The following is a 258,784-nucleotide window of genomic DNA, read 5'->3' as shown; positions in this document are numbered from 1 at the left end:
AAATCAGTTCCAGTTGCTTTCTGCAGTCACAAACTTATGTGAGAGGGATATTTTTCAACAATCTCCATTTGATTGGTTACAAGTATTGTCACCAAATTCAGCCTCTCTTGAAGGGAGAGATGAAACACAGAAGGAAAAGAACATTGGAGGAACTCAGCAGGCCAGGCAATGTCTATGGAAAAGAGTAAACAGACCCTGATGAAGTGCCTCGGCCTGAAACATCAACTGTTTACTCTTTTCCATAAGTAGTTGGGCATAAATGAATGCCCGGCCTGCTGAGTTCCTCCAGCATTTTGTGTGTGTTGCTTGGATTTCCAGCACCTACAGATTTTCTCTTGCTTGTAGGAGAATAACATTAATTGAATACATAATTATGAGGGGTATAGATACAGTAATGCATGCAGATTTTCTTCCACTGTGGTTGGGCGAGCCTCGAACTAGAGTTCATGGGTCAAGGGTGAAAGGTGAAATATTTAAGGGGAAGATGAGGAGGATCTTCTTTCACTCAGAAGGTGGTGAGAGTGTGGAATGAGCTGCCAGAAAGGGTGGTGGATGCAGGTTCGATTTCAACATTTAAGGGAAATTTTGACAGGTATATGGATGAGAGGGGTATAGAGGGCTGTAGTCCAGGCTCTGGTTGAAGGGAATTATCTGTTTCTGTACTATAGTGTTCCTTGACTCTAATTTGGGAAATTTCAGATGATTGGACCGTATAGATACAAAACATTCCTCTGGTGGGGTATCCAAAAGAGCTTATCTCTAAAATAAGAGCTAGGCTCGGGGTATTGCCAGAAAGCGCTACATACAAAGGGTATTGGAAAACCAGCAGGCTGCCTCCTTCAGAGAGCTGCTGAGGCTGCAGCAAACAAGTAGCTCAAAGGTGAGTCTGACAGACTTTTATGAATTGAAAATAGGAGGGATTATGGAATCAAGATGGATAAGATGAACTATCATCTGAAGGAGTAGGGAACCAGCTCAGAAGTCTGAAAGACCACCACCTGTTCCAAAGTTCTTATCCAAATTTATATTGTAAAAGGGGGCAACCCAGTTCCCCTAACACCACTCCATTGCCCAGTGACTCACTCACCCTCCAACACCCTCACAGAGTGACTCACTCGCCTTCCAACACCCTCACAGAGTGACTCACTCACCCCTCACAGAGTGACTCACTCGCCTTCCAACACCCTCACAGAGTGACTCACTCACCCCTCACAGAGTGACTCACTAAGTGACTCACTCAACCTCCAACACCCTCACCGAGTGACTCACCCTCAAAGAGTGACTCACTCGCCCTCCAACTCCCTCACAGAGTGACTCACTCACCCTCCAACTCCCTCAATAAGTGACTCACTTGACCTCCAACACCCTCACAGAGTGACTCACTCACCCTCCAACTCCCTCACAGTGACTCACTCACCCTCCAACACCCTCACCGAGTGACTCACCCTCCAACATCCTCAAAGAGTGACTCACTCGCCCTCCAACTCCCTCACTGAATGACTCAATCACCCTCCAACACCCTCACAGAGTGAGTGACTCACTCGCCCTCCAACTCCCTCACAGAGTGACTCACTCACCCGCCAACACCCTCACAGAGTGACTCACTCGCCCTCCAACACCCTCACAGAGTGACTCACTCGCCCTCCAACTCCCTCACAGAGTGACTCACTCGCCCTCCAACACCCTCACAGAGTGACTCCTGGCCCAAAGGTTCTGAGTGCCAGCTTCACTCACCGGCTCCCTCATCCTCACCAAAACCTTGACATTTCCGTCAGTAAATAATCAAAAGTACAGTACTCAAACTACTCTGGGCAGCCGATTTCTCCTACCCATCAGAACGGGGGGCTGCAGAGAGTCGTGACAGGGCAGCTCGGTGGTTAGCTGAGGGGGTGGGGGGGGTGGCAACCTGGCAGCTGCTGGGGTTAAGGCAGACAAAGTTCACGGTCCGAAACGTCAATTGATCATTTCCCTCCGCAGATATTGCATGACCCACTGAGCTCCTCTGCAGACAGCCTCTCTCTCGTGTCTAATCTCGGTGAACCTGTGATGACCTTTAGACGACAGAGTGGCCCCCTCATAACTACCTCCGTAACATTACCTTCCCCACCCTCAGCTTCTCCAGCTTGAAGCTTATTCTGATGCAGCCCCTCTCCTCCCATGCATAACCTCACTCTGCCGCCATTACCCAAACCTACACCAAGTCTTTCTCACACGACGTCCGTGCTCGCTAACCTTACATTCAGGGAATAAGCAAATGTTCAAAATGTTGAGCTTTGTTTCCAAATTCCCTCACCTGGCTCATCCCAAACCTGTAAATCTTCTCCAGGCCTAGAAAGAATGGATGAAACTTGCGCTGGACATCCCATGGCCTCAGGATGTCCCAGGCAGATGGCAGGCAACAAATGATCAACTTTTGAAGTGTAGTCACTTCTTTTATTTATTAAAATGCAGTGCGGAATAATCCCCTTCGGCCCTACGAGTCGTGCCTCCCAGCAACCCCCCAATTTAACCCCAGCCTAATCACTGGACAATTTACAATGACCAACTAACCCACCAACCGATCTTTGGACTGAGGGAGGAAACCCACGCGGGGGTCACGGGGAGAACGTACAAACTCCTTACAGGCAGTGACAGGAATTGAACCGGGGTCGCTGGTGCTGTAGAGTGTTGTGCTAACGATTACGCTACCATGCCGCCCCAAGAATAAAGGAAGAGCTCACAGATAGTATTTTGGTCACTAGAACACATAACGTGTTTTCTAATTACCATAATACCGAGCTGGCATGGAGAAATCAATTGCTTCTTTCCACACCAGAGGGCAGATGAGGCCTCTGATTAATGTCTACTGTTAAAGAAAGCACCTTTGACAGTGCAAAGCAATATTTTTCTGAATTAACAGCTTATCTCCGAAGCGTTTTGCTTGTGAAGTGAGAGTGTGACCATTTGAGTCAAAGCCGACATTCGGTGCTCTGAGGTACCTGAAGCTCTCTGCCTTCTTCAGTAACGTTGATCCTTATTGGCCCACAACTGGTGACAGTGCCCTTGGCTCCCAGCATACTGAAAGTTCGAAATTCTCGTCCTAAACCTGCTTGTCTCTCCAACTTCCTTCCTTCCAGATGCTGATTAAAACCTACCCTGGTACGCTTCCATGTCAAACACTGAGAAGCTCCCATGAGGCGTCTCTAAGCATCAACGATGCTAATGGTGTAATGTGAATATAAGTTGTTATTGGACTGTGCAGAAGGATGACAGATGGAGTTCAGTGAGGATATTTAATACGATTTGGGAGAACTAACTTGAGAAGGGTATGTAGTGAAAGGTGCAGAAATCTGAAAAGCGAATAGAAAATACAAGAGGGTGTCATGGCCAATTAAAAGCTAGCTCATGGAACAGTTTGCTGTTGCTCATTGAAACCTAAAATCCAAAAGTAAAGAGGCCAACTTCATAAATTGTTGATTAGACCTCATTTGAGTATAGTCGATAAGAAGAAGCAGAAGAAAGCCCTTAACTCTGAGTGAGGTCATTGGGACACCATCATGATGGCGTTTTTTTAAGCAGGCTTTCTTATTTTTACGAGGCGGAGTTGCTAGCTCGATGCTCAACCCAGCACAGATGGAAAGCGTGCAAGGGAGCCGGCTGGATTCGAACTCGGGAGCCTTCGCTCTGAAATCCGGTGCTGATGCCACTACGCCACCAGCCGTCCATAGTCGATAATTCTGAGCACCATACATCAGGAAAGACGTGATGACAGAGGGCATTTACCAAGAAAGAAGGCCAAAGGAGGATTTGCTGGAAAAATCAGAACTGTTCTCCATGAGACAAGGATGGGTAATAGATTACCTTGGATGGAAAAACCTGCACAAGGTAGTGGATACAGCCCAGGCCATCATGGGTAAACCCTCCCCAACATTGAACGTTTCTACAAGGAACACTGGAACAGGAAACAGCACCCACCATCCAGGCCACCCTCTCTTCTCACCGCCGCTGTCGGGGAGGCGATACAGGAGCCTTAGGTCCAACACCACCAGGTTCTACGTTCATTATTAATGTCACCATACACAACCCTGAGATTCATGTTGTGTGCACTTACTAAATCTATAGAATAATAACCATACCAGATTCAGTGAAAGACCACCCAACTAGGATGTTCAACCAGAGTGCAGAAGACAACAAATTGTACAAATACAAAAAGAAGAAATAATAATAATAATAAATAAATAAGCAACATGAGATGAAAAGTCCTTGAAAGTGAGTCCATTGGTTGTGGGAACAGTTCAATGCTGGGGCAAGTGAAGTTGTCCCCTTTGGTTCCTGGGCCTGATGGTCGAGGGGTAGTAACCATTCCCGACCCTGGTGTTGTGAGTCCTGAGGCTCTTGTGCATTCTTCCTGATGGCAGCAGTGAGAAGAGAGTATGTCCAGGGTCATGGGGGTTCCCAGATGATGGTCACTGCTGTCCTATGACAGTGTTTTCTGTCGATGTACCCAATGGTTGGGAAGCCTTTACCCCTGACAGACTGGGCCATATCAACTACTTTTTGTAGGATATTCTGTTCAAGGGCATTGGTATTTCTATACCAGCCAGTCAATACACTCTCCACTACTCATTTAGAAATTCAGGAATTTATTACCCCTTAACCATCAACGTGGCTTCTGAATCAACATGGATAACTTCACTCACCTCAACTCTAAACTGACTCCACATTCTATACAGTGCCTATAAAATGTATTTCACACACCCCGCCAGCTTGGAAGTTTTCATGTTTTATTGTTTTACATAATTGAATCACATTAGATTTAATTTCATGTCAAAGTGAAAACAGATTTCTACAAAGTGACCCAAATTAATTACAGTATAAAACACAATATAATTGATTGTGTAAGTATTCACCCCCTGCAAGTCAATATTTAGTAGATACATCTTTTGCAGCAATTACAGCCTTGCGTCTGTGTGGATAGGTCTCTATCAGCTTTGCACATCTGCACACTGCAATTTTTCCCCCATTCTTCCTTACAAAACCTCACGCTCTGTCAGATTCCATGGGGATGGTGAGTGAACAGCCCTTTTCAAGTCCAGCCACAAATTCGCAATTGGATTTGGCCACTCCAGGACATTAAGTTTGTTGTTTTTAAGCTATTCCTGTGTAGCTTTGGCTTTATGCTTGGAATCATTGTCTTGCTAGAAAACAAATCTCCCAAGTCACAGTTCCTCCAGGATTTCCCTGTGTTTTGCTGCATTCATGTTACCCTCTACCTTCACAAGCCTTCCAGGGGCTGCTGCAGTGAAGCATCCCCACAGCACGATGCAGCCACCACCATGCTTCACAGTAGGAATGGTGTGGTTTTGATGATGAGCTGTGTTTGGCTTATGCCAAACATAGTGTTTAGTCTGATGACCAAAAAGCTCAGTTTGGTTTAATCAGACCATAGAATCTTCTTCCAGTTGACTTCAGAGACTCCCCCATACCTTCTGGCAAACTCTAGCTGAGATTTCACGCGAGTCTTTTTCCCAACAGTGCCTTTCTCATTGTCACTCTCCCATAAAGCTGCGACTGGTGAAGCACCCGGGCAACAGCTGTTGTATGCACAGTCTCTCCCATCTCAGCCACTGAAGCTTGTAACTCCTCCAGAGCTGTCATCGGTCTCTTGGTGGTCTCCCCTCACTAGTCCCCTTCTTGCGCGGTGACTCAGTTTTTGAGGACGGCCAGCTCTAGGCAGATTTACAGCTGTGCCATATTCTTTCCATTTTTTGATGATTGGCTTAACTGTACTCCAAGGGATAGTCAATGACTTGGAAACTTACTAGTGTCCAGCTCTTCAATAATCTCTTTGTGGAGTTGCTTGGAGAGTTATTTTGTCATCATGGTGCAGTTTTTGCCAGGACACCAACTCACCAGCAGTTGGACCACCTTCCCTTCTTCTGACTTTCAATGGTGATTGGTAGTCCATCTTAAAGGTGCATTACCGCCACCAACTGGACTGGACTGTTGGTGTAGAGAGTTGCCAAATAAAACTCTTACTAGTTCCTTATCAACTGAAAACTAAATTACCCCAAAAAGCCCTATAGATTTTAAATAATGAAAAACAATATTGTGAATTAAACTAAAGTCACTTCCATAACTTAAAGTTTTTAAATGAAAACTGTAAACCCCCCCCCCAAAGCTAGTAGTGCAGCCTGCATTTGCTTTCTTTCAACCTTGTGTGCTTCACATTGTAAAAGAATATGTTCAACTGTTTCATAATGATGACAAAATCTACACACCCCAGACTAATGTTTTCCAACAAGATACAAGGAATAATTACGCATAGTTTGCCCAATTCTTAGTCAATATAATTCCTTCCCTTCTTGTTTTACCCCTTCTCCCATCAATCCAACAGTTTTATGTATTCCGTAAAGGTGTCTCCCCTTATGCTCATATTCCCACAAGCCTTGCCATAATACCCTAATTCTTAGCCCCACCAACCCCTTAGCTTCTGATTTGATATGTGGAAGGTCTATATCCACAGATGAACTTTTAACAGCTTTTTTGGCCAAACAATCAACTGGCTCGTCCCCCTCACCACCTCTATGTGCAGGAACCCATAAGAAGAGACATGTAGACCAATATTTTGAATATAAAATAAAGTTTGACGAGCTTCCAGCAGTAAATCTGACCTACTGCTAGAATGACCGGTTTTAAGGCTAGGCAAAACAGAAAAAAGAATCTGAACAATTTATAACTTTGTAAGGACAGATTTCCTCCACCCACTGTAAGCCCAAAATGATGTTAACCAGCTCTGCAGTATACGCTGAAAAACAGTTAGCAGAACGTTTCTTTATGGTTATCTGTAATTCAGCACAAAAACAGCCACACCGACATTCCCTGTTAAATCATCTTTTGATCCATCAGTAAAAATAGTTCACCTATCACAGTAATTTTCCTTATCATATTGGTGAACCTACAGACTTTTAGGCATATCAGAATCCTTGGATTTCATTAAATAATGCAATATAAAATCAACTAAAGCCATTGGAAAAAAACCCAAAAAAACTACAGTGGGACAAATTACATAATCCAGCAAACCCATATTCCTATTGCGATGAGAACCCTGCCACCCAAAACTAAAAACTCCTCTGGTGACGTTCCCAGCAGTCTTCCAAGAATAAGCACATAGACACCCAAGGACACTTAATGCCCCTTTACATTTATAAATTATCTTACTGCTATCCAGCCACATGCCAAGAAATCTCACCACTGGCACTTCTTCAAGAGTTTGACCGTATAATTTCAAATTAAGTGCAGCTCTATCGATCCTCTTTGTAAAACATGTTAACTTGTGTTTTAGCTACGGAAAGCTTAAAACCCCATATATTTGCCCACTGTTCCACCTTATTCATCACTAATTGCAACCTATATCCAGTTAAATTGAAATTTTTCCCTTTGATCCATGAAGCTCTGTCATCTACAAAAAGTGATTTACCCACCCCAGTGCCTCAGAGATTTACCCACCTCAGAGAAAATATCATTAATCAGAATATTAAACAACTACTGCCTTGTGGAGTCCCATTTTCTATCTCATAGAATCCCAAGTACACCTTTCCTACCTTTACCTGCATAGACCATCCAAATAAAAAACATAGAAAAAATTATATAGCCTTCCTCTCCCACTCCTAATTTCCATAATTTAATCAAAAGACCCTCCCTCCAAAACATATCATATGCTTTTGCTATATCAAAAAATACCGCTATTACAATTTCTTTATTTCCCAGTGCTTTCTTAGTATCAGCTTCCAGACATAAAATTGAATCCAATGTCATTCTATCCTTGGAAAAACTGCTCTGATAAAATGCTATATCACCTCTTTTTTTCCAAAATATAATCCAACTGCTTTATTACCATACATTCCATAAGTTTACACAAATGGGGCGTTAATGATATTGGTCTGTAACTAGAAGGATCCGAAGGGAATTTTCCAGGTTTTAGAACAGGAACTACTACTACCATTTTCCATGAGGAGAGAAGATGGCCTAACTCCAAACATGGTTTAAAAATTTTAATATTACCTTAAGAGAGTTGTCAGCCATATGTTTAAACATACAAGAACATATATCATTCTTTCCTGCAGACGTCTGACCTGCATTAATAATAGTCTTCTTAAATTCCCACAAACAAAACTCTACATCACTAATACCATCATTGCTACAGCTGGCTTCCAACACATCAGGGTATTCACTTACCCCTACATTGTTTAGCCTCTTCACTTAAATTATCTTGATTATGAATTGCAGCAAATGACCGAGCCAATCATTCAACCTTCTCTATTTCAGTAACAATCATATTAACTTCTTTAATTAATGCTGGAATGCTATTAGCCCTATGAATCCCACCCATTTTTTAATCATTTCCCAAACATCTCCAAGTTTAATACACCTTCCAATACTATCACAATATGACCTCCAGTAAAGCTTTTTTGCAACCTTCACTACTTTCCTCAACACACCTTGTGACCTTTTATACTTAATAAGGTCACTCAGAGAGTGATACTTCTTAACTTTCCTAAACACCTCATTTCTTTCCTCTGCACACTCCTCAGTCCACCACAGTACAACCTTTCTCCTGTTAATGCCCTTTTTAATAGGAATCACTTCCACCGCAGTTTGATGAATAAAGTGACATAATCTTTCATTGCAGAAGTCCACATCATCCTCAGCATTCAGCCCCGACAGACATACATCAGATAAAACCTTAAACCTCTTCCAATTTGCTTTACCAAAACTCCCCCTCCTAAAAGTCACCTCCTGTCCTGTATATGAATCCACACCCAAGCTTATAAGTATCAGAAAATGATCACTTCCCAATGTTTCACCTCCCATGACATCACACTCACTCACTCCAGCCAGAATGTTCAAAAGTAAAGTTAAATCTATAGCAGGTTCAGAACTATCATGAAAATTAAATCTCGTGCCCCTTTCATCATTAAGACACAAAAGATATGAAATATCTAAAAATTCTTCTACAATCAAGTGATTACCGTCATTCTGCGAACAACCCCACAGTGAACTATGTGCGTTAAAATCCCCACACTGTACAACACTGATGAGCTAGAGCTGTATATGCTTTCCAGCAAATCAAGCGAGAGCTCTCCACAAGGGTTTTAAAAATTCACTACTTTAATACCCCTAACTGTAAAATCAAATACTTCTACTACAAGTGCCTCAAATACTTCGTTTACATCCACAGCACAGTATCCTATCCCTTTCCTTATAAAATTTGCAATACCACCCCTCTGCCAACTAACCTATCAGGCCTAATTACAATATAATCCTGCAAAGAAAAACTTAAATGTGGCAACAACCAAGCTTCCTGAATACATATAACATCAGGTGGATTTGATAAATCAGAAACAAACTTCTTAAAGTCTTGACCATTAGAAATCAGGCTTCTCACGTTCCACTGCAATATTCTCAAACCCATTACGTACCTTCACAAAGAGTCTGAAATATAGATACCCTACCCATCACAGCTTCATTCGCCAGCCTCCCACATAACATCTGTTATACCCAGATACTTTTCATCAGCTTTCACAATTTTAATTTTCTCAGTATGTCTAGATGCCTGAGCTGTACAATTCACCACATCTGTTATGAATGTTACAAACTTCATTTTATCAACTAGTAAAGTATCTCTTAGTAAGAGAAGCATGATGCTGACGTACAGCCTCCGACTTCACATCCTGTTCTCTGACTGGTAATACTTTATCAATAGTTAGTTTAACTTTTTGCAAGGCCTCTGCATAAGACACACCCACCTGTTGAACTTCAGCTGCCTTCTTAAGCACTTCACATCCTCTATAAGCTGCACTAAGTTCTCCTCCACCATTACAACAGTTAAACTTTATGCCTTCACAATTTTCATACTTATGTTCCCCACACACTAACTACATATTAATTTCCAACAACATTCTGCTGCAACATGCCCAAACCTCAAACATTTTTAACATCTGACCGGGGATGGAATATAAGCTCGAACATTACGACCAACATACCACAAACTAACTTTATCAGGGAGCTTCACTTCATCAAAGCATATCAATACAGATAAACTATCCATCCTTTCCCCATTTCTGACTACTTGCAATCACTTTACCTGCTTAACCTTGCCTCCCAATGAATGAAATTTAACCTCCTCTATTGAAATTTCCACCGGAGCACCCATTATAACAGCCCTAATACCTCTGTTTTCATTACGCAACATAGATGCTACCTTTTTGCCAAGTAAAGTCTTGTCGTAATGCCTTCTCACACTGCTTTTTATCCTTACAAACAATTAACACCTTCCCTCCTCTTAAAGTAGGTGCACAATCTATATTCCCTACAGCCAATTTTAACTTTGTATTTAATTTAATTGGATTGATGGAAGAAGGCTGTTCCAGGTCAAATTTAAACAATACCTTGAAGTCTTCTTTCCTTTTCTTTCTTTCTTTTTCAATCTTTTTACTAAGTTTCAAATTAAAAGACATAGCAATATTGATAATGGTACCTAGAGATCAGGATTACATTAATAACGGTTAACGTGTACAAACACAGATTCCAAGTAACAAATGGAGATTAGCCTCCCAATCTCTTAGGAACTAACATGAAAAAGATACTTTATAAAAAGAGAGGGGGTAAAAACCCTAAACTAAAAAAAAAGCTAAACTTAAAAAAGACAAAGAAAGATTGGGCTGCCATATTTCATTGGCTAAAATTATAATTTGTCGTTATCTCCGCTCCTCTATACATGAACAAAAAGAATTACTGAAAAGGGATTCAGAAAGGGTCAACTTACATCATATGAAAATATTGAATAAATGGCCTCCAAGTTTCTTCAAATGTAACCAAAGGATCCACAGTACCGCTCCTAATTTTTTCCAAGTTTAAACATGCTATCATTTGGGGAAAACCATTGAAATGTGGTAGGGGGATTGGAATCTTTCCATTTAAGTAAAATGGATCTTCTGGCTATTAATGTCACAGATGCAATTAGACGACAAGCTGATGAGTTCTTTCCTTTTCTTCCCCAAAATATCCAGCCCTTCCTCTCCATTACTTGAAATCATTCCAATATTATGTTTCTTGTTCCATTTTCCAGATCTAGATTCGAGTCCTCCTGCCAACTCACCCTCATCCGAACCCTCTATTTGAGGTTCCTTTTCCAAATCCTCGACCTGAACCTACACTATTCCACCATTCACGGCCACCAATCGCCACTCTTCGAGCCGAACCTCCAGCCAAGCAGCAGTTCCAGAAGTTCAACAGTCAGACCTCCCCGATACAGGTGTACTTTTACTACTACCAATTGCAACACCTTGACTGCACACAGGTGATCTCCATTTAACTGATGCTGTGACTTCTAAAACCAGGTGGTTGCACCAGTGATGATTTGGTGTGTCACATTAAAGGGGGTAAATACTTTTGCAATCAATTATTTTGTGTTTTATATCTGTAATTAATTTAGATCACTGTGTAGAGATCCACTTTCACTTTGACACGAGAGTCTTTTCCTGTTAATCAGTGTTGAAAAAAAGGCAAATTAATTCCACTGAGATTCAAAGTTGTAAAACAATAAAACATGAAAACTATCAAGGGGGGGTGAATACTTTTTATAGGCACTGCATTGCTTTGAACTTTGAACCCAATGGGAATTTTCAATGTAATGAAAAATTGACTGAGGTGATAGAGCAAAAAAACAACAATCTACTCCGGCAAATGGGTCATTAACTTTTTTTTCTCTCTCTCTCTCTCTGCCCATCACCCTGCCTGTTCTCCATCTCCCTCTGGTGCTTCCCCCCTCCCCCTTTCTTTCTCCCGAGGCCTCCCGTCCCATGATCCTTTCCCTTCTCCAGCTCTGTATCACTTTCGCCAATCACCTTTCCAGCTCTTAGCTTCATCCCACCCCCTCCGGTCTTCTCCTATCATTTTGCATTTCCCCCTCCCCCCACTACTTTCAAATCTCTTAGTATCTTTCCTTTCAATTAGTCCTGACGAAGGGTCTCGGCCCGAAACATCGACAGCGCTTCTCCTATAGATGCTGCCTGGCCTGCTGCGTTCCACCAGCATTCTGTGTGTGTTGCATTAAGTTATCAATTTAATACCACCAATAATTCTTACAGACAAGGTATTTAGATTTCAAAGAGCAGGACAGAAGCAATGAGTGGATCTGCAGAGGGCAGCTGGTAATGGCTCCAGCGCCATCTCGCATTGGGGGAAAGTTCCAGAGGGAGATGAGGGAAAGCCCTTCACTCGGAGCTGTTGGAATATGGATTCCTTGCCTGAAAAGTCGCAGTGGCTGATTTAGAATCGATAAGGAGCTGTGCAGAATGGAGGGATGCCAGGGTAACAACCAAATGTACGTGCTCTTTTACAGGGTCTGTACAAACACAACGGGGTGAGTGGGTCGTGGACCAGTATGAGGTGTTTAATACAGTCTCATGATGTTGGTTTACAGTTATTTCAAGCTTTTCAGTACACCTTGTTCCAATTAAATACAGGAATGCAAGTGAAATAAAAATGAATAGCTTGCTGTTGTTCTTCTAAGAATTGGTTTATAGCTGATCCTGGGGAGAGAATGTTGGGGTGGGAGACGGGGGGAATGATGGGGAGGTCAGACGGGTTGGAGAAGGTGGTGCTATGGTTCTTGGAGTGTTCCAGCAGCAAATTCATTCACAAATTCTAAGATAACTTTGCAAAACTTGGGAGGAATGTGGCAAACGTCTGGATCAAAGGCAGTTTGCCGACCCTTTCCTCCCTGATGTTGCTGCTCCCTAGTGTTGTGTGGGTGAGATCACTGTTCCGTGCAGTAAAGCAGATGTTGCAAGGTCTCAGTGTGTGAACACTACAAACCCTGCAGAGAATTAAAGCTGGAAGAACTCACAATCAGCTCCCTGCCCCGAGCGTTTAATCGCCAGCCCCAAGGTGAGAGCATTGTAACCCAAGAACATGTCGAAGCCTTGGAGAGGGTGCAGAGATTTGCCAGAACAGTATCGGGAAGCTGGGACCTTTCCCAGTAGCAAACACAAATTGTGAAGCAACTAGATAGAAATTATCATTGATTGGGCAGGGCACGTAAAGGGAAGTTGTTTCCAGTCTTAGGAGGAAGCAAATGTGAAGATCCTGAGGTAAAATCAGACTAAATGCTTCTACTGAGTTGTAATCTAAAATGACTGAAAAGAGTATGAAAGGGAGTAGGATACATTGGAAAAGAAATTGCAATTCTATGGGGAGGTGTTCTAATTGGACCAACATAGAACAGTACAGTATAGGCCCTTTGGCCTCAATGTTGAGCAGTCTCATATGGACCTACTCCTCAATCAATCTAACCCTTCCCTCCTACATAGCCCATAACCCCCACCCTTCCCATTTTTTCTTATATCCATGTGTCTATCTAAGAGGCTCTTAAATGTCCCTATTCTATCAGCCTCCACCACCGGTCCACAGTGCGTTCCAGACACCTACCACTCTCTGTGCAAAAACCTGCTTCTAACATCTCCTCTTCAATTTCCTCTACACACCAGAGACAGATGTCGTCTGGTGTTGGCCATTGCTGCCCTGGGAAAAAGGAACTGGCAATCCACTCTACACAAACCCCTTTTGCACCTCTATCAAGACATCTCTTATCCTCCTTCACTCCAAAGAGAAAAGCCCCAGCTTACTCTACCACCCCTCATAAGACATGCTCTCTGATCCAGGCAGCATGCTGGTCAAGCAACACACACAAAATGCTGGTGGAACGCAGCAGGCCAGGCAGCGTCTGTGGGAAGAAGTACAATCGACGTTTCGGGCCGAGACCCTTCACCAGTCTGTGTGTTGCTTGAATTTCCAGCATCTGCAGGTTTCCTTGTGTTTGTGCGAGCATGCTGGTTAGTCTCCTCTGCACCCTTTCTAAAGTTTCCACATCCACCTTACAATGCAATCAGAGCTGAACAGAGTACTCCGTGTGGTCGAGCCAAAGCTTTATAGAGCTGCAACATTACCTCGCAATCTTGAACTCAATCCCTTGTCAAATGAAGGCCAACACGCAATAAACCTTTTTAACTACCCTATAAACATGCGCAGCAACTTTAATGGAGCAAAGACACCTCTGTTCCCCCTCACTGCCAAGAATCCTGCCATTATCCCTTGTTCTCTAACTTAAAGTTTGATCTTCCAAAGTGTATCACTTGGCAATCTTCTGGACTGAACTCCATCTGCCATTTCACTGCCCAGCTTGGCATACTATGTCCGGTGGTAACTTACAAAAGAATTCTACTCTACCACGACACCCCTGACCTGCATGTGATACGTAAACTTACTGACTCACGACTCCACTTTCTCAGCCAAGTCATTTATAAAAGTACTAAGAGCAGGGGTCACAGAACAAATCCCTGTGAAACACCAGTAGGGGCAGGACTCCAGTCAGAACACCCTCCTTCTACGACCACCTTCTACCTCCGGTGGGAAAGCCAGTTCGGAATCCACACAACCACGTTTCCCTGATCCCAAGCTTTATGACATTCTGAATGTGCCTGTCATGGGAACCTTGCCCAATGACTTACTAAAATCAATATAAACCACATCCACCACTCTACCTTTAACACTTTGTTCTGTCACCTCCTCAACAAACTCGATCAGGATCGGTGGAAGGAAACTCACCCAGCACAGACAACAACAGAGCTGACTCTGAACTGCCCCCGTAAGTGTCCCAGCATGCCAAACAGTTAACAGCAAGGAGATACGGACAGGTCTCAAAAATAAGCCACAGAAAGGTTTCGAAGAAGTTCTGAACGGTTCACAAACAAGGAAGAAAGCTCCTTTCAAAACTGAATAAATTCAAAGTTAGCACAATGGAAACCAGAGCAGCATCTTGAGAGGATTACAGAGGGACCAAACCCAAATACATCAGCAAGAGAATTCCTGTAATCAGGGGTTCAGACTTGTTAGTCACGTTTGAATGTTCCGTATGTGTTTGAAACCTAATCAGGTTACAATTCACAAAATGGTAACGATTATCTTATCTCTACGTCACTGAGACATTGACTGTCCTATCGACACGATGACCCTGTCACTGTGACACTGACTGTTCCCTCGACACGATGACCCTGTCACTGTGACACTGACTGTTCCTTCGACACGACGACCCTGTCACTGTGACACTGACTGTTCCCTCGACACGATGACCCTGTCACTGTGACACTGACTGTTCCCTCGACACGACGACCCTGTTACTGTGACACTGACTGTTCCTTCGACACGACGACCCTGTCACTGTGACACTGACTGTTCCCTTGACACGACAACCCTGTCACTGTGACACTGACTGTCCACTCGACATGACGACCCTGTCACTGTGACACTGACTGTTCCCTCGACACGACGACCCTGTCACTGTGACACTGACTGTTCCCTCGACACGACGACCCTGTCACTGTGACACTGACTGTTCCCTCGACACGACGACCCTGTTACTGTGACACTGACTGTTCCTTCGACACGACGACCCAGTCACTGTGACACTGACTGTTCCCTCGACACGACGACCCTGTCACTGTGACACTGACTGTTCCCTCGACACGACGACCCTGTTACTGTGACACAGACTGTTCCCTCGACACGACGACCCTGTCACTGTGACACAGACTGTTTCCTCGACACGACGACCCTGTCACTGTGACACTGACTGTTCTCTCGAAATGACGACCCTGTCACTGTGACACCGACTGTTCTCTCGAAATGACGACCCTGTCACTGTGACACAGACTGTTCCCTCGACACGACGACCCTGTCACTGTGACACAGACTGTCCACTCGACACGACGACCCTGTCACTGTAACACTAACTGTTCTCTCGAAATGACGACCCTGTCACTGTGACACTGACTGTTCCCTCGACACGATGACCCTGTCACTGTGACACTGACTGTTCCCTCAACATGACGACCCTGTCACTGTGACACTGACTGTTCCTTCGACACGATGACCCTGTCACTGTGACACTGACTGTTCCTTCGACACGATGACCCTGTCACTGTGACACTGACTGTTCCCTCGACACGACGACCCTGTCACTGTGACACTGACTGTTCCCTAAACACGACGACCCTGTCACTGTGACACTGACTGTTCCTTCGACACGATGACCCTGTCACTGTGACATTGACTGTTCCCTCGACACGACGACCCTGTCACTGTGACACTGACTGTTCCCTCAACATGACGACCCTGTCACTGTGACACTGACTGTTCCTTCGACACGACGACCCTGTCACTGTGACACTGACTGTTCCCTCGACACTACGACCCTGTCACTGTGACACAGACTGTTCCCTCAACACGACGACCCAGTCACTGTGACACTGACTGTTCCCTCGACACGACGACTCTGTCACTGTGACACTGACTGTCCCCTCGACACGACGACCCTGTCACTGTGACACTGACTGTCCCCTTGACACAACGACCCTGTCACTGTGACACTGACTGTCCCCTCGACACGACGACTCTGTCACTGTGACACTGACCGTTCCCTCGACACGACAACCCTGTCACGGTGACACTGACCGTTCCCTCGACATGACGACCCAGTCACTGTGACACTGACTGTTCCCTTGACACGACGACCCAGTCACTGTGACACTGACTGTTCCCTCGACACGACGACCCTGTCACTGTAACATTAACTGTTCCATTGAAATGACGACCCTGTCACTGTGACACTGACTGTTCCCTCGACACGATGACCCTGTCACTGTGACACTGACTGTCCCCTCGACACGATGACCCTGTCACTGTGACACTGACTGTTCCCTCGACACGATGACCCTGTCACTGTGACACTGACTGTTCCCTAAACACGACGACCCAGTCACTGTGACACTGACTGTTCCCTCGACACGATGACCCTGTCACTGTGACACTGACTGTTCCCTCGACACGATGACCCTGTCACTGTGACACTGACTGTTCCCTCGACACGATGACCCTGTCACTGTGACACTGACTGTTCCCTAAACACGACGACCCAGTCACTGTGACACTGACTGTTCCCTCGACACGATGACCCTGTCACTGTGACACTGACTGTTCCCTCGACACGATGACCCTGTCACTGTGACACTGACTGTTCCTTCGACACGACGACCGTCACTGTGACACTGACTGTTCCCTCGACACGATGACCCTGTCACTGTGACACTAACTGTTCTCTCGAAATGACAACCCAGTCACTGTGACACTGACTGTTCCCTCGACACGATGACCCTGTCACTGTGACACTGACTGTTCCCTCGACATGACGACTCTGTCACTGTGACACTGACTGTTCCCTCGACACGACGACCCTGTCACTGTGACACTGACTGTTCCCTCGACACGACGACCCTGTCACTGTGACACTGACTGTTCCCTCGACATGACGACCCTGTCACTGTGACACTGACTGTTCCCTCGACACGACGACCCAGTCACTGTGACACTGACTGTTCCCTCGACACGACGACCCTGTCACTGTGACACTGACTGTTCCCTCGACACGATGACCCTGTCACTGTGACACAGACTGTTTCCTCGACACGACGACCCTGTCACTGTGACACAGACTGTTTCCTCGACATGACGACCCAGTCACTGTAACATTAACTGTTCCATTGAAATGACGACCCAGTCACTGTGACACTGACTGTTCCCTCGACACGACGACCCTGTCACTGTAACACTAACTGTTCTCTCGAAATGACGACCCTGTCACTGTGACACTGACCGTTCCCTCGAAATGACGACCCAGTCACTGTGACACTGACTGTTCCCTCGACACGACGACCGTCACTGTGACACGGACTGTTTCCTCGACACGACGACCCAGTCACTGTGACACTGACTGTTCCCTCGACACGACGACCCTGTCACTGTAACACTAACTGTTCTCTCGAAATGACGACCCTGTCACTGTGACACTGACCGTTCCCTCGAAATGACGACCCAGTCACTGTGACACTGACTGTTCCCTCGACACGACGACCGTCACTGTGACACGGACTGTTTCCTCGACACGACGACCCAGTCACTGTGACACTGTCAGTTCCCTCGACACTACGACCCTGTCACTGTGACACTGACTGTTCCCTCGAAATGACGACCCAGTCACTGTGACACTGACTGTTCCCTCGACACGACGACCGTCACTGTGACACGGACTGTTTCCTCGACACGACGACCGTCACTGTGACACGGACAGTTTCCTCGACACGACGACCCAGTCACTGTGACACTGACCGTTCCCTCGAAATGACGACCCAGTCACTGTGACACTGACTGTTCCCTCGACACGACGACCGTCACTGTGACACGGACTGTTTCCTCGACACGACGACCCAGTCACTGTGACACTGTCAGTTCCCTCGACACTACGACCCTGTCACTGTGACTATGACTGTTCCCTCGACACGACGACCGTCACTGTGACACGGACTGTTTCCTCGACACGACGACCCTGTCACTGTGACTATGACTGTTCCCTCGACACGACGACCGTCACTGTGACAGTGACCCTTCACTCTACATGACGACCCTGTCCCTGTGACACTGACTGTTCCCTCAACATGACGACCCTGTCCCTGTGACACTGACTGTTCCCTCGACACGACGACCCTGTCACTGTGACAGAGATCTGGCAGAGGGGAAGAGGCTGTTCCTAAAATGTCAATTGTGGGTCCTCTGGCTCCAGTACCTTCTTCCTGATGGTAATGAGAAGAGGACATGTTCTAGATCAGTGGTTCCTAACGTGGGGCGTACGCCCCACAGGGGGGTAATTTGATTTTTAAGGGGGCAATTTGAGAATGAGTTATTAACAGTGAATTTTTTCTAGTAAGTCTGTGTGAGTATGAGTGTGTGTGCGAGTTAATACAGTATGCATACATAAAAATGCTTGTGTGTATGTACATGTGTAATTGCGTATGTACTGTATATATAGTGTATCACCATCATTACAACCATCAAATGGCTTTCATAATTAAATTAATGAATTGACTGATGTAGGAAGGAACGAATGAACAAGTCCAAACGCGTAAGAAACTCGTACGAGGTCGCGCCAATGCTGCTTTTTGCAGTAGCTTTCGGTTCTTGGTGGTGTGAAGGTGTGTACATTGCGTCATCTCTTTTAAACGGTGTATCTGTCTTTGTATGCTGTAGAAACGAATCGGCATTGTTTTATTTATTTATTATTATTATTATTTTAATATCACTTAATGTTCTTTTTTTTTTACAATTTCTTAGTAATTTCTTCCTCAGAACTTTAACAGTCCTTTGGTTCTTTTATTTTTCTCTTTCATGAATGCCATGTTCTTTGGAAGCTTGTTTAAACCAAGTTAATGGTCTTTTAGGCTTCCTCCAGGTGAATAGGAGTTCACTTTTTGAATAATAAGAATTATATATCACCACAGGGGGCATCAGGATTTTAGAGGTGATTCGGTGGGGCATGGCCAAACAAAGGTTGGGAACCACTGGTTTAAGCCCTTCCTGAGCACAATTTCCTTACCATGAGTAGCAACTGATTCTCTGGTGGTTCATCTTTTTGGGCCGTGAATGACAAGTTCTCCACAGATTTTTAGCTGCCACAGCAACATTCATGGAGAGAGTTGGGCTCAGAAGTCAGAGAATGACGTATAAATGATGACTGCCAGGTGCTGGGAGTTATGATTAACTGATAGATTGCTCACTGACATCGTCCCACAGTGAGCACCAAGAAGATAAATCGACAGTTCACCACATTCAAACTATTCCTGGTTTCAGGCAGTACATGCATACACAAATGTACATGCAGAGAAGACCCACTGGTACACACATGGACACAGATGCAAGCATTCTGTAACTGTGCACACATGCCACACGAATGTTCGTTTGCACGTACTGCAACAGAAAGTGTTGCAAATGGCCAGGTCAGACAGCATCTGCGGAAGGAGAAGGAGTTAAAGTTTCACGTCAATGACTATCACATGAGTGCTTGTGGAGAACAGTTGTCTGTACAGTTTAGGGTCACATACAATGGATCCCCCTCCGGGATGGTATTGGGATCAAAGTATACTGAATATCGTACTTGATCCTGGATCTGCAGGATATCGCTTTAAGCTCTCGGGAAGCTGGGGCAAGTGGATTAACATGACCTTCCAAAGGCAAAATGAAAAAAAAACTCGAAGTGGGAAGCAGCTGAAGGGAGGGGCTGATTCGCCGGACCTTTCAGGCACGATGGACAGAATGGCCTCCTGCCGTGCTGATAGCCATTCCACCTGTTCTTCAGTGTAAGTGGTTCCACCCCGTGTGTCATAGATACACTGCTGTAACACACATTGGTTGAAAGGCTCGGGGTATCGGGTATCAAACCTCTTTGGACAAAGGCTGGAGTGAAAGCTCGGTGCAACTGGAGACCTCAGAGGCTCAGGAACATAATCACGGTCGGCTCGTCTAACAGCTCCCTCTGTTGCTGATGAGGTCAGTCTGGATTGGCAACAACATCTCCACCACACTCACCATCAGCACAGGTGCAATTAGCCCCCTGCTCCACTCACTTCATACATGTGATCTGTGGTTAAGTACAGCTCCAACGCCATATTTAAGTTTGCTGATGACACCACTGTTGGCCAAATCGAAGGCGGCACATCGGAGGGAGATGGAGTATGCCAGAACAAGACCCTGTCACTCAACATCGGCAGAAGCAAAGAGCCGACTATCGAACACACGAGGAAGAAGCTGGAGTTCAAAGAGCCGGTCCTCATTATGGGAATGGAGGCACAGAGGGTCAGTAGCTTTAAATGTCCTGGTGTCAACGTATCAGAGGACCTGTACAGGAACCAGCACCTAAGTGTCTTCACAAAGGCAAGACAAGCCCCTCCACTTTCTTCGAACTTTGTGTCGATTCAACATGTCACCAAAAACTTTGACAAACTTCTTTAGGGAGTACCCTGACTGGTTGCATAATGCCTAGTCTGGAAACTCCTAGGCACAGAAGTTGAAATGATTACAAAAGTTTTGCCAGTCCATCACAGGCAAAGCTTTCGCCCACCACTGAGTGTCATTGTATGGACCACTACCAGAAGAAAACAGTATCCATTATTAAGGCAAACACGAGGAAATCTGCAGATGCTGGAAATTCAAGCGACACACACAAAATGCTGGTGGAACACAGCAGGCCAGGCAGCGTCTATAGGAAGAAGCACAGTCGACGTTTCAGGTCGAGACCCTTCGTCAGGACTAACTGAAAGAAAAGATAGTAAAAGGTTTGAAAGTAGGATGGAGAGGGGTAAATCCAAAATGATAGGAGAAGACCGGACGGGGTGGGGTGAAGCTAAGAGCCGGAAAGTTCATTGGCAAAAGGCATAGGCAGCTGGAGAAGGGAGAGGATCATGGAACGGGAGGCCTGGGGAGAAAAGAAAGGGGGAGGGGAGCACCAGAGAGAGATGGAGAATAGGCAAGGAGTGATTGTGAGAGGGCCTCAATCATCCAGGCCACATTCTGTTCTCACTACTACCTTCAGGAGGGAGGTACAGGTGTCTTCGGGCATACACCACCAGGTTGAGGAAAGGTTATTACCCTCCAATCATGAGGCTTCTGACCCAGTGTGGATAACTTCACTCCCCTCAGCTCTGCTCTGATTCCACAACCTGCACTTACTTTCAAACAAGAGATTATCTGCAGATGGAGGAAATTCAAACAACACACACACAATGCTGGAGGAACTCAGCAGGCCAGGCAGCATCTACTGAAAAGAGTAAACAGTCGATGTTTTGGGCCGAGCCTTCCATCAAGACACAAGACTCTTTACAACCTGTGCTCTCCATATCATTTATATTTGCATAGTTTGTCTTTGTTTGCACTTTGCCAGTCTTAGTCAGTTTATGTACTATTACTATTGTTACTATTTAGAAGTTTTATAATTATTTATGATGTTTCATAATACTCTATCATATTTATTCCTGTAAATGTCTGCATGAAAAGGAATCTTAATTTAGTAACATACAGGATTGTGCAAAAGTCTTATGCACACATCTGTCACTAGGGTGCCTAAAACTTTTGCACAGTACTGTACTTGTCAATGTGGAGTGGAGAGTGAGTTTGTAAATCTGGCGGGAGCAAAGGACATTAGGAATGGCGAGGGTGGAGTACCACCGGAGGGGTGTGTGACAGATGGCCAAGGGTGGTGGTGTAGTGCAAGGTCATTTGATTCCAAACAATTGGTTTATTGATCATTACAGAACGTCTCTCTGGTGCTTCCCACTCCCTTCCCCTCTCTCTTCCCCTTTTCCCAACTGTGATTCCACTCTCCCTTCCCCTTTTCCCAATCATAATTCCCCTCTCCCTTCCCCTTTTCTCAACCGTGATTCCCCCCACCCTTCCCCTTTTCCCAACCGTGATTCCCCTCTCCCTTCCCCTTTTCCCAACTGTGATTCCCCTCTCCCTTCCCCTTTTCTCAACCGTGGTTCCCCTCTCCCTTCCCCTTTTTCCAACCATGATTCCCCCACCCTTCCCCTTTTCCCAACCATGATTCCCCCACCCTTCCCCTTTTCCCAACCGTGGTTCCCCTCTCCCTTCCCCTTTTCCCAACCGTGATTCCCCTCTCCCTTCCCCTTTTCCCAACCGTGATTCCCCTCTCCCTTCCCCTTTTCCCAACCGTGATTCCCCCCACCCTTCCCCTTTTTCCAACCGTGATTCCCTTCTCCCTTCCCCTTTTCCCAACCGTGATTCCCCCCACCCTTCCCCTTTTTCCAACCGTGATTCCCCTCTCCCCGTTCCCTGTCCACTCTCAGACCACAATAGAGACCCATATCAGAATCAGGTTTTTTTTCGCCATACATAAGATTCAGCACCAAGACTTTAGCATAGCCCTGTATACATATGTTGATAATAAATGTACTTTGAACTTGAACTTTGAGGTCTATTTGCCTTCAATCAGAACAGGGTTCAGGAGCCTGCCTGATTCAGAACTGATCCTGATTACTTAGAATCAGAAATAATACACCAGCATATGCTGTGAAATTTATTGTTAATGGGCAGAGGTACATTGCCGTGCATAGTAATAAAAACTGCGCATTACTATGTGTATGTATGTATGTTTGTTAGTGGTGGATGCTGCCTTTTTGAGGCATCACTTCTTGAAGACGTTCTGGATGCTTGCCCATGCACTGACGAAGGTATCTCTTGTTTTCATCCTGTGCAGCGCCCCCCAATACTAAACGGTGACACCGCTCGTTAGAATGCTCCCCGCGGCACACCTGCAGAAATTTGTGGGTGTCTTTGGTGACATAACAAATCTTCTCGTGCCTTCTTTGTAACTGCATCAGGTTAGACCCTCAGAGATATTGACATCCAGGAGCTTGAAACTGCTCACTTCTGATCCCTCTGAGAGGACAGGTGTGTGTTCCACCGTCTTACCCTTTCTGAAGCCCACAATCAGTTCTTTGGTCTTCTGACTCTCCCAACAATTTGAATCGTACTGCCATTTTTGAGATTCTTGTGGCTTTGAAGGCGATCTCCTTCCACTCCTCTATGAGGACGTGACAAGCTGTGCCTATTGAGGGGAACCTGGAGATGTGGTGTATCTGGACTTCCAAAAGGTATTTGACAAGGTGCCACATAAAAGTTTGTGCACGCTTTAACATCTCGTGGTATTGAGGGGAGGGTTGTGAGCATGGATTGAAAGTCGAGTTATCATTGAGAAAACCCAGCTGGAATAAATAGGTCTTTATCAGGTTGGATGACCCGTCGAATATTCCTGAGATCTTGGCCCTCAGTTATTTGCAATTGATATTAATAACCAAGAGGAGGGAGTGAGAGTGAGGTGTTTAAGCTTGACAGTGACAAGAGAATAGTAGAAGGGCAACTCGTGACAAGGATAGGATTTGCAGTGGGAGTAGCTGAAGACTTGGCAAATGAAAATTAATGTGGTAAAGTGAGGTCATACACTTCAGTGAGAGGAATCAAAAGACATTTAAATGGAAAGAGATCAGAAATGGGGGAAGGACAGGTGAAGTTAGGTGCTCTTGGGCAGGAATCACAAAAGATTAGCAGGTGCAGCAGGTAGATACAAAGGGAAAAAGCATATCAGCCTTTATTAGTTGCTGGAGAAAAAAAATAGGGTAATTTTGCAATCGTAGAGGGTGTAAGTGAGGCTACACTTAGAGTATTGCACATGATTTTGATCCCCTTTACCTAAGAAAAGATTTTCTGCACTATAATTGAAGGCAGTCCAAATGAGATTCACTAGGCTTACTCTTGGGGTGAGAGGACTGTCCCGTCAAGAGAAATGAAACAGATTGGATCTTTATGCATTGGCGTTCAGAAGAATGTGATGCGATCTTATTGAAACAGTAAGTTTCTAAGGGAGCAATGGGCAATCAGCAGGTCGAGCAGCATCTGTAGGAGGAGGGAAATCATCAGCGTTTCAGGCTGAAGCCCTGCATCAGGATTGAGAAAACCCAGAAGTGGGCAGACAGAAATGTGAGGTGAAAGGTGGACAAAAGAGTGGCACAAGATGACAGGCAGATAGGGCAGGGAAGAAGGGGTGAGTTGACAGACTGTGGCTGGGGAATAATAGGTGGAATCAGAGAAAGAGAGGGGGGAAGAGAAACAAGGGGGAAAAACTGATGGAGCAAAGTTGGGGGGAGGGGGAGGGGGTAAATTGGATAGTGTCTGGCAGAGATAAGCAGGAAAAAGGGATAGCAGGGCAGGACACTGATGTCAAACCCTGATTCAATGCTGCCACCACATTCAGTCACACTGGAACATGTCATATTCGACAGGATACAATTGTCATAGACAGAACTCCCCACACACTAATATCAGTTATACACTCACATCCATCATCCTCACGTAAATTATACATCCACACCGTTCACTTTCATACATCGATAAATCCACACTCATCTCTCACACACCGATACACCCACACTCCTCACTCTCACGCACCGATACACCCACACTCCTCACTCTCACCCACCGATACACCCACACTCCTCACTCTCACCCACCGATACACCCACACTCCTCACTCTCACCCACCGATACACCCACACTCCTCACTCTCACCCACCGATACATCCACACTCCTCACTCTCACCCACCGATACACCCACACTCCTCACTCTCACCCACCGATACACCCACACTCCTCACTCTCACCCACCGATACACCCACACTCCTCACTCTCACCCACCGATACACCCACACTCCTCACTCTCTCACACCGATACATCCACACTCCTCACTCTCACCCACCGATACACCCACACTCCTCACTCTCACCCACCGATACACCCACACTCCTCACTCTCACCCAACGATACATCCACACTCCTCACTCTCACCCACCGATACACCCACACTCCTCACTCTCACCCACCGATACATCCACACTCCTCACTCTCACACACCGATACACCCACACTCCTCACTCTCACACACCGATACACCCACACTCCTCAGTCTCACACCGATACACCCACACTCCTCACTCTCACACACCGATACACCCACACTCCTCACCCTCACACACCGATACACCCACACTCCTCACTCTCACACACCGATACACCCACACTCCTCACTCTCACACACCGATACACCCACACTCCTCAGTCTCACACCGATACACCCACACTCCTCAGTCTCACACCGATACACCCACACTCCTCACTCTCACCCACCGATACACCCACACTCCTCACTCTCACCCACCGATACACCCACACTCCTCAGTCTCACCCACCGATACACCCACACTCCTCACTCTCACACACCGATACACCCACACTCCTCAGTCTCACACCGATACACCCACACTCCTCAGTCTCACACCGATACACCCACACTCCTCACTCTCACCCACCGATACACCCACACTCCTCACTCTCACCCACCGATACACCCACACTCCTCACTCTCACACACCGATACACCCACACTCCTCACTCTCACACACCGATACACCCACACTCCTCACTCTCACCCACCGATACACCGACACCCCTCACTCTCACACACCGATACACCCACACTCCTCAGTCTCACACCGATACACCCACACTCCCCACTCTCACACACCGATACACCCACACTCCTCACTCTCACCCACCGATACACCCACACTCCTCACTCTCACGCACCGATACACCCACACTCCTCACTCACCGATACACCCACACTCCTCACTCTCACCCACCGATACACCCACACTCCTCACTCTCACCCACCGATACACCCACACTCCCCACTCTCACACACCGATACACCCACACTCCTCACTCTCACACACCGATACACCCACACTCCTCACTCTCACACACCGATACACCACACTCCTCACTCTCACCCACCGATACACCCACACTCCTCACTCTCACACCGATACACCCACACTCCTCACTCTCACCCACCGATACACCCACACTCCTCACTCTCACACACCGATACACCACACTCCTCACTCTCACCCACCGATACACCCACACTCCTCACTCTCACCCACCGATACACCCACACTCCCCACTCTCAGACACCGATACACCACACTCCTCACTCTCACACACCGATACACCCACACTCCTCACTCTCACCCACCGATACACCCACACTCCCCACTCTCACCCACCGATACACCCACACTCCTCACCCTCACACACCGATACACCCACACTCCTCACTCTCACCCACCGATACACCCACACTCCTCACTCTCACACACCGATACACCCACACTCCTCAGTCTCACACCGATACACCCACACTCCTCACTCTCACACACCGATACACCCACACTCCTCACCCTCACACACCGATACACCCACACTCCTCACTCTCACACACCGATACACCCACACTCCTCAGTCTCACACCGATACACCCACACTCCTCACTCTCACACACTGATACACCCACACTCCTCACTCTCACCCACCGATACACCCACACTCCTCACTCTCACTCACCGATCCACCCAAACTCCTCACTCTCACCCACCGATACACCCACACTCCTCACTCTCACCCACCGATACACCCACACTCCTCACTCTCACACACCGATACACCCACACTCCTCACTCTCACACACCGATACACCCACACTCCTCACTCTCACCCACCGATACACCACACTCCTCACTCTCACACACCGATACACTCCTCACTCTCACACACCGATACACCCACACTCCTCACTCTCACACCGATACACCCACACTCCTCACTCTCACCCACCGATACACCCACACTCCCCACTCTCACCCACCGATACACCCACACTCCCCACTCTCACCCACCGATACACCCACACTCCCCACTCTCACCCACCGATACACCCACACTCCCCACTCTCACACACCGATACACCCACACTCCCCACTCTCACCCACCGATACACCCACACTCCCCACTCTCACCCACCGATACACCCACACTCCTCACTCTCACCCACCGATACACCCACACTCCTCACTCTCACACACCGATACACCCACACTCCTCACTCTCACACCGATACACCACACTCCCCACTCTCACACACCGATACACCCACACTCCTCACTCTCACACACCGATACACCCACACTCCTCACTCTCACCCACCGATACACCCACACTCCCCACTCTCACACACCGATACACCCACACTCCTCAGTCTCACACCGATACACCCACACTCCTCACTCTCACACATCGATACACCCACACTCCTCACTCTCACACACCGATACACCCACACTCCTCACTCTCACCCACCGATACACCCACACTCCTCACTCTCAGCCACCGATACACCACACTCCCCACTCTCACCCACCGATACACCCACACTCCCCACTCTCACACACCGATACACCCACACTCCTCACTCTCACACACCGATACACCCACACTCCCCACTCTCACCCACCGATACACCCACACTCCTCACTCTCACCCACCGATACACCACACTCCTCACTCTCACACACCGATACACCCACACTCCCCACTCTCACACACCGATACACCCACACTCCTCACTCTCACCCACCGATACACCCACACTCCCCACTCTCACTCACCGATACACCCACACTCCTCACTCTCACACCGATACACCAACACTCCTCACCCTCACACACCGATACACCCACACTCCTCACTCTCTCACACCGATACACCCACACTCCTCACCCTCACACACCGATACACCCACACTCCTCACCCTCACACACCGATACACCCACACTCCTCACTCTCTCACACCGATACACCCACACTCCTCACTCTCACCCACCAATACACCCACACTCCTCACCCACCGATACACCCACACTCCTCACTCTCACCCACCGATACACCCACACTCCTCACTCTCACACACCGATACACCCACACTCCTCACTCTCACCCACCGATACACCCACACTCCTCACTCTCACACACCGATACACCCACACTCCCCACTCTCACACACCGATACACCCACACTCCTCACTCTCACCCACCGATACACTCACACTCCTCACTCTCACACCGATACACCCACACTCCTCAGTCTCACACCGATACACCCACACTCCTCACTCTCACCCACCGATACACAGACACCCCTCACTCTCACACACCGATACACCCACACTCCTCACTCACCGATACACCCACACTCCTCACTCTCACCCACCGATACACCCACACTCCTCACTCTCACCCACCGATACACCCACACTCCTCACTCTCACACACCGATACACCCACACTCCTCACTCTCACCCACACCGATACACCCACACTCCTCACTCTCACCCACCGATACACCCACACTCCCCACTCTCACCCACCGATACACCCACACTCCTCACCCTCACACACCGATACACCCACACTCCTCACTCTCACACCGATACACCCACACTCCTCACTCTCACCCACCGATACACCCACACTCCTCACCCTCACACACCGATACACCCACACTCCTCACTCTCACACCGATACACCCACACTCCTCACTCTCACCCACCGATACACCCACACTCCTCACTCTCACCCACCGATACACTCCTCACTCTCACACACCGATACACCCACACTCCTCACTCTCACCCACCGATACACCCACAATCCTCACTCTCACACACCGATACACCCACACTCCTCACTCTCACACCGATACACCCACACTCCTCACTCTCACACACCGATACACCCACACTCCTCACTCTCACACACCGATACACCCACACTCCTCACTCTCACACCGATACACCCACACTCCTCAGTCTCACGCACCGATACACCCACACTCCTCACTCTCACCCACCGATACACCCACACTCCTCACTCTCACACACCGATACACCCACACTCCTCAGTCTCACACCGATACACCCACACTCCTCACTCTCACCCACCGATACACCGACACCCCTCACTCTCACACACCGATACACCCACACTCCTCAGTCTCACACCGATACACCCACACTCCTCACTCTCACCCACCGATACACCCACACTCCTCACTCTCACACACCGATACACCCACACTCCTCACTCTCACCCACCGATACACCCACACTCCTCACTCTCACACACCGATACACCCACACTCCCCACTCTCACACACCGATACACCCACACTCCTCACTCTCACCCACCGATACACCCACACTCCTCACTCTCACGCACCGATACACCCACACTCCTCACTCACCGATACACCCACACTCCTCACTCTCACCCACCGATACACCCACACTCCTCACTCTCACCCACCGATACACCCACACTCCCCACTCTCACACACCGATACACCCACACTCCTCACTCTCACACACCGATACACCCACACTCCTCACTCTCACACACCGATACACCACACTCCTCACTCTCACCCACCGATACACCCACACTCCTCACTCTCACACACCGATACACCCACACTCCCCACTCTCACACACCGATACACCCACACTCCTCACTCTCACCCACCGATACACCCACACTCCTCATTCTCACCCACCGATACACCCACACTCCTCACTCTCACACACCGATACACCACACTCCTCACTCTCACCCACCGATACACCCACACTCCTCACTCTCACCCACCGATACACCCACACTCCTCACTCTCACACACCGATACACCCACACTCCTCATTCTCACCCACCGATACACCCACACTCCTCACTCTCACACACCGATACACCCACACTCCTCACTCTCACCCACCGATACACCCACACTCCTCACTCTCACCCACCGATACACCGACACCCCTCACTCTCACACACCGATACACCCACACTCCTCACTCTCACCCACCGATACACCCACACTCCTCACTCTCACCCACCGATACACCCACACTCCTCACTCTCACACACCGATACACCCACACTCCTCACTCTCACACCGATACACCCACACTCCTCACTCTCACCCACCGATACACCCACACTCCTCACTCTCACACACCGATACACCACACTCCTCACTCTCACCCACCGATACACCCACACTCCTCACTCTCACCCACCGATACACCCACACTCCCCACTCTCAGACACCGATACACCACACTCCTCACTCTCACACACCGATACACCCACACTCCTCACTCTCACCCACCGATACACCCACACTCCCCACTCTCACACACCGATACACCCACACTCCTCACTCTCACCCACCGATACACCCACACTCCCCACTCTCACTCACCGATACACCCACACTCCTCACTCTCACACCGATACACCCACACTCCTCACCCTCACACACCGATACACCCACACTCCTCACTCTCTCACACCGATACACCCACACTCCTCACCCTCACACACCGATACACCCACACTCCTCACCCTCACACACCGATACACCCACACTCCTCACTCTCTCACACCGATACACCCACACTCCTCACTCACCGATACACCCACACTCCTCACTCTCACACACCGATACACCCACACTCCCCACTCTCACCCACCAATACACCCACACTCCTCACCCACCGATACACCCACACTCCTCACTCTCACCCACCAATACACCCACACTCCTCACCCACCGATACACCCACACTCCTCACTCTCACACACCGATACACCCACACTCCTCACTCTCACCCACCAATACACCCACACTCCTCACCCACCGATACACCCACACTCCTCACTCTCACACACCGATACACCCACACTCCCCACTCTCACACACCGATACACCCACACTCCTCACTCTCACCCACCGATACACTCACACTCCTCACTCTCACACCGATACACCCATACTCCTCAGTCTCACACCGATACACCCACACTCCTCACTCTCACCCACCGATACACAGACACCCCTCACTCTCACACACCGATACACCCACACTCCTCACTCACCGATACACCCACACTCCTCACTCTCACCCACCGATACACCCACACTCCTCACTCTCACACACCGATACACCCACACTCCTCACTCTCACCCACCGATACACCCACACTCCTCACTCTCACACACCGATACACCCACACTCCTCACTCTCACCCACCGATACACCCACACTCCTCACTCTCACCCACCGATACATCCACACTCCTCACTCTCACCCACCGATACACCCACACTCCTCACTCTCACACACCGATACACCCACACTCCTCACTCTCACCCACCGATACACCCACACTCCTCACTCTCACACACCGATACACCCACACTCCTCACTCTCACACACCGATCCACCCACACTCCTCACTCTCACCCACCGATACACCCACACTCCTCACTCTCACACACCGATACACCACACTCCTCACTCACCGATACACCCACACTCCTCACTCTCACCCACACCGATACACCCACACTCCTCACTCTCACCCACACCGATACACCCACACTCCTCACCCTCACCCACCGATACACCCACACTCCCCACTCTCACCCACCGATACACCCACACTCCTCACCCTCACACACCGATACACCCACACTCCTCACTCTCTCACACCGATACACCCACACTCCTCACCCTCACCCACCGATACACCCACACTCCTCACTCTCACCCACCGATACACCCACACTCCTCACTCTCACACACCGATACAACCACACTCCTCACTCTCACCCACCGATACACCCACACTCCTCACTCTCACCCACCGATACACCCACACCCCTCACTCTCACCCACCGATACACCCACACTCCTCACTCTCACCCACCGATACACCCACACTCCTCACTCACCGATACACCCACACTCCTCACTCTCACCCACCGATACACCCACACTCCTCACTCTCACCCACCGATACACCCACACTCCTCAATCTCACACACCGATACACCCACACTCCTCACTCTCACACACCGATACACCACACTCCTCACTCTCACCCACCGATACACCCACACTCCTCACTCTCACACACCGATACACCCACACTCCTCACTCTCACCCACCAATACACCCACACTCCCCACTCACCGATACACCCACACTCCTCACTCTCACACCGATACACCACACTCCCCACTCTCACACACCGATACACCCACACTCCTCACTCTCACACACCGATACACCCACACTCCTCAGTCTCACACCGATACACCCACACTCCTCACTCTCACCCACCGATACACCCACACTCCCCACTCTCAGACACCGATACACCACACTCCTCACTCTCACACACCGATACACCCACACTCCTCACTCTCACCCACCGATACACCCACACTCCCCACTCTCACCCACCGATACACCCACACTCCTCACCCTCACACACCGATACACCCACACTCCTCACTCTCACCCACCGATACACCCACACTCCTCACTCTCACACACCGATACACCCACACTCCTCACTCTCACACACCGATACACCCACACTCCTCAGTCTCACCCACCGATACACCCACACTTCTCACTCTCACCCACCGATACACCCACACTCCTCACTCTCACACACCGATACACCCACACTCCTCACTCTCACGCACCGATACACCACACTCCTCACTCTCACACACCGATACACCCACACTCCTCACTCTCACACACCGATACACCCACACTCCTCAGTCTCACACCGATACACCCACACTCCTCACTCTCACACACCGATACACCCACACTCCTCAGTCTCACACCGATACACCCACACTCCTCACTCTCACACACCGATACACCCACACTCCTCACCCTCACACACCGATACACCCACACTCCTCACTCTCACACACCGATACACCCACACTCCTCAGTCTCACACCGATACACCCACACTCCTCACTCTCACACACTGATACACCCACACTCCTCACTCTCACCCACCGATACACCCACACTCCTCACTCTCACTCACCGATCCACCCACACTCCTCACTCTCACCCACCGATACACCCACACTCCTCACTCTCACACACCGATAGACCCACACTCCTCACTCTCACACACCGATACACCCACACTCCTCACTCTCACTCACCGATCCACCCACACTCCTCACTCTCACCCACCGATACACCCACACTCCTCACTCTCACACACCGATACACCCACACTCCTCAGTCTCACACCGATACACCCACACTCCTCACTCTCACACACCGATACACCCACACTCCTCACCCTCACACACCGACACACCCACACTCCTCACTCTCACACACCGATACACCCACACTCCTCACTCTCACCCACCGATACACCCACACTCCTCACTCTCACCCACCGATACACCCACACTCCTCACTCTCACCCACCGATCCACCCACACTCCTCACTCTCACCCACCGATACACCCACACTCCTCAGTCTCACACCGATACACCCACACTCCTCACTCTCACTCACCGATCCACCCACACTCCTCACTCTCACCCACCGATACACCCACACTCCTCAGTCTCACACCGATACACCCACACTCCTCACTCTCACACACTGATACACCCACACTCCTCACTCTCACCCACCGATACACCCACACTCCTCACTCTCACTCACCGATCCACCCACACTCCTCACTCTCACCCACCGATACACCCACACTCCTCACTCTCACACACCGATACACCCACACTCCTCACTCTCACACCGATACACCACACTCCCCACTCTCACACACCGATACACCCACACTCCTCACTCTCACACACCGATACACCCACACTCCTCACTCTCACCCACCGATACACCCACACTCCCCACTCTCACACACCGATACACCCACACTCCTCAGTCTCACACCGATACACCCACACTCCTCACTCTCACACATCGATACACCCACACTCCTCACTCTCACACACCGATACACCCACACTCCTCACTCTCACCCACCGATACACCCACACTCCTCACTCTCACCCACCGATACACCACACTCCCCACTCTCACCCACCGATACACCCACACTCCCCACTCTCACACACCGATACACCCACACTCCTCACTCTCACACACCGATAAACCCACACTCCCCACTCTCACCCACCGATACACCCACACTCCTCACTCTCACCCACCGATACACCACACTCCTCACTCTCACACACCGATACACCCACACTCCCCACTCTCACACACCGATACACCCACACTCCTCACTCTCACCCACCGATACACCCACACTCCCCACTCTCACTCACCGATACACCCACACTCCTCACTCTCACACCGATACACCACACTCCCCACTCTCACTCACCGATACACCCACACTCCCCACTCTCACACACCGATACACCAACACTCCTCACCCTCACACACCGATACACCCACACTCCTCACTCTCTCACACCGATACACCCACACTCCTCACCCTCACACACCGATACACCCACACTCCTCACCCTCACACACCGATACACCCACACTCCTCACTCTCTCACACCGATACACCCACACTCCTCACTCTCACCCACCAATACACCCACACTCCTCACCCACCGATACACCCACACTCCTCACTCTCACCCACCGATACACCCACACTCCTCACTCTCACACACCGATACACCCACACTCCTCACTCTCACCCACCGATACACCCACACTCCTCACTCTCACACACCGATACACCCACACTCCCCACTCTCACACACCGATACACCCACACTCCTCACTCTCACCCACCGATACACTCACACTCCTCACTCTCACACCGATACACCCACACTCCTCAGTCTCACACCGATACACCCACACTCCTCACTCTCACCCACCGATACACAGACACCCCTCACTCTCACACACCGATACACCCACACTCCTCACTCACCGATACACCCACACTCCTCACTCTCACCCACCGATACACCCACACTCCTCAGTCTCACCCACCGATACACCCACACTCCTCACTCTCACCCACCGATACACCACACTCCTCACTCTCACCCACCGATACACCCACACTCCTCACTCTCACCCACCGATACACCCACACTCCTCACTCACCGATACACCCACACTCCTCACTCTCACCCACCGATACACCCACACTCCTCACTCTCACACACCGATACACCCACACTCCTCACTCTCACCCACACCGATACACCCACACTCCTCACTCTCACCCACCGATACACCCACACTCCTCACCCTCACACACCGATACACCCACACTCCTCACTCTCACACACCGATACACCCACACTCCTCACTCTCACCCACCGATACACCCACACTCCCCACTCTCACCCACCGATACACCCACACTCCTCACTCTCACACACCGATACACCACACTCCTCACTCTCAACACCGATACACCCACACTCCTCACTCTCACCCACCGATACACCCACACTCCTCACTCTCACCCACCGATACATCCACACTCCTCACTCTCACACACCGATACACCCACACTCCTCACTCTCACACACCGATACACCCACACTCCTCACTCTCACCCACCGATACACCACACTCCTCACTCTCACACACCGATACACCCACACTCCTCACTCTCACCCACCGATACACCCACACTCCTCACTCTCACACACCGATACACCCACACTCCTCAGTCTCACACCGATACACCCACACTCCTCACTCTCACCCACCGATACACCCACACTCCTCACTCTCACCCACCGATACACCCACACTCCTCAATCTCACACACCGATACACCCACACTCCTCAATCTCACACACCGATACACCCACACTCCTCACTCTCACACACCGATACACCCACACTCCTCACTCTCACACACCGATACACCCACACTCCCCACTCTCACACACCGATACACCCACACTCCTCACTCTCACACACCGATACACCCACACTCCCCACTCTCACACACCGATACACCCACACTCCTCAATCTCACACACCGATACACCCACACTCCTCACTCTCACACACCGATACACCCACACTCCTCACTCTCACACACCGATACACCCACACTCCCCACTCTCACACACCGATACACCCACACTCCTCACTCTCACCCACCGATACACCCACACTCCCCACTCTCACACACCGATACACCCACACTCCTCACTCTCACCCACCGATACACCCACACTCCTCAGTCTCACACCGATACACCCACACTCCTCACTCTCACCCACCGATACACCCACACTCCTCACTCTCACACACCGATACACCCACACTCCTCACTCTCACACACCGATACACCCACACTCCTCACTCTCACCCACCGATACACCCACACTCCTCACTCTCACCCACCGATACACCACACTCCTCACTCTCACACACCGATACACCCACACTCCTCACTCTCACACACCGATACACCCACACTCCTCACTCTCACCCACCGATACACCACACTCCTCACTCTCACCCACCGATACACCACACTCCTCATTCTCACCCACCGATACACCCACACTCCTCACTCTCACCCACCGATACACCCACACTCCTCACTCTCACCCACCGATACACCCACACTCCTCACTCACCCACCGATACACCCACACTCCTCACTCTCACACACCGATACACCCACACTCCTCACTCTCACACCGATACATCCACACTCCTCACTCTCACCCACCGATACACTCCTCACTCTCACTCACCGATACACCCACACTCCTCACTCTCACACACCGATACACCCACACTCCCCACTCTCACACACCGATACACCCACACTCCTCACTCTCACACACCGATACACCCACACTCCCCACTCTCACACACCGATACACCCACACTCCTCACTCTCACCCACCGATACACCCACACTCCTCACTCTCACCCACCGATACATCCACACTCCTCACTCTCACCCACCGATACACTCCTCACTCTCACTCACCGATACACCCACACTCCTCACTCTCACACACCGATACACCCACACTCCCCACTCTCACACACCGATACACCCACACTCCTCACTCTCACACACCGATACACCCACACTCCCCACTCTCACACACCGATACACCCACACTCCTCACTCTCACCCACCGATACACCCACACTCCTCACTCTCACGCACCGATACACCCACACTCCTCACTCTCACACACCGATACACCACACTCCTCATTCTCACCCACCGATACACCCACACTCCTCACTCTCACCCACCGATACATCCACACTCCTCACTCTCACCCACCGATACACTCCTCACTCTCACTCACCGATACACCCACACTCCTCACTCTCACACACCGATACACCCACACTCCCCACTCTCACACACCGATACACCCACACTCCTCACTCTCACACACCGATACACCCACACTCCCCACTCTCACACACCGATACACCCACACTCCTCACTCTCACCCACCGATACACCCACACTCCTCACTCTCACGCACCGATACACCCACACTCCTCACTCACCGATACACCCACACTCCTCACTCTCACCCACCGATACACCCACACTCCTCACTCTCACCCACCGATACACCCACACTCCCCACTCTCACACACCGATACACCCACACTCCTCACTCTCACACACCGATACACCCACACTCCTCACTCTCACACACCGATACACCCACACTCCTCACTCTCACCCACCGATACACCCACACTCCTCACTCTCACACCGATACACCCACACTCCTCACTCTCACCCACCGATACACCCACACTCCTCACTCTCACACACCGATACACCACACTCCTCACTCTCACCCACCGATACACCCACACTCCTCACTCTCACCCACCGATACACCCACACTCCCCACTCTCAGACACCGATACACCCACACTCCTCACTCTCACACACCGATACACCCACACTCCTCACTCTCACCCACCGATACACCCACACTCCCCACTCTCACCCACCGATACACCCACACTCCTCACTCTCACCCACCGATACACCCACACTCCCCACTCTCACACACCGATACACCCACACTCCTCACACACCGATACACCCACACTCCTCACTCTCACACACCGATACACCCACACTCCTCACTCTCACCCACCGATACACCCACACTCCCCACTCTCACCCACCGATACACCCACACTCCTCACTCTCACCCACCGATACACCCACACTCCCCACTCTCACACACCGATACACCCACACTCCTCACACACCGATACACCCACACTCCTCACTCTCACACACCGATACACCCACACTCCTCACTCTCACCCACCGATACACCCACACTCCCCACTCTCACACACCGATACACCCACACTCCTCACTCTCACCCACCGATACACCCACACTCCCCACTCTCACACACCGATACACCCACACTCCTCAGTCTCACACCGATACACCCACACTCCTCACTCTCACCCACCGATACACCCACACTCCTCACTCTCACACCGATACACCCACACTCCTCACTCTCACACACCGATACACCCACACTCCTCACTCTCACACACTGATGCACCCACACTCCTCACTCTCACCCACCGATACACCCACACTCCTCACTCTCACTCACCGATCCACCCACACTCCTCACTCTCACCCACCGATACACCCACACTCCTCACTCTCACCCACCGATACACCCACACTCCTCACTCTCACACACCGATACACCCACACTCCTCACTCTCACACCGATACACCACACTCCCCACTCTCACACACCGATACACCCACACTCCTCACTCTCACACACCGATACACCCACACTCCTCACTCTCACCCACCGATACACCCACACTCCCCACTCTCACACACCGATCCACCCACACTCTCCACTCTCACACACCGATACACCCACACTCCTCACTCTCACACACCGATACACCCACACTCCTCACTCTCACCCACCGATACACCCACACTCCTCACTCTCACACACCGATACACCCACACTCCCCACTCTCACACACCAATCCACCCACACTCCTCACTCTCACCACCGATACACTCACACTCCTCACTCTCACACCGATACACCCACACTCCTCACTCTCACACACCGATACACCCACACTCCTCACTCTCACACACCGATACACCCACACTCCTCACTCTCACACACCGATACACCCACACTCCTCACTCTCACACACCGATACACCCACACTCCCCACTCTCACACACCGATACACCCACACTCCCCACTCTCACACACCGATACACCCACACTCCTCAGTCTCACACCGATACACCCACACTCCTCACTCTCACACATCGATACACCCACACTCCTCACTCTCACACACCGATACACCCACACTCCTCACTCTCACCCACCGATACACCCACACTCCTCACTCTCACCCACCGATACACCACACTCCCCACTCTCACCCACCGATACACCCACACTCCTCACTCTCACCCACCGATACACCCACACTCCCCACTCTCACTCACCGATACACCCACACTCCTCACTCTCACCCACCGATACACCCACACTCCTCACTCTCACACACCGATCCTCCCACACTCCTCACTCTCACCCACCGATACACCCACACTCCTCACTCTCACACACCGATACACCCACACTCCTCACTCTCACCCACCGATACACTCCTCACTCTCACCCACCGATACACCCACACTCCTCACTCTCACACACCGATACACCCACACTCCTCACTCTCACCCACCGATACACTCCTCACTCTCACCCACCGATACACCCACACTCCTCACTCTCACCCACCGATACACCACACTCCTCACTCTCACACACCGATACACCCACACTCCCCACTCTCACACACCGATACACCCACACTCCTCACTCTCACCCACCGATACACCCACACTCCCCACTCTCACTCACCGATACACCCACACTCCTCACTCTCACACCGATACACCCACACTCCTCACCCTCACACACCGATACACCCACACTCCTCACTCTCTCACACCGATACACCCACACTCCTCACCCTCACACACCGATACACCCACACTCCTCACCCTCACACACCGATACACCCACACTCCTCACTCTCTCACACCGATACACCCACACTCCTCACTCTCACCCACCAATACACCCACACTCCTCACCCACCGATACACCCACACTCCTCACTCTCACACACCGATACACCCACACTCCCCACTCTCACACACCGATACACCCACACTCCTCACTCTCACCCACCGATACACTCACACTCCTCACTCTCACACCGATACACCCACACTCCTCAGTCTCACACCGATACACCCACACTCCTCACTCTCACCCACCGATACACCCACACTCCTCACTCTCACCCACCGATACACAGACACCCCTCACTCTCACACACCGATACACCCACACTCCTCACTCACCGATACACCCACACTCCTCACTCTCACCCACCGATACACCCACACTCCTCACTCTCACCCACCGATACACCCACACTCCTCACTCTCACACACCGATACACCCACACTCCCCACTCTCAGACATCGATACACCCACACTCCCCACTCTCACCCACCGATACACCCACACTCCTCACTCTCACCCACACCGATACACCCACACTCCTCACTCTCACCCACCGATACACCCACACTCCCCACTCTCACCCACCGATACACCCACACTCCTCACCCTCACAGACCGATACACCCACACTCCTCACTCTCTCACACCGATACACCCACACTCCTCACTCTCTCACACCGATACACCCACACTCCCCACTCTCACTCACCGATACACCCACACTCCTCACTCTCACACCGATACACCCACACTCCTCACCCTCACACACCGATACACCCACACTCCTCACTCTCACCCACCGATACACCCACACTCCTCACTCTCACCCACCGATACACCCACACTCCTCACTCTCACACCGATACACCCACACTCCTCACCCTCACACCGATACACCCACACTCCTCACTCTCACACACCGATACACCCACACTCCCCACTCTCACTCACCGATACACCCACACTCCTCACTCTCACACCGATACACCCACACTCCTCACCCTCACACACCGATACACCCACACTCCTCACTCTCACCCACCGATACACCCACACTCCTCACTCTCACCCACCGATACACCCACACTCCTCACTCTCACACACCGATACAACCACACTCCTCACTCTCACCCACCGATACACCCACACTCCTCACTCTCACCCACCGATACACCCACACCCCTCACTCTCACCCACCGATACACCCACACTCCTCACTCTCACCCACCGATACACCCACACTCCTCACTCACCGATACACCCACACTCCTCACTCTCACCCACCGATACACCCACACTCCTCACTCTCACCCACCGATACACCCACACTCCTCACTCTCACACACCGATACACCCACACTCCTCACTCTCACCCACCAATACACCCACACTCCCCACTCACCGATACACCCACACTCCTCACTCTCACCCACCGATACACCACACTCCCCACTCTCACACACCGATACACCCACACTCCTCACTCTCACTCACCGATACACCCACACTCCTCAATCTCACACACCGATACACCCACACTCCTCACTCTCACACACCGATACACCACACTCCTCACTCTCACCCACCGATACACCCACACTCCTCACTCTCACACACCGATACACCCACACTCCTCACTCTCACCCACCAATACACCCACACTCCCCACTCACCGATACACCCACACTCCTCACTCTCACCCACCGATACACCACACTCCCCACTCTCACACACCGATACACCCACACTCCTCACTCTCACACACCGATACACCCACACTCCTCACTCTCACCCACCGATACACCCACACTCCCCACTCTCACACACCGATACACCCACACTCCTCAGTCTCACACCGATACACCCACACTCCTCACTCTCACACATCGATACACCCACACTCCTCACTCTCACACACCGATACACCCACACTCCTCACTCTCACCCACCGATACACCCACACTCCTCACTCTCACCCACCGATACACCACACTCCCCACTCTCACCCACCGATACACCCACACTCCGCACTCTCACACACCGATACACCCACACTCCCCACTCTCACCCACCGATACACCCACACTCCTCACTCTCACCCACCGATACACCACACTCCTCACTCTCACACACCGATACACCCACACTCCCCACTCTCACACACCGATACACCACACTCCTCACTCTCACCCACCGATACACCCACACTCCCCACTCTCACTCACCGATACACCCACACTCCTCACTCTCACACCGATACACCCACACTCCTCACCCTCACACACCGATACACCCACACTCCTCACTCTCTCACACCGATACACCCACACTCCTCACCCTCACACACCGATACACCCACACTCCTCACCCTCACACACCGATACACCCACACTCCTCACTCTCTCACACCGATACACCCACACTCCTCACTCTCACCCACCAATACACCCACACTCCTCACCCACCGATACACCCACACTCCTCACTCTCACACACCGATACACCCACACTCCCCACTCTCACACACCGATACACCCACACTCCTCACTCTCACCCACCGATACACTCACACTCCTCACTCTCACACCGATACACCCACACTCCTCAGTCTCACACCGATACACCCACACTCCTCACTCTCACCCACCGATACACAGACACCCTCACTCTCACACACCGATACACCCACACTCCTCACTCACCGATACACCCACACTCCTCACTCTCACCCACCGATACACCCACACTCCTCACTCTCACACACCGATACACCCACACTCCTCACTCTCACCCACACCGATACACCCACACTCCTCACTCTCACCCACCGATACACCCACACTCCCCACTCTCACCCACCGATACACCCACACTCCTCACCCTCACACACCGATACACCCACACTCCTCACTCTCACCCACCGATACATCCACACTCCTCACTCTCACCCACCGATACACCCACACTCCTCACTCTCACCCACCGATACATCCACACTCCTCACTCTCACCCACCGATACACCCACACTCCTCACTCTCACCCACCGATACATCCACACTCCTCACTCTCACACACCGATACACCCACACTCCTCACTCTCACACACCGATACACCCACACTCCTCACTCTCACCCACCGTTACACCCACACTCCCCACTCTCACCCACCGATACACCCACACTCCTCACCCTCACACACCGATACACCCACACTCCTCACTCTCACCCACCGATACATCCACACTCCTCACTCTCACACACCGATACACCCACACTCCTCACTCTCACACACCGATACACCCACACTCCTCACTCTCACCCACCGATACACCACACTCCTCACTCTCACACACCGATACACCCACACTCCTCACTCTCACCCACCGATACACTCCTCACTCTCACACACCGATACACCCACACTCCTCACTCTCACCCACCGATACACCCACACTCCTCAGTCTCACACACCGATACACCCACACTCCTCACTCTCACACACCGATACACCCACACTCCTCACTCTCACACCGATACACCCACACTCCTCACTCTCACACACCGATACACCCACACTCCTCACTCTCACACACCGATACACCCACACTCCTCACTCTCACACCGATACACCCACACTCCTCAGTCTCACGCACCGATACACCCACACTCCTCACTCTCACCCACCGATACACCCACACTCCTCACTCTCACACACCGATACACCCACACTCCTCAGTCTCACACCGATACACCCACACTCCTCACTCTCACCCACCGATACACCGACACCCCTCACTCTCACACACCTATACACCCACACTCCTCAGTCTCACACCGATACACCCACACTCCTCACTCTCACCCACCGATACACCGACACCCCTCACTCTCACACACCGATACACCCACACTCCTCACTCTCACACACCGATACACCCACACTCCTCAGTCTCACACCGATACACCCACACTCCTCACTCTCACCCACCGATACACCGACACCCCTCACTCTCACACACCGATACACCCACACTCCTCAGTCTCACACCGATACACCCACACTCCTCACTCTCACCCACCGATACACCCACACTCCTCACTCTCACACACCGATACACCCACACTCCTCACTCTCACCCACCGATACACCCACACTCCTCACTCTCACACACCGATACACCCACACTCCCCACTCTCACACACCGTTACACCCACACTCCTCACTCTCACCCACCGATACACCCACACTCCTCACTCTCACGCACCGATACACCCACACTCCTCACTCACCGATACACCCACACTCCTCACTCTCACCCACCGATACACCCACACTCCTCACTCTCACCCACCGATACACCCACACTCCCCACTCTCACACACCGATACACCCACACTCCTCACTCTCACACACCGATACACCCACACTCCTCACTCTCACACACCGATACACCACACTCCTCACTCTCACCCACCGATACACCCACACTCCTCACTCTCACACCGATACACCCACACTCCTCACTCTCACCCACCGATACACCCACACTCCTCACTCACCGATACACCCACACTCCTCACTCTCACACACCGATACACCACACTCCTCACTCTCACCCACCGATACACCCACACTCCTCACTCTCACCCACCGATACACCCACACTCCCCACTCTCAGACACCGATACACCACACTCCTCACTCTCACACACCGATACACCCACACTCCTCACTCTCACCCACCGATACACCCACACTCCCCACTCTCACACACCGATACACCCACACTCCTCACTCTCACCCACCGATACACCCACACTCCCCACTCTCACACACCGATACACCCACACTCCTCAGTCTCACACCGATACACCCACACTCCTCACTCTCACACACTGATACACCCACACTCCTCACTCTCACCCACCGATACACCCACACTCCTCACTCTCACTCACCGATCCACCCACACTCCTCACTCTCACCCACCGATACACCCACACTCCTCACTCTCACCCACCGATACACCCACACTCCTCACTCTCACACACCGATACACCCACACTCCTCACTCTCACACCGATACACCACACTCCCCACTCTCACACACCGATACACCCACACTCCTCACTCTCACACACCGATACACCCACACTCCTCACTCTCACCCACCGATACACCCACACTCCCCACTCTCACACACCGATACACCCACACTCCTCAGTCTCACACCGATACACCCACACTCCTCACTCTCACACATCGATACACCCACACTCCCCACTCTCACCCACCGATACACCCACACTCCTCACTCTCACCCACCGATACACCCACACTCCTCACTCTCACCCACCGATACACCACACTCCCCACTCTCACCCACCGATACACCCACACTCCCCACTCTCACCCACCGATACACCCACACTCCTCACTCTCACACACCGATACACCCACACTCCCCACTCTCACCCACCGATACACCCACACTCCTCACTCTCACCCACCGATACACCACACTCCTCACTCTCACACACCGATACACCCACACTCCCCACTCTCACACACCGATACACCCACACTCCTCACTCTCACCCACCGATACACCCACACTCCTCACTCTCACCCACCGATACACCCACACTCCTCACTCTCAAACACCGATACACCCACACTCCTCACTCTCACACACCGATACACCCACACTCCTCAGTCTCACACCGATACACCCACACTCCTCACCCTCACACACCGATACACCCACACTCCTCACTCTCTCACACCGATACACCCACACTCCTCACCCTCACACACCGATACACCCACACTCCTCACTCTCACACACCGATACACCCACACTCCTCACTCTCACCCACCAATACACCCACACTCCTCACCCACCGATACACCCACACTCCTCACTCTCACACACCGATACACCCACACTCCTCACTCTCACCCACCAATACACCCACACTCCTCACTCTCACACACCGATACACCCACACTCCTCACTCTCACCCACCGATACACCCACACTCCTCAGTCTCACCCACCGATACACCACACTCCTCACTCTCACCCACCGATACACCACACTCCCCACTCTCACCCACCGATACACCCACACTCCCCACTCTCACCCACCGATACACCCACACTCCTCACTCTCACACACCGATACACCCACACTCCCCACTCTCACCCACCGATACACCCACACTCCTCACTCTCACACACCGATACACCCACACTCCCCACTCTCACCCACCGATACACCCACACTCCTCACTCTCACACACCGATACACCCACACTCCTCACTCTCACACACCGATACACCCACACTCCCCACTCTCACCCACCGATACACCCACACTCCTCACTCTCACCCACCGATACACCACACTCCTCACTCTCACACACCGATACACCCACACTCCCCACTCTCACACACCGATACACCCACACTCCTCACTCTCACCCACCGATACACCCACACTCCTCACTCTCAAACACCGATACACCCACACTCCTCACTCTCACACACCGATACACCCACACTCCTCAGTCTCACACCGATACACCCACACTCCTCACCCTCACACACCGATACACCCACACTCCTCACTCTCTCACACCGATACACCCACACTCCTCACCCTCACACACCGATACACCCACACTCCTCACTCTCACACACCGATACACCCACACTCCTCACTCTCACCCACCAATACACCCACACTCCTCACCCACCGATACACCCACACTCCTCACTCTCACACACCGATACACCCACACTCCTCACTCTCACCCACCAATACACCCACACTCCTCAGTCTCACACACCGATACACCCACACTCCTCACTCTCACACACCGATACACTCCTCACTCTCACACACCGATACACCCACACTCCTCACTCTCACACACCGATACACCCACACTCCCCACTCTCACACACCGATACACCCACACTCCCCACTCTCACACACCGATACACCCACACTCCCCACTCTCACACACCGATACACCCACACTCCTCACTCTCACACACCGATACACCCACACTCCCCACTCTCACACACCGATACACCCACACTCCTCACTCTCACCCACCGATACACTCACACTCCTCACTCTCACACCGATACACCCACACTCCTCAGTCTCACACCGATACACCCACACTCCTCACTCTCACCCACCGATACACAGACACCCCTCACTCTCACACACCGATACACCCACACTCCTCACTCTCACCCACCGATACACCCACACTCCTCACTCTCACACACCGATACACCCACACTCCTCACTCTCACCCACCGATACACCCACACTCCTCACTCTCACCCACCGATACACCCACACTCCTCACTCTCACACACCGATACACCCACACTCCTCACTCTCACCCACACCGATACACCCACACTCCTCACTCTCACCCACCGATACACCCACACTCCCCACTCTCACCCACCGATACACCCACACTCCTCACCCTCACACACCGATACACCCACACTCCTCACTCTCTCACACCGATACACCCACACTCCTCACTCTCACCCACCGATACACCCACACTCCTCACTCTCACCCACCGATACACCCACACTCCTCACTCTCACACACCGATACAACCACACTCCTCACTCTCACCCACCGATACACCCACACTCCTCACTCTCACCCACCGATACACCCACACCCCTCACTCTCACCCACCGATACACCCACACTCCTCACTCTCACCCACCGATACACCCACACTCCTCAATCTCACACACCGATACACCCACACTCCTCACTCTCACACACCGATACACCACACTCCTCACTCTCACCCACCGATACACCCACACTCCTCACTCTCACACACCGATACACCCACACTCCTCACTCTCACCCACCAATACACCCACACTCCCCACTCACCGATACACCCACACTCCTCACTCTCACCCACCGATACAGCCACACTCCTCACTCACCCACCGATACACCCACACTCCTCACTCTCACACACCGATACACCACACTCCTCACTCTCAACCACCGATACATCCACACTCCTCACTCTCACCCACCGATACACCCACACTCCCCACTCTCACCCACCGATACACCCACACTCCTCACTCTCACACACCGATACACCCACACTCCTCACTCTCACACACCGATACACCCACACTCCTCACTCTCACCCACCGATACACCCACACTCCTCACTCTCACACACCGATACACCACACTCCTCACTCTCAACCACCGATACACCCACACTCCTCACTCTCACCCACCGATACACCCACACTCCTCACTCTCACACACCGATACACCACACTCCTCACTCTCACACACCGATACACCCACACTCCTCACACACCGATACACCCACACTCCCCACTCTCACACACCGATACACCCACACTCCTCACTCTCACACACCGATACACCACACTCCTCACTCTCAACCACCGATACACCCACACTCCTCACTCTCACCCACCAATACACCCACACTCCCCACTCTCACACACCGATACACCCACACTCCTCACTCTCACCCACCGATACACCCACACTCCTCACTCTCACACACCGATACACCCACACTCCTCACTCTCACACACCGATACACCACACTCCTCACTCTCACCCACCGATACACCCACACTCCTCACTCTCACACACCGATACACCCACACTCCTCACTCTCACACCGATACACCCACACTCCTCACTCTCACACACCGATACACCCACACTCCTCACTCTCACCCACCGATACACCCACACTCCTCACTCTCACACACCGATACACCCACACTCCTCACTCTCACACACCGATACACCACACTCCTCACTCTCACCCACCGATACACCACACTCCTCACTCTCACCCACCAATACACCCACACTCCTCACTCTCACACACCGATACACCCACACTCCTCACTCTCACACACCGATACACCACACTCCTCACTCTCAACCACCGATACATCCACACTCCCCACTCTCACCCACCGATACACCCACACTCCTCACCCTCACACACCGATACACCCACACTCCTCACTCTCACACACCGATACACCCACACTCCTCACTCTCACACACCGATACACCCACACTCCTCACTCTCACGCACCGATACACCCACACTCCTCACTCTCACCCACCGATACACCCACACTCCTCACTCTCACACCGATACACCCACACTCCTCACTCTCACACACCGATACACCCACACTCCTCACTCTCACCCACCGATACACCCACACTCCCCACTCTCACACACCGATACACCCACACTCCTCACCCTCACACACCGATACACCCACACTCCTCACTCTCACCCACCGATACACCCACACTCCTCACTCTCACACCGATACACCCACACTCCTCACTCTCACACACCGATACACCCACACTCCCCACTCTCACGCACCGATACACCCACACTCCCCACTCTCACGCACCGATACACCCACACTCCTCACTCTCACACACCGATACACCCACACTCCTCACTCTCACACACCGATACACCCACACTCCTCACTCTCACCCACCGATACACCCACACTCCTCACTCTCACACACCGATACACCCACACTCCTCACTCTCACACACCGATACACCCACACTCCTCACTCTCACCCACCGATACACCCACACTCCTCACTCTCACACACCGATACACCCACACTCCCCACTCTCACGCACCGATACACCCACACTCCCCACTCTCACGCACCGATACACCCACACTCCTCACTCTCACACACCGATACACCCACACTCCTCACTCTCACCCACCGATACACCCACACTCCTCACTCTCACACCGATACACCCACACTCCTCACTCTCACACACCGATACACCCACACTCCTCACTCTCACCCACCGATACACCCACACTCCCCACTCTCACACACCGATACACCCACACTCCTCAGTCTCACACCGATACACCCACACTCCTCACTCTCACACATCGATACACCCACACTCCTCACTCTCACACACCGATACACCCACACTCCTCACTCTCACCCACCGATACACCCACACTCCTCACTCTCACCCACCGATACACCACACTCCCCACTCTCACCCACCGATACACCCACACTCCCCACTCTCACCCACCGATACACCCACACTCCTCACTCTCACACACCGATACACCCACACTCCTCACTCTCACCCACCGATACACCACACTCCCCACTCTCACCCACCGTTACACCCACACTCCGCACTCTCACACACCGATCCACCCACACTCCCCACTCTCACACACCGATACACCCACACTCCTCACTCTCACCCACCGATACACCCACACTCCCCACTCTCACTCACCGATACACCCACACTCCTCACTCTCACACCGATACACCCACACTCCTCACCCTCACACACCGATACACCCACACTCCTCACTCTCTCACACCGATACACCCACACTCCTCACCCTCACACACCGATACACCCACACTCCTCACCCTCACACACCGATACACCCACACTCCTCACTCTCTCACACCGATACACCCACACTCCTCACTCTCACCCACCAATACACCCACACTCCTCACCCACCGATACACCCACACTCCTCACTCTCACACACCGATACACCCACACTCCCCACTCTCACACACCGATACACCCACACTCCTCACTCTCACCCACCGATACACTCACACTCCTCACTCTCACACCGATACACCCACACTCCTCAGTCTCACACCGATACACCCACACTCCTCACTCTCACCCACCGATACACAGACACCCCTCACTCTCACACACCGATACACCCACACTCCTCACTCACCGATACACCCACACTCCTCACTCTCACCCACCGATACACCCACACTCCTCACTCTCACCCACCGATACACCCACACTCCTCACTCTCACACACCGATACACCCACACTCCTCACTCTCACCCACACCGATACACCCACACTCCTCACTCTCACCCACCGATACACCCACACTCCCCCTCTCACCCACCGATACACCCACACTCCTCACCCTCACACACCGATACACCCACACTCCTCACTCTCACCCACCGATACACCCACACTCCTCACTCTCACCCACCGATACACCCACACTCCTCACTCTCACACACAGATACACCCACACTCCTCACTCTCACTCACCGATACACCCACACTCCTCACTCTCACCCACCGATACATCCACACTCCTCACTCTCACCCACCGATACACCCACACTCCTCACTCTCACCCACCGATACATCCACACTCCTCACTCTCACACACCGATACACCACACTCCTCACTCTCACGCACCGATACACCCACACTCCTCACTCTCACCCACCGATACACCCACACTCCTCACTCTCACCCACCGATACATCCACACTCCTCACTCTCACACACCGATACACCCACACTCCTCACTCTCACACACCGATACACCCACACTCCTCACTCTCACCCACCGATACACCACACTCCTCACTCTCACCCACCGATACACCCACACTCCTCACTCTCACCCACCGATACACTCCTCACTCTCACACACCGATACACCCACACTCCTCACTCTCACCCACCGATACACCCACACTCCTCACTCTCACACACCGATACACCCACACTCCTCACTCTCACCCACCGATACACCCACACTCCTCACTCTCACACACCGATACACCCACACTCCCCACTCTCACGCACCGATACACCCACACTCCTCACTCTCACACCGATACACCCACACTCCTCACTCTCACCCACCGATACACCCACACTCCTCACTCTCACACCGATACACCCACACTCCTCACTCTCACACAACGATACACCCACACTCCTCACTCTCACACACCGATACACCCACACTCCTCACTCTCACACACCGATACACCCACACTCCTCACTCTCACACACCGATACACCCACACTCCTCACTCTCACACACCGATACACCCACACTCCTCACTCTCACCCACCGATACACCCACACTCCTCACTCTCACACACCGATACACCCACACTCCTCACTCTCACCCACCGATACACCCACACTCCTCACTCTCACACACCGATACACCCACACTCCTCACTCTCACCCACCGATACACCCACACTCCTCACTCTCACACCGATACACCCACACTCCTCACTCTCACACACCGATACACCCACACTCCTCACTCTCACACACCGATACACCCACACTCCTCACTCTCACACCGATACACCCACACTCCTCACTCTCACCCACCGATACACCCACACTCCTCACTCTCACACACCGATACACCCACACTCCCCACTCTCACACACCGATACACCCACACTCCTCACTCTCACCCACCGATACACCCACACTCCTCACTCTCACCCACCGATACACTCCTCACTCTCACACACCGATACACCCACACTCCTCACTCTCACCCACCGATACACCACACTCCTCACTCTCACCCACCGATACACCCACACTCCTCACTCTCACACCGATACACCCACACTCCTCACTCTCACACACCGATACACCCACACTCCTCACTCTCACACACCGATACACCCACACTCCTCACTCTCACACCGATACACCCACACTCCTCAGTCTCACGCACCGATACACCCACACTCCTCACTCTCACCCACCGATACACCCACACTCCTCACTCTCACACACCGATACACCCACACTCCCCACTCTCACCCACCGATACACCACACTCCTCACTCTCACCCACCGATACACCCACACTCCTCACTCTCACACACCGATACACCCACACTCCCCACTCTCACCCACCGATACACCCACACTCCTCACTCTCACACACCGATACACCCACACTCCCCACTCTCACCCACCGATACACCACACTCCTCACTCTCACACACCGATACACCCACACTCCTCACTCTCACCCACCGATACACCCACACTCCTCAGTCTCACACCGATACACCCACACTCCTCACTCTCACCCACCGATACACCGACACCCCTCACTCTCACACACCGATACACCCACACTCCTCAGTCTCACACCGATACACCCACACTCCTCACTCTCACACACCGATACACCCACACTCCTCACTCTCTCACACCGATACACCCACACTCCTCACTCTCACACACCGATACACCCACACTCCTCACTCTCACCCACCGATACACCCACACTCCTCACTCTCACACACCGATACACCCACACTCCTCACTCTCACACCGATACACCCACACTCCTCACACACCGATACACCCACACTCCTCACTCTCACACACCGATACACCCACACTCCTCACTCTCACACACCGATACACCCACACTCCTCACTCTCACACCGATACACCCACACTCCTCACTCTCACCCACCGATACACCCACACTCCTCACTCTCACACACCGATACACCCACACTCCCCACTCTCACACACCGATACACCCACACTCCTCACTCTCACCCACCGATACACCCACACTCCTCACTCTCACCCACCGATACACTCCTCACTCTCACACACCGATACACCCACACTCCTCACTCTCACCCACCGATACACCACACTCCTCACTCTCACCCACCGATACACCCACACTCCTCACTCTCACACCGATACACCCACACTCCTCACTCTCACACACCGATACACCCACACTCCTCACTCTCACACACCGATACACCCACACTCCTCACTCTCACACCGATACACCCACACTCCTCAGTCTCACGCACCGATACACCCACACTCCTCACTCTCACCCACCGATACACCCACACTCCTCACTCTCACACACCGATACACCCACACTCCCCACTCTCACCCACCGATACACCACACTCCTCACTCTCACCCACCGATACACCCACACTCCTCACTCTCACACACCGATACACCCACACTCCCCACTCTCACCCACCGATACACCCACACTCCTCACTCTCACACACCGATACACCCACACTCCCCACTCTCACCCACCGATACACCACACTCCTCACTCTCACACACCGATACACCCACACTCCTCACTCTCACCCACCGATACACCCACACTCCTCAGTCTCACACCGATACACCCACACTCCTCACTCTCACCCACCGATACACCGACACCCCTCACTCTCACACACCGATACACCCACACTCCTCAGTCTCACACCGATACACCCACACTCCTCACTCTCACACACCGATACACCCACACTCCTCACTCTCTCACACCGATACACCCACACTCCTCACTCTCACACACCGATACACCCACACTCCTCACTCTCACCCACCGATACACCCACACTCCTCACTCTCACACACCGATACACCCACACTCCTCACTCTCACACCGATACACCCACACTCCTCACACACCGATACACCCACACTCCTCACTCTCACACACCGATACACCCACACTCCTCACTCTCACACACCGATACACCCACACTCCTCACTCTCACCCACCGATACACCCACACTCCTCACTCTCACACACCGATACACCCACACTCCTCACTCTCACCCACCGATACACCCACACTCCCCACTCTCACACACCGATACACCCACACTCCTCACTCTCACACACCGATACACCCACACTCCTCACTCTCACACACCGATACACCACACTCCTCACTCTCACCCACCGATACACCCACACTCCTCACTCTCACACCGATACACCCACACTCCTCACTCTCACCCACCGATACACCCACACTCCTCACTCACCGATACACCCACACTCCTCACTCTCACACACCGATACACCACACTCCTCACTCTCACCCACCGATACACCCACACTTCTCACTCTCACCCACCGATACACCCACACTCCCCACTCTCAGACACCGATACACCACACTCCTCACTCTCACACACCGATACACCCACACTCCTCACTCTCACCCACCGATACACCCACACTCCCCACTCTCACACACCGATACACCCACACTCCTCACTCTCACCCACCGATACACCCACACTCCCCACTCTCACACACCGATACACCCACACTCCTCAGTCTCACACCGATACACCCACACTCCTCACTCTCACACACCGATCCACCCACACTCCTCACTCTCACCCACCGATACACCCACACTCCTCACTCTCACCCACCGATACACCCACACTCCTCACTCACCGATACACCCACACTCCTCACTCTCACACACCGATACACCCACACTCCTCACTCACCGATACACCCACACTCCCCACTCTCACACACCGATACACCCACACTCCTCACTCTCACCCACCGATACACCCACACTCCCCACTCTCACACACCGATACACCCACACTCCTCACTCTCACACACCGATACACCCACACTCCTCACTCTCACACCGATACACCACACTCCCCACTCTCACACACCGATACACCCACACTCCTCACTCTCACACACCGATACACCCACACTCCTCACTCTCACCCACCGATACACCCACACTCCCCACTCTCACACACCGATCCACCCACACTCCTCACTCTCACCCACCGATACACCCACACTCCTCACTCTCACCCACCGATACACCCACACTCCTCACTCTCACCCACCGATACACCCACACTCCCCACTCTCACACACCAATCCACCCACACTCCTCACTCTCACACACCGATACACCCACACTCCTCACTCTCACCCACCGATACACCCACACTCCCCACTCTCACACACCGATACACCCACACTCCTCAGTCTCACACCGATACACCCACACTCCTCACTCTCACACATCGATACACCCACACTCCTCACTCTCACCCACCGATACACCCACACTCCTCACTCTCACCCACCGATACACCACACTCCCCACTCTCACCCACCGATACACCCACACTCCCCACTCTCACCCACCGATACACCCACACTCCTCACTCTCACACACCGATACACCCACACTCCCCACTCTCACCCACCGATACACCCACACTCCTCACTCTCACCCACCGATACACCACACTCCTCACTCTCACACACCGATACACCCACACTCCCCACTCTCACACACCGATACACCCACACTCCTCACTCTCACCCACCGATACACCCACACTCCCCACTCTCACTCACCGATACACCCACACTCCTCACTCTCACACCGATACACCCACACTCCTCACCCTCACACACCGATACACCCACACTCCTCACTCTCTCACACCGATACACCCACACTCCCCACTCTCACCCACCGATACACCCACACTCCTCACTCTCTCACACCGATACACCCACACTCCCCACTCTCACCCACCGATACACCCACACTCCTCACTCTCACCCACCGATACACCACACTCCTCACCCTCACACACCGATACACCCACACTCCTCACTCTCTCACACCGATACACCCACACTACTCACTCTCACCCACCAATACACCCACACTCCTCACCCACCGATACACCCACACTCCTCACTCTCACACACCGATACACCCACACTCCCCACTCTCACACACCGATACACCCACACTCCTCACTCTCACCCACCGATACACTCACACTCCTCACTCTCACACCGATACACCCACACTCCTCACTCTCACCCACCGATACACTCACACTCCTCAGTCTCACACCGATACTCCCACACTCCTCACTCTCACCCACCGATACACAGACACCCCTCACTCTCACACACCGATACACCCACACTCCTCACTCACCGATACACCCACACTCCTCACTCTCACCCACCGATACACCCACACTCCTCACTCTCACCCACCGATACACCCACACTCCTCACTCACCGATACACCCACACTCCTCACTCTCACACACCGATACACCCACACTCCTCACTCTCACACACCGATACACCCACACTCCTCACTCACCGATACACCCACACTCCTCACTCTCACACACCGATACACCCACACTCCTCACTCTCACCCACCGATACACCCACACTACTCACTCTCACCCACCGATACACCCACACTACTCACTCTCACCCACCGATACACCCACACTCCTCACTCTCACCCACCGATACACCCACACTCCTCACTCTCACCCACCGATACACCCACACTCCTCACTCTCACCCACCGATACACCCACACTCCTCACTCTCACCCACACCGATACACCCACACTCCTCACTCTCACCCACCGATACACCCACACTCTCACACACCGATACACCCACACTCCTCACTCTCACACACCAATACACCCACACTCCTCACTCTCACACACCGATACACCCACACTCCTCACTCTCACGCACCGATACACCCACACTCCTCACTCTCACGCACCGATACACCCACACTCCTCACTCTCACCCACCGATACACCCACACTCCTCACTCTCACACACCGATACACCCACACTCCCCACTCTCACCCACCAATACACCCACACTCCTCACCCTCACACACCGATACACCCACACTCCTCACTCTCTCACACCGATACACCCACACTCCTCACTCTCACCCACCGATACACCCACACTCCTCACTCTCACACCGATACACCCACACTCCTCACTCACCGATACACCCACACTCCTCACTCTCACACACCGATACACCCACACTCCTCACTCTCACACACCGATACACCCACACTCCTCACTCACCGATACACCCACACTCCTCACTCTCACACACCGATACACCCACACTCTCACACACCGATACACCCACACTCCTCACTCTCACCCACCGATACACCCACACTCCTCACGCTCACCCACACCGATACACCCACACTCCTCACTCTCACCCACCGATACACCCACACTCTCACACACCGATACACCCACACTCCTCACTCTCACACACCAATACACCCACACTCCTCACTCTCACACCGATACACCCACACTCCTCACACACCGATACACCCACACTCCTCACTCTCACCCACCGATACACTCACACTCCTCAGTCTCACACCGATACACCCACACTCCTCACTCTCACCCACCGATACACAGACACCCCTCACTCTCACACACCGATACACCCACACTCCTCACTCACCGATACACCCACACTCCTCACTCTCACCCACCGATACACCCACACTCCTCACTCTCACCCACCGATACACCCACACTCCTCACTCACCGATACACCCACACTCCTCACTCTCACACACCGATACACCCACACTCCTCACTCTCACACACCGATACACCCACACTCCTCACTCACCGATACACCCACACTCCTCACTCTCACACACCGATACACCCACACTCCTCACTCTCACCCACCGATACACCCACACTCCTCACTCTCACCCACCGATACACCCACACTCCTCACTCTCACCCACCGATACACCCACACTCCTCACTCTCACGCACCGATACACCCACACTCCTCACTCTCACACACCGATACACCCACACTCCTCACTCTCACACACCGATACACCCACACTCCTCACTCACCGATACACCCACACTCCTCACTCTCACACACCGATACACCCACACTCCTCACTCTCACCCACCGATACACCCACACTCCTCACTCTCACCCACCGATACACCCACACTCCTCACTCTCACCCACCGATACACCCACACTCCTCACTCTCACCCACCGATACACCCACACTCCTCACTCTCACCCACACCGATACACCCACACTCCTCACTCTCACCCACCGATACACCCACACTCTCACACACCGATACACCCACACTCCTCACTCTCACACACCAATACACCCACACTCCTCACTCTCACACACCGATACACCCACACTCCTCACTCTCACGCACCGATACACCCACACTCCTCACTCTCACGCACCGATACACCCACACTCCTCACTCTCACCCACCGATACACCCACACTCCTCACTCTCACACACCGATACACCCACACTCCCCACTCTCACCCACCAATACACCCACACTCCTCACCCTCACACACCGATACACCCACACTCCTCACTCTCTCACACCGATACACCCACACTCCTCACTCTCACCCACCGATACACCCACACTCCTCACTCTCACACCGATACACCCACACTCCTCACTCACCGATACACCCACACTCCTCACTCTCACACACCGATACACCCACACTCCTCACTCTCACACACCGATACACCCACACTCCTCACTCACCGATACACCCACACTCCTCACTCTCACACACCGATACACCCACACTCCTCACTCTCACCCACCGATACACCCACACTCCTCACTCTCACCCACCGATACACCCACACTCCTCACTCTCACCCACCGATACACCCACACTCCTCACGCTCACCCACACCGATACACCCACACTCCTCACTCTCACCCACCGATACACCCACACTCTCACACACCGATACACCCACACTCCTCACTCTCACACACCAATACACCCACACTCCTCACTCTCACACCGATACACCCACACTCCTCACACACCGATACACCCACACTCCTCACTCTCACCCACCGATACACTCACACTCCTCAGTCTCACACCGATACACCCACACTCCTCACTCTCACCCACCGATACACAGACACCCCTCACTCTCACACACCGATACACCCACACTCCTCACTCACCGATACACCCACACTCCTCACTCTCACCCACCGATACACCCACACTCCTCACTCTCACCCACCGATACACCCACACTCCTCACTCACCGATACACCCACACTCCTCACTCTCACACACCGATACACCCACACTCCTCACTCTCACACACCGATACACCCACACTCCTCACTCACCGATACACCCACACTCCTCACTCTCACACACCGATACACCCACACTCCTCACTCTCACCCACCGATACACCCACACTCCTCACTCTCACCCACCGATACACCCACACTCCTCACTCTCACCCACCGATACACCCACACTCCTCACTCTCACCCACCGATACACCCACACTCCTCACTCTCACCCACCGATACACCCACACTCCTCACTCTCACCCACACCGATACACCCACACTCCTCACTCTCACCCACCGATACACCCACACTCTCACACACCGATACACCCACACTCCTCACTCTCACACACCAATACACCCACACTCCTCACTCTCACACACCGATACACCCACACTCCTCACTCTCACGCACCGATACACCCACACTCCTCACTCTCACACACCGATACACCCACACTCCTCACTCTCACCCACCGATACACCCACACTCCTCACTCTCACACACCGATACACCCACACTCCCCACTCTCACCCACCAATACACCCACACTCCTCACCCTCACACACCGATACACCCACACTCCTCACTCTCTCACACCGATACACCCACACTCCTCACTCTCACCCACCGATACACCCACACTCCTCACTCTCACACCGATACACCCACACTCCTCACTCACCGATACACCCACACTCCTCCCTCTCACACACCGATACACCCACACTCCTCACTCTCACACACCGATACACCCACACTCCTCACTCACCGATACACCCACACTCCTCACTCTCACACACCGATACACCCACACTCCTCACTCTCACCCACCGATACACCCACACTCCTCACTCTCACCCACCGATACACCCACACTCCTCACTCTCACCCACCGATACACCCACACTCCTCACTCTCACCCACCGATACACCCACACTCCTCACGCTCACCCACACCGATACACCCACACTCCTCACTCTCACCCACCGATACACCCACACTCTCACACACCGATACACCCACACTCCTCACTCTCACACACCAATACACCCACACTCCTCACTCTCACACCGATACACCCACACTCCTCACACACCGATACACCCACACTCCTCACTCTCACACACCGATACACCCACACTCCTCACTCTCACACACCGATACACCCACACTCCTCACTCTCACACACCGATACACCCACACTCCTCACTCTCACACCGATACACCCACACTCCTCACTCTCACCCACCGATACACCCACACTCCTCACTCTCACACACCGATACACCCACACTCCCCACTCTCACACACCGATACACCCACACTCCTCACTCTCACCCACCGATACACCCACACTCCTCACTCTCACCCACCGATACACTCCTCACTCTCACACACCGATACACCCACACTCCTCACTCTCACCCACCGATACACCACACTCCTCACTCTCACCCACCGATACACCCACACTCCTCACTCTCACACCGATACACCCACACTCCTCACTCTCACACACCGATACACCCACACTCCTCACTCTCACACACCGATACACCCACACTCCTCACTCTCACACCGATACACCCACACTCCTCAGTCTCACGCACCGATACACCCACACTCCTCACTCTCACCCACCGATACACCCACACTCCTCACTCTCACACACCGATACACCCACACTCCCCACTCTCACCCACCGATACACCACACTCCTCACTCTCACCCACCGATACACCCACACTCCTCACTCTCACACACCGATACACCCACACTCCCCACTCTCACCCACCGATACACCCACACTCCTCACTCTCACACACCGATACACCCACACTCCCCACTCTCACCCACCGATACACCACACTCCTCACTCTCACACACCGATACACCCACACTCCTCACTCTCACCCACCGATACACCCACACTCCTCAGTCTCACACCGATACACCCACACTCCTCACTCTCACCCACCGATACACCGACACCCCTCACTCTCACACACCGATACACCCACACTCCTCAGTCTCACACCGATACACCCACACTCCTCACTCTCACACACCGATACACCCACACTCCTCACTCTCTCACACCGATACACCCACACTCCTCACTCTCACACACCGATACACCCACACTCCTCACTCTCACCCACCGATACACCCACACTCCTCACTCTCACACACCGATACACCCACACTCCTCACTCTCACACCGATACACCCACACTCCTCACACACCGATACACCCACACTCCTCACTCTCACACACCGATACACCCACACTCCTCACTCTCACACACCGATACACCCACACTCCTCACTCTCACCCACCGATACACCCACACTCCTCACTCTCACACACCGATACACCCACACTCCTCACTCTCACCCACCGATACACCCACACTCCTCACTCTCACCCACCGATACACCCACACTCCTCACTCTCACGCACCGATACACCCACACTCCTCACTCACCGATACACCCACACTCCTCACTCTCACCCACCGATACACCCACACTCCTCACTCTCACCCACCGATACACCCACACTCCCCACTCTCACACACCGATACACCCACACTCCTCACTCTCACACACCGATACACCCACACTCCTCACTCTCACACACCGATACACCACACTCCTCACTCTCACCCACCGATACACCCACACTCCTCACTCTCACACCGATACACCCACACTCCTCACTCTCACCCACCGATACACCCACACTCCTCACTCACCGATACACCCACACTCCTCACTCTCACACACCGATACACCACACTCCTCACTCTCACCCACCGATACACCCACACTTCTCACTCTCACCCACCGATACACCCACACTCCCCACTCTCAGACACCGATACACCACACTCCTCACTCTCACACACCGATACACCCACACTCCTCACTCTCACCCACCGATACACCCACACTCCCCACTCTCACACACCGATACACCCACACTCCTCACTCTCACCCACCGATACACCCACACTCCCCACTCTCACACACCGATACACCCACACTCCTCAGTCTCACACCGATACACCCACACTCCTCACTCTCACACACTGATACACCCACACTCCTCACTCTCACCCACCGATACACCCACACTCCTCACTCTCACTCACCGATCCACCCACACTCCTCACTCTCACCCACCGATACACCCACACTCCTCACTCTCACCCACCGATACACCCACACTCCTCACTCACCGATACACCCACACTCCTCACTCTCACACACCGATACACCCACACTCCTCACTCACCGATACACCCACACTCCCCACTCTCACACACCGATACACCCACACTCCTCACTCTCACCCACCGATACACCCACACTCCCCACTCTCACACACCGATACACCCACACTCCTCACTCTCACACACCGATACACCCACACTCCTCACTCTCACACCGATACACCACACTCCCCACTCTCACACACCGATACACCCACACTCCTCACTCTCACACACCGATACACCCACACTCCTCACTCTCACCCACCGATACACCCACACTCCCCACTCTCACACACCGATCCACCCACACTCCTCACTCTCACCCACCGATACACCCACACTCCTCACTCTCACCCACCGATACACCCACACTCCTCACTCTCACCCACCGATACACCCACACTCCCCACTCTCACACACCAATCCACCCACACTCCTCACTCTCACACACCGATACACCCAAACTCCTCACTCTCACCCACCGATACACCCACACTCCCCACTCTCACACACCGATACACCCACACTCCTCAGTCTCACACCGATACACCCACACTCCTCACTCTCACACATCGATACACCCACACTCCTCACTCTCACCCACCGATACACCCACACTCCTCACTCTCACCCACCGATACACCACACTCCCCACTCTCACCCACCGATACACCCACACTCCCCACTCTCACCCACCGATACACCCACACTCCTCACTCTCACACACCGATACACCCACACTCCCCACTCTCACCCACCGATACACCCACACTCCTCACTCTCACCCACCGATACACCACACTCCTCACTCTCACACACCGATACACCCACACTCCCCACTCTCACACACCGATACACCCACACTCCTCACTCTCACCCACCGATACACCCACACTCCTCACTCACCGATACACCCACACTCCTCACTCTCACACACCGATACACCCACACTCCTCACTCTCACACACCGATACACCCACACTCCTCACTCACCGATACACCCACACTCCTCACTCTCACACACCGATACACCCACACTCCTCACTCTCACCCACCGATACACCCACACTCCTCACTCTCACCCACCGATACACCCACACTCCTCACTCTCACCCACCGATACACCCACACTCCTCACTCTCACCCACACCGATACACCCACACTCCTCACTCTCACCCACCGATACACCCACACTCTCACACACCGATACACCCACACTCCTCACTCTCACACACCAATACACCCACACTCCTCACTCTCACACACCGATACACCCACACTCCTCACTCTCACGCACCGATACACCCACACTCCTCACTCTCACACACCGATACACCCACACTCCTCACTCTCACCCACCGATACACCCACACTCCTCACTCTCACACACCGATACACCCACACTCCCCACTCTCACCCACCAATACACCCACACTCCTCACCCTCACACACCGATACACCCACACTCCTCACTCTCTCACACCGATACACCCACACTCCTCACTCTCACCCACCGATACACCCACACTCCTCACTCTCACACCGATACACCCACACTCCTCACTCACCGATACACCCACACTCCTCACTCTCACACACCGATACACCCACACTCCTCACTCTCACACACCGATACACCCACACTCCTCACTCACCGATACACCCACACTCCTCACTCTCACACACCGATACACCCACACGCCTCACTCTCACCCACCGATACACCCACACTCCTCACTCTCACCCACCGATACACCCACACTCCTCACTCTCACCCACCGATACACCCACACTCCTCACTCTCACCCACCGATACACCCACACTCCTCACGCTCACCCACACCGATACACCCACACTCCTCACTCTCACCCACCGATACACCCACACTCTCACACACCGATACACCCACACTCCTCACTCTCACACACCAATACACCCACACTCCTCACTCTCACACACCGATACACCCACACTCCTCACTCTCACGCACCGATACACCCACACTCCTCACTCTCACACACCGATACACCCACACTCCTCACTCTCACCCACCGATACACCCACACTCCTCACTCTCACACACCGATACACCCACACTCCCCACTCTCACCCACCGATACACCCACACTCCTCACCCTCACACACCGATACACCCACACTCCTCACTCTCTCACACCGATACACCCACACTCCTCACTCTCACCCACCGATACACCCACACTCCTCACTCTCACACCGATACACCCACACTCCTCACTCTCACCCACCGATACACCCACACTCCTCACTCTCACACACCGATACACCCACACTCCTCACTCTCACCCACCGATACACCCACACTCCTCACTCTCACCCACCGATACACCCACACTCCTCACTCTCACCCACCGATACACCCACACTCCTCACTCTCACACACCGATACACCCACACTCCCCACTCTCACCCACCGATACACCCACACTCCTCACTCTCACACACCGATACACCCACACTCCCCACTCTCACCCACCGATACACCCACACTCCTCACTCTCACCCACCGATACACCCACACTCCCCACTCTCACCCACCGATACACTCCTCACTCTCACTCACCGATACACCCACACTCCTCACTCTCACACACCGATACACCCACACTCCCCACTCTCACCCACCGATACACCCACACTCCTCACTCTCACACACCGATACACCCACACTCCCCACTCTCACCCACCGATACACCCACACTCCTCACTCTCACCCACCGATACACCCACACTCCCCACTCTCACCCACTGATACACCCACACTCCTCACTCTCACCCACCGATACACCCACACTCCCCACTCTCACACACCGATACACCACACTCCTCACTCTCACACACCGATACACCCACACTCCTCACTCTCACCCACCGATACACCCACACTCCCCACTCTCACCCACCGATACACCCACACTCCCCACTCTCACCCACCGATACACCCACACTCCCCACTCTCACCCACCGATACACTCCTCACTCTCACTCACCGATACACCCACACTCCTCACTCTCACCCACCGATACACCCACACTCCTCACTCTCACCCACCGATACACTCCTCACTCTCACCCACCGATACACCCACACTCCTCACTCTCACCCACCGATACACCCACACTCCTCACTCTCACCCACCGATACACCCACACTCCTCACTCTCACACACCGATACACCCACACTCCTCACTCTCACCCACCGATACACCCACACTCCCCACTCTCACCCACCGATACACCCACACTCCTCACTCTCACACACCGATACACCCACACTCCTCACTCTCACCCACCGATACACCCACACTCCTCAGTCTCACACCGATACACCCACACTCCTCACTCTCACCCACCGATACACCCACACTCCTCACTCTCACGCACCGATACACCCACACTCCTCACTCTCACCCACCGATACACCCACACTCCTCACTCTCACACACCGATACACCCACACTCCCCACTCTCACCCACCGATACACCCACACTCCTCACTCTCACTCACCGATACACCACACTCCTCACTCTCACCCACCGATACACCCACACTCCTCACTCTCACACACCGATACACCCACACTCCCCACTCACACCCACCGATACACCCACACTCCTCACTCTCACCCACCGATACACCCACACTCCTCACTCTCACCCACCGATACACCCACACTCCTCACTCTCACCCACCGATACACCCACACTCCTCACTCTCACCCACCGATACACCCACACTCCTCACTCTCACCCACCGATACACCCACACTCCCCACTCTCACCCACCGATACACCCACACTCCTCACTCTCACCCACCGATACACCCACACTCCTCACTCTCACCCACCGATACACCCACACTCCTCACTCTCACACACCGATACACCCACACTCCTCACTCTCACCCACCGATACACCCACACTCCTCATTCTCACCCACCGATACACCCACACTCCTCACTCTCACACACCGATACACCCACACTCCTCAATCTCACCCACCGATACACCCACACTCCTCACTCTCACCCACCGATACACCACACTCCCCACTCTCACACACCGATACACCCACACTCCTCAGTCTCACACCGATACACCCACACTCCTCACTCTCACACACCGATACACCCACACTCCTCACTCTCACTCACCGATACACCCACACTCCTCAGTCTCACACCGATACACCCACACTCCTCACTCTCACACACCGATACACCCACACTCCTCACTCTCACCCACCGATACACCCACACTCCTCACTCTCACCCACCGATACACCACACTCCCCACTCTCACACACCGATACACCCACACTCCTCAGTCTCACACCGATACACCCACACTCCTCACTCTCACACACCGATACACCCACACTCCTCACTCTCACCCACCGATACACCACACTCCCCACTCTCACACACCGATACACCCACACTCCTCACTCTCACACCGATACACCCACACTCCTCACTCTCACACACCGATACACCCACACTCCTCACTCTCACCCACCGATACACCCACACTCCTCACTCTCACACACCGATACACCCACACTCCTCACTCTCACCCACCGATACACCCACACTCCCCACTCTCACCCACCGATACACTCCTCACTCTCACTCACCGATACACCCACACTCCTCACTCTCACCCACCGATACACCCACACTCCTCACTCTCACACACCGATACAACCACACTCCTCACTCTCACCCACCGATACACCCACACTCCTCACTCTCACCCACCGATACACCCACACTCCCCACTCTCACCCACCGATACACCACACTCCTCACTCTCACCCACCGATACACCCACACTCCTCACTCTCACACACCGATACAACCACACTCCTCACTCTCACCCACCGATACACCCACACTCCTCACTCTCACCCACCGATACACCCACACTCCCCACTCTCACCCACCGATACACCACACTCCTCACTCTCACCCACCGATACACCCACACTCCTCACTCTCACCCACCGATACACCCACACTCCTCACTCTCACACACCGATACACCCACACTCCTCACTCTCACCCACCAATACACCCACACTCCTCACTCACCGATACACCCACACTCCCCACTCTCACACACCGATACACCCACACTCCTCACTCTCACCCACCAATACACCCACACTCCTCACCCACCGATACACCCACACTCCCCACTCTCACACACCGATACACCCACACTCCTCACTCTCACACACCGATACACCCACACTCCTCACTCTCACACACCGATACACCCACACTCCTCAGTCTCACACCGATACACCCACACTCCTCACTCTCACCCACCGATACACCCACACTCCTCACTCTCAAACACCGATACACCCACACTCCTCACTCTCACCCACCGATACACCCACACTCCTCACTCTCACCCACCGATACACCCACACTCCTCACTCTCAAACACCGATACACCCACACTCCTCACTCTCAAACACCGATACACCCACACTCCTCACTCTCAAACACCGATACACCCACACTCCTCACTCTCACACACCGATACAACCACACTCCTCACTCTCACCCACCGATACACCCACACCCCTCACTCTCACCCACCGATACACCCACACTCCTCACTCTCACCCACCGATACACCCACACTCCTCAATCTCACACACCGATACACCCACACTCCTCACTCTCACACACCGATACACCACACTCCTCACTCTCACCCACCGATACACCCACACTCCTCACTCTCACACACCGATACACCCACACTCCTCACTCTCACCCACCAATACACCCACACTCCCCACTCACCGATACACCCACACTCCTCACTCTCACCCACCGATACACCCACACTCCTCACTCACCCACCGATACACCCACACTCCTCACTCTCACCCACCGATACACCCACACTCCCCACTCTCACACACCGATACACCCACACTCCTCACTCTCACACACCGATACACCCACACTCCTCAGTCTCACACCGATACACCCACACTCCTCACTCTCACACACCGATACACCACACTCCTCACTCTCAACCACCGATACATCCACACTCCTCACTCTCACACACCGATACACCCACACTCCTCACTCTCACCCACCAATACACCCACACTCCCCACTCTCACACACCGATACACCCACACTCCTCACTCTCACCCACCGATACACCCACACTCCTCACTCTCACACACCGATACACCCACACTCCTCACTCTCACACACCGATACACCACACTCCTCACTCTCACCCACCGATACACCCACACTCCTCACTCTCACACACCGATACACCCACACTCCTCACTCTCACCCACCAATACACCCACACTCCCCACTCACCGATACACCCACACTCCTCACTCTCACCCACCGATACACCCACACTCCTCACTCACCCACCGATACACCCACACTCCTCACTCTCACACACCGATACACCCACACTCCTCACTCTCACACACACCGATACACCCACACTCCCCACTCTCACCCACCGATACACCCACACTCCTCACTCTCACACACACCGATACACCCACACTCCCCACTCTCACACACCGATACACCACACTCCTCACTCTCAACCACCGATACATCCACACTCCCCACTCTCACCCACCGATACACCCACACTCCTCACTCTCACCCACCGATACACCCACACTCCTCACTCACACACACCGATACACCCACACTCCCCACTCTCACGCACCGATACACCCACACTCCCCACTCTCACGCACCGATACACCCACACTCCTCACTCTCACACACCGATACACCCACACTCCTCACTCTCACCCACCGATACACCCACACTCCCCACTCTCACGCACCGATACACCCACACTCCCCACTCTCACGCACCGATACACCCACACTCCTCACTCTCAGGCACCGATCCACCCACACTCCTCACTCTCACGCACCGATACACCCACACTCCTCACTCTCACACACCGATACACACACACTCCTCACTCTCACACACCGATACACCCACACTCCCCACTCTCACACACCGATACACCCACACTCCCCACTCTCACACACCGATACACCCACACTCCTCACTCTCACCCACCGATACACCCACACTCCTCACTCTCACACCGATACAACCACACTCCCCACTCTCACACACCGATACACCCACACTCCCCACTCTCACCCACCGATACATCCACACTCCTCACTCTCACCCACCGATACACCCACACTCCTCACTCTCAAACACCGATACACCACACTCCTCACTCTCACCCACCGATACACCACACTCCTCACTCTCACCCACCGATACACCCACACTCCTCACTCTCACCCACCGATACACCCACACTCCCCACTCTCACACACCGATACACCCACACTCCTCACTCTCACGCACCGATACACCCACACTCCTCACTCTCACCCACACCGATACACCCACACTCCTCACTCTCACCCACCGATACACCCACACTCCCCACTCTCACCCACCGATACACCCACACTCCTCACTCTCACCCACCGATACACCCACACTCCTCACTCTCACCCACCGATACACCCACACTCCTCACTCTCACACACCGATACACCCACACTCCTCACTCTCACACATCGATACACCCACACTCCTCACTCTCACACACCGATGCACCCACACTCCTCACTCTCACCCACCGATACACGCACACTCCTCACTCTCACACACCGATACACCCACACTCCTCACTCTCACACCGATACACCCACACTCCTCACTCTCACCCACCGATACACCCACACTCCTCACTCTCACACACCGATACACCCACACTCCTCACTCTCACCCACCGATACACCCACACTCCTCTCTCTCACCCACCGATACACCCACACTCCTCAATCTCACACACCGATACACCCACACTCCTCACTCTCACCCACCGATACACCACACTCCTCACTCTCACCCACCGATAGACCCACACTCCTCACTCTCACACACCGATACACCCACACTCCTCACTCTCACACACCGATACACCCACACTCCTCACTCTCACACCGATACACCCACACTCCTCACTCTCACACACCGATACACCCACACTCCTCACTCTCACCCACCGATACACCCACACTCCCCACTCTCACACACCAATACACCCACACTCCCCACTCTCACACACCGAAACACCCACACTCCTCACTCTCACACACCGATCCACCCACACTCCTCACTCTCACACACCGATACACCCACACTCCTCACTCTCACACACCGATACACCCACACTCCTCACTCACCGATACACCCACACTCCTCACTCACCCACCGATACACCCACACTCCTCACTCTCACCCACCGATACACCCACACTCCTCACTCTCACCCACCGATACACCCACACTCCTCACTCTCACCCACCGATACATCCACACTCCCCACTCTCACACACCGATACACCCACACTCCTCACTCTCACACACCGATACACCACACTCCTCACTCACCGATACACCCACACTCCTCACTCTCACCCACCGATACACCACACTCCTCACTCTCACACACCGATACACCACACTCCTCACTCTCACACACCGATACACCCACACTCCTCACTCACCGATACACCCACACTCCTCACTCTCACCCACCGATACACCCACACTCCTCACTCTCACCCACACCGATACACCCACACTCCTCACTCACCCACCGATACACCCACACTCCTCACTCTCACCCACCGATACACCACACTCCTCACTCTCACCCACCGATACACCCACACTCCTCACTCTCACACACCGATACACCACACTCCTCACTCTCACACACCGATACACCCACACTCCTCACTCACCGATACACCCACACTCCTCACTCTCACCCACCGATACACCCACACTCCTCACTCTCACCCACCGATACACCCAAACTCCTCAGTCTCACACACCGATACACCCACACTCCTCACTCTCACCCACCGATACACCCACACTCCCCACTCTCACACACCGATACACCCACACTCCTCACTCTCACCCACCGATACACCCACACTCCTCACTCTCACCCACCGATACACCCACACTCCTCAGTCTCACACACCGATACACCCACACTCCTCACTCTCACCCACCGATACACCCACACTCCCCACTCTCACACACCGATACACCCACACTCCTCACTCTCACCCACCGATACACCCACACTCCTCACTCACCCACCGATACACCCACACTCCTCACTCTCACACACCGATACACCCACACTCCTCACTCTCACCCACCGATACACCCACACTCCTCACTCTCACCCACCGATACACCACACTCCTCACTCTCACCCACCGATAGACCCACACTCCTCACTCTCACACACCGATACACCCACACTCCTCACTCTCACACACCGATACACCCACACTCCTCACTCTCACACCGATACACCCACACTCCTCACTCTCACACACCGATACACCCACACTCCTCACTCTCACCCACCGATACACCCACACTCCCCACTCTCACACACCAATACACCCACACTCCCCACTCTCACACACCAATCCACCCACACTCCTCACTCTCACACACCGATACACCCACACTCCTCACTCTCACCCACCGATACACCCACACTCCTCACTCACCGATACACCCACACTCCTCACTCACCCACCGATACACCCACACTCCTCACTCTCACCCACCGATACACCCACACTCCTCACTCTCACCCACCGATACACCCACACTCCTCACTCTCACCCACCGATACACCACACTCCTCACTCACCGATACACCCACACTCCTCACTCTCACCCACCGATACATCCACACTCCTCACTCTCACCCACCGATACACCCACACTCCTCACTCTCAAACACCGATACACCACACTCCTCACTCTCACCCACCGATACACCACACTCCTCACTCTCACCCACCGATACACCCACACTCCTCACTCTCACCCACCGATACACCCACACTCCCCACTCTCACACACCGATACACCCACACTCCTCACTCTCACGCACCGATACACCCACACTCCTCACTCTCACCCACACCGATACACCCACACTCCTCACTCTCACCCACCGATACACCCACACTCCCCACTCTCACCCACCGATACACCCACACTCCTCACTCTCACCCACCGATACACCCACACTCCTCACTCTCACCCACCGATACACCCACACTCCTCACTCTCACACACCGATACACCCACACTCCTCACTCTCACACATCGATACACCCACACTCCTCACTCTCACACACCGATGCACCCACACTCCTCACTCTCACCCACCGATACACGCACACTCCTCACTCTCACACACCGATACACCCACACTCCTCACTCTCACACCGATACACCCACACTCCTCACTCTCACCCACCGATACACCCACACTCCTCACTCTCACACACCGATACACCCACACTCCTCACTCTCACCCACCGATACACCCACACTCCTCTCTCTCACCCACCGATACACCCACACTCCTCAATCTCACACACCGATACACCCACACTCCTCACTCTCACCCACCGATACACCACACTCCTCACTCTCACCCACCGATAGACCCACACTCCTCACTCTCACACACCGATACACCCACACTCCTCACTCTCACACACCGATACACCCACACTCCTCACTCTCACACCGATACACCCACACTCCTCACTCTCACACACCGATACACCCACACTCCTCACTCTCACCCACCGATACACCCACACTCCCCACTCTCACACACCAATACACCCACACTCCCCACTCTCACACACCGAAACACCCACACTCCTCACTCTCACACACCGATCCACCCACACTCCTCACTCTCACACACCGATACACCCACACTCCTCACTCTCACACACCGATACACCCACACTCCTCACTCACCGATACACCCACACTCCTCACTCACCCACCGATACACCCACACTCCTCACTCTCACCCACCGATACACCCACACTCCTCACTCTCACCCACCGATACATCCACACTCCCCACTCTCACACACCGATACACCCACACTCCTCACTCTCACACACCGATACACCACACTCCTCACTCACCGATACACCCACACTCCTCACTCTCACCCACCGATACACCACACTCCTCACTCTCACACACCGATACACCACACTCCTCACTCTCACACACCGATACACCCACACTCCTCACTCACCGATACACCCACACTCCTCACTCTCACCCACCGATACACCCAAACTCCTCAGTCTCACACACCGATACACCCACACTCCTCACTCTCACCCACCGATACACCCACACTCCCCACTCTCACACACCGATACACCCACACTCCTCACTCTCACCCACCGATACACCCACACTCCTCACTCTCACCCACCGATACACCCACACTCCTCAGTCTCACACACCGATACACCCACACTCCTCACTCTCACCCACCGATACACCCACACTCCCCACTCTCACACACCGATACACCCACACTCCTCACTCTCACCCACCGATACACCCACACTCCTCACTCACCCACCGATACACCCACACTCCTCACTCTCACACACCGATACACCCACACTCCTCACTCTCACCCACCGATACACCCACACTCCTCACTCTCACACACCGATACACCCACACTCCTCACTCTCACCCACCGATACACCCACACTCCTCACTCTCACCCACCGATACACCACACTCCTCACTCTCACCCACCGATAGACCCACACTCCCCACTCACCGATACACCCACACTCCTCACTCTCACCCACCGATACACCCACACTCCTCACTCTCACCCACCGATACACCCACACTCCTCACTCTTACCCACCGATACACCCACACTCCCCACTCTCACACACCGATACACCCACACTCCTCACTCTCACCCACCGATACACCCACACTCCTCACTCTCACCCACCGATACACCCACACTCCTCAGTCTCACACACCGATACACCCACACTCCTCACTCTCACCCACCGATACACCCACACTCCCCACTCTCACACACCGATACACCCACACTCCTCACTCTCACCCACCGATACACCCACACTCCTCACTCACCCACCGATACACCCACACTCCTCACTCTCACACACCGATACACCCACACTCCTCACTCTCACCCACCGATACACCCACACTCCTCACTCTCACCCACCGATACACCACACTCCTCACTCTCACCCACCGATAGACCCACACTCCTCACTCTCACACACCGATACACCCACACTCCTCACTCTCACACACCGATACACCCACACTCCTCACTCTCACACCGATACACCCACACTCCTCACTCTCACACACCGATACACCCACACTCCTCACTCTCACCCACCGATACACCCACACTCCCCACTCTCACACACCAATACACCCACACTCCCCACTCTCACACACCAATCCACCCACACTCCTCACTCTCACACACCGATACACCCACACTCCTCACTCTCACCCACCGATACACCCACACTCCTCACTCACCGATACACCCACACTCCTCACTCACCCACCGATACACCCACACTCCTCACTCTCACCCACCGATACACCCACACTCCTCACTCTCACCCACCGATACACCCACACTCCTCACTCTCACCCACCGATACACCACACTCCTCACTCACCGATACACCCACACTCCTCACTCTCACCCACCGATACATCCACACTCCTCACTCTCACCCACCGATACACCCACACTCCTCACTCTCAAACACCGATACACCACACTCCTCACTCTCACCCACCGATACACCACACTCCTCACTCTCACCCACCGATACACCCACACTCCTCACTCTCACCCACCGATACACCCACACTCCCCACTCTCACACACCGATACACCCACACTCCTCACTCTCACGCACCGATACACCCACACTCCTCACTCTCACCCACACCGATACACCCACACTCCTCACTCTCACCCACCGATACACCCACACTCCCCACTCTCACCCACCGATACACCCACACTCCTCACTCTCACCCACCGATACACCCACACTCCTCACTCTCACCCACCGATACACCCACACTCCTCACTCTCACACACCGATACACCCACACTCCTCACTCTCACACATCGATACACCCACACTCCTCACTCTCACACACCGATGCACCCACACTCCTCACTCTCACCCACCGATACACGCACACTCCTCACTCTCACACACCGATACACCCACACTCCTCACTCTCACACCGATACACCCACACTCCTCACTCTCACCCACCGATACACCCACACTCCTCACTCTCACACACCGATACACCCACACTCCTCACTCTCACCCACCGATACACCCACACTCCTCTCTCTCACCCACCGATACACCCACACTCCTCAATCTCACACACCGATACACCCACACTCCTCACTCTCACCCACCGATACACCACACTCCTCACTCTCACCCACCGATAGACCCACACTCCTCACTCTCACACACCGATACACCCACACTCCTCACTCTCACACACCGATACACCCACACTCCTCACTCTCACACCGATACACCCACACTCCTCACTCTCACACACCGATACACCCACACTCCTCACTCTCACCCACCGATACACCCACACTCCCCACTCTCACACACCAATACACCCACACTCCCCACTCTCACACACCGAAACACCCACACTCCTCACTCTCACACACCGATCCACCCACACTCCTCACTCTCACACACCGATACACCCACACTCCTCACTCTCACACACCGATACACCCACACTCCTCACTCACCGATACACCCACACTCCTCACTCACCCACCGATACACCCACACTCCTCACTCTCACCCACCGATACACCCACACTCCTCACTCTCACCCACCGATACATCCACACTCCCCACTCTCACACACCGATACACCCACACTCCTCACTCTCACACACCGATACACCACACTCCTCACTCACCGATACACCCACACTCCTCACTCTCACCCACCGATACACCACACTCCTCACTCTCACACACCGATACACCACACTCCTCACTCTCACACACCGATACACCCACACTCCTCACTCACCGATACACCCACACTCCTCACTCTCACCCACCGATACACCCAAACTCCTCAGTCTCACACACCGATACACCCACACTCCTCACTCTCACCCACCGATACACCCACACTCCCCACTCTCACACACCGATACACCCACACTCCTCACTCTCACCCACCGATACACCCACACTCCTCACTCTCACCCACCGATACACCCACACTCCTCAGTCTCACACACCGATACACCCACACTCCTCACTCTCACCCACCGATACACCCACACTCCCCACTCTCACACACCGATACACCCACACTCCTCACTCTCACCCACCGATACACCCACACTCCTCACTCACCCACCGATACACCCACACTCCTCACTCTCACACACCGATACACCCACACTCCTCACTCTCACCCACCGATACACCCACACTCCTCACTCTCACACACCGATACACCCACACTCCTCACTCTCACCCACCGATACACCCACACTCCTCACTCTCACCCACCGATACACCACACTCCTCACTCTCACCCACCGATAGACCCACACTCCCCACTCACCGATACACCCACACTCCTCACTCTCACCCACCGATACACCCACACTCCTCACTCACCCACCGATACACCCACACTCCTCACTCTCACACACCGATACACCACACTCCTCACTCTCAACCACCGATACATCCACACTCCCCACTCTCACCCACCGATACACCCACACTCCTCACTCTCACCCACCGATACACCCACACTCCTCACTCACACACACCGATACACCCACACTCCCCACTCTCACCCACACCGATACACCCACACTCCTCACTCACCGATACACCCACACTCCTCACTCTCACCCACCGATACACCCACACTCCTCACTCTCACCCACCGATACATCCACACTCCCCACTCTCACACACCGATACACCCACACTCCTCACTCTCACACACCGATACACCCACACTCCTCACTCTCACACACCGATACACCCACACTCCTCACCCTCACACACCGATACATCCACACTCCCCACTCTCACCCACCGATACATCCACACTCCCCACTCTCACGCACCAATACACCCACACTCCCCACTCTCACGCACCGATACACCCACACTCCTCAGTCTCACACACCGATACACCCACACTCCTCACTCTCACACACCGATACACCCACACTCCTCACTCTCACCCACCGATACACCCACACTCCCCACTCTCACGCACCGATACACCCACACTCCCCACTCTCACGCACCGATACACCCACACTCCCCACTCTCACACACCGATACACCCACACTCCTCACTCTCACCCACCGATACACCCACACTCCCCACTCTCACACACCGATACACCCACACTCCTCACTCTCACCCACCGATACACCACACTCCTCACTCTCACACACCGATACACCCACACTCCTCACTCTCACCCACCGATACACCCACACTCCTCACTCTCACCCACCGATACACCCACACTCCTCACTCTCACACCGATACACCCACACTCCTCACTCTCACACACCGATACACCCACACTCCTCACTCTCACACACCGATACACCCACACTCCTCAGTCTCACACACCGATACACCCACACTCCTCACTCTCAGGCACCGATCCACCCACACTCCTCACTCTCACGCACCGATACACCCACACTCCTCACTCTCACCCACCGATACATCCACACTCCTCACTCTCACCCACCGATACACCCACACTCCTCACTCTCAAACACCGATACACCCACACTCCTCACTCTCACACACCGATACACCCACACTCCTCACTCTCACCCACACCGATACACCCACACTCCTCACTCTCACCCACCGATACACCCACACTCCCCACTCTCACCCACCGATACACCCACACTCCTCACTCTCACCCACCGATACACCCACACTCCTCACTCTCACACACCGATACACCCACACTCCTCACTCTCACACACCGATACACCCACACTCCTCACTCTCACCCACCGATACACCACACTCCCCACTCTCACACACCGATACACCCACACTCCTCACACACCGATACACCCACACTCCTCACTCTCACCCACCGATACACCCACACTCCTCACTCACCCACCGATACACCCACACTCCTCACTCTCACACATCGATACACCCACACTCCTCACTCTCACCCACCGATACACTCCTCACTCTCACCCACCGATACACTCCTCACTCTCACCCACCGATACACCCACACTCCTCACTCTCACACACCGATACACCCACACTCCTCACTCTCACACATCGATACACCCACACTCCTCACTCTCACACACCGATGCACCCACACTCCTCACTCTCACCCACCGATACACGCACACTCCTCACTCTCACACACCGATACACCCACACTCCTCACTCTCACACCGATACACCCACACTCCTCACTCTCACCCACCGATACACCCACACTCCTCACTCTCACACACCGATACACCCACACTCCTCACTCTCACCCGCCGATACACCCACACTCCTCTCTCTCACCCACCGATACACCCACACTCCTCAATCTCACACACCGATACACCCACACTCCTCACTCTCACCCACCGATACACCACACTCCTCACTCTCACCCACCGATAGACCCACACTCCTCACTCTCACCCACCGATACACCCACACTCCTCACTCTCACACACCGATACACCCACACTCCTCACTCTCACACCGATACACCCACACTCCTCACTCTCACACACCGATTCACCCACACTCCTCACTCTCACCCACCGATACACCCACACTCCCCACTCTCACACACCAATACACCCACACTCCCCACTCTCACACACCGAAACACCCACACTCCTCACTCTCACACACCGATCCACCCACACTCCTCACTCTCACACACCGATACACCCACACTCCTCACTCACCGATACACCCACACTCCTCACTCACCCACCGATACACCCACACTCCTCACTCTCACACACCGATCCACCCACACTCCTCACTCTCACACACCGATACACCCACACTCCTCACTCTCACCCACCGATACACCCACACTCCTCACTCACCGATACACCCACACTCCTCACTCACCCACCGATACACCCACACTCCTCACTCACCGATACACCCACACTCCTCACTCACCCACCGATACACCCACACTCCTCACTCTCACCCACCGATACACCCACACTCCTCACTCTCACCCACCGATACACCCACACTCCTCACTCTCACCCACCGATACACCCACACTCCTCACTCTCACACACCGATACACCCACACTCCTCACTCTCACACACCGATACACCACACTCCTCACTCTCACCCACCGATACACCCACACTCCTCACTCTCACACCGATACACCCACACCCCTCACTCTCACCCACCGATACACCCACACTCCTCACTCTCACACACCGATACACCACACTCCTCACTCACCGATACACCCACACTCCTCACTCTCACCCACCGATACACCCACACTCCTCACTCTCACCCACCGATACACCCACACTCCTCACTCTCACACACCGATACACCCACACTCCTCACTCTCACACACCGATACACCACACTCCTCACTCTCACACACCGATACACCACACTCCTCACTCACCGATACACCCACACTCCTCACTCTCACCCACCGATACACCACACTCCTCACTCTCACACACCGATACACCACACTCCTCACTCTCACACACCGATACACCCACACTCCTCACTCACCGATACACCCACACTCCTCACTCTCACCCACCGATACACCCACACTCCTCACTCTCACCCACCGATACACCCAAACTCCTCAGTCTCACACACCGATACACCCACACTCCTCACTCTCACCCACCGATACACCCACACTCCCCACTCTCACACACCGATACACCCACACTCCTCACTCTCACCCACCGATACACCCACACTCCTCACTCTCACCCACCGATACACCCACACTCCTCAGTCTCACACACCGATACACCCACACTCCTCACTCTCACCCACCGATACACCCACACTCCCCACTCTCACACACCGATACACCCACACTCCTCACTCTCACCCACCGATACACCCACACTCCTCACTCACCCACCGATACACCCACACTCCTCACTCTCACACACCGATACACCCACACTCCTCACTCTCACCCACCGATACACCCACACTCCTCACTCTCACACACCGATACACCCACACTCCTCACTCTCACCCACCGATACACCCACACTCCTCACTCTCACCCACCGATACACCACACTCCTCACTCTCACCCACCGATAGACCCACACTCCCCACTCTCACACACCGATACACCCACACTCCTCAGTCTCACACCGATACACCCACACTCCTCACTCTCACACACCGATACACCCACACTCCTCACTCTCACCCACCAATACACCCACACTCCCCACTCACCGATACACCCACACTCCTCACTCTCACCCACCGATACACCCACACTCCTCACTCACCCACCGATACACCCACACTCCTCACTCTCACACACCGATACACCACACTCCTCACTCTCAACCACCCATACATCCACACTCCCCACTCTCACCCACCGATACACCCACACTCCTCACTCTCACCCACCGATACACCCACACTCCTCACTCACACACACCGATACACCCACACTCCTCACTCTCACCCACCGATACACCCACACTCCTCACTCTCACCCACCGATACACCCACACTCCTCACTCTCACCCACCGATACACCCACACTCCTCACTCTCACCCACCGATACACCCACACTCCTCACTCTCACACACCGATACACCCACACTCCTCACTCTCACGCACCGATACACCCACACTCCCCACTCTCACGCACCGATACACCCACACTCCTCACTCTCACCCACCGATACACCCACACTCCTCACTCACCGATACACCCACACTCCTCACTCACCGATACACCCACACTCCTCACTCTCACACACCGATACACCCACACTCCTCACTCACCGATACACCCACACTCCTCACTCTCACACACCGATACACCCACACTCCTCACTCTCACCCACCGATACATCCACACTCCTCACTCTCACCCACCGATACACCCACACTCTCACCCACCGATACACCCACACTCCCCACTCTCACGCACCGATACACCCACACTCCCCACTCTCACGCACCGATACACCCACACTCCTCACTCTCAGGCACCGATCCACCCACACTCCTCACTCACCGATACACCCACACTCCCCACTCTCACACACCGATACACCCACACCCCTCACTCTCACCCACCGATACACCCACACTCCTCACTCTCACGCACCGATACACCCACACTCCTCACTCTCACCCACCGATACATCCACACTCCTCACTCTCACCCACCGATACACCCACACTCCTCACTCTCAAACACCGATACACCCACACTCCTCACTCTCACACACCGATACACCCACACTCCTCACTCTCACCCACACCGATACACCCACACTCCTCACTCTCACCCACCGATACACCCACACTCCCCACTCTCACCCACCGATACACCCACACTCCTCACTCTCACCCACCGATACACCCACACTCCTCACTCTCACCCACCGATACACCCACACTCCTCACTCTCACACACCGATACACCCACACTCCTCACTCTCACACACCGATGCACCCACACTCCTCACTCTCACCCACCGATACACGCACACTCCTCACTCTCACACCGATACACCCACACTCCTCACTCTCACCCACCGATACACCCACACTCCCCACTCTCACACACCGATACACCCACACTCCTCAGTCTCACACCGATACACCCACACTCCTCACTCTCACCCACCGATACACCCACACTCCTCACTCTCACACACCGATACACCCACACTCCTCTCTCTCACCCACCGATACACCCACACTCCTCAATCTCACACACCGATACACCCACACTCCTCACTCTCACCCACCGATACACCACACTCCTCACTCTCACCCACCGATAGACCCACACTCCTCACTCTCACACACCGATACACCCACACTCCTCACTCTCACACACCGATACACCCACACTCCTCACTCTCACACCGATACACCCACAGTCCTCACTCTCACACACCGATACACCCACACTCCTCACTCTCACCCACCGATACACCCACACTCCCCACTCTCACACACCAATACACCCACACTCCCCACTCTCACACACCAATCCACCCACACTCCTCACTCTCACACACCGATCCACCCACACTCCTCACTCTCACACACCGATCCACCCACACTCCTCACTCTCACACACCGATACACCCACACTCCTCACTCTCACCCACCGATACACCCACACTCCTCACTCACCGATACACCCACACTCCTCACTCACCCACCGATACACCCACACTCCTCACTCTCACCCACCGATACACCCACACTCCTCACTCTCACCCACCGATACACCCACACTCCTCACTCTCACCCACCGATACACCCACACTCCTCACTCTCACCCACCGATACACCCACACTCCTCACTCTCACACACCGATACACCCACACTCCTCACTCTCACCCACCGATACACCACACTCCTCACTCTCACACACCGATACACCACACTCCTCACTCTCACACACCGATACACCCACACTCCCCACTCTCACACACCGATACACCCACACTCCTCACTCTCACCCACCGATACATCCACACTCCTCACTCTCACACACCGATACACCCACACTCCTCACTCTCACACACCGATACACCACACTCCTCACTCACCGATACACCCACACTCCTCACTCTCACCCACCGATACACCACACTCCTCACTCTCACACACCGATACACCACACTCCTCACTCTCACACACCGATACACCCACACTCCTCACTCACCGATACACCCACACTCCTCACTCTCACCCACCGATACACCCACACTCCTCACTCTCACCCACCGATACACCCAAACTCCTCAGTCTCACACACCGATACACCCACACTCCTCACTCTCACCCACCGATACACCCACACTCCCCACTCTCACACACCGATACACCCACACTCCTCACTCTCACCCACCGATACACCCACACTCCTCACTCTCACCCACCGATACACCCACACTCCTCACTCACCGATACACCCACACTCCTCACTCTCACCCACCGATACACCCACACTCCTCACTCTCACCCACCGATACACCCACACTCCTCACTCACCCACCGATACACCCACACTCCTCACTCACCCACCGATACACCCACACTCCTCACTCTCACCCACCGATACACCCACACTCCTCACTCTCACCCACCGATACACCCACACTCCTCACCCACCCACCGATACACCCACACTCCCCACTCTCACCCACCGATACACCCACACTCCTCACTCACCCACCGATACACCCACACTCCCCACTCTCACCCACCGATACACCCACACTCCTCACTCTCACCCACCGATACACCCACACTCCTCACCCACCGATACACCCACACTCCTCACTCTCACACACCGATACACCCACACTCCTCACTCTCACCCACCGATACACCCACACTCCTCAGTCTCACACACCGATACACCCACACTCCTCACTCTCACCCACCGATACACCCACACTCCCCACTCTCACACACCGATACACCCACACTCCTCACTCTCACCCACCGATACACCCACACTCCTCACTCTCACCCACCGATACAGCCACACTCCTCACTCTCACCCACCGATACACCACACTCCTCACTCTCACCCACCGATAGACCCACACTCCTCACTCTCACACACCGATACACCCACACTCCTCACTCTCACACACCGATACACCCACACTCCTCACTCTCACACCGATACACCCACACTCCTCACTCTCACACACCGATACACCCACACTCCTCACTCTCACCCACCGATACACCCACACTCCCCACTCTCACACACCAATACACCCACACTCCCCACTCTCACACACCAATCCACCCACACTCCTCACTCTCACACACCGATACACCCACACTCCTCACTCTCACCCACCGATACACCCACACTCCTCACTCACCGATACACCCACACTCCTCACTCACCCACCGATACACCCACACTCCTCACTCTCACCCACCGATACACCCACACTCCTCACTCTCACCCACCGATACACCCACACTCCTCACTCTCACCCACCGATACACCACACTCCTCACTCACCGATACACCCACACTCCTCACTCTCACCCACCGATACACCACACTCCTCACTCTCTCACACCGATACACCCACACTCCTCACTCACCGATACACCCACACTCCTCACTCTCACCCACCGATACACCCACACTCCTCACTCTCACCCACCGATACACCCACACTCCTCACTCTCACACACCGATACACCACACTCCTCACTCTCACACACCGATACACCCACACTCCTCACTCACCGATACACCCACACTCCTCACTCTCACCCACCGATACACCCACACTCCTCACTCTCACCCACCGATACACCCAAACTCCTCAGTCTCACACACCGATACACCCACACTCCTCACTCTCACCCACCGATACACCCACACTCCCCACTCTCACACACCGATACACCCACACTCCCCACTCTCACACACCGATACACCCACACTCCCCACTCTCACCCACCGATACACCCACACTCCTCACTCTCACCCACCGATACACCCACACCCCTCACTCACCGATACACCCACACTCCTCACTCACCGATACACCCACACTCCTCACTCTCACCCACCGATACACCCACACTCCTCACTCTCACACACCGATACACCCACACTCCTCAATCTCACACACCGATACACCCACACTCCTCACTCTCACCCACCGATACACCCACACTCCTCACTCTCACCCACCGATACACCCACACTCCCCACTCTCACACACCGATACACCCACACTCCTCACTCTCACCCACCGATACACCCACACTCCTCACTCTCACACACCGATACACCCACACTCCTCACTCTCACACACCGATACACCAACACTCCTCACTCTCACACACCGATACACCCACACTCCTCACTCTCACCCACCGATACACCACACTCCTCACTCACCGATACACCCACACTCCTCACTCTCACCCACCGATACACCCACACTCCTCACTCTCACACACCGATACACCCACACTCCTCACTCTCACCCACCGATACACCCACACTCCTCACTCTCACACACCGATACACCCACACTCCTCACTCTCACCCACCGATACACCCACACTCCTCACTCTCACACACCGATACACCCACACTCCTCACTCTCACACACCGATACACCCACACTCCTCACTCTCACACCGATACACCCACACTCCTCACTCTCACACACCGATACACCCACACTCCTCACTCTCACCCACCGATACACCCACACTCCCCACTCTCACACACCAATACACCCACACTCCCCACTCTCACACACCGAAACACCCACACTCCTCACTCTCACACACCGATCCACCCACACTCCTCACTCTCACACACCGATACACCCACACTCCTCACTCTCACCCACCGATACACCCACACTCCTCACTCTCACCCACCGATACACCCACACTCCTCACTCTCACACACCGATACACCCACACTCCTCACTCTCACCCACCGATACACCACACTCCTCACTCTCACACACCGATACACCACACTCCTCACTCTCACACACCGATACACCCACACTCCCCACTCTCACACACCGATACACCCACACTCCTCACTCTCACCCACCGATACATCCACACTCCTCACTCTCACACACCGATACACCCACACTCCTCACTCTCACACACCGATACACCACACTCCTCACTCACCGATACACCCACACTCCTCACTCTCACCCACCGATACACCACACTCCTCACTCTCACACACCGATACACCACACTCCTCACTCTCACACACCGATACACCCACACTCCTCACTCACCGATACACCCACACTCCTCACTCTCACCCACCGATACACCCACACTCCTCACTCTCACCCACCGATACACCCAAACTCCTCAGTCTCACACACCGATACACCCACACTCCTCACTCTCACCCACCGATACACCCACACTCCCCACTCTCACACACCGATACACCCACACTCCTCACTCTCACCCACCGATACACCCACACTCCTCACTCTCACCCACCGATACACCCACACTCCTCACTCACCGATACACCCACACTCCTCACTCTCACCCACCGATACACCCACACTCCTCACTCTCACCCACCGATACACCCACACTCCTCACTCACCCACCGATACACCCACACTCCTCACTCACCCACCGTTACACCCACACTCCTCACTCTCACCCACCGATACACCCACACTCCTCACTCTCACCCACCGATACACCCACACTCCTCACCCACCCACCGATACACCCACACTCCCCACTCTCACCCACCGATACACACACACTCCTCACTCACCCACCGATACACCCACACTCCCCACTCTCACCCACCGATACACCCACACTCCTCACTCTCACCCACCGATACACCCACACTCCTCACCCACCGATACACCCACACTCCTCACTCTCACACACCGATACACCCACACTCCTCACTCTCACCCACCGATACACCCACACTCCTCAGTCTCACACACCGATACACCCACACTCCTCACTCTCACCCACCGATACACCCACACTCCCCACTCTCACACACCGATACACCCACACTCCTCACTCTCACCCACCGATACACCCACACTCCTCACTCTCACCCACCGATACACCCACACTCCTCACTCTCACCCACCGATACACCACACTCCTCACTCTCACCCACCGATAGACCCACACTCCTCACTCTCACACACCGATACACCCACACTCCTCACTCTCACACACCGATACACCCACACTCCTCACTCTCACACCGATACACCCACACTCCTCACTCTCACACACCGATACACCCACACTCCTCACTCTCACCCACCGATACACCCACACTCCCCACTCTCACACACCAATACACCCACACTCCCCACTCTCACACACCAATCCACCCACACTCCTCACTCTCACACACCGATACACCCACACTCCTCACTCTCACCCACCGATACACCCACACTCCTCACTCACCGATACACCCACACTCCTCACTCACCCACCGATACACCCACACTCCTCACTCTCACCCACCGATACACCCACACTCCTCACTCTCACCCACCGATACACCCACACTCCTCACTCTCACCCACCGATACACCACACTCCTCACTCACCGATACACCCACACTCCTCACTCTCACCCACCGATACACCACACTCCTCACTCTCTCACACCGATACACCCACACTCCTCACTCACCGATACACCCACACTCCTCACTCTCACCCACCGATACACCCACACTCCTCACTCTCACACACCGATACACCACACTCCTCACTCTCACACACCGATACACCCACACTCCTCACTCACCGATACACCCACACTCCTCACTCTCACCCACCGATACACCCACACTCCTCACTCTCACCCACCGATACACCCAAACTCCTCAGTCTCACACACCGATACACCCACACTCCTCACTCTCACCCACCGATACACCCACACTCCCCACTCTCACACACCGATACACCCACACTCCCCACTCTCACACACCGATACACCCACACTCCCCACTCTCACCCACCGATACACCCACACTCCTCACTCTCACACACCGATACACCCACACTCCTCACTCTCACCCACCGATACACCCACACTCCTCAGTCTCACACACCGATACACCCACACTCCTCACTCTCACCCACCGATACACCCACACTCCCCACTCTCACACACCGATACACCCACACTCCTCACTCTCACCCACCGATACACCCACACTCCTCACTCTCACCCACCGATACACCCACACTCCTCACTCTCACCCACCGATACACCACACTCCTCACTCTCACCCACCGATAGACCCACACTCCTCACTCTCACACACCGATACACCCACACTCCTCACTCTCACACACCGATACACCCACACTCCTCACTCTCACACCGATACACCCACACTCCTCACTCTCACACACCGATACACCCACACTCCTCACTCTCACCCACCGATACACCCACACTCCCCACTCTCACACACCAATACACCCACACTCCCCACTCTCACACACCAATCCACCCACACTCCTCACTCTCACACACCGATACACCCACACTCCTCACTCTCACCCACCGATACACCCACACTCCTCACTCACCGATACACCCACACTCCTCACTCACCCACCGATACACCCACACTCCTCACTCTCACCCACCGATACACCCACACTCCTCACTCTCACCCACCGATACACCCACACTCCTCACTCTCACCCACCGATACACCCACACTCCTCACTCTCACCCACCGATACACCACACTCCTCACTCACCGATACACCCACACTCCTCACTCTCACCCACCGATACACCACACTCCTCACTCTCTCACACCGATACACCCACACTCCTCACTCACCGATACACCCACACTCCTCACTCTCACCCACCGATACACCCACACTCCTCACTCTCACACACCGATACACCACACTCCTCACTCTCACACACCGATACACCCACACTCCTCACTCACCGATACACCCACACTCCTCACTCTCACCCACCGATACACCCACACTCCTCACTCTCACCCACCGATACACCCAACCTCCTCAGTCTCACACACCGATACACCCACACTCCTCACTCTCACCCACCGATACACCCACACTCCCCACTCTCACACACCGATACACCCACACTCCCCACTCTCACACACCGATACACCCACACTCCCCACTCTCACCCACCGATACACCCACACTCCTCACTCTCACCCACCGATACACCCACACCCCTCACTCACCGATACACCCACACTCCTCACTCACCGATACACCCACACTCCTCACTCTCACCCACCGATACACCCACACTCCTCACTCTCACACACCGATACACCCACACTCCTCAATCTCACACACCGATACACCCACACTCCTCACTCTCACCCACCGATACACCCACACTCCTCACTCTCACCCACCGATACACCCACACTCCCCACTCTCACACACCGATACACCCACACTCCTCACTCTCACCCACCGATACACCCACACTCCTCACTCTCACACACCGATACACCCACACTCCTCACTCTCACACACCGATACACCAACACTCCTCACTCTCACACACCGATACACCCACACTCCTCACTCTCACCCACCGATACACCACACTCCTCACTCACCGATACACCCACACTCCTCACTCTCACCCACCGATACACCCACACTCCTCACTCTCACACACCGATACACCCACACTCCTCACTCTCACCCACCGATACACCCACACTCCTCACTCTCACACACCGATACACCCACACTCCTCACTCTCACCCACCGATACACCCACACTCCTCACTCTCACACACCGATACACCCACACTCCTCACTCTCACACACCGATACACCCACACTCCTCACTCTCACACCGATACACCCACACTCCTCACTCTCACACACCGATACACCCACACTCCTCACTCTCACCCACCGATACACCCACACTCCCCACTCTCACACACCAATACACCCACACTCCCCACTCTCACACACCGAAACACCCACACTCCTCACTCTCACACACCGATCCACCCACACTCCTCACTCTCACACACCGATACACCCACACTCCTCACTCTCACCCACCGATACACCCACACTCCTCACTCTCACCCACCGATACACCACACTCCTCACTCTCACACACCGATACACCCACACTCCTCACTCTCACCCACCGATACACCCACACTCCTCACTCACCGATACACCCACACTCCTCACTCTCACCCACCGATACACCCACACTCCTCACTCTCACCCACCGATACATCCACACTCCCCACTCTCACACACCGATACACCCACACTCCTCACTCTCACACACCGATACACCACACTCCTCACTCACCGATACACCCACACTCCTCACTCTCACCCACCGATACACCACACTCCTCACTCTCACACACCGATACACCACACTCCTCACTCTCACACACCGATACACCCACACTCCTCACTCACCGATACACCCACACTCCTCACTCTCACCCACCGATACACCCACACTCCTCACTCTCACCCACCGATACACCCAAACTCCTCAGTCTCACACACCGATACACCCACACTCCTCACTCTCACCCACCGATACACCCACACTCCCCACTCTCACCCACCGATACACCCACACTCCTCACTCTCACCCACCGATACACCCACACTCCCCACTCTCACACACCGATACACCCACACTCCCCACTCTCACCCACCGATACACCCACACTCCTCACTCTCACCCACCGATACACCCACACTCCCCACTCTCACCCACCGATACACCCACACTCCTCACCCTCACACACCGATACACCCACACTCCTCACTCTCACCCACCGATACACCCACACTCCTCAGTCTCACACACCGATACACCCACACTCCTCACTCTCACCCACCGATACACCCACACTCCCCACTCTCACACACCGATACACCCACACTCCTCACTCTCACCCACCGATACACCCACACTCCTCACTCACCCACCGATACACCCACACTCCTCACTCTCACCCACCGATACACCCACACTCCCCACTCTCACCCACCGATACACCCACACTCCTCACTCTCACCCACCGATACACCCACACTCCTCACACACCCACCGATACACCCACACTCCTCACTCTCACACACCGATACACCCACACTCCTCACTCTCACACACCGATACACCCACACTCCTCACTCTCACCCACCGATACACCCACACTCCTCACTCTCACACACCGATACACCCACACTCCTCACTCTCACCCACCGATACACCCACACTCCTCACTCTCACCCACCGATACACCCACACTCCTCACTCTCACACACCAATACACCCACACTCCTCACTCTCACACACCGATCCACCCACACTCCTCACTCTCACACACCGATCCACCTACACTCCTCACTCTCACACACCGATACACCCACACTCCTCACTCTCACCCACCGATACACCCACACTCCTCACTCACCGATACACCCACACTCCTCACTCACCCACCGATACACCCACACTCCTCACTCTCACCCACCGATACACCCACACTCCTCACTCTCACCCACCGATACACCCACACTCCTCACTCTCACCCACCGATACACCCACACTCCTCACTCTCACACACCGATACACCCACACTCCTCACTCTCACCCACCGATACACCACACTCCTCACTCTCACACACCGATACACCACACTCCTCACTCTCACACACCGATACACCCACACTCCCCACTCTCACACACCGATACACCCACACTCCTCACTCTCACCCACCGATACATCCACACTCCTCACTCTCACACACCGATACACCCACACTCCTCACTCTCACACACCGATACACCACACTCCTCACTCACCGATACACCCACACTCCTCACTCTCACCCACCGATACACCACACTCCTCACTCTCACACACCGATACACCACACTCCTCACTCTCACACACCGATACACCCACACTCCTCACTCACCGATACACCCACACTCCTCACTCTCACCCACCGATACACCCACACTCCTCACTCTCACCCACCGATACACCCAAACTCCTCAGTCTCACACACCGATACACCCACACTCCTCACTCTCACCCACCGATACACCCACACTCCCCACTCTCACACACCGATACACCCACACTCCTCACTCTCACCCACCGATACACCCACACTCCTCACTCTCACCCACCGATACACCCACACTCCTCACTCACCGATACACCCACACTCCTCACTCTCACCCACCGATACACCCACACTCCTCACTCTCACCCACCGATACACCCACACTCCTCACTCACCCACCGATACACCCACACTCCTCACTCACCCACCGATACACCCACACTCCTCACTCTCACCCACCGATACACCCACACTCCTCACTCTCACCCACCGATACACCCACACTCCTCACCCACCCACCGATACACCCACACTCCCCACTCTCACCCACCGATACACCCACACTCCTCACTCACCCACCGATACACCCACACTCCCCACTCTCACCCACCGATACACCCACACTCCTCACTCTCACCCACCGATACACCCACACTCCTCACTCTCACCCACCGATACACCCACACTCCTCACTCTCACCCACCGATACACCCACACTCCTCACTCTCACACCGATACACCCACACTCCCCACTCTCACCCACCGATACACCCACACTCCCCACTCTCACCCACCGATACACCCACACTCCTCACTCTCACCCACCGATACACCCACACTCCTCACTCTCACCCACCGATACACCCACACTCCTCACTCTCACCCACCGATACACCCACACTCCTCACTCTCACCCACCGATACACCCACACTCCTCACTCTCACCCACCGATACACCCACACTCCTCACTCTCACCCACCGATACACCCACACTCCTCACTCTCACACACCGATACACCCACACTCCTCACTCTCACCCACCGATACACCCACACTCCTCAGTCTCACACACCGATACACCCACACTCCTCACTCTCACCCACCGATACACCCACACTCCCCACTCTCACACACCGATACACCCACACTCCTCACTCTCACCCACCGATACACCCACACTCCTCACTCTCACCCACCGATACACCCACACTCCTCACTCTCACCCACCGATACACCACACTCCTCACTCTCACCCACCGATAGACCCACACTCCTCACTCTCACGCACCGATACACCCACACTCCTCACTCTCACACACCGATACACCCACACTCCTCACTCTCACACCGATACACCCACACTCCTCACTCTCACACACCGATACACCCACACTCCTCACTCTCACCCACCGATACACCCACACTCCCCACTCTCACACACCAATACACCCACACTCCCCACTCTCACACACCAATCCACCCACACTCCTCACTCTCACACACCGATACACCCACACTCCTCACTCTCACCCACCGATACACCCACACTCCTCACTCACCGATACACCCACACTCCTCACTCACCCACCGATACACCCACACTCCTCACTCTCACCCACCGATACACCCACACTCCCCACTCTCACCCACCGATACACCCACACTCCCCACTCTCACCCACCGATACACCCACACTCCTCACTCTCACCCACCGATACACCACACTCCTCACTCACCGATACACCCACACTCCTCACTCTCACCCACCGATACACCACACTCCTCACTCTCTCACACCGATACACCCACACTCCTCACTCACCGATACACCCACACTCCTCACTCTCACCCACCGATACACCCACACTCCTCACTCTCACCCACCGATACACCCACACTCCTCACTCTCACACACCGATACACCACACTCCTCACTCTCACACACCGATACACCCACACTCCTCACTCACCGATACACCCACACTCCTCACTCTCACCCACCGATACACCCACACTCCTCACTCTCACCCACCGATACACCCAAACTCCTCAGTCTCACACACCGATACACCCACACTCCTCACTCTCACCCACCGATACACCCACACTCCCCACTCTCACACACCGATACACCCACACTCCCCACTCTCACACACCGATACACCCACACTCCCCACTCTCACCCACCGATACACCCACACTCCTCACTCTCACCCACCGATACACCCACACCCCTCACTCACCGATACACCCACACTCCTCACTCACCGATACACCCACACTCCTCACTCTCACCCACCGATACACCCACACTCCTCACTCTCACACACCGATACACCCACACTCCTCAATCTCACACACCGATACACCCACACTCCTCACTCTCACCCACCGATACACCCACACTCCTCACTCTCACCCACCGATACACCCACACTCCCCACTCTCACACACCGATACACCCACACTCCTCACTCTCACACACCGATACACCCACACTCCTCACTCTCACCCACCGATACACCCACACTCCTCACTCTCACCCACCGATACACCACACTCCTCACTCACCGATACACCCACACTCCTCACTCTCACCCACCGATACACCCACACTCCTCACTCTCACACACCGATACACCCACACTCCTCACTCTCACCCACCGATACACCCACACTCCTCACTCTCACCCACCGATACACCCACACTCCTCACTCTCACACACCGATACACCCACACTCCTCACTCTCACACACCGATACACCCACACTCCTCACTCTCACCCACCGATACACCCACACTCCTCACTCTCACACACCGATACACCCACACTCCTCACTCTCACACACCGATACACCCACACTCCTCACTCTCACACACCGATACACCCACACTCCTCACTCTCACCCACCGATACACCCACACTCCTCACTCTCACACCGATACACCCACACTCCTCACTCTCACCCACCGATACACCCACACTCCTCACTCTCACACACCGATACACCCACACTCCTCACTCTCACCCACCGATACACCCACACTCCCCACTCTCACACACCAATACACCCACACTCCCCACTCTCACACACCGAAACACCCACACTCCTCACTCTCACACACCGATCCACCCACACTCCTCACTCTCACACACCGATACACCCACACTCCTCACTCTCACCCACCGATACACCCACACTCCTCACTCTCACCCACCGATACACCACACTCCTCACTCTCACACACCGATACACCCACACTCCTCACTCTCACCCACCGATACACCCACACTCCCCACTCTCACACACCGATACACCCACACTCCTCACTCTCACACACCGATACACCCACACTCCTCACTCTCACCCACCGATACATCCACACTCCCCACTCTCACACACCGATACACCCACACTCCTCACTCTCACACACCGATACACCACACTCCTCACTCACCGATACACCCACACTCCTCACTCTCACCCACCGATACACCACACTCCTCACTCTCACACACCGATACACCACACTCCTCACTCTCACACACCGATACACCCACACTCCTCACTCACCGATACACCCACACTCCTCACTCTCACCCACCGATACACCCACACTCCTCACTCTCACCCACCGATACACCCAAACTCCTCAGTCTCACACACCGATACACCCACACTCCTCACTCTCACCCACCGATACACCCACACTCCCCACTCTCACCCACCGATACACCCACACTCCTCACTCTCACCCACCGATACACCCACACTCCCCACTCTCACACACCGATACACCCACACTCCCCACTCTCACCCACCGATACACCCACACTCCTCACTCTCACCCACCGATACACCCACACTCCCCACTCTCACCCACCGATACACCCACACTCCTCACCCTCACACACCGATACACCCACACTCCTCACTCTCACCCACCGATACACCCACACTCCTCAGTCTCACACACCGATACACCCACACTCCTCACTCTCACCCACCGATACACCCACACTCCCCACTCTCACACACCGATACACCCACACTCCTCACTCTCACCCACCGATACACCCACACTCCTCACTCACCCACCGATACACCCACACTCCTCACTCTCACCCACCGATACACCCACACTCCCCACTCTCACCCACCGATACACCCACACTCCTCACTCTCACCCACCGATACACCCACACTCCTCACACACCCACCGATACACCCACACTCCTCACTCTCACACACCGATACACCCACACTCCTCACTCTCACCCACCGATACACCCACACTCCTCACTCTCACACACCGATACACCCACACTCCTCACTCTCACCCACCGATACACCCACACTCCTCACTCTCACCCACCGATACACCCACACTCCTCACTCTCACACACCAATACACCCACACTCCTCACCCACCGATACACCCACACTCCTCACTCTCACACACCGATACACCCACACTCCTCACTCTCACCCACCGATACACCCACACTCCTCACTCTCACACACCGATACACCCACACTCCCCACTCTCACGCACCTGTACGCCCACACTCCTCACTCTCACCCACCGATACACCCACACTCCTCACTCTCACACACCGATACACCCACACTCCTCACTCTCACCCACCGATACACCCACACTCCTCACTCTCACCCACCGATACACCCACACTCCTCACTCTCACACACCGATACACCCACACTCCCCACTCTCACACACCGATACACCCACACTCCTCACTCTCACACCGATACACCCACACTCCTCACTCTCACCCACCGATACACCCACACTCCTCACTCTCACCCACCGATACACCCACACTCCTCACCCACCGATACACCCACACTCCTCACTCTCACCCACCGATACACCCACACTCCTCACTCTCACCCACCGATACACACACACTCCTCACTCTCACACACCGATACACCACACTCCTCACTCTCACACACCGATACACCACACTCCTCACTCTCACACCGATACACCCACACTCCCCACTCTCACACACCGATACACCACACTCCTCACTCTCACACCGATACACCCACACTCCCCACTCTCACACACCGATACACCCACACTCCTCACTCTCACACACCGATACACCACACTCCTCACTCTCACACACCGATACACCACACTCCTCACTCTCACACCGATACACCCACACTCCTCACTCTCACCCACCGATACACCCACACTCCTCACTCTCACCCACCGATACACCCACACTCCTCACTCTCACCCACCGATACACCCACACTCCTCACTCTCACACACCGATACACCCACACTCCTCAGTCTCACACCGATACACCCACACTCCTCAGTCTCACACACCGATACACCCACACTCCTCACTCTCACCCACCGATACACCCACACTCCTCACTCTCACACACCGATACACCCACACTCCTCACTCTCACACACCGATACACCCACACTCCCCACTCTCACACACCGATACACCCACACTCCTCACTCTCACACCGATACACCACACTCCTCACTCTCACACACCGATACACCCACACTCCTCACTCTCACCGACCGATACACCCACACTCCTCACTCTCACCCACCGATACACCCACACTCCCCACTCTCACACACCGATACACCCACACTCCTCACTCACGCCCACCGATACACCCACACTCCTCACTCTCACACACCGATACACCCACACTCCTCACTCACGCACCTGTACGCCCACACTCCGAACTCTCACGCACCCATACGTCCCCACTCCACACTATCCCGCACCCGTACGCCCCCTTTCCACACTCTCTCGCACCCACACGCTGTACTCTCACACACCCATACACACTATACTTCTCATAGTATCAGTTTGACTCACTCTACATTTCGTACTGTAACACAGATACACTGCACTCCCGTCTCTATAACACTGGGGTACTCCACACAGCGCATACCGATGATGCACCCACACTTTGCACGATGTCAGTCCCACATCCCAAGATGCCCCACTCGCCACCCCACATCATTTCTGTATGCTTCACAGCCCTCACTATAACCTAACACTCTTACTGTAATACACTAATATCCCTCACTGTGACACAAGAGATTCTGCAGATGCTGGAAATCTAGAGGACACAAGAGCAGCTCAGCCGGTCAGGTAACATAGAAACATAGAAAACCTACAGCACGATACAGGCCCTTCGGCCCACAAAGCTGTGCCGAACAGATCCTTACCTTAGAAATTACCTAGGGTTACCCATAGTCCTCTATTTTTCTGAGCTCCATGTATCTGTCCAGGAGTCTCTTAAAAGACCCTATCGTATCCACCTCCACCACCGTTGCCAGCAACCCATTCCACGCACTCACCACTCTCTGCGTAAAAAATTTATCCTTGATATCTCCTCTGTACCTGCTTCCAAGCACCTTAACTGTGCCCTCTCATGCTAGCCATTTCAGCCCTGGGAAATAGCCTCTGACTATCCACACGATCAATGCCTCTCATCTACAGAAAGAATAATTAGTCGACATTAGAGGCTGCCTGACGTATTAAATTGCTCCTGCAATTTATGTGTGTTGCTCAATGCTCCTTATTCAAAAGTGAAAGGTTGCACCTGAATCCAGTGGGAACCCATATTCTGGCAGGCAGATTTGTTAGAGCTGTTGGGCAGGATCTAAACTAACTTGGCAGGGGAGTGGGAACCAGAGTGAAAGGATTCTGGATAGGATGGATGGCAAAAAAGCAAAGCTAGTGTGCAGTTAGACTGTCAGGAAGGGCAGGCAGATGATAGGACAAGCAGGGATGCAGAATCAAAAAAGAGTAGCAAATACAGTACACAAAAGTTTTACATCTCAACGCACGGTTCCTTTTGCTTGTTTTTTCTTTCCACTCTTTTCTATAAGTTTATACCCCAGATAAATACTTTGTGGAGATTTTGTGATAAATATGATTATATGATATATATGTACAATGTCTGAAATACATCTTATGGAAATGTTTGTTTGATGAACTTCAAAAAAAAAAAAGAAATTACAAAAAGAAATAAGGTGGATGACCTTGTTGCACTCTTACAGATTGTCAGGTATGAGATTGTGGCCATCACTGAACCATGGCTGAAGGATGGTTGTAGTTGGGAGGTAAATGTTTGAAGTTGCACATTGTCTTGGAGGGATTGGAAGGTAGCCAGAGGGGGTGGCGTGGCTCTGCTGGCAACCAATGGCATCAAAACAGTAGAAAGATGAGATATAGGATCGGAAGATAATAAATCCTCGTGGGTAGTGTTAAGAAACTGCAAGGGTAAAAGGACCCTGATGACAGTTATATACAGGCCTCCCAGCAGTAGCTGCGATGTGGACCACAGATTACAACAGGATTACACAGAAAAGGCATGTCAAAAGGGTAATGTTTTGATAGTCATGGGAGATCTCAACGTTCCGATCGATTGGGAAAATCAGTTTGGAAATTGATCTCAAGAGAGTAAGTCTGTTGAATGCCTACAAGATGGCTTTTTACGGCAGTTTGTCATTGAGCCTACTAACGGATCGGCTATACTGGATCAGGTGTTATGTAATGAACATGTAGTGATTAGGGAGCCTAAGGCAAAGGAACCCTTAGGAGGCAGTGATCACAATATGATTGAGTTCAACTTGAAATTTGATATGGAGAAATAAAGTCTGATGTAGCAGCATTTCTGTAGAGTAAAGGAAATTACAGTGGTATGAGAGAGGAGTTGGCCAAAGTAAATTGGAAGCAGATGCTGGCAGGGATGACAGCAGAGCAGCAATGGTGTCAGTTGTTTGGGAAAAATCAGGAAGGTGCAAAATAGATGTATTTCAACAATGAAGAAATACTCAAATAGCAAAATAGTACAACTGTGGCTGACAAGGGAAGTCAAAGCTAATGTAAAAGCAAAAGAGAGGGCATCAACAAAGCAAAAATTAGTGGAAAGATAGAGGATTGGGAAGCTTTTAAAACCCTACAGTGAGCAACTAAAAGAATCATTAGGAAAGAAAAGATTAAATATGAAAGCAAGCTGGCAAATATGAAAGTGGATAGTAAAAGCTTTCTCGAGTATGTAAAAACTAAAAGAGAGGTGAGAGTGGATATAGGACCACTAGAAAATAAGGCCGGAGAAATAATAATGGGGGTGGGGCAAAGGAAATAGCAGATGAACTAAATTAGTATTTTGCATCAGCCTTCGCTGTGCCACACTAGCAGTGTGCCAGATGTTGAAGGGTGCGAGAAAAGAGAAGTGAGTGCAGTTACTATTACAAGGCAGAAGGTGCTCTAAAAGCTTAAAACCTAAAGGGACATAAGTCACCCAGACCAAATGAACTGCTCCAGAGGGTTCTGAAAGAGGTGGCATTAGAGATTGTGGATGATAATGATCTTTCAAAAACCATTGGACTCTGACATGGTGTCAGAGGACTGGAAAATTGCAATGTCACTCCACTCTCTAAGAAAGGAGGAAGGCAGCAGAAGGGGAATTATGGACCAGTTAGCCTGACTACAGTGGTTGGGAAGATGTTGGAGTCAGTTGTTAAGGATGAGCTTATGGAGTATTTGGTGAAACAGGACAAGATAGGACAAAGTCAGCATAGTTTCCCTAAGTGAAAATCTTGCTGATGAACCTGTTTGGATTTTTTGAGATTACATGTAGGCTAGATAAAGGGGATGCAATGGATGTTGTATATTTGGATTTCTAGAAGACCTTTAATAAGGTGCCACATATGAGGCTGCATACCAAGTTAAGAGCCTATGGTATTACAGGAAAGTTACTGACATGGTTAGAGTATTGGCTGATTGGTAAGAGGCAGCGAGTGCGAATAAAAGGATCCTTTTCTGGTTGGCTGCCAGTGACTAGTGGTGTTTCGCGGGGGTTGGAGTTGGGACCACTTCTTTTTATGCAGTATATAAATAATTTAGATGATGGAATAAATGGCTTTGTTGACAAGTTTGCAGTTGATACGAGATTGGTGGAGGGTCAGGTAGTGTTGAGGAAACAGGTGGGCTGCAAAAGGACTTAGATTAGGAGAATGGGCAAAGAGAACGGTGACTGAAATGCAGAGTTAGGAAATGCATGGTCACGCACTTTGGAAGTAGAAATAAATGTGCAGACTAGTTTCTAAACGGGGAGAAAATCCAAAAAACCTGAGATGAAAAGGGACTTGGGAGTCCTGTGCAGAACACCCTAAAGTTAACTTGCAGATTGAGTCGGTGGTGAGGTAGGCAAATACAATGTTAGCATTCATTTCAAGGGGTCTAGAATACAAGAGCAGGGATGTGATGCTGAGGCTTTATAAGGCACTGGTGACATCACACTGAGTATTGTGAACGGTTTTGGGCTCCTCATCTAAGAAAAGATGTGTTGGCATTGGAGATGGTTCAGAGGAGGTTCACAAGGATGATTCTGGGAATGAAAAGGTTATTACACAAGGAATGTTTGATAGCTCTGGGTCTGCACTCACTGGAATTTAGAAGGATGAAAGGGGATCTCACTGAAACCTTTTGAATGTTGAAAGGCCTGGACAGAGTAGATGTGTAAAGGTGTTTCCCATGGTGGGTGGGGAGAGGGGATGATCTGGGACAAGAGGGCAAGTCTAGGATAGAGGGGGTCAATTAAAAACAGAGATGCGGAGAAATTTCTTTAGCCAGAGGGTGATGAATTTGTGGAATTTATTACCACAGGCAGCTGTGGAAGCCAGGTCATCGGGTGTATTTAAGGCAGAGCTTGATAGGTTCTTGAGTGGACACGACATCAAAGTTACGGGGAGAAGGCTGGGAAATGGGGTTGAGGAGGAGATTAAAAAAAAGGATCAGCCATGATTGAACGGTGGACAGAATAGCCTAATTCTTATGGTCTTATTGTAACTTTGATATGTCCCACTCTATGAAACAGTGATAAACCCCACAGCCTTCCACTGTAACACTCCAGTATCCCCTCTTTGTGTTGTTTTAAATCCTCTAACAGAATCCAGTTGAACATGGAATTTTTGTGGTTGGCTGTTTCCAACTTATATTACAAATTATGTATTCAACAATTGCCATTTGCTGGATTTCTCTTGAAAAAAAAATGTTTTCTAATGGAAACCATCTGTGCTTAGCATACTGGATAGAGACAGTTCCATCAAACAACAAGGCCCACTGGGACCTGCAAGGAGATGCAAGAGGACGTATACAGTGCAGGGGCCGGGCAGAGAGAATGGCCGTTTGGACTGATAGATTCTTTCCCAGAATGACAGGGCTTTAAAGAATCACTGATGTTCACCAGACAACCCTAACTGAGACGCGGCCAAAATTCATGTCCCACAGGCAAGAGCCAGGCATCTAGCCAAGAAATGGGGGATGAAGTCAGTGGAATTGGGAATTAACTCTGTGTAAATCATAATTACAGAGCAGAGAACCGAGTCTCCAAAACATTGCTGAATTTTCCATTTTTTTGCACATTGGACAGGGTGGAGGGGGTTGAGAGATGGGGAGGGTGTCAGCAATGAGGTTGGGACACTACGAGAGGAGGGAGAAGAAGCGGGAAAGGTAAAGGCAAGCTCACCATTTCTCCATGACTGTTTCTTTGGATCGCAGGGCAGGATGTCAGCTCATGCAAGTACGCAGACCAAACCTGAGCTGGCCCAAGGCTTGGACTCTGGAAATAAACACCTGGTGAGTGTGAAAGTTACCACAAAACTGGTGATTCTTGTCTAACACTGATGTACCCCACACTCGTCAAAGTTTCAGTGATGCAGCCACACTGTGCAATATCGTAAGACCATAAGACACAGGAGCAGGATTGGGCCACTTGGCCATCCAGTCTGTTCGCCCATTCAATCTGACCCTTTCCTCAGCCCCACTTCCCAGCCTTCTCCCCGTAACCTTTGATGCCATGTCCAATCAAGAAGCTATCACGCTCTGCCTTAAATACACCCAACGACTTGGCCTCCACAGATGCCTGTGGTAATAAATTCCATAAATTTCTCTGTATCCCTGTTTTAAATGGACACTCCTCTCTTCTGGGCTGTGCCCTCTTGTCCTTGACTCCCCCCACCATGGAAAACATCCTTTCCACATTTACTCTGTCTAGGCCTTTCAACATTCGAAAGGATCCTCCCCACCCCCCACTCACTCATCCTTCTAAATTCCAGCAAGTACAGAACCAGAGCTATCAAACGTTCCTCATGTAATAACCCTTTCGTTCCCGGAATCTTCCTTGTGAACCTCCTCTGAACCATCTCCAATGTTAGCACGTCTTTTCCTATATGAGGAGCCCAAAACTGCTCACAAGCTGAGGCCTCACCAGTGCCTTATAAAGCCTCAGCATCACATCCCTGCTCTTGTACTCTAGACCTCTTGAAATGAATGCTAACATTGCATTTGCCTTCCTCACCACCTCCTCTGTAAATTAACCTTTAGGGTATTCTGCACAAGGATTCTCAAGTCACTTTACATCTCAGATTTTTTGATTTTCTCCCTGTTTAGAAAATATCAGTTCTGATGCAGCATTAACTTCTAAAACATTGACTGTTCCTTCCTCTCTGATGCTACTCGACCCACTGAATCCCACCAGCAGACTGTTTGTTGCTCCAGATTCCAACCTCCGCTGTCTCTTGTCTCTCCAAGAGATTCTGTGGTCATGAAAAAGACTCTTGGATTGAACGTTGCCTCCCAGGTGCCAGGATCAGGGTTCTCCAGATCAAGTCCACAGCATTCTTAAGGGGGAATGGGAGCAGCCATAAGTCATGGTACACATTGGTACCTACACTATAGGTTTGAAAAGCCATTGGGTCATGAAGAGCAAACATTGGAAGCTAGGTAGGAAGCTGCAAAGCAGGAGCTCAAGGGCCATAATCTCTGGGTTGCTGCCTGATCCATGTGCCAGTGAGAGTAGATGTGGCAGATAAACGTGTGCCTGAAGAACTGGTGCAGAGAGCAGTGTTTCGAAGTTATAGATCATTGGGATCTTTTCTGGGGAAGATACAATCTGTACAAAAGGGATGGGTTTAGGAAGTTTTATGGTTTCCATGGTTTTTCCTTTTCTAGCCCTATCTTACATAATCACATTTTTTTACCTACTACGTATGATTCAGCATTCCATGATTGGTATAGGAAGGGCATTAGACATTTTGAAGATCATCGCTTCGCATCTTTTCAACAGCTCTCTGCTAAGTTCAATCTGCCCAATGCTCATTTTTTTAGATATCTCCAAATTAGACACTTTATTAATCCTTTAATTCCTAACTTCCCTGAAATGCCTGAGAAAAATGTTATGGATTTCTTTCTTTCTATTAATCCACTAGGTAAAGGTTTAATATCATTTATTCATGATAAATTAGCATCCTTACGGCGTGCCCCTGTGGATAAAATTAGAATGGCTTGGGAGCATGATTTAAATATCTCCTTATCTGATGAGACTTGGGATTCGATTCTCAAATCGGTTAATTCAACCTCTCTTTGTGCTCGCCATTGCCTTTTACAGTTTAAGATTGTTCATAGAGCCCATATGTCTAAATCTAAACTATCTCGATTTTACCCTAACATTAGTCCTCTCTGTGATAAATGCAAAAGGGGCGAGGCCTCTCTCATTCCTATGTACTGGTTTTGTCCTAGCTTGGAGAAATTTTGGAAAGATGTCTTCATAACGTTATCTTGTATTCTGAATCACCACCTAGAACCTAACCCTTTAATTGCTTTGTTCGGTTTTTTGGGTGAGACAGATTTACGTCTGAGTTCGACTAAGTGTCGAATATTATCTTTTGCTTCTCTCCTGGCTAGACGTTCAATCCTCCTTTGATGGAGGGATGTTGCCCTGCCCACGCATGCTCAATGGCTTAATGATATTATGTCCTGCTTAGACCTTGAAAAAATTCATTATTCAGTTCTTAATTCGGATACAAAGTTCCATAAAGTCTGGGGACCTTTTATTGAGTATTTTCATAACCTTCCTCTTAACTAAGGTTTTTTTTCCGGTCCCTTGCTTTCAGCTCCTTTTCTGTTGGTAGTAGGCATTAATATCTTCTGTTGCTAAGTGTATTTACAGTTTTGGGGGTTTGAATGTCCTGATGTATACTCTCTAGATTGTGTTGTGGTTGGTCTGGAGTTCTTTTTTGTTGCGGGGCTTGGGGAGGATACTAATTTTACATATCTTCAATTTGGGTGCTTTCTCAATTATCTTCTTTGGTATTATATTATTATTGTATGTTTATTTTTGCACTGTATTAATGTTCTTCATTTCGATCTGGGTTTTTTTTATCTGTAGCGATGTAGAAAATGTATAAAAAAAACAATAAAAAAAACAAAAGGGATGGGTTACACCTGAACTCGAGGGGACCAATATGCTTATGGGAGGCTTACTGGAGCTGTTGCGGAAGGTTTAACTTAGGCTGGCAGGGAGATGAGAAGCGGAGTGATAGGTCAGAGGATGGAGCAGTTGGCGTAATGATAGATGCAATGTGTAGAGAGACTGAGGAAGGGAAAGCAGTGGATAGGGCATAAACAAAGTCAGTGGGATGGGTTGAAATGTATCTACTTTAATGTGAGAAGTATTAGGAACTTAGAGCAGGAATCATACATGGAACTATGACATTGTGACTTGACTGTCATAAGGACGGAAATGACATTGGATGTTCTGGGCTGCAGATGTTTCAAAAGGGAAAGGTAGTGAGATAAAGTATTTGGGCAAGTGGATAGTTTCATACTGCAGAACTGGAGGACATAGTGGAGGATTGTCACTGGGTCAGTGCAGGTGGAAGTCAAACAGGAAGGGAGCCATCTCTCTGTAGGTTCTACGCTAAAGAGCCCCCAACAGCAGCAGAAACAGTGAGGAGCAGAACGGGAGGCGGCTTTTGGAAAGGTGCAAAAATAGCAGGATTGTGGTCATGTGTGACTTCATCTTCCCTAATACTGATCGGCACCTCCTCAGTGCATCTCCTCCTTAGATGCGACAGAATTTGTTCGGAGTGTCCAGGAAGGATTCTGGACACAATATGTGGACAGGTCAACCAAACGAGAGCCTGTACCAGGGGGCAAAAAACCTGGTCTGGTGACAGATCTCTCAATGGGTGAGAATATTAGAGACAGTGACCACTACTCCATAACCTTTACCATAGTCTTGGACAGGATTAGGAGCATAAGGTAGGGAAAACTATCCACTGCAAATGGAGGAGGCTGACTTATGATGCTATTAGACAGGAACTCAGGAGCATAAATTGGGAACAGATGTACGCAGGGAAATGCACTATGTCAATCTGAAGGTCATTTAGGGAGCACCTGTATGGGGTTCTGGATAGGTTGTCCAACTGTGGCAGGGAAAGGATAGTAGGGTGAAGGAACAAGGGTTGACAAGAGATGTGGTACATCTTATCAAGAGACAATAGACAATAGGCACAAGAGAACGAAGGAAGCATACTTAAGGTTCAGGAAGCAAGAATCAGATAGGGCTCTTGAGAGTTATAAGGTAGTCAGGGAGGAGTTTAAGAAGAGACCTATAAGAGCTAGAATGGAAAGGACATGGCAAGTAGTGTTATGGAAACACCCAAGGTGTTCTACATATGCAAGAACAACAGGAGGATGGTTCGAGAGGGTAGAACCGATCAGGGATAGAAGAGGAAACGTGCCTGTAGTAGTTGGAAAAGGTAGGGGAGGCCCTTAATAAATAACTTGCTTCAGTTTTCCTAATGAGAGGGACTTCAATGAATGTAGAAGAGGCCAATATGCTAAGATATAGATGTCTGTGAAAGAGGGTGAGCTGGGACTGTTGAAAAACATTAGATTAGAAAGGTAGCCGGGGCAAGATGAGATATACCCCAGGTCATATGACGCAAACATGACTGACAAGGAAGACGTAACCATGGGTGACATGGGAAGTGAAAATCAGATAGATAGATAGATAGATAGATAGATACTTTATTCATCCCCATGGGGAAATTCAACTTTTTTCCAATGTCCCATACACTTGTTGTAGCAAAACTAATTACATACAATACTTAACTCAGTAAAAAATATGATATGCATCTAAATCACCATCTCAAAAAGCATTAATAATAGCTTTTAAAAAGTTCTTAAGTCCTGGCGGTAGAATTGTAAAGCCTAATGGCATTGGGGAGTATTGACCTCTTCATCCTGTCTGAGGAGCATTGCATCGATAGTAACCTGTTGCTGAAACTGCTTCTCTGTCTCTGGATGGTGCTATGTAGAGGATGTTCAGAGTTATCCATAATTGACCGTAGCCTACTCAGCGCCCTTCGCTCAGCTACCGATGTTAAACTCTCGAGTACTTTGCCCACGACAGAGCCCGCCTTCCTTACCAGCTTATTAAGACGTGAGGCGTCCCTCTTCTTAATGCTTCCTCCCCAACACGCCACCACAAAGAAGAGGGTGCTCTCCACAACTGACCTATAGAACATCTTCAGCATCTCACTACAGACATTGAATGACGCCAACCTTCTTAGGAAGTACAGTCGACTCTGTGCCTTCCTGCACAAGGCATCTGTGTTGGCAGTCCAGTCTAGCTTCTCGTCTAACTGTACTCCCAGATACTTGTAGGTCTTAACCTGCTCCACACATTCTCCATTAATGATCACTGGTTCCATATGAGGCCTAGATCTCCTAAAGTCCACCACCATCTCCTTGGTCTTGGTGATATTGAGACGCAGGTAGTTTGAGTTGCACCATATCACAAAGTCCTGTATCAGTTTCCTATACTCCTCCTCCTGTCCATTCCTGACACACCCCACTATGGCCGTGTCATCAGCGAACTTCTGCACATGGCAGGACTCCGAGTTATATTGGAAGTCTGATGTGTACAGGGTGAACAGGACCGGAGAGAGTACGGTTCCCTGCGGCGCCCCTGTGCTGCTGACCACCGTGTCAGACCTACAGTCTCCCAACCGCACATACTGAGGTCTATCTGTCAAGTAGTCCACTATCCAATCCACCATGTGAGAGTCTACTCCCATTTCCGTTAGTTTGTGCCTTAAGATCTTGGGCTGGATGGTGTTAAAGGCACTAGAGAAGTCAAGGAATGTAATCCTCACAGCACAACTGACCCCCTCTAGGTGAGAGAGTGATTTGTGCAGCAAATACATGATAGCATCCTCCACTCCCACCTTCTCCTTATACGCAAACTGAAGAGGATCCTGGGCGTGCCTGGCTTGTGGCCTCAGATTCTGTATTATCAGCCGCTCCATGGTCTTCATAACGTGCGACGTCAAGGCAACAGGTCTGAAGTCATTCAACTCCTTTGGTTGTGGTTTCTTCGGTACCGGGACAATACAGGATGTTTTCCACTGTCTGGGTACTCTTCTCTGCTCCAGGCTCATGTTGAAGATGCACTGTAGTGGTTCTCCCAGCTCAGTCGCACAGGCCCTCAGTAATCGTGGGGAAACTCCATCCGGTCCAGCCGCCTTGCTGGTACAGATCTTCCTCAGTTGACCTTCCACCTGTGCAGCCGTAATCCTGGGCGTGGGCAAGGTCTCCTGTGAGTGGCTATTTTCCTGTGAGGGAAGTAAGCCTGGTGTGGATTTCTGCGGTGAGGATAAAAACAAAAGAGAGGACATATAATAGTTAAAATTAGTGGGAGCTTAGAGGATTGAGAAGCTTTTCAAAACCAACAGAAGGCAACTGAAAAAGGCATAAGGAGGGAAAAGATGAGGTAAGCTAGCCAATAATATCAGAGAGGATACCAGAAGTTCTTTCAGATGTACCAAGAGTAAAAGGGAGCAAGGGTGGATATTAGACTGCTGAAAAATGATGCTGGAGAGGTAGCAATGGGGGACAAGAAAATGGCATTTGAACTAAATAAGTATTTTGCCCACAATTAGAATTAATTTGCCCACAAAAGGCAGAAGAGGGTGGTAGTAGTTGGAGTGCACTCTGCCTGAAGGTCAGTTGTCCAGTGGTGTTCCACAGGGATCAGTTCTGAGTCCCCTGCTCTTTGTCTTTTTTTAAGTAAATGATCTGCATGAGGAGTGGAAGGGTGTGTGCAGATGACGTGAAGGTTTCTGGCATTGTGGACAGTGTGGAAGATTATCATAGGTTGCAATGGGACATTGGTAGGATGCAGAGCTGGGATGAGAAGTGACGGGTGAAGTTCAACCCAGAAAAGAGTGAAGTGACACGATTTGGAAGGTGAAACTTGATTGCAGAGTACAGTGTTAATGGCAAGATTCTTAGCAGTGTGGAGGAACAGAGAGTTCTTGGGGTCCATGTCCATAAATCCCTTGAAGTTGTCACATACTTGATGGGGTGGTTAAGCAGGCATATGGTGTGTTGGCCTTTATTAGTCGGGGGATTGAATTCAAGAGCCTCGAGGTAATGTTGCAGCTCTATAAAACTCTGGTTAGACCACACTTGGAATATTGTGTTCGGTTCTGGTTTCTCATTATAGGAAGGATGTGGAAGCTTTAGAGAGGGTGCAGAGGAGATTTACTGGGACGCTGCCTGGATTAGAGAGCATGTCTTATGAGGAAAGGCTGAGAAATCTAGGGCTTTACTCTTTGGAGTGAAGGAGGTTAAGCGATGACTTGATTAAGCTGTAAATGATGATAAGGTGCATTGATAGCATGGACAGCCACGGCCTTTTTCCCAGGGTGGAAATGGCTAATAAAAGAGGGAAAAATTTTAAGAGGGCAAAATATAGGGGTGGATGTCAGAGGTAGATTGTTCTTTTACAGAGTGTGATGGGCAAGTGGAACGTGCTGCAGGGGGTGGCGGTGGAGGTTGATGTTTGAAAGACATTTAAGCAACTCTTAGATAGGCACATGATTGAAAGAAAAATGGAGGGATATGTTGGGAGGGAAGCATTAGATCGATCATAAAGTAGGTTAGGAGGTCAGCACAACATCATGGGTCAAAGGCCCTGTACTGGGCTGCATTGTTCTATGTTCACTAGGCCTCCTGTGACACTGATACATCCTAACACTCCCACCACCCTCCTGTGACATTAGTATATCCTATACCCCTCTCCGTATCTGAATTCTGCCCTCTTCCCCAGGCTGGGCTTATATGTGACTCCAGTCCCATGTCAACATGGTTGAGTCTTCTCGCCCCTCTTAAGTTATCTGGCAAAACATTTGTTGTGTCAAACTTCAGGAAGGTCCACTGACTTCGTCCGAGGGCAGCCAGGATGGGGAGCAAACAGAAATCCATCCAGCACAGCCCACGTGCAAGAATCATTCAGGAAACCACTCGGGATGAACACAGGAGGAGCTGTTTTTGTCAACATCCATTCAAGAAGCCCCCCCCTCCTCCGGGATCTCCAATCGCACTGCCCTCCTAGTTGGTCATCGGAAGGAATGAGGACCCTCCAGGCAATATTCTTGCTTCAAAATTGCAACCATTTACTCAGTAACTTCCCGCTCAACTTGCTTCTGCCCTGGGGAAACGGCCGACAGACACACACAACCACAGAGAGAAATCTGTAAGCACCAAGCAACAGTAATTATCATCAATGGCCATTAAACAGTTGAAAAGCTTGAATGGAAATCAGGGGAAAAAATTTACCATGAAGGCCTGATTAAATCGTTGGGCTTTGTGAAGCTTCCTGGTTGAGAGGAGGGTGAGGTTTAGGGAGGAGATTCCAGAACTTTGGATCTCCACAGCTGAAGCCACGGCTGCCAGTGGTGGAGGGTAACTGAGGCTGGTGTGGAAATGCAGGGCTGTACTGCTGGAGGGGGGTGGGGGGAGTGGCAGAGATGGGGCAGGCTGAGAGTGATCTGAAAAAAATGAGGATATTACAGTGCTGGTTTCAGACCAAGAGCCATTCGGAGAGCACGGACCGATGGGCAAATGTGGATGAGGACTGAGCTGACATAGGCAGTAGAGCTTTGGAAAAGCTGAAGCTTACTGAGGGCCCTGGGCCAGGAATGCTTTGGAATGGACTCCGAGCTGGGCGCAGGACGAGCTCCATACGAGTTAATCCTAGGTGGTGGTAGCCAGGCAACCTCCAAGACATCGTGAGTCATATCAGAGACTGAGAGAACAGCTAGAATTTTATGCTAAAACTGACTTTTGGTACCTGACTCCTGCTGCTTGGCCATTGCTCAAGACTGGAGTGCCGAGAATTTTAAAAGCTTCTGTGTCCCAATTTCGCCTTAAACAGTAGATAAATCACACAAAGCTTTCCCCAGTTAAACTGCAGCTGGTCAGGGCGATGACTCGTGTTGGTTGCTTTGTACTTTGTCTTCACCGCTCCCACCCAAGCACCCGAAAACTGTCACTGGGGTGGCTAAGTCCCAAAACTCACTGACTCAGCCCCAGAAGATAGGCTGCTGAGGCTGTCTACCGTCTTACAATGAGAGTGGCCTTGCAGCATTCAAAGAGGCTTCCCAAGCCATCAGAGGATATTGGGCCAAGCGCTTTGTAGAAGCAGGGGGTGTTAACAAGCCATGTGCGGACATGGTGCTCCATCTCAACAGCATTCACAATAAAATTGTATCTCACTTTTTAATGAGCATTCCTCAATAAATCTCACACAATGCTCACCTTAGTCAGCAACTGTTCTCAGTAAGGACACCACACCCGTCCCCCAGTGAGGGTCAGTGTGTGTGTGGGACCCGTCCCCCAGTGAGGGTCAGTGTGTGTGTGGGACCCGTCCCCCAGTGAGGGTTAGTGTATGTGGGACCCGTCCCCCAGTGAGGGTCAGTGTATGTGGGACCCATCTCCCAGTGAGGGTCAGTGTGTGTGGGACCTGTCCCCAGTGAGAGATACTGCCTCAGAAAGGGAATCACTTGATTGAAACAAAGCAGTCAAAAATCAACATTTAGTGTTGTTGGAGTAGCTTCTTTCTTCTGCTGACTGGTTTCCTGGTGCATCTTCAACAGGGTGAGTGGGATTGATTCACTTGTTACTGGAATTATGAAGAGCAGAGGATGTGACTGCCACTGTCAGGGTTAATGCTGCACAGTCTGTAGGTAGCTAGATCATTGCCTCTGTAACCTTGCTGTCTAGACTCTGCACACACTCATCTCAACATGTTAATGTAACGGGACTTCGTTACATCCTTCTGCCAACAGTTCTTCTCAGCATTTGCATTCTGTCTTTGACGCAAGTTGTCTCGAGACTCTTTGTCAGTGCAATACCAAGCAAAATTCACAGAGTTACATGTGAAGTGAGGCTAGCTACCCACAACACAGTCAGAGCAGGAATTTAAGGAATGTTTTGAAGGAGAATGGTGGAGCAGGGTGGTCAGATATTTAAAGAGGGAATTCCACAGCTCAGGACTTCGTAACAGTTACCAAAGGTAGAGCAAGGGAAAACTGGCATGGTCAGAGAAGAAGGAACTGTGGAACTGGGGGAGCTGAGGCCACTTAGGAAAACTGGGATAAGATTTTTAAATCCACTTTTTTTAAAAAAAGTATATGAGCCCAAGTCCCACACCGCTAGCTTCAGGAACAGTTAATACTCCTTAACTGCCAGTCTCTAAGCAGAGGGGATAACTTCAATCACCCCAACAGTGAACTGATTCTACAGTCCTCTGGACTCACTTTTAATGACTCTACAACTCAAGTTCTCGTTATTTATTACTTATTCACTAATTATTGTTATTTTTGTGGCTTTTTGTCTTTTACAAGTTGGTTTGTTGTCCATCTTAGTTGAGTGCGTTTTTTAATTCTAGCGTGTTTCTTCGTATTTACCAAGAATACCCGCAAGGAAACGAATCTCAGGGTAGTATATGGTAACATTTTTGTACATTGATAATAAATTTACTTTGAACTTTTAATCGGGAGTCAGTGATGGTTGGGGAGCACAGAGGTGATGGGAGAACGGGAGTCTGCGAAGATGGAGAGTAGTTTTGAATACCTTTAAGGCAATGGAGGGTGGAAGGCAGGAAACTGGCCTGACAGCGAAAATAAAGGGTTCCTTAACACTTTCCAGTCCTGTATTAATAAAATAGATCAATAAAATGTGGGCAGCACAGTAGCATAGTGATTAGTACAATCGTTTTACAGCACCAGCAATCATCAATCAGAATTCAATTACCACTGCTGCCTCTAAGAAATTTGTATTCTCCCTGTGACCATATGGGTTTCCTCCAGGTGCTCCGGTTTCCTCCCTATTCAAAAGACATACAGTTAAGAGTTTGGGGTTAGTGGGTCGTGGATAACACTTGCGATCTGCCCCAGCACAATCCTCAGACTGTGTTGGTCATTGACGCTGACTGACGTATTTCACAGGCGTTCCGATGTTTCAATGTACATGTGACAAATAAAGCTCATCATTAATCTTTAAAACTCAAGCAGCACCTAGCAACATCACCCGCCAGTCCATACCCTCTAAACCTTTCAGTAAAATTTACACAACTAAATGCAACAACTAAGTGTAACGCTTGCATGTGTCATGATTTTTCCAAAACTCATTGACTTTCTCTTCGCTTTGAACAAGCACCAAATGAGAATCACTGGGATGCTGTGGAGTGAGGATGTGAGGCGGCTGGGTTTCAACACAATTACTCTCAAACTGGTTTCAGAAAGTGATCGTTGGTGAGTGAAACTCAAAGGGAGAAAACAAAGCTGTGTTTGTGTTGTTTTTAATTGAAGTTCCCAAAAATAAGAGGGAGAAAGAAACAGTCTATTTAAGAGGAAGGAGGGAAAGAGAGACCAACACCCCCGGGGGAGCAGCACCCAAGACTGATACAGGAACAAAGGCAGAAGAGGCAAGTGGAAGCACCCACACACAGTCAGAGCTGGAGGGACAGAGACAGGGGCAGACGGAGAAAATAATAGGGAAACAGACAAAGCAGAAAGCAAGAACAAAATCCGTTTTGAAAAACTGAGTGGGGGGAGTGCAGAGAAAGTAATACCAGAAGGCGGAGATATGGATAAAGATAGTCAGAGTTATAGAGTGCTACTGCCCAAAAATAGGCCTTTGGCTCACCTAGACCATGCAAAATGTTATCCTGCCTAGTCCCATAAACCTGCACCTGGACCTGTAGCCCTCTATATACCCCTCCCATCAACGTAATTATGCAAACTTCTCTTAAATATTGCTATCAAATCTACTTCTGCTGGCAGCTCGTTCCACAAACACACCACCCTCGGAGTTTCCTCTCAGCTTCCCCTTAAATATTTCACCATCATCTTTAACCTATAGTACGAACTCTAGCTCTAGTTTCAGTCAACCTCAGTGGAGAAAGCCTGGTTGCATTTATCCCATCTCCTTTGATTTCCTTAAATATATATAAACCTATTGATCCTCATCTTAAGTATCCTCCTGGGTAGGAGGTTCCATCCTCTTAGAGAAGAAATTTCTTCTCATCTCGGTCCTAAATTGGCCATTCTTTTATATCAAGTCTGTGATCCCTAGTTATACAAACCCAAAGCAGGGAAACATCACTCCTGCACTGACCCTATAAAACCCCTTAAAGGCATCTCACAGTTCAGTGAGATCACTCTCATTCTTCCAAACTCTAGAGTGAAGCTAACAGGCTGTGTCCATATAATTACAAGAACCTGGCTTTCTCAGGAATCCTTCAGGTGAATTTTTATCACACTCTCCTGTACTTAATATGTTAGTGGTCTTCTGCTTCTGTAGCCCACCCACTCCAGCTTTCAACATGCTGTGTGTTCAGAGATGCTCTTCTGCACATCACTGTTGTAAGGTGCGGTTACTGTCACCTTCCTATCATCTTGAACTAGTCTGACCATTCTCCTCTGACTTCTCCAATTAACCAGGCATTTTCACCCACAGCAACACACACAAAATGCTGGTGGAACGCAGCAGGCCAGGCAGCATCTATAGGAAGAAGCACAGTTGACATTTCGGGCCGAGACCCTTTGTCAGGACTAACTGAAAGAAAAGAGAGTAAGAGATTTGAAAGTAGGAGGGGAAGAGGGAAATCTGAAATGATAGAAGACAGGAGGGGGAGGGGTGAAGCTAAGAGCTGGAAAGGTGATTGGCAAAAGGGGGATACAGAGCTGGAGATGGGAAAGGGTCATGGGACAGGAGGCCTAAGGAGAAAGAAAGGGGGAGGGGAGCACCAGTGGGAGATGGAGAACAGGCAAAGAGTGATTTGAGAGGGACAGAGAGAGAAAAAACAGGAGGGGGGAATAAATACATAAGGGATGGATTTCCTTATGTTTGTGTTTTCAAATTCACTACTGCGAAGCCTCTGCCAGTGATGCCTACACTGAAGTTTAAATCTTCTCTTCAATGGGAGTTCAGTGAAACCCTCTCTCACTGCTCCCCATCTATAATTTATTCAGCCCTTATTTTTCCCTCCCCCTCCTACTTTCAAATCTCTTACTATCTTTTCTTTCAGTTAGTCCTGACAAAGGGTCTTGGCCCGAAATGTCGACTGTGCTTCTTCCTATAGATGCTGCCAGGCCTGCTGCGTTCCACCAGCATTTTGTATATGTTGTTTGAATTTCCAGCATCTGCAGATTTCCTCGTGTTTGCATTTTCACCCACAGAACTGCCGCTTATTGGATGATTTTTGTTTCTCACACCTTTTCTCTGTAAGCTCTAGAGCAGGGGTTCCCAACCTTTGGTCCACAGACCCTTCATTTAATGGTAGGGGTCCATGGCATACAGAAGGCTGGGAACCCGATTTAAAGATTGTTGTGCGTGAAAATCCCAGGGGATTAGCAGTTTCTAGTTACTCAAACCACCCTGTCTGGCACCAACAGTCATTTCATGGTCAAAGTCACTTACATCTCATTTCTTCCTCATTCTGATCTTTGGTCTGAACAACAACTTGACCTCTTGGCCACGTCTGTGGTACATTGAGATGTTGTCACGATTGGCTGATTAGACATTTGCATTAATGGGCAAGTGTACCTAATAAAATGGTCTCAGAACGCATCTCCCTTCAGGTAAGGAGATCACAATGAGGTTTCACCAGGGTGCTATTTAAAATGTAGCAAGGCTCTGCCCATGAAAACAAAACCTCACACAAATAGTTCATTAGTGGTCCTAATGGATTGTTGTACCTGTATGTAGATTTTCATTGATTCATGCACCAGCACCACTCTGAAAACCAGCACCTTTCAACCTCTGCCTATTTAATCTTCCTTGTTCCTTCTCACTGAATCACACCACACTTTCCATTTAGCTATTGTACCGGCCTGTTGAATGAACTATTCACGGAGTCCCATTCTGCTGCTCTTTCCCTATGGCCCTGCATAGTTTCCATTCTCAAGTACTTAACCAGTCCACTTTCAAAAGTCATTTCTCAATCACACCCTGCAGCTTAAAATTCTTTGTCATGCAGTCTGAGAGTGTTAACTCTTTAACTAAATACATTAAACCTGTTTTCCAACATTGCTCAACATCATTTGGGGACATAGCATTACACAGCATAGAGACAGGCCCTCCAGTCCAACTCATCCACGTCGACCAAGATCTCTGGCTTTTCTTTCCTCCCCCCTTCTTCTCTTCCCCACTCTGGTCTTTTACCTTTTTCTCACCTACCTATCATTTCCCCTGGGGCCCTCCTTCCCTTTCTCCTATGGTCCACTCCTATCAGATTCCTTCTCCAATCCTTTACCTTTCCTACCCACTTGGTTTGATATATCACCTTCTAGCTAGTCTTTTTCCCCTCCGCACACCTTTTTATTTGGCATCTTCCTCCTTCCATTTCAGACCTGAAGAAGGATCTCAACTCGAAATGTTGACTCTATTCATTTCCATACATGCTGCCTAACCTGCAGAGTTTTTCCAGCATTTTGCGTGTATATTACTTCGGATTTCCACTTCCTCATGTGTCTGGCTACCTTGACTCCTCATCCTTTCCCTCTTGCTTTTTTTTCTTTCCCTCTTATCTTCTTTCCATCACTTTTCCGTTCTTCCTTTATTTCCATTTTAAACACCTGGTACAGCTGGTGTTTATTTGTCAAAGCACTTCTGCATTTCCCAAGCACTATTAAACCCCCTAAGCCTTCCCTTCCCTCAGAATAACCCCTGCTTATTCAGTCCACAGTCCTTATCAGAGTACAAAAACTCCCTCCCAAAAGATAACCCTGGGAGCCGTCACAATGTTCCAGCCAAGACATGGTTAATGCTTTACAAGGTACAAGGTTATTCAGCCCAACTCCTCCATATCAACCAAGATATATATCTGAGTGAGATCCATCTCCCTGTGTTTGGCCTGTAAACCTCTAAAGCAGGGGTTCCCAACCATTAAGCAAGAGGCTTGTGGACCCCTGGTTGGAAACTCCTGCATCTAATCCTTTCTGGTCCACATCCCTGGTTAAATGACTTTTAAACATTGTAATTATACCCTCCTCTATAGCTTCTTCTGGCAGCTCTCTCCATATACTCATTCTCTGTGTGAAAAGTTGCCCCTCAACTTTTATAAATTCCCTTCTAAAATTTTTCACTTATCCTAAATTGTTGATTCTAGTTTTACGCTCTCTTACCCTCAGAAAAAGACTGTAATCATCCCACTTATCAATGACCATCATGATTTTATTAACCTTAATAAGTTCACCCTCAGCCTCCTATGCTTCAGGTAAGAAATGTTCCAGCCTTTACAGCCTCTCTTTATACTCAAGCTCATATGTCCCGGCAACATCCTCCTGAACCTTTTCTGCACTCCTTCCAGCTTCAGGATATCTTCCCAATAGCCGAGCAACCAGAATTACACACAGCGCTCCAAGTGTTGTCTCACCAACAACTTGTACAGTTGTAACATGACATTCTGACTCCTGCACTGGGTACCCTGATTGTCCCTCTTCATAATCTGTCTATCTCCTGGTGAAGAGACAAGTTTTCTGAGTTTTTATTACTTGGTAACACAAGATCACCTTGGTTAGAATCTCTTGTTTTTCTTGTTGTCCTAGTCTACAGGGCAAATGATTTAGGACTCAGAAAAGGAAATGTGTGATAAACCTGTGGTATTCTCTAACCTAAAAGGCCAAGGTGACGTAGCAGTTAATGTGCCACAATTACAGCTTGGAGCGCTGGAGTTTGGAGTTCAATTCTGGCACCCTCTGTAAGGAGTTTGTATGTCCTCCCCATGGAATGTGTGGGTTTCCTCTTGGTGCTCTAGTTTCCTCCCACAGGCCAAAGACATACCATTTGGTAGGTTAGTCATTGTAAATTGTTCTGTAATTAGGCTAGGACTGAATTGGGGGGAGAAGGCAGGAGAATGAGGATGAGAGGGAAAATAAATCAGCTGTGATTGAATGGTGGAGCACACTTTGATTGGCCAAATAGCTTAACTCTGCTGCTTTGTCTTATGGGTTTGTGCCGGGGTCACTGGAGCTGAGAGGTAGGAACACTACCCACTGTGTCACGGTACAGCTTGGAACACTCTCCGTTCTGCTCTGCAGAGCTGAAATGGTTTTGCTGTTTATTGCTCCTGCCCTGACCTTGCTCCAGCTCTCTCCTTATAGCGTCCCACTTTTAACCTTTCTCCAATTGTGCATTATCCTCCCTTCCCAGCATCAATTGGCCACTGAAGAGTGATCAGCAGCAGGAACACTAATGTACTAATTCCCCTTACGGGGGAGGGGGTTATCTGCCTGATCCAGTGGACAGATTCTACACTTAACCTGTGTTGCACATCTGTGGATACACACAACAGGACCGTGCACTAAATGGAAATAGATTCAATCGATTCAAGACAGAGAGTTGAGGAATGAGATCAGAATATGCCAAGCAGATCCCGGTGTCAGTAAAATCCATGAAGCCATTAAACCTCATCAGCAATAAGCATCCACTCTGTTTCCCTTTAACAACCAGAACCTGAGTCCCAAAGTTTGTGCTCCTTGACGGCCATCTGGTGGTAGGATCCTGAAAGACAAGGACAGCCATTTGGCGCCTTAAAGTATAACACTCTTGCACAGAAATGATGAGCTGAAGAGCCTTGGCCCATTCCAAATCCGAAGTCCAATGTACATTTATTATCAAAGCATGAATACTTTATACAATCTTTGTTTCGTCTCCTTTCAGGCAGCCACAAAGCAAAGAAAACCAACAGAACTCAGACCATCAAACACCTAATGTCCAAAAAAAGAACAAATTGTGCAAACAGATAAAAAGTAAGTAAACAACATTCAGAACCAAAGTTCACAAAAGTGAGTCCACAGCACGAAGCCAGTCACAACCGATCCAGGAGCCCATTAGTTGCAGGCCACAGCCACAGTTCAGCGCAGAGACAAGTAAATCTTGCTGAACAATGAGTTGAACAGCTGACACATTGACCTTTTCAATCTGGCCCAGCACTTTAATCAGCCAAACCAAACTGCTATTCTGTCTAGTCCCATCAACCTGCACCAGGATCGTAGCGCTCCATGCACCTCCCATCCGTGTACTTACCCAAACTTATCTTAAATGTTGCAGTCGAAACCTCATCCACCACTTCCACTGGCACCTACAAACCTGCAGTTCCTGAAACGTATCACTGCTGTGATTCATTTCCAGAGGTTAACTCGTGTATATCAAAGCCTCGACCCCATGAATCCTATGTAATCCAAAGTAATTGGGGTGGACATGAACCTGATCCAGTTCTAACCCCAGATTAGCCCTGGACCAAGATCCACCCAAAGCATTGGCTCTAAATATTCTGAACCTGTCGTACCTTCCCCAGACAAGGATCTCGAATCATATAGAGAAGGGATGAGGGTTCAAGGGGAGAGAGGACAATTACTGGGCTGAGCTCCACTGGCTCGACAAAAGGGATTTCAATTTAATCATAATCAGAGGACAGCATTTTCACAGCAAAGCCAAAGGAGGTGGGCAGGTGGTGCCTGCTGCTAAATGGAGATGCTGTTCTGCAGCAAATCATCCAAACTGCCACCCTTACTCACTACAATCAGACCAGTACTGCAATTTCTGGAAAGACTTTCACCAGCCAGGAATTGTTTCTGAGTACAGACAGGTCTGTAACCAGTGGCAGTGGCTCGCAGTCACACAGTCTCAGTACTAACCTCACTAAAACGGAAGGAACAATGCTCATCATAACTAGTACAGACCCATCACAGGCAGTACTGTGCTGAACCATTACATCCAGCTCATACCTGCCATAGGCTCATTACAACCAGTATAGATCTCGTGGAGACACTTTACACTGGGCACCAGGCCATCACAAACCCAGCACTGATCCATCACAAACAGAACCGTAACCCACCCAGAAATGGGTAAGCATACTGGGATAGGCCCTCAGGTTCTTGCACTATTCAACTGGAGAAACAAAGTTGTACCAACTTGGTGGGAAAGAAAGTTTACTTCATGTCCTTGCCTTAGTCCTCACTATGTCTCCATCCTCTCCAAACTGTAATTGTCACAGATAGGAACTCTCCTAATCTCTGTAACCTTCTTCACCCCAGACCCCCACAAGCTCCACAGTTTCCACCCCAATTTTCGTAACCTCTTCAAAACGCATAACCTCTCAGTTTTACTTAATCCTCTCTAGCTCCACAAATCACTATCTTTGGTATTTCTCCCAATATTGTTGGAGGTTGGTCCAACTGGCCAAGACCTAAAGTCTAAAATTGGCTTTGGAAATCTTACTCCCTCCACTCCTCCAAACCTTTCAGGAGTTGCTTAAAACTGATTTTTTAATCCAAAGTTTTGGACATCTGCCTTAACATCTTTGCTGGATCCCCATCAAGAATTATTAAACAACTGCATCTGTGAAGTGCCTTGGGATGTTCTAAAACACTAAAGCTTAATACAAAATATTATCATTCAAGGCAAAGCACGAAGCTTAAAATTCCTTAACTACTCTCTCTTCAATGTCAAACCTCCCATTGCCAAAATACTGTTTTCAATCTACAAGTTCTTGGATAAGTGGTTATCTTTTTAAAAGCTTTAACACAGCAGAAGGTAAAATATCTATGCTACATGTCCACTGGATGGCAGTATCGTTACATTACATGAACTGTAGTTTTTAAGTCAGTGTATGGAGCTTACTTTCTTTTAAATAAAAGGATTTGTGAAAGTTGATCGTTATTTTGCCCACACTTAATTCAGTTTTGTTGATTGAAATTCAGACAGTGATGAAGTGGTACACAGGAGTAAGATAGATTGCCTGGTTGGGTTGTTTCACAACAACCTCACGCTCACTGTCAACAAGACTAAGGAATTGAATGTGGACTTTAGGAAGGGGAGGTCAGGAGAACACACACCAGCCTTTTTTGACAGGCCAAAGGTAGAAAACGTGAGGCAGCTTCAAGTTCCTGGATGTCAACATCTCACAGGATCTATTTTTGGCCCAACATACTGATACAATCATGAAGAAGGCATGCCAGTGGCTTTATTTGGTTAAGTGCTTGAAGAGATTTGGTACGTCACCAAAGACTCATAAATTTCTGTAGAATCCAGAAGGCTATAGACTCAGCCAGCTCCATAATGGGCATAATCGTCCGCACCACTGAGATCTTCAAGAAGGCAGTATCCATCATAAAGACCCTCACCAAATGGAATATGTCCTCTTCTCATTACTACCATCAGGGAGGAGATACAAGAGCCTGAAGACCAACACTCGATTCAGAAACAGCTTCTTCCTCTCTACTATCAAACTTCTGAACAATCCACGAACTCTACTATTTGCAAGGGTTTATCCTCTTGAAAGATGTTCTAACGTTAGCCTTTTTGAGGCAGAGATCACAGGGGCACCAGATACTCCAGCGATTCACACAGGTGTAGTTTTATTCTTCCTTAAGTGTACATAAAAGATGTTGAGACATCTGGAAGTGAAGCATCACAGCCATTATTGTTAGGTTTCTTTGTAGAAAGTAATGGCCTGCAAACACTGCCAGAGCTGACATGCATCTGATTTCTCTAACCTCAATTGGAGTTGTTCTTTCACCCTTAAGATAGCCTTCCATAGATTGTAGCTGGACCTTGTGTGTAGTTCTGGATCACTGATCTTGAAAGCCTCAGTTCTAGTCCTCAGCAGATTATGAATCTCTAGGTTCATCCACAGCTTTTGGTTTGTGTACATCCAGTATGTTCTCGAAGGTACACACTCATCCACAGGTTTTGATGAAGTTGGTGACAACTGTGGCACATTCATTCAGGCTCATAGAATTTATTGCCAATTTAAATACCTCTATCAGATTTTATCACAGCTGAAACAAAGAAGAGCAATTCTATCTTCTCACCTGTTCTTGTACATCTTGGCTGCACCCACTCCAGAACTTTACATTGTTCTTGATGTGTTTTACACAAAACCAAGCACACTGGCCCAATTGCACTTTCACCCACAGAACTGCCACTCACTGGATGTTTTTTGTTCTCGCACCATTCTCTGTAAACTCTAGAGACTGTTGTGCGCGAAAATCCCAGATCAGCAGTTTCTGAGAGACTCAAATCACCCAGTCTGGCACCAACAATCACTCAATAATAGTCACCAACAATAGTCAGTCACTTAGATCACATTTCTTCCTCATTCTGATGTTTGATTTGAGAAACTGAACCTCTTGGCCATCTCTGCGTACTTTTACGCATTAAGTTGCTGCCATATAATAGTCTGATCAGATATTTACATTAACAAGGTGTACAGATGTACCTAATACAGTGGCCATGAAGTGTATATACTCCGAGACCTCTTTCAGAATTGTGTCATCTAATCTTCTCATTTTTCTAACCAAAATGTTACATTTAGGCTCTCTGCATTAAATTTCATCTGCCACCTAAACGTCTATACCATTAATCTGTCCACACCTCTTTGACATCTGTAACTTCAGCCTGTACTCTCAGTTTTGACATCTTTGGGTGTGGAAACTTTGCCCTGGGCACCCAAGTATAAGTCACTAACATTTTAGGCTACAGAATCACACAGCATAGGAGGCACACAGCCAATTTTACCCGTGCCAGCTCTTTAATAGAGCTGCTGAATTAATTTTGTGCCCTTAGTCTTTACTGGTAATCCTCCAGATTTTATTCCTTCAATGATTCACTAATTTGATTTAAAGTTGCCACTGAGTCTAATCACTCTCACACAACAGAGGGAGCAGCAGCAAAAAGCCCCTCCATCCCATTCTAACATTTTATAAGATCACCTAGTTCCATGGCTTGAGAAGACTTCTTCTCCATATTTCCATATCCCCAATTCTGGAAGTGTCTAAAAGTCCAACTCACCCTTGAACATACGCAACACCTCAGCAACCAAAGCAGAGTTCAGAGATCTTCATTCTCACCCCCAAATGATCAAACCTTCACTCGGAGATGAACCCCTCATTCCTGACCCTACTGCTGAAGGGGACAGACTCTTAGTATCTATCCTGTCACTTTCTCCCAGAATCTTGTATCTGTAAGCAGAGTATCTCTCGCCCTTCAGAACACCAGTTTATTCAGCCAGACACAAACCAATGGCTAAAAACATAACAAGAGCTGACACAAGGTAGGGTACAGGGAACAGTTTATTACATTTAACACAGAAACAAATTTAAATTGAAATGGTTGCAATCACAGGGCGCCCTGATCTGTGTGAGGGCCTGAGAGACCCTGCCCCATAAACTGCTGTCTCTCTGGATCAGAGCAGGATACCACCTGCACTGTTTACACTGACACCTCCAGGGACCAATCTGAAAAATCGCCAGGGTTTCTCCTCTCAGCAACAAAAGCCCAGCAGCTCAAAGCAGAAACTTCTGGGAAATCAGACAGTCAGTAACCAGAGTGAATTAGATTGTGTTAGAATGCTCAGAGTGGCATTCACTCAATACTGGAACACAATGAATATTCGGATGCCACTAATTGGAAATTTAAAGCAAATCTGTCAAATTAAACAGGGAACAATTCAGCTTAAAGTCCCGAATGGTCCCAGGAACACTTGCTTTCACCCTGCAGACTATTAAAGTATTAACATTTACAATAATTCAGTGAAATTCAATCTAACAAAAGGGATAAAGTTTCATTTATACAAAAATAGATTTCTGTAGACATTTTTCTTCTCTTTTTTTTTGTTTTTCAGCAAGTGTTCGTAGTGTCAACACAGACTGATCACCATCACATCTCAAAATTGACCGACCACAAGAATGGGCACACCCATCAGTACAGCTCTGATCATCAGGGAGGGGAGAGGGCCGAGAGGATAAGTGAAACAGGTTCATATTGTGGAGGGTGAAGAGAGATGAACGCACATGCACATGGATAGAGACGGAGAAGTGAAAAAGAGAGACCGACAGTGAACAACACACATACATACAAGGACTGAAAGACAAAAGAGGAAAGACAGATTAAGGAAGACAATGGGAAACGGGGAGAACTGTAATAGATTTTGATATGATTGACAAAGAGATTAAACAAAGTGATACACAGCAAACATAATTAAACATGGAAAAGAAGGAGATGGGCTGAGGAGGACATTGCATCTTGAGTAAATTCTGCAGGACAGAGATTCCTGGCGAGCTCCCCTTCCACTGTGCTCCTGCCCAGTGGCTGTTTCGAGAGTGATCTGGTGTGAGCGCCTCCATTTATTACATAACTTTCTGTGCTTGCAACAGTTTAAAATGCAATTTTTAACTTTTTTTTACAAAATTGCTGTACTTAAAATATTTATATTTCAGGTTAAAATTCAGATTTGAAGTAAAATAAAGAAAATAAAGATCAAATCGGGAGAGCATTGGAGAGAATCCGCGTACAAGAATGAATACCACAACCCACGAGGAACGTGGACAGAACTGAGGAGAATAAGGAGCTGAAGACAGTGACACGGTTAAATGAGGTTTAAACTCCAGTTATCCTTGTTTAGGAAAAATAAACAGGAGCTGATCAAGGTCAATCTGTGTGAATCTCTGATGGGTAAAACTCTTCTCTGACCCCCTAGACTCCAAGGAGCAAGGAAGGGGAGGGCTGGAGAGTGCAGAGCAGGGAGAGGGAGATGAAAGGGGTCAGAGGGTGGGTGGAAGTGGAGCAGAGGGAGGGTTAGTACTAGTGTAGAGGACAAGAAGAATTGCACTGATCAGCTTAAGTGCAGATTGAACACTTGAGCTCCTTAATTTTTAAAACCAAACTCCTTTTACCCGGTCACTCTGTACTTAGGGCTTGATCTTTACTCATTATTTGAATGTTTTCCTTAGCAGCAAAGAATCTTCAGGATGCAGGCCCCAAACCCACCCAATATTCACAGACAGAACTGGGTAGGAGGAGTCAACAAGACATCCCAAATGCACCAAACCATTCTTGGCAGCTGAGGAGGAGGATACTGATGAGGCCGTGTAACTCAATCATGCACCCAGGCAACTATTTCACTGATGTTACAACTGGCTCAAAGCATGGTATTTTGTGCTGAACATCAGCCTGCCACACAGCCAAGTTCGCAATGGAGCAAGGTTGTTTTGTTCCAATTAATCCAAAAGACTATAAGGTAGTCCATGAAACATTCAGTCAGCAGACCAATTGCGTAAATGAGAACTGCTCTGGGTTCTGCATGGGTTTGGAACGTGTAAACATACTCTGTTCATTAGCCACATCTCTCCAGCCAGCTCAGTGAGAAAGCAGAGAACAGGGAAACAATCAGTGTGCAGCTTGCGAGAGCCCAGATGGGAGAACTTGCAACTAAACTAATGAGGGGGCAGGTTCAGAGGGAGGCCAGTTCCATCTTGCTTCACATCTCCACCAGAGGACTTCATGCTGGGAATGGAGGCCACCCAGGGTTCCTTGAAGTCCAACTTCCAGTGTTGTCAAATCTCTGCAGAGGTCAACAAGACCAATCCCTTGAGGCTGCCCCACATGTCGATGCAAACCAGGAACAAGTTAAATGAAGCCTCTGCTGCACTCCGGGAAGAGTCAGGGTGTGTGCGGACACATGCACACGCAGATACCATAGATCATCTCGATAAGCAACTTGTCACAGACCCAGAAATCGATGCAGAGTGCATATAAAATGAAAATTATTCCTTTGTCATCTCATTAATGAGGAATTACAGTTGAGGGTGGGATGCAGGGAGCGGGAGTAGGATCTGTAAATGCAGAGGGGAGGCCAAGGATTTTTGCACTGAGCCTGTACAAAGAATGGCAAATCTGCTTCCGGGCTGCAGTTTTCTCTTTACCCGCAGCCTGCTTAGGTCATCTGATGAGGAGCTTCCAGCATCTCCATGAGAAAAGTGTCAATGGGTGTGTCGCCAATCAGCTTGAAGAAGAAAAGGTGCTCCAGGCATTTCAGTCCAATAGAACGCAGAGCTGGTAACCGCAGCAGGAGCTTGGCAAACCTGTCCGGCAACAAAGAATAGTTTAAGAGTTGTTGCAAAGGCGTGGCAAGCACTAGCACACAAATCCCAGTACAGAGCTGCTGGCGTTCCTTAGCTCCACAGCACTGAAACACCAGGGCAACAGAACTGCATAGTGGCCTGCCTCAGTTCCAGCTCCTGTTTAAGAGCTTGTAGTCTCACCTACAGCACCACCACATCAACCCCAACACCCCAGAATGGCAAAGAGTGGTTTATGTCAGTGTCAGTATCAGTGGGCAGGGTTTGGGATAGGGATCGTGGGGATACAATTGTAGCCATGATCCCAGTTGTCAATCGGAAGCCACTAAATCAAATTAGGATGACCAATGATTAGCCACAGTGGTACTTCCCTTCATTAACAGTAGTAGGGCAACAGAGTCTAGCAATGGACAGAGAAGTCCATACACCAGGGAAACTGAGCAGGGTGTGTGGGACCCATTCCCCAGTGAGGGTCAGTGTGTGTGGGACCCGTCCCCAGTGAGGGTCAGTGTGTGTGTGGGACCCATCCCCAGTGAGGGTCAGTGTGTGTGGGACCCGTCCCCCAGTGAGGGTCAGTGTGTGTGGGACCCATCCCCAGTGAGGGTCAGTGTGTGTGGGACCTGTCCCCCAGTGAGGGTCAGTGTGTGTGGGACTCGTCCCCCAGTGAAGGTCAGTCTGTGTGGGACCCCATCCCCCAGAGGGTCGGCGTGTGCGGGACCCATCCCCAGTGAGGGTCAGTGTGTGTGGGACCCATCCCCAGTGAAGGTCAGTGTGTGTGGGACCCATCCCCCAGTGAAGGTCAGTCTGTGTGGGACCTCATCCCCCAGAGGGTCGGCGTGTGCGGGACCCATTCCCTAGTGAGGGTCAGTGTGTGTGGGACCCGTCCCATCCCCCCGGTGAGGGCCAGTGTATGGGAAATCCATTCCCAAGTAAGGAAATGAATTTTCAATAAATGCTGTAATACATTCAGAGCCAATGGATTTTTAAAAAGTAAGATAGCATGTAATATTAGGATTTGACAGAAAGCATTTTAGCAGCACTCTGAAGATTACCTGCCAGGCTGCTCTGGGTATTTCTGTTTGCAGTATCCTTCCAGGGATGCATACACCTTCTCACGGAGGGCCTCCACCTCCCCAGGATTGGACAGGCCTTTGGCATCTGTAAGAAACAAAAAAAGGAGACCATCTGGCCTGTTGAGCCTGCGCTACCATTCAATAAAATCATGGTTGATCTGGCCTAGCTTTATCTCCATATACCTGCCTTTTCCCAAGAACTCTTTATTCCCTTACTATTCAAAAATCTATCCAACCTCGTCTTAAATATATTTACTGAGGGAGTCTCCACTGCTTCATTGGGCAGAAATAAAACTAGAGGAAAAGAATTTTAACAAAGTCGAAGGTCTTACTCTAAGTAAAAACTGGAATTCAACTGTAAACAAGGTGGGAGAGCTGAAACCTGATTGGCTGAGGACTAACCAATCAGGAGGGATGGACCTCGGGGGTATAAATCCTATGGGATCGACATACCCTGGCATCATCCCTGAAGAAGATAGCAGAGTTTGTCACTGGAATGTCGGTTATAATTGTTACTTATACCCGGCTGAAAGCCTGAGAAGAATTTATTCCTCATTTCTGGTTTTGTTTTCTCTCACTCTATTTACATCTCCACCAGCACACTTTCACTAATTTTTACCACCCGCCTTCAATGTATCATTCAATATTGGTTTCCACTCTGAGACAGAGTTGTCAATGTGTTCTCTCCACCATCCTTCCCTTTGTCTACTCCTTAAAACATTTACTTTTAAACTTCCCTTGTCTTAATGTAAGGTCAATGAAATGTTTATTCCATTCCTTTTTATATAGATGCTGCAACACATGCTACCTCAACCCATCTCATCCATCAGTCCATTTGTGTTCCTGTTCCTGCTATAGCCCTGCAACAATTTCTCCCTCAATGTTCATTAAACAGCCCTCTTTAGTTCTTTTGCCACTTAGCTATACCAAGGGATAATTTACAATGGCAAAACCTACCACATCACCTCTGAGAAGGAAGAAATACATAAATCAATAGAATCGGAACTAGCAGAAGAAACTCACACAGGCAAAGGGAGAATGCAGCATGTGTACATAGTCAGCTTGCATAATTCCAGCAAATCTATTTTTATTTCAATGTTCTTTCAGTATTTCACTGAAGAATTTCAATGTGGATTAGGTTCACCCTGAAGTTAGGCTTAAATCTGCAGCCTTTAGAGGCATGACTGAGCATTAATGGAAAGATATAGCGCAGTTAACATAGGGAAAGGGGGTTCAACGTCCCATTTCTCTTCAAGTATCTGAAAGCTTTTTTTTTGAATATTGTGAAGTGGTAATACATCAACAAAATAATGACTAGGCTACAATTCAAGGTTGTTGGGCAGCTCCTTATGGAACTGAGATGAAGGCTACACAGATACGTCAGGAGATGTATACTGTTAACCCTTACCTGGATTGAAGAGCACGATAGCTCGCAGACAGCCCAGCTCTGTCTTGTCCATTTGCATATCACGCATTTTAGAGACGAGCTCTGTTAGAACTCTGCAAGGTATTAAAGATTGGTTATAAAATACAGCTCGTCCCATCTAGAGGCATTTCAAAAGAAGCCAACAAATCCAATTCATTTTAAACTCTCCAAAACAGAATGGATGGCTTTCAAATAGCACATCTCAGTATTACAGAAACACTCTGCTATTTCACCTCCCAGATCTCTTCTCAAATCCGTCCTGCTGTCCAGCTGCCACTCTCAAGTATCCTGCCCTGGTCACTCACCTGTCAAAGATGGCTCCCACTCCTGCACTGTGTGCACTATTCCGATGAACGTGCAGGCCAGTCGCCAGCAGGATCCCATCTTTCACAGCTATGGAACGATGCGAGAATGAAGCGATGAGCAACTCATTCCAGCCTGTGGACATAAAAGCAGTACTCCATTAAATTGAAAACAGAATGCAGGATCTCACTGCAAGAGCTTTTACACAAATCCAACTGAAGCTAGAGGTTGGGTATCCTGAAGTGATTCCCAAAGCTTTCCCGTCATTTCCAAAGCGCAAATCAAGAACACAAAGTCACCATCTTTCTGGATGATTGTTGATCCAACAACAAGTCTGGGCTTTCAACACTATTTAGAACAAAGCTGGCTACTTGACACCCCATCCAGCATCCTCCACCACCATTATTACGGCTGTGTTGCATACTGACATTACATGCATAGCCCACTTCAACTGCACTACTTAAAGTTGCACTCTCTATCAGTATAAAGGCCAAGGCAGCAGGCACACAGGAACAACACTGCCTGCAGATTCTCCTCTGAGTCACGCACCATTCTGAGTTTGATATACATCACTGCTTCTTTACTATCACTTAACCTATATCCCAGAACTCCCTACCTAACAGCATCTTGGAGTACCTTCCCCAGAAGCTCTGCGCAGTTCAAGATTTAAATTCACTATCTCCCTTTACAGGAGAGTTAATGACAGAGAAATACAGAAAGGCATTAAGAGGCACCCATATCCTGAAAACCAATAAATAATAAAAATGATCCAACCTGTTACCCTTCTTGGCTTTTCTGCACAATGCAAAGCCCCAGTGCCTTACACATTATCATTAGTATTCTAGGTATTTAACTACTCAGCACTATGGGTCAGATTGCAGCAATCTCTGATGCTGCCCCACTTCAGGCTTAAATCTCTTCCCTCAACAAGCAGCATAGAATTTAGGGTTACTGGTAAGTTAAACAGAGTCACAATTTACTGATCTTGGGTTGCTGCACTGTGAATGAGCAAACGGAGGGAAATTTTGGTCTTTGAACATTTTCTGTGGGCAGGATTTTTATGAGGAAAGGATGGATAAACCTGGGTTGTAACTGTTAGAGATCAGAAATCTGAGAGGGACTTGACTGAGGCCCTTGGCAAGGTGGGCAGGAATACATTGCCTTATAGAAACATAGAAAACCTACAGCACAATACAGGTCCTTTGGCCCACAAAGTTGAGCCGAACATGTCCCTACCTTAGAAATTACTAAGCTTACCGACAGCCCTCTATTTTTCTAAGCTCCATATACCTATCCAAAAGTCTCTTAAAAAACCCTATCATATCCGTCTCCACCACCTTTGCCGGCAGCCCATTCCACGCACTCAACACTCTCTGAGTAAAAAACTTACCCCTGTCATCTCCTCTGTACCTACTCCCCAGCACCTTAAACCTGTGTCTTTTTGTGGCAACCATTTCAGCCCTGGGAAAAAGCCTCTGATTTTCCACACGATCAATGCCTCTCATCATCTTATACACCTCTATCAGGTCACCTCTCATCCTTCGTCGCTCCAAGGAGAAAAGGCCAAGTTCACTCAACTTGTTTTCACAAGGCATGCTCCCCAATCCAAGCAACATCCTTGTAAATTTCCTCTGCACCCTTTCTATGGCTTCCACATCCTTCCTGTAGTGAGGTAACCAGAACTGAGCACAGTACTCCAAGTGGGGTCTGACCAGGGTCCTATATAGCTGCAACATTATCTCTCAGCTCCTAAATTCAATTCCATGATTAATGAAGGCCAATACACAGTACACCTTCTTAACCACAGAGTCAGCCTGCGCAGCTGCTTTGAGCGTCCCAGGGACTTGGACCCCAAGATCCCTCTGATCCTCCACACTGCCAAGAGTTTTACCATTAATACTATATTCTGCCATCATATTTGACCTACCAAAATGAACCACTTCACACATATCTGGGTTGAACTCCATTTGCCACTTCTCAGCCCAGTTTTGCATCCTATCGATGTCCCGCTGTAATCTCTGACAGCCCTCCAAAAGTCCGCACAGCATCGTGAGCCAAAGGACCCTTCAGCAGGACTGGAGAAAAAAGGACTGCCAAAGGATGCTGGCCTGAAACAGCCACTGTACTCTTTTCCATAGATGCTGCTAGCCTGCTGAGTTCCTCCAGCATTTTGTGTGTGTTGCTTGGGTTTCCAGCATCTGAGATTTTCTCTTGTTTGTGATTTCATAACCCTGTTTTTCTTTCATCCATGTGCCTATCTAAGAGTCACTTAGGGTCCTGAATGTATCTGCCACTACCACCAGCCCCAGCAGTGCATTCCAGAAACTGTAAGAAACCTGCCTCCAACTTCTCCCTTAAACTTTCCTCAACTCACCTTGAAAGGATATCTTCTGGATTTAGCCACTGTGAAAAAGGCGCTGGCTGTCCATTCTATCTATCCTTATGCACCATTATCAAGTCACCTCTCATACCCCCTCGCTCCAGAGGAAAAGTTCTAATGCACTCTTCCTTTCCCTCAAGTGCTATAATTCAGGCAGCATCGTAGTAAATCTCCTAATGTTTTCACCTCTTTCCTGTAATAAGGTGACGAAAAGTGAGCGCACTACTCCAAGTGTGGTCTAACCAGAGTTTTATAGGGCTGAAAACTGAAAATTGATAAATCTACTGGATATCTGTCTTAATATTTCCTAATGCCACTCAATATCAAATGTTACCTGTTACTTATATAGCATTCTGTGGTAACATAGTTCAGGACAATTTACAGAAGAATTAACAAACAGCAAGAGAGATTTGGAGGCAAGGACGAGAACTATAAAATTTAGAGATTGCTGGCAGGGAACCAATTTGTTGGCACAAGGCTGACTTGAGCTACTGGTGAAGGATGGGATAAAGCAACAGAATTCTGGACAAGCTCCAGTTTATGCAGGGTGTTGGCTGGGAAGCCAGATAACACTTCTGAAAAGTGGTCCAAGGATGTTTTAATTACTTTCATACAGGATGCTACACTAACACAAGTTGATATCTTATATTTGCATAAATCAATTCAAACTTTAATATTCATTTAGCGATATGGATGTGGAAACTTAAGTTACTAAACATGAAGAGGAATTGAAGTTAACTAAGCAAAAACTGTCTGAAACTACAACCCGTTTGGAAAGATATCATAATAAGATTATAGACCTGGAAACTAGGTCTCGCCGAAACAATATATGAATCGTTGGATTGCAAGAAGGAGCTGAAAATGGAACTTAACGGTTTACTTTGGTAAGCTCTTTCATACTCTACTTCCGACTATTGTATCACAGCTGCCTGCTATTGAAAGAGCACATAGAGCGTCTACTTTGAAATTTAAAGATTCAAGCAGACCAATATTTATTTTGGTTTGTTTTCATCACTTTAAAATTAAAGATCAAATAATGCGACAAGCAAGAAAAACAGAGAGTTTTCAGTTTCAACGAGTCTGAGCTCCGTTTTTATGAAGATTATCCGAAAGAAGTAATGGAACAAAGATGAAGATTTGCTTTGGTAATGAAACAAGCATGTGATAATAAACTATTTCCCTCTTTGAGTTACCCGACAAGAATGAAAGCTTTTCCTCCTAATTCTTCTCCACACATTTTCTTTGACCCAAAAGCCGTGCTGGATTTTGTTCAGGCTATACCTGTCACCGTCACTGACATTACTACCGAAAAAACTATCTGAAAAGCAGTTCGATTATCTGTATATTATTCACATTTCAAAAAGAAGATATATGAAGGCTATTTGGATATTTCATTGAGAGATTAATAAAAGAAGATAAGAAAACCTGCTCATCATTTCATCCTATTGGATTTTTTTTTGGAAAGAAGATTTACGGTTCAAGTCTGACTGTTTAAATGGCTAATTAGATATTTGACTGAGGAAAGAGGATTTGTTCCTTTTATCTAATATTTGGTTTGATGTTTCTTTTTGTTGTTTCTTAATTTACTAATTGGTAGCTTTTTTCCTACTTAAGTTATTTAACTTAATATTAGAACCCCTTGCTATTGCTCTTCATGAAGCCAAAAATATTCATGGGATTTTTGTGAATGAGACCATGCACAAGATCTCTCTTTACTCTGATGTACACTGGTGTGTATATATATATATCTCTCTAAGCCTGAAGAATCTATTCCTGCTTTGCTAAAATTATTTGACAAATTTGGTGATTTTTCAGGATATAAAATAAATTTTAGTACAAGTGAATTACTTCCTTTAAATGAATCTGTCTCTATATATGATAATATTCCTTTTAAAGTTACGGATTCTTTTAGATATTTAGGTGTCGTAATTACTAAAAAAAAGGATCTTTATAAAGCCAATTTTCCTCCTTTAGTGGACTCTATGAAGTACTCATTTAGTAGATGGAGCTCACTTACATTTTCACTCGTTGGTCGTATTCATATAGTTAAAATAATGATTTTACCAAAATTTTTATATTCATTTCAGAATATTCCTGTTTTTTTGACTAAGAAGTTTTTTGATTGGATTGATTCTATTATTGTATCTTTTATTTGGGATAATAAAAAACCAAGAATTAGTAACTGTCATTTACAAAAGTCGAAAAAGGATGGAGGTCTCGCTTTGCCTAATCTAAGAATGTATTATTGGGCTGTTAATTTGCTGTATATGTCCTTTTGGTTATATTGGAGTGATAGGAATGATCAACCGATTTGGGTAGAACTGGAACTGACAGCGGTGAAACAGTTTTAGTTAACTTCGTTATTAGGAGTTGCTCTACCTATACAATTAGCTAAAGTTGCTAATTTAGACCCATATCCTGTGGTTAAGCACTCTTTACAAATTTGGCTCCAGTTCCGCAATTTTTTTAATCTTAAAAAATTTAAAATTTGTAGTATAATTTATCATAATTACTTTTTTAAACCTTCCTGGAATGATCCAATTTTTTTACTTTGGAAAAATAAAGGTATTAATTATATTTTGGATTTATTTAAAGAAGGCAGATTGATGTCTTTTGAACAATTAGTCGATAAATATTCTCTCTCATATTCACACTTTTTACAATATCTTCAAGTTAGACATTTTTTACAAAACTATTTAAGTAATTTTCCTTACATATTGGAGGCTGACTTGTTAGATAGATACTATTATGAATATGAACCCCTTGATGAAAGGTTCTATTGGAAGAATTTATAATTTATTATTACAATGGGATAAGCGTCCTTTATTTAAGATTAAACAGGATTGGGAGAAGGAACTCAATTTGACTTTTATATGGGAGGATTGGACACGGATTCTGAAGCGGTTTAACTCTTCCTCGATCTGTGCTAGTCATTCACTGATTCAATTTAAAATTGTACATTATTACCATTTGACGAAAGAGAGACTTTCTAAAATATTTCCCAATGTTGACAAGTATTCTGATAGATGTAAAACTGAGATAGCTACACTGACACATATGTTCTGGTCATGTTCTATATTAAAACAATTTTGGAAGTCAGTCTTTTTGACAATTTCTAAAGCACTCAGAATCAACTTACAACCTAATAAATTGACTGTGCTTTTTGGAATAAGTCCTCAAAATATCCATGGTATTTCTGTGTCTGACCAACATGTTATTGCGTTTGTTACATTGATAGCTAGGAGGGCCATCTTGTTGAAATGGAAGGATATATCAGTTCCTACTTTGTCACAATGGTTCCCTAAAGTGATGCTGTGTCTTAGCTTGGAGAAAATTAGAAGTCGAACCTTTGAACCTTTATTTGATTTTGAGAAGAGATGGGGCTCACTTGCTCATTATTATCATTTCAGTTAACTGATAGATTTCCTCCACGATGTAAGTGTAATTTTTTTTTGATATATCTTTCTTTCTTGTTGGCAGTTTGATGTTTATTTTTAGAAGCTTTCTGTATGACGCATGGCTCCGGGGTTGTACCCCCAATGGTGTATTTTTTTCCTTCTTCTCACTTTCCTTGCTTAGTAAGGTTTTTTTTTTAATTCACAAAAATTTTCAATCTTTAAGATAATTTCTCTTTTTTTTGAGGCATTGTAAGTGTTGTTACTTCGATGTACCCGTGTTATTTTCGAATAATAATAAAAAGATTTGAAAATAAATCAATATGGATTGATCTCTAGTAATCAACACAAGCTCTGGGGAAGATTATCTGAATTCAACAAGGATCACTCCAGCTTTCCACTCTAGTTTATTGATCAAGATCCATGCTGAGAACAAAGGCCAAACATCTTGCCAACTTGCACCCTGAGCTCATCCAAAACTCTGGTGTTTGCGTTCTATCCTTAAGAAATGTTCTAAAACTATAAAGGGTTACTACAATGAGGCTGTAGAGAAAATGCTTCAACTTGTTGACAACAGCCTAACTAGAGGTCACTATAATAAGAAATCCAATAGGGAATTCAGATAAAGCATCTTTATCCCAAGACTGCAATTCACTAACAGTTTAATTTCTTCTTTTTAATGTCTTTTCTTTCCTTTTCAAGGTGGCTAGGATCCAGTCGGAGTCAGTGATCTACATCTCACTGCCTTCACAGCAGTGGGTACCCACTCTCAGACCTCACCAAGTGTCCTAGCATTTTCGATATCTCCAGGAGCAACCTGAAAGATCTGCACCTTCGAGTTGCAGCCCAGAGGCCCTGTGGATGATCCGATTCCTTACTGGTGTCAGGAGATTGAAACGTCGAGACAACAGTGCAGGCTGCTGTCAAAATGCATGACACTGCAGATTCTAACACTGAAACAGCGAGTTGTTGACCTCCCCTCTCACTGTGGCAGGAACGATACCTCTCTCCCCCTTGTTAGTGAGAGAGAGAGCGAGAGAGAGAGAGAGAGAGCCTGTGGGACGTCAAAGTGTTGGGATAGACAGTAGTTTTTTTGATGGACCCAGATCAGGGTCTTGTTGGGGGCTTTGCTATTGCTTGCATGGTGGGTGGTGGGGGCGCTGATGCTTTTGCTGAGCAGGTAGGGGAGAGGGACGGGGGAGGGCTGATGCTTGTTGCTGCTTGTGCATAAGAGGTGGGGCTCTGGGGTTCCGATAGTTTGGAATTTTTCTTTTGTTTCGGGGATGTCTGTGAGAATTAAGAATTTCAGGTTGTATACTGTATACACTGATATAAATTGAACCACTATTTGATGGAGTAATTGAGGTGGAAACTATAGATGAATTTAAAGGAATAGACAAACACATAAGGGAGATAAAACCAAGAGTTAGAATAGGAAATCTGGGAGGGGGCTCATGTAGAGCATGGACTGGTTGGAGTGAAAGTGTATATGGTACAGAAATAGCTCAGTGTAAACACTGGAAAAGGAGAGGAGTTGCTCAGCACAATACATGGGAATTAGAGTTGCAAATCTAATAAATAAACAAAAGGTAACGGTTAGGGATCTTCAGAATGCCTTTCTTAGGGATTGGATTCTACGACTGTGGAACAAATTATCCCCCAGCAGTATTCTCTGATCACAGGCACTATTCTATGACCTTCCCATGGAAGTGGCACAGTGAAATAAATGCCATTTAATTAGCCAACAACCTCCAAAAGACCATTCTACTCGTCATTGCAGAACAATATAAGTTCAGCTTGGTCTTAATATAAGTTCAGCTTGGACCCCGAAAATGATACTGATTGTCCAGGCGTGAAAAACAAACCAGGAGAGACACTTGGCCTTTTACTGAGAGGCACAGCACAATGATACTGAACAGCACAACATGCCCTGGTAAACTCAATAGTACAAAATAGATTTAAATCTGTACAACAATAATACATTGTGTATGTGTGTGAGTGCGAGAGCATGTGAGTGTGTGACACTTGAAGGGATAATATGGTGGAGATGTGACTTGGGGTCATATGCTCAGGGTAAAAGATTCCAGACAATGGGGAAGGTGGTCAGCATGCTTATTGGGTTACAGAATTGATGAGTTAGGGTAGATCGGTACAATTAATTGGATAACAGCATTGGTTAAAAAAAGAAATGCTGATTACCTGCCCTCAGAAGAATAACCTGGTCGTCCAATGGGAGCTCTGAGAAGTGTGGAATCCGCTTGGCCCACTCGACCAGCGTGAAGAGCTGCTTGTCTGCTGCTTGACAGATGTTGGTAACTGGGTCATTTGGCTGGCCAAGAAACAGAAGACTATGTTAACACACAAGCTTTGATTGCAATGCCTGAAAGTACAGGAGCACAAGCATTCAAAACTAAAGTCCAAGATAAAAGATTTATTTTTGTAGCTGCATTATGAATGAGAAGGTCTAGAAGGTTACACTAAGATTTAGATGAGGAAAGCCAATGAGAGTCTGGAATGCAACATGAACACCACCATGGTTGGATTGGGCATAATAACCAATTTTTGAGACATATACCTAATGCAATTGAAATTATTAACTATGGCTGAAGAACTAAGCTTGGCTCAATGGTATAGCGTCCACTTCCTGGAATAAGTGCAGTCCAGGGCAATAAAAACAGAACTTACTGGAAACAGTAAATCAAGCAATCTCAGTGGAAAGAGAAACAGGTTAATCTTCAGGCCAAGGACCCTTCATATTGATCAAATTGCATGCAGAATAGAGCACATAAACTGGTCCACGTCAGCATTCATGCAGCACTCAATGAAGCATATTTTCATTAACCGCTTCTCTTTCCACTGAAGCTACATGACCCACTGAGCATGTAACAGACATTTTCTGTTGTTATTTTCACCAATTGCTGACTTTTGAAATTCATTTATTTTCCAGGTGGCCCATTTGAATGGCAATTTAATAACCAACCTAGGCATTTGTTGTCACCATAATAAGTGCACCATGAAAGGCAATAAAAGATATACAGGGGGTAAGCATCGAAACTATTTATGGTTTTGAACACCTGGACTAAGTCACCTCTCAACTTTCTTGCTCACTATTGATGAAGGAACCATACTGCCAAATCTGTGTGCATTCAGGTTCCATAATTAGCAATGAACAGCAAGAAACCCATTTTAGCAATGCTGATAATGAATTTGCCCGTACACATGAAGAACAGCCCTGCTCTCCTTCAAACAATACATAGGATGTTTAACTTCCTCCTGAGAACACGGTTGGAGCTTTGGCTCAGTGCTTGATCTGGTACAATACAATGCCACATCAATGGCAGCACTGATGGAGTATTTGATGATGTGGTAAATGTGGTATAGAAACTGGAATTTATTGCAGGGATTTGCTACCATCCCACATCAGTGGTGAGGCACCAGATTTTGTTTTTGAGCACTGAAGTTTGCAGTGCAATGTAAACATAATTAATTGCCTTAGCGTGTAAAATGGGCACTGAAATTTAATGCCATAGTGTTTTACCCACTAGGGACAAGAACTTGAAGAGAAAAACAAACTGCTGGAAGAACTGAGCAGTCGAACAGCCTACATAGAGAAAAGGAACTGTTGATGTTTTGGATCAAGACCTCCTTCAGTTCCTCCAACAGTTAGTTTGTTACTCCAGATTGCAGTATCTGTGGTCTCTTGTGTCTCTAGCGATTAAAACTTATGCTGTATTGCTGTGACAGTGGAAATTATTTCCTTTAGATGCAGGCACTGGAATTCATTAGCATACCTCCACTGTAGTGGAAGTACTGTTGCTGCGTGTAGACCATCACGCAGCACATCCACGTCGCTAGTTCTGAAATGTATTAAATTCTCATTTGGTACTGGAATTTCTTTTTGCGGCTGTGCTTATAGGACCCAGGATTTATTGGAGTGCAGTGTGATGCAAGCACAATGATTTGTGTTGTGTGCAGTGTGTGTACTCACTGAGCTGCTGCCCATTCCGAGGCTGGAATCGATGTAAGTCTCAGTCTTGGGCTCTACAGCCAGCTCTGCCTCCACTATCTTCTCGACTGGCATGTCCTCGTTGGCACTGCTCGTTGATTCCACCTCATTCTCATTCCTGTCCTTACCCCGCTGTCTCTCCTCTTGTACAGCTGCAGGCAAGAAAGTGGATAACTGTTGAGGGTCCCAACTCAACATCACTCAACAGATCTCCTCTTGACTGTGAAAACAACTCACATGTAGTAATGACATTTCAGAAACCCACCCAAAGCCTCTTGTCCCATACCCCCAACCTGGTTCATTTCTTTCAAAGCAATTTTCCTTCCATTTTGTCCTATTCTTCCCTTTGCAGCAAGTGCCTTATGCTGAACTGTGGGTCCCATACTTGCCAGGCAGCCTTCAGTGAGCATATTCTACCTCACAGGCAAATCACCCAGCCTAAGTTTGCCCTCAAGCCAGGTCTTTTAGCAAGAGTTACTGAACAGCGATCAGTGTAAAGATCCCAGACTGCTTCTCACCTCGCTCACTCAGAGAAAGTTGCAACAAACAAACAAGGACTTGGGAAGAGATAAGAGTGACTGTCATTGATATCAAGACAGCATTTTTGTTATCAAGGCACCTTGGTAAAACAAAAACAAGTGAGTGTTGAATGGCAGTGTTCTAAAGGCCAACACAGACTCGAAAGGGAAAATAAGATAGATGGTCAAAGCTCAGGATATTTCCACGTGATTGAACAATTCTCAATTCCTTAAGACCATTAGACATAGGAGCAGAATTAGACCATTCATCCCATTGAGTCTGCTCCTCCATTCAATTGCGTCTGATTTATTTTCCCTCTCAACCCCATTCTTCTGCTTTCTCCCTGTAATCTTTGACACCCTTACTAACCAAGAAACTATAACCTCTTCTTTACGTATACCCATGGCCTCCATAGCTGTCTGTGGCAATGAATTCCATAGACTCACCATCCTCTGGCTAAAGAAATTTCTCTTCGTCTTTGTTCTAAAGGAACAGCCTTCTATGCTGAGGCTGTGCCCTCTAGTTCTAGACCCTTCTACAATTTGAAACATCCTCTTTTCATCCACGCTACCTTGGCCTTTTAATATTCAGTAGGTACAATGAGATCCACCCTCATTTTTCTAAACTCTAGAGTGAGTACAAGCTCAGAGGCATCAAACACTCCTTGTACATTTCATTTCCAGGATCATTCTCTTAAACTTCTTCTGGATCCCAATGCCAGTACAACCTTTCTTAGAGAAGGAGCCCAAGGCTGCTCACAGTACTCCAAATGTGGCCTGAGCATTCAATCACAATTCTCTGCAAATGAGGTGACTTGTAGCTGTATAAAGGAAGCTTGGGCAATGTTCAGGCATAGGTAAGACACATCTGTGACACGTTCCGCTGACCAATCACTGTCTCCCACACCAGAGAATCTAACCATCTACCCTAGCATTCAGAAGCATTACCGTAGCTAAATTCTGCACCATCCATATCCTGATGGTCACCGATGACTAGAAACTCAACTTCCCATGCCACATAAATATCATGGCTATACGAACAGGTGTGAGGTTAGGGGTTTGTGTGGTAAGTGGCTCACTCCATGGCATGCCAAGGCCTTTCCACCATCAATATCAAAAGGTATAAGTTAGGAATGTAATGGGACACTCTCTCCTTGCCTGAAATTGTGCAATGCCAACAACTCTCGAAGCCTGGCACCACCCAGAACTTAATCAGTACCCAACTTTCACTCTGAACTTCATGCCCTCCACCAACAGTGCACAGTGGTTTTCATGTGCACCAGTTGAGTAATAGCATCTCCCAAACCCCCAACCACTACTGCCAAGGAAAAACATACACCATTACCTACAAGTTCTATTCCAAGTCACGAGTCCTTCATCATCCCTGCACTCTTCATCCAACAGCACAGTGGGTTATACTTTCATTAGAAGGACTGCAGCCATTCAAGGTGGCAGTTCTCCACTACTGTCTCAAAGGGATTTAAGGATGGACAATATTTGTTGGTCTTGCTGGCAGAAGTCCCAGAACTCGAAAATGAAAATAATAAAAATTGTGGTGTTCCTCCCGCTACCAGATGAATTTGACCCTCATCTAACACTCAGACTGCACTGCAAAGAAGAATCTCTGCATTCTCTGTTGAAGGAAATTTAATGCACATTTCTGCAATGAACAGACACTCCAGTTAAACAATTCTGTTTTAAAAAGGAGTGGAAAAACACAGAACCCTGGAATCACATACTCAAAATTCAAAACCTGTAAAGAACATGGAGGATTCTTAAACTCGACACCAGCCTTTCTCAACCTTTTTGTTCTGGAGGAACTGTTAAAATAGTTTTCAGGTCTCAGGTAACCCCTGAGTAAAACTTATTTTATCTTCACCTAGTGTGATCAGTAAGTTGTAGATACAATAATCCAAAAATAATTGTCAATGTTCTTTTAAGTAGGGAATGAATTTTTAGCCAACCTCTCTTGAAAAAAAAGGGTAGCTAGCTTAGCTTACCCTTCTTGAAATTAATCTCTTTCTTTCCCTTTCATAAATTTTTAAAACTCATAAGGCAAACATAATACATTTCTGTTAAATAACTGGCTTAAGCCAAAATGAGATTTAATTTTTCTAAAGGCAGCTTCAGTAGATTTCATTTAAATAAAGTTTGTAAATTGATTTTAAATTAACGCTATTTACAACATGAATATTTATTGACGATGTTGGATAGTAAAGTTACGAAAAACCATAAGCCAAAGCAATTTGAATGAAAATATAGCTTGAGACACAACTTTATACAAGACTTTGAAAAACCATTTTCTTACTAAGTGTCATGATCAGGCTCAAATATAGGCCTAGCATGTGAAACCTATGCTTGGTTTTTGCTGCACAAATATTCAATTCTGGGTCAAACTTGAGATAAGCACACTTGGATTTCACCTTCAACTGATATAAGACTATCTCTATCCTTATTGTTGATGCTAGTCAAACAAGAAAAAGCTTGCTCACACATGTAAGAGGTTGAAAATTGCAGCAAAGTGATCATTGTTTTCCTATGAATGGCAGGATGCTCTTCTTTCACAGAAATCCAGAACTTGTCCAGGGGCAAGTCAGTAAATCTCATCTTGAGTGCATGATCAGACTGCACCTCACAAAGTTCTTCCTCTTCTCTCAAAGTTAAATTCTCAGGCTGAGCAAACGATTCAGAGAAAGGGTCTGTCACCCAGTCATACACTTGTGTTGAAAGGGAGGAAAAATACTGTTCAATTTTGTTCTACAGTTCTTCCAGGTGGTTTTCAATAAGCCTCCAGACTTTCTGATCCTTCCTCACTCTTACACCAAAGCAGCAGTGGAACTATTTCAAGGTTTCCTTTTGCAGCACGATTTTCCAAAGGTTCAATTTCCTATTTAAATTCAAGAATTTTGTCACTTGAGTCAAACCATTTTCTCCAGGGCCTTGCAGAGGTGTGTTCAACTGGATCATATGATGAAAAATGTCTGCTAAATAAGCTAGTTACTGCAACCATTCTTCATCTTCAAAACATTCAGCAAAATCTGGCCTACTATTTTCTTCAAAGTACTCCTGCAAGTCACCTTTCAGCTCAAACACCCTATTGAGAATTCTTCCTCTGCTAAGCCAATGAATTTCTGTCTGTAGCAGGAGCAACAGACAGTGTGCTATGTGTCCAGGTTTTCAGTCTTTTTTTAAAACATTCTCGACTGAATTGGTGGTCTTTGTTTAGTAAAGTTGACCATTTTTGAGGCATCATCCAGAACTTTTTAAAATTTCATCTCCAAGAGTTTTTGACATCAGTACCACTCTGTGAAGAAAAGCAGTGTGTTGTGATGACGTCAGGATTTTCTTTTTTTTTTAACAAGAGAAATGAAACCTCTCATGGAGCCAACCATTGATGGGGCACCATCAGTGCAGATGCCAATTCAGCTCCTCCAAGACACACCTTTCATGTCCAGAAATGAAGACAAAACATTAAATTTGCCCTTTGTTTGTTTCGGGCAGCTGTTTTCAACAGTAAAAGTTTTCTGGAATTTTACCATCATTTACAAATCTTACAAATGCTACAACATGACATTTATTGGTGAAATCTAATGACCCATCAACCTGGATAGAGAAGCTGTTGTTTTTCAGTTTATCACACAAAACTTCTTCAGCATCATGTGATGACATTAATACATCGACTTATTGTACTGTTTGAGACTGACCACCTTCTCACCCAAACATAATCCATGTAAGAGCCCATTCTCAAGCTACTATATGCGGACAACTGTGCTCTTCTCACACACACAGAGGACGCACTACAGGCTGCAGTCACCCAGTTCACCAAGGCTGCAAGGGCTTTTGGGTTAACAGTCAGTCTGAAGAAAACAATGATCCTCCGTCAGAAGCCACCTCGTGGTGTTAACAACCCACCTAGGATCACCACTGATGACCACCATCTCAGCACAGTTGAGCAGTTCACCTACTGTGGGCAGCATCATCTCCAGTGAGGCTACTGTAGTAAGGGACATTGACAATCGACTCGCCAGAGCTAGCAGTGCTTTCGGGCGCCTCCAGAAATGTGTATGGAAGAATAACCAACTGCGTCTGCCCACAAAAATCTAGGTGTACAGGGCTGCCGTAATCACAACACTGCTATACGGCTCCAAAGCCTGGATCTTGTACTGCAAGCAAATCTGGTTGCTCCAACGATTTAACAGCACTGTCTCCGCTCCATCATGGGTATCAGCCAGCAGGATCATGTCTCCAACAACCAGATCCTGGAGAAGGCTCAACTTCCAAGCATTGAAACCACTCTGTTGCTCAGTCTGCTCCGCTGGTCAGGCCATAGGTCTTGCATGGACAACGCCGGGTTACCAGAAGCACTACTCTACGCAGAACTCTCTCAGAACAAGAGGTACAAAGACCAACTTAAGCAGTAGCTCAGTCAGGCAAGTATCAAGGTGAACAAGTGACAGCAGCTGGCTTGTGACAGAGAACACTGATCCACATCACAGCCAAGAATTTTGAGGAATCCAGAAGAGCGACTGCTGAAGAGAAGAGGAGATGCATGGAGGCTCCTACGACCCAAGCGCCCACATCCCAGCTCTTCCCGTGTCCTTACCGCTCCAGAATCTGCAGATCCAGAATTGGCCTCTACAGTCAGCGATTATCATACTTCGCTCCTGAGGACCCTTCTTCCTCCCTGATCTTCGCAAGCGAACAACCAGCCATCATCATCAAGTACAAAACCTTTTCAACATCTCGTAGTGCATCTTGTCCTAGCATTTTACCCACTATAATTTTACATGCTGGCATTATTAGGTTCCCACTGACTGTATGACATTTTCTATTCTGGGTAATAAGTTCTGCTACTAAATAACTCGCTTCCTGTACTTTTTACAGACTGTGATTTTATTAACAAAAGCTTTATGCTGTTTGTTTTGAGATTCCAGTAGCCATTTAAAATAATCAGCACATTTATGTATAATAGTGGTTGCCAGCCAGTCAATCGCGATCGACTGGCCGATCTTTGAGACTTTCCCAGTTGATCCCGAAAAAAATGAAAATTAAATACACAAATACATTATGTCTGATAAACCTTCTGATGCAAATATGTAGTAACTTCTACTTTCAAAAAGGACCACTCAACAACTTCATGCCCAAAAGAAACAACTTTAAAAGAAACGATATTCACATACAGAGGTTTTCACTAACGCGCACCGGGCAGAAAAGACCGGAAGGAAAACACCGCAACTCTGGAAACGACCTCTCTTTACAAACAGCTTTACCATAATCCTAACTGGTATTAACTTATCTTTATAATGCTCACATTACAGCACTTCTCCCCCTTTAAATTCCAACATTCCCCAAATGTAAAGAAATGGGAAACAAAAACAGTGGTGTCATTAGCTTGTGTACCCCTGAAACTTATACTAGTGTCTCAGTAACAGTTTACCAATACCAGGAAAGTTGAGGAGCTGAAATCGGGGTTGAAGGCTCAGAGGACGTGGATCGACAAGTGCTAAAAGGACTTGCCACTCTGTGAATATTTTTCACGACAGTTCAATGAATCCCTGGATGTAATGCAAACAGCTCAGTTTGTTGTATTTGTCAGAATGGCTTTCCAGGATTTTACAACAAAGGAGGACTTCCTCACTCTTTTGCACTTAAAGGAGAGAACGAGAAGTGAGGATATTTACAATGAGTTTTTTAAAAATGTCCGTGAAAATGACATCCCCATTCATAAATTGGTGGCAATTACTATTGATGGGGCCCCAGCAATGCCCGGTGTGCGCATTGGTTTTATAGCACTGTGCCATAATGACCTGATTTTCCCAACTTCCTGGATTATCACTCTGTGATTCATCAGCAGGCCTTGGCTGGGAAGGTCGTGGACTTTTCTCATGTAATGACACTGGTGGTCAAACTGATAAACTTGATTCGAGCAAAAGCGCTTCAGCACCACTTATTCAAGGCACTATTGAATGAGCTCGAAGATGCTATGGCCTGTTTGATAAGCTAGTTACAGTGTTTTCTTGGTTGAACTCATTTGAAAGTTTGACAAAAGCATTTTATGTAATTAAAATACAATTAGCCCAAATAAAAGGCCTCAAGTTGGAAGTACAATCTGAGCTGTTTTTTTTCTCTAAACGATTTAGTAGGTCCATCTTGCCTTTCACTAAGGCTGAGCTAGGGGGAACTTGGGCTTAAAAAGGTTGGTGATCACTAACATATAATATGGCTGTGATTCGTAGTTCAGTGTTTTTTTCTATTTTGCTGGAACCATTGCTACATTAGTAAGTTGTTTGCCACAGACTGGGCACAATGGAACAGGACAACTCGGATCACCAGTCCATGTAAAACCCATTGATAAGTAGCTTTCATCAGAAAGACAGGCTTTTTTGTGTCTTTTGCTGCACTAGTGCAGCGAAATGACTCAGAAGATTGTAATTCAAAAGTTGTCACACTGGACCGTCAGACACGTCTGAAAAACAAAGGAATCAACATTGAATGCTCGGAAAATGCACTTCACACTCCTCATCAGCCTACTGGCCTCCATTCCATGCAATACAGCGCTCACCATCAGCCTACCATCCTCCCCTCCATACAATACAGCACTCACCAATTATCAGCCTACTGTACTCCTCTCTAAGCAATACAGCACTCTCCAATTATCAACAGCCTCCACTATCTCCCATCAAAAACTGAGAATGGACTCAACCAAATAAACACAGCCTTATTGCGCATTGCCATAGTGGGCCAAGAGACTAATAAGATTGCTTACGGGGCTGCTCAGTCACTGCCCACCACTGCGAGCACTAGCATCACGCATCGCACAAAGTTTAAAAAACAATGTTTTTTTAAAATCACGATCTCTCGCAGAACTGTAAGCAACCTTTCACGGAACCCCAGTTGAGAAACTCTGCCCTAGACGAGACTAGATACAGAAGTAAAAATGCTTCGTTAAACCCTCATACTTCTGGTGAAGCCTCCACTTAAGTATTATACGAATTATCCACAATTTGTGAAGGATATCAAGGCTTAGGAAACAGCACAGGACGTTTGCTACAACAAAACCAGGGATCAGGGATTTCAAATATCTGCACAAACTGGAGACGTCAGAGCTGCTTTCCTTGCAGTGGGAAAGTTTATGGAGAAATTTAACATGGTGGTCTAAGTGACCACAGTTTAAAAACAGTAAACAAGTTACTGCTGCCACTGGCAAGAGCAACAGCAGCCAAAGGGCAAAAAAAAATTGTCAGGATTGATAAAAGGGGAGATGAAGAGTTGTTTTTAGAGCATCTGGAATGCATTAGTCAAAAAGACAGTGAAAGCAGATTCAGAGGCAATTTTCAAAATGGAATTGGAAAAAGTACTTCTAAAGAAAGATGCAAATGGGTAGAGCAGAAGAGCAGAGAAGTGGCACTAATCACCCTTTCACGATCTGGTGTAGCAGATCACGTGGACTCTTTCTGTGCAAAAAGATCCAAAAGCAGAATCAAAGGGGAAGTCTGGAAATTTATGCAAAGCAGACAGATTCCAAACACAAATTCCAAGTAGATTTATAAGCAGCAGTTGAGTGATATAAAGGTTGCACTGGTAGGATCCCATATCTTTTCAGTGTGCAAGGACCAAAACATCAGAGCAAGGGTCACATTTAATCACAACGTGATATTCAGATTACCTCAGAGATGACTATTTATCACTGAGGTCCCAAACTACCTCGGCTCCTTTTTATCCCAGACTGCGTAGATAATATGCCAAGCATGAAAATGAGCACAAATACCCAATTCATTGGCAAAACACCACTGAGAACAAATGCCAAGGCTTTATCCTCAATCTTATATAGTTTTCTATCTGTAACTACCAATACATCCCAATGTTACTTTGTACCAGATTCACATCCACCATTACAATTCTTCACTGTTATACACGATGAGGTCATACCAGAAATCTGCCTGAACTTTATAGGGTCAGCCTTGTACACACCAATAATGAAAAACTGCCAGCCCTTTCCTTAATGTTGTCTATAGATTTGTGCGAAAAGCAATAAAAAGCATTGATTGGAATAACACTGGCTCAAATCCACTTCTTGCTGAACAATTGTTAACACGCATTTAGTGAAGCTCCAGGTAGAAGGCGAAAACTGTGAAACTGCAATATGATCCAAGAAGAATTTGCTCATCTTTAAAAAGGGCAGTGAAGGAGAGATTAAGGGAGTAAAGTTCAGAACCTGGAACCTAGGCAGCTGATGGCACTAATAGTAGAGCAACAAATGCCAGGTTCAGGCAAGAGTCCAGAAATAAAGAATGCAGAACCCTCAGAGTATTGCAGAGGGGTCAAGATTACTACGGAAAAGGAAGAGATGAAGGCTCGTATCATTTGAATACAGGATGAAAATGTTAAAATTAAAATGAAAATTCCAAAGAAGGAACTGAATATGTATTTGAAAAGAAGATATTTGTAGGGAAAAGAGCAAGGAATCAGTTTTAATTGGATAGACCTTACTGAAGGTCAATGCAGGAATAATGGGGTGAATGGCATTCACCTGTGGTTTAAGATTCAATGTATTCAGGACAGCGCACTCCGGTTTCCCAGGCTGACTGCATTAAACTTCACTTAGAATGACTCTACAGTATTTGGTAAAGGATGTACAGAGCCCAAGGGGAATTCAACATAGATTTGAAATGTTAAAAGTGGCGTGAAAGACAATAGGCATGCACCAAAAAATTTTTTAGCACAGGTGGGGCAATAGGAAGTTCCTTCAGGGTTTTAACGAGGAAGTACTCAAGTTCCCCTGTATAAATTGATCTCTGGCTATAAATAATATGAAGCTAAATAGGGATGTCCAAACCTATCCACAATAATTTAGCCACACCCATCATCCTGATCTAATCTATCACTCTCCATCAGTCTCCAGTATCCCCTGGCAATTTGATGATCACTCACTTCGTTATCAGCCTTCACAGAGTGGAGCTGCTTTGACTGCATTCTCTCAAAAGGGAGCAGCCAAAATGACAAGGTTACTCCAAATAATGATCTTTAGCATATTTTAAGTTAGAATTTCAGATATTTATAGCAAAAAAAATCCCAAGACATTTCAAAGGGAGATTACCAGACAAAATTTCTCACCAAACCGTAAAAAGATTTGAGGTATGTAGATAACTAAAAGTTTCAAAGGTGAGTTCTAGCATGGCCTTGAGAAGGAACACAATGAAGGAATTTTAATTTTGCTTCTGGACATCCGAAGGCCACTGTTCCCTCTAAGTTTCTCGCATGCACAGCGTGCAGCAACTGAAATGCTCCCACACATATAGCCTTTGTTGTTGCGTAGCTGGAATTTTCTTTTACATAATGTTAATATAATTTTGAAATTATGCAAATGTAACATTGAATGTAATCTTAACATAATTGTGAAATACCATTATTAATTATGAGTCAATACATTCTGCCATTATTGCTTTAGTGAAGAAGTTTTGATCAAGTATTGCAAAGAAAAAATTAATGAATTGAACAATCCAATCAGCAACTACTGCTTTAAGATTTTAACCAATCCACAATACCTGGTAGCATTAACTATCCTTAATGACTTTTTAGAAGATCTGGCATCTCTTTGTAAATCCCTGCAGAAAAGCTGTTTAATTACAATTGAAGCAATGCAGTATGCAAAAGCAAAAAATAGAAAATTGTGGTCACAGTATCTTGGCAGTACCATTTATTGGAATGACGAAGTGAAAGATCTGCTTGCATCTCTAAGTTGTGACATCAATATTGTGTCTATTATTTGAGTCATTTAACGTGTGTGTAATCATTTGGATATTAGATTTCCTGAGAAGGAGTTAAGAGAATGGCAAGCTTTTGATCCTTTTGCTGCTGAAAACACAGTCAATTCTGAATTTGGTAAAGGAGAATGGTTTACAACTGACAAAAAAAATTTCATCTACTATCACAGACTTTGACAAAAGCATTGCCTCAAAAATATCACAGCAATGCTGTGATTTCAAATTTGTCGTTTCTGAGAAAGTCAAGGCCAGTTCAATTAAGATGTTTACTGATATGTTGAATGTCATGCTTAGAAACGAAGAATTTGAAAAACTGTCAATTCTTATTGACATCATTGTAACATTTCAAGTTTCTAGCGCTGACTGCAAACACGGATTCGGTCTTATGAATTCAATCAAATCTAAATTCAGAAACAGACTAGAGTGGAACACTTGATGATCCAATGAGTAAGATGTATCTTACATTAGATGCGAAATAAATCTGAACGTGATTATAGACAATGGATTTGTAATAAAGACAGACAAAAAAAAGTTTACAAAACTTGAAAGATTTTCTTTGTTTTTCTGTATTTCATTATACCCCTCAAGTAATAAATAAATTCATGTACAGTACTGTGCAACAGTATTAGGCACATATAAATAGCTAGGTTGGGTAGTGGGGCGAAGAAACATCTCTACCAAAGGAGGTGTAAGGCACCCCTTCCCTCCACTAGCCTGCAGGTCACCCTTGGGCAAGGTGTAGCACCTGCTTGCACCCACCCCCCCCCCCCCCCGATCAGGGTCACATGAAGCCATGGGAGCAGGTGGTGGATGGTAATCTGTGCAACTGGTGCATATCACAAGTCCTGGTTATGCGACCACTGATGGCAGACAGACAATCTTGGAAGATTATTGATGAAGGCTGGATTCACCCATCTTGTAAAGACACTGCCCAGAAGGCAGCAATGGCAAACTACTTCTGTAGAAAAATTTGCCAACAACTATCACGGTCAAGACCATGATCACTCTCGTCACGTGAAATGGCACATAATGAATGAATACAGCCAGGGTGCCCAAGACTTTTGCACAGTACTGTATTTGTCAACGTGGAGCAGAGAGCGAGTCTGTAAATCATGGGAGCAAAGGATTCTAGGAATGGAGAGGGCGGAAGGCCACAGGAGGGATATGGTACAGATGGTAGAGAAGGAGTGCCAGAGGCAGGTGTAGCACGAGTACAGACATACCCAGCCCTGAGACACCAGGCAAGGCCATTTGATTGCAAACAATCTATTTACTGATCCTTATAGAAAGTCTCTCTGGTGCTTCCCGCTCCCACTCCTCCCCCTTCCTTTTTCCCTAATCATGATTCCCCCCTCCCTGCTCCCTTCCCACTCAGTCCACAGTAGAACCCCACATCAGAATCCAGTTTATCATCGCTTACATGTCGTGATTTCTTTTTGTGGCAGCAGTACAGTGCGATACACAACATTACTACAGTACTGTGCAAAAGTCTTCAGCACCCTTGCTATATATATTTGCCTAAGACTTTTGCATAGTATTATGTGTGATTTTTCAACTTTCATTCTAAATATTCACAATACGTATACTAGGGAAAAAAATTTAAAGTGTTGTGTAGTTTTCAGGCCTTGCTCAGAATAATGTTTGGTCTGCACACCTGTAAAAAAAATTAGAACGCTGCTGAAGGCACAGCCATCATTAAGGAAGCAATTAAGACTGGGTTATGGCAAGGTCCCACAATTAAAGGAGTGCAAAGTTCATTGAGGATTATTTGGGCTGGAGGAGATTACGTAAGAGACAAGGTCAAATATGGATTTGGAAACAAGAACGATAAATTAAAATTCCAATGGGGCAGAACAAAGAAAATTTGCAGGCAACAGGCCTGTGCTTTATTCTATGGGATGGTATGATAAGTGAATGGAATCCTGCATAAATTAGGAGAAGTGCTTTGAAAGAGCTGAAGAGAACCTTGAAATAATTGAATTTAACAAATATGCAAAACTTTAGCAAATAAAAATAATCACTTTTGCTAGCTCATGAGTAACACCCATCTCCTATCGTCAGCATTCTCTCCACCCATCAGAATGACCTTATCACTGTCAACATTTCCCCATCCATTTTTACCAATATCTCTTCATCACTGCTATCTTTTTCCTTCTCCACTGATATCATCCGACAAATGTCAGCTTTCTCCCTCTCCACTAGTATCCAGTTCCTATAACACTCCCAAAACATCAACAAACTGCCCAGTATTCTCCTTCCCATCCACACCACTATTCCCCGTTAGTATACTTCTCTCCTCCTCGCTTTCCTCATCCTTTTCACAAACAGTGCTGAGATGCCAGAGGTCAAAGTCATAACCCTGAGACTCTCCTCTCTGTTCCTGTAACTAAGAGCAATGTCATGCTGTTGGGGCAGCCAGTGTGTGTTCTAACCAATACATCACCCAAAAAGAACAACACAGAAACTGATTCAGTTATCTGTACTTAAAATAGCTGGATTTCCTCTCCTCACTATTGCTGCATTAATTAATTCTGCATGAACCATTTTGAAACAGCATGAGGCAAGATATATTTGCAAACACTGCCTGTCAGATGTTCAGCAGTGACATCTCTGGCACTACATACAAAGCACTGCCATGTTACAGGCCACTTGCTATCCCTGTTTCTATCTTATGGAGTTCTGCCAAAGCCTCCCTCTGCAGCAGCATTTCTGGACCCTCTATCGGGAATTCCTCGATGGCTCCCACTGTTGCCCTGTGCTGGCTGCCTTCTAGTTTCCTGTGTTGATTGCTGTTACGTGCTGGTTGGCACAAGGCAGTCTGATTCAGGAAGTTGCTTCTGGCTCAGGCGTCAGCCGACTGCTCTTTCTCACCAGCCTGTCAGCAACTGGCAGGAACAAACATCTTCACTGCAGCTTGCTACTCCTTCATCGATATCTGACAATACCGTTCCCCCAAACTAGCTGCAGCCCTCTAATAAGGCGACCCATTCTCCATTCCAGCCACACTGCCCCACATGCACTTCCACACTGTTGGCCAGCCTCGCATTCCTGGCCCACGCTGTAGTTTCACTGTCTGGTCCTCGATTTGGCCCCCAGTCGAACCCTCATCAAATGTGTAACTTGCTTCAGATTGTAGATCCTTGGCGCTGAGCCAGCAAGTACTGACTTTCATTAAATAACATATACAAATTGTTCTAATGAAACTCTGACCAACTTCCTGAGGCATGTCACAATTTGATTAGGAATGGCTGTTTTTCCTCTGTTTGGTTCCTTAATTAATCCATTCTGTCAATTAATCTCAATTATAAAATTTGAAATATTTTCATCAGTTACATGAAACCTTAACGTCAGTCTGTCCAAGTCTCATTCTTTCCCCCATTTTTTCTCTCTGCACTATTCAATGTGTATCTTTTAATCTCAATCTGAAACTATCTGATGGAAAATTTATGCAATTCTCCCCATCATCACACCACTTTCAGCACAATTTTCACTGCAAGCTGGACACTTAAGCATGACCCAACAAGCTCTGTCAGACTGGTTAACTATGGAAGCCATCACACCTTCAAAATAAGGGTCTGATGTATCTATGAGACCAGTATCAACCACTGCAAGCTACTGAAGTACTATAACACCATAAAGCTGTGCCACGAAGAATTCTTGGTAAATCCTTACAAACCAACAGTTAGGCCTTAATTCTGAACACAAACGTTAGGATGTCCAAGCACTGGAGAGAGCGCAGAGGAGGACAAGGAAGAGAAGAAATGTAGGTGAGAGTCATCAGCTGCTTAATGAGATTGAAGGTGATGGAATTTTTTTCTTTGAGCACAGAAGGTTGGGAGACAAGTTTAAAGTATTCAAAATTACAACAGCTTTTGGGGAAAACCTGCTGTGCTTGGAGAATGAAACAGTCAACAAAAGTCATGGATTTAAAACAAAAGGTTAAACAAGCAGGGACAAGATGAGAACCTTGCTGTAAAGATCCCACAATGAATCATCTGGAAGGATGATAGAATCAGATCCACAGAAAAACCTTCGAAGAACATCTGCATATGTATTCAAAGAGAATTAATCTGCAGGAACATGAAGAAAAAATAAAAAGATAACACTTCTTTTAAAATGCTAACTTAGCCACAACAGACCCAATAATTCTCCATTGTGCTGTATCACAGCAGAACTGTTTCACCAGGAGGAAAATTACTAACCTGAGTAGACAAATTTAAACAATTGGCAAAGACCATCAAGATGAAGAAAATTACATTTTTCATAATACATTTAATGAACTGGAATCCACTGCCTGAAAAGGTAGTGGGAGATTTAATGCCAAATTTCAAAAATGTTTGAGAATTGCAGGACCTTGGGCAAAAACCCAGGGAACAGATCTGCATGGAAAACTCTTGAAAGTGGCACCATAGGTATACTGGGCCAAATAATCTGTTCTCATGCTTTAAAATTCAATTAATCACACATATTTGATTGCTTAAGTGACCTTTCAGTGACCTGACATTACAGGGTTCATTGCTAGAACAACATATGCTCTCCACTAGCAGGTTATGAAGCAGTAAAGTCATGTTGTCACAGAAAGTGTTCCCCTTAAAGCCAGTTGTTGTACTTCACATATCCAATAATGGAGACAAGTACAGAAAATGAAATTTCTGCAACTCTGGAATGGACCAGCAGCCAGTCTGAAACCTGCAAATCTTTGTTGTAAGCTTGGTTACTAGACATGAAAGTGTTAACAATTGATTAAATGAGGCCTGCCAGGCATATGAGGTGGAAGTCAATAACTTCAGCTACTGAAAAAGAGCTACAACAGATAATTAGAGTTTCAATATTCACCTTCGACAATGACATCTCCATAACTTGGTACCGGAGCCTGTCTGTGCATCAGCAATGGGAACAGCAGCTGGATTACCGAATGTGTTCACTGTCAGTAAACCACACAAGGGGCACCAACAGAGTGCCAGTGATACCTCCCTCCTCAGCCCAGTTTCCAAACAGTGACAGGTTTTACTACTTAACAATATTCCACTCAATATTTGAGGACTTATTTTAAAAACAGAATTCTAATGATGATACTCGGGAGTCATTGCCCGTTATTTGTGCATATCTGTTGCCCAAATCGGAGACCCTCATTCCAGAGCAGAAAATCAAGGACAACTCTCAGATGGCAAAGAGTTGGAGGCCAAGAAGTGATCGAGTAAAATTTAAAAATTAGAACAAATCCTTGGATTAGTCAGAATCAGGTCAGGGTCCTTTCCCCAAAACAGTGGGGGAAAAGAACAATTTCAGAAAAACGAAATGCAAACAAGTTACTGGCTAAATAGGGAGAATGAGCCCTATATCACACAGGAAGGTGTTCTTGACCAATGAGTATTGAGCTGGTCTTAGTCAATGCAAAATCAGCAAAGCTCTTTGCCTGAGAATGAGTGAAAATGTCAACCAGAGTTTCTGCTCTCGATTACTGGCTTTCGATCCCCAGCCTAGACAGTGGCAGATCAACCAGGGTTCTAGCCACTTATCACAACCCTGTGATTCCTTCTGAAATTTGGTGAAGTCAAGATCCAGCTATGCTTTGATTATCAAGCTCCCACCCACGTTCCAATTTTATTGCAGACCCTTACTGACATCAAGGCATCATTGGTGTCGTTTCCATTCTTTAAGTTACGTCCAACTCCAGGACCAGCCAGAGCAAGGGTCTCGTAGTGGGCACTGAGGGGAATGAAAGAACCAAACTACACAACTGGTGGCACCGTGGAGCTGCATAGGTGGTTTCAGTGTTAATTATTCTGCAATAAAGCTGCACGTCACCAAGAGCCTCCGCAGAGCGAGCCCTGCACACATCCCTTAGCCTAACTAGACACACCTCTGAAGTCTGCGCCCATACCTTCCCGCTTCATCCCCATGGCAAGACACTTCTGGTAGCGGCAGTACTGGCACCGGTTACGCTGACGCTTGTCAATTATACAGTCCTTGTTATCACGGCAATTGTAGGTAAGGTCTTTGCGCACCGTGCGTTTGAAGAATCCTTTGCAACCTTCACAACTGTAAACACCATAATGTTTGCCTGAAAGATTGAGAGGAAATAATGTTAAAATTATGTATGAAATTACGGAATATAAACACAACATGATCAACTCAACCTACAGAGAGAGATTTAATACAAAAAGACAATCAGCAACTTTGGGAACATTTGTACTCTGTTCACTTTTTAAACCAAGATCAAGAAGTCCCACAGCACACTGTTCATATTTTTACACACGAGGAAATGGTTAATAACTTAAATGGAAAAATTTATCTTTTAAGAAAAAACAACCGACAAGTAGGGCTGTTTAGTTTTAGAATTAGAATTAGAATTTATTTTATTTATTACATTCATCTCACAATATGAGGGAGTAAAAATCTTTATGTTGCATCTCCGTTGTGACGTACAAGTAATAAGGAAGGGAAATGTGGGAGGATACTGCACTAACACCAAGATTGTATACATAATTCTTTCATTTCCATGTATGTACAGTCAGATAGGCAATCAGATCAATGTGTATTAATAAATCTGTTGGCCTGGTGAAAGAAGTTGTCCAGTAGACTGTTGATCCTGGTCTTAATGCTGCGTTACCATTTGCCAGGCGGAAGCAGCTGAAACAGTTTGTAGTTGGGGTAGCTGGAGTTCCTGATGCACCTCTGGGCCCTTTTTTCACACCTGCTGCTGTAAATGTTCTGAAGAGGAAAATTCACATCCACAGATTTACTGAGCTGTTCAAAACCACTCTCTGCAGTGCCCTGCGATTGACAGTAGCACAGTTTCCATACCAGGCAGTGACCCAGCAAGTCAGGGTGCTCTCGATGGTGCCCCTGTAGAAAGTCTCGCCGAACTTCTTCAGACGTCTGTGGAGAAAGAGGTGCTGTTGTGCTTTTTTCACCACACAGCCAGTATGTACAGTCCAGGTCAAATCCTTGGTGATGTGTATTCCAAGGAACTAGAAACTACTCACCCTCTCAACTACAGTCCCATTGATGTCAATAGGGGCTAGTCTGTCCCTGTTTCTCCTGTAATTCACGATCAACTCCTCCATTTTTACAAAATTGAAGGTGAGGTTGTTTCCTTGGCACCACTGTGACAGGTCGTTGATTTCTCCTCCCTATCTGTCTCATCATTGTTGGAAATAATGTCGTGTCATCTGCAAATTTGATCACCAGATTGGAGCTATGTGTGACAACACGGTGTGTAGGTAGTAGAGGAGGGGGCTCAGGACACTGCCCTGGGAGGGCTTCGGTGTTGAGGGTCAGAGGGGCAGAGGTGAGGGTGCCCATCCTTACCACCTGCCAGTAATCTGACAGGATTTCCAGGATCCAGCTGCAGGAGGCAGAGTGCAGGCCAAGGTCTCTGAGCTTCTTGTCAAGCCTGGGGAGAATTATGGTGTTGAATGCTGAACTGCAGTCCCAGAACAGCATTCTAACATAGGCAACCCTCTTCTCCAGGTGAGTGAGGATGGTGTAGTGCTAAGGCATCGTCTGTTGATCGGTTGTGTCGGTAGGTGAATTGTAGGGGGTCCAATGTGGCTGCTTGCATGCTGCAGACGTAGTCCTTGACCAGCCTTTCAAAGCATTTACTTAGGATTGAGGTGAGTGCGACGGAATGGCAATTGATCAAACGTGCTACCTTGGTTTTTTGGTACAAGGAGAATGGTGTATGTTTTGAAGCAGGGGGGCACTGGGAGGGTGGGAGATTAAAAATGACTCTGAACACGCCAGCCAGCTGTGCCACGTACACTTGAGTACTCACCCTGGGATGCTGCAGTTAGCTCTTTCAAAGAATATACAGGCTCACAACTCAACTGGCCTCCACTGCATTTAATTGTTCTGTTATTCCATGGAGAGTTCTACTACCTACTCTTCACATATGCTGAAACAAATTGAGGCTTCCAATCAGAGCCTGACCCTGATTCCATGATGAGTGCTTTTCTTGTATTAGGAACATGTGTCTCCAGCCTCACACTTTACACTGGGAGCTGTAATCCAGCACTGGCACACAAGATAGACTAATAATCTAAATCCCTTGAGGACTACTTATGTAAAGAAAGAAATGGTGAACTTTCAGACAGTCTCTCCACTATCACTCTGGCCCCATTCCAGCAATGGAATCCAATGGCAGAGTGCCATCATTTGGCAGTTCCTTTGCAGTTACTCAATTCATTTTGACAGAGTGGAATAGCTCTGTGAGGGAGAAGGTTTCACTTTGTCGATCAAGTCAAGTTATGGATTGAACAATTAATCTAATCACCTAATATATTAAAATGCAATCATTTTTAACTTTGAGTGTTGTTATATTACATCTTTTATATATAATGCCATATTTTATTAAATAGCATGATTGATTTGTAATTGTATATGAGTACTTTTGGGCACCTTATCTTAAAAAGGATGTGCTGGCATTGGAGAGGGGCTAGAGGAGGTTCACAAGAATAATCCAGGAATGAAAGTGTTAGTGTATGAGAAGTGTTTGATTGCACTGGGTCTTTAGTCACTGGAGCTCAGAAGAATGAGGGGGAATATTGTTGCAACTTATCAAATATTGAAAGGCCTAGTTAAAGTAGATGAGAGGATGCTTCCTACAATGGCGGAGTCTCGGATCACAGGACACGTTCAAAGGACACAAGGACGTCCCTTTAGAACAGAAATGAGGAGGAATTTCTTCAGCCAAAGGGTGGTGAATCTGTGGAATTCATTACCACAGTCAGTAATGGAGGCCGTATCATTGGGTATATTTAAAGCAAAGGTTGATAGGTTCTTGATTAGAAGGCAGGAGACAGTGCTTGAGAGGAATAATACAACAGCCCTGATGGAATGGCACAGTAAACTCTATAGGCCAAACACTTCAGGCCAAACGCTTCTGCTTCTACGTCCATGTCTTCTTGTTCAAAGTGGTGAATGCCCAAATATTCTTAAATCTTTTGACAATTTGATCATCAGTATTCAGGCAAGGCTTAATCAACTGTCGAGGCTTTACTGTGGAACAAGCTTGCACGTCCAACAGGCTTGTGGATAAGAGCCAACTTTGGATACCCATATGCCACAATGCATAAGTGCAGTAAAGAAGGTGGTGAACATAGCTCACCAGTCACTGAGGCAAAGTGGGCCAGACCATTCCACAGATTATTCATTGTGCAGTATTGTAACTCAGGTGTCAGAAGAACCTTTTCAACACTAAGCCTTGTATGTTGCTAGACAAAAAGGTAACTGGACAGAGACATTTGTATTAACAAAGAACTAACTTTAAGCTGAGCCCTTTTAAAAGGAAAATTCAAGCAAATCTGTCAACTGGTGACAACTGAACTAACAGAGAAATAGAATGTCAAAATGACTAGAAACATCCACTCACCTGAAGACCTGTCCCCACAAATGGCACAGATGTGTTTAGTGAGCGAAACCGGACAATTTGAGGAGTGAGATGGCACCTTAAGCACGCCATTGATTCCTAAAGGTGGCTTCACATCCTCTGTGCTGCTTACTGAATTCATAGGTGAGTTTACCTGCAAGCACAAAATAAGAAATTGAACAATTTCTTATCTTGACCAAAAAAAATCCTTTTGAATTTAATTATACAGGCTGTGTAATTCCACTCTTCCCCAAGTGTAACACAGATACATGGAAACCAGGTGATAAAAGAAACACCGAGCATCAAAACAAAGGGATAACGGTAATATATTTAACTCAGCAGGCAAGATGAAGATCAGAATTTTAGGAATGCACTAATGTACCTTCTTCATTCCAATGAAATCCTGTATCTTTCAGAATACATTTCACATTTAAATCAGATTACTTGCTCCCATTCACTCATAAAGTACAGCACCTCAGGGAGCCAACTCAAATGGGCTTGGGAGGCTGTCCCACACGAAGGTGCAAAGAGCCTCGCAGAAGGGACGGGACCTGAAGAATCAGCCAGGGCTGAAGGACCAAGAGGGCTCCAGTGTTTCTAGTGCAAACTGGGACCAAGGTATCTATTTTAGGGAAGAGGTGGGACCCTAGGAAATTTGGCTGATGGTGAAGGTGTCCATAGCAGATGACACCTCATTGGCTCTTCACTCAATCCTAAAACATCTGGACAGCAAAGATGCTTACATCATGATGACCTTTATCAACTACAGCTTGGCATTCAATACTTCATCCCCTCAAAACTAATCAATAAGCTTCAAGGCCTAAGCCTCAACACCTCCTTGTGCAATTGGATCCTTGATTTCCTCACTTGCAGACCCCAGTCAGTTCAAATTGGCAACATCATCTCCATCAGCACGGGTGTACCAGAAGGGCGTATTCTTAGCTCCTGCTCTACTCGCTTTACACTTACGACTGTGTGGCTAAGAATCACTCCAATGCCATATTCAAGATTGCTGATGGAACCCCCGGGTCGCCTCAGGCTCGCTCAGCTCGTTCAAAACTCACACCACCAAGTTCAGGAACAGTTATTACTCCTCATCCATCAGGCTATTAAATAAAAAGCAGATAACTTCACTCACCCCATCACTGAACTGTTCCCAAAACTTATGAACACTTTCAGGGACTCTTCATCTCATGTTCTCAATATTTATTGCTCATTTATTTATTATTGTTATTATTTATTTTTGTACTTGCATAGTTTGTTGTCTACTGCATACTGGTTGATCGCACAAGTTGGTGCAGTCTTTTACTGATTCTATTAATTGATTTTTTTCATTGATTTGAGTATGACAGCAAGAAAATGAATCTTAGGGTTGTATATAGTGACATACATGTGCTTTGATAATTTGAACTTTGAAGATCTAATCAAACTATTCTCATATGGGCATGTGCGTTGAAGTATCATTTACCTATTAGTTCAGCAAAAATTTCTCCTCTTGTGCAAGCTGGAATACAATTCTGCCAAATCCCAGACACACAGATAAATTAGAATCAGATTAAATATGACTACCTCTTAAGGGGACTCAATTCCCAATCAGCTCAATGCCCTTGGGCAACAGGCCATTGCACACAGCTCTGGAATGTAGTATACTCAGCAAACACCAAGCAGTGTGGAGATATTTTTGTTATGGGCAAGGCTCAGAGCAAGCTTAACCAATATCAAGGAAAACAAGTTGAAACTCTGAGGATCACGATATTAAAAAGAACAAGAAAACCACAAATGAAACTCAGCAAAAGCTTTCATCAGCACCTTTCTAAGGAAGTATGTTGTATACTTACCACAAGTCCTTGCAAATACTAAGGCTTTAGAGAATGTTGTAATTGCTTTACACTGCTTTGAACAAACAGTACTTTGCATACAATTCTGGAATGTTGAATTACCCAACCCATCTTGAATGGAAAAGCCATTGCAAGCTCAGACTGTACACAACAATGCATCACCAATGTTATGAATCTCTTCTCTACACAAAAGGTAATTTAACACAGATTCTACAATATTCAAAGTGAGAATCAGAACATCCCACTCTGACACACATCCAGCATGCATCTGTACTGTATGCAGTTGATGGCACAACAGAGGGAGCTCTTCCCTCAATGCTAAAACCCTCAATATCTCTTAAATCTCTTCATTCATGTGCAGGATTCTCATATTTTCTTTCTCACATCAGGTTAATGTTCTTGCAGTGGTAATGAAATGTCCCCTATCAAAACGGTGTATTAAATCCTCTATGACAAGAGCCACTTCCTGGCTGGTAGTGTAGTGGCATCAACACTGGACTTCGAGGCAAGTGGTCCTGGGTTCAAATCCAGCTAAATTCCACGGACACTTTCCGTCTGTGCTGGGTTGAGTGTCAAGCTTGCAGCTCAGCCTCATAATAAACAGACAAATGCTAAAGAAATGGCAAGGTTGCTGCCCAATGTGCTGCTAGGCATAGAAAGGAACAACAATAGCCACTGGGCTTTCATCCCTTTTCATCTTCTCAGCAGATTTTGATTGTTGACATCGCCAGTCAATCTTAAATAAGATATTTTATCTTGTTCCATTCTTATCTATTAAACACTCATCAAGAGATAACAAAATCTTTATTACTGTGACCAATCAAAAAAATTCAGCTGCCGGACATCTTCAACCTGTAACATCAATTGTGTTTCTTTCCACATTTGCTGCTTTACCTGTTTAGATTCTGCTTTTGCTCATTATTCCTGTGGATCCATTTGTACTCTCCAATTTGATCCCACAACCATTTGGATGTCTATATATTCTTGATCGTATTACAGAGCACATAGAAATCTACAGCACATTACAGCCCCTTGGCCCACAATGTTGTGCCAACCATGTAACCTACTTTAGAAAGTGCCTAGAATTACCCTACCCTACCACATAGCCCTCTATTTCTCTAAGCTCCATGTACCTTTCTAAGAGTCTCTTGAAAGACCCTATTGTAGTGGTTGCCAACCCGTCAATCGCGATCGACTAGTCGATCTTTGAGACTTTCCCAGTAGATCCCGAAAAAAATAAATATAAATACGGTTGAGAGGTTGTTTCCAGGTTGCGAGGTTTTAGTTCCGTTCTTTCTGCCCAGTGCACATGCGTGTAGCTCCCCCAGCACTACACAGTGTACTTTAGTGGTCCCCAACCACTAAAACAATAGGAGTCAGCTGCACCTTTCCTCATTCCCACTATTGAACTTGAACACACACAAAGTCAGCAGTCGCCTAAACGCAGTGATACCCTCGCGCCAGGAATCACCAGTTGGCCTCGGGCGGCCGACGGGAAGTGCCGTCGCTACTGGCCTGGAGCGCTGCCTCTAAACCTGTTTAACACACCGAATGTTCATGTGGAACCCAGTACTAAAATATTCGCAGACCTAATTCGGGCTCAGCGTTTCCTAAGTATCAGAGCAGCTACCATGCTGTGATCTACTGAAACAAACTTTTATCGGCCAATAAATCCTACGGGGGGGCGGGCGCGCGTCCTGTCGCACTTCTCGCTTGGTCTCTCTGGACTGCGACCCCCGTGGCCCCGGCACGGGGACCTCCGGAAGTGACCTTGTCCTCTCACCCGACCCACGACCAACCACACCTGGCCAAGGCGTCTGGTGGCGGGTGGGCGGGAGGCTGGAGTTCGGGCCCGGAGGCTATCTAATGAGGCAATGAAGCACTCAAAACTGCTTTGGTACCCTGAGTCCAAGCACCCTGCACTTAAAGACAAACCCCTTGAGTTTCTTTTAGCGGAAAAAACGTGAGCAGCACAGGACAGAAGCAATGTGCCGAGAGCCGCGAAAACTAAATTGTGGAATAGACTGGACATAAGGAACCTGCTTCCAGTATCGCTGTATTCCTGTCCTGTTTAACACCCCACCCCCACCCCCACCCCCGTCAGCCGGTCCACAAGAATATTGTCAATATTAAACCGGTCCGCGGTGCAAAAAAATGGGATGGGTACCCCTGGTGTTTATATATTATTTCTACTTCTGGGTTGCGGTGTTTTACTTCCGGTCTTTTCTGCCGTGGTGCACATGCATGTAACTAATTGATCTGGGGTCGATCTTGCCTTTTACTAAGGCCGAGGTAGGGGATCTTGGGCTTATAAAGGTTGGTGACCACTACCCTATCGTATCCGTCTCCACCACTGTCGCCGGCAGTACATTCCACTCACCCACCACTCTGTGTGAAAAACTTACCCCTGGCATCCCCTCTGTACCTACTTACAAGCACCTTAAAACTATGCCTCTTGTGTTAGCCATTTCAGCCCTGGGAAAAAGCCTCCGGCTATCTACACGATCAATGCCTCTCCATCTTACACATCTCCATCACCCTCCATCGCTCCAAGGAGAAAAGGCCAAGTTCACTCAACCTATTCTCATAAGGCATGCTCTCCAATCCAGGCAACATCCTTGTAAATCTCCTCTGCACTCTCTCTATACTATCCACATCCTTCCTGTAGTGAGGTGACCAGAACTAAACACAGTACTCCAAGTGGGGTCTGACCATGTTCTTACTTAGCTGTAACATTACTTCATGCCTCTTGAACTCAATGCCACGGTTGATGTATGGCAACACACCATATGCATTCTTAACAACACTGTCAACCTGCGCTGCAGCTTTGAGTGTCTTATGGACACAGACCCCAAGATCTCTCTGATCCCCCACTGTCAAGAGTCTTAACGTTAATCTATATCCTGCCTTCAAATCTGACCTACCAAAATGAACCATTTCACACTTATCTGGGTTGAACTCCATCTGCCACTTCTCAGCCCAGTTCTTCATGCTATCGATCTCCCTGTAACTTCAGACAACCTTCCAAACTATCCACAACACCCCCAACCTTTGTGTTATCGACAAACTTACAAACCCACCCTTCTACTTCTTCATCCAGGTCATTTATTTTTTTTTAAATCACAAAGAGAAGGGGTTCCAGAACAGATCCCTGCAGAACACCACTGGTCACTGACCTCCATGCAGAATACAAACCATCTACAACCACCCTTTGCCTTCTGTGGGCAAGCCAATTCTGGATCCACAAAGCAAGGTCTCCTTGGATCCCATGCCTTCTTACTTTCTGAATGAGCCTTACATGGGGAACCTTATCAAATGCCTCACTGAAATCCATATACACTACATCCACTGCTTTACCGACATCAATGTGTTGCATTACATTAGTTATTACAGCAATGACCCCTGGCGGGTACACCCTATATTATTAAAGCTACTGATTTTGGTCCCCACTGCCTGAGTTATGTACATCAAAAAGAGCAAGTCTGAATACCTCTGGATAATGTAACAACAATAACCTAGAGTGTATGCACAACAATGCAGATCACAGTTTCAGTGACACAGGTTCAATACAGATCTTAGGCACTGATTATGTGGAGTTTAAATGTTCTTCCTGCAACTGCATTAATTTCCTCCAGATACTCTGGTTTCCTCCCATGTCCTAAAACACGCAGGTTGACAGTTAATTGGCCACTGTAAATCTATGCAGTTAAACAGAATCTGTGGGGATATGGGAGTAATTAATGGAAATACAGGGAGAATCAGATGAGTTAGGGTAGGACAAGTGTAAAACAAAAGGTGCTTAATGGTGGAGTGCTGAGCCAAAGGACTTCTTTTCTTACTGGATCTCTCAATGACTCACTTCTTAAGGCACTTCTGGTTTAAATACATTTCTGATCCAGGTCCACAACAGAATATCATGCAGTTCTGACCCAGGTCTTAAATTTCTTCTCTTGAAAGAGGACACAATCAGAGCTTAACTATAAGGTTTTTGTCAAATAAAAACAACTCAGCGAGAGTCTATGTCTACAAGTGCCAAATGTTGTGGATGGGCTGAAATCTAACTAAACAATATAAATGCCCAAGCTGTTCTTTAGAGTAATGACTGGTGTAGTTCTACCTTGGGGCTGTTCATTAAATCGAAATTAATCAAATCAAATTATTCCCCGCACCTCCAATTAACACCCCCACCACAAATGACCCTGTTAGATGAACATAACCTCAGATTCAGGAGGGCAGATTCTTCTGTTTGTAATTAGATTATTTTTATATTAAACACTATGAATCATGCCCATCTGGGTGATTCTAAACCTTGAACGTTCTGGCTAATTTGGTCAGACCATAGTGAATATACACAAAGAAATCAATGAAGATGTTTAGAAAGCTGAAAGAGGAGCAGAATGTGTTGAAACTTCTCAGCACATTTGAGCAGAATTTCTTTTTAAAGTTAGCACTTCAGACAGATGACTTTTCTGATGACCTGGAATGCTAACTCTTTCCTCCCCAGTGATACTCCATAATTTACTTTGTAATTCTACGTGCTTTCTGCTTTGTTTCAGAATTGCAGTACTGCAGCGTTTTATTTTAGAGCCTAAAATATTAACTCTGTTTTTCTCTCCCTAAAAACACTGCCTGACATGGTGTTATCAGACAACATCCTAATTTTTGCATTTTGGTCTGGTCAGGCATAAAGGGAAGCAAAGATTGACCATCACTTGGCATTTTAGGCTGAAAATACTACTGCTTGTTTTCTAAAGGAAGGAGTCCCTGGGCAGTGATCAAGAGCATCTATCTCTAACTTGGGAGGGGAAAACTGAACGTCAACACTGATTAGAAGCAGAAACCTAATCCAACTTATTTTCTCCATCTAAGGGGGTGTCAGTAGACAGTCATCAGGAGTAGATACCACAGACTTTCTTTCTGATCTCAGCAATCACTGCACAGTAACTGGAGAATTCATTTTTGTCTAACCAGGAGGGTCACTAAAAGGGTCAAGAGTAAGAACAGTGGCTGCTCCCCATTCAGATACAGGAGTAACCAAATAGTCTTCATTAGCAAGGACACACTGACCACCCATTCTTTTGATAAACTGGAAAGGGAAGCCAGCACAGCTGTATTACATCTTTCCTGAAGGTGGTGTGTAGACTTCACTACTTCTCATATTCACAAATATAGAAGGCCATTTTGCCTATCAAGTTTACATTAACTCTCAGCGAAATCTCCTGGGGTCCATTTCCTCTTTATTTCCTTCAACCTATATTTCATATGCTCATCAATTCCATCTTGATTCTCCTTCCATCCACCTACACCTGCACTAATATAAACACATCTTTGATGGGAAACCAGAGCACCAGGAGAACCACACAATCCAGGAAGAATGTGCAAACTCCACATGGCAGTATCGGTTAAGATTGGATGGGTCACTGCAGCTGTCATGTAGCAGCACTAAGTGTTGAGCCACCATGCCTCAATCCACAATACTCCACTCAAGGCGTACGTAATCATTTATGAAGTTTGAACAAGATTTCTTTCAATTTAAATTTCATGCCTTTATTTACACAAGTAAGCCACATGCTTTTTAAACCACATTATCAATGTCCTGCCTGCAACAAGGAAAGATTCACTTTCCACAAAGTCTGTATGCTCAACTGAACTATTCAAAATAGTGCTATTTTATGGTAAGACAAAAATGCAGAAGAAACTAAGGGAGAAAAAAAAAGGTGAAAACCAGTGTAACTTGGTTCTATGCCCAGAAACAGAAGACCTACAACTCAAGCCAAAAACGATCAAATTCCTGATGGAATTTAATGGCTCAGAAATAAATTCTTCACAATAACTAAATTGCAGCAATTGAAACCGTCAATTCAACAAAGGGCTCCAATGATTCTGCATGAAGAAATCAATGCTTAGCTGAGTACAGTAAGGGAATAATCTAAAACTAATGCAGGAGTCAGACAATCTAGATCTGATAGGTGGGGAGAAGTGTGCTGGGGCTTTGGGTGGGGAGAGGAAGAGAAAACAGCCCTGAGCAGGAAGGGGTTTGAGGGCAGTGTAGAAGGTAATCCATGCAAAGGAATGTAAGAGAAAGGTAATAACAAACCAGAAAGAAAGGGAAAGTGCCCAGGGAAGAGAGCCCGGATAGGGCGTCAGCAGAGATTTGGAGACAGCCATGTACATTTTCCTAACTATTCGTTATGTAGTACAATTTTAAGGAACGTCCATGATGGGAGGAAAAATTATTCTGCACAGAATGAAATGCTATTTAAGGAGTGGGAATGCCTCTGGTTCTGTATGCATGTATCTGTGTGTAGATGTGTTTTTCCAGTTACATTCTTTTTTTTTGTAACTGGTTAACTAATGGGAGTCATAAAGTATGATGTTGTTGGGATACAAGGAAGGAGTCAAACTGAAATCAACTGCACACGGGGTGATTTAATTAAAAGACAGAGAGCTTGGTCACCCAGTAAAGGATTAAATAATTCAACATCTTCTATTCCATCTGAGTAGCCTCCAACCTAATGGTATGAACATCAATTCTCAAACTTCAGGTAATGGCCACCCCCACCCCACCCTTCTCTAATCCTCATCCCCTTTTCCCTCTTTCACCTTACTTCCTTGCCTCCCTCCGGTGCTCATTCCCCTTTTTCTTTCTCTTCCATGGCCTTCTGTCCTCTCCTATGAGATTCCCCCTTCTCCAGCCCTGTATCTCTTTAATCAATCAACTTCCCAGCTCCTTACTTCACCCCTCCCCCTCCCAGTTTCACCTATCGCCTTGTGTTTCTTCCTTCCTTCCCCCCACCTTCTAAATCTGACTCCTCATCCTTTTTTCTCCAGTCCCAATGAAGGGTCTCAGTCCGAAACGTCAACTGCACTCTTTTCCACAGATGCTGCCTGACCTGAGTTCCTTCGGCACTTTGTGTGTGTTGCTTGGACTTCCAGCATCTACAGATTTTCTCTCATTTGTGATTGAATGAGCAGCTTGAAATTTCAATCACCACATCCAAAACTGAAAACTGCTGAGAGATGCACAAAAGACAGGATGCACCACTTCAGGTAATGCAAACTTACAACCAATTGGAAAGTTAAAGTAAAAAGGCACAATAAGGGATGATTTAGTTACAGCTATGTTACTGTCTGAGTACTCTTGCCTAGACTTGACCAGATCCCACTTAATCCTCTGTACCACTGAAATAAAGACAAGGCGAGATGAAGAACAAAGGCCAAGCCTGCCTGTTAATGTCAGATGGGCAATAAAATAAAATTGCTGTGCTCTTTGATACACACTGATCTGTTTCAAATACATAAGTAACCTCTGCTAGAAGCTAGCAAATTATGCCCAGACATAAATACTGCATGCTGTTGGTGATCACAGCAGAGGGGGTGGAGTTAAGAGGAGCCAAGGTTGCAATGAGCTGAAGGCGGGGAGAAGAAATGAGGGATTCTGTAGTGCGCGATAAAAACAAGTTACAAAATTTTTGTTTGTCAGTGAGATTAATGACTTCACAATCACAGTGATAATTTTCACAAACCTTCACCAGATGATACTTATAAAAGCTTCACTGACAAATGTGGTCAGGCTCTTTAACAGGACACAGAGAAAAAGAAAACAAAGTGGAAATTGTTATAATACAGAAACCAAGTTTTAGAAAAACAACACTGTCCTCACAAGCTCACTTAAGCCAATTATTGGTATAGATCACAATGTTGAATGTAAAATACAAGATCATCACCAATAAACTGAATCAAATTCAAAAGAAACTTATTTATCTAGCATGCATTGTGAACATGAAGTGGCTGAAATAGATTGTATGGTAATTTTAAAGGGAAACCATGTACAGGAGAAAGAACATGCTGTTGAGATAAGATGGAAAAAAAGCTCATATGGATCACAAGCTCCAATATGGACGCATTAAGCAAGATGGTCTGATTCTGTATTACAAATTCTGTGTAAATAAGCACAAAATGAAATTTTCAAGGCTTTATCATTAGTGTACGAAGATCAACTACTTGAGTTCATTTGGGAGATTCAAACTCTCCAGCTGGGGTACATGTGATTCAGTTTATGTGGACAGTAACAATGACCACCTGAATACTGGCACTTCAGTTCACAATCTGTCTTCAGACTCTGCCTGTTCCTCACTGGCACTTCCAGAGCAGCAAAATGTTTAGGAATGATTTATTCTGTGTCAGATGTTATACTAATAGAAGCTGGCTAAGTGAAAGAAAAAAAAGAATCAGAGAATAGAAGGCAAGGACTGCTTGGTAAGCTCTCCAGAAGCAGGATGACCATCAAGAACTTCTCCAACAGGCATGTAATCATCAATGAAACAGCACTTGTGTTTGACAAAGGATGTCAATGGAATACCTCACCGTCGATGCCAACAGCCCTGATCAGAACTACAGAGTAAAACTCTCCATACACTGGAACCCCAACGCAGTGAGGGACTGATCCACAGAGAAATAGCAGGAATTAGATGCAGAATACTACAGCATCTAAACTATGCCCCAGACCTGCGGCAGTTCAAACACAGCGTTGATGCCAATGACAGTCCCAGCATTTTGTGCATCATTTTGGGGAAAGGAAAATAGATGTAAAATTAAAAATTTTACACTACTAATGGCCGTCAATGAACACTTCCTCTGTCCCTGATTTCATCCATGTATCCTGATTGGGTGTGATATAGTTATCTAATGGCCTAATCGATACTTAAAATTCACGTTATAAATGAGGGCTGAGGTGTCAAAGGTCACCCAGTGCTTCAGAGCCCTCCACCAAGTCCCTACTCTTGTGCTCACTGATCCCCACTGGCTGCCAATGAAAGAAATCATCACTTTAATCTTCTAGCTCCTGCATGACCTCAATCCTTACTACCTCTAATCTCCAGCCTCTCAAATGAGATCTCTTCACTTCTCCATTCCTGATTTACATTATTCCATCATTGTTAGTCTTAATTCAACTGCCTAGATCCTAAAACTCCAGAATTTCCTCCCAAAACCTAGCAGTCGGGCTGTAAGATGTGCCTAAAAACCTGCCACTTAGACCAGGTTTATCTCCTTATCTGATTCATTGTTATGTTTTGTGTGATAACATTACTGCAAAATCCCAAGAACATTTTGCTATTTTAAAGGTGTCCTTCAAATGGAGGTTGCTATTATCAAGCTAAACAAGTGGACAAAGAAACAGCAGACAGAATATAATGTAGAAAGTGGGAAGTCATCCACTTCAATACATAAAACAGAAGAGTTGAGCTTATTTTTAATAACAGTGACAGACTGGAAAATATTGACATTCATAGGAGCCTCGGAGTCCCAGACCTTTAAAATCAACACGTAGGTGTGGTAGGAAATTAGGAAGGCAAATGGTATGTTTGACTTCATTATGAGAAGTGTTGATTACAAAGGGCAAAGGTGAGATCTGGAGTACTGCATACAGTTTTGATGTACCTACCATAAAGGGGATCTTTGCAATTGGAGTGCAAGTAAGATTCAACATACTGCAGCCACACAAAATGCTGGAGGAACTCAGTGGGTCAGGCAGCATCAATGGAGGGAAATGGACAGTCAGCTTTTCAGGTGGAAGTGACAAAGGGCTGAAGAAGATGGAATCTGATAGGACAGGAAGTAGCACCAATTCAGTTGTCAATGTAGGACAGAAAGAATTCTCTTTCCCAGAAAGCTGTGAATGCTCAATCACTGAGATCAAAATAGATATTAATGGATTTTTGAATGTTAAAGGAATTAAAGGATAAGGGGAAAATGCAAGGTAGAAGATGAGTCATGATCTTGAACTGCTGAGCAGGCTCGATACAATAGATGGCCTATTACTACTCATCATTCTTATTATATACTGCCCAATCTTACCGTAGTCCTATTAAATGCAAGTCGAAAAGATCTCTAAATGCATTCCCTATGGATGTTCAGAATCCAGAACTACTGACAGTTCAGGGAAGGGGAAAGTTGGGTTGGAGAACTTTGCATATTTGTAACTTCATAGACTTCTTCCACTCGGGGTGATGGGAGTGTGGAATGATCTGCCAGCAGATATGGGTCCAATTGGAACATTAAAGTTTCAATAGGTATATGGTTGAAAGGGCTTTGGAGGGATATGTCTGAGTGCAGGTAGATGGGGCTAATAGAATATCATGTCAGCAGAGACTAGATGGGCTGAAGGGCATGCTTCTGTGTTGTGGTGCTCTAAATAAAATTAAATAAAACCGGATCAAATTATTGATGCCATTCAAATCCTCAGATCATCCAATTGAGAGAAGGGACAGGGGGTTAAAAAGGATAGTTAATGCAGAAAACTACTGGACAATTTCCTGAAAAACCTGCAAATCGTCTACTTTAATGAGGACTGTGAGCACTGTGGAAATTCAGACACTAATAAAAGAGGGAGACAGCCGAGTGTAGGGGGCTGCGATTATGAACTAAGGAGCATGAGCAACACCTGCAGGCAATAAACCTCTGAGAGAAACAGGAAGCTCAGGCCAGGCCTGCCTGGGAGGAGGTACTGGTGACGCCAGCCAATTCATCTTTCTTGTGATTAGTAGGAGGCCTTCGTTGGGATAGGCTCCTACCTCGCAGGCATACAGGAAGACAGCTAATGAAATCCATAAGGGAGCTGTCTGAATCAGCCATGGAGTATGGTATTCTTGGCACAGGCACTGCTCTGTGTTTATCCCACTGACCTCATGCAAGCTTCCATACACAGTCTCATGACTCTGTCATTTTGAATGTAACTGTTCAAGAGTGCCAGGGAATCGAGGCCATAACAGGGGTAGAGGAAGGGCAAGATTCTCGTCAGTTTTTTTTACCCAGCTCTGTTCTCTGCCTTACTTGTGTACAAACACTATTCATTGATATTGTGGGAGTGCACGCAGTCACAGAAAGAAGATCACCCCAAGTACCCATCTAAAAACAATGTCACTTCTGCAAAACACCTGAGCAGTGCTCAGCAGCCCAGGACTCCATTCACTTAAACTCAGGAACATGGCAGAGAGCCAAAGAATAAATTCTAAATGTGAAGCAGCTTATAAACTTGGCGTATCACAGCCCAGCTCGGGGTCAGGGTAGCAACCAAGCAGATCTTCAACCTGGGTCAGGAAAGGTTCAGACACAGGGAACCAACTTGCCTCAATTCATGGTAGAAACCAGGGGAGACTGGAATGCAAATGAATTTAAAAATAAGACGCAAACAGATAATTTATTCCAAGAAACACACACAAAATGCTGGTGGAACGCAGCAGGCCAGGCAGCATCTATAGGAAGAAGCACTGTCGACGTTTCGGGCCGAGACCCTTCGTCAGGACTAACTGAAAGAAAAGACAGTAAGAGATTTGAAAGTATGAGGGAGAGAGGGAAATCCCAGATGATAGGAGAAGACCAGAGGGGATGGGGTAAAGCTAAGAGCTGGATAGGTGATTGGCAAAGGGGATACAGAGCTGGAGAAGGGAAAGGATCATGGGACGGGAGGCCTAGGGAGAAAGAAAGCGGGTGGGGAGCACCAGAGGGAGATGGAGAACAGGCAGAGTGATGGACAGAGAAAGAAAAAAGAGGAGGGGGGAAATAAATAAATAAATCAGGGATGGGGTAAGAAGGGGAGGAGGGGCATTAACAGAAGTTAGAGAAATAATTTATTCCAAGAACTTTCCATCTCCTGAGGAACATGAGAGCCCTTAGCCCCAGGTCACTACAGAAATCTAGACAGTCTTCTGTAGCACAGAAGCATGTAGGAAGTTGCCCAAACTCTCTGAAAAGACCCAGCCACCCTATCACTTTGAATCATTACAAGATCCCAAGCATCCACTCAGTTCATTGCACCAATCCAGTCACCCCTCTCTTCAGCTACACACACCAAACAGCAGCTCCAGAACCAGCATGGAGAGCTTCACTTCCAAGGACTCTATTACTTATATTCTCAAAATTACTTATTTACTTAAGTTTTTCTGTAGATATCTTCTTTTGCATATTGGTTGTTAGTCAGTCTTTGTAGTTTTCATTGATTCTTTTGTATTCTGTGTTCTATTGTGAATGCCTGCAAGGAAATGTATCTCAGGGTAGAAAATGGTGACATACATGTACTTTGATAATAAACTTACTTTGAACCCGGTCATCCCTCTCTACAGCTCCATGCACCAGCTCACTGCTAAATCAGGATATCTTTCTCCCTAGCCGAGGTGGCTCACAGCAGGAACAATGCAGCTCTTGCTCAATGCAGGAATTCATACAGCTTTCTCACCAGCTCACTGCAGGAACCCAGGCACTCCTGTCCCCAGCTCACTACAGGAACCCAGGCACTCCTGTCCCCAGCTCACTGCAGGAACACAAGCACTCCTGTCCCCAGCTCACTGCAGGAACACAAGCACTCCTGTCCCCAGCTCACTGCAGGAACCCAGGCACTCCTGTCCCCAGCTCACTGCAGGAACACAAGCACTCCTGTCCCCAGCTCACTGCAGGAACACAAGCACTTCTGCATCAACTAATGCCCCACCCCCTCCTGCCCAAATCAATGCAGTTACTTAAGTAACATTCTCTTTAGATCACTGCAACAACCCAGCTATCTCCCAACACCCTGGGTAAACCCTCTCCCCAGCTCACCACAGCATTCTAATGACCCCTCTCTCCAGATCTTTATAGCTACACAATCTCTCGTGCTCAGAGAGGAGACACAGTTCAGGAATTCAGTGACTAAGGGTATTACACTAGAAGGAACAGCAATGCTAATGTTTTCAGTATATGGAGGCTCAAAGCACAATGAATTTAAATTTTATTTGATGCTTATTATAAATTATGTTTAGGGTAAATAATAAACACTGCAAAGTAGATTAGACTTTCAATGTACAAGTTAGATAAAACATCAAAATAAAAGATCAAGTAAATAGAAACTTTAATTATATAAATCGAGATCTGATAGGGTTAGTGAAACAGGCAACGTATTGTAGCTGCAACACGTGGGAGTTAGTCGTCCTAGCAACTGTACTTGAAGCAAATGTCTGCATTTTGAGGAACTTTGCTGAGGTTTATGAGTTAAGAGTTTGAGTTGCAGACATTCTGCTGCATTAAGGAAGATTTGCAGGATGGTTTCATAAAGGAGTTAATCACCTTCTTTGTTTATGCAGAATCCTGATTATGAGCAGTGATTGGGTCCAGAAGTCGGCATCTTCAAGTCAAGGGACTTAAAATGCTGTGTTTCATAAGCCTCAGCCTTTGCCCACCAAGTACAGAGTACTTAATCTCTGTTCAGACATGTGGGGAGGGGGAGCATATGGGCAACGGGCATCAGAATGCAGAAAAACATTCGAAAGTAGTGCACCAAACAGAATGTGCCAGTAATAGGGTGTAGTGTAGCTAGAGGGAGAGAACCTGCTCCCTGCAGTCATGATCACCAGTACTGAAGGTTATGTTCTCCACCTGATGCCTGCATTAAGGACATAAAGTGAGGGTCCAGTTCTCATGTTTCACATTGTTCTATCAATGTCATTGGTCCCTAAGATTTCTGCAGAGAATGAGAAACAAAAAAAAATAAGTGCAGGCCTCAACTTCCCTGCTCTTTTGGTTCCTCATAGACCTCAGTTTTAAAAATTTAACCTCCCTGCAGTTTAAACTATCAACAAGACCCAGCTTCTAAAAACCTCCACAGAAGAGAACTGCAGTGATTCAGAACCATCTGTAAGAAATTCCTACATACTTCAGTTTTTTAAATGATTGCTCTCTTATCTTGTACTTGGATCCTCTCATTCATGAATTGGGTCACATTACCCTGTCATGCCCACTTTGGATTTTATATGCTTTAATAAAATTCTTCTCTACTCCAAAAAATAAAGATCCAAAATTTACTGCTAGTGATAGGTTAACCCTCTCATTCCATGTATTGGTATTAGCCATGTGAATCGCTTCTGCTACTGAAGTGGACGATCTCACACTTTCCCATGTAAAACGTGATTTGCTAAGTTTTTATCAATTCATTCAATGTATCTACGTGGTGCCACAAAATCCAAATATCCACATCACAACATGCCCTTTCACCTATTTTTGCGTCCTCAGCAAACTTGGATACTTTGCCCCACTTCTAATTCATTAATATGGAAAGTAAATACAAAAGGACTGATCCTTTGAGCTGACAAGCTGCTCATCCACTGATCCACCCCTCACCCCACTTATCCAAATCACTCTAGAAAACTCCTGTCAGGATCCGTCCTGAGACCAGCATGCAAGTGCCATTACAAAGGAGGCACAGCAGCACCTCTATTAGACGTTTGCAGATTCAGCACATCATCTAAAGCTCTAACAAACTTCTAAAGATGCACAGCGGAGAATATCCTAATTGGTCTGGTATGGGAACACTAATGCCCAAGAACAGAAAAACCTACAAAAAGTGGTGTTACAGCCTAGAACATCAAAGGAAAAGCCATCCCCACCATTGAGCACACCTGCAAGAAGTGCTGCCTCAAAAAACTCAGCACCCAACATCAAGGGCCTCCCACCATCCAAGTCATGTTCCCTTCTCTCTGCTGCAGTAGGGAGGTGGTATATGAGCCTTAGGTCCCACACTACCTGCTTCAGTTGTTAGTCTTCAATCATCAGGCTCCTAAACCAGAGTGGATAACTTTACTCACCTCAACACTGAACTGATTCCACACTCTTGAGACACTTAATCAATTAATGTTGTCAAAATTAATAACTCTATTTGTATTTGCACAGCTTGTCTTCTTTTGCACACTGGGTGTTTGTCAGTCTTCGTTGCCACGTCATTGATTTTTTTTTAAATTTTGTTCTACTGTGAATGCATGCAAGAAAATGAATCTCACAGTAAAATATGGTGACACACTGTATTCAAATTTTGATAATAAATTTACTTTGAACTGCACCTTCATAACCTGCACCTATAAGTTAAGCAAATTGGTTTTGGACCTGGGATGTTAGCCCTCAATCTGTATCTCTAATGTTATAATAATCACTTCTTTGGGGATCCTTAACCACAAAATCTAATACTAATCCTGCCTCACGACACATGGCCACGCTTAAGAAAGGCTCGAGGTCCTGAACATATTACTCTTAAAACAAAACCTGACCACATCCACAAATTCCTCCTCCTTAGTCCCATTGCCAGTCTAATCAATATATCTTTTCATATTTATGCTTGACCTATCCAGAGGCAAAATATTGGACTCTAAAGATTATTCCTTCCCATATCTTCTTTCCTTTGCAATTATATCCATACAAACTAAGTCCACTCACTACCCAGTGTACTTATGTTACTACAACACACTACTGCTACCTTCCTACCACCCACCTTCTGGTTCTTTTTGCTTATTATTTTGGAACATTGAACAACCTGGAATATTGATTCCTAATCTTAGTAACTTTACACCCACACATCTGTAATAGCTATCAGATTAAACATTTTTCCCCACAACTTGAGCTGGTAGCTTACCTTGTTACAAATATTGGTTACAATCAGATAAACAGCCTTAAGCAATGTCTTTTTACAATTTTTAATTACTCTGGATTCATCTTTTGCCATGTTTTGCTGATATTTTCTGCCCCTTCTTGTCTTCTTTTGATTTTCATTCTTCCCCTCATTATCCTGTCTCTCTCATTTCTTTTTGATTTATTGTACTCCTCCACACTAGAATCCTCTCCCAATACAATTGGCTTAAAGAAGAGCTAGCACCCAAATTAACAAACAGAATCACAAAACTAACATTGGATTACTGCCTAAGAACTTGCGTCAGCATAGGGTCCAGCAGGCAGATTGAAAAAGTTGGGTTGAGAAAAAGGATGAAAATTCATGGGGCTTTGACTCTGGGGAGAGAAAGTTATTTTGTTGAAAAGATTTTAATTTGTACTGGACTGAATTGGGAACTAGTAGTAAATGGGAAAATAGGAAAGGCTTTAAACTATATAGTGGAATAGAAACAAGGGAAAATGAAAACCAAGGGTATGTTTTTCAGCACAGAAGATGGTGAACATTTGGAATGTGTAAGTAGATACTATTACAGGCCATTCTAGAGTGGGTATTGAGCAATGAGGAAAGATTAGTTAGCAATCTTGTCATGCGAGGCCCCTTGAGTAAGAGTGACCATAATATGGTGGAATTCTTCATTAAGATGGAGAGTGACATAGTTAATTCAGAAACAAAGGTTCTGAACTTAACCAAAATGCTGGTAGAACACAGCAGGCCAGGCAGCATCTTTAGGGAGAAGCGCTGTCGATGTTTCGGGCCGAGACCTGACCAAGGGTCTCAGCCCGAAACATCGACAGCGCTTCTCCCTATAGATGCTGCCTGGCCTGCTGTGTTCCACCAGCATTTTGTGTGTGTTGTTTGAATTTCCAGCATCTGCAGATTTCCTCGTGTTTGTTCTGAACTTAAAGAAGGGTAACTTTGAAGGTATGAGACGTGAATTAGCTAAGATAGACTGGCAAATGATACTTAAAGAGTTGACGGTGGATATGCAATGGAAAGCATTTAAAGGTTGCATGGATGAACTACAACAATTGTTCATCCCAGTTTGGCAAAAGAATAAACCAGGGAAGGTAGTGCACCCGTGGCTGACAAGGGAAATTAGGGATAGTATAAAGTCCAAAGAAGAAACATATAAATTAGCAAAAAAAAAGCGGCACACCTGAGGACTGGGAGAAATTCAGAGACCAGAAGAGGAGGACAAAAGGCTTAATTAGGAAACGCAAAAAAGATTATGAGAGAAAGCTGGCAGGGAACATAAAAACTGACTGTAAAAGCTTTTATAGATACGTGAAAAGAAAAAGATTGGTCAAGACAAATGTAGGTCCTTTACAGTCAGAAACAGGTGAATTGATCATAGGGAACAAAGACATGGCAGACCAATTGAATAACTACTTTGCTTCTGTCTTCGCTAAGGAGGACATAAATAATCTTCCGGAAATAGTAAGGGACTGAGGGTCTAGTGAGATGGAGGAACTGAGGGAAATACATGTTAGTAGGGAAGTGGTGTTAGGTAAATTGAAGGGATTAAAGGCAGATAAATCCCCAGGGCCAGATGGTCTGCATCCCAGAGTGCTTAAGGAAGTAGCCCAAGAAATAGTGGATGCATTAGTGATAATTTTTCAAAACTCCTTAGATTCTGGATTAGTTCCTGAGGATTGCAGGGTGGCTAATGTAATCCCACTTTTTAAAAAAGGAGGGAGAGAGAAACCGGGGAATTATAGACCGGTTAGTCTGACATCAGTGGTGGGGAAAATGCTAGAGTCGGTTATCAAAGATGTGATAACAGCACACTTGGAAAGAGGTGAAATCATCGGACAAAGTCAGCATGGATTTGTGAAAGGAAAATCATGTCTGATGAATCTTATAGAATTTTTTGAAGATGTAACTAGTAGAGTGGATAGGGGAGAGCCAGTGGATGTGGTATATTTAGATTTTCAAAAGGCTTTTGACAAGGTCTCACACAGGAGATTAGTGTGCAAACAAAGCACACGGTATTGGGGGTATGGTATTGATGTGGATAGAGAATTGGTTGGCAGACAGGAAGCAAAGAGTGGGAGTAAACGGGACCTTTTCAGAATGGCAGGCAGTGACTAGTGGGGTACCGCAAGGCTCAGTGCTGGGACCCCAGTTGTTTACAATATATATTAATGATTTAGACAAGAGAATTAAATGCAGCATCTCCAAGTTTGCGGATGACACGAAGCTGGGCGGCAGTGTTAGCTGTGAGGAGGATGCTAAGAGGATGCAGGGTGACTTGGATAGGTTAGGTGAGTGGGCAAATTCATGGCAGATGCAGGTTATCTACTTTGGTTGCAAGAACAGGAAAACAGATTATTATCTGAACGGTGGCCAATTAGGAAAAGGGGAGATGCAACGAGACCTGGGTGTCATTGTACACCAGTCATTTAAGGTGGGCATGCGGGTACAGCAGGCGGTGAAAAAGGCAAATGGTATGTTGGCATTCATAGCAAAAGGATTTGAGTACAGGAGCAGGGAGGTTCTACTGCAGTTGTACAAGCCCTTGGTGAGACCGCACCTAGAATATTGTGTGCAGTTTTGGTCCCCTAATCTGAGGAAAGACATTCTTGCCATAGAGGGAGTACAGAGAAGGTTCACCAGATTGATTCCTGGGATGGCAGGACTTTCATATGAAGAAAGACTGGATCGACTAGGTTTATACTCACTGGAATTTAGAAGATTGAGGGGGGGGATCTTATTGAAGCGTATAAAATTCTAAAGGGATTGGACAGGCTAGATGCAGGAAGATTGTTTCCGATGTTGGGAAGTCCAGAACGAAGGGTCACAGTTTAATGATAAAGGGGAAGCCTTTTAGGACCGAGATGAGGAAAAACTTCTTCACACAGAGAGTGGTGAATCTGTGGAATTCTCTGCCACAGGAAACAGTTGAGGCCAGTTCAATGGCTATATTTAAGAGGAAGTTAGATATTGCCCTTGTGGCTAAAGGGATCGGGGGTATGGAGAGAAAGCAGGTACAGGGTTCTGAGTTGGATGATCAGCCATGATCATACTGAATGGCGGTGCAGGCTCGAAGGGCCGAAGGGCCTACTCCTGCACCTATTTTCTATGTTTTCTATGTTTACAATGTTCAAAATGCATTTGATTAGAAAAGTAAAGGGAAATATGTCTACCACAGGAAAATGGGATCAGTATACACTGACATTAGATTTGGCATGGATGCGGTAAACCACAAGGGCCCGTTTCTGTACTGTAGCTCTCTCTGGTTCAATGAAATCGGAAGAGACAATTTAAAAAGCACAAAGTTATAGTAAAGGGCATCAATACTATTGGTATACAAGCACCAAGGAACAGAGCATCAAGGAGGAATGCAAGAACAAAAAGGAGGGGGGGAAATCGGAAATTGATAAGAAAGCTAAATTATCCAAAGATTTGTAATGAAGTTGATAATTGATAGATCTAACAGCCGTTACAGACGCAGCTGCAATATAATGAAGCATTAAACCAAATATTACAGGGTATTTAGTGTTATGGAATTTATTCAGAAAGGGGAAAGTCGAAAGGTCACCAATAATAAAGGATAATGTTAGGATTGCAGTCAGAAATAAAGAAAGTAGAATTTGTTTGATGGAGAAAAGAAATAAGAAAGGAAGGAAAGCATTGATGACAGCAGTCTGTAGACTACTCTATCAGAGATTCAAACATAGAATAAAGGAGATTTGTAAGAAAGCTACTGTGATTAAGAATCGTGAATTTAATCTTTATATGTATTAAGCAAACTAAATTGACAACAAGGCACTTCAATGAATGCATTCAAAATTGTTTCCTAGAACTGAAAGTGGATCTAGTCAAGAGAACAGACTACTTTAGATCTGGTCACATGAAAAAGTGTATGATTTAACAAAAATCTGAATAATGGATGCCCTAAGAAGACTCATTTTAGCATGACAGAATTTCACATTTAGTTTGGAAACATATTGCATAGAATCAGAAATAAGATTTTAAACTTAAATAAAATCACTTGGGTTTGTAGGTACAGCTCGAAGTGGTTTGAAATGTTAAATTAAAAGGAAAAAATGACAGGTGAGTTGTGGCGGGCATTTAAAGAAATGTTTCATAATTTTAAATATGTCCTGGTATGTATGTCCACGGAATGCAGATGGAAACCCACACAGTCAGTGAGAATATGTAAATCCACACAGACAGCAGTGGATGTCAGGATTACACCCAGATTCTAACTGTTGTGCAACCACACTAATGGCACTAAAATCAGGCCAAACCCCTGCATCTAATGGCCTGTAACCCTGGCTTCTAAATGAAATGGTGCAGATATAAGGCAAAGGCTGTGATATTACAGTATTCCCTATATACTGGAAAGGTTTCAGTGAATTAGAACATTGTGAATGTGATTATCATACAGCAATGGAAGGAAAGAGAAAGCAAAGAACTATAGGCTATTTAGGCAAGCATCTAGCATGAGGAAGATAACAATAGCACTCATTATTGAGAAAGTAACAAGACTCAGAGAAAAATAGAATTACAGAAAATAGCCTCATTAAAGGGAACATGCATTTGACCAGCTTCATTAGAATTTTTTTGAGGAATGTAACAGCAGGGTTGATGAAGGGAAGCCTCTAGATCAATAATGCATCTGAACTGAAATGCCGGCATATATAGTGTTACTTAACAACAGGAGACGTCATGGTACTGAAAGCATTGGATGGCTTAACTGTCAAAGTAGGAACAAATGGATCACTTTCAGCCTGGCAACCTCAGGTTATGGAAAGTCAAATCACAGGAATGAGCATTTGGAAGACCATCGGGATGGGTGGGGTTCGATCTGCCGGCTGATGCAGGGATGAAGGCACCTTCTGGTAGGTGGGAATGTAAATGGGACATTTCCTCTTGCCTCCTCTTATCGTTTTGGTCTCTGTATTCAAGGAAGGTAATATTCATCTTCCAGGCAAACATGAAAGGCTCACCAGATTGATTCCCAAGATGAAAGAGCTGTCTTAAGAAGAAAAAATAGGATCCCATACACTTTCCAGTTTTGAAGATGGAAAGTTAAACACACATTTTGCAAGAACAAAAAAATACAAAGTGCTGGAGGAACTCACAGACGTGTATTGAAATGGACAGCAGACTTTTCAGAATAAGATGTTTCATCTGATTTAACTGTCCATTTCCTTTCATAGATACTTCCTGACCTGTTGAGTTCCTTTAGCATTTCGGTTATTTTGCTCCAGAGTCCAGTATCTGCAGTCTCTTCTGTCTCCAAGCTTCTCTCAACAGCTGCAAATCTTTGAAATTCTCTACCCCAGAGAGGTTTATTATGTATATTCAAGGCAGAGACATACATTCAGGCTTTACATTCAAAGTAAATTTATTATAAAAATACATATACTGTATGTTACCACGTACTACCTTGAAATTAATTTTCTTGCAGGCATTTACAGTGAAAAAGTCTATGAAGTACTATACATAAACAAAGACTGATAAACAGCCAATGTGCAAAAGAAGACAAACTGTGCAAATAAAAGATACTGAGAACATGAGTTGTAAGGAGTCCCTGAAAGTGAGTCTGTAGGTCATATAATCAGTTCAGTGTAGTGAAGATTGGTGGTATTCACGCTGGTTCAGAGCCTCTTGGTTGTAGGGTGATAACTTCCTGAACCTGGTAGTGTGGGACCCAAAGCTTTTCTAACTCCTGCCCAATGGTAGTAATGAGAAAAGGGCATGGCCTGGATGGTGGGGGTCTTTGATGATGGATGCTCCTTTCTTGTGGCAGTGCTCCTTGTAAATGCGTTCAGTGGTGGAGAGGACTTAGCTTATGATGGACTGGACCGTGTCTTCCACTTTCTGTAGCCTTTTCCATTCCTGGGCACTGATGCTTCCACACCAAACCCAGACCATGTCGCAACTAGATAGGAGTTAGCAGTTTAGGGGAAAGAATGATAATGGGAATCGGGCAAGAAAGTGGCAACAGCAACAATCAGACTAACCATGATTTTATTGAATGGCACAGAATTGAGAGGTCGCATAGCCTCCTCCTGTTATTAACATTACAATTTCAATGCAGGAAAACAAGTACTTTTCCACCCCAACTCACTGCTGGAAGCTGGGCGTCCCTTACTCAGTGTCATAAGTCGTATTTAGAAAAGGATAAGAAAAATACCCTGAGCAATACACAACACATATATCAGTCTTGTTTAAACAAGTTAAGACACAAATTAATTATCTCACTGAAATGCTTGCTGTCTGAAACTATCCTGCTGAACTTTGCAATTTGTTTTATGTTGAGTTTAATGCCCTTACACCTCACAAGCACAAGCTCATTTAAAAGCACAACTAAACGAAAGAGATTAATTAGTTTACAAGAACATTTAAAACAAAAGAATCTAGCAGCAGAGGGGAAGTCAAATAGAGGGCAGCAAAATATTCACAGAACAGGAAATCAAAAAGTTTGTCAAAAAATTTGGGGTGTGTGAAGCTAAACAAAAATAAACACAGAGCCTCATTCACCAAACACTAGTAAACAAGTATTGAGGAATCATAAAATGATCCACGGCCTTACAGAGGCCATTCAGCCCATTATGAAAATACACTACCCTGTTTACTTCTCCAGATTCTTTCTTACTTACTTAAATCTTCTTTGAACATTAAAAATCTTTCTCCAGAACTCTTTTAGGCAGCATATTCCCGAATAATTCCAGTGAGCTATTAGATCACTTTGTAGAAAAAGGTTTTTTTCCACAATGCCACTGTGTCAATTAACCTAAATCATGGGGCCACCAGCCCTTCCGGCAATGAAAGAGTAATAACTAATGACATTTTACCAGTACTGTACAGTCAGATAGATGCACAGAAAGACCCCCACAGCACTGACAGAGAGGAAAATACTGAAGTGCAATGTGTCATCAGAGACGCCCTTAGATCTTAAGCCCAATATGAAACATTAAACCTAAGCTTCAGCTATCCACTCAAAGTTGATGCACAAGATTCCACAGAGTTAAGGATGTAGAAAAGGGAAAACTAGTTTCCCAGTCACTAGCTATCCCTGAACTAACATCACTTTAAAAGGCTATACGGTCATTATCGTATTGCTGTTTGCCACATTTTCAACATTAGAATAATATAGCTGTTTGGCTCTAAAGACCTTTTGAGATATGCAGAGGTCATAATTGCAGCTATACCAACTCGACTATATTTTCCCTCCAAAGGGGAACTAGATAGCTTCCCAACTGTGGCATTATTTAGGTTTCCATGGTTGATTTATGGAGACTCTGACTACTGTCCATCCTGCCAGAATTCCAAAGAAACAATGGTGCAATGAAAGCTGGGCTCCTGTTGTGGAGGCTGCTCATTCACCACTGCAATACCATGGCCTACAACAGATGCCATACTAACACCGTAAGAAAGCAAGTAGTTATTAATACCCAAAAGCCTTGCCAGTGCTGTTGCTGGATGTTATAGACACAAGCAGCTACCCACCAGCATCAGCCCTCAGTCTGGTAAGAACTAATCAAAACCTGTGTTTTATACTCAGTTCCAAAAGACTAATTGAATATTTGCATCACACAGCACTGAAATGCCAGTCACAGGGCCATCAAGAAGAGGAAGTCAGGCCTACAGCTAGGGAGGTAGATGCTCCCCCATACAGGAAGTGCCTCCTGCCAAGTATTTCCTTCATGTTCAGGAAGTGCTGCTGCTCTAACGCCCCCTAAACTTCTAGGCCAGGAAATTACACACATAGCTAAACAGTGGGGGAATAGGTCAAAATTAATGTTTGACAGTCTCATAACTCAGGCAGGAAGCTTCTTCAACAAGAACACCCTGTTCACTGTTGTATCATTAGTTTGCAAGGCAGCTATAAAACCTATTAAGTTCATCTTCTCTTTGGAATCAGTTTTTTCACAAAAAGAGCATCCAGTTCCCATTCAGTTGTTGAAAGGTTGACTCAGAGAAAGTAACATACATGGGAATTGAGAATCAGAATCAGGCTTACTATCACTGACATATGTGGTGAAATTTGTTGTTTTGCAACAGCAGTACAGTACAATACCCAAGGGTTACTATATAGTAGGAGTATACAAAAAAAAATCTGTGCAAGAGAATAAAATTGTGAAGTAGTGTTCTTGAGCTCATGGATCACTAAGAAGTCTGATAGCAGAGGGGAAGAAGCTGTTCCTAAAACAGAGTGTGCACCTTCAGGTTCTGGAATAATTAGATTTATAATTTCACCTAAAACATAACAGATACACACAGTGACCTAATCAGACCTGTGGCAAGGAGGAGGAGAAAGAATTGCCCTCCCATGTTCTACAGATTAGGAATGAAAAACAAAAGTTAAAATCCTTCCCCTGATTCATACTATCTGGTCATAAGCTAAAAACATTTCATGTACACTGAAATTATTGACCCCTCGCAGTTCAATAACCTATCTCTTGGTAGTTGCGTTGTACACCTGAACTACATTTGGGCTGAAGAACACTCTACCCTAGTGGTCCCTAACCCCAATACCCACACTCAATGACTCTGACCATCTTGCCCTGTTCCTATAAAGCAGTGATGTACCACTTTTCAATAACTTATCCAATTCCTTGCTGAAAGTTATTAATGAAGCTGCTGCCGACATCATTTCAAGCAAGGCATTCCGGACTACTGCAAATTGCTGCAGCTCTCCATCTTGGTTTTGTTGTTAGTACTTGTAAGTGTCTGTGGATTCATTATGCTCAGATTACAAGCATCTTCATTGGCTGCTGCCTATTCATAGACATACCTGCGGACTGTGGCCTCCATAACCCATGCTGTGAGATGACTGGATGGATAGTGTGTGTGGACCCAATGGCGAGCTGATAACTGAGAAGGGAGAGCCCAGTCCATTCATTGGAGAGTTCAAAGTGCTAATGGGTGAATGAAGCTGACCCGGGGAGCTGATTGAGGGGCTGGCCCCCGACCCCATCATCTGAGGGTGAAGAGAAGGTGCATTCATGGCTGCTCCAGAGGAATCGCAATTCATGGGTTCATTCACTTGTGCTGAAGAGTCTGTAAGAAAATCAAATAATTTAAAATACTGAAATAAAACAGAACACTACCTTTATTATGTAATTCAGCTACATATCCCATAACACAGCAGAAATACACAAAACAGGAATTAATTACAATTTTACAAGTCTCCGCATTCGTTCATACGATTAAGTCCTTTTACTACCGAAGTGATTGGTCAGATTTGGAGCATGATTGCCAGGAACAGGATGATTGCTGTTCAATATGCTGTATTACCCGAAAGGAGTTGACCATCATAACCAGCCTACGAAAAGTGAATTCTGTGGGGTACCTTAAACACTTTGTACTAACATAAATGGGACATTCTGTGCACAACATACTAAAGTTAGCTCAAATTATAAAGTGAGGAAACTACAGTTGCTTCTGAAATATGTTGGTACTCATAAAATTATCCACAACAAACGTCAAGAGGAAGATTTTGATAAAGCACACATCAAGCCACAGTTCCAGACACTAAACGGATGCCAGTTAGCATGAGTGTATAGCAGAGCGAGAGAAAGCAAGCAAAACACTAAATGGCAGGGATCACGGAATCAAAGACAGATAACTAGTTTGTTTATAGTGCTATTCAAATTCCCTGATCATCCCAAAGTGCTTCACAGGCAATTAACTTCTGCAATTATTGTTATGTGACTATTAGCACACAAGAGCAATGAGGTGCATATTTCTAGCACACAAGTTTATGAAGGACTATTGACCAAGAAGCTGGGAAAACTTCCCTTATTTTCACTGAATCGTTCCTGCAAGACCTTTACAAGGAGATAGTTTCTGGGTGTAATGCCTTCTCATAAAGATGGCACTCAGTCAGATGTTCCCTCCAACAATTCACCAATCCCTGAGCACTAGTCTTCTGGCAATGTGTCAGTCCCGCAGTACACTTCACAATATTTATCCCTTTGATCATCACTAAATAGAACTGGTAATTATCTCATTGGTATTTGTGGGATTTCTCCATATGTTAGTTCACTGTGATATTTTAGACATCACAGCAGGGACCACACTTCAAAAATACTTAACTGACTCTAAAGACTCTGATACATCATGAGCTCTGTCCAGTTATTTATGCATGCAATTATCCAACTGACTTCAGCAAATCACACTACAGCAACACAAGGCACAAAGTGCCACCAACATTCCGCTTATTGCCATGCCGAATGCTCTCACCACCCACAAAAACTATGTTACTTCCACCAGTGAGGAAGGTGTGATCTCACCTAAAAGGTAAAAGGGAGACTCAGATCCTATAGCAGATGCTATGTAGTCAGGTCAGATTTCAGGTGCAGAAATACTACACGTTTACATCAGCAAGTAGGAAAAAAAGCATACATTCTAATAATCAGTCAATCACACCAAAGAGTGTGTAACAGTTACTAATGAATGCCTGCCCTATGTACTAATTTAATGCAAGAGAAAGTTAGTGTTGGTCAATACCATCACCAAATCCTTCTACAGCAGGTACAGCATGGGTTAGGGAGCAAAATTCCCTCCATGTTGAAGTTGGAATCCTGACCAAAAAAAGAGATGGAGAGTATAAGCAGGTCAGACTATGAATGAAACAAGAATACCAGTGAACTTACCTGGTATGGACCTTTGGTTAGATCAGTTTCAATGAAGGGTCCACAGCTGAATTTCTCCACAGATGCTGTCTTACCCAAGATTCTGTAACCACAGCAAAAGGCTTTAATTACTTCTCCTTGCCATGATCTCATCTGCTTAGCACTAGACCAACTAGGACCTTCATAAGCCCATAAGCCAAATTCCTGCCAGCAGCTTACGAATCATGTAAACCCTATCCCTCTGTGCGGCCATGTTTTTCTCATGCGCACCATTTTTGTTCTCTCTTCAAGAAATTCTCTCAGTGTATCACTACAATATCATGCATTCCCTTCTATGACTAGCCTCATTTACTTACAGAAAAAAAAACCATAGATGTTGATTCAAATAGATGTTGGGAGGTTAAACAGCAACTACTGAGACAGAAACAGAAAATGTTTCAGATGGTGCATTACTGCAGCCAAAAGTGCAATGCTTTAAAGCGCATACTGTAAGATAGGGTTCAATTACCATCACTGTCCATAAGGAGTTTGGACGTTCTCCCCCAACGATGAGGGTTTCCTCCAGGTGCTCCAGTTTCCTCCCACTTTCCAAAGACAAACAGTGAGTTGTGGGCATGCTCTGATGGTGCCCAAAGCGTGGGCCTCCCAGCACAATCCCACTGATTTGATTTGACGTAAGTGATGCATTTCAATGTATGTTTTGATGTGTATATGACAAATAGAACAAGCCTTTCATCTCTTTAAACTTCAAAGAACATTATATTGGTTTCTCTCTCCACAAATGGCCCCCGAATGACCAAATATTTCCTGCATCGTATTTTTCTTTTAACATTTGCTCATAATGTGTTGCTCTTCAGGCTCTCAGTCTGATTCAATCTGACTGCAATGTTGCCTTCTGTTTAACCTGTTCAATGACTAACTATCATAAAACTCACTCCAACAAAGAACATGTTGTATTGTTTTGTCAGTATAAAAACGAAGCTCACATAAGTATTTGTCCCTTCTTTCCATACCAAGCATAAAAATTTGAGCTCACGAACTTATCTCAGTGACAGAATTGGTGGAGAAAGAAAGAAAGGTGGAGGGGCAGGTAGTGTTGAGGAAGCAGGAAGTCTGCAGATGGACTTGGACAGCTTAGGAGAATGGACAAAGAGGAAGTAAATAGAATGCAGCGTAACAAAGTGTATGGTGATACACTTCGGTAGAAGGAATAAAGGTGTCAACTATATTCTAAATGGGAAAAGAACTTAGAAATTGGAGTTGCACAGAAACTTTGGGCTCCCATTGCAGGATTCCTTCAAGGTTAACTTTCAGGTTAAATCAGTAAGGAGGTAGGAAGGCAAATGCAATAGAAGATAAGAGCAAGGATGTAATGCTGAGACTTTATAAGAAGTTGGTCAGACCACATTTAGAGTATTGTGAGCAATGTTTGGTCCCATATCCAAGGATGGGTGTGCTGGGACTGGAAAGGGTCCATGGAAGAACATAATCTCAGGGATGAATGGATTAATGTCTGAGGAGCATCTGATGGTTCTGGGACTGTACTCCTAAGAGTTTAGAAGGATGAGAAGGGGATCTCATTTAAACCAATTGTATATTGTAAGGCCTAGATGAAGAAGTGGTGGCAGAGTCTAGGACCAGAGGGTACAGCTTCAGAATACAAGGATATCCTACTGTAACTGAAATGAGTAATTTGCTTATCCAGCGGGTGATCAATCTGTGGAATACATTGTCACACATGTCTGTGGATGCCAGGTCATTTAAAGCAGAGGTTGAGTTTCTTGATTGGTAAGGGTGTCAAAGGTCACCAGGAGAAGGGCAGGAGAACGAGGTTGAGAAAGAAAATAAATCAGCCATAATCAAATGACAGAGCAGACTTGAAGGGCCAAATGGTTTAATTCTGCTCTTAGGTATTCTGGTCTGCTTTGACTATGTGGATCTGTGGTGACATTCTCAACTTGACAGTAAGAAATCATCAGTTCAATACACAGTTTGGGGAGCAATGCATTTAGAGAAACTATCTTCAAATATTTAGTATCAGACAGGGAACTTTACCCAGGAACCACGAGGAAAAGAGAAGGAAATATCCCCAGATTAATTTTCAAACTTTGTCATTAATTGCCAATTAAATTATTTGTCATTTCATGGCAGAAAACAGCTGTTGTATTTACTGAGAAAAATCAGCATGTATTGAAAATAATTTGAGAAGAGGAACACCAAGATAGTCTTTTATTTTACTTTGAGACAAGAGTAAGAGATTCCACAGAAAGGACTGGACATCCCATGCAAAAGCCTGGCTGCACATAAAATAAATTAGGAGGGAATTTTTAACATCATACTGTTGCCTGTAACCTGACTGGCCTGTGTCAAACAGGGAATGAATTCCATTTAACGTAACTTGGGCCAGATTACCCAATGGAATTTTTCTAGCTATTTTTGAGATACCCCACAGAACAACTCATCTGAAGAGATTATAGTCACCTCCAGCAAAGAGGCCAAGAATATCAGATTACATAGTTCCAGACAGGCTCCAAAACCGCCCACGCTACCAGGCATCAGCAGAGAAACAAGAGAGGAATTGTTGACATAAATTTGGCAGGACCAGCAACTCCAGGACCACTGAGAACTGAAGAGAGTTGTTTGGAGGGGGGTGCAGAAAACTTGCAAGGCATTCAACTGTGAACGAGTATTGCACCGCACCAACACGCAGAAAGCAGCCTCAGGATTTAAACAGAAAATCCCCCAATCCTAATCCTTCTCGAGGCAGAGACAAGAGAAGCTTTGTAAAACCAGTCTTCTGCAATGATGCAGGGCTGCAGCTGACAGGTGACAAGAAGATTAACATGATGAAGCAGTCAAAAATGCAAGTTCTGATGAGTTTGATATATTCTCAACAAGCCCACAGGGATGTCCTCAAATTCTCTTTTATCCGAGTAATCTTGGAGCCCAGCTGGGACTGTTTTGCAAGGCAGCGGTCATGGAAACTGCAGAACTAATATTTAATATTTGACACAGGCTTCACAAGCAGACTGGGTGTTAATAATCATCAGATTTTAAAGGAGGGAAGGATACTGAGAGGCACCAGAATTGCAGGCAATGTGAGGTAACATTAAAAATGAAAACAAATATGCTCACCTGAAATGTCATTGAGTGGCACTGAGATCACTTCTATTTCAAAAAAGGTAATATGCAGATTGTGAATATAACCCTGCTCAAAGAACCTGCAGTATGAATATTGAACGTAATCCAACTTTTACGTCCTTATTTCCAACTCTGTTCGGAAATTTCCCAAAAAGACAGGATTCATGGCCACCAACACACTTCATGATCATCCACCAAGGTAATCCCAGTACACAAATTGCTGTACTATGGCTTACACAAGAACCAAATGCAGAAAATCATTAACACTCTGTATTTACATCATGTTTAACACAGTGTAAAGTTAAAAGATCCTTCGTAGCGGCACAGTGTAACAAAATACAAGGCAAATAAAAACTCTGTCAAAGAGGAAGCTTTAGGGAGGCATTTCTGGAACTCTCAGCTTTGTAGTTAAAGGTACAACTAGCAATGCAAAGTAATGGAAATAGGCAATGTGTAGAAACCAGACTTGTGAAATATCTTGGGACAGTTTATATACAATGTCAATATGTGCAAGGTTTCAGAATTTAAAATTCAGCTCTGGTCAGTTATCCCTATAAAATGTTCACTGGCCATATTGAATACCCATTTTTCCTAATCATAGTTAAATCATTACTCTGATAGTTAAGAGCTAAAGGTAGACAGAAGATGCTGCCCAGACTGTGCAGGCAAAGCTTTCCTGATAGCGAATAGTAAATTTGCCTACTCAGAAGCCTCCCTAAAGAGTTGCTTGCCCTCCAGTCAGTTGCCAAACTGCAAATGGGGTGATCTCAGCAAAATGAATTATGTCTGTACTCCTTGTCTGGGGCTTCATTAGGTCAACTCATTCTGAAGCTATTAATCAGAGGTGTCTAAAAATCTCTTTAGACTTGCAATAAAGAATTAATAGAGAAATACATTTGGTAAATATTATTACATTACCATTAAAAAGCTCAATGGAAAAAAGAGTCGGTGTAGCATTTTATTTTTAATTTTTGTCCCTACTTCAATTACAATTTCAAAACCTTCTCCAACCACCAGAGAAGAAGAAAAAATATATTTTTCCAAAGAAACAAGCTGATCCTTGAGAAGGTTCAGTAGCTGCCAACCACTCTGAACTTTCCATAAACAAAGGGCTTGTGAAAGCTCAGGCTCAGTGAAGCTAAGATCCAAAGTAACGAAAGATGTCTGTGGAATGTGTCCCCTCTGGCAAAGTACAACAGCCAGAGGGCTCCTCTTCCCTTCTTTCTCCCCGCTTATGACCCTGCTCTGAGCTTAGGAACAGTGTACATGATTACTAGGAAGTTGTCCCTATCGAACAGGAAGATATATATTGGAAAGTTCAAAAAAGTAGACTGAGATAAGTGAGTAACAAAGAGCAAGAGAAGGGGCCTGGAGATGCAGATGGAAATGGACAGGGGAGAGAAGAAGAAAATTATCACTTTAAAGCTTCCTGTATTGCTTTAGTTAAATAATAGGTATTAATTGATATCTTGGGACTCAATGCAGATACTTTTTCAACACTGTTTATTCTCAAAGTCACTTAGTTTCTTCAGTTGAACATCCTACACCATTCCCTCTTGCCCCCTCCACTGTGCAATATTCCCTCAGCACTGCTCCTGACAGTGCCACCCTACAAATATCAGAGTTGACCACGAGCTCAGGATGTGGAGTAGTGCTATAACCCACACCTCGTGACTCTAAGGTAAATATTCTCAACACAACACTTGAAACCTAGTCTTTAGCCCACAATTTCAGATCCATCATAAGATGAGTTTGCATTGTGAGCACTGTTTTAGATCCCTAAAGATGCCATTATGGCCCTGGAAGACAAGCTGGTCTGTAAATGACTCAAGTGTAGCTCCATAACAATCATAACATCTTGTGGTTGCTGACTCCAGGAACATCAGTCTAAACCACAACATATTATATAACTCTATTGCAATTTTCAAGGAACCTGGGGCAGGAGGTCAAATCTCTCAAGTTCAGTAAGCTGAGGTTTCCTGGTTCCCAAAGTCCCAGAACACTAGAGTGCAAATCAGTCACTTTCTTCCAAGCAGACTGTAATCAGAAACAACTTCTACTTTCAAGCACCTTTAATCACCTCAAGGCACCTCAAAACACTTTACAGGCAATGAAACACTTTCTGGCGTCACAACATGAATGGAATTTGCTGTCTACCGTGGCGACAGACAGAATCCAACATCTGCGGTCTCTTTGTCTTCTTTGCCTCAGTAGCAATCTATTAGTTTTTACTGGAAGCATATTTACATAGAGCACTGTTGCAGGAAAGCAGCATGCATCATCACGGACTCCCACAATCCAGGCCATGCTCTCTTCTTACTGCTGCTATCAGGAAGGTGGTACAGGAGCCTTAGGACTTACACCACCAAGTTCAGGAGCAGTTATTATCCCTCAACTATCAGGCTCTTGAGTCAGTGGGGATAACTTCACTCATCCCATCATTGAACTGTTCCCACCTATCAACTCACTTTCAAGGACTCTTCATCTGTCCTTGATATTTATTGCTTATTTATTTATTATTGTTATTTCTTTTTTTCTTTTGTATTTACAGTTTGTTGTCCTTGGCAGATTGGTTGTTTGTCCTTCCTGTTGGGTGTGGTCTTTCATTGATTCTATTATGTTTCTTGGATTTACAATATATGTCGGCAAGAAAACAGAACTCGGGGTTGTATATAGTGACATATATGTATTTTGATTAAATTTACTTTGAACTTCATTCAAATAACTTACATTTCAAAGATGTTTAATTAATGGATGATATTATTTGACCCATTATTAACCACTACCGTATACAGTTCAAGACGCAGTGCACCTCTCTTAATACTTAATCTGTGGTTCAGAAAGTCCTAAGGATATTCAATGGATTCTGGTCTCCTCATTCATTTTTGGCTGGTAAATACTTCGGTTCTGAAGGGGTCCTGGGCCTGAAACTTCAACTATTTCTCCACAGATGCTATTTGACCTGCTGAGCCTTTCCAGCTTTTTCTGTTTTTATTTCACAATTCCAGCATCTGGTAAATCCCAATTTTCAGATTTTTCTCCTGCACTCACAGGTCATCATTTACTTCCAGATGTAAGAAGTAGACTTACATTCAGTGGCACTTCAGTAGGTACATATCTCTAGTACTGGGTAGGACCTCTCTTTGCCCCCATAACAGCATAAATGTTTTGTGGCATGGATTCAACAAGGTGTTGGAAACATTCTATAGAGATTCTGGTCCATGTTGACATGATAGCATCACACAGTTGTTGCAGATTTGTCAGCTGCACATTCATGATGCAAATCACCCATTCCACCTCATCCAAAAGGTGCCCTATTGGACTGACTTCTTGGTGACTGTGGAGGCCATGTTATACACTGAATTCAATGGCATGCTCATGGATCATCTTGAGATAATGTGTGCTTGGTGACATGGTGTGTAATCTTGCTAGAAATAACCATTCGAAGATGGGTAAATTGCAGCCAGAAAGGAATGCTCATGGTCAGCATCAATAACTCAGGTAGGCTATGGCATTTAAATGATACTTATTTGGTAGTAAGGGGCTTAGTGTGTACCAAGAAAATATTCCTCACACCATGACACCATCACCACCTGAACCATTGACTCAAGACAAGATGAATCCATGGTTTAATGTTGTTTAGACTAAATTCTGACTAAATGTTGCAGCAGGAATCAAGATTCATCAGTCCAAATGATGTTTTCTTAGCTGACAAGATTGGAACTCTGTGTGGTCTTCTGCTGCTGTAGCCCATCCAGTTGAAGGTTCAACATGTTATCCATTCAGAGGTGCTCTTCGTAACACCACTGTTTTAACACCTTCCTGTCATCTTGAACCAGTCTGGTCATTCTTGTCTGACCTCTCTCATTAACAAGGCATTTTCACCCACAGAACTGCCATTCACTGATGATTTTTGTACCATTCTCTGTAAACTCTAGACACTGTTGTGTGTGAAAAACCCAGGAGATGAACAGTTTCTGAGATACTCAAAACACCTCATCTGACACCAACAATCATCCCACCTTCATAGTGACTTAGATCACATTTCTTCCCCCAAATGAATAATTTGGTCTGAACAACAAATGAACCACTTGACCATGTCTGCACGCTTTTATGCATTGAGTTGCTGCCACACAATTGGGTGTTTAGATATTTGCATTAACGAGGTATACAGATGTACCCAATAAAGTGGCCATTATGTATGTCAGTTTTTTGTGGTTTGATCACAAATATCCTTAAGAGCCCGATTCAGCTCTCATCGAGTTATGACTTAAGGTTCTCCCTCAGACCATCTCTTTCCATACTGTTAAATCCTCTTGCTTCAGTCGATGCATCATAACATCTTGGCTAGTAACATCCTCAGTCTCCAAAAACGTGTGTGAGATTGGTGTATCTCACACTACCTAAGACTCCATATCCTAGGCATTTTGTTTCCTGTGATAGTGTTACCTTAGCATGTAGGTACACTTGTGTCTTTGCCCAACCAGTACAGCATAAGTGATAGTTTGCACCAAATTAATCTTCATGAGCCTGTCATAATAATCTTCATCAGGCCCATCTTCTGTACTGTATGTCATCTAAGCATAGGTGGAAGAGCTTTCTGATCTACCATGATGAAATTATCTTTCAACTCCTTCCTTTACCACCTTCAGGAAGCATTTCCCAAGCAGATGCAGTGTAGTTTTGTTGTACATGGACAACACATCTTGCTAGTTTCAATTGGTAATTTGTTTCAGAAGTACCTTACTGTTGCTCCAGAGTCAAGAAGAGTCACTGGCTTCCCATCACATTCCAGCATTGATATTTCTGCAAGGTGTTCTTTCAACAGAACTGACATTTGGCATCAAGCACATTGTTTTTAACCAGTTTTCTGAATCTGACCTGCATAGCTTAGAAAGGCTTAGACAGGACTTTGTGTCATTTTCATTGTGCACGGTGGAAATGATACACAAATACACTATTTCAACATAAGCCAACTTAGCTGTACTTACCCTGATCTACCTTCACTGCCTATCCTTTCTTCCATTCAATATTAAATATCCACAACTAGCTCCACAACTTCACTTTACCAATATTTACTTGACAGCAACTGCATCACACTTAGCAGCCATCCTCTCTCGCTGGACGTCTGGATTCCACAGATAACATAATCTCCGATAGGCAAGACCCTCAAATTTGCAAAACTACAATTATCTGCAAACAGTCTTGGGTTAAGAAGGTATCAAAGAAGTGTCTCCTTGGATAAAATGTATGCATATGTTTCTCTGCAATTGATACATCCTCTCATGTCTCACTGAGGAGCTTTTCCTTGGCCATAATATACTTCTCTGCCCTTGTGACTAATAAGGTCAGCTTAGTAGCACAGCAGATAGAACAAGGTTTAATCTTCACTTATCATGTGTTGTCTGTGTAGTTTATACATTCTCCATAATGACCACACTGGTTTCCTCCAGATGTTATGCTTCTCTCCCAGATGCCAAAAATGTGTGGCTTGCCAGGTTAATTGGCAATCATAAACTGTCCCCAAAATTGCTGGGTGATAGAATACAGGGGTGGGAAAGAGGAGAAACAATGATGGGATTGTGAGGAATTATACATATTATCCATCACACAGAACAATAGCACGGGATTGGAATTACTCTGGGAATTGACATGGAAAATGAGCCAAATGACCACCTTCCGTAACATAAATATAGAAAACAAGCTCCCATGATATTGGTAAATTTAAAAGTCCAAGGTACATAAGTACATTAATTCCTACAAACGTCAGAACTAGTTTCCTCTCTCACCACTTTAGTAATCATTCTTTCTTGTCAGTCCTGTGTGACGTCATTCATTACAATTCAGTGGAAGTATGGTACAATAGAGTAATTTTTGAAGAATCTTTCTCCTTTCTGGTTTATCAATCATAACCAGCTCAAAATAAAACATAAACCATTCCACTCTGCATTCTTCACGCAGATTACTAACCTGGAAATCCAGAAGCTTGGGGACTTTATTCTATCAGGTATAAAGTCAATTGAAACAAGTAGCTCCGTGTTGCTCTACACACATCTGCGTTATCTCAGTTGTGAGAAATCATGCCTAATGTTCCAATCAAGCACCATATCAAAATTACATAATTCTATTGTACAGCACTTGGGACTTTTCTTCATTATTCATTCCCTAAGGTATTGAAAACAGTTGGTAACTTAAGCTATCAAAATTAGTTATATTATTCATCATTTGAGAAGATATTTCACAGTTGCTTTCTTTCAAATGGACCCTTTCTGCAATTTGTCCCTAGATGTTGTTGCAACACCAGTCTGGAGAGAGAAACACACTCTCTCCAGACTCTTTAAAGAGTGACATTAAAGGAACTATTACTGATAACAGATTGATATCACGTAAAACTTACGCTACAAACATGCTCTCAGTTTGATATCATCACACAGAATACATCACTTCACTCTGTCAGTACTGCTCCTCCAAAAGCACAAACCACACAGCTGTATTGGCTTGGAAAGGTGAGAGGCTTTGGCTTGAATCAACAACCTTCCAACTCAAGGGGCAAGAGCTAATGATGAATCTCCTTAACCAATGCTGATTTTATTGATCATTCTGGCTGATGTGCTGCAAATATTCTTGACCAAATTCACCTGCCAAACTGCACAGCAAGCAGAGAAATATCTCCAGACAAAAGTAATCCTCTGCTAACATTGCTAACAGCTCTATCATGGACACCAGCCTCCCCAGCATCCAGGACATCTTCAAGGAGCAGTGCCTCAAAAAGGTGGCATGCATCATTAAGGACTCCCCACCACCCAGGACATGCCCTCTTCTCATTGCTACCTTCAGGGAGGAGGTACAGAACCCTGAAGGCACACACTTAATGATTCAGGAACAGCTTCTTTTTCCTCTATCAGATTTCTGAATGGACATTGAACCCACGAACACGACCTCACTACTTTTTCCTCTTTTTGCACTACTTAGTTGAACATACAGTATATTTCTTGCTGTAATTTATAGTTTTATTATGTAATGCATTGTACTGCTGCCGCATAACAATAAATTTCATGACATATGCTGGTGATATTAAACCTGATTCTGACTCAAAATCCACTCTGTTAGAAGTGGAGTAAATTATCAGGATGCCATACACAAATTCATTATGTCAAAAAGAATTGGCACCCTGATTGTCTGCCCCCATTACATTACAGGTGGCATCTCAGATTACCTCGAAGTCACACCCACCCCAACTCCACACACAAATATTTCACCAGCAAACTCAGGACACAAACCAGGGGCAAAAACTCCAACTAGCTACACCTTTCCCTATTACATACACACTAGTGGTAAACTGGAATAATGCACAAAACGTCAAATATTTACTCTTCTGCATCGATGCTGCCTGGCCTGTTGAGTTCCTCCAGCATTTTTTGTGCATGTTACAATAACCTGTTGCTAGCACTGTCTTACAAAGATCTCAGACTAAATCTGGGTATTCCGCTGTTGTGGTACATGCAATTCTCACTCCAAAAGAATGATTTTTATTTAGCAGCAGGCAAGTTCCTTTTAATATTCATTTTACCGTTACCTTCTTTTTGCCTTGCAGTTTTAAAATTTGTGTTGGTAAGCAGGTTGTAAAAATCTAGTAAACAAGTTTCCTACAAGTTTTCTCGTGAATTCAGCAGCTAGCTATTTAGCTGAAGTTACTGTCAGCTGACTCAGAACATGAGGCAGGTGGGAATATACACTCAGTGGCCACTTCATTAGGTACACCTGCTTGTTAATGCAAAATCTAATCATGTGGTAGCAACACAATGCATAAAAGCATGTAGATATTGTCAAGAGGTTCAGCTGTTGTTAAATCTAAACATCAGAACAGGGAAGAAATATAATCTAAGTGACTTTGACCACAAAATAAATTATGGGTGGCAGACAAGGTGGTTTAAATATCTCAGAAATTGCTGATCTCCTGATATTTTCACACACCAGTCTCTAGAGTTAACAGAGAATGTTGTGAATCCATTTATCCTCTTCCGCTTGTCGAATGATTGCATTTCTTACATTAATGGCTAGAAGATCTATTTTGTTGAATTGGAAAGAAATTAATCCTCCTACTGTATTTCATTGGTTTCCTCAAACTATGTTATGTCTAAATTTAGAAAAAATTAGGTGGTGTATTTGATACTTCTATTAAATTTGAAAAGATATGGAGACCATTTATTCAATATTTTCATATGATGTAATATGACCCTGTTCCAAGCCTATTTGATTTTCCAGTTTCGATTTTATATATGTTGAGAGGATCGGAGTTGACGACACTGATGATTTTGTATTTTTGTGAGATATTATAAACAGCCCTTTTTTTTCCATTTTTTCTTTTTCTCTTTTTTCTTTTTTTGTTTTTTTTCCTTATTAGTTGTTAGATTATTAGATTAGTTTTTTTGCATAATTTTTTTCTTTTTCTTTTTTCTGTTTTGTTTTATTATATATTATGATATACCTAGGTTTGCCTTGTTTATTTGTATATTGTATCGTCCATGATTTGGGAATACTCATTTATACTGTAATCATTGCTTATGCATTCTCTCATGTTCAGTTGAAATGTGTATGTTTGTAATCCCATTATCTATGTATCAATTTTATTTTATTGATATTAATAACAATAATAAAAAGATTGAAAAAGAAAGAAAGAGAATGGTGTGAAAAACAAACTAAAACATTCAATTCTGTGGGCGAAACCGCCTTGTTAATGAGAGAGGACAGAGGAGAATGGCCGGACTGGTTCAATCAACAAAAAGAATGCAGTAATTCAAATAACTACACTTTACAGCAGTGGTGTGCAGAAGAACATCTTTGAATGCACAACATGTCAAACCTTGAGGTGGATGGACGACAGCAGCAGAAGACCATGAACATACACTCAATGGCCACTTTATTAGATACAGGAGGTGTCCAATAAAGTGACCACAGAATACATATCTCTGGTTTCTGCTGAAGCACAGCATGCAGTGCCCTCTGAAAGCAGCATATAACGAATGGACTTTCAGTATTAGAGACATCAAAGGTGTAACTTTATAACTAAAGAAAACACAATAGCATCAAGTCACCTTCTCTGTTTTGATTCAGTAAATTCTGATGCAAAACTTAAAATACCCAGGCTATGAGATCATGAATTTCTTTTCTCAAGCAAACAGGATTGCTCTAATTATAATCCATTGCACACATTTAACTAAAATGTTGTCTTGAAACTAGATTAGCAACTAAAACATTATAATTAACCAGTATGAATAGCTTGTTGATGAATAATTAACTAAATACATTAAGGTAGACATGACAGTGCAGCTAATATGTTGCAGCTGTAAAATATAGCTGATAGAAACCACCAACATACATGGCAATCACAACTGCAGTATGATAAAATACAGCTCAGAGTTGATAACCTGAAGCCCAAAATTCAGACATTGCAGTGAACTTGGGAGGGAAAATTTACCCAACCACACTTGTGAAAGATAGAGGCACTGCCTAGATTAAGTACTGCAGAACTGGTTGATCAAGAAGGATAGGAAAGTACAACTGAAAGTGAGGCAGGGATAAAGGATCCAGAGATGGTGGTGGAAGCACCCAGCTCTTCCACTTACTCAACAGATAAGAAATTCTTGTAGCCTAGGTAGATGAGAGCACAAAACAAAAGGTGGATAAGCAAACTGACCACAGCACTATGGTACAGGGAGCCATTAAAGTCTAGCAACTTAAAAGGAAAGTAGTATGAATAGGGAATAATTAGTCATGGGGGTCCTTGCAGACCCCAGAACAAGTCTTGATGGCGGTGTTACCTGTCTAATACAATGATCAAAAGCATCAGACAGCTAAATGCTTGGCTCAGGGATTACTGTGGAAGAAAACGAGTTCCATTATTGGTATAGCCATGAATTGGAGAAAAACACAACTGTTTATCTCTGATGGGGTTCACCTGAAACAAGCTAGGACCAGTGTTCTAGCAATTCTTGTATATACAATTGTAAATAAAAGTTTCGAACAATGAAACTGTGCAGAGGGAAGCAAGACCTCAGAGAAGAGGAAACTAAGCAAAGTGAATAGAAAGGATGGGACAGGATAGTAAAATAGATACAACTGACAAAAGTGTGTCAGGAAAGGGCAAGCCATACAAACATTACAGTATACTTTAAATTAAGAGTCAAAGCAGCATTAAATGGCATGACGACTTTATATCCGAATGCACTTAAAATACAAAGACATAGAAGACTACAGAACAAGTGGTATTAATAGAGTCTACTAGAGGAGAAAGTAGCACCTTGACACATGTCAATGCCAACCGTCAAGTACCTATATACACCCATCCTATTTACCAGCACTTGGGAATTCTGCCTTCTATGACTTCAGGATTCAAGGGATGAATTAGTTACTACTTGAATACTGAGAGAATACATGTGTCCACCACCCACTCAGGCAGTGCTTTCCAGATTCTAACCATCCAATGGTGAAAAAGTTCTTCCTTAGATCTCCTACAAACCTTTTACTATTTACCTTAAACTCACAACCTCATGCTTTAGATTGTTGCTATGGGGAAGAATTTCCTATTATCTACCCTTTCTCTGCATTTTTTTAAACCTCTTATCAGGTTCCATTCTCAGACTCCTGTGGTCCCAACAAAAGCAAATCCAGCCTACCTAGTCTTTCATCATGACCCAGGCAATGTCCTGGTGCATCTCTCTAGTAAAATCATGTTCTTTAGTATAGAGCTAGAATTATATGCAATACTCCCAACTGAGCCCTAACCATGTGTATGATAATCTTTCTGCTCTCTCAGCTAACGAAGGAAGATATCCTTATGCATGCTTCACCATCTTATCTACTTGTGCTGCCGCCTTCAAAGATACTTGGACTTGTACATTGGCTGTTCTGTTCCTCACTTGATTCCTACGTTCACTATAAATGTCCTCCCCTTATAGACTTTGCAAAGTGCAACACTTTCCGCTTTTCAAGTTTCAATCCATCTGCTGATTATTATCACTCTGTGACCATCAATAACTGTAATCACTTTCATATGATCTACAAACTTACTAATCATACCTCTACATTCATATCTAAATTGTTAATGTATATAATATTAAGGGTAAACGCACAGATTCCTGTGAGGAATCACAATCACAAAATTAGCCTTCTATCATCATCCACATCACCACCATTACCAGGCTAAATCTGCCAACTTGCATGGATCCCACAAACACTAACCTGGTGGAACACCATCCCTTAAGGTTTATCAAAGGTCTTACTGAAGTTCATAAGGACTACAACAACTATGTTGCTCTTATCAAAACTATTTTGATCCTCTCTTAAAAATTCAATGAAATTGCTCATATAGGATATTTCCTTAACAGAACCATGTGAACTTCTTTGATTAATCTCTGCCTTTCCAAGTGCAGATTAATCCTGTCCCTCAGAATATTTCTAATAAATTCCCCACCAATGACATTAAACTTGCAAGAAGACACAAGTGATTACAGATGTTGGAATCTGGAGCAACAAACAACGTGCTGGAGGAACTCAGTGGGTGAAGCAGCATCTGTGGGAGGAATTATCAATGCTTTAGGTGGGAAAATACTGCATCAGGAAGTTAGATTTGCAGTGCTGAAAGCCCATGGCTTATCCTTGTTGCCCTTCTTGAAAAAGGAAGAAATTAAGATTTTAAAATTTGTCAAGATCCCAGCAATCTCCTCAGTCTGGGTCACATTACATTAGACTCTAGGGATTTAACCACTTTTAAGCCTGTTGAGACATCCAAGACCTCCTTAATAATACATTCTAGAATTTCACCATCTCCCCCTCCCCAACTCTAAATTCTCCAATTACAACATCCATCTCCTTAGTGAATACAAATGAGAGGCATTCACTTAAGACCTCATGCACATCCTCTGGCTCCAAAGATTGCCGTTTTCATCAAGTGGGCACGATTCATTCCCCTTATTCTTAATATACTTCTAAAATGTTCCTGAAATTTTCCTTAATCTTGTCTGCCCATGTTATGTCTAACCTGCTCCACATTGCCCTAATTTTCCCCTATTCATTAAAAGGTGCATAAATTGATGGCACAAAAAGATATTTATTACAGTGATACAGTTGCAAAGTCACTTAAGCATACCAGAATACTTAACATTTGAAAAGAGACAAGCAAAATGAAAAGACTAGAGGTAGTCATGATATTGAATAATGGAATAAAAGCAATGGAAAGACTAGGAAAACAGAGAATTTATTTGGATAGAGACAAGGGGCAGAAAGTATTTGTGGAAGTTATCAAGCATCCAACACATTATTCTCCGCAAAGTCTGCCATCTCCAAAGGGAACCTACCACCAAACATAACTTTAAATCTCCCACCACCCCCCCCCCCCCCCACACCCTGCTTTCCACAGGGATCATTCCCTTTATGATTCCCTTGTTCATCCCTCCCCACTAATCTCTCTCCTGGCACATCCCTGCGAGCAGCCAAAGTGTTACACCTGCCCATTCACCTCCTCCCTCACCTTCATTCAGGGTTCCTAACAGTCCTTCCAGCTAACGCAGTACTTTACTGCAAATCTGCTGGAGTCATCTATTGTATCCGATGCTCCTGATTCGGCCTCCTCTACATTGCTGAGACCCATCATAAAATGGGGGCCCCTTTGTCGAGCACCTCCACTCCATCCACCAAAAGCAGAATTTCCCAATGGCCAACCATGTTAACTCCCACTCCCATTTCAACATGTCGATCCATAGCCTCTTCAACATAGATCATGCCATGATGAGGCCATTCTCAGGATGGAGGAGCTTCCGGATATTCCATTTATGTAGCCTCCAACCTGATGGCATGAATATCAATTTCTCCTTCCAGTTAAAAAAATGTTCTCCCTCCCCCTCCCTATATTCCTCACTCAGGCCTCTTACCTTTTCTCACCTGCCTATCACCACCCTCCATGCCCCTCCAACTTTCTTTCCTCCCATGGTCCACTCTCCTTTCTTATCAGATTCCTTCCTCTCCAGCCCTTTATCTTTCCTACCCACCTGGCTTCACCTATCACCTTCAGCTATCCTCCTTCCTTTCTCCCCACCTTCCCCTTCATTTCCAGTCCTGAAGATGGGTCTTGGCCCAAAATTCAAATGAAATTTTTTCATTTCCACGGATGCTGCCTGACCTGCTGAGTTCCTCCGGCATTTTGTGTGTGTGTTGCTTTGGATTTCCAGCATCTGCAGAATTTCTTGTGTTTACATCAAATAAGTTAGCTATTTTAGACCTAGTATCCTACAAAGAGAGAGAACTAATTAATAATCTAGCCAATAAGGAGGACAGTAAATTATCCCTTTTGACAGGAAAAATAAGGTGTATTATCTGAATGGTAAAAGACTACAGAGCTCTAAGATACAGAGGAATCTATACATCTGACTGCATGATTCCAGTTCCCAAAGGCCTACCATGTAGGTACAGCAAGTAAATGGGAAAGCTTCAGAATGTTACCATTTTTGTCAGGGAAGTACAAAGGTAGGGATATTATAGTACTTCAGTTATATAGGGCATTGGCAAGAACGGTATATAGTGATGGTCTTATTTATGGAATGGATGTGTTGCCTTATGAGGAAAAATGCTCATTTGCAGTCTAGAAGCAGGACAAGGGACTTAACTGAAACATACAATAACCTGCGTGGTCATGATTCAGTAGATGTGGAGAGGATGCTTCATCTTCTAGAAGAAGCAGGTCTTGCCATTTAAGAATAAGACAACTTGTGAATCTTAAGAATATGAGAATCTGTGAATATTCTTAAGGCACAAGTAGACAGACATTTGATAAGCAAAGGAATGAAAGGTTATCACAAGCATCTGCAAATGTAAACCTGAGATTACAATCAGGTGAACCATGATAATCAAATACTGAACAAGCTTAAGTAGTGGTCTACACTTGCTCTTAATTCAAATATGCATAAGATTATATTTTGTACAGCAAAATAAGAAGTAATTTAGTTCAATCCAAAACAATAGTCTTAAAGCTAAACCACAAATAAAGGTGTACTTGCTTTGGAATACTGGGAAAATACATTGCATGATAGGCCTCCCAGTTTCACATGAGCAATTGGAATAATATCTTCAGATTGAGAAGAGATAACGAATGAGGTACTGCTGGGAGCCACCCTCAGTCAATATCCATGACTGCTGAGAAGAATCGTGCAATGTATATCCAGGCTTGGCAGATGATACAGAACAGAATGGCAGAGGGCTTCAAGAGAACAATGACAGGTTAAGTGGACAGTGAGAGCAAGGCAGATGAAAGTAATATTGATAGGTGGTGCTTGTAGGGACCTGGGTGTTCTACACTGAATGTTCATGAGCACCGACATAAACAAATTAGGAAAGCGAACAACATGCTGACATTTCAAAAGAATTTGAGAACAGTAATAAAAACTTGTCATTGAAAGACTCCATTCTCTGCTACATCTTACTCCTTGTTGTGCTTTCACTATCCTTTGATCCTGAAATTCAGCCCTCAGCAGAAGCTTTGATTCATCCCCCTATATCCCCATCTTAATCAATTCCAAGATTAGCATGATGTTGATCTCCTCTCATCTTCATTTCTGTTGCAGATTGTGCACCAACTCCCCAGGTTCAGATGAAAGGTTATCTACTTGAAACGTTGAACTGTCTCTCTCTCCATAAATGGTTCCCGATCCCTGATCTGCGAGATATTTCAAAGAAATTACTGTCAAAACATGGGGAAGCCCTTTCAGGGAACAGCTAAGATGAAATTATTTCACCCAGGAGGTGAATTGCTGGTATTTTCTTCCCCAGATGGCTGTGGAAATTCAGCTGCCGTATATATAATCAAATTTCATTGACGGATAATATTTCTCCTGGCAAGTGTATGGAGCCAGTCACATCTTAAAATTAGGGTCAGCCATTCAGGACAGAATTGAGACGAAATTTCTTCAGCCAGACAGCAGTGAAACTTAGGAACCTTTTGTCCAAAAAGGTGCTTATTCTATTCAAGACAAAGGTCTACAGATTTTCAGATATTAATGGAACTTAGGAGGTTGGATTAAAAAAATGGAAAAGTGGTAAAAGAATACCGAATGGAACGGGAGGCACAAGCGACCAAACACACTACATGTTTCACTTCTATTATTCATATTATTCCATTCATATTACTTCCACTCATACTGCTTCTATTATTCCATAAGCTGGGAGGGGGGCATCAGCCTCAGCTTAGTATTGCATTGAGCTACATGATCAATTGGAAACAAAAGCCATTCCTGTCCTCCAGTTTCCTTGAACTGAGCAACTTGCTTTGACTCAGAATAGAGGAACGTCCATTTAGAAGAGATGAGGAAGAATTTCTTCTGACAAGAGGGTGGTGAATCTGTGGAATTCCTTACCACAGAAGGCCGTGGAGGCCAAGTCATGGGGTATATTTAAAATGGAGGTTGATCGAGATTCTTGATTAGTAAGGGTGTCAAAGGTTATGAGATGAAGGCTGGAGAGTGGGGTTGAGTGGGATAATAAATCATCCACAATGGAATAGTGGAGCAGACTTGGTGGTACAAATGGCATAATTCTGCTCCTATGTCTATGGTCTTATATTAATGTGGGTTTACCACTTAGTCCAAGAATGGTTAAGGAGAGCAGAATTCATTCCTTAAAGTTAGCTCAAATCTCACAGTTTCATGTTCACTTCTGCAGAGCTTAACAAAAATAAAAGTCCGTACTCAAAATCTCAAACTGGTCATTCAGATCTTTCATTCCCTGGATTATAGTCCAGAGGCCCAACAATATGCAATTTGGGTTCAGGCTAATTAAATTCAATATCCTCAAATTCAAGATGAATTAACTGGGGACGGGTAGTTTATAAATAAATGTACCAATGGACAATAGGGCAAATGAACTGACTGTCCAGAAATTGTAAACAGAGTGCAGGTGGCACAGGAAACTTTTTCAGTGATGTCCTACACAAGATAATTAATCAAAATATACAACATGAATAATAGAAAAGAGTGGGAATATTTAGGCAATTTATGAGTTGGTATACTGTGATAAGTGGAGGCCCAGCAGCTCAGAGCCAAAATCCGATGATTTAGAAGACAGGGATTAAGTGCAATCAATACAAATTCATTAATGATGGTAAATATGTATAGATTACACTTGAATCTCCAGAAGCTGGCCACAGAGGAGCCCACAGAGTGGCTTGCAGGGGATACAGATAGGCCAGGTGAGTGGGTGAAGACATGGCAGATAGAATAGACTTACACTTTTGTAGAAACATCAGTAACACAAAATATCATTTTTTTAAGGAGCAGGAGTCTGAAAGGTTTGGCGTTTAGAGAACCAGGTATCCTGTAAACAAGTTACTGCCAGAAATTAAAGTCTTTATTACAAGAGGATTTGTGTTTAGACTATAAGACGTAGGAGCAGAATTATCATTGGAGAGAGTCCAGAGGAGGTTCACGAGAATGATTCCGAGAATGAAGGGGTTTACATATGTGGAGAGTTTGGCAGCTCTGGGCCTGTACTCACTGGAATTTAGAAGAATGTGGGGATATCTCATTGAGACCTACTGAATGTTGAAAGGACTCAATAAGGTGCATGTGGAGAGGATGTTTCCTGTGGTTGGGGTACCCAGAACTAGAGGGCACAGCCTCAAAATTGAGGGGTGACCTTTTAGAACAGAGGTAAGGAGTAGTTTTTTTTAAGCCAATGACCTTGAAGTTAGGGGAACTGAACTTGCCTGTCGCCTCATAAAACTTCAGCAGGCCAGGGCAGCCCGTCGGTCTGGCTGGCAGCCGGACCCATTAAAGATTCGAGTCTTAGTCCAGTGTGGCGACAAGCTGGACGCATGGCTGGGGGATGGGGACATCTGGCTGATAGCGACGACGAGGGGGTGCCCGAGGAACCATGGTCCCACAACCACCCTTCCCCCTTCTCACCCGAGCTCCAACATGCCCGACCCATCACCACGCGGTCCCAGGTTCACCGCAGGGAGGAAAGGAACGAGCGGGAGACGGATGGACCTTCCCCTAGTCACTCCGAGACCAAGGAGACCCGGGACTTCTCCCCCAAGGAGCTGACCCAGTTGGTGGATCACTACCGCCAACGACCAGGCGAGCACCGGCTGCTCCGGCTGTGGGACGAGAGGGGCCCCAACCTCAGCCTCTCCCATCAGGAGGCAAGCGCCCTGGGAAGCCTCTCTGACCAGCAGAGCATAAACAATGCGCTGCGGGCACCACAAGCAGAAATCCGCGACGGCACAACCCTGTGGGATCGGGTAGTGACCGCGGTATGAGCTCGCTATCCTACACTTCTGGAGTGGGATCTACACGGGTGCCCGCAATGGGGTACGGTCAGTGAGGGCACCCGGGTTATCAGGGAATGGGCACTGGTCAACGGCATCTATCAAGGTGCCTGCGACCGTAACTTCCTTGAAAACACACGAGTGACCGGTGCCCTAGCGGGATACTTGGTCACTACCGCATGCCCCGATCTGAAGTCTGTAATCCTGCCCCTCATGGCATCAGCCAGCGGTAGGACCGTACGGGATGCCATCACCCTCCTGGAAGGATTAGAATATATGCAGAGGGGGGTACCTACACAGGTCCGCAAGACGGAGACAAGGGCCCTAGACACTATCCCTCTCAGATATACACGCAGGCAGCTGTACACGGACCTGCTGCGTGCAGGGGTGGACTGTAACCAGATAGATGGCATCCCCACCCCCAACCTATATGCCCTGTGGAAGGAGCATTGCAGGGAGAAGACTAGTTACAAAAAGACCGCCAGGCCAGACCATGCCCACCCTCCGTGCCTCCCTTACCTGAAACTGTCTCGAAGGCCCTCAAAGCAGAACTCAGACAGCTCGTCAGGCAGGAAATGTCCCACCTCCACCAGCAAAGTGCCTCACCCCCGGCATGGCAGCCCTCTTCCCCCCTTCCATAGGAAGAGGGCCAGGGCCCCCGGCGCATTTGCTCTCTTGCCCTTTCCCGCCCGGGGGACCTGAGGCCACAAATACCCGTCACAGTACATTGGGGAAAGGGAAACACACAGAGGTGGATGGCGCTTGTCGACACAGGCGCCCAGCACACGATTATCCCAGGCAATCCTGCCTTATGGAGGGGTACGGACATGCAGATAGAGGGATTGAGGGGCTCCCTTTTACCCGTCAGGGAGGTCACCCTTCGCCTAGCCATAGGCAACCATTCCCCCAGACGTGTACAAGTCCTTATTGCCTCCTCCCCGGAATGTATCCTCGGGATCAATGTTTTAAAGGGACAATCCCTTGAAACAAACAGGGGCAAGTTCACCTTCGGCATCGTGCAAGCCACTATTGTCGTTGGGGCGGCTAAGTGGGAGCCAATTGTTATTACCTCCCTCCCCCCCTCCAAGATCATCTGTAACAGTCAGTATAGAGTGCCGGGGGTGGGGGCGCTAAGAAATCGCAGACTCCATTCAAGCCCTGTTACGGGAGGGAATTATTAGAACCGCTACCTCGCCTTTCAATAGCCCCATTTGGCCCGTCCGAAAGAAGAACGGCTCCTGGGGGATGACCGTTGATTATAGGCAATTGAACAAGGCTGCACCCCCCCTCGCCGCCACTGTACCTGACATTGTCACCCTTATTGAAGACATTGCAGGTCGTCCCCATAATCCCTGGTACGCTGTTGTCGATTTAGCGAATGCATTTTTCTCGATTCCCCTGCACTCAGATAGCCAAGACCAGTTTGCCTTTACTTGGGATAGCAGACAATACACATTTAATCGCCTGCCCCAAGGCTACATTCACAGCCCCACTATCTGCCATGGCCTTGTCTCCCGCGAATTACATAACATCCAATTCCCACTGGAGATTTCGATTGCACATTATATAGACGAGATTCTTCTCCAAGGTCCTTCTGAGACCATTGTGTCAAAGGCCCTTCACATGCTAATCGAATCCCTCAGGGGACGGGGCTGGGCCATTAATATGGAAAAGATACAGGGCCCCAGCCAAGGTGTCATTTTCCTCGGAGTACAATGGAACTCCGGGCGCAGAAGCATAGGGATGCCGCTAAAAATAAAATTTTAAATTTTGCCATCCCCTCAAATAAAACTGACACAGAGATTCGTGGGGCTCCTGGGCTATTGGCGGCAGCATATATCCCACTTGACCATGCTTCTCCGGCCGCTCTATAGGATCTCCAGGAAAAAATCCACATTTCTCCGGGGGCCAGCGGAACAGGCTGCCTTTGATACAGCGAAACTAGCGGTGGAACAAGCCATGCTGCACTTTCTTCCCACCGAGCGGGTCTGCCTTTTGAGTTACAGGTCTCAGCGAGCGAGACGGTCGCCGAGTGGAGCCTCTGGCAGAAGACCCCAGGGCGTTGAGTCCCCCTCGGTTTCTGGACTAAGTCCCTACCTGAAGCGGCAGTGCGCTACAGCCCCTTTGAGCGCCAGCTACTAGCCTGCTACCTGGCGCTCCTCGCCACAGAACACCAAACAGGCACTGACCCTGTCGTCCTTCGCCCCCATCTCCCCATAATGCGATGGGTCAAGTCCCCCGATTCTACCCACAAGGAGGGCCGTGCCCAGAGGTCCTCCATTGTCAAGTGGAAGTGGTACATTGCGGACCAGGCTGAGCCCAGAGGTCCTCCATTGTCAAGTGGAAGTGTTACATTGCGGACCGGGCTGAGCCCAGAGGTCCTCCATTGTCAAGTGGAAGTGGTACATTGCGGACTGGGCTGAGCCCAGAGGTCCTCCATTGTCAAGTGGAAGTGGTACATTGCGGACTGGGCTGAGCCCAGTCCTGAAGGAGTCAGCCGCCTCCATGAACAAGTCATGGCTTTCCCCCAGTCCCAGAACCCTGCCCCAGACATCCCCGAGGTACAACCCTCCCCAGCATGTTGGGGTCAACCCTTCGATTCCCTCGACCCCGACAGCAAACCGCACACCTGGTTCACAGATGGCTCCAGCCGCTGGAAAGGGGTAAACAATTTTGGAAAGCGGCAGCACTTCATCCCGCCACGGGTAAAATTTTAACCACTGAGGGGGGAGGGGGGTTCCAGTCAACCTGCCGAGCTGGTGGCAGTAGCCCTCACCCTCCAAAACACTACCGGACCAGTCCACATCTATACTGACTCCTGAGCAGTAGCTAACGGCATTGCAGTGTGGATGGCCCGGTGGCAAGACATGGGGTGGGAAATACACGGACGTCCCCTCTGGGGACAGCATCACTGGCGTTTCATTTGGGACCAGGCTACCCACAGAAAAACTTCTGTCCACCATGTGGATGCCCATACCCGGAAAGATAATGAAGAGGCAACGTTTAACGCTGCTGTGGACCAGGCTGCCCAAATATCATCTGCCACCACTTCCACCCCTGACACAGACCCCAGTGCACGAGCTGCGTGGGCACACGGCAAAGGTGGCCACTTAGGGGCCGATGGCACGCGGCGCTGGGCTGAACAATTCGGTGTCGCCTTGACACTCGATCAATGTAAAACCTCTGTAGATAACTGCCCCATCTGCCAGCTAGTCAAGCCGCGGGACTGGCCGATAGGGCCACCGGGCCACATTCGTCACGGCATGGGGGCGGGTCAGGTATGGCAATTTGACTATATTGGACCACTCCCGCGACAGAATAAGAAGCAGTATGTCCTCACGACGGTGGACACATACTCGGGTGTCCTGATGGCGGTGCCCTGTGAGAGGGCCGACCAGAACGGCACCATCAGAGGATTACAGCACCTCTCCTCTATCTATGGGGTCCCATGGGAGGTTCAATCCGATCAGGGCTCACACTTTGCTGGGACCAAAGCCCAGACCTGGGCGGCTGAGGCGGGGATCTCGTGGCTGTTCCACATACCCCACCACCCCCAGGCATCGGGCTTAACTGAAAGAACGAACGGCCTGCTCAAGGAAAAAATTCGCACTCTGACACCCTCTCGCACGCTGCAGGGGTGGCTAAGTGTCCTTCAGCAGGCCGTCGACCAGTTAAACACACGGCCCACTAGCCAAGGGGGATCCCCACTGGCCCGCCACCTGGCACAGTCCCCATCTCCCGACTGGGAAACTACCGAACCCCCCGAGACCGAGGACTCGGGCAGAGTATGGATCCGACAGCCGCAGAGCCTCCCCAGAAAGGGAGAAATAGTCGGGCGCGGTCCGGGGGACACCCACTGGGTTGCCATTCCAGGCAAATCTGATTTGTCCTGTATACATACCCGGCGTTTAACCAGACGGGAATGAGTCTCCTCCTACACCTACCCCCACCCCCTCCACCCCCGTCTCCCTCTACAGGACAATGGTGCGACTCTAGTCATCCCTCCTGGTCGCTGCGACGATCGGCTCCATGACAGCTGCCAACACCTTTCTCAGGGTCGCTTACGAGTTTGCCAGCAACACCAACAGATCGGACTGCTGGATCTGCTTGCAGGCCCCAGCACACGCTGATGATGCGCTGCCACTCACGCCGATCCCGCTGGATGACATCGAGATGAACTGTTTACACAGACTGTTTGCTCCTGCTGGTTTTGGTATATCTGTTTGGGGGGGGGGGGCGGCCCTGCTGGCAGTCCCCCACCACTCCCCCCCACTACACAACATCTCTTCCCTTGACCCCCGATGGGGTGGGTGCTTCAGGAACTGGTATTTCCCTCCCTACAATTTGACCTCCACCCGAGTCCCCACCCTCAGAGTTATTCCACAGCCACTGAGTAGACCTAACGAATGCTGGTGCAGACTCCGCAATGCGCACACTTCTAACTTTTCAGTTGGTTACAGCAACTGTGAGCGAAACTGGTACCCAGGTGCCCCAGTGACCACTGCCGACAATGCCGCTAAGCTTGGAGCTCCCTGGACCCTGAACAGGACCCACTGGATCTGCGGCCACCGCGCCTACCCGTGGCTCCCCACGAGCTGGTACGGCTGCTGCTTTCCAGTATATGTGGTGCCCTTCATCCACCCCCGAACGACCTTGGGGAGCATCCGGCGTACAGCGGCCACCGGGACAAGAGGGCCATTACGGAGGCAGAGAGGTTCTGGATGATGGCCTTTCCCAGTTATGGTACGGCCCGGCTGTCCCGGGAGGTGATCCAGATGACCAGTGTACTCAAAGCTCTGTCCAACGAGACGGCAGTGGCACTGCAACACACGGAGGATGCCCTCACCCGAACGGCGGCAGAACTGACAGCTGTCAGGATGGTCGCCCTGCCGAACCGAATGGCACTGGACTACCTACTCGCTGCTGATGGTGGAACGTGACCTACAGACTCTTCTGCAGCTGAGACATAGGGTGCTCTATGGATATTTTCTGTGGTGGTATGCACCTAACATTTATGCTGGGCTTCTATGTGCTTCCCACTCATGGGCATGGTGCCAATGCAACAGCTCTCTCGTTAGTTTGACCAATTATGAGCTAGAGATTCAGAGGAATTAGTTGGGATGTTACATTCTTTTCAAGGTGGTGTTAGAAATATCCTCAGGCCATCTGGTAACACCCAGCCATGACAGCGCTCAGATTAGAGCTTTGTTCAGAGAACCTTATGTTAGGCATGTGACTGATACAAACCATGCAACAGAACTCACTATTCATAATTAGTGCAACAAAGTTGGAGGTATTGGCTTGCCGATCCTGTCAAAGGATTCTGAACATTTTGTGGAAGCAGGGTGGGTTTCTTTCCAATGTCTTAAGATCCTTGCCATTGGTAATTCAAATATAAAGCAAAAACAGTCAGCCCTCCTTATCTGCAGGGACTGGTTCCGAGACACCACCCCCTCCCCCCACCACGGATACCAAAAAACGTGGATGCTGAAGTCCCTTATTTAACCTAGCTCAGTGCGGTGGACATTAGGACCTGGCGGTGCAGCTCTGAATTCACAGTGTTTCTGTTCACGAAAATGATCACGATTGAAAATAAGTTGGAAGTAATAAAGCGATTGGAACAATTTTAATGGAGCATGCGAAAGGCACTGCCCCGATGAAAGCTACAATTATTACTAAGCAACGCAGTGGTTTAATTATTGAAATACATGTTTCTTAAGTGTTTTATATGCATAGAAAGGTAAAATATGTACTACATACTAAGAAAAAAGTTTGACTAACTGACGCTAAATAATACCAGATGTACCTGTTCCGACTTCAAATCCGACTTAAAGACGGACTCAGGAATGGAACTCGTTCATAACTCGGGGACTGCCTATACTATTAAGTCATTCCTAGATTACTTATAATACCTAATACAATGTAAATGCTATGTAAATAGTTGTTATACTGTACTGTTTAGGGAATAATGACAAGAAAAAATAGTCTGTACATGCTCAAACAACAAGTGCTGAAGAGAGAACTTCCAGGTTTTCCCGATCCGCGGTTGGTTAAATCCACGGATAAGGAGGGCCGACTGTATACAGCAGATGAAGTTTGAGACCTTGCACTTCAGCTACTTCAGATGGACAAGGCTATGCTGTAACAATGTTTACTGTGACATCATCAATGTCTACCTTTACTGATGAGTAGATTCAGAGATAGGGGAAGCCATCCGTGATCTCCGGGCTTCACTGTACAGCATGGTGAACCAGCCTAACACTTCAGGTTCAGCTTGGTCAGCTCTCAGAATAACTGCCAAAACCTGTGAAGTACTGAATGAGAAGTCTAGCAGTTACAAAAACCACAAGATGCCAGTTAAAATAAAAAAGCCACACAGAGCACATCAAAATTGCGGTCTTCAGCAAAATTTCCACCCTCTCCCATCCTGCCATGCTGCTTACCAGCAATATCGTATTTGACTCAGCTCTGCCACAGGACTAAAATTAAAAGACACCCTGTTCTCGAATCCATTTTCAGCACAGAAGGAAAAGCTACTGGGACTGCTCCCTCCTTTTTTTAATTAAAAAGTTTCTCAGTTTGGTAAATATAACTGTTGATAATCCTGCTGGAATACTACAAACACAAGATCCCCAGGGGGCCCAGGGACTTCCCCAGAGCAGAGCCCAGATGACCAGAATGATGAATGGCAAAGGTTAGAAGCGTCAAGCTAAATGGGTGAAGAGAGGTGGCCTTGATAGAGAGAGGACAAAAGGCAGTTTGGGATATCCTCAGATGCAGTTAATAGCTGTTTCCTAATGCAAAGAAGACGGTCCGTTCAGGTGGCGCCGCTGTGCCCTGTGCCTCTTTCCTGTCCCAATTTCCTCAGCAATGAGCACAGTGTAACAAGTAAAACAGCCTCACACATAGGGAAAGAAAATAACCAAATCACTGAAACCACAGATCCAGTAGCTGAACAAAGTTCAGTTCAAAAGCAGAATCTGCTATTCTCACTCTGAACGAGGCTGATTTCTGCAGTATAACATGTGATTCACTCTCTGAACAATACAGCACACTGCAACAAAACTTGCAATCCACAATTTGTCTCTCAAATTCACCAGGACGTCCCAAGACTGATAGCTATTCCCCAAGCAACACAAAAGAAACAAAATAATCTTGTCATAAATTATTTACCGTGCTCCCCGCATTCCGATGGTTACTCTTTCAAAAGGTATTTCTTTGGAACGTCCAAGGCCTTAAAAGACAATATAGGAAGTGTAAGCATTTCTTAAAATGCCCTCTTCGGGAAACATAGATTAAATATATGATATGGATTCAAGCAATAGGAGATTCGTTGTCCAACTGGATGCAGTCACCAACCACAAAAGTCTCAGTGTCCTTTCATTCACCCAGTTCAGGCTGTGTGTGTCTCTAAACCAAGGCGTTGCTGCACCAGCTTTCCCTCCATGCCAACAGGAAACAGAGGTCACACATCCTGTGCAGAGTCTGCCACTGTCAGCATGTGTAATTTGAGACACAAATGAGCAAAACACAGCTACTTGCACAGAGGCAACATGCAAACAGCTGATTGAAAAATTCAAAACCAGTTCTTATTACACACGGCTATTATGGAGCGAGGGCAGATAGATGGCGTCAAGTTACACATGACCCACGCATGTCAGTAAAGGATAAAGAAATTAACTTGCTTCCTACTGTTCATGTGCAACACGCTTAATTGGTCACCTCAAACAAATCAATCAGGAAGTATCGCCCACTCAGCCCTTTATGCTTGTTCTACTATTTAATATCTGCATGGGATTCAACGCCGCATTCCTACCTACATTTGTAAGCTTTCACCTCGTTTATGACGAATATCAAATTCCACCTCAAAAATACACAAAGACTCTTTATTCATGACACTTTGAGAAAGAGTTCCAAAGACTCACAAGTCACAAAAGAATGTACCTTACTTCTGGCTTAAGTGGGTGACTCCTGAACAATGCCAATGCCACATGATGAAACATCCTTTCCACATTCATCCATCTACATCCCTCAGGATCTGATACATTGCTTAGCTAATGCCCTCTGAAAATCTAAGTATTGTACTTAGTATTTGTTCTAAGTATTAATCTAAGTAAAATCTAAGTATTTGTTCTCAGACAGAAGATGCAAAATGCAGATTGGGCATCATGTGCTCCAAAAAAAAAGCCTCTTTTTTCCTCTGCAACATGTGAGAGTTTGAATAGTCTGTTCCTAAACTCCTGCAAAACTCATTCAGGTCACAGCATGGATTTCTCCACTAACTTAGTTGCAGAAGCTATTGCCCTAGAAGTAGGAAGCAATGACCACGAGGGCTACAATTGCCAAACCATGATGAGAGCTTCAACTAAATCTAGTTCCCCCAAGCCAAGTGACGTCCAACACCAACATCTGGCAATGCAGTCCCTCACAACAGCAGTCCAGCTTCAGCTGGAAACTAGATCCCCAGAAGGCCAAGTGCAGGAGAGCACAACTCAGAAACCACCTCAACCACAACTAAACACCATTTGCAATCACTGAAATTGTGACTTCAGAGAGAAAACTATCCATGGTTGGAGTCCACATTGGAAAGTAGAGGAAGATGGTTATGGATGTTGCAGTTATCTTAGCTGCAGGAGCTCCATCCACAAGTGTAAACATCTTCAGCTGCCTTTATCAATAAGATGCCTTGTCTTGGAAGTCAGAAGTGACATTTTACTGATGATTCCACTGTTCAGCTTCAAACATGAAGCAACCCAGCAACATTCAAACACATGATAACAAATGGCAAGTATTATTTCAGGCATATGTACACCAAGCAAAACACATCAAATTCTCAATGTTCAGTGACATTACAATCACCATGCGCTCTATTGTCTGCATAATGAGAATCACCACCGACCAGAAATTTAACTGAACAAGCTACGCAAATGCCATTAACTACAACCGTGGATCACACACTGGATATTGTGTAGCGAGAAACTTGTAATTTACAAGATTCTCCAAAGTATTTCTATCTTTAACAAGGAGTGTGATGGAACACCATTCACTCCTCATTCCTATTAGTCTGCCTTCTACGGCAGATACAATACCACTTCACATCACAACACCATTTTGGCTTTGCTGCATGATACTGACATTTTGTCGACGTAGTTTGATTATTTCTTTATGTTTCAATCTACTGATGAGGTTCATAACAATTACTTTTCTAGTATAAAGACTAGTACAAATGACTTCCAATCATTTAATCTTGATTAAAATCCAAAAAAAAGTAATGAACCTCATCATGTTTATTATCGTCCTTACAGCCCTCATTTCCCTAATCTTGGCAATATTAGCCTTGTGACTACCCACCCTTAACCCAGACAATGAAAAAATATCCCCCTACGAATGTGGCTTTGACAACTCAAGCTTGACAGCATCCGCCTAACCCTCCATCCAAAGCAGCCACTCCTTCCACCACATAGACTCCACAAGTCTGCAGCTTGAGTAACGAACACATGAGAATGTCACTGCCTGCAAGTTCTCCTTCAAGTTAAACACTATTTTGATTTCAAAATCAATTTATTATCAGAGTACATGCATGTCACTACATACAACCCTGAGATTCTTTTGCAAATATGAGCGCAGTTCCTTCACCACCATTGTATGTTAATCTGAAGAATCCCAACCCATCAATAACTATTCATAAAGCTAGCTCATCACCACGCTGGCATTTTAGGGTACTAGTAGACACAATGGGCTGAATAGCCTGACTGCAAATAAATCAATACCTTACCAGCAACAGAATTCTACTTATTGGGTCAATGCCACTCTTTGAAGTAACTGTTCAATTTCTGCCTCATTACACAGCTTTTCCCCTTTAATCCTGGAAACTATCACACTTAAAGTAAATGTTCAATTACCTTTTGAAAATTCCCAAGGGAGATTGATTGCAGCGGCTTTCCAGTAGTGTGGCAGAGATCTGAACAACTCCCTATCTCAAATAATAGCTCTATAGTTCTTTTACAAATTAGTTTGAATCTGCAACTGCTGATTACAGACAAATTCGCTACAGGAAATAAATCTCTCTCTACTTGTTCTATCAAAACCTCACAGATCTGAGGGCTCTTCTTAACCTGCCACTGAGGGGTAGCCGCAGAACACACTGCGTCACGGGTAGTTGCAGCATGGCACAGTGACAGGCGAGAAGGCGCAACCTTACAATCTCACGGAGTTCAGTAAGTAAAAGACATGCAAGCTGAAAGTGAGGGCGAGGGTGATTCTGATTCTCGGAGGCAGCAAGCACAAGGAACCGATTACCTCAAGCCCACATGAATGAAAGCAGACACTTGGCAGGAGCACAGACCTGCTCTGTGGTCCCAATGAAAGCTGCTGCTCTGACAAAAAGTTCTTTCTGTAGCTTCTGGCTCAACAACCAAAAGCCCTGACGTGATCTTCCATATGGCAGCACACAGCAAGATCAATCATAAGCAACTACAGCAAGATGCAGCAGGAGACAGAGAAACATACTGAAAGCAAAGAATGAGCAGGAAAAAGGGTACGTGTGACTAACATCGAAAATGAGAGAGGAGGCCACAGCAAAAAAGAGCAGTGGCATATGTGGATAAGTAGGCACATGATAGTAGGGAAGAATGTGCAAGAACGAAGGTGGGGCAAATATGGTTAATAATGGCAGTGGGAGTTGGGAAGGAACTGGTGAGTCAATCGTGAAGTAAGACAAGTACGAGGGCATTGCTTCTTCAATCGTTGATATTAAGAACTTTGCATCACAATTGGAATTAAATTAAAAATCACACACAAGTATGACTAATTACTCATTGTAATAGGGGTTTACAAAATCTGAGTCAATAAGCAGAGAGTAATCAGATGTCAGTAAACTGACTTATGAAAGAACTAGTATGTTACCCAAAATCCAATCAAGAATGGAGATTTTTAAGGAGCCTTTACTTGAGTAGGAGTGAGGGACAGACATTCAGGATTCAATTCCCAGTGTTTTGAACCTGATCAGCATAAACCATCGCCTAGAATGGTGGGATGCCCAATAGATTTTAATTGGACAGGAAGGCACATTGACCCAAGGTAGGGCAGGATCAGGTAGGTATTTGAAAATAACAATCAGAATTTTTAAAATATGGTATTGCTGGACTGTAGTCAAGTGAGTTAGTGAGCACAGAGTGGGAAAATGCAGATTAGGGCATGGGCAGCAAAAGTTTGAGATAACATGGAGAGTACTTGGTGGAAGACTGGCTAAGAGTGTGTTAGAACAAAAGCATTTGGGGGAGCACAAAAGAATAGTATGTAAGAAAGAAAGAATTTTAAAAGATGGACAAACAGACACACAGATTACAGATATGGATGGAACCTCGCTGTAGCACTTATACCAGCTGACCACCTGCTGTCACAATTTAAAAATTAAATCATTCAGAGATTGCCTTGGTGTAAATTTCCGAGGTGGAAAACTCCAGTGAATGTGAACAGCCTGGACGAATCATAATCAGTGTCTGAAAAAGTGGATAAAAATAGCACAATCACTTATAGCTGCTTATGTAGGGTAGCTCAGATTCTCAAAAGGGATTTCCTGTGTATGTGTGTAGTAAGACATTGAATCTCTCCCACAGGATGTATGTTCTTTATAAATGCAACCTCAATGATGCAGACTTTCACCAAAATCAGAGAAACAGATTTGCTAACAGAGTCCAGGCCACAAAGACCCACTCAAAATACATTACCAGAAACAGCCATCGCGTGACTCCAAGGGAGCTGGGCAAACACAGAAAGACAGAGAGATGGCGATAGCACGCATGAGAGAGAGAGAGAGAGAGAGAGAGAGAGAGAGAGAGAGCGAGTGTACAAACACGCCTAAGAGAGAAAGTTCAGGTGTGGGGATGAGACGAAGAGAGAAAGTGAGGGTGAGAGAGGGAGAGTGAAGGGGTGGGAAGAGAGCAGGGGAGAGGGGAGGGGGAGCATGCATAAGAGGGCAAAGGAGAGAACACGCGAGTGGGGTGTGCAGCAAGGGCACAGGTGCATGTGAGAGTGGCACAGAGGAGTTAGAAAAATGGAGAGGACAGGGTGAGGGAGAGAGCATGAGGGGCACCGCGTGAGCAAGAATGAGGTGCAGGCACGAGTGGGAGTGTGAGGTGGAGCAATCGCTCTCCTCCTCTCACACGCGCTACCTCCTGACTGAAACCTTCTCTCAGGCGTGCACACTCCCACCTTGCTCAAGCACCCTCTCGAGTGTTCCCCCTTCCTCCCCCGTCCCTCACTGTCTCCCTCTATTGCATGTGCGCATTAACCTTGGTTCACCCTCCGTCCCGCATGCTCCACGCCCGCCGCACTCACCCCCCCCCCCCGCACCCCCTCTATCTCTCATGCACAAGCATGCTCCAGCCCGCCCCCTTCTCTCTCATGTGTACATTCCACCCCCACCCCTCTCTCTCTCATGCGCAAGCACTCTCCACCCCGGCCCCCTCTCTCTCAGGTGCATGCGCTGCACCCCCACCAGCCTCCCTCCCTCTCAGGCTCACACACTCCACCCCTGCTACTCTCTCCCCCTCTCTCAGGCCCACTCGCTCCACCCCTACCGCTCTCCCTTCCTCTCTCTCTCAGGCTCACTCACTCCACCCCTACCGCTCTCCCTTCCTCTCTCTCTCAGGCTCACTCACTCCACCCCTACCGCTCTCCCTTCCTCTCTCTCTCAGGCTCACACACTCCACCCCTACCGCTCTCCCTTCCTCTCTCTCTCAGGCTCACTCACTCCACCCCTACCGCTCTCCCTTCCTCTCTCTCTCAGGCTCACACACTCCACCCCTACCGCTCTCCCTTCCTCTCTCTCTCAGGCTCACACACTCCACCCCTACCGCTCTCCCTTCCTCTCTCTCTCAGGCTCACACACTCCACCCCTGCTGCTCTCTCCCCCTCTCTCAGGCCCACTCGCTCCACCCCTACCGCTCTCCCTTCCTCTCTCTCTCAGGCTCACTCACTCCACCCCTACCGCTCTCCCTTCCTCTCTCTCTCAGGCTCACACACTCCACCCCTACCGCTCTCCCTTCCTCTCTCTCTCAGGCTCACACACGCCACCCCTGCTGCTCTCTCCCAAGCGCACGTGCTCCACCCCTGCCGCTCTCTCGCTTGCATGCGCACGCACCGCTCTCTCTCTCTCTCTGGCATACACGAACCCTGCCTCCCTTCGCACACGTGCACTCTCCACCTCACTCGCATGCTCCCCGACCTCTTGCCCTCTTGTGCAAGAGTACGCCAAGTAAGAGGGATAGAGTGCCACGCCAAATGGGCAAGGAGAGATCATGTGAGGCAGCACTCCAGTGAGAATGCACAACAGTCATCAAACATCCGTACCTTCTCCCTGATGCACGCCCTAGATGGTGAGGGTACTTAACATTGGATGCCTCCTTATTGAGGAGCTGCCTCTGCAAGACGTCCTTGATGTTAGAGAGGATGATGCCCCTGATGGACACTAGACACTAGAATACTAAAGCACAGCACAGGCCCTTCAGCCCTCCATGTTGTGCCAACCCATATATTCCTTTAAAATAAGTACTAAACCCACACTACCCCATAACCCTCTATTTTTCTTTCATCCATGTGCCTGTCCAAGAGGCTCTTAAATACCCCTAATGTTTTAGCCTCCACCGCCATCCCTGGCAAATCATTCCAGGCACTCACAACCCTCTGTGTAAAAAACTTACCCCTGATGTCTCCCCTAAACTTCCCTCCCTTAACTTTGTACATATGCCCTCTGGTGTTTGCTATTTGTGCCCTGGGAAACAGGTACTGGCTATCCACCCTATCTATGCCTCTCATAATCTTATAGACTCCTATCAAATGTCCTCTCATCCTTCTACGCTCCAAAGAGAAAAGTCTCAGCTCTGCTAACCTTGCCTCATAAGACTTGTTTTCCAATCCAGGCAACATCCTGGTAAATCTCCTCTGCACCCTCTCCATAGCTTCCACATCCTTCCTATAATGAGGTGACCAGAATTGAACACAATACTCTAAGTGTGGTCTCACCAGAGATTTGTAGAGTTGCAGCATGACCTCTCTACTCTTGAACTCAATCCCCCTATTAATGAAGCCGAGCATCCCACAGGCCTTCTTACCTACCCTATCAACCTGTGCAGCGACTTTGAGGGACGTATGGATTTGAACCCCAAGGTCCTTCTGTTCATCCACACTCTTAAGTAACTGACCATTAACCCTGTACTCAGCCTTCTGGTTTGTCCTTCCAAAATGCATCACCTCATACTTATCCGGATTGAAATCCATCTGCCACTTTTCTGCCCAACTCTGCATCCTGTCTATAATCCTCTTGTAACCTTCGACAACCTACAGCTCCATCCACAGCTCCTCCAATCTTCGCGTCATCCGCAAACTAGGAAGCCAACTCTGCATCGCTCTACAGCCTCTTGCGATCCTGTGCAGTGGAGACTAAGCAGCAATGCAACCAGCCACAACGAACTCCACAGTACACTGTACAAATTTACCAGTCTTTGGTGACCTACCAAATCTCCTCAAGCCCAAAGCCACTGGCATGTCTGCTTTATGTCTACATCAATATGTTGAGCCAAGGACTGTTCCTCTGAGATGCCGACACCCAGGAGGCTGAATGGCCGGCTGGCTCCTTGCACACTTTTCATCCATGCTAGGTTGAGCATCAAGTTAGCAAAAAAGACAAATGCTAAAGAAACAACAATGTTGCAACCCGATGTGCTGGGGAGGAATAACATCAGCTTGCATCACTGATTCCCAGATTCACTTTGCATTTAATCTAAGGGCCAAAACCTTTATGGATTCACACAATATATTAACTCGGGGGGGGGGGGGGGGGGGGAGGACTTTGGCTTCCAGATTACAGTTTCACAAACACCAGACAAAAATACGAATTAGGAGCTGACTGCTTAGGCCTGTTCCACCATTCAATATAATCCTGACTGATCCGATTGTAGCCTCAATTCTGCATTCTCATCTTTCATTCTTTGCTTATCAAGAATCTACCTGTTATTTCAAATATTCAAAGTTCCTTTGAGAAAGTGTTCCCAGCCATCAGAGAAAATATTTTGTCTTAAATGGGTGACCCCGATGAAAAATCCTCTCCAAATCCACTCTGTCAAGACCCCTCAACTTTTTAGATCTTAATTAAGTCACCCCTCTTATTTCTAAATCTCGATAGATAAAAGCCAAGACTATTCAACCTTCCCTCAAGAGACAACCAACCCATCCAAGCTACTTCCAACAAATTAACATCCTTCTCTAATAAAGAGTCCAATATTCTACCTTCATCAATTCCTCCAAATGATTGCAGCAAAACCTTATTTTTGCATTTGGTTCTTCTTACAATACAAAATAGCACTCCATTAGCTTTCCAAATGACATGCAGCTTCAAGTTCCAAGGAGTGAACATCATTAATTGCCTTGCTTCGTCCAACTACATAGATGCCATGACGAAGAAAGCTCACCAGTGTCTCCACTTGCTCAGAAGGCTAAAGGAATTTGACCCTTGTCTCCTTTAACCCTAGCCAATTGTTATTGGTGCACCACAGTTAGGTATGGCAACTTCTCTGCCTGTGACCGTAAGAAACTGCAGAGAATTGAGCTCACAGCTCAGCACAAGATGGAAACCTCCACCGACCGTTTACATTTCTCACTGCCTTGGTAAAGCAGGCAACCCCACCCACCACAGGCATTGTCTCATCTCCCACACACATACACACACACACACTAGGCAGAAGGTACAAAAGCCCAAAAGCATATATCCCATGCCCAAGGAAAACTTCTATTACACAGTGAGACGATTGAAGGCTCCCATAGCACAGTAAGATGGGACTTCAAACTCAGTCTACCTTGTTAATGAACTTGCATCTACCCAATTTCTACCTGCGCTGTACTTTCTCTATCAGTAAAACATTTAGTTTTTGTTTTACCATGTTGGACTGCTGTCGTGAACTGATCTGCATGAACAGTATGCTCAACAAATTCTTCACCGTACTTCAGAATATGTGATAATAACAAACCGATTTTATCTATTACAAGCCATGCACGAGAGCACCCAGATCCATCTGAAATGCATGACACTTCAAATGCGCTGAAAATTTTCCAACCATAACGCAATCTGACATTTTCTTTAGATTCAGAGTGTCTCACTGACAAACCTTATCCCTAAAAACAAATCTGGAGTGGGCTTAAGCTACCGTTTATCAATTCACAAGAAACAGATTCTTAGCGCGTTAGATAGAGGCAAAGATACTGAAAAAATAGATGTTTCCAAGTCCCGTACACATGACAGAATGTTTTCCAGTAAGAAGCACATGAAGCACAGCTACGGTTGCAATGTTAAAAAAAATAAGGCAACTAATTACACAAAGCAAGCTTCATTAGACAGGCTGTGGAGGGGGGAGGCAGAGCGGCGGTGTGAGGGGAGGGGAGGGGAGGCAGGTAGGATAGATAGAAACGGTGGGGAATCGGGAGACGGGGAGTTTAGATATTTGGGTAGGGGGCATCGAGAGAGGTGAGGTCGTGGAGGGCAGATTGAACAGGAGAGTGGGAGTGGAGGTCGGACAGGGGCACAGAGAGAGATAGGATGGCGGACAGAGTAGGGGGCGAGGCGGACGGAGGAAGGGGGACAGGAGGATTTTGAGGGGCAGCGATCGGGACGGGCAGTGTTGACGATCAAAGAGGTTGGGAGGCGAGCGACGGACGGAACTGAATCCATCGGTGCTGCCCAGTCCCAAGCTGGTCTAGTCTGACACTGACAGGGCGATCGGAGTCACTCCTTCCCCCAGTGGAATCACTCGAGACCTAGGTGCGAGAGAAGGGAATGGCGGACTGGAAGAGCCCGGGCCTGTGGCCGCGGCGACCCGCCGATGTCCGGGCCGGTGCCCAGGCGCTGCCCGATCGGTGCGGCCGCGGCAGGTAGCGACAGCGCCCGCACTCACCATCTGCCACCGGGGCGGCTAGCGCGCTCCATGTCGTGCAGTTGTCTCTCGCCCAAAATCCGGGAAGCGCAGCAGGCACAGGCCGAGGCCGCACCGCAGACTAGGCCAGGCCTCGCCACCCCCACCCCGTGCCCTCGGCACATTGGCTCCGCCCCTCGTGACCAACCGCCCCCACCTCAGCCCCGCCCCCGCACAAACCCCCCCCCCCCCGCCCCGCCCCGCCCCGCCCCGCCCGAGCGGGCTCCGGGCACAGACCCCACCCCCGGCCCTGCCCCTCCACCAATCACGGCCGCAGAGGTCCCGCCCACCCCCAAACCCACCAAAGCCTCTGCACCGCCCACGTGCGTGTGGGGCTCGACCGCACTCGGGGTAGTTAGACTGTGCGCCGGCGGATCAGTTAACCGCAGCGCAGCGCAACTTACCCCCCTCACTCACTGTTTTGGCAGGGTTGAAACCCCTGACGTAACAACTCACACCCTCAATAAAACGCCCACATTTCACCCAAACATATCCTGCAGCGCACGGTGCTTCTGCCACCAGTACTCGGATCCTGTGCCAGTGGTCATCCTTTGCCCCCAGTTCAACAGCAGGCTCACATGTATGGGGCATGGATCTAAAATCGGCTTAAAACCCAGCCAAAAAAAAACAAAAAATCATTCCGGACGAAGATTCATAACCACTGAAGCATTGACCCCGCACCTCAGATTTTTCCCCACCCTATGTTGCAACAACAAGGTCACTAACTGCTGTGACTGGTTAGAGGCAGAAATCTGATCTCCCAGAGGGGTTTGGTCGGTCACAGACTAACTGCTCTTCCCACGTAACCATGTCTCAAGACGGAAAATGCAATCCCTCAGCTCCCGGGGTGAGCACCCTGCATAGACCCAAGTGCAATTCTGTCCCCACAATCATCTCTCCAGAAAGGAAGCAGCTGGTTGGCCTCTGCTTCAAACACACAGTGTTGTGTTGATTACATTTTTTACAATGGTCGCATCACATTACTTCTCTGTGGAATGGTTCAATTGCTGGAATGTGACTAGTCAGGATTACATGATCTAAATTCCCTTGGAACACCTAAATCTTGCTAATTTTCAACGTACTAATTCGTTTTGTGTCATAACCCAACTCTCACACAGATTGTAACTCAGCCTGAAAACATGACACATTAAGATACTTTTCAGGACATCTGGCGGTTTGGGTACTGCATTTGGAAAGCAGCGAATCCCAAGTCTCTGTCTTGTCACCACTTTATATAATAGATTAAGTCTGAAACCCTATTTTGCAGGACCTCCTAAGAGGACCCAGAGTTGAGAAACTCCAACCAAAAACTAATTCTATGCTTTTGAATAAATTTTGCACCAAGACTGTACTTGAAATCCAAAATGACAAGGACATCGCCCGAGAGATGGGAAAGAGGTTGTCACTGAATTATACTTGATCAGATACAATTAAAGAAAATTTAGATTCATAGAGCAGCATAACTCAGAAACAGGCCTTTCAGCCCATCTACTCCATTCCGACTGTTATTCTGTCTAGTCCATTTAAATGCACCTCCATATCCCTCCCATCCACATTTTTTTCCAAACGACAGTTAAATGATGCACTTGAACCCCACATCACCACTTCCACTGGCTGCTCGTTCCATACTCGCCCCATCCTCGGAGTGAAGAAGTTCCTCCTTAAGTATTTTACCTTTCACCCTTAACCTCTGACCTCAAGTTCTGGTCTCACCCAGCCTCAAGTGTAAAAAGCCTGATTGCATTTATCCTATCTATACCCCTCATAATTGTGTATACCTCTATCAAGTATCCCCTCGTGCTCCTACACTCCAGGGTATAAAATCCTAACTATTTAAGCTTTCCCTATAACTCAAGTCCTGGTAACATCTATGTAAGTCCATATAAATTGATACTTATTTCTAAAACAAAGTGTATTTTATTGGCTCTCCCCAGGCATGTTTAAAGCTACACTTCGGCATTAGTTCTCCACACTGTTTGGTCTCTTTGTGTTCTGTCCATATTGAAGTCCCCAATTTCCATTCGCTCAGTATCTGGGAGATCAGCTCACAGCATCTGACTCCCAGCCACATGGTTAACTCACATAAACCTGGGCCCAGGTCTCATCTGAAGACAGCTTTGAATTGCAATCATGTAAAGTATTGAAAATACACAGCTGATTCAACAGCTGATGAAGAGAATTTCTCAGCAACACCTCAAAGTTTGATCTGTGCACACAACACCATTGGCATTCATTATCCCAGCTTCCTGCACTACTTGCATGAAGTTCAGAAAAACACCTCATTCAGGAACTTGATAGATTCTGGATTCATCACTGCCTTCAGCAATTTCAGATGGGGATTTTTCCTGGGCCTATTTACATCTCCCCTATGGCCAGACAAAAGCAAAGCTCTGGAAGTGCAGAACTAGAGAAAATGCTGGCAATGTTGCCCAAGTCGAAGAGTATCTGGGGGGGGGGGGGGGGGGGGGGGGAGGGTGGTAATTGGAGCTAACAATTCAAGTCAATGGCCCTTCATCAGAACTGTGAGCAGGTATAGAAAAAAACAATTTAGAAGATAAAAGTATTAGCTTTATTAGCCTGCAAGTGCCACCACACTTCCAGCACCAGCATCGCGTGACCACAACTCAATAACCTGAACCGTACATCTTTGGAATGTAAGAGTAAGCCAAAGCACCTGGGGGAAACCCCATGGTCACAGGGAGGACGTACGAACTCCTTACACACAGTGGTGGGAATCAAACCCCGATCTTACAGCTCGCACTGCAAAGCGTTATGCCATTTATAAAAGTGGGAGCGAAAGACAGATCATAAATGAATGTTCAGTGATACAGCAGAAGACAATGCAGATTTTATAAAGAAAAGGGTAACTGCCAAGTTAGTAAAATTCTGCTGATGAAATGTTGAACAAAAATCAGAAATTACCAAAAAGTCGGTGGCAGAAATTCTACACATTTGACATAAGACGTGCTGAAATTTCTGGTCTTCAGAAACTGTTCCATTGTTGAGTCCACATTTAAGAAGTGCTGGAGGAACTCAGCAGATTGGACAGCATCTATGGAGGGCAATAAACAGCCCGTGTTTCAGGCCAAGCCCTTTATCAGGGCTTGATTTATTCAACTAAAAACTTGTTTCATTCCCAGTGTTTCCCAGTACTGATGAAAGGTCAACTATTAAATCATTTTTCTCCCTTGGCAGTTGAGTCCAAACACCACTCAGTGAGTCACAGGACCCCCCCCCCCCCCCCCCTGTTTCTCCCGCACAATGATGACTTCATCAATGCCATTCCTCCTTTTGCCAAGGCCATGCTCTACCCTGATCTCAGCTTTCCATCTGACCCCTTTCTTCCTTGATTGCTCCATGTTCATCCCAAAAGATAGCTTAGCAACCGGCGTCCATGGAAACCTCCCCCCAAACCCGCAACTCCATTCTCCCAGAATACCCTTGGAAATTTCAAGTAGTCATTTTGTATCTTCAGCTCAATGCTCGTAAGATCGGAGCTCTGCATCATTTGTTCTGATTTCTATTCTATCACATACATTTCCTTCTGCTATCTTTCTTCTTCACCTGCATTTTTAAAACTATATCTATTCACTGTTCTGAAAATAAAGCCCCTGAATATCAATTCTCTTTCTTTCCTCCTAGTAAAAGAAAATCAGCTCTGGTCTTACTGACATTGAGTAAGATGTTGTTGTGGCACCACAACTTGGCTCTGGTAAATTGCAAGCTGAACATTGATGACTGAAATATTTGTTCTGGTCATATGTCAGTGTGAATGACCATCTCCAGCAGCTTTAATTTTCTTTCTCAATCTAATGCCTCTTGTCCTTAATTACCAGCCTCCCTTTCACATTCACAGACTTCTGCCTTCCACCATATCACAGAATTTCTTTCTTCCCACCCTCCTCCTCAGCACCTCCAAAGTAAAACTTACCAAAGTTCACAGTGCATTTATTATCAAAGTATTATACAACCTTGAGATTTGTCTTTTTACAGGTAGCTACAATACAAAGAAACCTACAAGAACCCATTTAAAAAGACAGTCAAACACCCAATGTGCAGAGAGGAAGAAAAAAAAACAAAATGTGCAAACAATAAAAGTAAACAAATATCCCTCAGACATGAAGACTGGAGCAGGCCACAGCCTCAGCTCAGTGCAGAGCGGAGTAAACGTCGCAGAGCAGCAAGCAGTGAGAACTATCCTGACCCTTGCCTCTGGTCCCAACATCCTGCCTCTTCCATCCATCTGGTCTGGCATTTAAATAGTCCAAGCACTGCCCTAAAACCTAGGCTCTGTTGCATCGATACACTCTGGGCCTGGGCCCCACCATGATGCCTGACCTTTCCAAACTGGCCTGGCACTTTGATCAATCAAACCTCACTCTCAGTTTAGGCGGACAGGCCTTGAATCTGCCTCTCCTCCGCTCCACTCGTCTCAACTTCACCACGAACATGCCAACCTAACCAACTTTCTCCTGGTCTGTTGAAAGATGTTCCAGATTATCTTGGTCTACATCGGATATCCAGCATCCGTGATATTTTGCTTTTACTGACACTCACACCAAATAGATTAATAGACCATAATTATAGCAATCATCTACTGTCCCTTTAACATGGCTATACACCTCCCCACATTGATATGAACGGAACCAATGTTTCATATCCAGTCATTAACGTTTAGTTTACATTTTAAGAGCATTTTCCCAGTTGTAATGCTCTGTTAAACATACTCTCACTCAACATCAGCAAAACCAAAGACCCAATTATCAACAACAGGAGGGGAAAAATGGATGTGTGTGAGGCAGTCCGCGTTAGGGAATCAGTGGTGAAGATGGTCATTGTAAATTCCTTGGCATTATCACATCAGAGGACTGGTTCTGGAACCACCAGTAAGTGCCATTACAATAGCAGCTCTACCTTCTTATAACAATGCGCAGATTCGGCATGTCAACTAAAACTCTGACAGACTTCCATAGATGCACAGTGGAGATTATCCTGACTGGTTGCATCTTGGCCTGGTATAGAAACACCAATTTCCAAGAATGGAGAAGACTACAGAAAGTAGTGGAAACAGCCCAGCCCGTCACAGGAAAAGCCCTCCCCACTATCGGGCACATCTACAAGGAATATTACTACAAGAAAGCGGCATCCATCTTCAAGGACCCCACCAACCGGGCCATGTTCTCTTCTCACTGCTGCCATAAGGAAGGAGGTACAAGAGCCTTAAGTCCCACACCATCAGGTTCAGGCACAGTTATTACCCTTCAACCACCAGGATCCTGAACCAGCATGGATAACCACTCACCCTAACACTGAACAGATTCCACAACCTACGGACTCACTTTCAAGGACTCTACAGCTCATGGTCTCAGTGTTAGTTACAGATTTGCACGGATTGTCTTCTTTTGCACATCTGTTGTTTGTCAGTCTTCACTTGTGTGTAGTTTTTCTTTAATTCTATTGTATTTCTTTGTTCTACTGTGAATGTCCAAAAGAAAATTAATCTCAGAGTAGTATATGGCAATATACGTGTACTTTGGTAATAAAATTACTTTGAAGTAGTTCCAGACTTCTCCAACCTTTGCTTGAAAAGCCAGTGCAATGTGAAACCAAGCATCCCCAGAGTAACAGAGATCACTGGGAATCACAGAATCACATCCGATACATGGCTGTGATCGTCAGAGGCCAATCAGCAATGATCCAGTGCATCATCACGAAGTTCCTAAAGACAATATTTTTGATCCAATTTTTTTTCAGCAGCTTCATGTTCAACTTCCTTCCTCCTAAAGTTGGGAAAGAAAATATTCACTAATAATACCTCAGGCTTAACTCCGTTACATCTAGAACCCAAGCAGCATCACAAAAATAGATGATCTAGTCATGAATAGTTGTTGGTTGTATTTATTTATTTAGAGATACAGTGTGGACAGATCCTTGCATCCCAACAAGCTGTGCTGCCCAGCAACCCACCTATTTTTAACCCAAGCCTAATCGCAAGACAATTTAGTGACCAATTAGCCTACTAACTGGTATGGCCTTGGACTGTGGGAGGAAAACGAAGCACCCAGAGGAAACCCACATTGTAAATTGTGTTGTTTTCTTCACAACAGTGGTGCATACTTCAGAATTACTTTTTTAAAAAGCTGGTGCGAAAGCAATTTGGGCTCTTTCATCAGAATCAGGTTTATTATCACCGGCATGTGTCATGAAATTTGTTAACTTAGCAGCAGCAGTTCAATACAATACATAATATAGAAGAGAAAAATAATAACAATAAGCATATCAATTACAATATACGTATTGAATAGATTAAAAATCGTGCGAAAAACAGAAATAATATATTATTAAAAAGTGAGGTAGTGTTCACGGGTTTGATGTCCATTTAGGAATCAGATGACAAAGGGGAAGAAGTTGTTCCTGAATTGCTGAATGTGAGCCTTCAGGCTTCTGTACCTCCATCCTGATGGTAAAAGAGAGATAAGGGAATGCCCTGGGTGCTGGAAGTCCTTAATAATGGCACTGTCTTTCTGAGACACAGCTCCTTGAAAATGTCCTGGGTACTTTGTAGGCTAGTACCCAAAATGGAGCCGACTAAATTTACAACCCACTGCAGCTTCTTTCAGTCCTGAGCAGTAGCCCCCACCCCCAATCTGGACAGTGATGCAGCCTGTCAGAATATCATGGAAGGTGCTACATAAATGCAAATCTATTCGTTAACTCGTAGCTCTTCCAATAATTAAGCAATCCACGCAAACCAATCTGTCATGGATTATATTTGCCAAGCATGTGGCAAGTGATGACCATTCCAGCATTTACCACTTGAAGACAGGTCAATGCAGATTCACTTCTAAGTGATCAATACCCTTTCCGCTCAGTGGATCAGCAGTGTCAGGACTTCTATCATTAACATTTTGGAATTGGTAACCATTAACTAGAAGCACAACTGGCCTAGTGTGTACAATCTTCACGGTGCACTACAGCAACTCGGTTATTTGAACAGAGCCTACCTCCCTGGTGACCACCATAGAGAATAACGATAAGCAATGGTCTGGAATCGTCCAAGTCACACTTGATGCTGACTTGGAAACATGTCACCAACATATACATTCCCACTCCTTTATTAATGCTGGGTCAAATAATGCAGTCTCCTCACTACCAACACCATGAAATTAAACACTAAGGATTAGCTTTTTTTTTACATCTACATCGAAACATACAGTACAGCAAAATGCAACACTTGCGTCAAGAGAAAGTGAGGACATGCTGGGGGAGAGGGCAGCACGCATGGTGCCAAAGCACAGTGCCCACAATGCGGGAGGAAACCAGGGCACCTGGAGGAAACCCACGTGGTCACAGGGAGAAAGTGGAAACTCCTTACAGACAGTGGCAGGAACTGAACCCTTGTATTCTGAGCGCCGGTGAACCACCACTAGGCTTTATCATACCAGTTCAGAGAATCATGGATGGGTAGTAACCAGTGCGCTCATCAGCAACACCTCCATTCCATGACAGGAGAGAGGGGAGAAAAACACAAGTGCTGGCCGAAGTGAGATAAAGAAAGTAAAAGTGTTAAGGGAGGAAGAAGTGCAACGACAGAAAAAGAGAGGGACGTCTGCAGATAAAGTAATTGTAAGGACATAAATGACTGAAGGCCAGTCTCTCGTGCTTAACAGGAAAAGGCACATGCAGTAATGAAGGCTCAATGGTCAAGCATAGACAAAATAATGATGGGGAGAGAGAGGATGATTTTAAACTTGCGACCAGTTTTGGTTGGGGCACTTTGCAGAACGGTTGAGGTGCTGTGGAAAAGTCATGGACATGCTGCACGTTGTGTTGACAGGAGGACCAGGGACGATAAAAGTATTAGAAATATCAAGCAAGGAGGGAGAATGCTGGCAGGAGTTGAAACTGAGATCTCTGGACAATGATTGAATGTGGAAGCACAGCTTCACTTCCCTGGGTCTAACACAGGAGTGGGGAGCAGCACAACTCCCCATCTGGTTCTTCCTGCATTCTAATGCAGGATCAGTTAACATGCATAAACATTACAGGACGTTAATAATAAATCAGGATGTTTTCTCTATGATTGTTGCTGACCGCTGAGTACCTCAGCATTGTCTTTGATTTTAGAAATGATAAATCCCATAGTTCTCGCATTCCTCCCAATTCCCATCTTTCCTTGTCAGTCTCTTATTTAAATTTCCTTGAGGAAGAATCAGCTTTGACCAAAAAATAACGTCACTCAGCCGATGCCACCAGCCTTTGTGTCATTCAGTCTCTACCCTATCTCCACATCCATCGTCCTTCTCTGCAACTTACAACATGCCTTGTTCTCATGGCTTTGATGAAAGGTCAACCACCTAAAATATCACCTCTCTCACTCTTTCTACAGATGTTGGTTAAACAGTCGAGCATTTCCAGAACTTTCTATTTTATCTCAGATTTGCAAACTCTGTCGTTTTTTTTTTGCTCTTTGGTTACGGACCAAGGCTAGGAATCTCGAGCTTTTCACCTCTCAGTTTCCTCCATTCTCCGGCGCTGTCACTGCGTTGTGGCTCAGTGGAGCCTAGGCTGACTGCACCAATGCAGCTGCAAGAATATTGCAAGAGAGCCACTTGAGGACAGTGTCACTGACGACAGAGGCATTAAACTGTTGCATTCATGCCCCCCCCATTAATAACTGCCCTACATCCCTTCCTTGGCCTTCTTCACTGAACCCCGGTATATTAAAATAATGTGACTTTAGAAGTCACAGCCACTTCCCTCAATATCCCATCCACATTAACAATACCCTAAACTTCAAGGGATACAAATAAGGAAGGCAATCGAGCTAATCGCAAATGTCACCCATAACAGGGTTGCATTGAGCTCTGTACAAGCACCAGAGCAGAACTAATGCGATAAGCGAGGTGCTGTGTGCATTACACCTGGGGGCTGCAATTCTTCCGTTCTGCTTCACTTCCAGGTCATTAAAGATTAAAAGAATCCAATTAAATTGCGGGCGAAGCTGTTAACTCGCTCAATTAACAAGCTGAGTGATACAAGGTTCTGCAACAGGGACTGATGTAAACACTGCCCAACAATGGGAAAACTCACTTCTCCTCTCTCATTCTGCAAGTACTAAGGGAAGAATTTAACTGGGAAGGATCAGATATTGTGAACTAATCATACCACTCTATTTGTACAAATCAAAATTCACTGAAATAATCAGCTTCTATTGAAGACCATAAGACCTGGAAGCAGAATGAGGCCATTTGGCCCATTGAGTCTGCTCTGCCATTCCATCACGGCTGATTTATTATCCCTCTCAACCCCATCCTCCTGTCTTCTCCCCATAACTTTTGACACCCTTACTAACCAAGAAACTATCAACTTGAACTTCAAATATACCCAATGGTTTGGCTTCCACAGCCATCTGTGGTAATGAATCCCTACCAATGGCTAAATAAATTAACTCTCATCTCTGTGTTCTAAAGGGGCATCAGTGTAATCTGAGGTTGTGTCCTCTGGTCCAAGACTTCCACTGTAGGAAAATCCTCTCCACATCCACACTGTCTCGGCCTTTCAATGAGATCCTCCTCCCACCCCACCACCTTACAAGTAAATAATGATAGGAAAGCAAAAAAAAAAATGAAAACAGAAATCGGTGGAAATATTCAGCAGGGCATCCAGCAGAGGAAAACAGCAAAGCTTTCAGGTGGACGATCTTACATCACCATCGAAAGATGATACCAGGCTAGAACAAGGTGTTCATGCAGATCACCAGTTCTGAAAACAAGAGAAAGGATGCACTGTGTGGGTCAAAATTACTAGCCATACAAGTTGCCATGGAGATGAAGGCAGCAGAGGAGTAACTCCACACAAGGCCAGACCTTGCTGGCTACTGCTGAACGGAACCAACATTTGGCAGTTCAAACAGCAGCAAGTACAAGACATCTATGAATACACTATCAAACAGAGAAAAAAAGTCCTGGCTGTACTGACCGATTTGGAAGGTGGAGCCCAATCTCAGTGAGATTCCCTATTACTACACTCTTGGATTCCACGCCAGGTCAGTTCTTTCACAGGATTGGTGAAACCAATGACTTCAATCAGATTGTATGCTACTAGTTAGGAAGCAGAGGAAAATGCAAATTATATACATTTTTGAATATTTCTTTGCTTATATTTTTCAAATTATTAAAATGTTGTAGTTCTTTTTTTTTTGTTATTTTTTTATTTCTGTTTCACCCTGACCGTCTGTTGCAAAGTTAGCCAAGCAGCTGAGCTGCTGGTGGTGTTCCATAGTCAGAACTTCCTTGGTGCCTCATCGAAGGCTTGGATGCTGGTTCTTTGCATCTCAATCATGCAAGGAAAGGCATGGGAAGGCTAAGGGTGTTGCGCTGCTGCTTGGTGGAGTGTGGGCCTGGTCTTGCTCAAAATTTACTGAGATGGGAACATTTGAAGATGAACCCAAGACCTCTGCTTAGGATCGTGGAAAGGTCACCAAACTTAAAAAGCTGATTCAGTCCACTCTGTAGATACGCCGTCTGGTATTGTCTAGTTTTCTATTTTGGGTTTTATCATCAAATGATGACCAAAACGTAGCTAAACTCAAATAACAAGTCTAGAAAGGTCTACTGTAACATTGATCACTTCCCCAGTTGCATCTGATAGATCCAGATCTATTCAGGGTGAAACGGTCTAGGCTGCCCGCAGGGACTGGCATGGGGAAATTCTTGCCTTTATCAAATAAATACAGTTCCCAGCACCATATTTCCAGTGCAGAAGAATCTGGTGATGACTTCAGCCTAGACAGGTTGGGGTGGAGTGGATTTGCACAACGCCACACAGAGCCCAGTGTTCAACACAACCCTGGGTCTCATGATTCTATCTATACGCATGAGCCCTCCATTAGATCCTCTAGGGTGTAACCCTTCACTTTTTCATTGCTGAAATGAAGTCTGTAGTTGCTGCCAACAGGGAAAACGGAAATACATGGGCATTTTTTAAAAATGATGGTGAGTAACCCTTCACTCAGCACCCTCATGCCTATTCCACGTTTGATGTCGAGTCAGGGTGAGGGCTCTCCACGACCCTTAGTCTGAACTAACCCATAGAGATGAACCTGAGAAATGGACTAACCATACGCCCCAGGGACATGGGGGGGGGGGGGGGAGGGGAGAGAGACAAGTGGGAGACAAGCTGCTCTTCTTTGTATGAATGCCAAATTCTACTAAATCCACCCCTCCCACTCCACCCCCGAGATCTGAATGATACCATACCACTTCCCTCTCAGGGAGACGAGCTGTCTGTGAGATATTTCAGCAAGAAGTTCCAGCTCAGCCTTGTGACTGCCCGTATGCTGCTTTGGCAAGCCAAATCTTTGAAAAGGAGAAGTCAAAGCAGGCACCAGATCAAGGAATGGCAATGAGTTCACAGGGAGGTCAAAAATCGCACAGTAGAAGTACCCTCAGCACAGCCTTTAGCTTCCACTCAATCAGGAACATTCCCAGCGGAGGCCCTCATCATAAACCCTCAACAATCCTTGCTCCCATGTGCATCCGAATCTGCAACTCACGATCCTCTGAGGCTTCCATGTGCTGAACTTAAGGAACTCACAACCTGGTAGAAAGCAGCTCAGGACGGATTTGCCCATCTACCAACCCACACACCACAGATCCCCATTAAACACGGCACCCACAACCAACAAACCAGCCCATCCTCTGCACTGTCCGAAAAGAGCTAGTGGTGAGACTCTGCTCCGAGATCGACTCCAATTCCACAGTCTAAACTGACATCACTCCGACATTAAAATGCAGTGGAACGTACCCAACGAGCACTGAAAACACACAAGTACTAAGCCAGGGCTCAGAAGGTTTTCACTGTAAGATATTAGGCTGAATGATACCACATATGGGCTACAGTTCTGAGGGAACAGGCGGAGTACTGTGCACAACTTTGGTCTCCTTACTTGAGGAAACACACACTGGCTTTGGGATGGTGCAGAGGTTTACCAGGTTGATTTCAGAGGAGGAATCGAGTTACCTGGGAACATACTCACAGAAATTCAGAAAAACGTGAGGACACCTTATATAGACATACAAAATATGAAAGGAATAGATAAGATAGAGATAGTAATGTTGTTTCCACTGCTAAGTGAGACTAGAATTGGTGGACAGAGCCTCTGGATTTGGGAGAATAAATTTAGGACAGCGATGAGGAAAAACCTTTTCCCAGAGAGGAACAGAACTGTGGAATCCTCTGCCCAGGAAGGCAGTAGAAGCTACCTCATTAAACCCATTTAGGACTCAGCTGGATAGATTCTTGCATTAAGAGTATTGGAGAAAGGGCACATAGGTAGACCTGAGCCCAGGGCCAGATCAGCCATGGCAGAGCAGGCCCAACAGGCCAGATGGTCTACTCCTGCACTCATTTCTCATCTTCTAATCATGAATTGACGGCTATTCGCGTCCCACTGTACGGCAGTGAACGGACAAAAACTAGGAATCAGTCCTGGTGGGTACAGGCCTGTCATCATGTAACGGCAGGGGCTACATCTCCTGCCGTGCTGGAAATTGACACTATATCATTCATACTAGACCACTCTACAAACAGTTTACTGAAAGAAAGAAACCACTATTAGTTATGCCATTGATTTGCTCACTCTCAGCAGGATATACCCAGTAGAACATTTTATCAAAATGAAGGGTAAAAGGATTTTGGTAAACATGTTCATTTCGAAAAATCATCTTCTTCATAGATTTATATTGTGGCCCTAATTTTATTGTTACTACAGCTATTGACATCTAGAAAAAGGCAAAAGGTATTAATTAATGGTTTGGTCTGAGTAACTGGCAATCCAGCCTGAAACCCTCGGGAAAGCCGTTTGCCACTCTGGCATTGACGAGGCCAAGGATTTGGAGCCGGGAAGCTGATCCCCTGAGTGTTCGCTAAACCAATCAAAGCTCAGGGTGCCCGTTAGGACAGCGTAAAAACAGGGACTGCCAATTATCAGGCAAGGCATGATCTGTGGAGAGAGTAACAGAGCTAATGTCTCAGCTCAACGAGCTAATGAAAGATTATCAATCTGAAACGTTAACCTTGTTTCTCTCTCCACCACCGCTCCCTGATCCGCTATGTTTAATGTCTAATTGGCTGTACCAGCAGCATGAACTGATGACACAACCTACGGACTCATTTTCAAGGACTCTACAACTCATGTTCTCAGTATTATTTATTTATTATCATCTTGACTTGTTTTTCATTTTGTATTTGCACAGTTTTTCTTTTGCACTTTGGTTTGTCAGTGTTTGTGTGTAGCTTTTCACTGTTGTATTTCTCTGTTCTACTCTGAATGCCTGCACGAAAGTGAGCTCAGGGTAGAATATGGTGACAAACATGAACTTTGATATTAAATTTACTTTGAACTCTGAGCACAAACCCTACCAGATACCACAAGGCTGCACTCCAGCTTCTGATTCAACGAGAAATCCAGCTGACCTCTGTCTGGTGAGATTCCAGAAATCTCAAAATACGTTTATCGTCTCTTTCTGAATGATGAAAAAAAGCTCTACACACATGAAATTTCTCAAAAAACTATTGTCTATTGCTACATAAATCAATAGGACAGATGTATAGAATTTAGAAACAAATGCACAGTTAAACCAACCAAGTGAAATTCATCGAGGGGGAAATGTTGGACTCAGAAAAGGGAATACTTTCCTTTTCTTCTTCACCTGAGAATATAAATCACACACCAGTTAAAAATTTTATCCAACAGATGGCACCTTCAATAAGGACGTAGCCTCCCTTCGAGACTGGCCCATTAACTTTACAGTCATTCCAATGGTTCGGAACTCTTTCAGCACTCTTTCTGACAGTGTTCACTCGCGCACGTTTTCACAGGTACAGCACTTCCCCCAGCACCCGGGGCACCACTGCCCGCCTGGAATTCCAGTGGTGTTTTACTTGGTGTGAAGCTAGATTAGAGTCAGGATCTGTAACAAGAGTTGACTCTTCCCAAGTGTGCAACTCAGCCAAAATACTGAATTACAGTATGACTAATTTTCACGGGGAGTATCAGAATAAATACAGAAATTAAAAGTATGGGGAAAATTAATAAAAATTGCATGCAGATGTTAATTTTCTTACCTTACTGAGATTTATGAATATTGTATATAACTCATTAGATGTATTATGGTCCTGGTCCAAAGTTTTTTTTAACCAAAAAGAGAAAAGCTAATTACTTAAAGCTGAGTACTATTGACCTGGAACCTGAATCCACTTCTATACCACGGAGAGCATTCTAACTGGCTGCATCACCGTCTGGTATGGGGGAGGGTGTCAGCGCTACTGCACAGGACTGAAGAAGCTACAGAAAGTTGTAAAATTAGTCAGCTCCATCTTCAGTGCTAGCTTCTGTAGTATCTAAGACATCTTCAAGGAGTGGTGCCTCAAAGGCGACAACCATTATTACGGACCTCCCATCACTCAGGGCATGCCCTCTTCTCATCGATACAATCAGGAAAAAGGTACAGAAGCCTGAAGGCACACACTCAGTGATTTAGGAACAGCTTCTTCTCCTCTGCCATCCGATTCCTAAATGGACATTGAATCTATGAACACTACAGTACTTCACTTTCTTTTCATATATATTATTTCTGTGCTTGCACTATTTTTTAAATTGATTCATATACATATATATACCTACTGTAATTGATTTACCTATTTATTTTTCTTTCCATATTATCATTGTACTGCTTCTGCTAAGTTAACAAGTTTCACGACACATGCTGGTGATTATAAACCTGATTCTGATTGTAACACTTTTTGCAAATTTCAACTTCGGCCGCGAAGAAAGAGTTATATAAGTGATTGAGTCAGGTGTCTGTGCTATTCCCACATGTGCAGCCTTAAAGGGGCAACTAATCTCAGCAGCAGAATAACGAGACGTGAAATACCATTCCTGCCAACCGGTGGTGATATTTCCACTCGTCACACAAAGAGAGGCAAAGGGGGAAAAAGTACAAATCACTGCATTGATTGCGTCACCCGAAAATTTGTATTTGTGTTAACACAGACATAAATAATCTTTTCTTTTTCAATCTTTTTATTAATATCAACATGATAAGATTAATACAGTTATTGGGATTACAAAATTAAAATGAACATAAAAGGATACACAAGCAATAAGTACAATATAGTTAAGTCTTCCCAAATCATGAATGATACAACTATCATATAAACGAAACAACAACAAAAAATTAGGTATATCATGTTGAGAAAAAGAAAAGAGAAAAAGAGAAAAAAAAAATTATTGCCCTAAGAAAAACTAATCTAACAAACTAACCACTAACTAATAAAGAGAAAAAAAGGAAAAAGGGGAAGAAATTTTTTTTTCTAATGGGCTATTTATAGTATCTATAAAAAGACAAAGAATCATCAGTGTCCCCAACTCCGATCCTCTCAACATACATATAATCAAAACCAGAAAAACAAATAGGGTTGGAACAGGGTCGAATTTCATCATGTGAAAATATTGAATAAATGGCCTCCAAGTCTTTTCAAATGTAATAGAAGGATCATATACACTTCTAATTTTTTCCAAATTTAGACATAACATAGTTTGAGAAAACCAATGAAATATGGTAGGGGGATTAATTTCTTTCCAATTCAACAAAATAGATCTTCTAGCCATTAATGTAAGGAATGCAATCATCCGACAAGCAGAAGAAGATAAATGAATTGACTCTATCATTGGTAAACCAAAGATTACAGTAATAGGATGAGGTTGTAAATCAATGTTCAATACCGTGGAAATAATATCGAAAATGTCTTTCCAATATTTTTTCAAAAGCAGACATGACCAAAACATATGAATTAAAGAAGCTATCTCAGAATGACATCTGTCACATATAGGATTCATGTGGGAATAAAAATGAGCCAATTTATCCTTGGACATATGAGCCCTGTGCACTACTTTAAACTGTATCAATTAATGTTTAGCATATATAGAGGATAAATTAACTAATTGAAGAATTTTATCCAAATTCTCAATAGGGATAGTAAAGTTAAGTTCTCTTTCCCAATCATTTTTAATCTTATAAAAGGCCTCTGAACGTATTTTCATAATTATACTGTAAACATTTGATATTACACTTTCCTGAAAAGGATTTAGTTCTAACAATTTCTCCAAAATACCCAAAGAAACAAGATTTGGAAAGGTAGGAAGTACAGTGTTTAAAAAATTCCTAATCTGTAAATATCTTAAAAAATGAGATCTAGGCAAATTATATTTATTAGATAATTGTTCAAAAGACATAAAAGAATTATCCAAAAATAAATCAGAAAATCGTAGTATACCTTTAGTCTTCCAAGCTGAATAAGCTTGGTCCATAATAGAGGGATGACATAAATAATACAATAATACATAAATAATCAGTCTCAGTAATTATTCTTTGCAATATAAAGGGGGTTGGGAATATGGATCCTGAAATACTTGATTTACACAAAATATATAATGCACGATAATAGTAACTGTAACAAAATACACCACAGTGCTTCAGACAAAAGTGAATCAAGTCACAGAAAGTCTGCCTCTGTGAGAAAATAGGAGATGAACGGAGGTAGGTTCACGGACAGAATTACTGAGCGTAATTGAAAAAATTATGACTGAGCAGATAGTTGGAGTACAACTTTCAGAGGTTTGTAGGGCTGAAAAAAGTTACAGAAATAGTAAGAGGCAATGCCATGAAGCCGTAGGAAAACAAAGATGCGAGTTTTAAATAAAATGCGTTTCCTGACTAGGATCCAACCTAGGTCAGCGAGCACAGAGGTGATAGGGATATGGGTTATGTTGGGAATTAGGATACAGGCAGCACAGCTTTGGAAGACTAGTTAATAAAGTGTGGGGAAACGGCCAGGACACCATGACGGTCGAGGAGACTCTTCCAATGTGTAGACATAGATGATGTTCCAGGTAGGATTTGAAAGCTTCGGGAAACAGGTGGATACTCTGTGGTTGGCCAAACAGGACCTCAGGGCCAAACAGAATGCCTAGACTGTAATGATTAGTCTAAAATAGCAGTGAAGGGAATCAGTGGTTAGTGTAATCAGCTTGCTTTGTCCTTACAGGGCAGAAAAACACAGCCCAACAAGGTCCAAAATCCACAGTAAATACAGATCCCTGCCACTTGATTCAGTTGGAAACTTTTTCTGATAAAGTAGCAGTGGGCGTGTTTAGTGTAAATAGCTTTCTAAACTTCACCGAGTATGAAGTCTTAAACTTGGGCAAATGCAAAAGGGGTAAAACACAGTTCGACCTCACCCATGAATCCTGCAAAAGCTTTTGCAGGTTCTCTGGACGAAGTACGTCCCATGATTATGCAGTAAATGAAAATCTGGGTCAGCCAGTCAGCACCATGTGACAGTGCCCAGGCATGGCTGCAGATCTCACTCTATATTTACTGAAAACAGCGCCAGGCAGCTGTGACATGCTTTTATGTCTGCCAACAATTTTGAATTCAGCATCACATTGCCCCCACTGCCCCCCCCCCATCATTATCGCTCTCCCTCGCTCAAGGTGCTGACTCCATCTGGGCTCCACTAGCTGACTCCCAACAGGGTGCGGGCACCACAGGCACCAACACCCACAAAGTGCGGGTGACAGGAGCACACTGGTGGGGCTCTCTCACCGGCAGATCTGCAGAAATTCAAGGTGGCAGCTCACCACCTGAAGCGCCAGTAGACGTTCACAAAATCATTGAATTTAAACACTCAGACTCAGTGGGAAAAGGTTAAAATGCAACTAGATTTCATCAACGAATTCTGCAGAAGCCTTAGCATATTCTCTGAAGGAATCAGATCCCGTAGTTAGGTGGTAAAGAAAATCTGGTAATGGGAAAATCCCGCATATTAATAAATAATAATCTACAACTAATTCTCAGAAGGGCACAGATTCTCACTAAGTTACGGGCTTAGGACACTTGCTCTCCCTGCTGTACCGATGCAAACTCCCAGCGTATATACTCATCCAACGTGACGCACAATGAAAGAAACTGGGGGAGAGATGCAAAAGGGACAACTGGTTAGATAATATGCCTACTTTTCACAAAATGATACCCTGTGAGGACAGGCTGAAGTTTGACTGTGAAACCACAGAATTAACCATCAGACTCCTGAACCAGTGTGGACCACTTCACTAATACGAGGAATTCTGCAGGTGCTGGAAATCCAAAGCAACACACACAAAACACTGGAGGAACTCAGCAGGTCTGTGGAAAAGTCAACTGACCTGCTGAGTTCTTTCCAGCATTTTGTGTGCGTTGGTTTGGATAACTTCACTCACCACGGCACTGAACTGACCACGGAATACAATTCCCGCCATTATAGACACTTACACCACATGCTGCACCCGCAAAGCAAACAGCATTATGAAGGACCCCACGCACCCCTCATATAAACTCTTCTCCCTCCCGCCGTCTGGGAAAAGACACCAAAGCATTCAGGCTCTCACGACCAGACTATGTAACAGTTTCTTCCCCCAAGCCATCAGACTCCTCAATACCCAGAGTCTGGACTGACACCAACTTACTGCCCTCTACTGTGCCTATTGTCTTGTTTATTATTTATTGTAATGCCTGCACTGTTTTGTGCACTTTATGCAGTCCTGGGTAGGTCTGTAGTCCAGTGTAGTTTTTTTGTGTGTTGTTTTTACGTAGTTCAGTCTAGTTTTTGTATTGTTTCATGTAACACCATGGTCCTGAAAAACATTGTCTCGTTTTTACTGTGTACTGTACCAGCAGTTATGGTTGAAATTACAATAAAAAGTGACTTGACTTTCAAGGACTCTACAACTCATGTTCTTAGTATTATTTACTAATTATTATTATTCAGTTTTTTATTGTATTTGCACTGTTTGTCTTCTTTTACACATTGCTTGTTAATCTTTGTGTGTGGTTTTCATTGATTCTATTGTATTTCTTTGTTCTACTGTGAATGCCTGCAAGAAAATGAATCTCAGGGTGGTATAGGTGACATGTGGGTACTTTGATAAGGAATTTACTTGGAACTTGGACTGTCACTAACTGGGATCACTGGTGAAGGATGTTTATTTGGGATCACATTTGCCCACGGAACAATACCCATGTCTGCAGATTCACGTGCGACCAAGTGGCACAATCAAATATAGCAAACGGCTCCCAAGACGCTTCACCAGGGCATTAGCAGACAACTGACATTGTCAGAAGCAGGCAAAAAGAATCAAAAAAGAAATCACTGGAAACACTCAGCAGCTCAGCGAGTATCTGAGGAGAAAGGCGAAAAGTTAATGGTTCAGATCAATGACTTTTCCTCTCATTCTGATGAAAAGCCTGCAGTCTGGAACATCAGTTTCGTTCCTTTCCCTCTGCATGGTCTGCCCAAGTATCTTTGAGGACTTTATTTTCGTACCAGTTTTGCAACATCAGCAGTGTTTTCTTCTCTGCTTTGGGATTGTGCAAAGAAGTGGGTTCTAAGGTTTGAGAAATCGTAAAAGAATTACTTGATGAGAATTGGTACATAGACACTAGAAGCCAGCAGCCCCTTCACCATGGTTCAGCTGTTGGTATTCAAGGACACAGTACACACCAGTTGGTCATTCATTGTGAAGTCAGGAGAAGAGAATGTGTTTGGCACCCACACTATCAGCCCACCACATGCAGATCTGTACAAGGTGCAGATCGAATGGAAAAACCCATTGCAACTTAAACCACAATACTTTTTCCCTTTCCAGCAGGGGGTTCCAACCTGCTTAATGGTAGTGGTCCAGGACATAAACAAGATTGGCAACTCATGCTTTATAGGATGGATGTGGAGAGGATTCATGTGGGAGAATTTGGAACCAGAAATCCCTTTTTTTAAAAAGGGGGCCACCCATTTTCCACAGATGACATGATTTTACCCCTCACTGAGAATAACTAGTACTTGGAATTCTCTTCCTCAAACAGAAAGCAGTGAAAGTAAAGTATTTGAATAAAGTGGGAAGGTGATAAATTCTTGACAAGCGAGAAGGCGAAATGTTATCAGGACTACACGGGAATACAAAGGTGAGGTTACAATCAGACCAAATCTTGATAACTGACAGAGCAGGACTACACTCTGTTCTCCTGTGCCTGTCTGGCAAACAGAAATATCTCGGTAGGCGTGACAATAACAATACAGTACCAGGCTCAAAGGGCTGAATGGCCTCCTGCGACTAAAGTAAATTTTCGAAAGGGTATAAAACAGGCGTCCCAAAAGAACATTTCAAAATCACCTCGGACACAAGAGAGATTGCAGATGGTGGAAATCTGGGCTCACACACAGACAGAGACAGACAGAGCTGGAGGAACTGCAGGGTAAGGCTGCAACTACGGCGGGATATGAACAGTCGACTTTACGGGCCGAGACCCTTCATCAGTCCTCCGGCGTGTGCGTGTCTTTGGAAATCGGGCCTTTCTGCGTGGAGGGGGATGTTAAAGTCCCATCGGACGATAAAGTTCCCTGCACGCTCCACAACACCAGAAATAGCAGATGGATTGTTCACTGGCGTGGATTCTCAGCTTGTATTGAACGCCCACTCCCAGTCACTGCACGGTTAATTTGGAGTGAAGCGCCGTGCGGTTATTTCCGTTATCATTGCACACCAGATATTTGTACAAATCTACTTTATGGTTGGAATAAAATGGGCTACAACCTCATATCTCAGCATTGCTGACAGCAACGTGACAAGATGAAATCTTCACAACTTATTTTTCTTTCTCTCCAGGCTCTTCAACCTAAATGCTCAAACCAGCCGGACGTAGGCGACCAAATACAGGACAAATCTCAAGTTGTAAATAAGGAGTTAAAAATCTACGGGATGGCGCTTTCTCGTTTAAAACATCTCTCTCTCTTTACAACTCGTACACAACTGTAAAATCGTTCAGATAAACGGTGAAACCCTCCCCTTTGGGGAAAAAAACAGACTTGGAGAAGTCAGGAGCTATATTTATATCTATTAAACACAGGAGTGCCGCAGCACAAAAGGGCTTTCTTTGAATGCGTGTTAGAAGACTAAAAGTTCAGGCGGTGTGTGTGGTGCGGATCGCCGAAACTGGGAGGAACCCATCCCCCCAGCCTCTCCAGTACAGCAAACAGCAGCTGGAGCTTTTGCTTGCTCAGCCTTTCACGTAAAGGTCTCGATTGAGCAATCGGTACGAACAGTGTGACCAAATAAAACTTGTACAACATTCAGTGTTGCAAGAGAGGACAAACAAACGCGCAGCCCAGTCTAACAAACAGAGGCACCGGGAGGCAAATCCCCCCTGCCACAACAGCCTGGGGGGAAAAAAAGCGCATTACACGCGACTCCACAGAACCGCACTCCTCTCCCCGCTTCGCTGTCAGCGGTCTTACCTGAAGATTCATTCTGTCATCTTTGTGTCTCCAGTGAAGCTCCCAGGCATGTCCTAGCGAGCGCTCTCTCTCCCGCACTCCCCGAGGCTGCAGCGAGTAGTCACAGCGACTAAAAAAAAAATCCCAACAGGCTTCAGCAGTCACTGTGATTGACTGGAATGAGAGGAGTTGCTTAACTCGCAAAGCGCAAGGAGAAAGCGTGTGCGTTTAGTCGATTATTTACAACTTCTCCCACCTTAACAGAGGCTGGTTGTGGAACAGGGGCCAACAGAGCACACCTCAAACCCTCTCAATACAAACAACAGTAGAACAGACCGCAAACCCTCCCAATACAGACACCAGCAGAACACACCTCAAACCCTCTCAAAACAGACACCAGCAGAACACACCTCAAAGTCTCCCACTAGTCATCAGCAAACACGCCTTAAACCCTCCCAATACAGACACCATCAGAACACACCTCAAACCCTCTCAAAACAGACACCAGCAGAACACACCTTAAACCCTCCCACTACAGACACCAGCAGAGCATACCTCAAAGTCTCCCAATACCACACCAGCAAAACACATCTCAAACCTTTCCAATCCAGACACCAGCAAAATACACTTCAAAGCCTCCCACTACAGACACCAGCAGAGCATACCTCAAAGTCTCCCAATACCACACCAGCAAAACACATCTCAAACCTTTCCAATCCAGACACCAGCAAAATACACTTCAAAGCCTCCCACTACAGACACCAGCAGAACACACCTCAAACCCTCTCAATACAAACACCAGTAGAACAGACTGCAAACCCTCCCAATACAGACACCAGCAGAGCACACCTCAAACCCTCTCAATGCGGACACCAGCAGAGCACACCTCAAACCCTCTCAATACAAACACCAGTAGAACAGACCACAAACCCTCCCAATACAGACACCAGCAGAGCACACCTCAAACCCTCTCAAAACAGACACCAGCAGAACACACCTCAAACCCTCTCAAAACAGACACCAGCAGAACACACCTCAAAGTCTCCCACTAGTCATCAGCAAACACACCTTAAACCCTCCCAATACAGACACCAGCAGAGCATACCTCAAAGTCTCCCAATACCACACCAGCAAAACACATCTCAAACCTTTCCAATCCAGACACCAGCAAAATACACTTCAAAGCCTCCCACTACAGACACCAGCAGAACACACCTCAAACCTTTCCAATACAAGCGCCAATAGAGCACTCCTCAAATCGTCCCAATACAGGTACCAGTAGAACAGGGACAACTAGGTTACTTTGAGCACAAGATTCCACAGATGCTGGAAATCCAGAGTAACACACGCAAAAAATGGAGGAACTCAGCAGATCGGGTAGCATCTATGCAATAGGTGAGGAATAAACAATGGATATTTTGGGCCAAGAAAAGGGTCTCAGCCTGAAATGTTGGCTGTTTATTCCTCTCCTTAGGTATTGCCTGTCAAAGTTCCATTAAATGTCAACTTTCCCAGTCTGTTGTTTTTTTAAAAAAATTATTTGCTTTACTCTTTTGGTGGAAAAAAGACACAACTGTGCCTGATCTGTTTTGCTCGCTTTTTGTGCGGGAGGAGAGATTTGGGTGTTGATGTGCCTGCTCCATTTTTGTTCGTTTTTTTGGGGGAGAGGTGGGATTTGGGGGTTATCCCGCCCGCGTGGGATGACGAGTCTATTGGGACCCTGAGGACTTGTAGAAACTGTGTGGTGGTTTCTTTTGAACTTATAGTCTTTTAATATCTTTGGACTATTTTTACTATGCCCATGGTCTGTTTTTTTTAATCAACTAAGCTATTGTTTGCACTGTTGTAACTATATGTTGTAACTATGTGGTTTTGTGCAGGTCTTGTAGCTTTAGTTTTTAGTCTTGTTTTGTCTGGTGGATTTGGAACTCCTTTCCAGGCAACGCGCTAAGACAGTAGCGCGATATTAATACACAGCAGCCTCTCCGGACTCTGAATTGGGGATTGCCAAACGTTACGTGGATTTTCTGGTGTAGTCAGTTTTGTCATGTGCTTTTGTGATATCATTCTGGAGGAACGTTGTCTCTTTTTTTAACTGCATTGCATTTGTGGTTTCTAAATGACAATAAACTGAAACTGAACTGAACTGATGTGTCTGTTCCATTTTTGTTCATTTTTGGGGGGGGGGATTTGGGGGTTGATGATCGTGCTGCTTTTCATTTCTTTCTTTCTTGGTTTCATGGCTACCGAGAGAATAGAAGAATTTCAGAGTTGTTAGCTTTCATAATAAAACAAACCTTTGAATCTTTGAATAATGTGGATAACTTCATGTTTTTCCTCATTATGTTCCTACCCACTTATTTATTAAGATGCTTAAATCATCTTAAAGACTCTTTACATTCTCCTAACCATTCACAATCCCATATAGTTATATATCATCAAAGACTTGGAATTATGAAGCTGGATTCCCTCAGCCAAATCATTGTTACAAACTGTGAATAGCTGGGACCTAAACATCAGTATCTGTGGTTCTCCATGAGTTACAGCTTACCAGCCTAGAAAGAGCTTTGGTGTGCTTCCTGTCTGTTAACCAAGTGCTTGTCAGAATATTACCCCCAGTTTCATGTGCTTGTCAATCAAAATCCTGGATGGGGGCTTTATCAAAGCCTTCTGAAAATTGAAATAGTCCTCATCTACTAATCCCCCTTATTTTAGTTTGCCAGTCATATAATCAAAGAACTCCGAAAGATTAGTCAAATATGATTTCCCTTAAATGATTACATCTTCACTTTGTTTAATTTCATTTTTGTCTTGATGAGGAGGCCTGATTTCATTTCATCCTGATGAGGAGTCTTGGCCAAAAACATTTTTATTCCTTTTCATAGATGCTGTCTGACCTGCTGAGTTCCTCCAGCATATTGTGTGTGCAGGCCCAGTCCAGGTACTTTCCGCTATATAAGTCGAGGGAAGACATTGCTGGGACTCCAACAGAGATATTTAAAACTTTGCCTACCATAGGTCAGAGTCTCTTAAGGAGTTAGCTAAGTACTGCATATTGATGAGTGTGGTGCTTTTGATGTGATTTACGTGGACCAATACCACCTTTGACAAGGTCCCACATGGAAGGCTGGGTCAAAACTGCAACAGCACATGGGAATCAAGGCATGTTGGCAACTTTGATCTGATAACTGGGTTAGTAATAGACACAGATAATGGTAGTGGTTTGCTTTTATGCATGGAAGCCTGTAACTAGCAGTGTACCAAAGGAATTGGTGTTGAGACATTTACTATTTATTCCACTCCATGGCCATCCACTTCAAGGTTTGATGTGCCATGCGTTCAGAGATGTTCTTCTGCACACACTGTTGTGACGCATGGTATTTGAGTTACTGTCGCATTCTTGGCGGGTTGAACCAGCCCGGCCATTCTTCTCTGACCTCTCTCATTAACAAGAACACAGAACTGTTGCTCAGTGGGTAGTTTTTGTTTTTTTGCACCATTCTCTGTGAACTCTGGGGACTGTTGTGTGAGAAAATCCCAGGAGGTCAGCAGTTCCTGCGATACTCAAACCTCCCCATCTGGCACCAACAATCAGTCAACAGTCAGAGTCGCTTAAATCACATTTCTTCCAAATTCTGATGGTTGGTCTGAACAACAACTGATCCTCTTGACCATGCCTGCATACATTTATGAATTGAATTGCTGCCACATGATTGGCTGATTGGATATTTGCATTAATGGACAGGAGTACCTAATAAAATGGCCATCAAGTGTATGTTTCTGTGAGGTGAGGACTGGTTCACATTCAGCTTCAGTAAATACTGTGGTAGAATCTTGGCATACTCATTAAGATTTGTGATTCTGAGAGATCAGACAGGGTAGTTTTTTTCAGCAGGAGGGAATCGTTTGGAGCACGGCACAGACGCAGGAGGAGCACTCTCACGCAAGTCCAGCAAAGAGATTTAAAAACCCAGCCTACATAAAAGAGAGGTACCATCTAGCAGAGCGGTCATCGTGGAACCTTCTTTCGGAGTTGTCTTAGTCAAAGTGGTAAGCCTTGGCTCAACAGGGCTTCGGTGAGAACAGGCAGAGGCAAGATAAGTAGGCAAATTAATTACTTATTTTTTATTTCTTCTTTCTTGAGAGAATAGGAGGGATGTCTACAGAGCCAGTGTTGTGTTCTGAGCGTCAGATGTGGGACTTCCGGGAGACTACCAGACTCCCTGATGGCCACATCTGCACCAGGGGCTTCGAGATGCAGCTGCTAGGGAACTGGAGCTGCAACTCGATGAGCTTCAGCTTGTTAGGGAAAGTGAGGTGGTAATAGACAGGAGCTACAGGCAGGTAGTCACCACAAGGCCACAGGAGACAGGTAAATGTGTGACTGTCAGGAGAGGGAAGGGAGAACTTCAGATAGTGGAGAGCACCCCTGTGGCCGTCCTCATCAACAAGAAATACTCCATTTTGAGTACTGTTGGGGGGAGAAGGCCTACCTGGGGGAGCCAACAGCAGATGTGCCTCTGGCACTGAGTCTGGCCCTGTGGCTCAGAAGGTTAGGGAACTGAAGAGGATGGCAGCAGTAATAAGGGGGACAGACCGGAGATTCTGTGGGTGCAAAAATGAGATACAGGTGGCAGTCACTGAAGTTTCTGAACATGTCCACAATATCCTGTAAAGGGAGGGTGAGCAGCCGGAAGATGTGGTACGTATTGGTACCAATGACAAAGGTAGAAAAAGGGAAGAGGTCCTGAAAACAGAATACAGGAAGATAGGAAGGAAGTTGAGAAGCAGGACCTCAATGGTAGTAATCTCAGGATTGCTGTCTGTACCACGCGTCAGTGAGGACAGGAATAGAATGAGGTGGCAGAAGAACTGGAGCGGGGGGCGGGGGGAACCGGGGTTCAGATTTCTGGATAATTGGAACCTCTTCTGGGACAGGTGTGACCTGTACAAAAGGGATGGGTTGCACTTGAATCCGAGGAAGACCAATATTCATGCCGGCAGGTTGCTGGAGCTGTTGGGTGTGGTCTAAACTAATACGGCAGGAGGATGGGAACCAGTACGATAGAACTGAGGAGAAGCCAGCAGGTTTACAAGTTGATGACGGGTGTAACATGGAAGGACAAGCTCATGATTGGGTACAAATGCAGACAGAGAAAAGAGTTAAATTGTACCACTGAGGCAAAATTCAAAAGGGTGAAGAATGCAGGACGGTAGGTGCGTAGAATTCAGAATAAGGTGAACAAACTCATGGCACAATTAAAGATTGGTCAGTATGACGTTGTGGGCATCACTGAGTTGTGGCTGAAAGAAGGCCATAGTTGGGAGCTTAACATCAAAGGATATACTTTACACAAAGTACACTGCAGATGCTGTGGTCAAATCAACACGTACAGACAAGCTGGAGGAACTCAGCAGGTCGGGCAGCATCCGTGGAATCGAGCAGTCAATGTTTCGGGCCGAGACCCTTGGTCAGGACATACTTTGTATTGAAAGGACAGGCAGGAAGGCAGAGGCAGTGGTGTGTCTCTGTTGGTAAGAGATGGGATTACATCTTTAGGATGTAATAGGGTCAGAGAATGTTGAATATTTGTGGATGGAGATAAGAAACTGCAAGGGTTAAAAAACTATTATGGGAATCATAGATAGGCCTTAAAATAGTAGCCATGGTGTGGGGTTGAGGTTGCAAAGTGAGCTGCAAAGGGCATGTGATGACACAGTTGGAATGGGCACATCAATATACCAGCGAATTGGGAAAATCAGGTTGGCGTCAGATCATAAGAGAGGGAATTTGTTGAATGCCAATGAGATAGATTTTTAGAGTAGCTTGTGCTTGAGCCTACTTTGGAAAAAGACTATTTTAGATTGGGTGTTGTGTAATAATCCAGATTTTATTAGGGAGCTTAATGTAAAGGAACCCTTAGGAAAAGTAATAATAATAATAAAAAGTAAGAATAAATTCATACTGCAATCTGAGAGGGAGAAGCATAAGTCGCATATATCAGTATCGCAATGGAATAAAGGGAATTACAGAGGCATGAGAGAGGAGTTTGCCCAGCAAGTAGGCATAAAGATGGCCTTTTCTGGTAAGCTGCCCGTAACTAGTAGTGTTCCTCAGGGGTCAGTATTGGGACCGCTACTTTTCACATTGTTTGTCAATGATTTGCATAATGGAATTGATGGATTTGTGGCAAAGTTTGCAGATGATACGAAGATAGGTGGAGGGGTAGGTAGTGCTGAGGAAGGAATGTGATTGCAGCAGGATTTAGACAATTTGGAGGAATAGGCAAAAAAAGTGGCAGGTGGAGCAGTGTTGGGAAATGTATGATAATGCATTTTGGTAAAAGGAACAATAATGCGGACTATTATCTAAATGGGAAGAAGGTTCAAACATCAGAGGTGCAGAGGGACTTGGGAGTTCTTGAGCAAGACTTTCAGAAGGTTAATTTACAGGTTGAGTCTGTGGTAAAGAAGGCAAGTGCAATGTTGCCATTTATTTCAAGGGGAATAGAATATAAAAGCAAGGAGATAATGCTGAGTCTTTATAAAGACACGAGTCAGGCCACAGTATTGTCAACAGTTTTGGGCCCCGTAGTTCAGAAAAGATGTGTTGTCATTGGAGAGAGTCCAGAGGAGGTTCAGAAGGATGATTCCGGGAATGAAGGGGTGTTTAGCAGCTTTGGGCCTGTACTCACAGGAATTTAGAAGAATATGAGAGAGATCTCAATGAAAGGAAGGATATGGGGAGAATGTTTCCTGTGGTGGGGGTATCCAGAACTAGAGCGCACAGCCTCAAAACTGAGGGGCAACCTTTCAGATGGAGGTAAGTCATGAACCTGTGGAATGCTCTGCCACAGACTGCGGTGGAGGTCAAGTCAGTGGGTATAGATAACGCAGAAGTTGATCGTTTCCTGATCAGTCAGGACATCAAGGGATATGGCGAGAAGACAGGTGTATGGGGTTGAGTGGGATCCAGGATCAGCCATGATAGAATGGTGGAGCAGACTCGATGGCCTGAATGGCCTAATTCTGCTCCTATATCTTATGGTCTTATGGTACTATGGCAGTCAGCGGATGGCTTTTTAAGAAAATAGAACATAGAATAGTGCAGCACAGTACAAACTCTTCAGCCTATTATTTTGTGCTAATTTTTTAATCGATTCCAACCTCAATATAACCCTTCCCCTCCTACATAGCCCTCCATTTTTCTTTCAGCTATGTGCCTATCTAAGGGTCCCTTAAATGTCTCTAATATATCTGCCTCTGGCACCACCCTTGGCAGTTCGTTCTCTGCAGCCTCAACTTTCTGTGCAAAAATTAACCTCTGACATCCCCTATGCATTCCTCCAATTACCTGAGAGCTGTGTCTCCTCATTTTAGCGTATTTTCTCAATATGGAGAGTCTATAACTGGGGCAAACTCTCAGGAGAATGAGTCAGCCACATAACACTGAAAGCAGAAGAAATATCTTTCCCTGCAGGGTTGCGTATCTTTGGAATTTTCTGTTCTAGGACACTGTGAATACTTAGTAATTATAGATTTAAGAGTGAGCTTGATATATTTTTTGGATATATCAAGGATTAGGGTATGAGATATGAGGGCGGACACAAGGGAAGGATCATTAATAACATTAAATGAAGGAGCAGACAGAAGAGGCTCTACAGCTGTGAAAAAGGACCAATTTATTTACTTTATCACTTTTTCCTTCATGATGCAGACTCAGAAAAGTCAGTCAGCCTTTTTGGGGGGAGTACCAAGTGTCAACTCTAGAGTATCGGGACAGTGAGGATGCATACATCAAGATGCTCTTCGGTGACTACAGTTCAGCATTCAACAGTATCACCCTCTCAAAACTAATCAATAAGCTCCAAGACCTTGGCCCCAATACTTCCTTGTGCAACTGGGTCCTCAGTTTCTTCACTTGCAGACCCCAGTCAATTTGAATGGGCATTATCTCCTCCACAAATGCACCACAAGGCTGCGTGTTTAGCTTCCTGTATACTTATAAGTGTGAGACTAGGTACAGCTCCAATGCCATATTTAAGTTTGCTAATGGCAACGCCATTGTAGGCTGAATCAAAGATGGTGGCAGATAGGAGGGAGATTGGAAATCTGGCTGAATGTTGCCACAACAACAACTTCTCACTCAATGTCAGCAAAACCAAGCAGCTGATTATTATCTTCAAGAGGAAGAAACCAGAGATCTATGAGCCAGTCCTCGTCAGGGGATCAGAGGTGGAGGGAGTCAGCAATTTTAAATTCCTCGGCATTGTCATTTCAGAGGATCTGTCCTGGGCCCAGCACATAATTGCATTAAGAAGAAAGCACAGCAGTGCCTCTACTTTCTTAGAAGTTTGCAGAGATTCGGCATGTCATCTAAAACTGACAAAAATCTTCACACTGGAGAGTAAAAATTTTAAATTTGAAGTGGATTGAAAATGAGGCTGAGTGGTGTAATAACAACCTCTCACTCAATGTCAATAAGACCAAGGAACTGATTGTAGACTTCAGCAGGAGAGAGAAACCAGAGGCCCATGAGCCAGTCCTCATTGGAGGATCAGAGGTGGAGAGGGTCAGCAACTTTAAATTCCTGAGTGTTTACTCACAGAACCTGCCCTGGGTCCGTCATATAAATATAATTGTGAAGAAAGCATGACAGTGTCTCGACTGCCTCAGGAGCCTGTGGAGATTCGGCATGTCATTGAAAACCTTGGATGTGAGGTGGAAAGTGGCTGCATTACGGCCTGGTATAGGAGCACCAATGCCTTTGAGCAGAAAATCCTACGAAAGGTAATGGATTCGGCCTGGCACATCACAGGTAAAACCCTCCCAACCATTGAGCACATCTACATGAAACATTGCCGTAGGAAAGCAGCCTCCATCATCAGAGATCCTCCCCACCCAGGCCTTGCTCTTTCTCGCTGCTGCCATCAGGCAAAATGTTCAGATGCCCAAGAATCTGCACCGCTAGATTCAAGAACAGTTACTACCACTCAACCACCAGGCTCTTGAACAAAAGGGGAAAACCTCACTCATTTAAGGACTCTGTTATCTTGTTTTTTCTCATGCTTGTCATTTACTGGTATTTATTTATTATCTGCATTTGCACAGTTTGTTTACAGTTTACAGCTCCTGATGTTTACAGTTTACAGATCCTGTTTACAGCTAATTCTCTGCAGATTTGCCGAGTATGCCCGCAGAAAATGACACTCAGGGTTGTATGTGGTGACACGTAGGCCCTCTGATAGTAAATTTCACTTTGAACTTTGAGAGTCCACTGACTAGGCATCATGGCCTGGTGTGGGAACACCAACGCCCTTCTCCAGAAAAACCTACAGAAATTAGTGGGTACAGACCAGTCCTTCACAGGCAAAGCCCTCCCCATCACTGAGCACATTTACAAGAAGCCCTGTTGCAGTAAAGTAGCATTCATCTTCAAGGCCCTCCACAATCCAGGCCATGCTCTCTTCTTGCTGCAACCATCAGGGAGGAGGTACAGAAGCCTCAGGTTCCACACCAGCAGGTTCAGGAACAGCTATTACCCTTCAACCATCAAGTTCCTAACCCAGAGAGGATAACTTCACTCAGCCAACAATGAACTGATTCCATAACCCTTGGGCTCACTTTTAAGAATAATACAATGTGTATTCCCGACATCTATTGTTTGTTTGTTTATTTATTATTATTAATACTTTTTTTCCCTTTTGTTGTATTTGCACGGTTTGTTGTCTATTACACCTTGTGTGTTTGTCTCTCTCTGTTGTGTGCAGTTTTTCATTGATTCTATCGTGTTTTTTTGTATTTACTGTGAATGCCCACAAGAAAATGAATCTCAGGTAGTACATACTGATATATACTGTATGTACTTTGATTATAAATTTACTTTGAACTTGGGTCTTTAGCCATGACTGGGATTGGTTTCTAGGCGAGGGGTTAGATTCATAGTTTACGGGTCATTATCCATGTCTGAGGGTAGTTCCAAGGTTGGGTAATCAGTCCCAGAGCTAGAGGTCATTCCCAGGGTCAATCCTGGGAACAGGCCTCACAGAATCCCTACACTGCCCATAGAAGAGGCTTGTCTCACAGTGCAGACAAACACAGGCCCAAGCCCAGCCCTGCAATTCAGCCGCTGCCTCAGACTCTGGGCTGCACCTGCTGCCTGTTCTGGACTCCTGACCCTGGCCTTGCTCAGTCTCTCGAGACTAGTTCTGTGAGACTATTAAGTTGTCTGGTATCTTTAATCCATCTACCACACCATTGCTCTCCCCACTCAAACCCAATAGTTACACAGCTCTGAAACACTAAAGTCTAATCTGAGCAAATGATTTAGGGCTATGGATTCTGCCCCCCACCCACCCAACTTCTACCTTGTTAGAACCATAGAACATTACAGCACAGAAACAGGCCTTTTGGCCCTTCTTGGCTGTGCCAAACCATTTTTCTGCCTAGTCCCACTGACCTGCACCTGGCCCATATCCCTCCATACACCTCTCATCCATGTACCTGTCCAAGCTTTTCTTAAATGTTAAAAGTGAGCCCACATTTACCACTTCATCTGGCAGCTCATTCCACACTCCCACCACTCTGTGTGAAGAAGCCCCCCCCCCCAATGTTCCCTTTAAACTTTTCCCCCTTCACCCTTAACCCATGTCCTCTGGTTTTTTTCTCCCCTAGCCTCAGTGGAAAAAGCCTGCTTGCATTCACTCTATCTATACCCATCATCATTTTATCTACCTCTATCAAGTCTCCCCTCATTCTTCTACGCTCCAGGGAATAAAGTCCTAACCTATTCAACCTTTCTCAGTAACTCAGTTTCTCAAGTCCTGGCAACATCCTTGTAAACCTTCTCTGCACTCTTTCAACCTTATTAATATCCTTCCTGTAATTTGGTGACCAAAACTGCACACGATACTCCAAATTTGGCCTCACCAATGCCTTATACAACCTCATCATAACGTTCCAACTCTTATACTCAATACTTTGATTTATAAAGGCCAATGTACCAAAAGCTCTCTTTACAACCCTATCTACATGTGACGGCACTTTTAGGGAATTGTGTATCTGTATTCCCAGATCCCTCTGTTCTACTGCACTCCTCAGTGCCCTACCATTTACCTTGTATGTTCTACCTTGTTTTTTCTTTCCAAAGTGCAATACCTCACCCTTGTCTGTATTAAACTCCATCTGCCATTTTTCAGCCCATTTTTCCAGCTGGTCCAGATCCCTCTGCAAGCTTTGAAAACCTTCTTCACTATCCACTACAACTCCAATCTTTGTATCATCAGCAAATTTGCTGATACAATTTACCACATTATCATCCAGATCATTGATATAGATGACAAATAACAATGGACCCAGCACTGATCCCTGTGGCACACCACTAGTCACAGGCCTCCACTCAGAGAAGCAATCCTCCACTACCACTCTCTGACTTCTCCCATTGAGCCAATGTCTAATCCAATTTACTACCTCTCCATGTATACCTAGCGATTGAATCTTCCTAACTAACCTCCGATGTGGGACCTTGTCAAAGGCCTTACTGAAGTCCATGCAGACAACATTCACTGCCTTCCCTTCATCCACTTTCCTTGTAACCTCCTCAAAAATGTCTAATAGATTTGTTAAACATGACCTACCATGCACAAAGCCATGTTGACTCTCCCTAATAAGTCCCTGTCTATCTAAATACTTGTAGATCCTATCTCTTAGTACTCCTTCCAATAATTTACCTACTACCGATATCAAACTTACTGGCCTGTAATTTCTGAGATTACTTTTAGAGCCTTTTTTAAACAATGGAACAACATGAGCTATCCTCCAATCCTCCGGCACCTCACCCGTAGATACCGATATTTTAAATATATTTGCCAGGGCCCCTGCAATTTCAAAACTAGTCTCCTTCATGGTCTGAGGGAATACCCTGTCAGGTCCTAGGAATTTATTTACTCTGATTTTCCTCAAGACAGCAAGCACCTCCTCCTCTTCAAACTGTATAGGTCCCATGACCTCACTACTTGTTTGCCTCATTTCCATTGACTCCATACCAGTTTCCAGATGCAAAAAACCCATTTAAGATCTCCCCCATTTCTTTTGGTTCCATACATAGCCAACCACTCTGATCTTCAAGAGGACCGATTTTATCCCTTACTATCCTTTTGCTCTTAATATACTTGTAGAAGCTCTTTGGATTATCCTTCACCTTGACTGTCAAAGCAACCTCATGTCTTCTTTTAGCCCTCCTGATTTCTTTCTTAAGTTTTTTTTTGCATTTTTTATACTCCTCAAGCACTTTATTTGCTCCCTGTTTCCTATACATGCCA

At 47.1% G+C, this 258,784-nt stretch overlaps 1 protein-coding gene across 8 annotated transcripts; it reads right to left on the bottom strand.

The window, feature by feature from the left end:
* Positions 1-124,731: 124,731 nt before the first annotated feature.
* Positions 124,732-246,613, bottom strand: LOC140731053 (retinoic acid receptor RXR-alpha-A). Of its 8 annotated transcripts, none has more exons than XM_073052272.1 (12): positions 246,486-246,603; positions 215,302-215,362; positions 187,695-187,776; positions 185,831-186,096; positions 159,778-159,928; positions 156,265-156,465; positions 140,102-140,271; positions 138,313-138,442; positions 130,341-130,473; positions 130,018-130,109; positions 128,589-128,694; positions 124,732-127,539 (listed from the first exon to the last, which is right to left on the bottom strand). In XM_073052272.1, exons 4-12 carry the CDS (start codon positions 186,068-186,070, stop codon positions 127,392-127,394), a joined length of 1,371 nt encoding a protein of 456 aa, XP_072908373.1. In that variant the 5' UTR covers positions 186,071-186,096; positions 187,695-187,776; positions 215,302-215,362; positions 246,486-246,603; the 3' UTR covers positions 124,732-127,391. The 8 variants fall into 8 exon arrangements, with proteins under 8 accessions (XP_072908373.1, XP_072908372.1, XP_072908377.1 ...); XM_073052271.1 differs by lacking the exon at positions 246,486-246,603 and adding an exon at positions 225,075-225,221; XM_073052276.1 differs by lacking the exon at positions 215,302-215,362 and having other exon boundaries at positions 156,286-156,465; positions 246,486-246,613.
* Positions 246,614-258,784: the final 12,171 nt, after the last annotated feature.

Source organism: Hemitrygon akajei, chromosome 7 (genome assembly GCF_048418815.1).
Source record: "Hemitrygon akajei chromosome 7, sHemAka1.3, whole genome shotgun sequence".
Classification (NCBI taxonomy): domain Eukaryota; kingdom Metazoa; phylum Chordata; class Chondrichthyes; order Myliobatiformes; family Dasyatidae; genus Hemitrygon; species Hemitrygon akajei.
The sequence above is the reverse complement of the archived record's forward strand: the minus strand, read 5'-3'. Positions and strand labels throughout refer to the sequence as shown.

What these genes read in the sequence shown, in the direction of transcription:
- LOC140731053 (XM_073052269.1), bottom strand. Translation starts at nt 186,070, where the DNA reads ATGAATTGCGATTCCTCTGGAGCAGCCATGAATGCACCTTCTCTTCAC. An exon ending in TTGTGGGGACAGGTCTTCAG is followed by an intron (nt 156,466 to 159,777) that starts GTGAGTGGATGT and finishes TCAATCTTTCAG; the next exon opens with GCAAACATTATGGTGTTTAC. An exon ending in TCGGAATGGGCAGCAGCTCA is followed by an intron (nt 138,443 to 140,101) that starts GTGAGTACACAC and finishes TTTCTTGGCCAG; the next exon opens with CCAAATGACCCAGTTACCAA.